The sequence below is a fragment of the Tenrec ecaudatus genome, chromosome 14 (assembly GCF_050624435.1).
Source record: "Tenrec ecaudatus isolate mTenEca1 chromosome 14, mTenEca1.hap1, whole genome shotgun sequence".
Lineage (NCBI taxonomy): Eukaryota > Metazoa > Chordata > Mammalia > Afrosoricida > Tenrecidae > Tenrec > Tenrec ecaudatus.
Window position 1 is genome coordinate 994,567 of NC_134543.1, and position 257,252 is coordinate 1,251,818.

General features: G+C 50.6%; 4 protein-coding genes, 3 non-coding genes and 2 pseudogenes across 7 annotated transcripts; 5 read left to right on the forward strand and 4 right to left on the reverse strand.

The window, feature by feature from the left end:
- Nucleotides 1-14,464: 14,464 nt before the first annotated feature.
- ASPG (asparaginase) lies at nucleotides 14,465-45,134 on the reverse strand. The gene is made up of 17 exons (XM_075531610.1): nucleotides 45,053-45,134; nucleotides 30,817-30,925; nucleotides 30,232-30,343; nucleotides 28,947-29,072; nucleotides 28,642-28,725; nucleotides 27,896-28,022; nucleotides 23,117-23,229; nucleotides 22,015-22,197; nucleotides 21,623-21,736; nucleotides 21,254-21,373; nucleotides 20,248-20,507; nucleotides 18,313-18,399; nucleotides 17,669-17,768; nucleotides 17,463-17,530; nucleotides 16,922-17,060; nucleotides 14,858-15,156; nucleotides 14,465-14,753 (listed from the first exon to the last, which is right to left on the reverse strand). The coding sequence occupies exons 1-17, from the start codon at nucleotides 45,132-45,134 to the stop codon at nucleotides 14,465-14,467; spliced, it is 2,412 nt and encodes an 803-aa protein (XP_075387725.1).
- Nucleotides 45,135-51,264: 6,130 nt separating this feature from the next.
- Nucleotides 51,265-51,384, forward strand: LOC142427140 (small nucleolar RNA SNORA61). The gene has a single exon (XR_012779957.1). It is a non-coding gene; the product is annotated as a small nucleolar RNA SNORA61 (small nucleolar RNA).
- A 22,829-nt stretch (nucleotides 51,385-74,213) lies between these two features.
- On the reverse strand, nucleotides 74,214-74,806 carry LOC142425647 (PEST proteolytic signal-containing nuclear protein pseudogene; annotated as a pseudogene).
- A 3,188-nt stretch (nucleotides 74,807-77,994) lies between these two features.
- Nucleotides 77,995-78,114, forward strand: LOC142427141 (small nucleolar RNA SNORA61). The gene has a single exon (XR_012779958.1). It is a non-coding gene; the product is annotated as a small nucleolar RNA SNORA61 (small nucleolar RNA).
- Nucleotides 78,115-103,763: 25,649 nt separating this feature from the next.
- TDRD9 (tudor domain containing 9) lies at nucleotides 103,764-198,832 on the reverse strand. Its single transcript, XM_075530830.1, has 36 exons — nucleotides 198,589-198,832; nucleotides 178,256-178,362; nucleotides 169,651-169,748; nucleotides 168,335-168,556; nucleotides 167,743-167,865; nucleotides 165,946-166,026; nucleotides 163,088-163,252; nucleotides 161,595-161,698; nucleotides 159,255-159,319; nucleotides 158,299-158,353; nucleotides 157,960-158,044; nucleotides 157,143-157,200; nucleotides 156,186-156,290; nucleotides 154,870-154,967; nucleotides 154,260-154,391; nucleotides 143,415-143,580; nucleotides 143,236-143,299; nucleotides 143,099-143,162; nucleotides 142,754-142,798; nucleotides 141,939-141,992; nucleotides 139,937-140,053; nucleotides 137,665-137,772; nucleotides 136,847-136,947; nucleotides 133,434-133,607; nucleotides 132,224-132,335; nucleotides 131,203-131,415; nucleotides 130,923-131,012; nucleotides 130,063-130,323; nucleotides 128,914-129,075; nucleotides 127,855-127,925; nucleotides 127,257-127,366; nucleotides 126,834-126,930; nucleotides 121,047-121,185; nucleotides 110,423-110,541; nucleotides 104,488-104,560; nucleotides 103,764-103,997 (listed from the first exon to the last, which is right to left on the reverse strand). Exons 1-36 carry the CDS (start codon nucleotides 198,771-198,773, stop codon nucleotides 103,896-103,898), a joined length of 4,125 nt encoding a protein of 1,374 aa, XP_075386945.1. The 5' UTR covers nucleotides 198,774-198,832; the 3' UTR covers nucleotides 103,764-103,895.
- Nucleotides 184,051-185,841, forward strand: RD3L (RD3 like). Its single transcript, XM_075531886.1, has 3 exons — nucleotides 184,051-184,150; nucleotides 184,551-184,855; nucleotides 185,279-185,841. Exons 2-3 carry the CDS (start codon nucleotides 184,557-184,559, stop codon nucleotides 185,574-185,576), a joined length of 597 nt encoding a protein of 198 aa, XP_075388001.1. The 5' UTR covers nucleotides 184,051-184,150; nucleotides 184,551-184,556; the 3' UTR covers nucleotides 185,577-185,841.
- An 8,615-nt stretch (nucleotides 198,833-207,447) lies between the features above and the next one.
- On the forward strand, nucleotides 207,448-213,465 carry ATP5MJ (ATP synthase membrane subunit j). The gene is made up of 4 exons (XM_075531571.1): nucleotides 207,448-207,553; nucleotides 210,865-210,988; nucleotides 212,918-212,941; nucleotides 213,306-213,465. The coding sequence occupies exons 2-4, from the start codon at nucleotides 210,865-210,867 to the stop codon at nucleotides 213,338-213,340; spliced, it is 183 nt and encodes a 60-aa protein (XP_075387686.1). The 5' UTR covers nucleotides 207,448-207,553; the 3' UTR covers nucleotides 213,341-213,465.
- A 5,212-nt stretch (nucleotides 213,466-218,677) lies between these two features.
- On the reverse strand, nucleotides 218,678-219,086 carry LOC142426139 (activated RNA polymerase II transcriptional coactivator p15 pseudogene; annotated as a pseudogene).
- Nucleotides 219,087-227,967: 8,881 nt separating this feature from the next.
- On the forward strand, nucleotides 227,968-228,097 carry LOC142427099 (small nucleolar RNA SNORA31). Its single transcript, XR_012779927.1, has one exon. It is a non-coding gene; the product is annotated as a small nucleolar RNA SNORA31 (small nucleolar RNA).
- Nucleotides 228,098-257,252: the final 29,155 nt, after the last annotated feature.

Consider the following 257,252-nt stretch of genomic DNA (forward strand, 5'->3'; position numbering starts at 1 on the left):
TGGAGGGCTGGCGTCCCGGGGCGCGGGGGACCCGCGTCGCCGCGCCTCCTTCGTGGCATGTGCGCAGCCCTCGTGTGCCAGCCTTGGGGCGCGAGCCACGTCGCAGGGGCCTGCGGGAGCGGCGCCCGGGGCCACAGAACCTGTTGTCGCTGGAGCTGCCAGATGGGAACTTAACTCGGCAATTAACCGCCTGCTTGACTCTTGCTGGGAGGTCGTCCGCTCGGCCGCCTGCGCTCCCACCCCGGCCGGCCTAGGGTCGCGGCCGCCACGCGGCCGCAGACGGCTGGGTCTTGGCTCGGGCTCCGCGGAGCCCTGGATCCTGCTCCCCGGCGCCGGGCTCCTGGGGCGCGGGCGCCACCTGCCGGCCGCCGCCCCGAAGCTGCAGGAGACGCGGCCCCGGGCCCAGACAGAGGGGGCTCCCCGCTGGCTGGGGACCCTCCGTGGTCCCCGGAGGAGCTGGGCCAGGCCGGGGGCGACTGAGAACCGCGACCTCCCCGCGCGCACACGGCGACACTCTCGTGACTTAAGTCGCTCCTGCCCTGCCCTTTGATGAGCCCCACCACCCAAAGCGAGCGGCGCTTCCTTACGTGTGGCCCACCCCCTTTCACTTGGAGGGGGCTGCCCTCCCACGCACGCAGTCCCGAAGAAAAGAGGGTGGATCCAGCCTTCGCCTGCCCAGCTCTCAGAGTCATTCTCAAAAGAGGGGCAGCAAGGGGGTCCAGAGCGCCACTTTCACTCTTGTGACCCCACATTCTCCAGCCCCTTTACACCCAGCCCAGGGTGGGCAGAATCGCTCCCCCTCCACGTCTCATCCGCCTTCCCCCAGCCCCCACCCCATGATGTGCAGAAAAGCAGCACCCCTGCCCTCAACGCAACTGCTCTGGAGACCCCGTCCCTCCGGCCCAGAAAGGGGCTCACACACCTTCTCTGTCAACACCCCCCCCACGCGTGCGAGCACTCTCCACACAGGCCCGCGACCGAGTCCTGGTCCTGCTCTCGTCGCCGGCCCCACCCGCAACTTCAGCTCTTCAAAGAGCTCCGGGACGCGCTCACACTCGAGCCCGGGGGGTCAGGGATGCAGCCCCGCAAGTACTGCAGGTGCACACGGGACATGGCGTATCAAAGAACTGCCACCCACCCACCCACCCACCCACAAGCCTAGCCCAGCCAGCAGGGCGCGCGGTGGTACCCGGGGTTCCTACGCAGCGCTCTCTGCCCTCGTGGACTCGACCAGCCCAGACGTCGCCTTGAAGGAGATGGAGCGGGAAGGGGCGCGCTCCTGGTGGCAGTGCCCAGCGAGTCTCCCCGTCCCGCCGCTGCCAGCACTCCGCACCTGCCGCCCCCCTCCCTGCGCCGCACCCAGAGCCACGCCAGCCGCGCGCTAAAGTGGCGGGACAGCCCCGGCGCGCGCCGCCCGCCGCACCTTGCCTCGCCGCCGCAGGAGGTGGCTGGTGAAGCCCAGGATGATCTCCGAGTCCAGGCAGAGCGCCCCCATCTCCAGCAGGCCGGGTGCCTTGCGCGGGGCACCACGGGGCGGCTCGGGGGTCCCGGGCAGCGCCATGGAGAGCGCAGCGCCGACCGGAGCGTGGGGAGCGGCCCAGCCCTCCCGCCGCCGCCGCCGCGCGCTCCTTGCCTGCCCGCGCGCCGCCGCGCCCCCGCCCAGCGCAGGCCACCCCCGCCCGCCGCTGGCCCGTCCTCGGCCCCCAGCCCTGCGCTCGCTCGGCGCCGCGCGTCCCCGAGCTGCGGCCCCGCCCGCGCGCGCCTACAGCGCCCCCTGCGCCCGGCGGGGCTGCGCCGGTGCCTGTGACTGCGCGCCCGGGAGCGCGCCTAGGACCCGGGAACGAACGGAGGCAGAGGGTCCCTCCCCCTTGGTGGGTTGGGGAGCCAAGACCTGGCCAGACAGCAAGGAGAGGACGGCGCGGCTGAGCGGAACTCCGCCAAACCTCAGCCGGCAGGGAACGTGCGGCAGACCTTTTCCTCCAATCCGTGCTGGGAACCTCACTGTAGGGTCCCCTGGAGAGTCTGATGCCCTCGCGCCACACCCCACCGGCTCATTCTCCGGCACCTCGGCCGTGGACTGCCAAGTTCCACCACCAGAACCTGAGCGCCTGGGAAGCAGAGTCGCTTCAGGACCCCCAGTTCAGAGCCCTGATTCTGCCTGCACTAACGGCCACCGCTAGCCTGGACCTCCGGGACCTCTTGGGCATTCCAGGGACCGGATTACAACCCGCATAAAATCACTGTGTTAGTCCGGCGTCCAGTGAGGACACAAACCTCCTACTCTGTGTTGTCCCCAGCCTAGCGTGTGGACGCCTGAGGAGCCGGGCCCTGAGCCGTGAGTGGGGACGTGAGCGCACTGTGTCCCAGAGCTGGACTCCAAAGGCAACGTGCCACGGGAGGCCCTCCCCCGCTCCCTAGTGGGGTGAGTGGGAAAGCCAGGAGCTGGCGGCGGGGCTTGGGGCTCCCCCCAGTGGCCACTGACAGACACTGCCTTCGCCGCGCGCGCGCGCGCGCGCGCAACATCGCGCCTCCATTGGTCTCTGAGGATCCTCATAAACACCTCCTTATCTGTGGGCCCTAGGGCGGCCATCACCGCCGGACCCCACCCCCATCCCTGCCTTTGCCAGCCCGTTCCTGTCGCCCCTGGAGATGAGGAAGACAACTCACCCCCTTCCACACTTCCTGACTCCTCCAAGGCCCCACCCAGCCTTGCAGAGGCGGGGGAGGGGAGGAGGACAAGGGGGGCTCCAATAGGTCGGGGCTTCTGGGAGGAGACCAAAGCCACCTCGCTCAATTGATTAAAGCTACCGTGGCATTTTTTTTAACATTTAATTTAGCAAGCACGCGCGCGGCGGAGGTCGAAGCTGTCCCCTGGGAAATCTAGGCCAAGGGAGCGAGAGGCCCAGGCATCGCATGCAGCGGAGCCCTCCAGCGCCGTTAATGGCCAGCTTGCCCCCCCCCCCCCAGCAAGCCTTCAGGCAGCAATATTTCTGGGGTAGGGAGCCAGGGCGATCACCCGTGTGCTGGCCCTTGGCCCCCACACTGTCCCACCCTACTGCTGGGTGACCCCTGGCCGTCCTGGGCTGCTGGATCCACAAAAGACTGAGTGGGACCAATGGAGCAGCCCCCTCCCCCAACCAGCCTCTAAACGAAGGGGCGGGCCCTGCGACCAGCCACATGAGAGCTCAGGAGGCATCCCTGACCTTCATGGGCAGGCGGTCGGCCAGTCACGGGCCCTCCGTTCCCACTGTTGTCAGTTCCACATGCTGACGGTTACTCCTGTGGTCCTGAAGAACCGGCGCACGACCCCCAGCATTCCCTCCTGTATAAGTGGACAGCAGGCCAGAGAGGGCCTCCACACGGTGGGCGAGGGAGGGCCCCAGGTGTCTGGACTTATTTCCCGAGAACCAGAGCCTTCCTCCGTGCCCTCCCTGTCAGTTGGTCACCCCCCTGCAGCCTGCATGCTTCTGGAAGCTACGGCACCAGTTTTTCCGAATCCCAGCCCCGGGTCACCCATGGTGAATGGGTTTCAGCAGGGCTTCCAGGCTGAGACTAGGAAGAAAGGCCGGACAACCTGCTTCAGAAAGTGAGCCAATGGAAACCGCAAGGGGCTACACCACCAGAAAAGCTCCCCTTGTTGAGTAGAGGGGCCCTGGCAGCAAGTGTGCCCCTCAGCCAGGTGGCCTGGCCTGGTGCAGGGGCTGCTTGGGAGCTGGGACAACAATCATGAGCATGGCTGGGACAGGGACAGGTCTCTCCTGGTCAACATCAGTAAGGTCGCCGGGAATCACTCCGCTCTGGAGTGGTGTGGAGACCCACGGGGGGCAGGGATGCAGAGGAGGGGAGACCTGTGGCTTTTACTCTGAGTGCTAGCGATCAGTCGACACTGTCAGCTCCTTGCGCTGTGTGACCTGTGAGGTCCAGCCGAGGGCCACAGCCAGACTCAATAGGCCCTCACTCCAATAGGAAATGAGGAATGTCCCCTGTCATCTCAAAGGGGACATGGACCTTCCCCACGTGTCCCCAGGTGGTCCTGCACCCACATTCACTCTACCCACTGGTGAGAAAACAGGCACAGACTGGCCAGACTTGGCCCTAGGCGGTGGGGCCTGGCACCCTGGGGAGCTTCTAACCTGAAGGCACCCACAGCAGAAATAGAGGGTGGTCAGTTCTGCCTTGGGTGGGGGTGGGGGGGTCCAGCGGGACTAGGTCCTGCTGAGGGCTGGTCAGGGACGTTGTGTCCAGGTGGATTCCCTGGGCAGACCAGCCACCAGAGTAAGGACAGCCTCCACCATCCTCAGCACGTCGGCCAGGACAAGCGGTCTAGGGAGGGCAGAGGAGGGATATCTTCATTCATTAATTCATCACAAGGTCTAGGGCTGCCTGCAACCCACGCACACCAGCAGCCCCTCCCCCACATCCATCCATCTGTAACTCAGGGTTGAGGGTCGTGGTCAGCTGGCCACACTTGCACCACCCCCTCCCATCCTCACCTCTACTTGTGGCTCTGAGAACTGGGCTCTCTGTCTCAACACTACCCCCATGGACAGCACCCCAGTTCTCTGTTCCAACCCCCTTCCCTCTGCTGCCCAGGCCCCCTCACTCACCCCCTGTGCCTCTGCACTCAGAGATTTCTACCTGGGGTCCTGCTCCCCAGTCCCTCTCCCCACCCACTCTGGTCCTTTCTGCATGTGTCCACAGCGAGTGGCCCTGGCCCAACCGTGTGCCTTCCCACTCCACCCAGTCCCTGTGAGGCTTTTCCTCCTGAGCAGGTATCACAACTTTCGACTGTGATGTATTGAGTTGTGCCCACTCCCCACCTTATAAAAACAGCTGGAGCCCCAACCCCTCTGGCTCTAGATGCAAAATCTCAAGTGTGATTGGGTTGTGACCCTGTCTGTATGGATGGGTCCCCCTCCACCCCCACCCCATCACTATGAGTCAAAGAGAACACATTGGAGAGGCAGGGACACGGGGCCAAGGCACTGGTCAAAGGGGCTACCACCAGCTCTCTCAGGGACACCACCGCCACCAGGGGACCCAGGCCCTAAGCCCCGGATGCAGAGCCTTGCCCCTGAAGTGGGAGATCTCCACTTCTGAATAGCAGGGCCATGGCCTGCAGTGACCTGCCACACCCAGCCTGGGGAGTGAGGGCTGGCACTGACGGTCCAGTTTTCTGATCTGTCTTGTACATTGTCACCAGCCCTGCAGGAACATCAACCTGCTCAATCAGGGGCTCCAGGAGTGTCCCTGGGGCTGGTGCGGAGGATAGGGAAGGAGTGGGGGTGGATGACCCCCAGACACCCACTCTGTGCTGCCAATACCTGCATGCACCTCCCCCCTCAACCCCAGCCCTCTGTCTCCCTACAATCTGCATGCACCAGCCCAGCCTGCCCTCTGCTCTGGTGCTCACTGCCCCCTCTCAGCCCTACCCCCAGGGGGTGGCCTTGACCTCCTGTGACCCTCGGCTAGGTCAGAGCCTTCCTGACCTGCTTAGGGCTGAAGGGCCCCTAGACCCCAAGCAGCACTTTTGCCATTTTCCCCTCTCTGAGGTGGTAAAATTGAAGTCTCTGTGAGGCCCCAGTCTGGCTCTCCCTACCTCTGATTCAGCTGCCCCTCCTCCCCAAGCACCCACCTGTGTTAGTCTGGGTTGACTTAGAGAAACAAATTCATAGGCACTCATGTGCGTAAGAAAGAAAGAAAAATCCCAGTCCAGATCAAGTCCTTCAGTCTGATATTAGCCCGTATGTCCAGTACCAATCTGTAAAGTCCTCTTCAGACTCACGCAGCAACACATGCAATGACAGCGAGTGCAGGAAGATCACGGGCCAGTGGGTGGGAAGTGTTGTGGATCCAGTGGCGATGGAAGCATCTCAGCACTGGCGTGGGTCTCCACATGGCTCCTCCAGCTCCAAGGCTCTGGCTCCCTTACCATAGCTCCATGTGGCTTGTCAGCAGGAAATGTCTTGCAGGGAGTAAGCCTGGATCTGGCCTCCAGTGAGCTATTTATCTCCATGTGCCCTCCAAATGAGCTCATCAAGCTGCGACCTGATTGACAGGCTAAACTCCACCCCTTCACAAATTGACAGTGGGGGGTGGGGAGATGATGTAACTGCCACACACACCCTGACCTCTCACCTGCCCCCAGCATCCAAGCCCTCGGGTCTCCTGGGTCCTGTGCTCAAACATCTTTCTGCCCTCCAGCTGAGAGCCCAGACTTTAAGTACAATGTCGACATCCCTTCTTCCTTCTGGGAAGGAATCTCCCAGTCTGGGGTCAGTCTCTGTCCCCGAGGCTCAGTCAGCCTAGCTGATGTCCTTCTGAGGACACAGGTCTGACCGAGCTGTGATCTGTTCAATCGCCTCGTTTGTGTGTGGAGGCCGGACAATGAAAAAGAAGGCAAAAGGACCCCGGAAGGATGGATACATCCGAAGAGGATGGCAGGGTGCTCCTTAGACTCCAGGACAGTGGGACTTCACCTCATGTACTTGGGACACTTCGTCAGCAAAGACCAGTCACTAGAAAAGGACAACCTGGAAGATATAGAGCGTCATGGAAAACCAGGAGACATCAGGGACTCACAGCAAGGGCGCCGCACAGTCCCCAGACAGTGTTCAACATCCTACTTGGGTGAGTGGCAACTGGAGCCTGAAAACTACTGAGTGGCCATCATCAGTCAGGTATTGGTCTCTCCCCATCACCCATCTGGAGGAGAGAAGAGTGATAGAAATTGAAGGCATGTGGAGCATTGAGTCCAGTAGACGCCTGGACCACAAGGAGGGCAGGCTGCACAGCTGGGAGAGCAGGAGAACCTGATGGTGCCCCGCTCAGATAGCATTGAAAGCATGGGAGCAAACTGTGGACGAAACACACAATCACTATCAAAGAGGTCAGGAAGCTACCGGTCAGATGGAGACTGAGGGACCTGAGTGTGGACCTTAGTCCTACTCTGGGACTGAACTCCCCCCGCTGGCTCCACAGTCAGCCAACAGCAGCCAGGTCTCCCAGGGGATACAAACACCAACTCTCTCAGGGGCCACCTCCCACCAGGGGTGCCCCCTCCCTAGAACCGCCACCCATTAGAGATCAAAGGCAGCACTAGAGAGCCAGGGAAGAAGGAAGGGCAGAGAGCGAGGAGGATGGTCCCTGGGAGGGACTGGGGTGGGTGGATAGCCCTTGGGTGTAACCTGATGGTAGGCTCACCAATCAGAGGGAAATGCAGGGTACCCGGCTGGAACAAGCCCGCCCACTCTTGCCTCCTGCTGTCCTGCCGCTGGCGCAGGACTCTGGACCTGTTCTGTCCTGCTGTGGCAGTTCACGAGACTCAGCTGTGGCTCGATGCCCAGTGCCCCTCAGGGGCCCAGGAGCCCCTCACCCCATCTCCTTGACCCCTTGTGTGGTTGGGGGCAGGCAAGGGAGCCAGGATTCACACACACTCATTCACACCCTCACTCCCAGGCTCACACACTGACACACAAACACACTAACACACACATTTACACCCTCACACACTGACACACACATTCACACCCTCACACACTGACACACCCACCCTCGCACACACATTCACACCCTCACACACAAACATACTGACACACACACCCTAACACACACATTTACACCCTCACACACAAACACACTGACACACACATTTACACCCTCACAAACAAACACACTGACACACACATTCACACCCTCACACACTGACACACCCTCCCTTGCACACACATTCACACCCTCACACACATTTATACCCTCACACACAAACTCACACACTCATACCATCTCACACACAAAAAACACATTCACACTTACACACACTCACACCTCACACACAATCACACTCTCAATCCTCACACACAACCACAAACACCTGACAATCCCACACACTCACACATCCACTCACTCAATCACACACCCTCTCATTCACAATCACACACACCTCACACACATCCTCTCATTCACACAATCACACACACACTCTCACACAATCACAGCCTCTCTCACACATGCCCTCTCTCACACACACACACACTCACAGCCTCACAATCACAAACCCTCATTCATACACGCACTCATACCCTCACACATACCCCTCTCTCTCACGCACACACACCCTCTAACACACATACCCCTCTCTTACAAACACACAGCCACCTATGGGGCTGGGACATTGCCCCCTCTGGCTAGCAGCTGGTGCTGTTGGCAATGACCTCTTATACAGGGGTCCCATGGCCCAGGCCACTCTTGGGCAGTGAGGCCCAGGAGGGAAGCCCTATGTCCCCTCATCTGGCCCCTCAGGCCCAGGCTCAGCCCCCAGTGTGAGTACAGCAGCAGCAAGGCCCCCAGGCAGCAGCTCGTGGGGACAAGAGCATGACCCAGGGGCCAGCCAGGAGCCCCAGACAGAAAGGTGCAATTGGCCCCTCCCTCCAGTCCTTCCCCACCTGTCAGTGGGGTACTAAGAGTGGGCCGGGACAGACCATCACCAATTTCAGGAGCCAGGCCTTATGTAAGGACAACCTCATGGATCCAGGAAACTGTAAGGTCGCTGATGCTGGGGTCATCGTGTGTGCATGTGTGACGATGTCATCGATGGGTTGTGGTGTGCACGTGTGTAGACACATGTGAGACGTCACCCACACTGGGTGTGCAGCACTGCATACCATGCAGGGTCATGGGTGGGCGTGTAGCCCCTGCAGGCCCTAGGCCTGGACCCTGGAGGGTGGCAGCGGGCCCGACGGTCCAGGACACACTGACTCAGTGCCACTGTGCTCCATCCCATTTGTTTGTGAAGGGGGTGTTGAAACCCCGTGTCTGGAGCTGACATAACACACACACGCCAGTCCCTGGACATCTTGTTCCGTGTCTGCTGGCACCCCCACCCCTCCCCGACTGGGCACCGCTCCTGCCCTGAGCAGTGCACACTGGCAGCAGGGAAGCGGGAGAGTGTGGTGTCCTGGCCGGCAGGGACCCTGCGTGCCTCTGAAGGCTGAGGTGAACCCAGAACCAGCGTGGACCCTGCAGCTGCGTCCTCGCGCCCTGAGAGGCGAGGTCGCAGTGTGGGCACGCATGCGCAGCCTTCCCGGGCTTCTGCAGGAATCTAGGCCGGTCCGCAACTGCAAGGCTATCTGTCCAGTTTCCTCGCGGGCCCCGTGCCCCCTCGTCGTCCCAGAGAGGACTCAGGGAAGGTGGGTGTCTGGGCCCCGTGGAGAGGACCCCAAGGGCCTGGCAAGCACGGGACTAGGGGCGGAGAGGGGGAGGATGGAGCCCTGGGATAAGAGGTGAGGCAGGGCAGCCCTGCCCCTTGCTATAGGGTCACTGAGTGGGCACCGAATCGATGGCACTGAGTTTGAGTACCCACGTTTCTGTCACTCCCCCAGGACTGAGGGCTGTGCACAGTGGGGACCTGGTCCTCAGGGTGAGCCATCCCAGAAGCAGAAGCAGCCTCCACAACCCCAAGACCAGTGCCAGCTATGCAAGAGATCCGATGAGAAGGTCCTGGGTAGAGTAGGAGGGGCTCTGGTGGTGGAGCGGTTACATGCTGGACTATTAACCACAAATCCAGCGCTTCAGACCCACCAGCCACTCTGAGGGAGAAAGATGAGGCTGTCCGCTCCCGTGAAGATATACAGCCTCAGATACCCATCGGGACAGTTCCAAGCTGCCCTGTGGGGCCTCTATGACTGGAATCTACTTAATGAAGTATCAGGTTTGGGTTTGGATAGAGTGGGAAAACAAAGCCATGAAGACCAGGCTCACTGGGTGGAGAGAGACTGGGGACCCCTGGACCCTCCAGGTCTACAACCACACTCATCCCAGGGCTCCCTTTTCAGCCCAACCACAGGTCTATAGGGAAGGCAGTGCTGAAGGCAGCCACCCCATTGGATAACACATGAAACAGGACCCGCCCTCACAACGTGGACAAACCAGAAAGGCCTGAGTATAAACCACACCGCAACACCCATGAAAAGAGAGGCGCCGCCCTAAGGGCCCTCACACAAAGCATGAACACACTGCCAAACAGAAGGAGAAGCACCATGTTACAGAAGATAAACTAGAAGGCTGAGACCTCCTACAAATGCAGCATTTGGGGACATCAAAAGACGCCCTCAACATAGTGAAAAGAGAACCCACAGATTGGAAGGGGCCTGGAGTTTGGGAAAAGTATATCAGATAAAGGGCTAATCTCAAAAAATATGTCAAATACTGGAGCTCCTCAATAAGGAATCCACAAATAATGCAATTTAAAAATGGATAGAAGACCCAAATGGACAATTCACCAAAGATTACATCCAAGTGGCCAACAAGCATATGAAGAAATGCTTGTGATCATGAGCTATAAGAGAAACACAAATTAAACACAGATGCGATACTATCTCACAGCAGCACTGGTCAGCGATGTTAACAAAATGACAAATAAGTGCTGGGGAGACGGTGAAGAGATTGGGAGCCTCCGGCCCTGCTGGTAGCTGCAGAACCGTGCAACCACTGTGGGGAACAGCATGGCGCCTCGAGGAGGGGGTACAGCTGGTTGGGCAGAACCGATACCTCGTTGGGTTTTAATAATTTATTTATTAGTTTTCCTCCCTCCTCCTCCTCCTCCTCTTCCTCCTTCTTCCTCTTCTTCTTCCTCTTCTTAAGAAAGTAAAGCTCTTATCACAATCCATCCATCCATAGTGTCAAGCACATTTGTACATATCTTGCCATCATCTTCTTTTCTTTTTTTAAATCATTTTATTGGGGGCACCTACAATTCTTATCACAATCCATATGTACATCCATTGTGTCAAGCACATTTGTACATTTTTCCCCCTCATCATTCTCAAAACATTTGTTTTCTACTTGAGCCCTTAATATCAGCTCATTTCCCCCCTCCCTCCCCACACTCCCCTCCCTTATGAACCCTTGATAATTTATAAATTATTTTGTCATATCTTACACTGTCTGATGTCTCCCTTCGCCCACTTTTCTGTTGTCCATCCCCCAGGGAGGAGGTTATATGTAGATCCTTGTAACCAGTTCCCCCTTTCCACCCCTCCAGGTATCGCCATTCTTAGCACTGGTCCTGAAGGGATTGTCATCATCATTTTCAAAACCTTTTCTTTCTACTCGAGCCCTTGGTATCAGCTCATTTCCTCCCCTCGCCCACCCTCCCTCCCTCATGAACCCTTGATAATTTATACCGGCCGCTCTCTCCCTTCACCCATTTTTCTGTTGTCCGTCCCCCAGGGAGGGGGTTATAGGTAGATCATTATGATCAGTTCCCCCTTTTCCTCCCCACCTTCCCCTTCCCTTCCTGGTATCACTATGCTCAATATTGGTCCTAAGGGGTTTATCTGTCCTGCATTCCCTGTGTTTCCAGCTCTTACCTGTACTGGTGTACATGCTCTGGTCTAGCCGGATTTGTAAGATAGGATTGGGGTCATGATAGTGCGGTGGTGGGGGAGCATTAAAAAACTAGAGGAAAGTTGTATGTTTCATCAGTGCTGTCCTGCACCCTGACTGATTCGTCTCTTCCTTGTGACCCTTCTGTAAGGGGATGTCCAATTGTCTACAGATGGGCCTTGGGTCTCCACTCTGTACTCCCCCTCATTCACGTTGATATGATCTTTTGTTCTGGATATTTGAGGCCTGATACCTGTCCTGTCAACACCTCATGGTCACACAGACTGGTGTGCTTCTTCCATGTGGACTTTGTTGCTTCTCAGCTATTTGACCCGCTTGTTTATCTTCAAAACTTTAAGACCCCAGGCCTTTTCTGATACCTAATTTTTTGTTGAGTTTGGTGAACCGGTTGTTAAAATGGCACTTGTAATCTCTCTCAGGCAGGTGGCTGGGAAGCTACCTAATATTGAACTCTCCCAGTTACATTCCTTATGCTGTTTGAACATTCTTCTGCCCAGTAGCATATATATCACAGGCAATAAGACAAAATAGCTTGAAGGCTGGTCTCCAAGCAAGCAGCCATCTAAGTGAGATGTCAACTAAGTCCACACGGAAGAAGCACACCATCATTGGCCACTGAAGGCTTGCAAATCCTATACAATCCTGAAATACCCTCTAACATTGTCATCTCCCTACCTGGTGTGTACCCAAAGAAATAAACACCACGTGAACATACACAACCACACCACGTGCATCAGGGCACCAACTCTAAGAGCAAAGTCCGTGCGGCACCGGAAGGATAAGCCACCACACACACGGTGGGTGAGACAGCACGCATCTATAAACACACATCGTCAGACACCTCACGACGTGGACCAATGTGGAAGGCATTGTCAGGGACAGACTCCGCAGGAGATCACGATTGGAAGATTTGGAAGCCATGGAGTGACCCAAGGAAGGGGGCAGCGAAGGGGAGGAAACAGAAGGGGACCAAACGAAAGAAGAATCCACTCTCTGAGCTCCAAAAGGCAGCGCCTACCCAAAGACCGCGTTCTGAAGGGCTGGGAGCGGACGCATGGATGAGTGACATCACAGGGTGGGCAGGGCAGCAGGATGTGAAGCACGCATGTGGGAACTGCTGGATGGAGAACGGACGTGCTCTGTGAACGAACGCCTCACAGTAAAAAAAAAAAAGGATTTTTGTGTTTTATTCAAACCTGCAATTACAGCATGCTTTTCTTTTTGCATGTGTGAGATGTGTTAAGGGAGAAGACAATGAGAACAATGAAAAACATGCTGAGAGAGAGAGAGAGAGAGAGAGAGAGAGAGAGAAGTGTCCCCCCTCCAGAGTCCTTACCTATCACACCTCACTGCTGGTCTGAGTGGTTAAAAAGGGATGAAAGGCAAACTTGACACTGAACTAAATTCCTTTGTGATTCATGAGCTCATTTTAAAAAGACAAAAAAATTAATGGAAAAATTCACATCTAAAATGCAAGGATGAGTGTTTGGCTTTCTGGCAGCTGGTTCAGGGGGTCCCCAGAACACAAGTTCTCAGCACTAAAGACCCAGACCCAGACTCGCCCGGACGCTCTGCCATGCCCTGAGAGCCGCCCCCACCTACCCACCCAGCTGCACTAGAAGAGAAAGGAAAGCCAAGGGCCAGCACCCTCTGTGTCACAATCTCACCTCCACCCCCTGCACACACCCCACAGCCATCACACACCTGCACACACCCCACAGCCAGCTGACATGGGAGGCAGAGGGAACCACGGAGGATAGTATGCTATCTGGAAGGCTAGGCTTTGTCACCTACACAGCCAGCTGTTTGGGGTTCCCTAGACCTGTTATAACAGGGCTGAGCTCTCAGGGGTTCCCTGCATCATCTGAACCCCAAGAAGCACCGAAACAGCCTCACCATTCCTCTCAGGAGAGGAAGACAACAGGCTTAGAGAGGAGCATGCCCAAGCTCATCTGTGGGATTTGAACCCAGGACTTTGTCCCTCCAACCCCCTGGGCCTTCAACTGTGTCCCTGCTGTGAGTCCTAGTGGAGCCTTCAGGGTAAATGTTGGGCCGCTAACCACAGGGACAGCAGCCCAAACCCACCAGCTGCTCTGTAGAAACAAGATGAGACTGTCTGCTCCCAGAAAGATTGACAGCCCTCTACAGGGTTTCTATGAGTCAGAATCAGCTCATGGCAGTGGGCGGTCAGGTCCTGAGGCCAGCCTTTGGCTACAGCCAGGTGCGGGTGGGGCCAACCCCTCTCCGGGGCACCAGCCCTGACCAGAATCAGTGTCTTCCCAGTGCCCACCCTGGGAGATGGGGGCGGGACCCCTGGCCAGCCACAGAGTGAGTTGGTGGCAGTGACTGAGATCAGAAGCCAGAGCTGGGAGAGGTGGGTAGGGACCCCGTCCCTCCCGCAGGCCCAGCTCCTCCGGGCTAGGGAGGAAAGGGCAGCAGGTCCCCAAGGGGCTGAGGACAAAGGAGCAAAGACACAGCCAGGCTTCCCAGCAAGTTTATTCGTTCTCTGCCTACAGTGTCTCTGTTCACAGCCAGAGGGAGTGCACAGTGCTGCCCTCCCCCCAGCCCAGCAGGTTGATACTGCCCTCCCCCCAGGTGAGAAAATGTCCCCAGGTGGCACAATGCACTGGCCATGGGGAGCAGGGTCAGCTAAGACCCCCACCACGGGGACAATGCCCACAGGTCCAACCCCACCCCCCAGGTGGCCTCCTGGGTCCCACATTAGCCTTGTGACAGAAGGTGTAACCCCACAACTCACTTGCCTGGAGGAGCTCAGAGCCAGGTGACTGGTGGCCCAGGCCACCACAGTGCAGGGCCCTAGGGCCTGTCTGACCACCCCAGGGCCAAGGTTATGGACCTGAAGGCTGGAAGGGCAGGCCAGCAGACAGATTCCAGAGGTCAGCCTCATCCCAGGCCACCTGGAGGCAGAGGACCTTCCCATAGATGTTCCTCAGGTGCTCCCCACAGGTGGATGGGGGCCCAGGAAGGCAGCAGCTTCCCACAACCAACAGCTCGCACCCCTCTCCCCAAACACCCCCCTCCCACCAGCAGTCTGGGATCACTTCCAGACCCAGGCCCTCTGAGCCACTTGGCTCTCCAGGCCCGCTGCCAGGTCTGCCTCGAGTCTGGGTCTGGCAGCGTGGTGTCCTGGGTCGCGTGCAGGGGCGGCGGCGGCCCCAGAGGTGCTAGGATCACGGCGCGTCCTGACCGCGGCCGCCCGCCGCGGTGTCTCCCGGTGCTTGGGGCGGAGAGCAGCCAGACTAGAGCTCCTCCCGGCCGGCCGTCCGTCCGGGCGCGCCTGTTCCCGGTCGCCGTCCGCTCCGCCGGTGTCGCCAGGCCCGCCGGGTCTAGTGGTCCTAAACATTTCACAATTGCGCTACAGAACTGTTGAACTGTTAAGAACCACTGGACCCAGCGCGCGAGTCCGGGCGTCCCTCCGCGCGCTGCGAACGGAGCCCCGCGGCCGGGCCGGACGGGCGCAGGGAGCGGTGTCGGGTGCGGGCTTTTATGCCGCGCGCCCCTCCCCGCCGCCGGAATGCGCCCGCCGCGCCGGCCCGACCGGTTGGTCCCGGCCGACAGCTCCGGGCCTGGCGGTGGCCTGGGACCAGCTGGGCGCCGCGCGGGGGCGGCCTGACTCACGGCTCGCCCGACCCGCCGCCGACGCCTGGCCCAGGCTCGGGCCGCATGGGGGGTGTCCCCTGGGCCCAGGTGGCCGGCGGGCGAGGCCGGGGCGCCCAGAGCTGGCCTGGGCTGGGGTTGGGGGTGGGAGCGAAGGGCGACCCGCCAAGGCCGTCCCTCTCTTCAAAGGGCGCTTGGAGGGACCGACAGGAGGCAAAGAGAAAGTGAAACCAGGAGGGGGGGGGAGGGGAGGGGGAGGGGACCCGCCCAGCAGGTTTCTGTTCTCAGCCCCCTCCCAGCCCCACCCCACGCCCACGGGAGCCCCCACCCGGCCTCTCCACGCCAGCCAGGCCTGCCCCCCCTCTCCCAGCACAGCGCGTTGCGCCCTGCCCCCCCAGCACGTACAGGCGCACTCACACCCCCGACAAGCCCACGTGCGCAGGCCCAGCGCCCCAGCCCCAACAGAGGCTCCGGCTGCTCGCTGAGTCACCAGGAGGTGTCGGGGCCTGACCCGACAGGACAGCAGCCTCTGGCCCTAGGCGTTTGCGTCGCACAACGAATTGTGGGGAGGAGGGGGGTTGTCCCGCAGGTTCTTAAGTCCTGAATAGTGTGGGAGGGGGAGGGCTTGCACCTTCAAGGACCCCCTCCCCAGTGAGGCCCAGGCCAGTCCCTGCACCACAGGGTCCCAGTTATTTCATGATCACAACCAGTCAGACATGCCAGCAAAAGGTTTTATTCCATTTGACATGAGGACATTGAGGCTCAGAGGAAAGACAGGGCAGGGAGGTAGTGCACACAGGCACGGCTCTGTGAGGGGGATAGCCAGGAAGAGGGATTGGGTATATTTTAGAATTTCCCCTGATACCCACCATTGTGATGGAGAAGCAGGGCCACTCACTAGGTACCTCCTCCCCCCAAGTCTAAGACTAGACACAGCCAGCCCCCTCACATAGCACCCCCTTGGCTTATCACTTCCTCCAGCATCAGAGGGGTTGTAGGTAGGAGAGAGGCCACATGGGTTGGTCTTTGCTGCAGGAAGGGCAGTGGTGTGACCAGAAGGGAAACTTCAGAGCTTGAAAGTAAAGTGGGGTTCCTGAGTTGGGAGTTGGTGGGGTGAGGGGGTGGGGGGAGGTGAAGACTGTCTGGAGTCTGACTTTGTGTTAGAAAACTGTTGGAGCAGAGTGGCTTCTGGGAAGATGGGCTGCAGGGAGAGGAGCCCCCAGAGACAAGGGGGGGAGTGGAGTTCAGCCTGGGGCCCCCAGGAACCTCAGGCCCCACATCCATCGGGCCCTTGCTGTCGATAACCCTCTTGATCGCTGGTGGTATAAGGAGAGGTGCTGCCCATATGCCCCCTCAGGGAGTGAGGACAGTCTTGGCAGAGCTAGGCACCTTGTGGCCTGGGTCCCTCCCCAGCTCTGTCGGAGGATGCAGAAACCCAGGGAGAGTGCTGTGCTCTCAGCCTGGCGCAGGAAGTGGGGACTGTCACCACCACTTTCTGGAGCAGCTGGCTCCCTACCAGGTAGGGGCCAGACTTGTGCTTGTGACTTGCCCTGGTGTTCCGGGTGTAAGATCGATCAGTGCTGCGGGCTCCAAGTCATCCCACAAGGCAGCGATTGGGGGTCCAGCCCTCAGCCCTTGTAGGGACAGCCTAGCCCCACCGTGCCTCCACCCTCACAAGTGACCCACTTGAGGGGAAGCCAGTTCAGTATGTCCTCTTGCCTTGGTGCCCAGGAGAGTGGGCGTCACCACAAGGGCAGGCTGGTACCCGCCCTGGGAGGAGCCTGCCATGTGGGGACCACAAGCCTGCACAGGGGCAGTAGGGTGCTGGGAGGAAGTCCTGGGCAGGGACACTGGAGGGTAGGGCTCTTCAGCCTGGCAATGCCTACCCCATCCTCACCCCCATACTGCCTTCTCCTCCAAGGGTCCCTGCTCTGGCAGTGGCTCCCGGCTCCAGCAGGGTGTGGGTGCCGGCGCCCCGGGCCCGACTCTCCCCCTCAGTGGCATGACCTGATTGTGCAAGGCCGGCGCACCCACACCTGGGGGAGGGCCTGGCGGCTGGCCAGCGACACAGCCTGGGAACTGGGCTAAGAAGCCCACAGGGCAGGTGGGGCACCCTGGCCTGACCCACCTTGGGAGAGGCCCTGTGGGGGAGGGAGCCTCGGTCCCCAGTCCTGGGTAGATGGATAGATGGACCCAGTCCTCAGGTTGGCAGTTAGAGAGGAACCAGCAGGGCAGGGCAGGGCAGGGAGACCCACTAGGGGCAGGTTCAGAGGGCAGCAGGGGGCCAGACAGGGGCAACCCAGGGGCTCAAGTGGAGAGAGGCCACATGGGTTGGCCTTTGCTGCAGGAAGGGTTGTGGTGTGACCAGACTTCAGCCAGTGGACCACGAGCAAGCAAAAGGTTGTCCACCCAGCCTACCCAGGAGCCCCAAGCCCTACTGGCCAGAGCCCTCCTCCTGGAGGCACCGCAGAAAGGACACCACCTTCACATGTCCGGCAGCTTCCGCCTGTGGGAGAGAGGGCACCTCAGAGACCCACCCCACACAAAGAAGGCCAGACAGCCCCACTCTGCCCAGGGCGTGAGGACGATGGCCGTCCTGGAAGATATAGCCTTGCATGGGGAGCACCGCCCTGGGAGCACTCACAATACTCAGGGCGGTGCTGCCATCGTAGCCGGGCAGCTTCAGGTTCACGCCCGCTTGACACCATGCCTGCAGGCCCTCGAGGTCCGCCCGGGAGGCCAACCTGGGGGAAGGGGCGCTGTCAGGGTCTGCAGAGCTGGCTACCACCCACCCCTTCAACCCAGCCGGACCCAAGCAGCTGCCCCAGCACTGTCCAGCCCTATGGGAAGACTCAGGTGGGGGCGCTCACACACCTGCTCACACGCCTGCACATGTGTCCCCCCACCCTGCCGGGGCCTGTCCTGGTTGTACACAGTGTGGCTGGGAGGGGACCAGGACCTGCCCCCATCCAAAACTAGAAACAGTGGGGGAGAAGCGTGGTTCCCCTCCCCCTCCCCCAGGTGAGCTTCTTCTGACTTTGCCATGGGGGTGAGTGGCAGAGTGGAGGATGGAAAGCCCTCCCCCCAAAGTAGTGCTGGGTAACTAACTCCAGGTGAGTTTTGGCTCTCAGTGGCCCCATCTTCCAGGGAGAGTGGTCTAGCTGCACCCAGGCAGACTCAGTTTCCCCATCTGTGCAGACTGAGGGGGTGCTTCACTCTAATAAATTCTCACCTGCTGACCCAGCCAGCCCCTTCTTTCCACCAGCCCAGCTCACTGGCAGCCCTTACCTGCATAGCTCTGTCCCTGCGTCCTCCAGCTCCCGGGGGGACAGACAAGCACCAGCGTCCCGCAGCAGCTTGATCACACTGCCGTGCCTGCATGAAGCAGCCATGCTGAGCCCCTGCCCAGGCCCTGCTCACACACAGGACCCCTCCACGATTCTCCAGCACCACCTCTACCACCAGGCGGGGGGAGGGGTGTCCACTGACCTCAGCCCTGCTGAGCAGCATTTGGTGAGCACCTCAGACCCCACATGGTCTCCTGACCTCCTGAGATGGCACCATGCCGTGTGGAATGGCCTCCCTCAACCAAGCCCAGGCCTGGGGCACCACAGCTAGGATGGCAGGGGAGGCCTGTTCTGCCCTGAGTCCAAGAAGGGAGGGGACACCATGCACAAGAGGGGGCCAGGTGGTGAAGAGACCAGGGCTGGGGGCAGCAAGATGCAAGGCTCTGCTAGGAGCTGGGACAGACTTTCTGGGTACAGAGAGACAAGTGGGCAGGGGTCCCACAGTGAAGGGACAGGGAGGCAGAGGCCTCATCAGTGGGGATGGGGATGGAGACAGGTGGACAGAGGTCCAGGAGTGGGGGACAGACGGGCAACATGGGACAATGTGTTCCCACACCACCCCCACCCTGTGGCCACTCCTGGGCTCCTTCTGCTGTGTGTATCAAGGTGCTCCAGCCTTGGAGGTGTGGCCCCCCCCATGGGGCACCCGCTGTGGTGGGCGGCTCCTGCCAGGCAGGCAGGCCCCTGGCTGGGGATCGAGTTGGGGCGCCCAGACCGGTCTGGGGATGTTGTGACAGTCAGGGTGGGGACAAAGGCCAGTGATGAGCTCATCCCACGCTCCCCACCACACCCGAGGTCCCAGGTCAGCACCCTTACCACCCCGACCCAACCTGAGGTTTGTATGGGGCTGGCAGGGTTGTGGGGGTGGGGGTCTCTACCAGGATTGAGCCCAACTCACAAAGGGGACCCCACCTGCCAAGAGCCCATAATGCAGAAGGCAGATCACAGTGTAGAGGGAACCAGGCTCATAGCAGGGTGGGAGAAACCTAGGTTCACAGTGGTGGGGGTGGCTAGGTACACAATAAGGTGGGGAACCCAGGTTCACAGTGAGAGAACCTAGTTTCACAGCAGGTTTGGGGGAGGTACACAGGATCGCAGCAGGGGGGAGGAGGGCAGCCGTGTTCTGCATCGATAACTGCCCAAGAGACAGAAAAAGGCCGCAAACAGCCCATGACTTTCAGGTGTGGGAGCGCTGACAGAGACCTCAGGGACATGACTCCCACCCCCCACCTCTGGTCAGCCCCTCCTGGAAGCCAGAACTTAGGCCTCAAACCAACTGCCCCACAATGTAAGACCTAGTGCCCCCCACACTACCTACCCCCCATTGTCTGCCCTAGTGCCCCCCCCAATTCTGTCTCCCCCATCACATGTGCATGTGTGCTCACACACATATCCACACACAGGCTTGGGGGGTTAGGCCAGTCTGCGTGGGGCCTTCCCTGCCCAGGAGCCGGCCCTGTGTCCCTCCCTGGCCCCACTGCCCCACCCAGCACAGGTACTACAAAGACAGGGCAGCCCCAGGCCCCCGACACTTTAGCTGGAAAGGTCGGGTCTTGTCTAGAAGCCCCAGGCTTGTGTCTTGCTGCCTCTCAGGGAGATCACCCTCTCCAAGCAGCCTCCCACGGCCCCTGCTCTGAGGCCTGTCCCCCATCCCCCAACAGAGTCACTGCTGAACTTGGCCACCATGCAAGGTCACTGCCGTCCGTGGTCCACCTGCTCTGAGCCATGTCCTTATGCATGGTCACTGCCATCCCTGGTCCCCAGGGTGCTGCAGAGAGCAGGGGCGCTTGGTCCCCTTAGCTCTGTGCTGGGAGACTGTGCCCAGGGCAGCTCCAGGCCCCTGCCTGCACCCATGCACTGCCCGGCCACTCCGTACCTGCCCCTCACAGCCAGCAGCAAGGGGCTGAAGCCATCTGAGTCCTGGCCATTCAGGTCAGCACCTCTCTGCAGCAGCAAGCTCACAGCGGTGGCATGACCCCTTCGGGCAGCTGCGTGCAGCGGGGTCTGACCGGTGAAGTGCTGCTTGGCTGCATGGCTGTCCTTCTCCAACAGTGCCTGCAGTGTCTGTATGTCCCCGGCGTAGGCAGCGGCACAGGCCAGACTAGGCAGCAGGGTTCCCTGAACAGCATCCCACTCCTGGAGGGGGACAGTGGGCCCCACTGTGACCCAGGGATGGGGGCAGAACAGGGGGTAGGTGACCGCTAACCACCCAGAGAACCACGTGAGCTGTGGGGCCCTGGGTCACGTGGCTCACTCACACACACCCATGGGGACAGGAATTGCTGGGACTGTGACAGCCCCAAGTCCTGCATCAAAGCTCACTCCCCACCAAATGGTCCCCCTAGGAATAAAGCTTCCCTATGTGACCAGAGCCTGAGTGGAGCCCTGAGCCCCCACCGCTGTCCAGGAAGCAGGGAGGACAAAGAGCACCCAAAAAGAAGGTCAAGCTTCCCAAGCTCTCCGAGATGCCCAGAGCCCCAGGCCTGCTGAGAAGCCAGCCCAGATACTCTGCTCAGGGCAGAGGCCATCCACACTCAGTTTTCACCCATGTCCAGGCCACCCGGCCCAACCCTTTCATCCGACCCTGGCCTGCTCGGAAAGCCACATCCCCATCCCCACACTGAGGGGAAACTGAGCCACAGAATCACCCAGACAGTACTGTCAGGCCAGGCCCCTGAGGCAGAGGAGCCTACTGTGGGCACAGGGCACCTGAACCCTGACTGCAGACCAGGCAGCAGGGCTCAACTCTGGCCTTTCTGGGTCAGGATGCTTTTTCTCTGGTGCTGGTGGTAGGAGGGGGACCCTAGGCTGGAGGAAACAGCTGTGGGCCTAGAATCCTCAGCTGGGCCAGGCTGGGGCACATGGCCCCCATCGGGCAGTACCTGGCTCTCAGTGAGCTTGAGAAACTGGGCCACCTGGTACCCCAGGGAGCTGCCCTGCTGAGAGGGCTGGCGTTCAGAAACTGGCAGCGTCATCTCCCCACGAAGGTCTTGGGCCAGCAGCTAGGTGGAAGCACACAAGGGCATTGGTCAACCACATGGCCCACCAGGCCAGGCCTGGGGCTGGGGTGCCCCGGACACACACACACTGGAGGGCAGCCCACCCCCAGAGCTACCCCTTCTCAGGAGTGGGCCACCCAAGGGAGGTAGACTGCCTGTAAGGGAGCATTTTGGGGGTCCTCCATCTGTGTCAGCTCCCTCCCTGAGCACCAACCCCCTCCACCAGCTGGCCCTTGGCCTTGCCTGACCCACCTGCTTCCTGTCCTCCAGACTCAGGCCTGAGATGCCCAGGACATAAGCCAGCTTGGCCAGAGCCGCCTCTGAGGTCAAGTCGAAGCCGGAAAGCAGGCCAGAACCCTCCATGGCCTGAGACGGGCAGGGGGCACAGGTGTCAATCCCGCTCCCCCACCCCAGCACCTAGGCCTCAGCACCCAACCGGGATCCCCTCCATGCCCCCCAGGTCTTGTTCCTGCACAGGAATACCTCCCTCCAAGTCCCCCAAGGTCTCAGGCTCCATCAGGATCCCATCTACACTCCTCAATCCCCACCTGGGACACCTGCACCACAGGCCTTGGTGCCCCGCCCACCATGCCTGTCCAGACCCCACGCCTGCGGCCCCTCTCCCACACTGAGGCCCCGCCCACCACGCCGGTGGCGTAGTCCGAGGTGACGCCGCCCTGGAGGCAATTCGTGCAGTTGAGAATGAGCAGGCCACGGCTGGTGGCCGCACGCAGCTCCTGCAGCAGCTCCGGCTTGGTGGGCCCATTCCCTGAGCCGAATGTCTCCAGGACCACGCCCTTCAGTGGGGGCTGCAGGAAGACCCGGACCTGTGGGGGCGGAGGGAGGGTCAAGGGGAGAGCAGGAGGGAGGGGACCAGGGGGAAGGGCAGAGATACAGGGAGTTTGGGATGGGGGTCTGAAGGAGGCCAGAAAGGAAGGGGGAATTTAGGGGTCAGGACAGAGGTCAGAAGGAAGTGGGGCAGGATGGAAGGGGGCAGTGGGGCAGCCCTGTGAGTAGGCCAGGGTTCCAGGGGAAGGCGAGTCTAGCAATGGGGGTCTAGCTCCCGTGCAACTCAGCTCCCACCACCAGTGGGAGGGGAGCCAGCTCCCAGTCAACAGCTGGGAGAACTGGGGTGCAGACCATCATAGAATGCATCCCACTACGTGCTCCACAGGGGCCCCTTGTCAACAAGTGAGAGGCCATGGCTGGTATGAGCTCCAAGCCCCAGGAGGGGTCCTGATCTGCAGCCTCCCCCTTCCCCCCCAGCCTCCAATGACACAGAGGTAGAGGTTCTGGGGAAGGTACACCAAGCCCACTGGGACCCCCACACCCAAGGTCATCGCCCCCAACCAGAGGGCAAAGGAGGGAACTAGCTGCAAGAACCCACTGTGGGCTCGCCCTGGCCTGCACTGGGTGTCGGGGTTGGGGTGCCTCCCAGGGCCCCCAGCTCTGCCTGCACGCAGGGGGAACCCAAGGGAAGCTTCTTGAGGAAGGGCAGGGCCCACATGTGCTCCTAGCACCCACATGCTGCTCCTAGGGTGGGGGGCAGGGACTGAGGTGAGCACAGAGCCATGTCTATAGCCCAGGGGTCAGCCACCTGGGTCAGCCTCAGGTCCCCAGGCTAGTTGGGGCCTTGCCACCCTCAGGCAGGGAAACAGCAGAGCTTTCACACAGAAAGGTCAGGCCTGCATTCCCACTCCTGGACAAAGACTGTGCCGGGCAGATGCTGCCGGGGGCGAGGCCTACCAGGGCAGCAGGGATGCCGGGGTACAGGCGTAGCACCCCCACATCATGTTCCACGTGGCTGTTGACCACCAGCGGCCCCGATGCTGGCACCTTCCGCACCAGCTCCCTGTTGACTGACAGAGGAGGAGGAGGGGCGTTGGTGAGCCACGCCCACCTCTGGCTCCCAGAACCCAGAGCTCCCTCCCCACTGCAGACTCCCTTTGGAGCCATGCATGGGAGGGAATAGGGGCAGAAGGGGGAAGGGGTTGGTGACACAAGTGATGAGGCTGAGGGTTCCCCTTTTGGAGAGGCAAGGAGGCTGAATCACAGCTATGTCAAGTGGGGACAGCTTGCTGGCAGAGGTACCACTGGTTCAAGGGCTTGGTGGAACCAGAGAGGGACTCCTTGGGAAATGGAAGCTGTGTGAATCTGTATAACAGCACAGTGCCCTCAAGTGGGGGTAAATGCTCACCGCGTTCCTGTCTACCCCACCTCTTATACCCTGAGGGCTGGGGCTGGGGCTCCAAAGCTGAAGGAGTGAGGCTGCAGGTTGGCAAGGAGGGAAGGAAACAGGGAGAGAGGAAGGGGGTAAGTGAGAGAGTGAGTAGGTGGGTGAGTAGATGAGTGAGTGGGCAGGTGGGTGGTTGGATGAATGGATGGATATGTGAGTAAGTGAGTGAATGAGTGGGTAAGTGGGTGAATGGGTGAGAGTGAGTGAGTAGGTGAGTGAGAGAGTAGGTGAATGAGTGAGTAGATGGATAGATGAGTGGGTGAGTCAATGGGTGGATGGATGAGTGAGGGGGAGAGTGAGTGGGTAAGAGGTATGGATGAGTGGGTGGGTGGATAAATGTGTGAGTGGATGAATGGAAGAGTGAGTGGGTGAGCAGCCAGTCCACAGAGAGGAGGACCACATGGCCGGCCCCACTATGAGGCACAATGTCCCTCACTGCCTCATAGCCCTATAGGGGAAACACTGGAGACACAGTGTGGGAATTGCGCCCGATCTGATCGCACCACACCGAGGCAAAACACTAAGGGGGTGCAACAGAACAGCAAGGGAACGGAGCCGTGAGATCCCCAGGGAATGTTGAAGGTGGACTTTGGGGCCAGAGCTTGGTGCCCCAACAGACTGGACTGGAAAACACTCCTAAAGACCAACAAAAAGTCCTTGAACTAACTACAAGCTCTTCTTTCTTGTTGTATTTTGTTTTGTTTTGTTTTGGTCATTGATTTGTTGTTGTTGTATATTGTTGCTTGGTTTTACTCTGTCTTGTTTTTGTGCATGTTATTATCTCTGCAGGTCTGTCTAAATATGATAGGCTGGATGAACAATCTGGAGGAGAAAACAGCAGAACCTACAGTTCTGGGGGGGACATGGGAGAAGGGGAGGTGGGGGGAAAGGTAATGGTGCTAAAATCCCAGGGACAATGGAACAAGTGATCCAAAGCAGTGGTGAGGAGGGCGTAGGAGGCCTGGTAGGGCGTGATCAAGGATAATGTGACAGAGAGGAATTGGAAAGTCAAAGGAAATAGAGGAAAGAGCTAGGAGGCAAAGGACATTTATAGAGGTCTAAATAAAGGCATGCACATATGTAAATATATTTATATATGAGGATGGGGAAATAGATCTATGTGCATATACTTATAGGTTTAGGATTAAGGTAGCAGATGGACATTGGGCCTCCACTCAAGTACTCCCTCAATGCAAGAATATTTTATTCTATTAAACTGGCATTCTATGATGCTCACCTTCCCGACACAGTCACTGAAGACAAAGCTAGTGAATAGAATAAGCAAATGTGGTGAAGAAAGCTGATGGTGCCGGCTATCAAAAGATATAGCATCTGGGGTCTTAAAGGGTTGGAGGTAAACAAGTGGCCATCTAGCTCAGAAGCAACAAAGCCCACATGGAAGAAGCACACCAGCCTGTGTGATCATGAAGTGTCGAAGGGATCCGGTATCAGGCATCATCAGAACAAAAAATCATATCATTGTGAATGAAGGGTAAAGTGCAGAGTGGAGATCCAAAGCCCATTTGTAGGCCACTGGACATCCCCTTACAGGGAGGAGATGAGCCAGTCAGGGTGCGATGTAGCAATGATGAAACATACAATTTTTCCTCTAGCTCCTAAATGCTTCCTCCTCCCACCATCATGATCCCAATTCTACCTTACAAATCTGGCTAGACCTGAGGATGTACACTGATACAGATAGGAATTGGAAACACAGGAAATCCTGGGCGGACAATCCCATCAGGACCAGTGGTGTGAGAGTGGCGATACTGGGAGAGGGGAGGGAGAGGGGTGGTGGAAAGGAGGAACCAATTACAAGGATCTACACATAACCTCCTCCCTGGGGGACACGCAACAGAAAAGTGGGTGAAGGGAGACGTCGGACAGTGTAAGATATGACAAAATAATAATTTATAAATTATCAAGGGTTCATGAGGGAGAGGGAGGTGGGGAGGGAGGGGAAAAAGGAGCTGATGCCAGGGGCTTGGGTGGAGAGCAAATGTTTTGAGAATGATGAGGGCAATGAATGTACAAATGTGCTTTACACAGTTGATGTATGTATGGATTGTGATAAGAGTTGTATGAGCCCCTAATAAAATTTTTTTTTTTTAAAAAGAGTGAGTGGATGAGTCAATGGGTGGATGAGTGAGTAGATGAATGGATGGATGGATGAGTGAGGGGGAGAGTGAGTGGGTGAGTGGATAAGTGGGTGGATATGTGAGTGGATGATTGAATGAGTGAGTAAGAATGTGTGAGTGGATGAATGGAAGAGTGAGTGAGAGGATAAATGCTAAGAGAGTGGGAGGGTGGGTGAGTGGATATGTGAGTCGTGACCCTTCACTGTGGGGAAGAAAAGCCCCCATCTAATTCACCCCAAGTCACAGAGGCCTATCCCTGTCCCCACTGCCTCCCCATCCTGGGACGTCACGGTCTGGGAAAGCAGAGGGACAGGGGGTAGGAGTCAGCACCCCTCAAACAGCCCACACAGGAGCTTCTGATCCCCCCAGGCTGCACCCTAGAGGGTTATCTGCCCACAGTGCACCACTGCCACTGACTATCCCCCAACCATGGGTACAGAATGGGGTGGACCCAGCCACCCAGTCACCTGGGTGGGGCACCTTCTCTCCCAGCCCCACTGAGGACACAGGGGCCAGAGTCCATGTGGTGACACTTGAGGCCACTTGGGACATGTCTGCTTCCCAGGCCAGGAGAGGCTGGGAGATGTGGGGGCGGAGAAGGCAGAGCTGGCCTCTACCCCACCCCTCACTCCCGCCCTCATCAGCAGAGCCTGACAGCACCACTGCGCCCTGTAATTTAGGAGCTTGAGTCCCAGCTGGGGAAGCAGATCAGGTGGTTCCAGAGGTCTCAGAGTTATGGTCCAGAGGGGACACTCACAGAGCCATCTTCCATGGGAAGGCAAAGAGGACGTTGTCTCGCCGGTTAGCCTCCTGGGCTTGAGCCAGGGGGCCCCAACTCCTTCCCCACACCCGTGCAGTGTCCCCACACCCAGGGCAGCGTGGTCCCCAGGGGAAAGGGGGATTGCTACCAGGCACTCGGGTGGCCTGGGGCCTGCGTTTGGGGGGGGGGGGTGACAGTGCCAAGGGCAGCCTGTGCTCACTGAGGGCTTGAAGAGCTGAGGTGGGGAGTGGGCAGCACCCTCAGCCCCAGCAGGGCAAGAGGGCTGTGGGCAGGGTCTCCCCCAAGGCCCAGTGCTCTCTCGGGTGGCACGAAGAGGACATAAAGCAGGGTAGGGTCACAGTGCCTATGCCGACACCCCACCTGGCCAAGCTGAGCACAGTGAGCTCTTCTCACTTACAAATGTGGCGGCCACCGCAGGGCAGCACCTCCCTCCCCCAACCCAGCTCAGACAGGTCAACCCCGTCCCTGCTGCAGCCCTGGGCCACCCCTCCCCCCAGACCGAGCCCTGGCTCTGAGGCCCCCTCACCAGTAAGGGTGCTGGGTGCAGCAGCAGGTTCTCACACGAGCACCCTGGCCGCCAGGCATGGGACTCAGCGTGGGAGACAAGGCTGGGGATGTAATAGGGCATAGGGGGACAGCCTGCCCTGGGCACTGGCCCCTGCTCTAGGCTCCTCAGGCTGCCCCACCAGCCCTGGGTCCTTGGCCTGTCTGGGCCTGGTATGGCCTGGCAGGGGTCCTGGGATCCAGGCATGACTCCAGCTCAGCCAGTGCTGGGTCCCTGGGAGCTGCTCTCTGTGCCCAGATAAGGGTGACCCAATATGCACCCCTGACTCCATGTTTGCCCACCTGTGCCTTCCTCCCTAGCCTGGGACAGGCAGTGCTGGGTACCTCCACGCAGGACAGCAGGGCAGCCAGTCCACTGGCCGGCACCCAGGGCAACCCTGTGCCTCAGAAGGGCCAGAAACAAGGTTCAGGCCCCCTACACCAGTGCAGGCGGAGGCTGTGGGCCTCCCAGGGGTGGTAGGGGGGGTGCTCTGGGAAGTCACTCGGCCCACTGGGGAGCTAGGTTGTCCACCAGGCCCAGAGGAAAGAGGATGCCCTAGAGGTCAGAGGCAAGAAGAAGGTTGGTGGCCAGGTTTGGGGTCCACAGGCCAGCAGATTCCCACTGTTCCTGCTGCCCAGGCTTCTGGGCCAGGCGGGACTCTGGGGTCCCAGGCAGAGCCCAGTAGACAAAGCAGAATCAGAGGCCCAAAGTGGTGACACCAAGCACCATTCCTCTCCCCCAACCCAAGAGAGCTGGCCCCACTCCACCACACCTGGCAGCATCTCCCACCCCTTGGAGGTGCCCCCACCTCCACTGGCTGGCTTACCTGTGATGTCTGCGCCCAAGGTAGCCAGAGGGGGCAGGTTGGGGGAACAGAAAGCCTCAAACCGCCTTGAGTCCACCTTGGTGGCCCTGTTACCCCGGAGGAGATGGTTCTGGAAGAAGAGACAGACCTGCGGGGAGAGGGGTGGCTCAGACACCCCCCCCCACACACACACACTGCCCGGGCTCCTTCCCTGCAGCTGGGGCCTGCACACCTAGGACCCTGCAGAGTCCACCCACAAAGGGGAGCAGGTACCTGGTTCACTGCCACCCCCACCTGCCTCAAGGGGAGCAAAACAGGCCCTGGAAATGCTGCAGCCAAGTGAAGCCCCATGGCCAGGAGCTGCTGACCTGTCTCCCCAGGAGGGACCTGCCCACCAGCCACAGGAGGGACAGGGACAGGGTGGGAAAAAGGCTCTGGCTGTGCTCTGGACAGTCTCCCCATTCAGACGGGGGAGGCACAGGTGCATGAATGATGCAAGAGGCCGCCACCGGGCACCCACATGTAGGGCTGGGCTGACCACACAGATCGCTCAGCGGCTAGATTTCAGAAGTAGATTGCCAGGCCTTTCTTCCGACCACCTAAGTGGACTCCCATCTTTCAGAGATGTGGACATAAAGTCGGGACAGAGACCTGTCACAAGGTTAAGGCTGAACAGGTAGAGGGACAAGAGTGGAGTGTCTCATGCTTTTTGCCTCTCTCCCCACCCACCCAGCCCCACCCCACAGCCCCGCTGGCCCCAGAGGCACCTCTGGGATGAGGTACAGGCCGGCTAGCAGCAGCGCCCCCAGCAGGTTCTCACGGCCATCGTTCCAAAGGGCATGGATGGGCACCTGGAGAGAAGTCAAGGGGAGGGCACCTGGAGAGAAGTCAAGGGGAGGGACTAGGGCTCACAGAGGTCCCGCAGCCCCTCAGGGACCCCTCCATCTGAGAGTGAAGTGAGGGCCAGCCCAGTCAGCCAACCCGTGTCCACACAGACACCACTCCCTTTGGTGTCCCGGTGAGGCTGCCTGGGGCCCCACCCGCCCATCTGCGAGGCCACTTGGCTAGCTACCTGGGCCCCCGTGAGGATGACTGGCTTCCCCAGGTTATCCAGGATGAAGGACAGCATGGAGGCCGCATAGGCCATGGTGTCGGTGCCGTGGACGACCACGAAGCCGTCATACTTCTCATAGTGCTCCTGCAGAAGGACACAGGCTCCGGGAGGGGTCCCCACACCAGCACCCAGCCCACCAGCACTGCACACAGGGTCCCATGGGCAGTGGCCAGGCAGTGGCCTGTCTAAAGGGCCCCTATCCCACGTGCTCCCACAGCCTCCGCCCAGTGGGAGGGATAGAGGTAAGCACTGGACATGAGGGGCAGGCAAGGACCCAGACAGGCAAAGATGCAGAGGGTCTTCCGTGTCCTGGCCTGCTCTCCAGGAGGGGGAAAGGGGTAACTAGGGCGAGTGTGGCCATGCGACCCTCCAGGATGACCAGCGGCCCAGATGGGGCCAGCAGGCTGGGCAGAGGGCTGGGGGCGCCCAAGTCTAGCCGGCTGCGCAAAGGAATGGGCGGGGCGCCCTCTGCTGGCCGCGCGCGGGACCGACTGAGTGGCCGCAGTGGAGGGTCAGTGCGAAGCTGGACTCCGGATCCGGTGGCCGGGCGGCTCTCAGCAAAGCAGCCAGCCTGGCCCATGGCTGCGCCACACGTGTCCAGGGCGGCTTGGCCCTATGGGGACTCCCACACTGCCACTGCCATCCCCTGGACCACTGGGAGGCCAGGGGAGTCTTGAGGGAGGCAGGTGGAACTTTGGCCTTGGGAGGGGTGACTAGGAGGAACACCTGGTGACTGCGTGGTGCGGGAGGCGAGGGGCATCACCCCAAGTCTGCAGCAGAGGAGGGGGCCAAGAGCTCCCAGGGCCAGGCCAACGACCGCACCTCACTCCCTCTACCTGCCCATCAAGGATGTTGCAGGTAAAGGGTCGCCTGGCTGTACCCCCACAAGCCACACCCCACTTTTTCTGCCCTTAGTTCCGTTCCACCTCACCGCCCACCCCAGCCAGGGGTAACTCAGGTACCACTCCACCCTGTAAGTCCTCAGCCCCGCCCCAGTCCGTCTACCACGCCCCCAAGCCCAGACAGGCCCCAGCACACTAACCACACCCATCCTTCCAGCCACGCCCACCCAACCGGTTTCTTCCAGCCCCACCCCTAGCCCACCTGTACGGGCCCCAGCCCCTCCCACTCTGACACTCTTTCTGGTCAAGGTCACGCACAGCCTCACCCTGCCAGGCCCCTCACCCTGCCCACCAGTCCCCAGTCCCGAGCATCCTCACTCCACCCCCACCACAGCACCCACCTTGATGGTAAGCGCGATATTGACCCACTCTGAGATGGTCATGTTGCTGGAGTCGAAAAGGACTGGCCACTCCATCACAGTGTAGATGATCCTCTGGTTGGAACTGGTGGGGCTGGGGGCACAGGGAGAGTCAGCTCTTGTGGCCCAGCTGGGTCCCCAATCTCAGGAGGTCCTATACCCCCATGGACAGGCCCTAGGGTCCCGGAAAGAGTCACCCCCCCCCCCCCCCCCCCCGCCCCACAGCAGCTCTGAGTGGGAGCTGGACACTCCCCTCCCCCACCAGAGGCAGCCAGGAACTCCCGCTGGAAAGTCTCCCCAGGAAAAGGAGCAGGGCCTTAGGGCGACCTGGCTCTGGTGGTGTCTGGATTCAGTAGACCCAGGACCAGTGGGTCCCAGTCCTCTCAGGCTCTCAGCTGGTGAGAGACCCCAGGCTGGTGGGCTAATGCCCAGTGTAAGTGTGCGGGCACTCCCTGAGGTGCCCTTTGATGGCAACTGCTCCCTCCTCTCTTACAGTGCCAGACTGAACGTCTCTCCCTGCCACTCATGGCAACACCAGTGTGTCCCCCAGGGCCCCCTGCCACTCACGGCAGCACCAACGTGTCCTTGGGGAACTGGCGGGCCTGGACAAAGTCCTCATCATGGAACATGGGCAGTTTCCTCAGTGTGGAGGCCAGGCCTGGCCCAGGCACCAGCACTGCAGGCAAGTCCAAGAAAGGGTGGTTAGTGCCCACAGGCCAGGCTTCCCACCATCTTAAGGAGAGTGAAGGTCTGGGGTGCAGCTGCCACTGGGATACTTGAAGAAGGGGCATTGCCCCCAGGCCTCCCTCCAGGTCAACCACAGGGCCTCCTCCCAACCTGCCTCTACTGACCACATACTTACAGGAGGCCACTCCCCAGACAGGCTCTTCTCCCACCCACACCCTTGCACCCCATCCATCTACCTCTACTCCCACAAAGCTTGCTTTCCCTGCCCTAGCCCTTCTCCCCAGACCATGAGAGCCTAGCCCCAGGGCACCACTTCAATGAGAGATGCCCTTCCTGGGGGCACATGAGCCTGGCACCACTGCCCTCAGGATAGAGCCCTGCCCAGTCTTCCCAGGCCAGCCCATGTCCCCTTCTGCTCCACCCTCCTGACCCGGATGCCCCCCAGTCCAGCCCTACAACCCCCCCACTGGGGTCCAGTTCTTACACCTCCACACCGGTTCCCTGCATGCCTTTCATTCACTTAATGCTCGACAGTGGTCACCCAGTGGCTTCTGACCATGAGCCCAGTGCCTCCGGCCTACAGGCCATATAGAAACAAAACAAAACTTACTGCCATAGAGTTAATTCCGGCTCATAGTGACCCTACAGGACAGGGCAGAACTGCCCCTGTGGGTCTCTGAGACTAACTCTACAGGAGCAGAAAGGCCCGGGGAAACATCAATACCAGTTAACAGCAGATGCCTCACCAAAGAGAAGCAATTTCAGCCATCACATTAGGAGTGAGTTAATTAAATGTTTGACCAGTATGGCCTGCAAATGATAGAACTATCCAATGGCCCTTGGAACAAAAAACAAGAGCCCTGCACTACAGGTAGGATTAGACTAGGTTTAGGGTTAGTGTAAGAGTCAGGTTAGAATTAAGGCCAAGGCTGGGCTTAGGGCTAAAGTTAAGGTTAGGTCCACTGCAGACAAGACAAGTGGCGAACACTATTGTGAGGATGGTGCAGGGCTGGACATTTCATTTTGTTGTACTTAGGGGTCCTATACGTTGGGATCAACTTGATGGTGTCTAGCAACTTAACAACAGACATGTATTGCTTTTTTGGGCTGGATGGGGTTGGGTGGAGTTGGTTGGGTTGGATGGGGTTGGGTGGGTTGGGTAGGATTAGGTGGGCTTGGGTTGGGTGGGGTGGGTTTGGGTGGGTTAGATGGGATTGGGTTGGTTGGTTTAGGTAGGATTGGGTTGGGTGGGGTTGGGTGGGTTTGGTAGAATTTAATTGGGTGGGGTTGGGTTGGGTGGGTTAGATGGGGTAGAGTTGGGTTGTTGGTTGGATAGGCTTGGATTTGGCTATGTGCCTCACCCACAGTCACCCATGCTTGTTCTTCCATGAAAACACCACTTCATGTTTCCACTCCAGAACCTTATGGGCGTTAGTGACACTGTCCCTCCATTAGAGGGAGCCCATGCAGAGCCCCAGGAACACTGGTGGAGGAGGGGCTAACAAGGAATTGTCTGATATTGTGTCTGCTCAGTTAGACCCATCCCTCCAAGGAAAGGTAAATGGGGTGCCGTGTCTGGATGTCTGGATGGTGTCCCCCAGATGCCAAGTGTGACCCAGGTTGGGACTGTCTCTAAACTCCCTGTCCCTGCGTGCTGGGAACTCACCTTCATACCCTGAGCCTCTGAGAGATTGAAGGGCCACCCAGGATACCTAGCAACCATATTTCTCTACCCCAAATGTCAGCCAAGAACTCCCCACAAAGAAGCCCACGTTTGGAAGCGGAAACATGATCTCAAATGCCCCCAAGTCTTAAAGTGATGATGGCAATAAGGGTCTGGGGTGGGGAGTGGCCCACAGTGACTCAGTGCCCGAAACATGACCAGTGGGGGCCGAGTGGCATTGGGACGAAGAGAGAGGAAGCAGGGATACAGAGACGGAGCGAGTCGGAGTGCCTGGAGCCAGCATGTCCTCCCCTGGGGACTAAGGATGGCTGGAGACCCTGATCTCAACCCAGTGGCATGAGTTTGGGCTGTTGGTCTCCAGACCTGTGAGGGAGAAGCCAGCGTTCAAAGTGCCAGTCTGTGAGGTCTGTGCGATCGCCCAGTGGCTGCCCCACTGGTCCAATCCCAGCCCTGTGTGGACCAGCTATGGCAGTGTCCTTGGTCTTCTGCAAGAGGGCTACCTGGATCCTGCTCTTGAGAAGCGCGAGAGGGGCCTCGCCCAGCCCTGCATTCACCGGTCACTTCACAGGGCAGCATCCTCCAGCAAACTGTCCCTCAGGAGCAGAGCAAGGAGTCCAGTGCAGGGACCCACTTTCAGGGCAGATGGACCTAGAGTCTATCCAGTTTGGATTTTGTGGGGCATATTTACATGCTGCATGGTCACTTATCACCATGGTTACACTAAAACTAGCTGACCAGGTGAGGGAGGGGTGGCAGCTTTCCAGAACATTTCATGCGGCGGCCTGGTGACAGGTGCCACAGAAGGACACCCAACAAGCTCCCTGCCATCCAGTCGATGCAGCAGGACAGAGTAGAACTATGCCTTGGGGTTTCTGAGGAGGTCAGTCTGTACAGGAACACAGCCTCATCTTGTTCCCCAAAGCACGGCTGGTGGGTCTGACCCTCTGACCTTGAAGTGAGTAACCCAGGTTTGATCCACAGCGCCGCTGAGACCCCTTGTGTATACAGTAACAGAGGGGACACCAGCCCAAAGATGCCTACAGGTGCCTCACGGACATGGGATAAGAACATGACCAGCATGGCGCCAAGCACCTGGGGAAGAACCTATAACCACACGGACTGAAAGAGCTCGGGATTTTGTGGCATTCCTAGCTTTGGAAAATTTGTGATTGGTTGGGACTTCCTTTCTCATTCTACATAAATATTCGATCAGGAGGGGTCAGGAGGGGCCAGTCTCAAGAGAAGGGGATCATTGACCAAGAGGAAGACCCTCCACCAGATGAGCTGACCCAGTGGGTTCCAGGATGGTGAGGACAGTGCAGGCCTGGGTAGTGTTTTGTTCTAAGAACTGACTCAATGGCACATAACAAGTTTCAGTTTCTTGACTAACACTTCCCCAGAGCATCAGAACCCAGCCCTGCCCCACCCAGGGCCTCATCTCCAGGCTGAGCGCACTCAGCCTGAGGTAGTTTATTGTGCCAGCCTTGCCAATAAACACAAATGGGATTAATTGAAGGGCAGAGAGATAAATGGCTCAGAGACCCTCACCTTTCTTGTCTCTCACTCTTTGATCATCGGACCAGTGTGCAGCTGCCTTGCTTGTTCTGTGCCTCATTTTGCAAGCTACACTACCTGTGGGACGCCTAACCTGTGGACTGTGTCACTGTAATTTGAGGCCCCTTTAAGACCTGCCTTGCCAGAGAACTGGAATGTATATCTCTGGAGCTGGGGACTGATGGTTGGTGACCTGGCTGACGGTTGGTGACCTGCCTTGCTGTTTGCTGCCTGTGCTGGGATAGCCTGAATCTCTCTACAGAGGACTACCTGGCAGCCCTCAGGACTTGAAGGACTGCCAGTGTCTCACAACTCACTGAGCCATTTGTACTGCTTTATAATTTAACTGTTCATTTCTTGTGTTATATAGCTATCTTTATAAAATATATATAAAATTATCAGCAATCTCGTTTTGTCTCTCTAGAGAACCCTGTCTACACACGGCCTCATGGCTGCTTAGGTCAAGAGCGGCATGCTGTTGGCAACCACAGGGAGCACTTTAATACCGTTCTACCTGACAGGCCAGAGGGACAACCCCATCTGCCTCGGAAGAGGTATGGCCAGGGTGCTCCTTGGAGGCAGCGGGCATGTGGGGCCCGGGTCCCTCGGGCTGAGGGCTGGTTTTATGTGCCCAGGTGGCCTGGCGATGATGCTCAGCTGTTTGCTGGGAAGGCTTTTCGTTGGTGTGAGGTCTGCCTACCACCGGCCAAAGAGCACTGACAGCACCAGGACGGCTAAAAGGAGGGACGGCTCTGCCAGAAGTACGGCCAGAGGGCTCCTTAGAGGGGAAGACAGTGGGACTTCGCCTCACGTACTTTGTGCGCGTCGTCAGGAGAGACCAGTCCCTGGAGAAGGATCCTGGAGAAAGCCCAGGCCCACCCAGCCATGTTGGGCTCATTTGTGCATGGGGCCGCTATGGCTCCGTGGCCCCTAACACTGCCACCACAACCAGTTGATTCTAAGCATATAGATGACCCTCCCTCCCTCCCTCGTGTGGTTGAGCCTGACTCAACCAGGCCTGAGGGGCAAAACCTGAGGTTCCAGCAGGAGAAGGATCCTGCCCCCAGAGGGGTTACCCAGTGTTCCAAGCGAGCATCCAAGAAGCGTGGGCCTTGTCCGGACCTGCGCCCTCTGTGGGCAAAGGCAGAAACTGTCCGGACCTGCGTCCTCTGTGGGCAAAGGCAGAAACACCTTCGCCTTCCCCAGAGCCCTGGCTGCCGGCTGCCCAGCTCCCCTGCCATGTGGATGAGGAGCTGGGCTCCTGGGGGGCTTTGGGGCAGCAGGGCACCCTCACAGAACTCTGGGCCGATGGCCATGTGCTAAGACAGGCTCAGAAGCACTGGGTGTCCACCCAGAGGCCACTGTTTACCTGCAGACACAGAAGCTGTTTCAAACATGGCAATCCACACAGGAACTTTGCCATCATGTCACCTTGACCATGGGGACAGGTTAATTGTTAGGGCATCAGAGCTGGACTTCAGAGGCACCAGGTTGTTTGTACCTCAGTGGGTCCAGGGGCAGCTCCAAGGCCTCCTGTCTGTCCGTCAACCCACTGCCCATGGGGCTGCAGCCCACTGGTCACACTCCATGTGCCTCAGAGGACAACTGAACACCAGTCACCGTGTGAGGTAGGTCTCCCCGAGGGCCCGGCATCCCCATCCCTCTGTGTTCTGTCCCCCCTCAGGGGGAAGCAGGACCAGATGCCAAGCCTCTTCTTCCTTTGTCCCCTGAGACTAGCTTGGAGCAGCTGAGGGGCTGGAAGAAATTAGGAGGTAAAAGGGCTGAACTGCTCATGGGTGGCTGGAGAAGCCAAATGAGTGTTGTTGTGAAGTGTGCAAAGGCTTGGAGTTAGAAACCCACAAAGAAGAGCACACTCAGTATGGATCCCACCAAAGGGCGGGGCAGCGAGGAGCATCAGACTTCAAGTTGCAATATTGAGAAAACAGTGGACCCTTGGCGGCATAGTGGCTGTGAGTTAGGGGCTGTGGCAGTTCTATAATCTTTTGTCAATTTGAGAGGATTAAGAGTGAAGGGGTGACTCGGCAGAGAAACTGGACTGTCCTCTACAGGAGGAAGCACAAGAAGGGGCATCGGAAGAAATTCAAAAGAAAAGAACCCGCCGTGCAGTCAGATTCCAGAGGACCATCCCTGGTGCGTCTCTTGCTGATATCATGGCCAAGAGGAACCAGAAACCTGAGGTTAGAAAGGCCCAGTGAGAACAAGCCATCAGGGCTGCCAGGGAAGCAAAAAAGGCAAATCAAGCTTCTAAAAGACAGCCATGGCCACTGCTAAGGCCCCCACCAAGGCAGCACCTAAGCAAAAGATTGTGCAGTCTGGGAAAGTGTCTGCTCCCCGGGTCGGTGGAAACGCTAAGTTGGCAGCAGAGACCTTCTAATAAAGATGCAACTATAAAAAATGAAAAAAAGAGTGAAGGGGTGAAGTCTAGTCTGTCAATCAGGTCATAGCCAATGAAGCCTCTGTGTGGGCATGGTCTTCTCCTGAGGATTCTGGGAAACGCCAGTATTCCTCCCTGGAGGTGGGTGGAAGACACTCTCTCTCTGCTCACCCCCTGAGAGACATTGCAGCTGACAAGACACATGGAGCTATGCTATAGCCTCAGAGCTGGAGAAGCCACGTGGAGACCCCTGCCAGCACTGAGATGCTTCCACTGCCACTGGATCCACAAGACTTTCAACTCACTGGCCTGTGATCTTCCTGCATTCGGCATCATTGTATGTGTTGCATGAGTCTGAAGAGGAAATTATAGATTGGTATCAGACACATGAAGCAAATATCGGAATTATGGACTTGATCTGAACTGGGAGGGGATGTGTTCTCAATATTCAATTGCTCTTGTATATAAAGCTCTTTCTTATACACATATGAGTGTCCATGAATTTTGTGGGAACAGATTTCTCCCAAGTTGTCTCCTCCAAATAGATGCCAAACTTAGCTGCTTGCTACACGTGGTGAATGACTATACACTTGAAGGTCAATGGAAATAGGTCAGGGTTATTCTCCCTAAGGGTTACCAGCCATCTAGAGCCATCAGACTGTATGGTCTGTCCCACCATAAGTAGGGCCCACTCCCTTCTGATAAGGATAGTAGTAGATTGTTTCCCTGAAGGAGAGTCCAGGGAGGTAAGTCCACTCAAGGGTGACCAAGGTTAGGCTGCCATCATATATCTTGGGTCCGCCCTTCTTGTCACATGTATACCCCTAGTCCCTCCCCTTCTTATCACATGTGCACCCCTAACTCATCCCCTTCCTGTAAGCTTATGCCATTGCATACCCTCCTCCTATTGCTTGCATTGCCTATGTTACAACCCCTTGCTGTGATGTATGTCTTTACCTGTGATTAGGAGGCATGCACACCCTCAAAGATAGATAAGCCTCAGGTTAGCAACACATCGCTCTCGCGTGCCCACCCATCTCCACGTGGACCACCAAGTGGGGCTGAGGTGAGCATGCTACCATGAAATGTGTCCGACTCCTTTATTTCAATCTGTCTTCTATCTCTCTTATTCTCTATGACTTTACTGTAATCTTTACTTATTATCACTGTACAGTTGTGCCCGCTGGACCCATGCTGATTTGTTAGGGGCTGCTCCCCTGACAGGATTTGTTCCTCTAGTCTACCCGGACTGACATAGGGGCTTCCACTGGAACGGTCGCCAGCCTCTCCAAGGGAGAAAGAGGGGCTTTCTGCCCCTGGAGAGAGTTCCAGGCTCGGGAACTCACGGGCAGTTCTCACCGCATCAACTTTTTGGCAGAGAGGGAGTTTATGGGAACGCACACAAGGAAAATGAAAATACTCCGAATCACTGTACCAAAAAAGATTGGTCAACATCCGACATTTCCGGAGCTAGCAGGTCAGGTGACAAGCACTGTGCTAGACCCTCCTCGCATGGCGCCGAAGCAAGGAGTCCAGCTGCACTGAAGGCAGTGGAGGAAAAGTGAGGCTCCAGGAACTGATGGGAAAAAACAGCAACGGCATTGCAACAAACGGATGCAGCCCTGGGTGTGCTCAGGAACCTGGAGAACAGCCAGCTGGCCAAGCAACTAGAGGAGGTCCGCACTGACGCCCCGATTCCACGGAAAGGCAATCCATCAGAATGCACAGGTGACTGGACAAGCTCACCGATATCACCTGCCAGCAGAATTCCAATGAAGCTCATTTCACACTAGATGGAGGAGCACAGTGCACAGGAGCTGACAGGAACCCCAGCCAGACTCAGAGTGGTGGGGAGTGGGGGGGGGCGCCATGGAACCAGGGCGATCACTCCTTGGTGTCGTGCGGATCTTGGCTCAAAGCAGAGAACCCCAGGAAGATGTTTACCTGTGTTTCACTGTGTAATGACAATCGACTCTGTGAGTTATAACAAGCTGATGACAATGAATTTTTGTTTTTATGGGTAACCCTGAAAAGAATACTTCCAGATGCATGCATGGTTTGAAATCAGGAAAAGTGTGCTTCAGGGTTGTATCCTCTCACGCCTTGTGCTCAACCTGTGTGCCAAGCAAATCATGCCCAGAGCTGGACTGTAGGAAGACTGTGGTAGCAGGCTCACTAACAACCTACCAGATTCAGAAGACACAACCTTGCCCCTGGAAAGTGAACTCGCTGACGGAGATTAAAACACACACACACACCACCACCCCTCCATGTGGATGACACTTCAGGAAAGAAAACAAAAGACCTCACCACTGATAAGCCACGCCATCACTCATGGAGAAAAGGCTGCTGAGCCCAAGAGTGTGGTCCAATTGGACCCACGGTCAACAACCACGGAAGTCAGGCTGTCAGGAAGTCTCACGACTTCCCAAAACAAACTTGCAGCCTCAGAGCGAATTCCAACTCCCAGCAGCCCCATAGGTCAGGATGGCGCAGAACTGCCCTGGAGGGTTCTGAGGCTGTGGGGGCATACCACATTTCTCCCGTGGAGCAGCCGGTAGTTTCACACTGCTGACCATGTCGTGAGCAGCCCAATGGGTACCCCTCTGTGGGAAACAAAGATTTCTCCCAAGTTGCCTCCCCCAAATAGATGCCAAACGTAGCTGCTTGCTGCACATGGTGAATGACTATAAGCTTTGAGGTCAACGGAAGTAGGTCAGGGTTATTCTCCCCAAGGGTTATCAGCCATCCAGAGCAAGCACAGTATAATCTGTCCCACCCTAAGTAGGGTCCACTCCCTTCTAATAGGGATAGATTGATTGTTTCCTTGAAGGAGAACCCAGGAAGGTCAAGTCCACTCAAGGGTGACCAAGGTTAGGCCACCATCATGAATCTTGGGTCCGCCCTTGTCACATGTACACCCCTAGCTCATCCCCTTCCTGTTAAGCTTATGCCCATTGCATATCCCCCTCTTATTGCTTGCATTGCCTATGTTACAACCCCTTGCTGTGACATAGGTCCTTACCTGTAATTAAGAGGCATGCACACCCCCAAAGATATATAAGCCTTAGGTTAGCAATAAATTGCTCTGTCCTGCCCACCCGTCTCCCATCTCCACATGAACCACTAAGTGGGGCTGAGGCGATCATGCTACCATGAAATGTGTCTGACTCCATTATTTTTTTTTTCTGGCAAATATTTTCTTTTTAAACTTTTTATTGTGAATTAGTCAAAGATTTACAGGGCAGATCATACACATTTTATTTCAAGGCGTCCATGTAATCCCCTCCGTGAATCCTGCTTCCTCCCCGTGGCCCACGGTCTGTTTCCATTCTTTTTAAAATCATTTGTGGGGCTTGTACAAACAACTCTTATCACAATCCATACATACGTACATACATACATGTGTCAAGCACATTTGTACATTTGTTGCCATCATCATTCTCAACATATTTGCTTTCTACTTGAGCCCTTAATATCAGCTCCTCGTTTCCCTCTTCCCTCCTCACTCCCTCTCCCTCATGAAGCCTTGGTAATTTATAAATTATTATTATTTTGTCATATCTTATACTATCTGACATCTCCCTTCACCCACTTTTCTCTTGTCCACCCCCCAGGGAGGAGATTATATATAGATCCTTGTAATTGGTTCTCCCTTTCTATCCCACCTTCCCTCCACTCTTCCAGTATCACCACTCTCACCACTGGTCCTGAAGGGATCATCCATCCTGGATTCCCTGTGTTTCCAGTTCCTATCTGTACCAGTGTATATCCTCTGGTCTAGCCAGATTTGTAAGGTAGAATTGGGATCATGATCGTGGGGGGAAGAAGCATTTAAGAAGTAGAGAAAAGTTGTATGTTGCTACCCTGCAACCGGACTGACTCATCTCCTCCCTGCGACCCTTCAGTAAGAGGATGTCCAGTTGCCTACAGATGGGCTTTGGGTCTCCACTCTGCACTCACCCTCAATTACAATGATATGATTTTTTGTTCTTTGACGTCTGATACCTGGTCCCTTCGACACCTCGTGGTCACACAGGCTGATGTGCTTCTTCCGTGTGGGCTTCGTTGCTTCTGAGCTAGATGGCTGCTTGTTTATCTTCAAGCCTTTAAGACCCCAGATGCTATATCTTTTGATAGCCAGGCACCATTAGCTTTCTTCACCATATTTGCTTATGCACACATTTGTCTTCAGTGATCATATTGGGAAGGTGGGCAACCACTGATATGATTTTTTGTTCTTTGACGTCTGATACCTGGTCCCTTCGACACCTCATGGTCACACAGGCTGATGTGCTTCTTCCATGTGGGCTTTGTTGCTCCTGAGCTAGATGGCCGCTTGTTTACCCTGACTCCATTATTTCACTTTCTCTTCTTATTATCTATGACTTTACTATAATCTTTACTTATTATCATTGTACAATTGTGCCTACCAGACCTGTGATGATTTGCTAGGGGCTGCTCTCCTGACAGGCTGTCCCCATAAATTCTCTCCCCTCTGGTATTAATAGCGGCACTTGTCCTGAGTCCATTCCTAATATACCATTGTTTTCCCCAGAAGGCAACACATCATCTACCACATATGCTACTTACCATTCACAGCCCAAAGCCAGAGCCTACCCTGCAACCACACAGAACGCATCACAGACTTACTTAAAGCCCCGCTGGGAACCTTCTTTTTGTGCAACTGGACTTCAACGAAGTGCCTCAGTGCCTTTAGCCGTACCCCTTGCCTCCCAGTCAACATAGTACCTCAACTCAGGATGTATGGGCAGGCAGAATTCAAGTGGCTGCGGGACCTGCACACTCATCCAAGCGAGCAGTATTCCTACCGGTCCTAGTAGGCAGTAGCCTCACCTCCTCTTTGGCTGCGGCAGGAGTTTCTGGTGGGACAAACTGTTGTCCAATCTCAAACTTTTAACCAAAAAATTCAACTGGTAATGGACTCCACCTCTGACTCCCTTACATCCCGACAAAGGCAGCTTTCATCGCTGGCACAGGTAACCCTTCAAAACCCCCAAGCCCTGAACTTGTTAACCGCTGACAAAGGAGGTGTGTGCATGTTTCTAGGAGAGGAGTGTTGTTACTACATTAATGAGTTAGGAGTGGTAGAACAAAATGTAAAAGTGCTAAAAATCATGGCCAAAGAAATCAAGAGCCGCCACTGGGGCAACGCAGCCACCACTCCCTGGTTCCCAAATCCTGTCACGTCCTGGGGCATGCCCCTAGTGGGGCCCTGGCAGTAATTTGTTTGCTGTTACTTTAGCGCCCTGTCTCTTTAAGTTCCTTCCAGAATGAATAAGAAACATATCTAATCGAGCTGCTAACCAACCCTTGTTACAGCCTCACAGCCTCGACCTCCTGATGCTGCTCCGGGCCACTCCAGCCAATTGCCCCTTCCCCATCATCCCATACCAGCAGGAAGTAATCAGATCAGATCTCGATGCTCCTTTTTATTACTAAAGAGGCTGGAATGACTGGGCTCAGCTAAAGCAGGCTGGGTCCCCACTTCTCTACACATTCCTGGAGGTCAGCAATTGCCCCCTGGAATGAGGAGATGGAGAAACGGGGCCTGGGATGCCTGACTCCCTGATAACTGGACAGCCTACCAGCCAGAACTGATAAACTGCATTGTGGGCCATAAACCTTACCTCTGACCCCCTAGGCCATAAACTTCACTGCTGACATCCTGGCCATGAACCTTCCCCTGCCAGCATGACCCCCTCCCCCCACTTTCATTTAAAAATCCCAGACCCCAAACAGGGCCCTGAGGTCTCCCTGGGCTACCTGCTAGACTAAGGGACTTCTCCTGGGGCTCGCTCCACCCCCCCCCCCCTCTGCCTCCCTGCTACAACAAAACAGTCTCTGATGCATCTAGTTCGTCTTGACTTTGTTCTCATCCCGAGTCTCGGTCGCTTTTACACTCTTGCCACTCCAGACTCCGGGGTCAGGTTTTAAGTGGAGTCTCAGGGCGACCCTGAACTCTCTCAGCCCCATCCTTGTCCATTCAGACTCGCTGCTCCTTGACTTTTTTCTTTTTGGACTTCCTACTTTTGGTTTTGAATCTTTAACAACTCAAACGAGAGCTTCCAGATGGGAAGAGAGGAGGGCAGCTGTTGGGGGAGGTGTGTGTGTGTGTGTGTGTGTGTGTGTGTGTGTGTGTGTGTGTGTGTGTGTGTGTGTGTGTCAGTGGGGGCCTCAGTGGTCCAGCTGGCCACAGAGGGGCTGCAGCGAGGGACGTGCAGACGCAGGGCTCAGTGTTTGGCTTCTTTCCTGTTAACCCAGAGAGTGGCTCTGCCCTGACGTGGTGCATTCTGCTCACAACAGGGGCTGCGCAGAGGTTACCTGGTCTCAGTCCCACACCATCCCCTGCGTTTGAGGCTGGAAGTCTCCACCGGAAAGGACTGGCTCATCATGCACCTGTGAGATCTGAATGGGCCTACCTGTCATCAGCCTAGCTCAGAGCCCACCGAGCCCTGGACGCCACCGGGGCTGTGCGTTAGAGGCTTCACGCCACACACAGGAAACAAAAACAACCCCGCTCCCCGGAGGAGCCAGGCCTTTCAGAAACCCTCAGGACTTGGCCATGGCTCCAAGCTGCCACTGGACAAGCCATGCCAAGCCAAGACTTGGCCCAGTTCCAGCAGACACACGAGGTTAGCTCAGAAGCCCTCAGACAAAGGTCGCAGCCCTCAGTTTCTCAGGACCAGTGAGTTTCTGCTCCAGCTCTTGGGAAGTCCCATTCTTGTGCAAACTGGGCAGACTCAGCCCAGAGGTCACGAGCTGGGGAGCCTCGGGTGGGGGGGGGGCAGGAAGGCCCAGCAGGTCTACAGTGGTGGGGCTATCCTCCCTTTCCCGATGCCCCAGGTGTCCTTCAGTGATCTCTACTCCATGGCAGGGAGTTTGGTTGGTTGGTTTTGTGGTCTTCAAGAAATGTCTTTTTTTTTTTGAGAAATGTCTTAGTGAAAATACTAGACAGATGCTTTGCTGGGGATTGAAACAGGGCCTGGAGACTGGAAGATCTAGCACAGTGGTTCTCAGCCTTCCTAATGCCACGACTCTTTAATAGAGTTCTTCATGTTGGGGTGGCCCCCCCAAAAACAAAATTGTTTTTATTGCTACTTCATCACTGTTATTTTGCTACTGTTATGAATGAGGCAGCCCCTGTGAAAGGGTCGTTCGACCCCCCAAAGGGGTCACGACCCACAGGTTGGAAGGCAAGCCGCTGGTCTAGATGGAGCCCCGCAATGGGGTCCTGCTGTGGGATCATGGTGGGAGGTCCTGGACAGCACAGAGGAAAAGATGGAGGAACACACTCCTGAGAACCATGGGCCTCGTCAGATCTGGCGTGGGTCCGTCTGGGGGGTGCTCAGAGGCAGGAGGGGCCAGAAGAGAAGGGTGAATGGGAGCCAGCCGGGAACAGAGGGGCAAGTGGGAAGAGGCTGTGGCATTGTTGGGGACTGTAGTCAATGCCAAGAAACAAACCCTGTATGGGGGCTGAGTGAGAAGCCAATGTGCTGTGCTCACCTCCCCCAGCACCAGAGCACAGAAAATTTAAGTGAGACTCTTCCTGAAGGAACACAGGGTGCAGGGGGCCCATACAGACACCCAGACAAGTTTCCACAGTGTTTCCAACTGCAGAGAGACCAGGCTCCGGGCGAGGGGGTGGGGGGTGCCTGTGCTTGAGGCACTCAGGTCAGTGGGAGGAAGCATGGTGACAGCTCCTCACAGTGACCCTTCAGGATCACTGCCTCCTCTTGGAAGCTGACCCTGAACGCCGGCATCTGACTCGTGCCCTGCTCGCCAAAGGTTAGTTGTGAACCCACCAGCTGCACTCTGTTCTGGTATAAACCCCAGGGGGCAGTTCTACTCTGTCCTACATGGTCCCGAGTGGATTCAAGTGGCCTTGATGATAAAGGGCTTCCTTTGATTAGGAGCTGTGAAAAGGTAAATCTAGTCTTCCAACCCACCACCTGTGGTCACGTAGATTCATCAGCATCACCTAGGTGCTGGACACTCGCCTCTGCTGGCGGTGAGTAGGCTGTGCCCAGCCGGGTCCTTGTCTACTCTTGGTCCATTCCCACCCCTCCCCTCTCCCCAGCTTGACCAATTCCTGTGGGGCGGAGAAGACACTGCTGGGGACCAGGAAGCCCCCTCTTGACCTTGGAGCAAGAGTTTCCAGGTCCCCAAAGTTGGGGTTGGGGGGTTTCTCAGCAGACAGGGAGCCAGGACCCCCAGAGCAAATTCTAGGAGTGGATGGGAGCTGGGTGAAGTAGGAACCTTCTAATCTCACTGATGCTGGCAGCCCCCTGGGGACACCAGGACTGACGGTTGGGAGAAAGGAGCCCCCCTCTGGCTTTCCAGTGCATCCCTGGGAAGCCCTCTGGGCACTGACAGCCCCAGCAGGGTCCCTTATCTCCGAGGACAGGGGCTCACAGGGCCGGCGCCCCGTGTCACCGTGGGGGTGGTGCGGCGGGACTCACCGCCATTCTCTTTCCGCATGCCGATGGTGCCACCAGTGTAGACCACCAGAAGCTGCCGCTCGGGGCCCGCTGCACGCGCCATGACGGATGCCGGGATACCTGGATACCTGGATACCGGGATGCCGGGACAGAGAAATGCCTGCCAAACTCTGAGCTCGGGCTGCAGCAGCGGCGGGATAGGGTTGGCCTGGGCGGGCCGGGGCGGGCTGGAGGCGGGCCTCCGGGGAGGGGCCGCTGATCCTGCAGGGGTCAGAGGGCCGGCCTCCCTCTGGGCCTCCCGCCAATTGGCGGCGGAACACATGTCCCCGCTTCAGACCTCCAAGAACGGGCAGGGCAACTGTCACCAACAGCGATGCCTCTGCAAAGGACCCCTCCTTCAAATGGCCCAGAGTCCAGCCACCCCCCCTCCCAGGGTGTGGGGGCGGCAGGCAGGTGGGGGCACAGAGATCTGATTGGTGCCGGCAACACTGGGTCCCTCCCAGGTGCCCTTTGACAACGTAGGCACCTGCTGGCCTCTGGGAACAGGCTTGCAGGGCGCTTGGTCCCTCTCCCCTGATTGTCCGAATCAGTGCTGCTGGGCACAAGACCACATCCTCACCCTGTCAGCAGACCAGCTGTGGGGACCGGGGGTGGGTGCGGGGCGCAACTGAGCCTTGTGTGAGCCACCTCAACATCAGGGCTGTCCCTCCTCGGACCACCTGCCTGAGCTCACAGGGCCACAGGGCAGCCCTACCCTGCCACCAGGGGCCACTGCAAGCCTGAGAATGACCGCTTTATATCCACCGACCACGGAGGTTCCGAGAAGCGGCCCCTTGGAGGGTGGAGGCCGAGCCCTGTCTGGCTCCTTCTCCAGGCCCTGCAGGGGGACATCATGCCTGGCACGTGCTGGGGGTGGGGGGTGGGGCTCCTCATCAAGAGATGCCCGCTACAGTGGCGGCCAACAAGAGGACTGGGATGGATTGCCCAGGATGGGGCATGTTTGTTCTGTGGTCCACGGTGTGGCTTTGAGTCCATCACCCTGACACCCACAGCTGTGCTTGAACACCTGTAATGGCCTGTCTCCCAGTGGGCTCCTCTAGCCCCCAGGCCAGCAGCTCACACCGGGCCGTGAGGACCACGAGGGTGGCTTTGCCCAGGCTCTGTGGTCAAAGCCAAGAGTTCTGAGAGAAGCACTGTCTGGTGACCACCTCCAGCACATTCCTCCCAGCTGGCCGAATTTTGCTGACTCCTTCCTGCTGTTTTGCTCACTCCTTCCTCTTCAGCTGTAGGCAGTTTTCGCTTCCTTAAACATTGACACAATCTGTCCTCTGCCGGCCTTCAGGTCACCCCTGGGCACTGAGTTTGGCCTGGGGTGGGGTGGGGTAGGGTGAGGTGGGGAGCAGCCGTCAATAGATGAGGACAGTGCTGAGCTAGGGACAGGGGGCAACAAGAGAGTAGCAGGGACTCCAGGCCCAGGGGGGCAGGCATGAGGGGGTGTCATCCTTGGGACCCCTGAGTGCTAGCTCCCACAGGAAACTGGTGGGAGCTGGGTGTGGCCGGCTGTCTGCTGAGGTGCCATGCCAGCCCCCTGGGGGGAGGGGGTCCCGATGTGCACACAGAAACGAGGCACCCAAGCCAGCATGGACGCCAGAACCTGCGGGTGAGACAGAGGCCCCCACTGAGGGCTGGTGGTGCTCTGACCCAACTCGCAGGGTCCAGCAGGGCTAGGACTGGCCACTGGCCCCCCTGACCCTCATCACCCACCGTTTGCTCAAAACTGCCCACAGAGCCCAGGGCTGGGGGCCCCGTACCTCCCACTGGACAGGGCCGAGGAAGTCAGTGACCCAGCTGGGTCTCCTTGCCAGGGAAGGAGGGGGTAAGAGTGCCCTTCTTGGCTGCATGTGAAGCAGGGTCCCAGCGGCGGGTGGTGGAGTCACTGTTGAAGTTGCTCTTTCCTGAAGTCTTCTGACCCTCCCTCCAAGTGGCCTCAGGGCGCCAAGCAAGACTTGGGCTTGCCAGCGTGCCCGTTGGTGGGCTCAGCCTGTCCTACTCCTTGTTGACTTTAAATGCCATGCTTACCAGGTCACAAATGGGGGTCTGAGGGCCATCGTCAGCCTTTTTAAAGTTTCTTTTGAACGACAGTGACTGACTGCATTGTAAAATGAGTCGCTAGCACAGCCGCCCCCGTTGGAGAGGTGGGGTCGAGCCTGGTCTGCTGGGTTAGGGCTTCAGTTAGTCGCATGAGAGTAGCTGCCGGTTCTCACCCGGCTGCTGGGTGATCTCTCGCAGCTTGTCAAAGTTTACCGCTTTGTGAGAAACGGTTTGTAAGCCAGCAGCAAGTACTGCATCGTGCGGTTTCTGAGGGCCCTGCCTTCACGTCCAGCTTGGGTATTGGGTTTAATCTGGCTCTTCCCTGGGACCTGCCTGAGGACCCATGGGCATGGTGGCGTCTGAGAGATGGATCTGAACTGCACGTTGCTGAGCGGCTGTAAAACCCGCTCTTGCTCATGGGAGTGAGGACTGTATAAAGGTCATGCAGGTTAAGTCAAAAGCCCGCGGAGATATTGGAGCTCCTCAATGTAATGTATGTAGTGGGGGCGTTAGAAAAGGTTCTCAAGTGTTTTTCTATCTGGGAGAGGTCTGTGAGGGAAAATGGTACATGGGCCCTGATGGGGCCCTCAGCTTCAGCCTCTCACTGGGTGATAAACGTGATGTGACCGACAGTGACAAGCAACAGGGAAAGGTGGAGGGGCCGGAAGAGGTTGAGGAGGAGTCTGAGTAGGTTCCAGGCTGAAGTAATTAGTTTATTTTGCCAACCTGCCCGATAAACACAATTGGGGTTAATTGAAGGGCAGAGAGATAAATGGCTCAGTGAGCCTCGCCTTTCTAGTTCTTGGTCTCTTGCTTTCTGATGGTCAGACCAGGGTGCAGCTGCCTTAGCCAGTTCCCTGCTTCAGCTGGCAAAGCTCACTTCCTGCAAGACATCCCCAAGGAGAAGCCACATGGACCTACCCCGATGCAGCCCTGGGTGCTGGAGCGGCCGTGTGGAGACCCCTGCCAGCGCTGAGATGCTTACGCAGTCACAGATTTGGCTTCCCTCCTGAAGCTGGCATCATAATGTGTTTTGTGAGATGGAGGAGGACTTTGTGGATTGATGTTAGACTGATGGGTTAATGTTGGACTTGTGGTCTTGGCCAGCACTTGTCCACTTAATCTTTATATAAAGCTCTCTCATACATGAGTTTCTCTGGCTTTTTTTCCCTCTAAATTACCCAGATTAAAACACGGCCCCAAAGGGGCTGGGAGGGAGTGTGGTGGAGGATGGGTAGGTGGGAAAGACAGTGCGTCCAAGGAGTCAGAAGGGGTGAGACCAGGTTGAGCCGCGGTGGAAGGTAACGGGAGTTTAGCAGGAGCCGCTGAGGGTGATTGAGCAAGTAAGACCTCGGCTGGGTGGCAGGTGACACATGAGGAAGGGCAGGAGCGGAGGAAGAATAAAGCCTGAACGTACAGAATCTCAGACCATTCTTGAGTCTGGCAACAAAAATTGTTGAGGTCACCGAGAATGCTGGAATCGAAAGTCCTGGCCAGTTTGATTCACTGTCTAATTGGGATTGTGCCACACTTGGTTACAGAAAAGACCAGATGCTTGGGGCGAGTGTCCGGAGCCAGGCCCAGTTTGGTGAGGTTGGCAGGAAGCACCCCAAAGGACAGTCCTAGGGAGCCTAGCAGGGGGCTTCCCACAGTCTCTCGAACTGCAGGAGGTTATGAGCAGAAAAGAAGCGCGTCCCCAGGTTCCCAGTCAGCACCCATCAGACAGGAATGGCCCAAGATCCCCGAGGGCATCCCCTACAGAGTTAGGAACCCAGTAGGAGATTCCTCGACTCCGGGGAACAGGAAGGTTCCCTGGCGCAGGCCTGCAGTTTTGTCCGGCAGACAGGAACATTGGATCAGTGAGAGACATAACAAGGCCAAGAACTTGTGGGGCAGGGGAGGTTGTGCACACGGGGCCGGGCTTTGTGGTCAATGAAAATGGAGGGCATTCAGAGGCCTTTGTTCAGATGGGGGGAAGGAGGAAATAGATTTGAGAGCAGCTCTGGGATCAGGCACCCCACAGCCAAAACAAAAAACACAGCAACAGGTAGAGCAAGCTCAGACACACCTTTTACTCCTTAGTCCAGTCAGAGGGTACAGTGACTGCCAGGTCCAGTGACAGGAGACCTGTTAGCGGCAGAAATTACAGAAAGTAAACACTGAGATAAGGGCTGGGAGGAACGGCAGAGGATGTGGTTGGGAGTTGAGGGGGCAGTGGAGGGAGGTGATGATGAAGGGCAACCAGAATATGGAGGAGGCCTTACTGGGGACACGGACAAGGAGTTAGGGTGTTTAGAGAAAGATGAGGGGGAGCACTGACAGGGACCTGATTGGGGAGCAGTGGGTCTGTTTGAGCTGGCAAGTGTTTCTGGTTAGAGTATTGGGCTAAAAGAACTCAAGTGAGGTGACAGGGAATACACAGAGAGGGACGGGAGTGTAGAAGGAAGAAAATTTGGACGTAGGGGACCTCAGGCCATTTGCCAGTTCCCTGGCAAACATTACTGAGATCATCCAAAATGTTGAAATCTAAAGTACCGTCTTCTGGACATTGAGACCCATTGTCTAGCTTATATTGGGGCCTAACCGAACTGCAGTAAAAAACCAAGGCATTTGGGCCAGAGGTCTGGCTTTAAGCCAAGGGTTGGGTTGAGAGATTAGCCAGGAGGCCACCTACAGGTGTGGAGGAGTCTGGCTTGGAATTTTTGTTTCCCATGCTGCAGGATTCCTGGAAGACACTGAGCTAGACAATCAGCATCATGAGTATCCAACTGGGCCTCTGGAAGAGAAGGGGGAAGCCTGACTTCCCAGCTCCCTTGGAGAAGGAGCAGAGAGAATCCGGTGGCCCTGAATGTCTCCAACCGTTGGATGAAGGGAGGCGGCTCAGCAGCCTCCCAATTCCCTGGAAAGGAAACAGAGACCCAGGTGTCCCAGTCCCCAACTGTCTCTGACCCTTGGAAATGGGGGTGGGTGAGGGGCAGAGAGGGAAGCCTCTCTTCCCAGCTACCCCAGAAAAGGAGCACTGAGACTCAAGCGTCCCCAAGTGCTGTCCTTTGGATGCTGCTCTGCCATGGGCCCACGATTCAGACATGAAGTGAATGAACAGAGCCTCTGAGCAACCCAGCAGCAAGGGGCAGGGGTCACAATAGCAGAAATAAAATTTAGTCAGGTACTCACTCATAGATGCAGTGGATGGCAACTGAGAGGTCGTGGTCCCAGGTAAGGGGGATGGAGGAGAGAGGGGTGTCACACTCATCCAAGGGCAGGTGGGGGCGCATCAAGACACCTCTTACTCCTCCTGGGTTTCGTGCACCAAGATGAGAGGAGACAAACGGAGACACAGTACGGAGATAGAATTTAGCCAGGCATGTGAAGTGGAGAGAGAGTTTATTGAGGGAAAGAACTCCCGGGAGGGAGGGGAGAGCAGAGAAAGGGACAGGAGCACCTTGAGCTCCTGGGCAGGTTCCCAGATCCACAGTTAGGTCATGGAAATTGCACCTGGCAGTGAGGCGGTGGGACTTGCATAGGGTCCGAGTCAAGGGCATATGTACAGATCAGGGGAAGGGGCTTTTCGTGCTGCAGCTGCAAGGCCTTGAGGCAGAGGCGGAAGGGCTGTGTGGACCCTGCCCAGAGAGAGAAGCTCCTCAGAATGCTGGGGGCAGGGGCTGCAAAGTCCAGCAGAGCATGTGTCTTTCTGAGAGGCTGGGGGAAGGGGCTGTGTGGTCCGGACCTGGCCCAAGCAGGGGGCATTTTGAGGTGGCAGTCAGATAATATCTGGTATGCCTCTGTCCAGGGCCTGAGATGGAAGGGTGCCTCGATCCTGCCCACCCAACCCTTCCCAGGCCGCCTCTCATACATCTAGAACATGGTTCTAAGTTCCCTGCCTGGTGGGTGCTGCAGGAACTGGAGGCCTGAACTGAACTGTAGGAACATTCTGGACTCTGACCTGAGGCACTAGGACATGCCCTGGAAGCGCTGACTCATACCTGCCCTCTGAGGAACCGAGAAGGCTGTAGGGAACTGGAACCAGCCTTGCCCTGGGGCATGGAACCAGCCTTGCCCTGGGGCATGGGACCCGCCCTTCAGGCACTGCTCTAAGACAAGTCTGCTGACTGCTCTCAAGGGCTTTAAAGGGCCTCCTGGCCATCCTCCAGTTCCCTTTCCCTTCAGATCAAAACACTGGTCTGGGTGGTCGTAAAAGGAAGAAAAGAAACATTAATACTGCCTGTCAGTGGTCTTGGAGCTGGGGCTAGTTTCAAACTGGGTCAAAAACAAAAACAAATGGAAAACAAGGGTCTCTTGGGACCCCTACATGCCCTCCTTTACCAGTGTAGAAGGAAGGTGGAGGTCAGGGCCTGAGGCCGGACACTCTAGGGCCCTGCAGCTGTGCACAGGCATTCCTCTCCATCTAGCACTCTCCAAGTGTCCTTGTCCAGAGGCCCCAGGCGTGGAGAGCCCCTTCCACCGCCCAGGTCCTCTTGAGAAGGTGTGGTGCAAGCCAGGGATGAGAAGAAGTTGCCTGCGGCCTCAGGGCCAGGATACGGTTGTTTGAGGTGTGCTCCCACGCATGTCCATTCCAACCAACAGCACAACAGAAGTCCTGAGCCGGCCTCACCATTGTTCTTATGCCGAGTCCACTGTTGCAGGCTTGTGTCCCTTCCTCTTCTGGAGCGCCCTCCCCACCACACACACCCCTGCACCGCCACCTCTTTATATCATGTCCTTCTCCAGCGATGGGTCTCTCCTGACAGACTCCCAGTCCCGCCTTCACAGAGGCCTCTAGCTGTACTTCTCCCAACACAGATCCGTTTGTTCTTTTGGCATTCCATGGTACTTTCAGGATTCTTCTCCAGCACGGCCATGCAGATGCAACAGTCTTCTAGGGCAGTGGCTAGTGGGTTATGACCCCTCTGGGTCAAAGGACCCTCTCACAGGGCTCACCCGATTCCTGACAGTAGCAAAATGACAGTTATGAACTGGCAACGAAAAGAATTTTATGGTTGGTGGGGTCACCACAACATAAGGAACTGTATTAAAGGGTCGAGGCCTTAGGAAGGTGGAGAACGTCTTTATTTCATGTTCGATTTCCAAATGCATTACGAGGCCATGGAGAATGCTATGGTGTAGTCAGTGCGTATCCTGGCTATACTCGTTTTAAAAATCATCTTACTGGGGGCTCGTACAATGCTTATCACTATCCATACACACATCCATTGTGTCAACACATTTGAGCATGTGTTGCCATCATCCTTCTCAAAATATTTTCTTTCTACTTGAGCCCTTGGTATCAGCTCATTTTCCCCTCCCACCCTTACAAACCCTTGATAATTTATAAATCATCATTATTTTGTCATGTATTACACTGTCTGATGTCTCCCTTCACCCACTTTTCTGTTGTCGGTCCCCCAGGGAGGGGGTTATATGTAGATAATTGTAATTGGTTCCCCCTTTCCCCTTAGCCTCCTGGTATCACTACTCTCAGTATTTGTCCTGGATTCCCTGCATTTCCAGCTCTTATCTGTACCATGTGCATGCTCTGGTCCAGCCGGATTTGTAAGGGTAGGAGGAAGCATTAAAGAACTAGACAAAGTTGTATGTTTCTTCTGCGCTATACTGCACCCTGACTGGCTCGTCTCCTCCCCGCGACCCTTCTGTAAGAGGACAACCAGTTGCCTACACATGGGCTTTAGGTCTGTAATTCATACTCTCCCTCATTCACAATGATATGATTTTTGTTGTTTGATGCATGATACCTGATCCCTTTGGCACCTCATGATAACACAGGCTGGTGTGCTTCTCCCATGTGGGCTTTGTTGCTTCTGAGCTAGATGGCCGCTTGTTTACCTTCAAGCCTTTAAGACCCCAGACACAATATATTTTGATAGTCAGGCACCATAAGCTTTCTTCGCCACATTTGCTTATGCACCTGCTTTGTCTACAGCAATCATGTCCTGACGATAAGCATCATGGAATGCCAGATTCATAGAACAAAGTGTTCTTGCATTGAGGGAGTACGTTAATGAAGGCCCAATGTCCATCTACTACCTTAATACTAAACCTATAAATATATGCACATAGATCTATTTCCCCATCATTGTATAAATTTACATATGTACATCCCTATATTTAGACCTCTGTAAATGTCCTTTGCCTCCTAGTTCTTTCCTCTATTTCCTTTTGCTTTCCTCTTGTCCCACTCTCATGCTCAGCCTTCATTTGTGTTTCAGTGATTCCTCTCAGTTACATTGCCCTTGAACAATCCCTACCAGGCCTCCCACACCACCCTCCTTGCTACTGGTTTTGAATCACTTGTTGTTCCCTTGTCTCTGGGCTGGTTTACACCGAGGTTCTTTATGACTTAGTGTTTATATAGAGTTAATCCCTCAGCGGTGGGGGTGGGGCACAGGTCTAAACAGATAACAGCAGAACAAGGCAAGTGTGTCTTGGAAGGAGAGAGAAGTTAGGAGAGCTGGGCTGTTTTTGCTTTAGAACTCTTAGGAGCAGCTGCAGGAAAAGGTAAATGAATACTGACAAGCTGGGTCAAGGGGGATGGTGAAAAAGGCGTCATTAAAGGTGAGGTGACTCCAGGCTTGGAGGGACGACCATCAATTCCCATAACGGAGACCAGGGAAGGGGAAGCTGAGCATGAGGAGAGGAGACTGAAAAGGCAGCTGTAACTTATCCATCAATAAGGAAAACCTGCTTGTCTGCTGCCACGAGTGCTATCCCTGGGCACAGGGGGAGGGGAGGGGTGTTGCTGTCAGGTAGCTCAGCCTAGGGAACTGGGAAGTCCATTACGCATGCCCGGGAGAGCCAGCAAAAGACAAAAGCTGGATTTTCCCACCGGTGGGCTTGGATGGGCGTTACACCTGGAGCAGCCCACCTGGGCCGGGTGATTGCAATTCAGCCAATGGGATCGACCTGGGGTCGTTCACCACACCTCCCCTGGGAACCTTTAAAAGGCAGGGACCTGAAGGGAGAGGCGCTCTTGGGCTCTTGGCCTTGTCTTGCTTGGGTGGTCTGGTCATCTTCGTGGGAGGGGAGAGATCCTTGCGTGTCCCGGAGCAGTCTCTGCCAGGCCGCATGGTCAAAGGAATCCTATGGGTGCCGTGTAAAACTTGATGCTTCTTTGAACTTTCATTAAATTCACTTGGATCACGAGCCCGGCTTCGGCATGAAATCTTTCTCGCGCGGAGCCAAGGACCTAGGATGAGATTTAGGCCGAAGAGAGAAACCTAACATTGTCACTGAGATTGCTGAGTGAGGGGCTTCGTCGTTGGAGAGGTCAAGCAGTGTTGATGGTGGTTCTAGGTTTGGAGGGTGTGATCCTCTGAGGCTAGGCACCGAGAGGCAGTCACTTCTCCAGGGGCCTTACTGACTGCACAATGGGCAAGGATTAGTGGGTGGCCAGGGACATGGCCAATGCTTAGCCCAGTGCCCTTCCTGGCTGCATGTGAAGCAGGGTCCCAGCGGCAGGTGGTGGAGTCACTGTTGAAGTTGCTCTTTCCTGAAGTCTTCTGACCCTCCAAGCGGCCTCAGGGTGCCAAGCAAGACTTGGGCTTGCCAGCGTGCCCGTTGGTGGGCTCAGCCTGTCCTACTCCTTGTTGACTTTAAATGCCATGCTTACCAGGTCACAAATGGGGGTCTGAGGGCCATCGTCAGCCTTTTTAAAGTTTCTTTTGAACGACAGTGACTGACTGCATTGTAAAATGAGTCGCTAGCACAGCCGCCCCCGTTGGAGAGGTGGGGTCGAGCCTGGTCTGCTGGGTTAGGGCTTCAGTTAGTCGCATGAGAGTAGCTGCCGGTTCTCACCCGGCTGCTGGGTGATCTCTCGCAGCTTGTCAAAGTTTACCGCTTTGTGAGAAACGGTTTGTAAGCCAGCAGCAAGTACTGCATCGTGCGGTTTCTGAGGGCCCTGCCTTCACGTCCAGCTTGGGTATTGGGTTTAATCTGGCTCTTCCCTGGGACCTGCCTGAGGACCCATGGGCATGGTGGCGTCTGAGAGATGGATCTGAACTGCACGTTGCTGAGCGGCTGTAAAACCCGCTCTTGCTCATGGGAGTGAGGACTGTATAAAGGTCATGCAGGTTAAGTCATAAGCCCGCGGAGATATTGGAGCTCCTCAATGTAATGTATGTAGTGGGGGCGTTAGAAAAGGTTCTCAAGTGTTTTTCTATCTGGGAGAGGTCTGTGAGGGAAAATGGTACATGGACCCTGATGGGGCCCTCAGCTTCAGCCTCTCACTGGGTGATAAACGTGATGTGACCGACAGTGACAAGCAACAGGGAAAGGTGGAGGGGCCGGAAGAGGTTGAGGAGGAGTCTGAGTAGGTTCCAGGCTGAAGTAATTAGTTTATTTTGCCAACCTGCCCGATAAATACAATTGGGGTTAATTGAAGGGCAGAGAGATAAATGGCTCAGTGAGCCTCGCCTTTCTAGTTCTCGGGTCTCTTGCTTTCTGATGGTCAGACCAGGGTGCAGCTGCCTTAGCCAGTTCCCTGCTTCAGCTGGCAAGGCTCACTTCATGCAAGACATCCCCAAGGAGAAGCCACATGGACCTACCCCGATGCAGCCCTGGGTGCTGGAGCGGCCGTGTGGAGACCCCTGCCAGTGCTGAGATGCTTACGCATTCACAGATTTGGCTTCCCTCCAGAAGCTGGCATCATAATGTGTTTTGTGAGATGGAGGAGGACTTTGTGGATTGATGTTAGACTGATGGGTTAATGTTGGACTTGTGGTCTTGGCCAGCACTTGTCCACTTAATCTTTATATAAAGCTCTCTCATACATGAGTTTCTCTGGCTTTTTTTCCCTCTAAATTACCCAGATTAAAACACGGCCCCAAAGGGGCTGGGAGGGAGTGTGGTGGAGGATGGGTAGGTGGGAAAGACAGTGCGTCCAAGGAGTCAGAAGGGGTGAGACCAGGTTGAGCCGCGGTGGAAGGTAACAGGAGTTTAGCAGGAGCCGCTGAGGGTGATTGAGCAAGTAAGACCTCGGCTGGGTGGCAGGTGACACATGAGGAAGGGCAGGAGCGGAGGAAGAATAAAGCCTGAACATACAGAATCTCAGACCATTCTTGAGTCTGGCAACAAAAATTGTTGAGGTCACCGAGAATGCTGGAATCAAAAGTCCTGGCCAGTTTGATTCACTGTCTAAATGGGATTGTGCCACACTTGGTTACAGAAAAGACCGGATGCTTGGGGCGAGTGTCCGGAGCCAGGCCCAGTTTGGTGAGGTTGGCAGGAAGCACCCCAAAGGACAGTCCTAGGGGGCCTAGCAGGGGGCTTCCCACAGTCTCTCAGACTGCAGGGGTTACTGGCAGAGAAGAAGGACGTTCCCTGGTCCTCTGTCCGCACCCATCAGACAGGATGGTCTGATAATCTTGAGGGCATCCCCTACAGAGTTAGGGACCCAGGAGCAGAGTCCTGGACTCCCAGAACAGGAAGGTTCCCTGACACAGGCCTGAAGCTTTGTCCGGCAGACAGAGACCTTGGATCAGTGAGAGAGACCATGGGAGCTGAGGAGGGGGAAGGGCCTGTCCTTGTGGCTGGTTAAACGGAGGTCGGTTGTCAGTTTCTCCATCCCCTAACAAATCATCACAGGTCCAGTAGGCGCGATTGGATGGGGATAATAAGTAAAGATTATAGTAAAGTCATAGAGAACATGAGCGAGAAGAGAGAGGGAAGTAATGGAGTCAGACACATTTCATAGTAGCATGCTCACCTCAGCTCCTCTTGGGGGTCCAGGGCAGGAGAGAGAAAGCAGGAATGAGTGAGGGCAGGGAAGGAGGACAAGGGGACAGGGAGGAAATGGGGAGAGGAAGGAAATGGGGGAGAGACGGACGGGGAGAGAGAGCTCTTTATTGATAACCAAGGCTTATATATCTTTGGGGGGTGTGCAAGCCCCCTAATTACAGGTAAAGATATACATTCCAGGAAGGGGTTGTACTATAGGGAATACAGTAATGGGAGGGGGACCATCTAGGGGTACACACCCAATAGGAAGGGGAGGGATTGGGGGCACACATGTGACAAGGTGGGTGGATCCTAGATTCAGGATGGCAGCCTAACCTTGATTACCCTAGAGCTGGGGACTTCACTTAGCCTAACTTTCTGGGGAAGCCATCCACTGTCCCTAACAGCAGGGAGGGAACGCTACCCATTGTGGGAGAAACAATGGTGTCTGCTTGCTCTGGAAGGCTGGAGTCTTCAGGGAGATAGCTTGACAATCATTTACCATTAGTTGCAAGCAGTGTCCTAAATCTAACATATATTTGGGGGAGTCGAGCTGGGCAACCGTCTTTTTGTATCCCACAATATCCCCTTTTGTTTTATATTAAAAATTTCAAAAGAGCCACAGGGACAAACTGTTTGTTTTGGAACCTATCAAGGCAAACTTAATGACCAAATTAATATAGCCACAAATACAGGCTTATGGGAAACATTTTGTATCCAGGCATGAGGGATAAAGTCCCCCTATGCCCATCTGCTACTGGAGGAAGGTATGAGAGGGTTTGGCTGCCTGGGCGGGAAGAGAGAGAGCCAATAGGAATGTCTGCTTCTATAGGAGATAGAGTCAGTCATGTGCTCTCTTTAAGGCAGCACAGCTTTAAGGGGAGAATCTGGAAACGATGGGACTCCACAGAAAAATGTTCTTGGACTATATCTCCAACAACCAGAGTGGTGGTTTTCCTGCCATGGAACACCAGCCTTCCAGATTCCCTCCATACAGTCAGGGAATAAATCCCAGTCCTATTTCCCTCAATGTTAGTTTCCCGCATTTCCCCTTTCTGTATCACATTTAAGATTCAATAGTGTCACGGAGGCAACATGGTCTCTCTTCATATCTCTTAGCTTCCTATAGTAATGACATGAGACTGCGAGCATCACAATGATGATGATGAACAACACAGACTGGAACTTAAGTTACATGAAATACTCTTAACCTAAGCACGTGGGACCCAGCCTCTTTCTATGCCATCCACCATTTGCTTAATCATATCAGAGCAGGAGATGCCTCAGCTTGTCTTTGAATGTGTAGAAAATATCCTTCTAGCTGAATCACATCTAAGGAAATGCTTCCCTTAAAACCTTGCAGATGTTTCCTAATCCAATCCCAATCGTGCACTGTCTTATTATATGGGTAAGGGGTTATACAAAAATCAGTTACATTCCAATCACATTTTAGCATTAGTTGGCAAGTCCAAAATCTTACTCTTTCAACAAAAGAACAGTCTGTTGTAATAGTCCAGTCACTATTGTATAAAATGCTCAGTTATGATAGAGTCCCAGAGTGTCCCTTAGACAGCGTCAGCAATGGAAGAAATATCTCGGCAGGCAGCGATCACCACTCTCAGGAATCTGCAAGCTCTTCCTGACTTTGTGACTTCAGTAACAGGATAGAGTCAGCTTCCTGAAGAGAAATCTACCCATCTCCTTTGTCTGGGGAAACATAAACAGCCCCTCTCTGTGGGGTGTCAGCAACCTGGAACTAGAATCATGGTTAAGATTGGGTTGTTTCTTCATCTCCTCTGTGTCCATCTTTCTCCAAACGTGGTTGTGTCCTTCTGAGGGGAATCCATCAGCTTTATTCTACAAAAACACAAATGTATGGCCCTTTCTCCAGGTGACAAATGGACCTGGATCCCAAACACAATTCCCATCTTCCTGGGACTTCTTGGGATCAGCTTTCTCTGTAGAAGTGAAAATGTGTTTACCTGCTCTAATTTTGTTACAAGCTTTTAGTAAGGAAAAAACTTTTTTTAGTTAAAATGACCAAATGAAATTTGTCACACAAAGGATTACTCTTCTCCCCCTTCTGTTTTAAGAAGGAGAACTTCAAAGCATTGCTAGCAGTCTCAGTTAACTTGTAGGTTTTGAACCATCATATCTAGTTGGATAGAGTTCATTGTTATGTAAATTTCACCTCCCAGCTCTCAGAGAATTGAGAGAGCTAATTATGAGAACTTAGCACATGCAGGATGATTTGAAAGGCTGAAAAAAATCTTAATTTGTTCAGCTGTTCTTGAATTAACCTACCAAAAAGACATTTTGCTGTAAGTTTACCAGAATACAGGCTCAAATAAGTCACATTGCCTTTCAGGGTCTTTAGACTGTAAGATTTTACTATCTTGCAATATTCTGATCTGGTTAACTTCTCTTATTCCCTCCATGCTGGATTTGGAGGAAGTTGGTGGGAGGGTTGTAGGCCCTCCTAAATGCCCTAAGGAAATGACCCCACATCCAGAGTTTAAAAACCCTTTCCCTCCAATTCCATGTGGGGGCGCTGTCATTTCCCCACAACAGCATTCCAGAAGAGCGCTTGATTTAAAGGGTGGTCAGATTTCTCAAGTACTCTTTCCTGATAGGTATAAATTTTTACTCTAGAAATGGCAAGGAAGCCAACATTGGCTTAAGCGATCTTCCTTCTTTATAAACTATGGTATATCAGATTTAATTATGGCCCTAATTTCTTCTTCATAATCTTGCTCAATAATTCCAGTGACCATCAAAACACTTTGAGAATTTAGGTTGGACTTTCCTAATAAACATCCTATAGGGTTTTAGGTAGCAGACTCCAATTACTGCTCTTAATAATTTCTGGTTTGATTGCAGCTTTTAGCTTTCCCGCACAACTTTGAGTAACTCCAGTATCAATTTGAATTCCTTGAGTACTTAGGTTAAAACTTCCTGATAAAAACTGTATTACTCTTTCAATAAGAGGCTCCTGCTTTTTGGAATCAACAAACTGCTGTGAGGGCTTCTGAGCCTTTTCTTGGTTCAATAAACTTACTGCAGCGAGAACAGAGGCTGGGCTTTTGCCAGTTTGGCCAGGTCTGATTTCCTGCTGTGAGGCTGCAGGACACCTGTGATGTTGATATTCAAAGATTCTTTTGCTGGGTTAGGCAGAGGCTTTGCCTTCTGGGCTGTGTTGGGCAGGGCCTGGATCAAGCTCCTTTTTTATTTCCCTGTCAGGAAGCCTTTGCTAATGGAAATCTCTTATTGTTGAATCTTGAGCAATATTGACTTGCCCAGTCAGTTTCTTTCCTGCAGCGGGGGCAAAGTCCAGGTTCTTTTAAACCTGAACTCCTTGGGGTGGGCTTGGTCCATGCTCAGACACAGGCCTCAGCTTGCTCTTTTTTTTTTAAATCATTTTATTAGGGGCTCATACAACTACTATCACAATCCATACATACATCAATCGTGTAAAGCACATTTGTACATTCATTGCCCTCATCATTCTCAAAACTTTTGCTCTCCACCCAACCCTGGCATCAGGTCATTTTTTCCTCTCCCTCCCCACTCCCCACTCCCTCATGAACCCTTGATAATTTATAAATTGTTATTTTTGTCATATCTTGCTCTGTCCCACGTCTCCCTTCCCCCACTTTTCTGTTGTCCGTCCCCCAGGGAGGAGGTCACATGTAGATCCTTGTAATTGATTCCCCCTTTCCAACCCACCCTCCCTATGCCCTCCCAGTATCACCACTCACACCAGTGGTTCTGAGGGAATCATCTGCCCTGGCTTCCCTGTGTTTCCAGTTCCCATCTGTACCAGTGTACATCCTCTGGTCTAGTTAGACTTGCAAGGTAGGATTCGGATCATGCCTGGGGGCGGGGGGGGGGGACGCGAGCATTTAGGAACTAGAGGAAAATTGTATTTTTCATCGTGCTACATCATACCCTGACTGTCTCATCTCCTCCCCAAGACCCTTCTGTAAGGGGATGTCCAGTGGCCTACAAATGGGCTTTGGCTCTCCACTCTGCACTCCCCCGCTCATTCACTATGGTAAGATTTTTTTGTTCTGATGATGCCTGATACCTGATCCCTTGACACCTTGTGATCACACAGGCTAGTGTGCTTCTTCCATGTGGGCTTTGTTGCTTCTGAGCTAGATGGCCACTTGTTTATCTTCAAGCCTTTAAGACCCCAGACGCTATATCTTTTGATAGCCAGGCACCATCAGCTTTCTTCACATTTGCTTATGCACTCATTTGTCTTCAGCGGTCATATCAGGGAGGTGAGCACAAAATGATATGTTTTTTTGTTGTTGTTCTTTGATGCCTGATAACTGATCCCTTCAGCACCTCGTGGTCACACAGGCTGGTGTGCTTCTTCCATGTGGGCTTTATTGCTTCTGAGCCAGATGGCCACTTGTTTACCTTCAAGCCTTTAAGACCCCAGCCGCTATCTCATTTGATAGCTGGGCACCATCAGCTTTCTTCACATTTAGTTGTTCACTCACTTTGTCTTCAGTGGTTGCGTCAGGAAGGTGAGCATCATAGAATGCCAATTTAATGGAAGAAAGTATTCCTGCATTGAGGGAGTACTTGAGTGGAGGTCCAATGTCCCTCTGACACCTTAATACTAACCTTATAAATATATGCACATAGATCTATTTCCCCATCCTCGTGTATAAATAATATATTTGCATATGTACATGGCTGCATCTAGACCTCTAAAAGGCCCTCTGCCTCCCAGCTCTTTCCTGTTTCCTTTGGCTTCCCTCCTGTCCCACTATCATGCTTAGTCCCCACCAGCATTTCAGCAATTCCTCTCAGTTACATTACCCTGGATTGTGTGCCCAACCAAGCCTTCCACACCCTCCTAACCACTGATTTGGATCGCTTGTTGTTCCCTTGTCCCTGGGTTTATTAACACCACTACCTTTCCCCCCACCTCCCTGTCTCCCATGTCCCCACAGAACTATCGGTCCTGTTGTTTTCTCCTCCAATTGTTCACCTAGCCTATCTTATTTAGACAGACCTGTGGAGATAATAACGTGCACAAAAACAAGACAGAGCACAACCAAGCAACATATACAACAAAACAACAAACCAATGACAAAAACAAATCAAAACAATACAAAACAAAACACAACAAGAAAGAAAAACTTGTAGTTAGTTCCAGGATTGTTTGTTGACCTTTAGGAGTGATTTCCAGTCCAGTCTGTTGGGGCACCATGCCTTGGCCCCAAAGTACACCTTCAGCATTCCCTGGGAAACTCGCCGCTCCATTTCCTTGCTGTTCTGTTACAGCCCCATAATGTTTTGCCTCGGTGTGGTGGGATCTGATCGGGTGTCTCCGGTGTTATCACCTGTAGGGCTATGAGTCAGTGAGGAACGTCATGTCTCATAGTAGGGGCGGCCATGTGGTCCTCTCTGTGGACTGGCTGTTCTAATTGGGAACATCGACCTCCTGGCCTGGTGGGTCATGATGTGCTCCACTCTCCCCTCCTCCCCCTTCATCTGCTCCCGTGTGCTCCGATCAGATATGTCCCTCTTCCGGAGCTGTAGATTCAGTGCCGTCCTTTGAAATAAACCTTTCTGAGGGGAGGGGCAGATGTCCCTGTAGTAGTTGGAGTTGGGGCCGGCCCCCCAGACCTCTCCACTGGTTCCCTACTCCACGCTGGCATGTTGCATTCACATCTTGGAGCATCGGGTTGAAGTCTGGTCCCTCTTTCCCTGTGGAGACACAAACAATACCCTCCCCTTGGGTGGGTTAGTGCCTTGCCCCCACTATCCTTTTTATGTATTTATTTTTCCTTTCCCCACCTCCTTTTTAGTTGTCTAGAATGTGTATCCCTGTATTTGGTCTGGTCCCTGCCACATTACCTGGGCCTCACCCCAGGAATATTTGTATATCGTAGCTTTTCCCCTATGCCCCTTTTGCCTTTTTTTTTTTTTTTTAAGCTTACCTCAGCAGCCTTTCAAGTCTTTCTATATTTAAGGCAATGCTATCTTGAAGTCTGTTTTCTCTTTTTTGCCCTCTGGGTAGGGTTGTTCTAAGTGGTGGTCTCTTATTTATGCTTGGTGAGTGTTGTTCTTCTGCCCATATTGGGTCGGCAAGGATCTTTCGTAGGGCTGGGTTTCTTCTAATGTATTCTTTGAGTTTTTCCTTGTCTAGGAAGACTCTTACTTCTCCGTCTATCTTGATGGATAATTTGGCTGGGTATTCTTGGGTTTGCATTGTTTTCCTTCAATTTTTAAAATATGTTACTCCTCTCTCTCCTCTTCTTCATAGTTTCTGCTGATAGGTCTGAGAATATTCTTATTTGGGAACCTTTGTATGTGATTGCTTGTTTTTCCCTAGCTGCTCTCATGATTTTCTCCTTTTCCTCAAAGTTGGACAATTTAACTATTTTGTGCCTTGGTGACTTCTTCTTGGGATCCTGTCTTGCTGGGGTTCTCTCAGCCTCCTGAATGGTTGCCTGGTTTTCATTCACTAAGCTGGGGAAGCTTTCCTCCAAGAATTCTCTCACTATCGTTGCAGACCGCTTGTTTGTTGTGTCTTCCTCCAGTAAGCCAATAATTCTAATGTTGTTCCACTTCATAGCATCAGACATAGCTCTTAAGTTTTCTTCAGCTTCTCTGATGATCTTATTAGATTTTTGTTCCTGTTTGTTAAAGTCTGCTTGGCTGTCCTCCAAGTCATTGATGCGGTTCTCTGATTCCCCCAGTCACTTTTCGAGGTCCGTGAGTGGGCTACTGGTTTTTGCTATCTCCTCCCTAAGCTCCTGTATTTCTCTTTGATTTATGGCTTTTACCTCATATCCTCTATGACTCCAAGTAGCATTCTGAAAATTTCTTTCTGTGGTAGCTCAATGTCTGCTTCTTCTACACATGTCATTATGTTCAGGACATCTTCTGGCATTGCCTTTTGTTTCTCCCATTTTTTCGTTGAGGTCGTTGGGGCTGATGGCTGTTTGCGTTGCATTGTTTTAGAGGAGCCACGTGCCATTTTCCAGGGAGTCAAGAGCACTGGCTTTCTCTGGTAGACTTGTAGGAGTGCTTCTTTGAACTGCCTATAGCTTATACCTACCACTTTATCCTCCTGTGGCTTCCTTCTCAATGGTTCCTGCCTCTGAGCTGAGGTATGTAGGCCAAGCTGTCTTATGCCCCCAGGCACACAGGCAGAATTCCCCAGTAAGAAGCTGAGCAGACTATCCCCTAGTAGGGGGTCATCAGGGCTTTTTCCAGCCTCAGGCTACCTACACAGGGTGGCGCTCACCTAGCTGGGTGTGGTGCAGGCCTAAATGCCCTAGGCTAAGGGGAGTGGTCTGGAGGATAGCAGTAGAGTGTGAGAGACCAAGAAAGAGGCAAAGAGGAGAAAAAAGTTAAAAAGCAAGCCTGATGAGCCTGTGGGGGGGTGGGGGAAGGGGGATATAGTGAAGAGGTGGAAACAAAGCAACAATGTAGCTGAGTACCAATCTCCGCCAGCGGAGCTTCAAGGATTTAGTCCCTGCTCTGAGGCAGCAGCACTGTGGCTGTGTTGAGAAAAGGCCCCTGCACAGCCCTTCAAGACCTAGGCGGGGGACACAGAGAAGCCGCAATGGTCTAGTCCCTGCCACAAGGCGTGTGGTGGCAAACAGTGGCTGTGTTGAGACAAAGCTGCCCTACAGGTTCCAAATGGTCTAAAGCTGACACTTGCTACAGAGGGTCTTTGTTATGCTAAAAGCCGCCAGGACCTGTAGCTGAGTTCTGGCATTCTTTAGCTAGGTTTCTTCTTATGCTGATTTATGTTAAGGGCCTCTGCCTATGTGCTCCTTGGAGCTGAGCAATAGACTTGGGGTTGAGTTTTAAACCAATAGTATATATTTCGCCCTTTTTATTTTTTATGCTTGTGATGTGATCTGATTTGGGGGCTGTCAGGCTGACCCCCAGAGGGGGATATCAGCTTATTAGCTTTTTTTTTTTTGGGGGGGGGTTGTTTCCTTCTCGGCCAATTGGACTACATTTGCTCCCTGGACTCCCGACTCTCCGCCTAATTTACAACTGCCAGCACCAGCACCACGACAGGCTGTATAAAACCAAAGTCTGGGGCAGGCTGAAGCTCTAATTCCAGATTCCTGGACACTGAGGTAATTCTGTCAGAGAAGGCATCACCTGTCCCAGACTGACCAGTAGGGAGCAGCGACCACCATCCCCAATTGACCAGTCAAGAGAATACGTGCAGAACTGCTCACCAACCACCACTGGACAACGCTGATGCCAGAAGTTTTCTCCACTAAATTTAAAGAACAGCAACACTGGACTGCCCCCCGTCCCTGGCCCCATAAAAGCCTAGGGAACAAAGAACTCGGGGCTGATTCCCTTCTGGATGCAAGGTCCCACTGCGCAGGGCAGTGTAGGAAAAAGGCCCTAGCTCAAGCTAGTCCAAAATTAAAACTCCTTTTGCTGCGTTTGCATCTCAACTGGTCGTAATTCTTCCATGCACCCAAGGTGTGCTCGCGTTCCCTTCCCCAATCTAACATTTGGGGGCTCGTCTGGGATGTGGGAGTGAGAGCACGGGCTCTGCTGCGGACACAGGGACCGACCTTGAGGTAGGAGTTTTTCAGAAACTCAGTCCGGACAGGTTTATGGGTGGCGCCGTAAATTGGGACCAGAATACGGCCGAGGTGGACATGCCAGAGAGGTCACTGGTCGGGTTCAGAATGGGAGACATCCTCCTGTTCCCCTGGTAAGTTCCGATTAGAGTCCGGACGGAAATTCCGACAGACTGGGTCTGGTCGGACAGGGAGGTGCTAGGCGCCATGGGGAGTCTGCAGATGCGTGACCCTCTTCTGTGTTCAGTCTGTACCGTTAACTGTTTGTCTCGCTTGTCCTGTCTTTAATCATTTATTTTTCTACAGCTATGGGAAATTCCTCCAGCACCCTGTCATCCTTATTAACGGATAATTTCAAGGGAGTGAAATTTCAAGGGCATGTAACCTTTCCATTGAAATTAGAAAAGGGAAACTAATTGTTTTCTGTCATTCAGAGTGGCCGACGTTTGGAGTGGGATGGCCGAGCGAGGAAACCTTTTGTCTACAGATCACCCAGAAAGTAAAGAATGTCGTCTTCCAACCCGGATGAGAAGGCCATCCTGACCAAATACCCTATGTCCTGGGGTGGCAAGATTTGGCACGTAATCCCCCTAAATGAATAAAAATTCAGATCCAGATCTTGGTCACTAACAAGGTACACCCAAAAGGTTTGCAGGCTGAGGCAGTGTCACTGCTTGAAAATGCAGAAAAAACCTGGCAGATGCCTGCCCCTCCCCTGCACTCCCACCTTCCCTGTCTCCCCTTCCCCCAGACCTCCTTCTCCCAATTCTCTCCCTCCTCCCGTTCAAATTCCTGTGGGGCCTGCCCCTAGTTCCCGGCAGAGATTTAAACCCCTCCAGTTCCAGCCCAGTACCTCGCTCCAACCCAGAGCCTCACTCTGCCTAGGCTCTGCTGTTGAGGGCAGTTGGCCCAGTGGGAGATGACGGGGAGCAAGGTCTCCAATATTGGCCTTTCACTACCAGTGATCAGTATAACTGAAAGTCTCAAAATGCTAGGTTTTCTGAGAACCCTCAGGATCTTATTAACCTCTTAGACTCTGTTCTGTTCACGCATCAGCCCACCTGGGATGATTGCCAGCAGCTTCTCCGCGTGTTCTTCAACACAGAAGAGAGAAAGCGAATCCAACAGGAGGCTAGGAGGCTGGTACCGGGTAAAGATGGCCAGCCCACAATAAACCTTGAAGTGATCAACCGGACATTTCCCCTGGAAAGACCTGCATGGGACTTCAACGAACCAGAAGGTAGGGAGAGGCTCCAAGTTTATCGCCAGGTTCTCATGGCTGGTCTCCGAGCGGCAGCAAGGAAGCCGACTAATTTGGCCAAGGTAGGTGATGTGAGGGCAGGGTCCCCCAAAAAGTCCAGCTGTGTTCTTAGAATGCATGATAAAAGCTTATAAGCTGTATACCCCCATAAACCTAACATCAGAGGAAAGTAGGGCTGCAGTAATAATGGTTTTTATTAATCAAGCCACACCAGATGTCAAAAGAAGGTAGAAAGGCTGGGAGAGAAGACTTTGAAGGATTTGTTGGAAGTGGCAGAAAGTTACAGAAGGTAGAAAGGCTGGAAGAAATAAATTTGAAGGATTTGTTGAAAGTGGCAGAGAAGGTCAATAACAATAGAAAAACCCCGAAAGAGAGGAAAGACAGACAGTGAATGGAAGATCAAAGGTTTCAGGCAGGAGAAACCAAAAAATAATTAAGGAGATTGCCCAGGTATTGGTGGCAGCTACTGCAAGTGAAAGGGAAAACAGGGATGCCCAAGAAAATGCGTTACTAGAAATGGGAGGCCTAGGCTAGGAAAAGATCAGTGCAGTTACTGCAAGAAAAGAGGGTACTGGGCCAGAGATTGTCTCAAGAGAAAAAGGCTTTTGAAAGAAATAATATGGTGCTGGCATTGCCAGGAGGACGGACACTGGGTTGACCGGTGCTCGAATCTTCATAAGCCAGCACGTCCCCTATTTTATGCGTGGGGAAAAGGCAGGACCTAGAATGAGAAGGTCGGGGTTCGGAACCCCTCCCTGAACCCAGGGTAACTTTATTAGTAGAGGGGAAACTGGTTGACTTCTTGGTTGACACAGAGACAAAACAATCGGCCCTCGCCCATGACAATGAAGAACTGTTGTCTCGTACCAGCTGGGTGCAAGGTACCACGGGGACCAACTGTTACGATGGACTTCTAAGCGCAAAATGGACCTCAGCGTGGGTCAAGTAAGTCACCCGTTCATGCTCATCCCCGAGTGACCGACACCCCTGCTGGGAAAAGACATTTTAACCAAGTTAAATGTCCAAATATACTTTAAAAATGGACGACTCTGCTTGACAGGCTCAAAATGGCAACTTTTAACTACTACACACCACCAACCAGGACGAATATCAGTCCTCACAGTAAAAAGAAAGAAAATTCATAACTGCTGAAGGAAAAATAAAAAATAAGACTGAGGTGCTGCAGCTACTGGGAGCTGTAACACTGCCCAAAGCTGTGGCAGTGGTGCACACACCCGGCCGTCAGAAAAAGGAAGGCTCCATGGAAGCTAAGGGCCATCGGGCCACAGACAAGGAGGCAAGAAAGGCTGCGGTTCAAGAGAAGGAAGGAGATGCACCTGGAGAACCAGGTGGGCAGGTTTGCCTGGTTCAGTTTTCTCTTCCAGGAATTGGGTCCATTCCAAATGTTCCCAGCTACACAGCTGAAGAAGAACTGTGGGCCAAACCAAAGCTGCCAGCCCTAACTAAAGAGGGCTCACCGTGGCTAGCGGCCCAGGACAATCTTATCCTCCCCGCTGAGGTGGGACGAGAGATGCTGTATAATTTACACAGTACTACTCATTTGGGAAAAAGAAAGATGCTGCAATTGTTGCAAACTGCCAAACTACAATTCAAAGGCCAAGGGCTAACTGCAGATCAGCTGGTGAGCTAATGCCGTGTCTGCCAAGAAATGAAACCAGGTAAGATTATACATATGCATGAAGGGGTTAAAGAAAGAGGTAAGCAACCTGGGCTACATTGGGAGGTAGACTTCACTGAGATCAAGCCAGGCTAATATGGTTACAAGTACTTGTTAGTCTTCATTGATACTTTCTCAGGTTGGGTAAAGGCCTTCCCAACTAAAAGAGAGACAGCCCTAATAGTAGCAAAGAAGATGTTAGAAGAAATAGTTCCAAGATCTGGAATGCCTCAAACAATTGGATCCGATGATGGGCCTGCTTTTGTAAGCGAGGTCGTTCCAGATTTAGCCCGGGCTCTGGGGACCAGTTGGAAACTGCATTGTGCGTACAACCCACAAAGCTCTGGGCAAGTAGGGAGAATGAACAGAACTTTAAAGGAGACTTTGACCAAATTAGCCTCCGAGACTGGCAAAAATGGGGTGACTCTCCTGCCGTTTGCTATATTCTGTGTGCGGAATTCCCCCTACATGTTTGGATTAACACCTTTTAAAATTGTGTACGGCAAACCACCCCCATTAGCCCTAGAGTGTTCATCAGCCCTATGCTGGGCCTGCTAAGATATAAGGGGCTATGCAAGCCTTGCAGGGAGGGGTACAGGCCAATGTTTGGCCCGCCATTGGGGCTGTTTACCAAAATGCCATTGAGCAGGTGAATGCAGCTGGAAGTCAACACCAGCATTTGCCTAAAAATTAAGTCTGGGTTCAAAGGTTCCGTAGCAAAACTCTGAAAACTAATTGGAAGGGGGATCATGAAGGAAGAGACAAAGGCGGGTATCCATAAGTAAAAAACAGGTTTTATGCATGTCCAGGGTTAAAAACCGGGAAAATGAGGCGTAAATGTGGGGGAGTTAAGTCTCTTTATTATGCAGCTTGGAAATGTGTCACTACCAATAATGGGGATGGGAAATGGCAGGCCAAATCTCTCTTCATTGAAATGTCTTATGTCCGACTTTGTTCACGAACCAGGTATGCTCCTGACTGTAACTTGATACGTGTAACGTTCACAGAGGGGAATAAAAAGGGACAAGCAATGGGTTTCAGGACTTTCCTGGAAAATATATCTCTATCAAAGGCCATTATTTGACACCATAATACAATTAAAGCTAAAAATTTCCCCCACTGCGGGGGTCGTAGGACCAAATCCAGTACTGGGAGGGGGACAGCAAAAACAAAGACACCCTCACCTAACTGTCGCCCTGTCCTTAAACCCCAAAACCCTGGTAAAAATGGAAACTCAAGTAACCCCTAAAGTGTATGAGCTAGGGGATCCTCTATGGAAAATGCTAACAGCAGCATATGAGACCCTAAATTGCACTAACCCCAGTGCTACTGAGGCCTGTTGGCTATGCTATGATATCAGACCCCCGTTCTATGAGGCAGTAGGAATAGCCGCCCCTTTCAACCGGTCGAGCACAGAGACCCCAGGTCTTGCAGATGGGATCATAAAGGTCCAGGACTGACACTCCAGGTAGTCACTGGAAATGGAACATGCATAGGCAAGGTGCCGTCTAGCCACGTTCAGTTCTGCGCTATCATCTTCCCTTCTGTGAATATAAGGGGTGGAATAAAGTGGATAGTTCCGGCGCTCAGTGGGTGGTGGGTGTGCTCTACAACCGGACTGACTCCATGTTTTAGCCCACCTGCCTTAATGAATCAATAGAGTTCTGCATTATGGTGCTGATATTCCCCAAAGTTGTTTACCACCAGGAAAGAGTAATGTATGACGCATGGACAAGGGGTGTGGAGAATACCAAGATGATCAGGGAGAGGCGGGAACCCTTCATGGCAGTAACCCCAGCTCCTCTTTTTGGCCTTAGGAGCAGGAACCGGCATCTCATCCTTGGCAGTACAGCACTGAGGATTTAATAGTTTAAGGATAGCCATAGATGAAGATATAGCTAGAATAGAAGAATCTCTCTCCCATTTAGAAAAGTCACTAACCTCCCTGTCCGAGGCAGTGTTACAAAATCGCAGGGGGCTAGACCTAGTGTTCCTCCAGCAGGGAGGGCTGTGTGCAGCCCTGGGGGAAGAATGCTGTTTTTATGCCGACCACACTGGAGTGGTAAGAGTCCATGGCTAAAGTCAGGGAAGGATTGGCCAGATGGAGACGAGAATGTGAACAAAAGGAGGGATGGTTTGAATCATGGTTTAATAACTCGCCTTGGTTTACCACCCTGCTCTCTACGTTGTTAGGACCCCTAATCATACTCTTGTTCATTCTCACTTGTGAACCATGCATTGTATATAAGCTAATTGTTTTTGTGAAAGAACGTGTCAATACTGTCCAGCTAATGGTGCTTCTACAACAGTATCACAGGCTAAATCCAGACTCCCGTCTAGTAATAAAAGAGGTACAGACGTCACTTATGAGCAAGAGTACTTGTAAAGACATAAAGGGGGCGGAGCTCTAGAGCTCTGCATAGCATTAGGAACAACGTGCTGTTTTTATATAAACTACCCCTGGACTAGAGTAAGCCTAATGTAACCTGCTAATTTCTCGCTTCTGTGCACCTGCTTATTGCTGAATCAGGTTGGAGTATGGTTACTCCAAATAGTGACAACATAGAAAGGAGGGGATGTGGGGTCCTGGTTTACAACTGCCAGCACCAGCACCAAAGTCTGGGGAAGACTAAGCTTTAATTTCAGATTCCTGGACACTGAGGTAATTCTGTCAGAAAAGGCATCACCTGTCCCACACTGACCAGTAGGGAGCAGCGACCACCACCCCCAATTGACCAGTCAAGAGAATACGCGTGGAACTGCTCACCAACCACCACTGGACAATGCTGATACCAGAAGTTTTCTCCAATAAATTTAAAGAACAGCAACACTGGACTGCCCCCCGTCCCTGGCCCCATAAAAGCCCAGGGAACAAAGAACTCGGGGCTGATTCCCTTCTGGATGCAAGGTCCCACTGCGCAGGGCAGTGTAGGGAAAAGGCCCTAGCTCAAGCTAGTCCAAAATTAAAACTCCTTTTGCTGCGTTTGCATCTCAACTGGTCGTGATTCTTCCGTGCGCCCAAGGTGAGCTCACGTTCCCTTCCCCAATCTAACACTATTTTCTCCTACACTGCGATCTTCCTAAGGTAATTGCCTGGTCTTGGCAAAAGGAACTCCATTTAAAATCCGGTGCCTTCAGCTTGGCTTTTAGAATTCACCTTTCATCGACCTCCCTCTCACAGACTTTCCCCCTCCCCTGCTCAACCCCAAACACCTGGAGCCGGCTCATCCCGAAGCCAGAATGTTTTCTGAAGATAAGCGCCCCCTCTCTCCCCATCCTGGACGTTCAGACAAAATTAACGAACTCTTCCCTGCTGAAGCCCGGCGTGCACAGATCCTCCCCAGCTTTGATCCTTCCCAGCTGGGCCTGCCAGCAGGGGTATAAAACGCAGCCTAAATTCCCCAAGGCACGGTTTCAATAGCTCAATTCCCTGAGTTGCTGAATCTACTTGCAAGTCTCTCAATAAAGCCTGCTTCTAAACTTTGCCAATTGGATCTTTGGTTCTGTTTCACGCCCCAGAATTCCTTACAGTAATAATGTATTTTTCCTTCTACTCTAAATTATGGCTACCCGACACCATTCCCCTGACCGTTAGCTCAAGGTAGCCAACTGCGCAGAGAGCTCCGGAGTGGCGTTCCCTTCGCGTCTGGGATTCTGTCCCCTCGGGCGTCTGCCTGCAGAAATTGCTACCCCGCAAGGGCACAGCCGGTGCCTGCCGGCTCGCCAAAGCGAGAATGCTCTAAAGCGTTCTTGGTTTGCTTTGTGAGTGGAAATCCCACACAAAAAGGGCTTCAGGAGAAACCCTGGTACCCTAGTTCTAATTTCAGGACTCCACCTCCCCGTTTCCTTTGCCTTACCTCCCAATTTTCTGGTCTGGCAGCAGGAGCTCCAGACGGATGAGTCCTATCTGGTCGCTATTTTCTATGTCCTCTCAGCTTGCTCTTGTGGCCAGGCTGATTGGCTACGCTCTCTACACTCTCTTTGAAGATGACCTATCTTTACACAACTCAAGCGTTTTCCTTCAGTCCACCAGATTCTATATCGCAAAAATTCTTGAAGAGAAAGGCTAACTGAGGTCAGAGTTCTCCAGTCAGCAGGGATGCAGTATTTGGACTCTGCCACAGATCTGACCATACTAATTACAAAGGGAGAGCCTGGACCATAGTTAGGTACAGCTTGCTTGATATCTTTCAGTAGCTTGAAGGGAAAGGCAGCATGTTCCCGTTCTTGAATCCCTTGTGGGCGCTGCTCATCAGGTTGTCAATAACTCTAACGGGTTAAGCCATTCTAAATCTTCCTGAGCTATGCCTCTCTCCACCTGTGAAAGCAAAGGGCCTTCCTATTCCGGGCCTCTTTGCTTCTCGCTTCCCAAACCTCACCTTCGATGTTAAATCTCTCCACGTGCATTTCTTTGGATCTACTCTCATCTCTGCCTCCAGCCCTGACTTGCTTGATTGTATTGATTCCCTGTGCTATACTCTGGCAGCGGTGGGCAGATGCTTCTAGTCTGATAGCTCCTGAAGCAGACTTTAAAATCTTCTCACCTGCCCCATAATCATGCTGCCTGCTCTCACCTGGTTTAAGTCTGTGTCGTTTCGAGACTTCTCACTACTCTGCTGTCTCTACCTGCAGAGGCTCCGACATGGTTTTGATATTCACCCAGGATGCTGAGGTCTCCATGGGTATGCTCTGTCCCTCTCTGTGAGTCTTTCTTAAATTAATGGCTACCATGTGCCAGATCTCCATCTCAAAGGTTCCTGACTCTGGAAAAGAAGGATTACATTTTTTACCACTTGAAGAAACTCTTTTTTTTTAATTTTAACAATTTATTAGGGGCTCATACAATTCTTATCACAGTTCATACATATACATACATCAATTGTATAAAGCACATCTGTACAGTCCCTGCCCTAATCATTTTTTTCTCCTCTTTTCTTTTTTTACATTTTATTAGGGACCCATACAACTCTTATCACAGTCAATACATATACCTACATCAATTGTATAAAGCACATCCATACATTCCCTGCCCCAATCATTCTCAAAGCATTTGCTCTCCACTAAGCCCCTTGCATCAGGTCCTCTTTTTTTTTCCCCTCCCTCCCCTTTCCCCCCTCCCTCATGACTCTTTTTTTTCACATTCAAAATACTGATTTACTTTGGTAGCAAATGGTGGTTGTTCTTTAAGACTACTTAAGGTTACGACAAGATCCATTAAGGTGAAGTGAGCAATTTCAAATATTCAATCGTTTACATAAAATGTCAAAAATGGCTACTTTTAAAGAGCTAAGCATCTGTACCTACTGAGAGCAATGCAAAAACTACTTTATGACTGGAAACAAATGCCCATAAGGGGGGAAAAAGCGCTGAATTTTATCTAAATTTACTTTCAGTCACTAGTCCAGTAACAATTTTCTTCCCAATATAGTAATGCTCCCTTTCGATAAGGCTGTTCCCGGGAGCCAGACAATTTATATGAGGGAGTTTAGAGAGTAAATTGCCTGTATTGTGAACCAGTTTAAATAGCAATAAGTTTTTGTTTCCCTCAGGTGCTAACAGTAGTCTAAAAAAATATGCAATTCTTAAAAAGGTACCATTTCTGATTTATTTTCTGTAACCTTTGGAAACTAATGAAACTGCAAAATTAGCAAATGTCTTGACATCTGCATATAAAACATAAATTACCTCTAATTTCTAACTCTCATTTATTAGTTACCACTCAATCTTTAATTTAAAAAAGTAGTAAACAAAACAAAAAGGTGGCTCCAAAGACCGTCTTACGCCATCATTTCAGAAAGGAAACCGTCCCTTTTGACTTCACACCCACCCCCACCCCAGTCCTAAAACACATCATTTAATTGTCTTGGTCGTGCACATTGCCAAGATGAGACTTTATATTTCGCTCCCACAGCTTCTGGTTATCAGAAAACCTGTGCTTTCCTTTGTTGAAGGCGTTTGGTCGAGCTGATGTTGGTGTGTCCCTTCCAATATTCTTCATCCTCACCTTTGCTTCTGGTGGCATTTCCTCCGGTTCACTATCTTCATCTTCATTGAAAGCTGCTGCTACTGAAAGGGTTTTTGGAGCAAGAGTTGGAGCTGTTTCTTTAGGCTTACTTGATCCAAGTTTGATGGATATGGCTGGTGCTTTCTCTGTCGTCTGACTACTCACGGCAAATCCAAACGCAGCGATCTCTGAAGGCTTGGTAGGGAGTCTTCAGCTTCTTCCTCAGCTGATCGTGTCTCAGCGCTGCGGCTGGACCTTTCCCTCCATTACTGGAAGAAACAGTCTTAGTTTTCACAGGGTTTTCTGCTTCTTCTTCAGGTCCTCCAGTGGCTCCGGCTCCGGCTCGGGCTCCTTGCAGAGTCTCCGGCTTCTCCTCTCCCGCCTTCCCGTCCTCCATTTTCCCCGCAGGGGTCTCTCCTCAAGAAACTCTTTCATTCTCTTATTCGTTACCACTGCATATGATTCTTCAAGAGGTGGCAAAGAGTGACACCATACTCTGTATCTTTGCTCTTTGCCTGACTCATATCTCACTTGGACTAAAAAATAAAAAACGCACACACACAAAAAATAAACTCAAAAAATATTTTCCCAATCCACCCTCTCTGTCTAATGAGACTGTGCAATTGTTACACAGGATATAATTCAAAAGATTTTTTTTCTTACTGGGCCCCACGTGATGGGCACCATTTGTCAGTTTATCCAGTCCCTAACACATCCTCACAGGTCCAGTAGGCGCGATTGGATGGGGATAATAAGTAAAGATTATAGTAAAGTCATAGAGAACATGAGCGAGAAGAGAGAGGGAAGTAATGGAGTCAGACACATTTCATGGTAGCATGCTCACCTCAGCTCCTCTTGGGGGTCCAAGGCAGGAGAGGGAAAGCAGGAGCGAGTGAGGGCAGGGAAGGAGGACAAGGGAACAGGGAGGAAATGGGGAGAGGAAGGAAATGAGGGAGAGACGGACGGTGAGAGAGAGCTCTTTATTGCTAACCAAGGCTTATATATCTTTGGGGGGTGTGCAAGCCCCCTAATTACAGGTAAAGATATACATTCCAGGAAGGGGTTGTACTATGGGGAATACAGTAATGGGAGGGGGACCATCTAGGGGTACACACCCAATAGGAAGAGGAGGGATTGGGGGCACACATGTGACAAGGTGTGGGATCCTAGATTCAGGATGGCAGCCTAACCTTGATTGCCCTAGAGCTGGGGAATTCACTTAGCCTAACTTTCAGGGGAAGCCATCCACTGTCCCTAACAGCAGGGAGGGAACCTACCCATTGTGGGAGAAACAATGGTGTCTGCTTGCTCTGGAAGGCTGGAGTCTTCAGGGAGATAGCTTGACAATCATTTACCATTAGTTGCAAGCAGTGTCCTAAGTCTAACATATATATTTGGGGGAGTCGAGCTGGGCAACAGTCTTTTTGTAACCCACAGTCAGTCAGAAGCCTTTGTTCAGAGGGAGAAAAGGAGTAAGTAGATTTTAGAGCAGCTCTGTGGCAGGCACCGCAGACCTGCAAACACAAAACACGCAAACAGGTAGATAAATCTCAAACACACTCTGCACTCTAGTTGAGTCAGAGGGTGCAGTGACTGCCAGGCCCAGTGACAGGAGATCTGTTAGCGGCAGAAATTACAGAAAGTAAACACTGAGATAAGGGCTGGGAGGAACGGCAGAAGATGTGGTTGGGAGTTGAGGGGGCAGTGGAGGGAGGTGATAATGAAGGGCAACCAGAATATGGAGGAGGCCTTACTGGGGACACGGACAAGGAGTTAGGGTGTTCAGAGAAAGATGAGGGGGAGCACTGACAGGGACCTGATTGGGGAGCAGTGGGTCTGTTTGAGCTGGCAAGTGTTTCTGGTTAGAGTATTGGGCTAAAAGAACTCAAGTGAGGTGACAGGGAATACACAGAGAGGGATGGGAGTGTAGAAGGAAGAAAGTTTGGACGTAGGGGACCTCAGGCCATTTGCCAGTTCCCTGGCAAACATTACTGAGATCATCCAAAATGTTGAAATCTAAAGTACCATCTTCTGGACATTGAGACCCATTGTCTAGCTTATATTGGGGCCAAACCGAACTGCAGTAAAAAACCAAGGCATTTGGGCCAGAGGTCTGGCTTTAAGCCAAGGGTTGGGTTGAGAGATTAGCCAGGAGGCCACCTACAGGTGTGGAGGAGTCTGGCTTGGAATTTTTGTTTCCCATGCTGCAGGATTCCTGGAAGACACTGAGCTAGACAATCAGCATCATGAGTATCCAACTGGGCCTCTGGAAGAGAAGGGGGAAGCCTGACTTCCCAGCTCCCTTGGAGAAGGAGCAGAGAGAATCCGGTGGCCCTGAATGTCTCCAACCGTTGGATGAAGGGAGGCGGCTCAGCATCCTCCCAATTCCCTGGAAAGGAAACAGAGACCCAGGTGTCCCAGTCCCCAACTGTCTCTGACCCTTGGAAATGGGGGTGGGTGAGGGGCAGAGAGGGAAGCCTCTCTTCCCAGCTACCCCAGAAAAGGAGCACTGAGACTCAAGCGTCCCCAAGTGCTGTCCTTTGGATGCTGCTCTGCCATGGGCCCACGATTCAGACATGAAGTGAATGAACAGAGCCTCTGAGCAACCCAGCAGCAAGGGGCAGGGGTCACAATAACAGAAATAAAATTTAGTCAGGTACTCACTCATAGATGCAGTGGATGGCAACTGAGAGGTCGTGGTCCCAGGTAAGGGGGATGGAGGAGAGAGGGGTGTCACACTCATCCAAGGGCAGGTGGGGCGCATCAAGACACCTCTTACTCCTCCTGGGTTTCGTGCACCAAGATGAGAGGAGACAAACGGAGACACAGTACGGAGATAGAATTTAGCCGGGCATGTGAAGTGGAGAGAGATTTTATTGAGGGAAAGAACTCCCGGGAGGGAGGGGAGAGCAGAGAAAGGGACAGGAGCACCTTGAGCTCCTGGGCAGGTTCCCAGATCCACAGAGTTAGGTCATGGAAATTGCACCTGGCAGTGAGGCGGTGGGACTTGCATAGGGTCCGAGTCAAGGGCATATGTACAGATCAGGGGAAGGGGCTTTTCGTGCTGCAGCTGCAAGGCCTTGAGGCAGAGGCGGAAGGGCTGTGTGGACCCTGCCCGGAGAGAGAAGCTCCTCAGAATGCTGGGGGCAGGGGCTGCAAAGTCCAGCAGAGCATGTGTCTTTCTGAGAGGCTGGGGGAAGGGGCTGTGTGGTCCGGACCTGGCCCAAGCAGGGGGCATTTTGAGGTGGCAGTCAGATAATATCTGGTATGCCTCTGTCCAGGGCCTGAGATGGAAGGGTGCCTCGATCCTGCCCACCCAACCCTTCCCAGGCCGCCTCTCATACATCTAGAACATGGTTCTAAGTTCCCTGCCTGGTGGGTGCTGCAGGAACTGGAGGCCTGAAATGAACTGTAGGAACATTCTGGACTCTGACCTGAGGCACTAGGACATGCCCTGGAAGCGCTGACTCATACCTGCCCTCTGAGGAACCGAGAAGGCTGTAGGGAACTGGAACCAGCCTTGCCCTGGGGCATGGGACCCGCCCTTCAGGCACTGCTCTAAGACAAGTCTGCTGACTGCTCTCAAGGGCTTTAAAGGGCCTCCTGGCCACCCTCCAGTTCCCTTTCCCTTCAGATCAAAACACTGGTCTGGGTGGTCGTAGAAGGAAGAAAAGAAACATTAATACTGCCTGTCAGTGGTCTTGGAGCTGGGGCTAGTTTCAAACTGGGTAAAATAAACACAAAAACAAACAAAAAGAGGGGTGTCTCCTCCGTCTCCTCTTTCTTGCCTCTATTTCAGTTTGCTTGCTTAACTCCTGTGACATCCCTTCAGCACTTTAAAGAGGTCTTGTGTCTTTTCCAAGCACATGGATTTTGGATCCAAGGAAGATAAGTCTTTGACAGTTCCCTTCTTTTCTCCATGCATCGGATGGATTCTAGGCAGGAAATTACCCTCAGAGGAGATCTGCTGGGGAGCCCTCCTGTGGAGTCCCTCTGGTACCCTCCCCCAGCTGGGTCCAGCACTGCTCACCTGGGAGGAGGAACAATGACAGGCTCGTGTCCCCCAGAGTGCCCACCTGGGGCGTGGGATCTGCCTTCAGCTGGCACAGAGGGGGGTATGTGGGCTGTGGCCTCTCTTACAAGGTTCCACGGTTCTTCTGAAGATAAACAATCACCTGCCCCTCGGTCTACCGATCTGTCAGTTCGTCGTACTTTGGCACTAGCACGTTGCTGTGATGCTGGAAGCAATGTCCCTGTTATTTCAAGTTCACAAATTCATTCAAATTCCTTTCACAAGAGGAACAGGCCTCCGCGGAGCTGCCAGGCTAATTCTTCATCAGTTGACGGAGAAGGACACAGCTCCCCACTTCGGAAGAAGGAGATGCTGAAAACATTATGCGTGGCTGCACAACACTGTCAGATACTGAAGACCTAATGAATGGAGGCAGAACACTGGCAGGTAGTGACAGAGGTGGGGCCCTGCGGGGCAGCGGGCACTCGGAATGTGACTGAGGGGCAGCTGATCTCTGAGTGGAGTCCACCATGGTGACCTGGTCTGGGAAATCCTGTGGTAGAGGAGCCTTCCAGATCTTCATTTGCTGACGGGGCACGACTCGAGACAAACATCTGAAAAAATTTTCTAATGATAGGAACCTGGAATGTGCAAAGCACGAATCTAGGAAAATTAGAAATCGACAAAAATGAAATGGAATGCATAAAGATCGATATCCCAAGCATTACTGAGCTGAAATGGACTGGTATTGGCCTTTTAGAATCAGCCAAATCCGATGATTTACTATACCAGGAATAACACAGTCAAGAGGAATGGCGTGACATTCATTGACAGAAAGGACATTGCAAATCAATCATGAAGTACAATGCTGCCTGTGATAGGACTGCATCTATCTGCCTTCAAGGAAATCCAATCAACACAACTATTCTTCAGATTGATGCACCAACCACAAAAGCTAGTGATGAAGAAATTCAAGAATTCTACCGACTTGTCAGGAAGTGAACACATATACAATCAAGATGCATTGATAAATATCAGTGATTGGAATGCAAACGTTGGAAACAAAGAGGAAGGATCAGTACTTGGAAAATATGGACTTTGTGATACAAATGAAGCTGGAGATTTCACGGTAGAATTTTGCTAGACCATCACCTTACTCGTAGCAAATAGCTTTTTTTCAACAACACAAGATGCTTGTGGATTTTCCCCGGTAGAACACACAGAATCAAACCGACTGTGACTGTGGGAAGAGATGATGAAGAAGCTCAATGTCAACAACTAAAACCATCCCAGGGACTTGATAGTGGAACAGACCATCAATTGCTCATATGTAAGTTCACATTAAGGTAGAAGAAAATGAAAAGTCCTTGAAAGGCAAAATTTGGTCTTGAGTTTATCACACCTGACTTTCAAAAGCATCTCAAGAACACATTTGTTGCATGTGGCAGTTCCATAATCTGTCAACTTGCGAAGGGGTGAAGCCGAGCCTATCAATCAGGTCATAGCCAATGAAGACTCTGTGTAGGCATGGCTTTCTCCTGAGGATTCTGGGAGCTCCTGTCTTCCTCTCTGGACATGGGACACACACTCTCTCTGCTTCGTCTTCCTGCTGACAAGCCACATGAAGCTACACTGATGGAGCCAGAACCCTGGAGCTGGAGGAGGCCTGTGGAGACCCACGCCAACGCTGAGATGCTTCCACCGCCACTGAATCCACAACTTTCCTCCCACTGGCCTGTGATCTTCCTGCAGTCATCATCATTGCATGTGTCGTGTGAGTCTTAAGAGGAATTTATAGATTGCTATCGGATATATGGACTAATATCAAACTTACGGGTTTGATTTTTATCTGGGCTGGACTGGGATGTTTTCTCAATATTCAATTACTCTTTCCTATCAAGCTCTTTCTTATGCACACGAGTGTCTATTAATTTGTTTCTGTAGTCTACCCAGACTCACACATCTCATTGAACACTAATGACGGAAGACCTGATGAGCTGTGGGAGGATATCAAGAACATCATTCATGAGGAGAGCAAAAGGTCATTAAACAGACAGGAAATAAAGAGTAACATCAAAGTCAATGTCAGAAGAGATTCTGAAACTTGCTCTTAACTGTAGAGTAGCTTAAAAATGTCAGAGATGATGACATCAAAGAGCTGACTAGAAATTTTTAAATGGCAGTTTAAGAGGGCAAAGACAATTATTGTAATGAAATGTGCAAAGACCTAGAATTAAGAAATCAAAAGGGAAGAATATGCTCAGCACATGATACTGAAAGAACTCAAGAAAAAATTCAAGCCTTGAGTTGCAATATTGAAAGATTTTATGGGCAAAATACTGACTGGTGCAGGAAGCATCGAAAGAGTATGGAAAGAATACACAGAGCCCTGCACCAAAATGAATTGACTGGCACCCAACCATGTCAGCAGGCAGCATATGAGCAAGAGCCAATGGTGCTGAAGGAAGAAATTCAAGGTGTCCTGAAAGTATTTGCCACAAACCAGGCAGGAATTGATGGAATACCCTTGGAAATACTTCAACAAGCAGATGAAGTACTGGAAGCACCCACTCATCTATGGCAAGAAATTTGGAAGACAGCTACTCAGGCTGCCTGACAGAAAGAGATCCGTACTTGTACCCATTCCAAAGAAAGGTGACCGAACTGAATGCTCAAACTACAGCACAGGATCACTGATATCACAGGCCAGTAAAATTTTGCTGAAGATTATCCAACAATGGTGGTAGCCGTACATTAACGGGGAATTGCCAATGGTTCAGGCCAGATTTCGAAGAGAATAAGAAATATCATGGCTGATGTCAGATGGATCTTGGCTCAAAGCAGAGACTACCAGAAAGCTGTCTGTGTTTTATTGACTGCGCCAAGGCATTTGCCTGTGTGGATCATAATTAACTATGGGTGGCCGTGAGAAGAATGGGAATTCCAGAACGCTGCATTGTGCTCATTCGGAATGTGTACATGGATTGTGAGGCAGTAGTGGAAATCGAACAAAGATATACTGCAGGGTTTAGAATCAGGAAAGGTGTGCGTCAGGATTGTATCCTCTCACCATGCCTGTCCAATCTCTATGTTGAGCAAATCATCAGAGAAACTGGACGACATGAAGAACGTGGCATCAGGATCGGAGGAAGGCTTATCAACAACCTGCAGTATGCAGAGGGCAGAACTTTGCATGCCGAAAGCAAGGAGGACCTGAAGCACTTGCTGAAGATCAAGGACTGCAGCCTTCAGTATGGGTGACAACTCAGTGCAAAGAAGACCCAAATCCTCACCAATGGACCGACAGGTAACATCGTGTAAAATGGAGTGAACTTGCAGTTGTCAAAGATTCTGTCGTGTTTGGATCCACAATCAGTTCTCATAGAAGCAGCAGTGAAGAGATAAAGTGACACATTGCACCGGGTCAATCTGCTGAACAAGACCTCTTTAAAATGTTGAAAAGCAAGGAGGTTATTTTGAAGACTAAGATGCCGCTGACTTAAGCCAGGGCATTTCCAACCACCCATGTGCATGGGAAAGCCACACACTAAATGGGAAGACAGAGAGAGGATCAATGTATTGGACGATGGTACTGGCGAAAGATATCGAAGCACCATGGTCTGCCCCAAGAACCACAGGTCTGTCTTGGAAGAAGTTCGGCCAGAGAGCTCCTTAGGAGCAAGGGTGGCAACCTCATCTTACGCACTTTGGACGTGTTGTGAGCAGAGGCCAGTCTATGGAGAAGGACATCACGCTTGGCAAAGTGGAGGGCAGTGAATAAAAGAGGAAGCCCAACAAGGAGATGGATGGACACAGCGGCTGCAACCACGGGCTCAGGCACAGCAGTGCTGGTGAGGATGGCGCAGGACAGACAGGCGTGCTCTTTTCTGTTGTGCACAGGTCGCCATGAGATGGCATTGACTCCACAGTGCCTCTGGAGGGCCACAGGCTCTGAAGGGGACAGCCTGGAAGTCCCAGGTGGGGCGGGAGAGGGAGGGTGGGATGCTGGAAAGGGGCACAGCTACTCTTCAGAAAATCAACTGGGCAGCACACAACAGCACTGCAGTTCCCAGAGCGCTCCGCTAGATGGCACTGCTGTGACTGCCATGGTCATTTCTCCACCTTTGAGGGGAATAATATTACCCTGACTGGGGCTGCTTTACTGAAACCTGAGTAGCTCATTATGAAATGCAATTTAAGCAAGAAAACATTATCTGAGCGATGACACACCACGTCCTAATTACAGGTCTTGAGAAGCGCAGACTAATTTAGCATTCCTCTGGAGTGAGGCCTCCTGGCTCTCCCCCCCACGCGACACCTCTTCTCTGAAGTTATAATGACATTTTCTCTTTTGCTTCAGAAAAGCCTTTTCAAGGGAATGTGCCAGGATAATTATTCTAATACAAATGCGGATCCGGGAACAATCAGCCGCTGGGAAGCAGGGTGAGGTTTGCTCCCTGTGGGGGTTAATTACAGTCTCTCCTTTGTATGGCTCTTACTTCCCCAGACAGAACCAACCCTTTCAAGATCCATGGCCATAGGCTTGGCCGGGCTCCCATGTCTTAGTGTTAACTGAAGTGGCTTGCGTGTGCGGCCATCTTAACTCATCACTGTCCACTCCAGTCTGACTCATCGTGACCCTGCAGGACAGAAGAGGAGAGCCCTGGAGGGAGGACTTCCAGGGCTGTCCTCCTGCTGGACACAGAGCGAGTGGAATCCTCTGACCCTCAGCTGAGCTCCTGTGCCCACGGAAGTGGACACGTGTGGGTAAAGCTGGGCTTTTGTTAGATTAAGTATTCACTGTGCCTAGCCGGGACCTGAGCTTCAGTGGGCCAGGGCTGAGGAGCGCCGGCCCTGGGCAGTGCAGCCTAGATGTGGGCTGGCAGCCTATTGACCGAGCACAGCTTCATGAAATACAAGTTTCTCTGATAGCTCCTTGGTCCATTCATTCAGCGGCCGATGGGCATCTTGGCACAGATAGCAAAGCCAGAGCCATGTTGCCTCCTTGAGTCCAGGGAATGAAATCCACAGGACAGTTTGCAAGAAACAAGAAACCGGCCGACAAAGATGAAGGGTCTGGAGGAACGGGGAGAGGCAGGCACAAGGACAGCGGTTGCGAAGGTAAAGATGAGGACTTCCCCCAGAGTAAATCACGGCAGTGAACACCCCCAGGGAGGGGACCACCCTGAAACACCCTGTGGACTCAGGAAAGGCAGGAAGCTAACCCTGACTGAGGCAAGTGCCTGACAACCCCAGGCCAAAGGGAGAGGCTGGCTCGGCACCCAGAGGCTGATTGCAAGGCGGCTAGACCAGGGATGAGCCGCTGTCCCTCCGGATGTTTCCTCTTCAGCGTTGCTCGTGCAGTTGCAGTGTGCTGCGTGAAGGAGCTCTGCTGTTTCCCACTGCCCTGTCCTAGTCAGAGCTTCTCCTGTTTTGACAAAACACAAGATTTCAGCCCGTGACCACCTTTATTCCCTGCCCTCCCAAGCAAGGCAAGGCTTCTCCTTTCTGGTTTATCTTGTGACTTTCTTTCTAACTAGGGCACGATTCCTAGCACCTCCCAAACCAGTCAGTGGGCACCTGATGAGGCATCTTCTGCAAGCAGCTCTGCTGAGCCTCGGCAGCACCTGGGGTCTACCGGCTATAACTGCTTTGGCCTTCCCATCTAGATTCACAAGGATTGGTTTGTGTGTGTTTGCAATGGCTGGAAACTAGCTTGTGTGCCGCAAGGCACTGAAGTTCGTCCCCGTGTTACTCTTCCTCCTTTAATAACCAGGCCAGCGGTTAAATCTGGTGGGGGAAGGACACTGGAGGTTGTTTAAGGCTGTGACCTTGTTCTTATTTTTAATTTTACTTATTTCCCCATTTATTTGTGGAGTATAACACATACGAAGAAAAACATGCTACATATAGCTGCCCAGCCCACTGAGTCACAATGACAGGATCGCAGTGAACTCCTCCCTCCCCCCCCAACCTAACCCCTCCCTCCTTCTCCCCCCCACCTGCCACCCTCCACCCCTGGCCCGCTGCCACTGCCACAACAGCTTCAGTTTCTCCCTTTGGTGTAAAAACCATTCTCCTGTGTTTTCTTGTTATGATAATGGTGTCGGGAATGTTCAGCTTTATGAGAGCCCCTTAACTTTGCCCAGCAAACTCTCTCCCCGTGCTGTCCATGGTGTGAGGTCCCTGGTGGACTCGTCATTGCGTTTTGGAGCTGCATGTTCCTGTGTGTGCCGGTTCGAGCATTCCTCCACCTTTCTATTACACAAAGTGCCGCGATCCGCATGTGTGCATGTAACCGTTCAAGGTCTATTCTCTGTTTCTTTGGGTTCATATGGAGTAGAGAACTGCAGGATCATATGGCATTTGCATTTGTACTGTTTAAGGAAGGGCTGTCCTGTTTTGGCCCCATAGTGGCTGTACAATTCTGCAACCCGCCCCCCCCCAGCAAAGTATGCACATTCCAATCTCACCACATCCTCACCGGCACTTGTTATTTTGTGTGTTGGCCATTTCACTATCACTTTAATTTGTGTTTTTCTCACAGCTCATGATCACATTTCCTCACATGCTTGCTGGCCGCCCAGCAGCCATCGTCTGTGCTTTGTCTGCTTGTGTCTCCTGCTCTCACAGAAGAGGGTTTTGTCTTGAAGTTTTCATTTTGAAGTTATGAGATAGCTCCTTTAAAAAAAAATCATCAAAGATCCTTTTTTTGTGGGGATGGATAGAGAGGCTAGGGATAGTGTGGCATTGGAATGACCGTATGGGCCTTGCCAATCCTGGCCCCTTAGTAAGAATGGAATTTTCATCTCTTCCTCACCTGTTTTCTTAGTCCGGTTTTTTATTTGATGGAGCCTGCTCTAGGGGAAAGGGGGGTGGTCATCTGAGGAATTTGTGTCCTGGCTTTGTGTCTTTGATGGTTTTGCCTAGTTGTGTGTGTGTTTTTTTTTAATCCCACTGTCCCCAATTTCCCAAGGTGCCTGCGTGCTCCCAGCACCTCATAGCTGCGGCCCTGGGGGTGGGGAGCTCAGCTTCCCCTTGCTCAGGACTTCACCTGTCTGCTACAGGTGTAAGTCCAGGCCTCCTTTTAAGTTGTGGCACCCAGGACTCAAGCCCCACCCCTTCATCTTGACCCGTGGGATAAGAACTGTGGCATGAGGTCTCACCAGCCCTTTCTTCTGTGATGCCGGGTGGATTCAGACCATCAGCCTTCAGGTGTGCCCGTCGAGGGCACACCTGGGTCCTTTCTCCTGTCAGCCCACATGGGATTCAATGTGGCCCAGTGCACTGGCCCAGGACCCCACTAAAGCAGAGCTGGCCCTCCCTGGCAACCCCCACCACATTCAGTTGGTCTGTGGAGAGGCTGGGAGAAAGCTAGCTTCACCTACCTCCTGCACCTTCACCATCCTTGGCCATTTGTTCACAGGATGCTTCTGCCTGGAAGCAGTTTCCATTTAGCCTGACTCCTTTCTGCCTCCATCAGTCACCTCTGCGGTGACAGCTTTAAGTCATTGGCACGTGACAGTAAAGCCTTCTATCTTTGCCATCTCTATAGCAACAAGCCAGGTGGCAGAATGAGGCTGTGGCTTCACTGACTGCCTTGGGGATGGTGCAGTTGGCACACGTGTCAGAGCCACTGGAGAACCCAGGACAGTCAAGGAGAGTGAAGCTCCCCAGACCGATTGTTGAGGCAAAGCTTGGCCAGGACTCCCAACGCCCCTGCCTGGCCTAGGGTCCACTTACTGATGACGTGGAATGCCCACGCTGATGGGCAGTCTGCCTGTGCTTCCTTCAATACCTACTTCTTCCTTCTGATGGGCACAGGGCTGTCATGAGTGAGTTCCAACTCACAGCAAGCTCACGAAGAACAGCACATGTCCTGGGCCTTTGCTGCCCTCACAAGGGTGATGTCTGAGCCCACTGTTGCAGCCGCTGTGTCATTCCCAGCTCGTTGAGGGTCTTCCTCCTTTTCACCAAACATGATATCCTTCTCCAGGAGCTGGTACCTCCTGATAACACGTCCAAATACATGAGACCGAGTCTCACCACCCTTATTGCTAAGAAGCATTTGGCAGTACGTCCTCCAAGGCAGACTTGCTCTGTTCTCATTTGTTCTTCTGCACATCCACAGTGCTTTCAGTTGTTCTGGCAGTCACGACACGCTCCATCGCCAGCACCAACACTGTTCTCCAAGTGCACTGAGCACTCTCCAACTTTCTCGCTCTATGAGGCAACGCCAACAGATCATGGCTCAGCGCAGGTGTACCTCCCTTCTCCAAGGGACATCGTCTTTGCCCGGACTCCTTTAAAGGGGTCTTGGGCAGCAGATTTGTCCAGTGGGCTCTCTGTTCATTCTTCTGGTGAAGTCCCTTGATGCACACGGTGTCTGACTGTTCGTAGGCCCTGGTCATCCAGTGTGTGCTCCTTCAGCATGTCTGACAGCATGTCTATGCCCTGCCCTGCAACAGGGTCCTTAAAGGGGTCCCTATTTCCTCCTTGATCTTTATAGCTCTGGGAGTTACATCAAGGTCTTTGATCCATCTTGAGTTTGTTTTTGTACATGGGACGAGGTACGGCTCCTGTTTCATTCTTCTACAGATGGAGCTCCAAGTTTGCCAACACCACTTATTGAAGAGGCACTGTCTTTCCAAGTCAATGTTTTCTGGCCATTTGTCCAGGTCAGTTCTCCGTTGGTGGACGAATGAATTTCTCCATTTCCTATTCTGTTCCATTAATTTACGTCTCCATCATTGTTCCAGTTCCAGACTGTCTTGACTACTGTGGCAGTGTAATGGTTTCTGAGGTCCGGTAGAGAGAGGCCTCCTATTTTGTTCCTACGTTCTTTGCTCAACTAAGTCCATGGACGAAGCACACCCACTTGTGTGAACCAATGATGACAATAACAAAATTCAGATATGATGAAGGGAAAAGTATCAGAGTGAAAATTATGAACACCAAATTGGCAGAAGGCTGTGGAGGACACCAGCAGTCCAAAATCCATCGACACCGTCACTAGTCAAATGTACCTGCAGGCACACCCCACAAGCCACAGACAAGAGTCTCAAACAGCCTATCAGATCATTGTAATCTTGATCATGCCGAATAGAACCTGATACTTGGTCAGCTGACCTCCCTATCGACCCAACCTGAATTTGTTCTCAATGCACTCCCTCGCATGTTCCATGACAAAAATTTCTTCTCTGGCTTTTTATATATCGAGGGTCTTCTCTTGCTTACTCCTTATTTGTATTTCTGTGCTTGTATTACTTTATCCTTATCAATTTATTTACATTTCTTATTGTTTCTGTAAGGTCTCCCAGTTGGTGAATCAGAAGGAATGGATGCATAGAGATTATAACTGATGCAAGGGTTTATGGAGGATGTAGGGGTAGGGGATTTCAGGAGTAAACAATGAAGGCAGGAGGGAGAAGGGCACACTAGAGATGACTGTGATTACTCAATTCATTTTAAAGGCGATTTAACCATGGGGGGGATGTTCTGAAACTGCGGTAATGATTGCACAATTCTTCTTGATATGATTGAACTATTGAATTGTATGATATGTGCATTGTGCCAATAAAAATGTTTTAAAAAGTTCTTGGCTTGTGCTGGATCTCTTCCCTCTCCACATAAAGTCCGTAAGTTTCCATTTCTTTAAAGAACAGAGTTGGGATCTGCATCAGAAATGCATTCTTTTAATAGATTGCTTTAGATAGTATTGATATTTTCACAATGTTAAGCCTTCTTTTCCAGGAACATAGAAATCTTTGATTTATGTAAGTCTCTTCTGATATCTTGTAGTACTCTGTGGTTTTCTTTGTACACATCTTTGCATCTCTGCTTAGGTTCATTGCTACTTAGGAATACTTAATTCATTATTTTGCGTGGCTATTATAAATGATAGTGTTTTCTTGATTTATTTTTCAGAGTCTTCATGAGTATACAGAAATGCAAATGATTTTTGTGTATTGATCCAGTACTCTGCCATATTGCTGATGCCAGGGGCTTAATCAATTAATTTCCAACTTTTTTTTTTGTTTGGTGAGTGGGGCTTTTTACACATAAAATCATGTCATCTGTGAATAGTGAGTGTTTTGCTTCTTCTTTGCCAATTTGAATTCATTTGATCTTTCTTTTTCTTCTTTTTAAAATCCTTAGGGGCTCATACAACTCATCAAAATCCATACATATATCAATTGTGTAAAGCATATTTGTACATTTATTGCCCTCATCACTCTAAAAAAATTTGCTCTCCACTTAAGCCCCTGGCATCAGCTCCTTCATGCACTTTTCTGTTGTCTGTCCCCGAGGAAGTTATATGTAGATCCTTGTAATCAGTTCCCCCTTTTCACCGAACCCTCCCTCCACCCTCCCAGTATCGCCACTCTCACCACTGGTCCTGAAGGGATCATCCACCCTGGATTCCCTGTTTCCAGTTCCTGTCTGTACCAGCGTATATTCTCTGGTCTAGCCAGATTTGTAAGGTAGAATTGGGATCATGATAGTGGTAGAGTGAGGAAGCATTTAGGAATTAAAGGAAAGTTGTATGTTTCATCACTGCTACATTGCATCCTGACTGCCTCCTCCCTGTGACCCTTAAGGGGGTGTCCAATTGCCTATAGATGGGCTTTGGGTCTCCACTCTGCACTCCCCCTCATTCACAATGATATGCCTTTTTGTTCTGATGATGCCCGATACCTTCGACACCTCGTGATCACAGACTGGTGTGCTTCTTCCATATGGGCTTTGTTGCTTCTGAGCTAGATGGCCGCTTTTTTACCTCCAAGCCTTTAAGACCCTAAACGCTATATCTTTTGATAGCCGGGCACCATCAGCTTTCTTCACATTTTCTTATTCACCCGCTATGTCTTCGGCCATTGTTGGGCAGGTGAGCATCATAGAATGCCAGTTTAACATAACAAAGTACTCTTGCACTGAGGGAATACTTGAGTGGAGGCCCAATGTCCATCTGCTATCCTAATCCTAAATCTATAAATATAAGCACATAGATTCCCCCATCCTCATATATAAATATATTTACATATGTACATGCTTTTATTTAGGCCTCTTTAAATGCCATTTGCCTCCTAGCTCTTTCCTCTATTTCCTTTTACGTTCCTCTTGTCCCACTATCATGCTCAAGTCTTCATTTGCGTTTCAGTAATTCCTCTACATTCCCCTTGATCACGCTCTACCAGGCCTCCTACACCCTCTTCACCAACCATTTGGATCACATGTTGTTTCCCTAGTCCCTGAGTTTGTTAACACCACTACCTTTCCCCCCACATGCTCTCTCCTATGTCCTCCTGGAATTTTTGGTCCCATTAATTTTCCCCTCCAGATTGTTCAGCCACTCTTATTTACACAGACCTGTGGAGATAATAACATGCACAAAAACAAGACAGAGAAGCAAGTAACAAAATAAAACACCACCACCACCACCAATAAGCCAATGACAAAAAAAACACAAGAAAGAAAAGCTTGTAGTTAGTTCAAGGACTGTTTGTTGGCCTTTAGGAGTGTTTTCCAGTTGAGTCTGTTGGGGCACCAAGCCCTGGCCCCAAAGTCTATTTTTGGTTTTCCTGGGGACTTTGTTGCTGTTTCCCTTGCTGTTTTGTTGCACACCCTTAGTGTTTCACTTCGGGATGGTGGGATCAGATTGGGTGGAATACCCGCACTGTGTCTCCAGTGTTGTTCACTGTAGGTATATGGGTTAGAGGAATGTGTGTCTCAAAGTGGGGCCGTCCGTGTGGTCTTCTCTGTGGATTGGCTATTCTGAGCGGGAATATAGTCCTCAAGGCTTGGTGGGCCAGGATGTGCTCCACTCTCTCTTCCTCCCCCTTCATTTGCTCCCATGTGCTCTGATCAGACATGACTCTCTTCCGTAGCTGCAGGTTCAGTGCTGTCCTCTGAAATAAGTTCTTCTGCGGGGAGGGGCAAGTGTCCACGTGGTTGGGATTGGGACTGAGTCCTCATACCTCTCCACTGGTTCCCTACTCCATGCCAGCATGTGGCATTCACATCTTGGAGCACCGGGTTGAAGTCTGGTCCCTGTTTCCCTGGGGAGATATAAATAATACCCTCCCCTTGAGTGGGATACCCCTGTGCCCCAACTACCCATTTCTTTAAAAAGATTATTTTTCCCCTTTCCCTTCTCCTTTTTACTTGGCTACCATAGGCATCCCTGAGTTTGGTCTGGCCCCTGCCATACTACCTGATCCTCACCCCCGGAATGTTGGTATACAGCTTTTTTCCTATGCCCTTTTGCATTTTTTTTTTAAAGCTTACCTCAGGGGACTCATGTTGTACTTGTCCTTTTGTGCTTGGCTTACTTCGCTTAGCATGATTTCCTCCAGTTCTCCCCATGCAGCCATGTGCTTCATACATTCATCACTGCTTTTTAGCGATACATTATTCTCCATTGTATGTATGTACCACAGTCTTTTAACCCACTCATCAGTTGAAGGAAATTTGGGTTGTTTCCAACTCCTTGCAATTGTGAACTGTGCTGCAGTGAACATTGGAGCACAGATGTATGGCCTTGGTTTGCTTTTTGCCTCTTCTGGGTATATGCCCAGTAGGGGGATTGCTGGGTCATATGGTAGCTCGATTTCCATCTGTTTTAGATATTGCCAGATGGATTTCTATAGTGGCTGTACATAGCTACAGGTCCACCAGCAGCGGATGAGAGTTCCTGTCCCTCCACAGCCCCTCCAACACTTGTTGCTTTCTCATTTTTGAATTGGGATATCTTTGAGGGTATTATGTGGTACCTCATTGTTGTTTTAATTTGCATTTCTCTATGGCCAAATATCGGGAACATTTTCTCATACCGTTTCCCCAAAAGTAAGACATCCCTCAAAATAAGACCTACTTACAGTTTTGTTTTTTGCTGAAATATAAGGCATCCCCCCAAAATAAGACCTAACTGAAAATAAGGCCCCCCTAAAACTACCATAACTCTGGACTGTAGCGGTGTGCGCCACCAGAAACTCACTGCTGGCCGCAGCGCAGCCAGAGCAGACAGGAAGTGCAAGGTCTCTTTTAATAAAACAATGAACAATAAATGTGTACCATATTCTTCTTCATGGAAAGACATCCCCTGAAAATAAGACCTAGCACATCTTTGGGAGCAAAAATTAATATAAGGCACTGTCTTATTTTCAGGGAAACAGAGTATGTTTGTTGGCCATTCAGATTTCTGCCCCTGTGAAACCTCTGTTCAGGTCCTTTGCCCACCTCCCCAGTGGGCAATTAGGTTTTTTTTTTTTCTTTTTGGAAGCTAGCAGTGTATTGTAGATTTTAGTAATAAGGCCTTTGTCTGAGGTGTCATTGCTAAAGATATTTTCCCAGTCCATGGACGCTCTTCTTATGCAATTGGTGAATTCTTTCTATGTACACAGGTGTTTTATCTTCAGTATATCCCATTTGTCAATTTTTGCCTACTCTGTTTGTGTTCTTCCCTATTTCCGATAGCTTATGTATTCTCTGTGCTAAAGTTCTCAAGTTGGTCCCAATTTCCTCATTGATGGCCCTAATAGTTTGGTGTTTAACTTCAAGGTCTGTGATCCACCTTGAGTTTATTCTTAAGCATGGAGTAAGGATCTTATTTCATTTTTCTGCAGGTAGATATCCATTTTTTCCAGCACCACTTGTTAAACAGGGCATCTGCTTCCCATTGTATATTTTTGGGGCCCTTATCAAAGATCAGTTGTCTGTATGCTAATGCTTTTATTTCTGGGGTTTCAGTTCTTTTCCAGTGGTCTGAGTATCTGTCATTGTACCAATACCCAGCGGTTTTGACAACTGTGGCTGTACAGTATGTGCTAAAATCAGGTAAAGCAAGCTCTCCCAGTGTGTCCTTCTTCTTGAGTTCTCTGCTAATTCTGGGCTTCTTCCCTCTCCATATGAAGTTGGTAATCAGATTTTCTATTTCTTTGAAGATGAGGGTAATTGTATCAGGATTGCATTAAACTTATATAGTGCCTTAGGCAGAACTGACATCTTTACTATATTGAGTCTTCCAATCTACGGGGATGGGGTATGCTTCCATTTGCTGAGGTCACTCTTGGTTTCTTGTAATAGTGCTCTGTAGTTTTCCTCATATAGATCTTTTGTTCTTTTAGTCAGGTATATCTCTAGATATTTCCATTTTTGTTTGGCTATTGTGAAGGGTATCACCTTTTTGGTCTTCTCTTCTGTGGTCTTTTCTGATGTGTCTAGCAGTCCGATGGACTTTTGTTTGTTGATCTTGTGTCCTGCCACTCTGCTAAACTCTATTGCTTCAGGTTCTCACCTTGTGGAGATTTTTGGGATTTTCCACATATAAAATCTTATCATCTTCAAATGATAGTTTCACCTCTTCCTTCCCCAGACAAATACCTTTGATGTCTTTTCTTTGCTTTATGTTGCTAGCTAAAACCTCCAGCACGATATTAAATAAGAGTGGGGACAAGGGGCATCGTTGTCTGGTCTCTTTTCAGTAGGACTGTGTTTCTCTTTTCTCCCTTGACTACCTACCATGTTTACTGTTGGTTTTTCATATATAGCTTGTATTGTCATGAGGGACTTTCCTTCCATTCATATCTTCTCAAATGTCTTAAACAGGAATTGGTGTTGGATATTATCTAATGCTTTTTCTGCATCTATCAATATTATGTGGTTCTTATACTTTTTCATGTCTATGTGGCGAATGATACTAATGATCTTTCGTATGTTGAACCATCCCTGCATCCCTGGTATGAATCCCACTTGGTCATGGTGTTCTATGTATGTATGTATGTTTGTATTCTATTGGCCAGTTTTTTGTTAAGGAATTTTGCATCGATGTTCATTAGGGATATTGGTCTGTAGTTCTCGATTCTTGTGGAATCCTTGCCTGGTTTTGGTATCAGAGTTATACTAGCTTCATAGAAGGAGTTTGGGGAGTTTTCCTTCTTTTTCTGTGTTCTGGAAGAGTTTGTGTAGCATTGGTGTTAGTTCTTCCTTAAATGCTTGGTAGAATCCTCCTGTCAAGCCATCTGGCCCAGGGGATATTGTTGTTGGTAATCCCTTGATAACCTTATCTATTTCTTCTATTGCTATGGGTCTGTTGAGATTCTTGACTTCCTTTGGGGATAGTCTAGGGAGGGATTGTTTTTCCACGAATTTGTCCATGTGTTCCAAGTTGTTGAATTTATTGGTTTCCATGACTCCCGACTCATTGATGGAAGAGGCAGGTCCCTCCCTTTTCAGCTGTGATGAGGTCTAGAGCATGACGGTTCTGTAAAGTAACTTGGGCAAGAGAGGTTATTTGTCTTTGTAGAGAGCTAGGGAACTTGAAGCATCAAGGGCCATTTGGAAACGGGTGGCTAGTTTGTCCATTGTTATGGTAGAGTGCCCAAGGGCCTCACCACTGAGTCCTACCACACTGCTAACGAGGTTAAGGAGAGACTTACAATTATAGGGAGAAAAACTGCCCTCTTAGCTCGGCGGCCGTGCACCTCTATGTACTTATCCTGGAACTCGGCTGGAGCGTATATTGTGAGCTGTGGGACTAAAGTGACAGGGAGGCACAAGAGGGTAGAAGTGGCGCTGATATTTAAGTGTTTGGTGAGAGTATGGTTGCACCAGAAGAGAAATCCTTCTGGGGCTGTTATCGGTCCAGATGGGGGTTTGGGTTGTATTACAAAACTGAGAGGATGTATTTGAGTAGCCGAATGGCACTTTCACGTCTTCTGGTTGCATACACAGGGGGACAATTGAAATGGTTATGGGCTGTGCGGTTGTCATGTTAAGTGAGGGTGGCAGGGCAGGGGCCGGTACTGCGGTACTGCCGCTAGGGGAGGGCGTTACAGGGCCGCGCACATGAGGCAGGTGGAAAGGCTGCCTAGTTCAGTAAGGTTGGCGATGGCAAGTCCCTGCTGCAGTAAGGCCAGTCAGGAGAAAGGGGACTCAGAAACTCTGGAAATTTGTTGTTCTTGGGACTGGATGATATGGTGAACGGTGGGTTGAACTTGCACTAGGGATCTCCAAATGACGATCTTGGAGGAGGGAAAGGAGTCCCCTGATCAATGGTACCAGCCACCTTCTACTGGCTTAGTCCATCTATTATCTCAGGGATCTGGGATGGTTAGGGTATATTGGCTTCCTGACCAGTAAAATCGGTGAGATTTGCTAATAGGGTAGGAATGAGCGTGATGGATGGTGCACTTCTTCCAGGGGCAGCCGACGTTCTCATTTTTCCACTGTTCTGCTCAGGCAGGGTAAGAGTTTTGGTCATATAGAAAACATATTGCGTTCTTGGATTCTTGACCTTTATTCGCCCCTTTGAAAGCGGTAAAGGCGGAAAAGTTGAGAAAAAGTGCAGAGGCACACCCAGTGGGGGGGGCAATCAGCGGTAGCAATAATTTTTCCTTCCCCCGTCAGCTTAATACCATGTCCTCACCAACCTCTTGGTTGCATGGTGTAATTTTCGCTTAGAAAAAACCTCCAAGCGAAAGGAGAGGTTATACTAGGCTTGGCTGTCTGGCTTGGTGAGGCGAGTGAGGTGGAGAGACAGAGGACCAGTAGGCTGGGCAGACCACTGGTGGCCATGGTCAGTTTTGGTCACCGGTTTTACCCTGGAAAGACATATCTACGAGTGCAAGCCCGCTACTTTGACTGCCGAGGGGGTAGTGAGGATGACTGTACGGTCCTTCCCACCGAGGCGCCAAAGGTTTGGGTGTTAGCGATTTAATTAATACAGCGACTCCTGGATGTACGGATTTTGGGAGCTCGGGGGAGGCTGGAGAAGGCTCGGAGATAGCGGAATTAGCGTGTTGTCTAAGGTTGTTCAGTAGCTCGAGAGAGTTTGGTAAGCTGCTGATTTATGAGGCCATTGACCCGCTCAACCTTACCTGAAGATTGAGGATGATATGCCGTGTGGAATTTCCAGCAAATGCCCAGTGAGGTGTTTACTGCCTGCTGTACCTTGGATATAAAGGCTGGACCGTTGGCTGACTGGATTGAAGCCGGCTGGCCAAACCATGGGATGATGTCTTGAAGGAGGTGAGCAGCGACTACGTCTGCACTTTCAGAGGAGGTAGGAAAAGCTTCGATCCATCCTGAAAATGTGTTTTGGCATATGAGTGAAGTCTATCTGCCAGTCTTGTCCCAGCAGGTGCCCTCGCATTTGGTGAAGCTGTTTACGAGGGTGTTGAGCTCCTTGGCTATTGGAGAGAGCACACGCATTACACTTTGCATGGACTGTGTTGACCGTGTCCCATAGCCCAGTGGGGTGAAAAATGGGTGTTAGGAATTTATGTAAAGCTTCAGGTCCAATGTGTAGGGAATTGTGTATGTCCGTGATTATGGTTTCTCACTGTAACTTCGGGAGGATGAGTAGGTGGTTTTTGTACACCCACCCTTCTCGCTGAGGAAGATTACAATACTGGGTATTTTCTTGGTCTGTGTATGTTGGGGAGTAGATAGAGGACAGAAAGCATGTTGGACTGGGGATGGGAGAGGGAGCCTGGGTTAACGAGCGGGCAGTACGGTCTGCGAAGGCATTACCTTTAGCTATGGGGTCGCTAGAAGTTTGGTGTCCTCGGCAATGGAGGATAGCTAGCTTTCTGGGTAAAAGGATAGCTTTTAGTAGCTTAGCAGTGAGCCGCCCATTTATAGTCAGGGTTCCTTTCGTGGTAAGGAAACCTCGTTCTTTCTACTACATGCAATGAGTATGAGCAATTTAAAAAGCATATTTGGAACTGGTGTATATGTTGACTAACCGTCCCTTGAATAGGGTGAGGCCCTGTGTGAGGGCAACCAATTCTGCCTGTTGGGAGGTGGTGCCTGAGGGAAGCGAGGCTGCCTCCATTACTTCAGAAGACGTTACCACGCATAAGCCACCTGTCAGCTTCCCAAGTTATCCACTAGGGATCTTCCGTCTACCAACAGGGTGAGCTCGGCGTCTGGCAGAGGTTGATCTGTGAGGTCCGGTCTAGGAGACTGAAAGGTGTGGATAACTTCTACACATGAATGAGTTTGCATGGGGGCCTGTTCAGTAGCAGGGAGAAGAGTAGCCGGGTTAAGCAGGCTGCAGTGAGACAAGATTATCGAGGGGTCTTCCAGAAAAAGTAAGTGGTACAACTGAATACGAGAGGGCCCCAAGTGGGGAAGAGCCTGCTGAGGCAAGAGGTCAGTGAGAGGGTGGGTGGCAAGAACGGTCAGGGGCTGTAGTGAATGGATTTTTCTGGCTTCAATAGTTAATTCAGCAGGGGCCACGAGAGCTCAAAGGCACGGTGGCCACCCACAAACAGTAGGGTCCAACTATTTGGAGAGATAAGCGACTGGGACAGGAGTAGAGCCCATAGGCTGCACTAGGACTCCCAACGCTATCTGTTGTTTTTCATCTACATACAGAAGGAAAGGCCTAGAGGGGTTCGGTAAAGCCAAGGCAGGAGCGGTGCAGAGTGCTTTCTTTAGCACAAGGAAGGCATGGTGTACAATCTGGGGAGTAAGGGGGCCCACGGGGGACTCTTTGGTTGCCTGATATAAGGGTTTGGCCAGGAGTGAAAAGTTAGGGATCCATTGCCTGAAAAATCCCACTAGACCCAGAAAGGATAAGATTTCTGATGCAGACCGGGGAGTAGGGAGAGCCTGAATGGCTTTGATCCTGTCGTACGTGATAGCCCGGTGGGTGGGGCCTATGGACAGGCTAAGGAACGTGACTTCAGTAAGCACTATTTGAGCCTTGGAGGGAGAAACCTTGCAACCCTTGGAGTTCAGGAAGTTTAGTAGGATGGTGGCGGCGGACACATTATCCGACTCAGAGGGGGAGCATAACAACAAGTCATCTACATATTGCAATACAAATGACGAAAGCAGGGGACACTAACAAATCCTTGGCGAGAGCCTGTCCGAACAGATGAGAAGAATCTCGGAAACCCTGTGGGAGGACCAACCAGAAAAGCTGTTGGGATAAATCAGTAACAGGATCATGCCATGTAAACGCAAACAGAAACCGAGAGTCTGGGTGTATAGGAATGGTAAAAAAAAGCATCTTTGAGATCCAGGACGGCACAGTAGGTGGTGCCCGCAGGGATACAGGATAGGAGAGTGTAGGGGTTAGGGACTACAGGAGTGATGGGGACTACTGCAGCATTAATCAGGCGGAGATCCTCCATGAGGCGGTATTGTCCATTAGGCTTTTTTACTGGTAGGAGTGTTACAAGGGGAATTTACCAGCATGAGCAAACCTTGCTTCAATAATCTATCTATTATGGGCTTGAGGCCCAGTTGGTGTGTTCTGGAAATAGGGAACTGTGGTCGGTTGGGGTGAACTTCAGGATTCCTCAGTTTAATTAGTGCCAGGGTATGATGGGAAGCAACCGAGGGGGTGCTTGTGTCCCACACCTCCGGTGATACTTCTGGTAGGCGGGAAATTAACAAGGGGTTGTGGGGTGTGATCCTGACTGTTGAGCATGACCATTAGGAGATTAGAGGAGGTTGAGGGGCTAGAAAAGGAAATAGTAGCCTTTAATTTAGACAAAATGTCTCTGCCTAGTAGCAGGGCTGGGCAAGAGGGGATAGCCAGGAAGGAGTACGAGAATGGAGTTTTATCAAATGTGCAAAAGAGGGGTTGGGTTTGCCTGGGGGTTGAGGGGGACCCATCAATTCCTACTACAGAGGTCTGGGAAGGAAAAGTAGGGCCCAAGTGAGAGGGGAATCACAGAATAGGTAGGCCCTGTATCCACCAAGAAAGAGACGGACTCACCCGCTACCTGGAGCTTGACCCTGGGCTCGGCGAGGGTTACCAGAGTCGAGGAGCCAGCGCCTCTTCAGTCCATGAACCCCAGCAACTCCATACTTTGCAGCTCCGCGTCTGGAATGTCCTTAATCTCGGTGCCTCGGCTTTGCGGGGCCGGGGGCAGAGCCAGGGTTGGGCAGTCCGACTTCCAGTGGCCTGGCCATTTGCACAGCGGGCATGGTTTGGTAGGAGGCCTGGGGTTGGGGCAAGCCTTTGCCCAGTGGCTGTCGTGGCCACATTTGAAGCAGGCTCCTGGCAGTAGGCGCTGGCACCCCTGAGGAGCACGGCGATGGACGGGATTACCTGCCGACCTTAGGGCTGCTACCAGGGCTTGGGAATGGAGGTTAACCATCTGTTGGACCCTCACCTGGCGAGTGGCCTCAGCCGTCTCTTCCCGAACGTTGGAAATTTTAAATGCCATTTTTACCAGATCCTGTATTGGGGTTTCAGGGCCCTCCTCAGCCCTTTTTAGCTTCTTCCTAATGTAAGGGGCCGACTGAGAGATGAAATGGGAGGCTAAACTAGAAGCCCTGCTTTTAGACTCCGGGTCTAGATGAGTGTACTTTGTGAGTGCCTCCTGGAGGTGGTTAAGAAAAAGAGCAGGGTTTTCATCTGCCTTTTGAGTAACTTCTCTTAGTTTGTCATAGTTAACAACCTTGTTGGAGACTGTCTCTAGGCCCCTGAGGAGGTATCTGAGCATGAGATTTCTATGTGGAAGGTCAGACCGCTGGCTGGGCTGGTAATTCCAACCAGGGTCCTCCAGTGAGATGGTGTGCGCCCCAGAGGGACATCTGGATCAATGGTGTGGTCTTTGTCTGCTAGCTGGCGTCCGGCATCGGTCACCCTTGAGCGTTCCTCAGAGGTTAGGGTGGAAGCAAAGATCACTTGGATGTCATGCCAGGTTAAGTCATATGTCTGGGAAATATAGGTGAATTCTTTAATGAACTTGGAGGGGTCTGCCGAGAAGGAGCCCAGGCAGGTTTCTATTTGTGAGAGGTCCTACAGAGAAAAGGGGACATGAACCCGAACGAGTCCCTCCTGGCCTGCGACTTCCCTCAGCGGGCAGAGGGCAGCAGGAGGGCTGTGGGAATGGGTATGAGAGGCAACCGGTGAGGATAGGGGAGAGCTTCGGACAAGCGGTCGGCAGTGCAGAGGGTGGAGGGGACTGGTAAGGCGGCAGGAGCCGCGCTGAGGAGCTCGGGTAGTTCCTCAGGGGGTTGAATGACAGGTTCCTTCTGTGGGGAAGACTGGACTAACATTATTTGGTGGGTGGAGCAATGGCTGCAGAGGTCGGGACAGGAATGCAAGTTCCAAAAAGCCTGCACATAGGGGATTTCAGAATCCTTACCAGTCCTACCCCAGACCAGAGAAATTCTTTAGGACCCAGGCCAACCCTCTGAGGGTTAGTCCAATAGTCGGGAGCGGCTGCCGCTAGACCTACTGCCAACAGCCCGATAAGAGGTAGAGGTAGTATAAGGTAGAGGGGAGAGCAAGATGCAAAAGGCCACCTGTGAGGCAAATGCAGGAGTGGTGGTGAGGGAGAGAAAAAGGGAGGGAGAGAGAGAGGAGGCAAGAGAGCTAGAGCAGAGGCAAGATTTCGGTTTCTGGGTGAGCGGGTCTAGGCAGGAGGCACCCAGGTGAGTCCTGCCTAGGACAGCAGCAAAGGAGGGAGGGAGATGGATTGGCAAGACGTCTCAAAGACAATCACTCTCCTGAGACCCCTGGGGTCTAAGGAAGAATTCCAGGCATGGCCATGTCTCGGAATGGGAAAACTCCAGTGGTGGAGCTCGAGAAACCGAAACCAAGCTTGAAGAGATAGGAAAGGAATGCAGTTAAAGGAGACTCACCAGGGCGGCTGCGGGTTGGTCTTGAACGCGCTTGAGAGTTGAGGTGAAGCGCTGCGCCCGAAGGTCCTGAAGACTTTGGGGGAGAAGGGGAGGCTCTCGAGGGTGACCCCCAAGGAAGGGGGGAGCCACACTCCCTCCTGGGTTTCAGCACCAAGAATGTAAGGTTTGTTGGGGCGCGAAACAGAACCAAAGATCCAATTGGCAAAGTTTTAGAAGGAGGCTTTATTGAGAAAATTGCGGGCGGGTTCAGCAGCTCAGGTATTGAGCTATTGAAACCGCGCAGTGGGGAGTTCTGGCTGTGTTTTTATACCCCCTGCTGGCAGGCACAGCTGGAGAGGACATGCTCGCATAGATAGGGGTTTCACATGGGAAGCGATCATCAAACTTATCTATAGGTCAGGGACCGGTGGAGCACACATATCTTCAAAGAACATCCTGGTTCCGGGGATGTTTGGTTCTCAGAACTTGCGGTTTTCAGCGAGGTGAGGGGAGGCCAGCAAGGGGTGAGTTCTGAGAGCTAAGATGGAGGCGCTAGACTCAAAATGGAGTCCCTTGTGCCAAGACCAGGCAGTCTGGTTCCCATTTGCAAGGGAAATTCTGTTTTGCTCTGTTGAGTGAGAAAATTCTGGCCACTGGTTTTTCACATATGACCTTTGTTGTGTTGAATACTATTGGATCTCTACCATATGCCAACTCTTGGAATGGGTGATGCCCAACATTGATTTTGGTAGTTATTCTGCGTACTTCTATCTTCTTTGACTGCTCATGTTGCTTGATCTTTATTCTTTTGCCCAGAAAGTCCTTCATTACTGAAACTTCAGGCTTCAATTTCTTCAGTTCTTTCAGCTTGAGAAATACCAGGTGTGTCCCTCCTTTCTGGTTTTCTAACTCCAGGGATTTCGCACATCCCATCCTTGGACCACTGTTTCAAATTGCCTGTCCAGTTCTTGAACTTAATTTCTTCCTTTTGGTTTAGCAACTCGATGTTCAAGACCAAGTTTGAGAGTCTCTTTTGACATCCTTTTTGGGTCTTTCTTTCCTGGCTTTTTAATAACCTGGTTTCTTGTATGTTATCTTTGATATCCCACAACATGCTGGCTTTTGGTCATCAGTGTTTAATGCATTAAATCTATCCTTGAGATAGCCTAAGGCGGGGTATATTCAGGTTGTATCTTGGCTCTGATGAACCTGTTTTAATTTCTCCAGCTTCAACCTGAATTTACCAATGAGATGGTCTGTTCCACAGTTGGCCTCTAGCCGTGTTCTGTGATCTTCCTGCATTTGGCATCATTGCATGTATGGCTTGAGTCTGAAGAGGAATTTATGGACTAGTATCGGATATATCAAACTTATGGACTGCATCTGGACTGGGCTGGGCTGCTTTATTGATGCATAATTACTTCTTGATATAACATTCTCTTACACATATATATGAGTGTCTCTGGATTTGTTTCTCTATTCAACTCAGACTAACACAATAATAAACGGGGGGTGGGGATTGAATTTGCCAAGGATTTCATTTGGCTTGGTTTCACAATCAATACCTATAGAAACAGCAGGTAGGAAATTAAAGGACATATTGCACTGGGCAGATAGGCTGCACAGGAACCTTTAAGATGTTGTTGAAGAGCAACAACATCGCTAAGGTGCACCCAATCTAAACATGTTTTGCTTTTTCCTAATCATCTCATGTGCAAGTGAAAAGCTAGACTGTTAATAAGGCTACTGGAAAATGGATGCATTTGAGTTATTTAGTGAATAAAATTACACATATCATGAACTGTCAGAACAACAAACAAATCTGTCTTAAAGGAAGTATAACTAGCATGCACCTTAGAAACAAGGAATTTGAGACTTTCTCTCATGTACTTTGGGCATGTTGTCAGGAGGAGCAAGTTCCTGGAGAAAGGACATCATGCTTGGTAGAATAGGGGCAGGCAGTCAGATGCAGACCTTTGATGGCATGGACTGGCCAGTGGCTGCAGCAACAGGCTCCGACCTAGCAATGGTTGTGAGAGTGGGGCAGGCCGTGAGACCGGGCGTCTCGAGGAGTGGGGGCCCGTTCCATGGCACCTGACACTTCTTCAAGAAGTGCTGGGGTGCTGTGGGATAGGCTGGGAAGCCAACCACATGTCAGCATTGCCCAGAAGCACGAGGGCACCTGCCTGGCCTGGGAACGATTTAGTCTCAACGTCCATAAGGAGCTCCACTCTGTCCTGTGTAGTAGGGTTGCTATGGGGCACAAGGTTTTGGTATAACTCTTTTTAAATGTTTTTATTTTACTGGGGGCTCTTATAGCTTTTATAACAATCCATACATCAATTGTATCATACGTATTTGCACATCACCACCATTTTCTAAACATTTACTTTCTACTGAGCCCTTGGTATCAGCTTTTTAAACTCCCCCTCTCCCCACCCGCCATCCCTTGACTGATAATTATTTTCATATCTTACACCGACCGATGTCCCCCTTCTTCCACGGTCTGTTGTCCATCCCCCTGGGAGGGAGTATGTGGTTATGTATTGATCATTGCGATCAGTTCACCCTTCCTCCCCTTCTCTCCCCACCTTCACCCTACCCTCCTGCTATCACTACTCCCATTCCTGTTCCTGGATTCCATGTGTCCTGAGCTCTTATCTCTTGTTTGTACCTGTGCACACGCTCTGGTCTAGCCCGCATTGAAAGGTAGGGCTGAGGTCATGATAGTCGGGGCTGAGGAAGCCTCAAGGAACCAGAGGAATATGTTATGTTTTATCAGTGCTATACTGAGCCCTGGTTGACTCATACTTTCCTTGTGACCTTTCTGTGAGGGGATGTCCCATTGTCTACAGATGGGGTTTGGGTCTCTGCTCTGACCCTCCCCCCCCTTGTTCTCAACAATATGTTTTTTGTTTGTTTGTTTTGGATCTTCTGATGCCTGTTACCCCATCCCGTTGACACCTCATGATCGCACAGGCTGATGTGCTTCTTCCATGTGGGCTTGTCTTCCATGTCCGCTAGATGGCTGCTTACTTAACTTCAAGCCTTTAAGACCCAAGAGGCTATATCTTTTGATAGCCAGGCACCATCCACATTCTTCACCACATTTGTTTATGCACCCATTTTGTCTTCAGCAATTGTGCTGGGAGGGTGAGCATCACAGAATGCCAGTTTGTTAAAATAAAGTATTCTTGCATTGAGGGAGGATTGGTATAACTCATATCAGTTTTAGAAATTTTGAGTTTTTAGAAATGAAATAGATGTTATTGTCCTCTGATTGAAAACCAAGAGAAAATGAAGTTTAGTCTGATCTTTTATTGTTTCAACACAATAGACTAGTTGCCAGGCGATCTGTATGATTTACAAAATGTGGTCTAAGAATTGTTAACTTAAAATTGAAAATGCACACAGTTAAGTTAGCTTTACCAAAATGAGATCATTTCCTTCTTGGGGGTGGGGTAAAAATGGAGAAAATGCCACATAGATTTGCACCCATCTCCCAGGTGAAAAGACTGAAACAGAACAATAAGCAGGTGAAGTTCGGACCTGCACACACAATCCTGGCTACTGCCATTTCCCACCACAAATTTAAAGTAAAACAGAGATCTCTTTCCAAATGATGTCTCCTTTCAAAGCAGTTTTTCTCTAAACCATTTAATACCTTGATTTTCTGATTTCAGAAAAGCCTGGCTTCTGTACTTTTTCTACTTGAATGGCCCGATAGCTGCCCCGCCCCGCCCCCCCCCCCCTCCGTGTGTGCAGGGCCAGAGGTAGGCAGCCAGCCTGGAGCAGTTGACAGAGTAAGCTGTGGTCTCAGGAGGGGTGGGGCTCTCTGGGGCCAGCCATTTAGTCCGCATCTCCACGCTTCTCCCGGCGAGTGCTGGACGGTATTAACCAGCAACTAGACGTTCAGCACAATCAGCTTGTGGAGCTGGTAGAGAAAGGTGTTCTTCCCGCGGTTTCCCTCCTGGTCGGCCTGCTCCATGACTAGTTTGGGGTCAACCTAAGAGACAGGCCAAGTGTCCGTCAGGTGCACCTGCTACAGGACTCACGTAAGACCTGAGTTGGCATATTACCGAAGCTCCCATGCTACCGCTAGGGCTCACCTCTATCAGGCCTCACATGTGCCCATCACAACACAGAACAAAACCAACAAACAAATCTTAGGAGGCACACAAAATGTAAGATTTCAGAAAACTTTTTCTGAATTTCCCAAGAGCGTTGGCACCATGCCCACGTGCCGCCTTCCCCCATTGCTCTCGTTGCTGAGTGCCAGCACAACCACCCCACCCCTGCTTGGCTTCCTAAACCCCCTGGCAGGATGACTAAGGTGCCTGGTGGGCTGCAGTCCGCCCAGCCAATGTCAGGCTGGGGCTTGGGGCCAATAGTCCTCCCGGTCCTGCCCCCAGCCCACTTAAGTCCTGAGCCCGTGTGCCCACCAGGGGACCCATCTCCCCTCAGGTTCTCAGGGTGGTGCCCTGCTTCCTACTCACCTGATTCCAATCATAAGGATTTTCATGCCATTTAGGGGCAATCCTCTCTCTTGGCTTCAAATGACAGAACAAGCTAAAATTTAACAACAAAAACCAGATTCTCTTAGATATACATTAGTAATGAAAACATGAATTTTTAAATTCAAGTATTTATTTTCCCTCAGAATTATAACTATAGTACACTTTTTAAAGGCCAATTTTATAGAGTTGTAAGAGAATATTTTAATCCAAAGCACATTCAAAATGGGGTCAATGCCCCAGTACTGGTTTGGTGAATTCCTGCCTCAGGTTTGTGAGATAAAACAAGACTTCCAACCCTTCTTGAGATAGATCACCCACTGTGGAAGGCAGACTGGAAACCCTGGTCGTTTGAAGAGATCTGAAGTCTTCTCTAACAACACTGAACAGAAAGTCAAAACAAGCATTTCCAGGCTCCTGAGACCAACCACAGGCAGGCACGCTCAGAAGCATTTTCTGGTGAGGAATGCTGAGCTGTGGGCACCAGCAGCAGGGCCTTGCCAGGCTGCTCCCATCCCACCCACTCACCAGCTCAGGCCAGCACTGAGTTGGGTCAGCAGGGAGGGGAGCCACGGACACCAGCATCCATACTTCCTCGGGGATCTGATGCCCTGTGCACCCCGTGTCAGAAATGGTAGGTAGCAGAAGACAGATGAGCCAAGTCACAGCTCAACTAGTCATAGGTGTGGTCCCACCAGGGGTGACCCTGCATCCCCAGAGTGGGCTGGGAAAGTGAGGGTTAACCAAAATGAGACCGGCTCCCCACAGCCCAGGGTGGGAGGCTGCGTGCACATGCAGGCACACACAGCACAGGAGAGGCTTGGACGCGGTGCCAACAGTACAGGCAGGAAAGAGTGACCAGGGGCCTGAGCCTGGCTCAGAGTGCAGCTGAGGGCTTGTCCACCCGGGCACTTCTAAAGACTGTGAACGGAATGAGCACCAAACACTGCAGGCACACAGACAGACAGCCCCAAAGAAGCAAGGTGAACCGATGAGAATTAGAGCAACCGTGGGAAGGCCAATTCTGCAGTTTAAATCCAGATGCCACTTACTACAATACAGCAAAACAAAGTCACAACACCCTCCCAGGTGGGGAACAACAAAAACCCTGTATTGTTATACTACATTATCCAAACATGCCAATTTCAGCAAAAACGATGATGTGTAAAGACACAGGGTGGCTCGAGTCCTACTCAAACGGGAAAACAGTCCACAGAAATGGGAGCCTTTCCAAGTGCCTACTCTAAGGATGGAGAGAAAATTAAAGGCAGATTCAGTGTCAAGTGCTCATATAACATCAGGAAAAATGGAAAATCATTTAAAAGAGTCAGATGGAAATGTGGGTTAGAAAGTATACTGACTAAGCGTGGAAAATCTCAGGGAAGCAACACCGGCAGATCTGAGAGGATGGAAACCTGAAGACCAGAGAACGCCCTGGAGGAGAGTGGCCGGCGCCTCGGACCAGCACAGCGGGATGGCCACACATTTTATCAGTCTGTGTGATGGAACCCCCAAAGCAGTGGGAGGAAAAAAGTCTTGGAGAAAGGGTGGCCAGAGACTTCCAAAAGTAGATTTAAACACATGTGTTTGGCTGGGTTCGCCAGAGAAGCAAAAACCGTGATACTTACCTACGTATAAGAAATTGCTATCAAGAGAGCAGTGCAGACAGTACAGAGTAGGCAGGCTCAGTCTAGCCCCAGCCCATGGGCCAGATGCTGAGCTGGAGACCCTTGCCAACGCACACAGCTGCCAGGGCCCACAAGCCAGGAAGCAGGTTGGTGGAGGCTCCATGAATGAATGCTGTCTGGCCAGCAGGTTAACATGGCAGGCCATTTTTCCAAGTACCAAGAAGCCAGATGCAGGATCCAGGTGAGCAGGAAAAAGGGAAGGGGGCTCTCCGCAGTGTCTGTATGTGTGATGTAGTCCACATCCCAACATGACATCACCAGGTTGACCTGGGTAAGGGGTGATTTTCCACCTCCACCCTCATCTCTCCACAATTGTTTGGCTGTTCACCAATTCCATCATAGAGTTGCTTACATTGCTGAGTCACATCATGGGGGAGGCTTCAACTGCCAAACTCCTGAGAATCCTGGCCCAGTCAAGTTGACACACAACCTAACTATCACAACACTCATGCATATTCAGATCTGAGAATCTCAATTTACCTGAAACAGAATGAAACAGAGATCCACATCTAGCTACATCATCATCAACCTGTCAAATGACAAAGATAAGGAGGACCTTAAAAACAGATAACCTCAGTAAGATTATCCACTGGCTTCTCCTTGGAGGCACTGGAGCCAGAAGGAAGCAGAATGACATATTCCAAGTGCTCAAACCAACAATTCTCTATCCAGCAAAGCTACCCAGCCAAATGAAGGTGGGAGAAAGACGGAACACCGCTGAGAGAACCAGCCCACTACGGGAAGCCTGAACAAAGTCCTTCCATGGGAAAGACCCTGACCTTGGAGAGTGAAGGGAAAGCACCAGAACAGTGCATGTACAGGTTTACCATCTAAGACTAAAATTGCTTCATGTTTACTTCTCTTCATCTCTTTAAGGAAATAAGGTATCTCTAAAGCAGCAATGGTTGACACTGCATCACTGGGCTTATAATATACAGATGTAATAAAATGGCAATAACAGGACAAAACCCCAGATCAGGCCGCTACATCTAGATCCCCTATAAGACAGAGTGAACTACTCCGTAGGGTTTCCAGGTTGTAAATCTTTATGGAAGCAGACAACTTTATCTTTCTCCTGAGGAGTAGCTGGTGGGCTCCAACTCTCAACTCTGTCAGTAGCAGCCCAACGCATACCAAGGCTCTTCATAACCAGACAGAGGGAGGGGAAGCACAGCTGTGTTGGAGGAAAGCTGAGTTGTTGTAGTTGTTAGGTGCTGTCGAGTCAGTTCCGATCCACAGCGACCCGTGCACAACAGAACGAAACGTCATCTCCTCCCGTGCCGTCCTCACAACTGTTCCTAGGCTTGAACCCACTGTGGCGGCCACTGTGTCCACCCATCTCCTCGAGGGCTGCCTTCGTTTTCACTGCCCCTCCACTGTACCAAGCACTAGACCGTGTCCTTCTTCAGGGACTGGTGCCATGCTTGCCTCTAAGGAGCACTCTGGCCACACTTCTTCCCAGAAAGATAGATCTGTGGGTCTTTTTGGCAGTCCCAATATTCTTCACCGGTACCACCATTCAAATGCATCAATACTTCTACAGTCTTCTTTATTCAATGTCCAACTTTCATAAGCATATGAAAATACCATGGCTTTTGTCAGGTATACTTTAGTCTCCAAAGAAACATCCTTGCTTGTGACACTCCAAAGGGGTCTTGTGCAGCAGATTTACCTAATGCAATACTTCTTTTTTTAAATGTACTTTTTCCCCCCAACAGTTTAATTGGCACATAATTTACATATCATACAACTGAATAGTTCAATCATTCAATTATATCAAGGGGAATTGAACAATCACCACCCTATCAATCTTAGAGCATTCCCCACCCCCAAGCCCCATGGTTAAATCACCATTTGAGTTGTGTTATCATGAAGAGTTCTAGTGTCCCCCCTCTCCCTTCACTGTTTACTCCCCAAATCCCCTTTCCCTCCCTATCGCCCACCCCCACCCCAAATTCCCTCTAACACCTGTATCAGTTATTATCATCATGCCTCCAACTCCTCCCGTGCTTCACTGCTGGGAAACCCAACAGAAAATGGCCGCTTGTTAGAATACAAGCCTTTAATACCCCAGACACTAATCTGATTGACAGCCAGGCACCATCTGCTTTCTCCACCACCCTTTGCTGTAGCGCCCTTATCGTTAGTGTTCATTTCATGACGGTGAGTATCAAGTAGGGCCATGATTTCACAACTGACTGTTCTTAAATCAGAGCTAGGATTCAGTGCAAGCCCAGAACTCATCCAGGAACCATGTGGGGTTTTGGGCTTTTTAATTTGCCTTAACTTGGGAGTTAATACATGTCATATCATTCCATAGTCAATCAAGTGAAACATAATTGTACAATTGCTTCCATAATCCATTCCTGGGCTTCTTGACGTCATCTTATCTCTACTCCAGCCCTTTATATCATTACTCCTTCCCCCAAACGCTTTTTTCTTTTCCTGTAGTCTCAAAGTCCCTGGGTTTGATTTACCAAGCACTAGAGAAACAAATAACAGAGCCTCAAGAAGTGACCCCCAGTGGCTGCGCACCTTTTGATCGCTTGACTGCTGCTTCCATGAGCAGACTGTGGATCCAAGTACGGTCAAAATCCTTGACAATTTCAACCTTTTCTCCACGTATCATGATGCTACCTACTGGTCCAGATGTGGGGATTTCGTTCTCCTTCACATTGAGTTATAACCCTTACTGAGCGTTACAATCCTTGCTCTTCCCAGCAAGTGCTTCAATTCCTCCTCATGAAACTTTCAGCAAGCAAGGCTGTCTCGTATACTTATTTCAGGTTGTTAATAGGCCTTCTTCCAATCCTGATGTCAAATGCTTCCAGTTTCTCTAATGATTTGTTCAGCATGCAGATCGAAAGTAGTCCCTACTTCTGTTCACACAACTGCCTGTTATACATAGTTTACTGAAATTAATCGGTATTTGCTTACTATAATTGAGTTCAAGCCAAGATGCAAATCTAGTACTGGTGGCGCAGGAGGGGAGCCCTCAGCTAACTGAAAGGCCGGCACTGCAAGGCCATCTCCTCCCTGTGGGAGAAAGATGTGCAGTCTGCTTCTGTAAGGCCTGGAGCCTCACGGGCAGCTCGACTCTGTCCTGTAAGGTCACTATGAGTGAGTCACCAAGAGTTGTGGGTGCATTTGAGGAATCATGGGCTCAACAAAACAATACCATGGGATGAGAGAAATATTGTAAAACTAGGTGGTAGTGATAGCTGCAAAAACTGTATATGCTTTTAAAATTCACTGTTAAACCAAAAAAACCCACATAGTCTGCAGCCAAAGTCAAGACACAGTCAGTCACCTTGTAGAGGAAGTGATAGAGGCTGTAAGTGGACACCAAGGTGCTTCTGGGCACTGGCCACTTTGTACCTGGCTCTGGCACAGATCCGGCAGCCACAGAGATGTGTCCATTGTGTAAACATGCACTGGACTGTGGCACTCTGTGCATGTTACACTCCCCCCAGGAATGTCCATGGGAGCAGAGGAACGGAACAAGTCCATAAGGAGATGCCTGTTTCCCAGCAAGCAGTGTAGGCTCTGTGGACAAGGATGTACCTACTGCTAACCTGGCAGAACCAGCTGAGAGGGGATGGAGTACTGGGTTGCTCCAGGCTTCTCGCCGTCTCTGGCACCCTCCAGGCAGACCTGTGTAGGCTACGTCAATGGGTGTCCCACCATGAAGAGAGGAGGAGAGGGAGGGGGAGGGCCCAGCTCCTGTAAGGCATCCTCCTAGCCTGCAGGCCTCCACTCCTGCTCCCAACCCACTGTGTATCCAGGTGGCTTCCAGGTGCCGAACCTCTACTTGGTGAAATGGGCCCAATGTTGAGAGTGCCCTTTGCTTCTTGCCTGGATCCTGACAGGCACAGGGACAAAAGTGGTGCTCCCCAGATAAAAGCATTGCCTAGATCAGTGGTTCTCAATCTTCCAAATGCCTCAACCCTTTAATATAGTTCCTCATGTTGTGGTGACCCACCCTCACCCCCACCCACCATAAAATTATTTTCGTTGCTACTTCATCACTGTAATTTTGCTACTGTTATGAATCAGGTGACCCCTGTGAAAGGACTGTTTGACCCCTAAAGGGGTCATGACCCACAAGTTGAGAACCATTGTCCTAGATGCTGCCCTGGGCACTGGAATTCCACTCCAATGTTACTATTTCCAAAACAATTCTAAGCCTTCACAAGATAGCTAAGGAAGCTGAGTGGGAGGAAACTTACCTTAGAAGTTTCTGCCGGGCATTATCCTGGAGCTGAGCAATTCGCTCTGGCCCGAGATATTTAGATCCATTTGGTCCATCACATATTAGCTTGTTGATAGCTGCCCTAAGGATATTAATCTGTAGACAAACGACAACATTAATACTCAGATGGTTCCATTCTAAGCTGATGAAATGTGAGTTTCACCTCATGTTTAAATACTTCATGCACATTCACTTAGTAGAAGTAGCCTCAGAACCCCATTAAGTTCAGGGGACAGGGACGCGGGGAGTGTGTGTGTGTGGGGGTGTGTGTGTGAAGCCAAGCAACGTTAGCCCTAGACTGATTTCCATGAAGCTGAGTTAAGATACACTCCACTCTCTGCAACCTTTTTACCCATCTGACACCAGCTGCCTCTTAGTCGGCACAGCACTCTCCACTTCTCTCCAGGGTTCCACACTCTGTGGCCAGGGCCACACAACTCCCAGAGGTCTTATTGCCAAGTGGTTTCTTAAGGACGTTACAGGGGGCAGAAGGAGCAGGCTCCCTCTTTGGGTGCAGGCTCCCTCTTTGGGTGCAGGGCAGCTTACCCAGCTCCTGTCACCATGCAAGCAAGCAGACCCTATTCTGCTGTGCAGGGCTCCTCTGGGCCCCTCGGGGCAGACCTCTCTGCCTCTGGTCATTACCCTTGCCCTCAATATTGGCGCAGGGCTCCTCTGGGGACCGTGTCTACCAGCTCTGCCGCTGGATCCCTCCCAGGCCTCTGTCCTGGTTGTTACAGCTCTCTTCAAAGGCTCCTGGGCTCCTCTTCCTCTGCAGCTTCTCTCACTTTGCTTCCTTTTGCGTCCCGTTTGCAAAACCTTTGAGGGCTTAGCTGCACATGTACACAAACCCTTCACTGGTTTCAAGACGTTTGTAGTCTCATTCTTTATGAGGTTTAGGTCTACGGGTCATGACCATGCATAGTCATGTCATCTATCAACTACCCCAGGACCGTGCAGAACAGCCCTTCATCCTCACAGGGCCCCTGTGCAAGCCCCTTGCACTCAGCCCCCCTCCTATTCAGTAAGATTCAGTCAGACTGCCACCTTCCTTCACTGTACTAGGCACAGCACATCCACCCGTTAAAGGGCACCCTGGCAGTTTCTAGATTCTAGAAACTCTGACTAAAAGGTGTTGTAAACATTTCCAGCAGCAGACTTTGTTTGAACGTACGTTTCAGGTCACTTACAGAGATACCTAGGCATTGGATTTCTGTAGCACTGAACTCTATAAAAAACCCTGCTAGACTATCTTCCAAAATGGCAGGGCCACTTTGTGTTCCCACCAGCCATCAAGCAGAGTCCCCATCTCTCTGCATTTGGGCCAGTGTTTGTTATTGTCCGTTTTTTTGACTTGGGCCATTCTGAAGGCCTCGTGAAGCGTGACCTCCCCAAAGTAGAGCCAACCTGGATGTGGGTCGGGGAAAGAAGTCAGGATCTTCCCTTGGTATGGGGCATGGCTCAAGATGCAAAGAAAAAGCTGAAAACATCCATTCATAACTGAAGTGTTAAATATACAATGCATGACTCTAGGAAAACTGGAAATCATCAAAAATAAAATGACATATAAAAATTGATATCCTGGACATTAGTGAGGTGAAATCGACTGGTATTAGTCATTTTTTAAGTCAGACAATAATATCATTTACTTGCCAAAAACCAAACTCACTGTCACTGAGTTGACGCTGAGGCACAGTGACCCTATAGGACAGAATAGAGCTGCCCCTGTGGATTTCCGAGACTGTAACTCTTTACAGGAGTAGAAAGGCCAGTCTTTCTCCCAAGAAGCAGCTGGTGGTTTGAAACTGCCGACCTTGTGGATCAAAATGCAATGATTTAACCACTATACCACCAGGGCTCCTAGCTTATTTGCCAAGAATGGAGAATTTAGAAGGAACAGCATCACATCCATTGTCAAAATAACACTTCAAGATCTATCTTGAAGTGTATTGCCGTCTGTGATAGCATATGTGATAGCATAACGTCTATGGATGTACAACTAAGCTCAGTTACTATCACTATTATTAAACTTCACACTAGTGATGAAGAAACTGAAGAATTCTACCAACCTATTCGGTCTGAAATGAATCAAACATACCACTGGGAAGCACTGATGATTACTGGTGATTGGAAAGCAAAAATTGGGACAAACAGAAAAGATCTGCAATTGAAAAATATGGCGTTGGTGATAGAAAGGAAGCTGGAGAGCACATGGTAGAATTTGCAAGACCACCTACTTCTTCATTGCAAATGCCCGTTTTACAACAACGTAAGTGGTGACTATGGACATGGACGTCTCCAGATGTGACTATCAGTGAGGAAAGAGGAGCTCTGGTGGCACAGTGGTTACAAAATTGGGCTGCTAACCGTGAGGTCGGCAGTTTGAAACCACCACCGACTATAGAGGGAGGCGCCCTCCTCCCTCCAAGAGTTAGTCTCAGAAACACACAAGGGGCAGTTCTACTCTGTTCCATAGAGTGGTTATGAGTCAGATTCAACTCAATGTCAGGGAGTGTGATTTTGGTTTGGTGGAAAGCAATGATGGAGACACTCAATACCATCAGCCTCAACAGGGGCTGACTGTGGAACAGGTCATCAATCACTCACAAGTTCAGGTTGGAGCTGGACAAAATTAAAACAAGATTCCAGAGTCAAAATACAACCTTGAGTCTATTCCACTTGAATTCTCAGAACATCTCAAGTACAGATTTGACTCACTAAAGATCTGATGAGCTGTGGATGACATCAAGAACATCATACAATTAGAAGACAAACTTCATTTAAAAAACAGGAAAGAAAGAAAAGATCAAAGTGGATGCAGGATCGACTCTAAAACTTGCTCTTAGATGCACAGGGCCTAATGCAAATGGAAGAAATAATAAAATAAAATCGCTGAATAGAAAATTCCAAAGGACAGCTCAAGAAGATAATGCATTATAATTAACTGTGCAAAGACCTGGAATTAGAAAGACAAAAAGGATGCGCACAGGCAGCATTTCACAAGCTGAAAGAACTGAAGAAACAAGTCCAGCCTCAAGGTGAAATACTGAAGGACTGAAACAAGAAACATTGAATGCAGGACACTTTACGAGTCACTGTATCAAACAGAAATAGATGACATCCAGCCGTTTCAAGAGATAGCAGTTTGAAGAACAAGAGGAATTGAAGGAAGAAGTCCAGGCTGCACTGAAGGCACTGGTCCAAAACAAGGCTCTAAGAATTGATGGAATATCAACTGAAATGTTTCTGCGCTCCAATGAAGTACCGGAAGGACTTCCTCATCTCTGCCAAAAAATCTGTAAGACAGCTACCTGGCCAACCAACTGGAAGAGGTCTCTATTTGTGCCCATTCCAAAGAAAGGTGACCAACAGAATGTGGAAATAATTGAACAATCTCATAAATATCAAATTCAAGTAAATTGTGCTGAAGGTAAGTCAGAAATGGTTGCAGCAGTACATCAACAGGGAGCTGCTAAACATACAAAATCAAATTCTGAAGAGGATGTGACACGAGGATTGTCGTGGTTGATATCACGTGGATCCTGGCTGAAGGCAGAAAGAAACAGAAAGATGTTCACTTGTGTTTCACTGACTATGCAAAGCCATTCCATTATGCAGATCATAACAAACTTTGAATAACATTGCAAAAAATGACAAGTAGAGACCACTTTATGCATGCAAAACCTGGACCAGGAGGCAGTCTTTGGAACCAGATAAAGGACTGCTGCATGGTTTAAAATCAGGAACGGTGTGCATCAGGGTTGAATCCTTTCACCATCCTTCTTCAGTCTGTCTGATGAGCAGAGACTCCAAGGAGCTGGGCCACACCATAAGAGTATGACTTCAGGGTTAGAGACGACCATACAAACTTGCTTGTTGAAAGTGAAAAAGACAGGAAGGACTTACAGATGAATGAACATCAAAGACTACGTCCTTCAGGATGAACTGCAATTCCATGTAAAGAGAGCCAAGCTCTTCACAACTGGAAGACAAGCGGTCTTATGATAAAATGAGACAAGTCTGCAGCTGTCGAGGATTTCCCACTGCTTGGACTCACAATCATGCATGAGAGACATGCTGCAAAAAGCCTGTCAAAAGACAGGCTGCATTACACAAATGTGCGGCACGGGGCCTCTCTAAAAGGATTACGGTGTGTCTGACCCAAGCCAAGGTATCTTTAATCTCCTCTTATGCAAATCAAAGTTGGACAATGAATAAGCAAGACCAGACAAGAATTGATTTGAATTATGGTGTTGGAGAAAAATATTAATGCTATGACTGCCAGAAGAATAAACCATTCCTACAAGTGCAGTCAGAGTGCTTCTTAGGAGCAGAGGGGCATCGGTACAGAGGAAAACTGTCAAGGAGATGGTGCAGGGCTAGGCCATCAAGAGGGTCGCTATGAGCTGTAACTGATTCAAGGGCACCTAAAAACAGGTATGCAGTGGTATCTCAGCGTGCTTTTTAATTAATTCACTTTTCCCTAATGATATATGGTGTCGAGGATGTTTTCATACCTATTTAAACTTTTACCCTTATTACTGAGTTTTAAGAATTCATCACATGTGAAAATTACATATGCAGGGGTACCCCCCCAAAAAAACTGGATTTTTTTTCAACACTCTATATTTAATTTTTTTTTTTTTACAAAACAACCCTATCACCGTCAAAGTACTATCCATTACACTGACATTTGTCAAATCTGCAATTCCATTCTTGGGAACATTTTTCAAACTCATCCGTTTGGATGGTTGACAGTCTCTCCATTTTTTTTTTTTCTTCACGCCTTCTACATCATCAAATCAGTCCTTTCATGTCCCTCATTTGTGGAAACAAAAAAGTCGCACAGGGCAAGGTCAGGTGAGTAAGGTGTTTGGGGCAAGAAAGGCATGATGTTTTCTGCCCCCAAACTGACAAGCTCAGATGGCTATGTGAGTAGGCGCATTGTCCCCCATCTGCCACAAATCAGGCCTTTTCTGTCACACAGTATTGATTAATAGTCTGACCTGGTAGAACAAACTCCAAATGCACTATCCCCCTCATCAAAAAATCAAATGAGCATCATCTTGATCTGTGATTTCACTTGATGAGCTTTTATTGGGTGAGTTGATGATGGCGTCTTCCACTGGCTTATCTAATGTTTGATTTGGGGGTCTTCAGTGTAGCACCGTGTTTCCTCACCAGTAATGACCTTGAAAAAAAAGGTCTGGATTGCTTTGGAGCTGTTCTTCAAAGCAGGCATCTTTCCACTTGACATTCCTTTTGCTGGTCAGTCAGAACCCAAGGTACAAATTTCTAAGCAAGCCTTCTCATTTCCAAATCTTCTGTTAAAATTCGCTGAATTGAGCTCCAAGATAGTCCAGATAACTTCCCCAGCTCTTCAATGGTCTCTCATCAGTCTTTGAGAACAAGTGCACATTTTTTTTGACATTTTCATCAATTTGGGAAGTTGATGGACATCCAGAATGAGGTTTGTCATCATTTGACATTTCACCTTTTTTGAAACAAGAAAACCACCCATACACTTGAATTTTTCCCATAGTGCTGTGTTCAACATCACAAGTTTCTGTGGCATTTTTCCTGAGCAGGAAACAAAATTTCACAGGCACACACTCTTCTCTTAAACCAGCCATCCCCCCAAAAGAGGTTCAAGCGAATGGTTTTTATCACTGTGACCAGAGAGAACCTTCCCAAAAGACGCCTGGGTGCACTAACTCAGAGTGAGTTGCTCAATGCTCACCTAGCAGGACAATTGTGCACTACGAAAGCTTTCCCTTTTTTTTGGGGGGGGGGAGAGGGGTGGATAATCCCCTCTTATACAAGTTCTTCATCAGATATATGATTTACAAATATTTTCTCATAGTCTGTAGCTTGTCTTGTTTCCCTCTCAACAGAGACTTTTGCAGAGGAAAAGTTTTTCATTTTAATGAAGTCTAGTTTCTCAATGTTTGCTTTTCTGGATCACGCTTCTGGCGCCGTTATCTCAAAACCCAATGTTGAGCCCAAGTGGCGTAGGCTTTCTGGCGTGACCTTTTGCATCTATGTCTATAGAGAAGCCCTTAGATTAAGGTGACCAGACATCCACTTTTGGCGAGACAGTCCCGATTTTTAACAATGTGTCCTGCATCCTGTGGCGTTTTATAAAAGTCCCAATTTTGGGTAAGACTACACCACAAGCTAGGGAACAGCAGGAGAACAGGAAGGGGAAATACGGTTTTGGGCTGTCATGTGGCTATTTCTCCAGGATATGAGTTTCATATTATTTTTGTTAATTCTATAATGTTAAACTTTAATAATAACAAATAATTGTTGAGAACTGATTATCGAGAACTGCTTATCAAAGTTCACATTGTTGATCAGTTGTTAGAATTCAACCACCATTGTTTGGACTTCATGAACAATGGCATTTTTGGCATTGGCAACGACGAAAACATTTTGTAACTGTCTTTCAGACGATACACATGATACACATCCTACTGCGTGCTAGTGCTAGTTAAACAAGTGATGTCAACAAATCAGCTATTCAGATAATTTAGGTAATTTATTTCATAAATACATAAATGTTCTTGAATTTAGCAGACAGTACTTGTATTATTTATATTTCATAGTGGCAGCAAAAAGTCTAGCGCTGGCCTTGAAAGTGACGCTTATGACTTACGTTACGGCAAATTCAGAGAAAAAAATAATACAAGTTAGTATTGTTATTATTTAGAAATAAATATAGGATTAAAATTACAATAATTGTAAAGTTACTTTATAACAATCAAATTAATTTAATTTATAAACTAATAAAATATGTTCATGTAATTATGTACCTACTTGCTGTGCTTTTAAGCAATATGTATATAATAATTTATAATTTTAAATTATTTTTTTAGATTTTTAACATAATGAGTAAGAAAAGAGGATGCAAATTCAACAATGATCTAAGAAGTGAATCTCCTTTTATTAAAAAAACCAAAAGTGATTACATGGTAAAATGTGAGAAATGTAATGGTGAATTTTCTATTTCACACAGTGGGCAGAATGATATTTCAAAGCACTTGGAGACGCAGAAACATAAAAGATATTTAAATACTGCTGCATCTTCCTCCAAATTACAGGAATTTTTTCTGAAAACAACTTATGGAGAAGAAGAAATTAGCATTAGCAGAAAGACTTATGTCTTTTCAGGCTATTAATCACAATTATTCCTTCAGATCTATGGACTGTACATCACAAGTTGTCAAAAAGTTAATCAACAAAAAATTTGCCTGTGCTAGAACAAAATCCAAGGCAATTATGTGTAATGTGCTTTCCCCATGTGCATTTTCAGAATTAAACAAAAATCTAGAAAAAATTAATTTTATATCCATATATTCTGATGCATCTAATCATAAGGATATAAAGTTATTTCCAACCATTATTAGATTTTTTGATTCAGAAACTAGAATAAAAATTAAATTTTAGATTTCGTTTCTGTGCCCGGGGAAACTTCTGAAATAATTTTCAGTTCTATTATTAATATTTTTTGAGGGGGGAAATTAAAAACATAAAATGATTGCATATTGTGCAGACAACATGAATGCAAATTTTGGAGGAAAAGCGAGAAGAGGTACAAATAATATTTTTTATAAATTAAACAAAAACCTTCATCAAAACATTATTGGTGTTGGTTGTGCAGTGCATATAATACATAACGCCATTCAAACAGCTGCTGATTTGTTGCCCGTAGATGTGGAAAATATTGTTATTAAAGTATATTCTTATTTCTATATATATACTGTGCGCGTTGAAATGCTTAAAGAATTTTGTGAAACTGCAGGAGTCGAATATTGGATACAGTAAAACGCACTGGTTAGCTCTTTTGCCTGCTGTCGAAAGAATTTTGAAAATATACGATCCTTAGAAATCCTACTTTCTATCACAGGATAAATGCCCTAGAATTTTAGAAGAGTTTTTTGAAAAAGAATCTTCAAAAATTTGGCTAGAGTTTGTACAAAATCAAGCAGCTCTTTTTCAAAATGCTATAAAACTTATTGAAGGTGACAAATTTTCGGTAATTGAAGTAGCAAATGAAGTTAATAATTTAAAATTTCAGTGTCAAGAATGTTTAGAAAATAATTTTCTTCCATTAACTATCCATAATAGTGTAAGCCAGCTAGAAGAACAAGGTGCGATAAATCGTGCAGATATCATGAATCATGTTAAAAGGTTCTATAGTAGCTGCATAGATTATTTAGAAGAGTGGACAGTACATTACCATGATATTAAACATTTTCATTGGGTTACATTAAAACAAGAACTTCATTGAAATGATGTGCAAAAATCATTCGATCATATTACTCAAAATTTCCCATATACTAATATTTCTGAAAATTATCTTTTAAATGAGGTATCATTATTAAAATATATATATTGATAAGGAAAAGGCTAAATCTTGTGCATCAGCAAAAATCACAATAGAGAACAACTGGTTAGAAATATTTCATCATTTTGAAACAAACCATGTTCCATACACTAATGCAATAAAAATTGTGGAATACGTGATGTCTTTACCAGGAACTAATGCTGTGACTGAACGTGTTTTTTCTATGGTACATAAAGTGTGGACATCAGAAAAATCACAATTAAGTAATTAAGTGTTGAGACTTTGAAAGCCATTTTATGTGTGAAATATAATTTAACTAATTCTTGTGAAAAATTTCATGACCTTTTAAATGGCAACAATCTACTAAAAAAATTCACTCAAATGAGAAATATGCCAAAGAACAAAATAATACTATACATAATTTTAATGTATTATATTTTTAAATGTACTTATGTTGAAATTTTAAAAATATATTGCAATACTATTTTTGCGTTCTATGAAAATTTTTGTTCCTCCATATAGACCAAATTTTTAATCAAGGGCACACCCCCTACCCCCTGCCATCAATGGTGTTCTGCTTTATCAATATTAAAATCTGGTCACCTTGGATCCCCTGTGAGGGCTGCTCCCAGTTAGCAAACCCCCATGTAGAAAATGCTTCCCAGAAGTACCCCTGGGGGTAAGAAAAGGTCAGCATGTCCTGTCTCAGCTTCCTTCCCAGTCCCTCCGGCCATGGCTTCGAGGAGTAATGTCAATCTCCCTGGCTTAATGGCACTCCTGAATAAAACCAAGTTCAAGAACTCCAGAGCAGGGACTCTCACACTCTCTGTGGTGCAAGGCTAGCTTTATTTTTACTTTGTGAATGCAATACACACGAAGGGCTGGAATAATGAATGCAAGAGCATGAGGTGCAAATCCAAAATTTCTCCCCTAGATGTTTCATTCCTTGTTGCACTACTATGAGAGATTCTAAGCAGTTGCCTCAGCAAACGCTGGGTTTGGACAGGCCTGGGCTCACACCCCTCAGATAAGCACACCTGTACCTGAAAGGATGTAGATGTGACAAGGACTTGAGTTCCCATTTCCCAATGAACCGACCAAGATGTCCAGTTAGTCTTGATTTGTATCAAATGTGTCTTGGGTACAGACCCACAGCGTCCTGCAGCTTAGTTTTCAGTTCAATTACCCTGAAAAACCTAGTGTGTCAGGAGGTGCCCAATGGGGCAATTTAGAGTGCCCGTTCTACCAGGGAAAGCTTCTGCAGTGGGGCAGGGCAGCGAAGGGGCCTCTGGGTAGCAGACACATTGAAGAGAGAGCACCCCATCTGCAATGCACTGGGTATCCTGTGTGGGCTTTCTGCATTACTGACCTGCTGGGAATTTGTCAAGTAGTATACGAACTTAAGTGACTATAGTCTACCCAGAGGATCGGCCAGTTCACGGTCTGACTGCGAGGGCCATGCCTTGAAATTTAACATAAGGGCCAATCCCACAGAGGATGAGGAGGGTGTCACTACCATTGAGAAGACTTCTAAATCTGAAGTCCTGTACCGAGAACTTCCTGGGGGCAGGGGTGGGGTGGAGGAGGGAGATGAGAGAGACCTGGAACACCAGAGAGATGGCACAGGGCAGCAAGCAATGGTGGCAGCCCTAGCAGAGAAGTGACGGAGGCAGTACAAGCAGTGACGGAATGGGCAGATGCTGCTGGTGCTGCCAGCCATAGAACAAGATGGTGCCACTGTCTTCAGGCAGGAGGCTTGCTGGTGGAGTGGGAAATTTAAGGAGCTAGATAGAGGGCTGGGCCACTTGCCCATGCGGGACAGAGGCCAGAGAAGGCTCTGCTTGCAGGCAGGGCTGAGAAGGAGCAGAGGGTCCTCTTGGTTGAGCATCAATATTCTACTTCCTATTCACTCATGAGTTAGACCCTATTGCTTTCCTAACACACCACTTAAGTGTGACTATGGTCTGTGTATGATCACTAGAAGCAATTATCAAACCAACCCTGACCCATCAAGAAGCGGAGAGTTCGGCAGGGATGGGAGGGACACCTGGTATCAGAAATGGTGAACACGGTGGAAAGCAAGGGTACGTATGACCCTATCTCATGGGAATCAGCCCAGGGCTGATCCTGCTTCTTTCCTCTCCTGCTGCACGTGGCAGCCCCAGATGCTCAGGGGAAGCACCACACAGCACACAGTCCCAAGTGTGGCCAACAGGGTGCACACTGGGCACTGTACGAAGCACGTCACCATTACCTCCATGATATCTTCCACCTTGAACTGAACGTCGAAGGCTAGCTCAATGTCATGCTCCGGCAGGATGGGGGTGCCTGTGCTTGGGTTCCACCCCAAACCACAGAGGACTCCAGTGTAGCATTTTCCATCCCGATCCACCCTACAGGGAATATGTGAGAATTAGCACTGTTGTAAAAGAGCTGGCTGGTAAGATAGAGTTACAAACAGAGGGCAGGTCTCTGCAATGTGACCATTCACTTTTATGTGGCTTTTCTTACCAAACACTAGGGTTGGACTATGCAACTAAGGTGTCTGAGGCCCACCACGGAGTCTAGGATAGCTTGTGGATGCTGCCGATGAGGCTCACGGTGCAAGGTGCAGTGTGGGCCATGCAGCAGTAAGCGCACGGAGTCTTCACAGGAAAGTGGTTGTTTTGTCATCCCTTAAGGCTGAGAAGGAGCCACCACAGAGGGGAGATGCACTACCATCGAAGAGGGACAGGAATGGAGAACATCCATTGGACTTGGGGTCCCCTTAGACCCAGCAAACAAGTAGCAGAGAACTGTAACGTTGGAAATGGTGCAGACAGCAGAAATGCAGGCAGCAGAGATAGGACACGAGCACAGGCTGATGCAGGAGCCTTCCTGGCTCAAGAAATGAGAAAATTGAGCACTTTCAGGTAGGAGGCTCCCTGGCAGAGGGGTGCCACTGGGCACTTGTCCGTAACTCTAGAGAGCTGAGTGGGCACTTCACGGTGAAGCTCAAAAGCGAGCTTTGGAACAAGGTAGAGGCTAAGTTGGTCCAAGGGGCCAAGCAGAGGCCTGCCTCAGCACAGCTGGAAAACTGCCCTGACTGATGAACAGTATCCTGAGCCTGTTCCTTTTTCCCTAATAAACCCACAACTGTGGGCGTGGACGGGGAGTTCTGTGTGGTCACTACAACACTTTCTGCAACCCAGCAGAGAAGAGTGTGTTCTCTCAGTTTGGTGAGGAGGCTATGCCTTCAGTTCTGCTTCATGAGAACCAGCCTAGGCTGCTGCCTCTGCTCATGGTTCTCCTCCCTCCTAGGGCCAGGAGAGGAGGCCTGATGCCCCAGGCCCTGCCCATTGACACTGTCTACACCTTACTGCTGCAGGTGATGGAGAGAATATAGTTGATCACATACTCTGAATTAGTGAGATTTCTAAAGAAAAGGCTGTACGCATATTTATAACTTGTGAAACAAGTCTGGCACTTCGTAAAATCCTGTAAGATGGGTATTCCACCTCCCACCCTAAAAAGAATTGCACAAATCCATGACACACAGCTTTGACAGTTTTACCAGACACTGACCCCTTCCAAGCTCATCCTGCATGTGTCTTTCTCAAAGTTCTTCTGTGGCTCTGCTGCAACCGGGCAGCCCGCCCCAAGTGCCACGAGCAAGCACTGTGCAGATGTCAGGCACGTCCTGGCCGACCTTCCCCACATGGACCACAGTGGCTGCTGAGGGCTCGCTCAGGCCACCCCAGGAGGCTCCTGCCTCTGCAGAGCACCCAGGATCCCACCGCCTACAGGGCCCACCTAGTTTTCCACCATGCTCGGGAGCCTCGAGGGTGCAGCCCTGAGGCCACAAAAGGAACTGTGATCACTTAACACCATTCCCGGTTATTTATTTTTAGCTATTTCCCACAGTGATTTAAAGGAGAGAGAGAGAGTGCACGTGCACACACATTTAGTACATATAGTATTATGGTGAGAACACAAATACCGGAACGCTCCCTGTACACTCTCCATGTTTGTTGATGTGCGTGTGCATGTATATATCTTGCTGTTAGGTGCCATCAAGTCAGTTTACACACTCAGCAGCCCTATGCACAACAGGACAAAACCCGACCCGGTCCCACGCCGTCCTCACCACTGTTGGCATGTCCGAGCCACTGTGTCCGCCCCTCTCCTCGAGGGCCTTCCTTCTTCACTGGCCCTTCACTTTACGAAGCGTATGCTGTCCTTCTCCAGGGACAACATGTCCAAACAACGTGAGACAAAGTCTCACCATCCTTGCCTCTAAAAACTGTACTTCTAAGCAGATTTGCTTGTTCTTTTGGTAGTGCATGTACTTGGTGAGTAGTCTATGCTAACACCATAATTCACATGCACTGATTTTCCTTTGGTCTTCCTTAGCCAATGTCTAACTTTCACATGCATGTGACCATTGAAAATGCAATTGGCTTGGAGAATAAAAAGAAAATACCATGGCTTGGGTTAGGCATTCCTTAGTCTTCAAAGTAACACCTTTGCTTTTCAATATTGTAAAGAGGCCTTATACAGCACACTGACCCAGTGCAATGTGCCATTTGATGTCTTATTTCTGCTTCCCTGACCACTGATTGTGGATTCAAGGAAGACAAAATCCCTGACGTCAATCTTTTCTCCTTTTATCATCATGTGACCTATGGGTGAGTCTTATTTTCCTTACACTGAGTCATAATCCAGAGCAAAGGCTGCGGTCTTCATCTCCATCAGCAAGCGCTTCACGGCCTCTGTGCTTTCAGCAAGGTTGTGTCATCTCCAATCCTGAAGCTGTATTCTTCTTTATCTAGCTGTTTCTTTGACTATTTGCTCAGCATACAAATTGAACAAGTATGGCATCATGGACACAATCTGAGCACACCCCTTGGTTGATGTTCAACCAGTCAATAGTCCCTGAAGGAGCCCTAGTGGTTATGTGTTGGGCTGATACCCTCAAGGTCAGCAGTCTGAAACCACCAGCTGCTCTCTACTCCTATAAAGAGTTACAGTCTCGGAAAGCTCACAATCAGCAGTTCTACCTTGTTCTATAGGGCCACTGTAAGTTGGAATCAACTTGATGGCAGTGAGTTAATGAATGAGTATTCCCTTGTTCTGTTGACATTACTGCCTTTTGAACCAAGTACAGGTTCTGTATGAGCACAATGAAGTGTTTTGGAATCTTCACTCTTCCCAAAGTTATCCACAGCTTGTCATGATCCACACAATCGAATGCTTTTGACTAGTCAATAAAACACAAATAAACCTATTTCTGGTATTCTATACTTTCAGAGAATCCTTGAACTTCATCAGCAAGTGTTTCAACCATGCTCCTCCCACTCTTGGCCATCCACCAACAAGAAGGGTATGCTAGTCCAGGTAGACTGGATAAACAAATTCAGACACTCATTGCGATAGTTTATTGTGCCAGCCTGGCCGATAAACACAAGTGGAATTAATGAAGGGCAGAGAGATAAATGGCTCGGTGAGCCTCACCTTTCTTGTCTCTCGCTCTTTAATCATCGGACTAGTGTGCGGCTGCCTTGCTTGTTCTGTGCCTCAATTTAAAGGGTACACTACCTGTGGGATGCCTAGCCTGTGGACTGTGTTGCTGTAAGTTGAGGTCCCTTTAAGCCCACACGATTGGAACGTACATCTCTGGAGCTGGGACCAACAGTTGGTGACCTGCCTTGCTGTTTGCTGCCTGTGTATATATAGCCCAGCTCTCTCTACAGAGAAGGAACTGGCAGCCCTCAAGACTTAAAGGACTGCTAGTGTCTCACAACTCAGGGAAGTGAGTTGCACTGAGCCATTTGTACGGCTTTATAATTTAACTGTTCATTTCTTATATATCTATCTATCTGTATATAACTTAACAGCTCATTTCTTGTTATATATCTATCTTTATAAATAAATACATATATATATAATTACTAGAAATCTGGTTTTGTCTCTAGAGAACCCTAACACACCAATATGTATATAAAAAAGAGGTTTATGTACATGAGCAATTGAATATTGAGAAAACATCCTGGCCCAGTCCAGATCAAGTCCCTAAGTCCAATATTTGCTCATATGCCCAATACCAATCTATAAAGTCCTCTTAAGACTCACAAAACACAATGACGCCGAATGCAGGAAGATTATAGGCCGTGGGTTGGAGGTCTTCTGGACCAGTCCCCTTAAGACTCACAAAACACATGCAATGATGCCAAATGCAGGAAGATTATAGGCCAGTGGATTGGAAGTCTTCTGGATCCAGTGGTGTTGCAAGTATCTCAGAGCTGGCTGGGGTCTGTACGTGGCTTCTCCAGCTTCAGAGGTCTGGTTGCATCAGGGTAGGTCCATGTGGCTTCTCTATCTCGGGGCACTAGTGTAGTTCCATGTGTCTTGTCAGCAGCAATGTCTCCCAGGGAGCAAGCAGAGAAAGACAGAGACAGTCTCTCCGCCTTCCAAAGAGGAAATCCAGGAATAACCAGAATCCTTAGGCCATGTCCACACAGAGGCCTCATTGGCTGTATCTTGACTGACAGCCTAGACTCCACCCCTAACTCTTAATCCTCAAATTGACACCAGATAATGTAACTACCGCAAAGGGGAAGAAAAGGAGGTTTCAGCGCAGGCTGCTGAGGCACATCAAGGCCTCGACTTTGGTGTGTGCCAGTCACTTCTGTCCTGCCCAGTCCACTACGGCCACAAGGACTGGATCTCATTCTTTCTCAAAGCCCAGGCCAGAGCTTCACCCCTCAATGCACACTGCTGACGGGTGGTCCCAGTGTGCAGGGCATTTCTAGAAACTGCTCACATCACCGCCAGATGCTTCATGGAATCCCAGGAGGGTGTGTGTGTGAGTGTGTGTGTAAGCACCTCTGGAATCAGGTGGTGTACCTGGCTACCAACAAGGAACTTTTGAACAAAGATCCTAGAGCTGAATCCTGATCCAAAGGTGGAATAACGTAGAACAGAATTTCAAAATATCATGGAACCTGTACTTCCTGGAGACACTAAGACTGCATGGACCCCCAAACTATGACCTGGAGATCATCTTTAAACCTGAAATCAAGAACATCCCCCCAAGTCTTCTTAGCTCCAAATAAGTATGTTAGCCTGAGCTTTCCTTTCTGTCCTGTTGTACTGCTCAGTGCAAGGCCAGAGGGGCTATAGACATCTGAGGAGCAGTGAGTTGATGTTGGGGAGGACACGAGGGAAAGGAGGGAAACGGGCTGTACACCACTGAGCAGTACACGTGAGGATACTGCACAACCAAACAATAAAATAAAGCATTGACCCCTCAGGACCAATAATGAGAGTAGCAGTACCAGGATAGGAGGGGGAAGGTGAGGGGAAAAAGGGGGAACCCATCACCCAGGGGAACAGATAACAGAAAAGTGGGTGAAGGGAGATATCGGTCAGTGTAAGACATGAAAAAAATAACAAGTTATAAATTATCAAGGGTTGGGGGGAAGGGAAAAATGAGCCAATACCAAGGGCTCAAATAGAAAATGTTTTGAGAATGATGGCACCAACTGTACAAATGTGCTTGACATGTGGATATATGTAAGGATTGTGATAAGAGCCATATGAACCTCCAATAAAATGATTTTTTAATAAAGCACTGAAAAAAATAAAATCTGAGGAAAATTTCCACTTGAACTTGGCACCAAAGAACAACAAGCCCACTGTGAAATACCCCTGGTGCACTTATGAGTGAAGGACAAGAGTGCTCTGTTGACAGAAGGTGCCAGCAAACTCAGCTCACTCACAGCCATGACAACACAGGCACTGTCACACACCTCCTCCTGCCCTGCCTTCCCTGCATGGGCATTCCCATGACGCAGCAGCGGGGCCAGGCTCTCATCAGGCCACATGTAAGCACAGCAAAGACCAAGGTTCAGGAGGCTGCGGGGCAGGACAAGGAAAACTCCACCCGTAGTGCATGCACCATCGCAGCATCGTTACACGTCCAGATGAAGGGGGAGTGTCCAGCTTTATTGTGGGCGTGAGAGCCTGCAAACCGCCTGCAGAGCCGGGCCACCTCACCCACCTCAGTTCCATCACCGGTGAGAACAGCATGCTAAGCAGGGCTGGCAGGCCAGGGATATGGGGCATCAGCGAGGTCTCTCTCAGCAGCATGGTGGACCCTGCCAGGAGGACACCAGTATCAGAGTCACACCGAACTCCTGCCTCTCCCAGGAGACACCTGACTAACGCTTGAGCATCTGCCCCATCCTGTCCTTCTCTGTCTTCCACTTGGTCATGATGTTTCTCCAGGGCCAGGCCAGGAAGCAACCCAGGCCACAACAGTGCAGAGGTGCCCCCTCTGCCCAGTGCTGCACTCAGCCTCTTACACTGGCATCACCAGGACACACAGAATGTCCCCCGCAGGTGTGGCCACACTGGTCAGGGGGTGAGTTGTTTCCAGTCACTGACGTCCAGGATGACAGAAAGAAACCAGAAGGGGAGTTACCAGTGGCATTGACGGAGAGGGATGCTGCCACCAGCATCCTCTGGTGGAGGTCTTCAGGGGCATCGCTGATGATGACAGAATTGATGCTCTCCTTCTCGATCCACACGCCCCTGGAAGGAAGACCCATCAGGGCACGTGGGCTCCACGACCCTCCCACAGAGCAACTCAGAAGGCCCAGCCCAAGGTAAGATGCTACATAAGTGTGGCCACCAGCAGACTGAAGCCCGTGTGCCTGCCCACCCATTCCCCTTCACTCAGGACCCTCACAGAGACCTAGGGTCTGCCCTGCATCCCCCGCCCAGTGCTCCACTATGGACTTGCCCTTCCTGTTCAGACACTGTGTCTTGCCCGTTAGTCTCCCAGCACAGAGTGGGGCACACAGAGTGACCAAAGAGCAACTATACCAAGATGTAGGGAGATGAAGTCTGAAGAGAGACATCAGATGTCTCATACAGAACCATCCACCCTCTGAGAAAGAGAACACGGCTGGTCTGGAGTCAGGGTTATGGAGACAGGAGTAGAGATGGCGCAATACAAGCAGATTCAGACATTAGTCTCTGGTGAGCTTTGTCGACGGAGGAGCAGAGAGAAACCCTACCTGAACTTGGATATTCTGGTCAGGCTATGGCACTTCAGCTCATAGGGGTTGAAAGGCCCATGCAGTATCGCCTATACACACAACACAGGCCAAGGATCACCAGCAAGCCAGAGGACAGTTTTGAAAAGCTATGCATCTTCAAGAGCTAGTGGGGGAAATGCCTTAAAGGTTACTCTGGGATGCAACTGCTTCCCGCAGGGAGGGTGTCTCACTGACATTCCGCAACACGCACATCTAGGAAAACCTCGGGGCAGAAAGGGCCTAGTGGCACATGGGTCACCTCATGGGCTTTGACATGGGCTGATGGCAGTTCAAACCCATCAGATGCTTGGTAGGAGAAAGCTGAGGCTGCCTGTTCCAGTCAGGAGTTTCAGCCTCAGAGACTCACAGGGAAACCCCACTCTGTCCCATGGGGGTGGCTCCTTGAGCCAGAATCCAGTCAATGACAGGTTTAACCCCAAATAAGGAACATACTGCCAGATAATGCAGTCAAGGTATTACTTTGTTAAGGAGCCCAGTGGGAGGGGTGGGGTAAGAGGTCAGAGGTGATGCCCTTGAAACAGCTAAGCAGGGTAGACAGCCTTGCTCCATCCTCAACTTCCAGCACAGGGAGCGAGGTGAAGCTGCCCCAGGCCCAGCACATGTCTAGGGTTCCAGAATCCTCATAAATGTTACCCTGCCCACTGAGGGACTGGCCAGAAAGTCAGAGTGGCCTGACTCTTTAAGGGGTGCCCCCACCGATAGACAAGTGCACATTGCGTGCATGCGTGTGTGTGTATGTTGTGTGTGTGTGGGGGGGTGTCCTACAAACCACTAGGGGAGCTGAGCTGTGTCCTAAACCCTGCTTGTGGCTTCTGATAACACAGAAAAGGAAGTATTCAGTTTAAAAATGGCGATGTCAAAGCATCCAAGAAAAAAGGGAATGCTTGGAAACTGATTTGTGCTACCAAGTGTACGATGCTGTTTGACATGACTGTACTGTGGAATGATGTGTGTGTTAATTCCTGATTAATAGACTATGATTTTTTTTTCATGGAAAGGGTGTCCCGCCCAGGCCACCTTGCAGTTTGGGGGGCCCAGCTTGTTGGAGGAGAAGCTCTCCAGCAGAACCCGGAGCAGGCACTTCTCGTCGTCTTTCCCAGGGGAGGGCACAGTCATGGCGCCCCCAGTGCTGCTCCCCGCCGAGGTGGAAAAGAGGCCTTTGAGGATTTCATGGCTTTGCTGAGGGGAATAAGAAAGACCAGTCTTATTAAATACAGAACACAAGCATGAAAAGAACATTATTAAAGGGGGAAAAAGTGCATTATTCCAGTCCAATCACCGGATCTCACAGACACAGTGGAATTATTAATAGGTCACCACGTCTTGAAGGGAGGCGGTACATTTAGACTCCAGCTCAGTTCATCTGTCTGTGTGCTCTTCAGACAGAGAGGCACGTGGCGGTGAACATATTCAAACACGGAGCAGGGCTCACATTGGGGCAGAACCGTGTCGGGTGATTATGGGGTAGGGCAGACGCAAAGTTTGGCTCTCTAGGGCTGCTAAGTAGCCCTCTTCCCCCAGGGGCCCAGCAGCCCCCCAAGCCCTGTCAGACTGGGTGTGTGCCTGGGCTGTGAGGTGAGCGCTGGTCCCCAGTGGCGGAGAAGTTAGGGAGCAAGGCTGCCTGTGAAATGTCCTCTGAATGAGTTCTCATTTCCCACACACAGGCATTTCTCTTCCACCCTAGAGATGCACATCAACGAAATGTAAGACAAGAAATAGCATAAATCAAAAAGGACCTCAGCTTCAGGGAACCCAAAGGACCGGCCTGAAACAGGGAGAGGGACACAGGGTGGTGAGGCCACACCCACACCCCAGGAGCACACTCAATGGACCGCAGTGGTGCCCCACCTTCCTCATACCTCGACTCTTTCATACAGTTCCTCATGTGGTGGTGACCCCCCCAACCATAAAATGGTTGCGTTGCTACACCATAACTGTAATTTTGCTACTGTTATAAATCAGGTGAGCCCTATGAAAGGGTCGCTTGACCCCCAAAAGGGTGAGATCCACAGTTTGAAAACCCAAGGGCTCCCTGGGCTAGGAGGAAGGGGAACCGTGGGATCCTTTCTTATAAAAAATCAGCCAGGAGCCTTGGCCCAACCACCGTCACGAGGCCTCAGGGATCAGGGGTGCCTGTGAGGGACTGGGAGCAGTCGAGGGGTATACCTTGGACTCGTAGGACTCTTCTGTGAGCTCGGCATAACCCTCCTGGATGAGGACATCCCGCACGTTGACAGTGTCCCGGGCCCCCGAATAGCGGCACACGTCCACGTGCAGGACGCTGTGCACTACAGAGAAGACCTTGACGAGCAGTGGGCAGCCGTGCACCAGTGAGGAGAACCGCCGGCTGGCCCCGCAGCTCCACCGCTCGCCGCACACCAGGCTCTGGGCCGACGGCCGCATCTGGCAGATCTTAAACTCCAATGCCTGCAGGACCAAACCGAACCGCATGGCTGACCCAAATACCGCAAACAGCCCACCCGTTGCCCCAACAGGCCCCTAGGCAAACCAGCTGTGTGCTAGAGAACAGAGCTCATCTTTGTGAAGGACAGAAAAGTGAGACCTTCCTTTGCTTCCTCAGAAATAGAAACAGCACATCTCACTATGCACCCACCCCAACTTGAACCAGAAATCTCAGCAACAGAACGAGAAACCACAACTCAGTGCTGAAGAACATGACGATGCTGCTGTCTGAATCCCCCTACACTGACACTCACTCTAAAATCCTTACTAGCAGGAATCTCAACAGCGAATTGGGGCAAGGAACTCTGGTGGTGTAGTGGCCCCGCACTGAATGCTAACCAGAAGGCTAGTGGTTCAAACCCACGAGCTGCTCCTTGGGAGAAAGATGAGGCTCCTCCCACAAAGATTCACAGCTCAAGAATGCAAAGAGTCACGATGAGTCAGAAGCACTCTGTGGCAGTGAGCTTGGGTCTGGTTTTCTCTGAGACCCGTGGTGGGCCAGTATGACAGAGCTGGACAGACACTACATGTGGCTGTGTGGCCAGCAAGCTGTCCTGCCTCACCTGAAATGGAAGTTCCAAAAACTGGCAGGGGATCTCCATCAGAAGGTCCAGGTGCACATGTGCTCGGTTGCCATAGTCCACGAAGAACACCTGTAGATGAACAGGCCACGGCTCTGGGACAGGCCACATAGCTACCACCACCAGGCCCACCAGCGCCTGTCCTCATAGACTCAGACGGGTCCAAGGGCAGAGGGAACAAGGTCAACTCCAGCCCTCAGCATGTGGTCTTAGGCTCAGCTTCTCCCAACCACCCTGGAGGGACTTGTCCTGAGCAGCTCACCTCCGCTAGCTGCCCAGAGACATAGAGGATCTGCGCTCTGAAGTAGTTTTCTCGATCCACATCCACGAAGGGTGCCAGGCAGACCAGGTCTGGGTGGGGGTGAATGGCCAAAGGCACCAACTGGAGCTGGTTGATCTCGGTGGTGAGCTTTCTCAGAAGCTCCAGGCTCTTTTCGTCAACCCTATATCCCCAAAAGTGTCCCACCTCAACCACCTGGGGAGGAGGAGGAGAGAGGCAGAGAGGAAGTCTAGGATCATGGCCACACCTTCCCCACCTCTCTAGTGAAGGACAACGTGCCACACAGCCCTTGGGGCTCCAGAGGTGCTGGGTCAGGACAAAGGGTGGCACTCCCAGTGGCTGAGGTGAGATAGTGGACAGCCTACCCCTCTCTCAGGAACAGGACTCATTTGCTACAAACAGTAAAGGTGCCTGAGGGCACACAACAGAAAGCCCTCTGGTCTTGTGTTTGGCCCCAGGTGGCATGCCCAGTTACTCCAGGGTGGGGCACCTGCGGTGTGCATGGAAGGGAGGCTGGAAGCAGCCACACACCAGTGGGCACACCACCACCTTGGAGGTACAGGGCCATGGGCAAGAAGGGTGCCCACCTATAGCTACCATCATCACCCAAGTTTTCCCATGTGCCAATCCAGCTTATACAGCCTCTCCCCTGGAGTGCAGCTACAAAGTCACCAGGAGATGGAGGCTCTGGGAAAGAATGACCGACCCCCCGCCGCCCCCCTCCAGACCAGGGTTTCAGTGCTAGTCCACAGGCCAAAATCAAGATGCCCATGAAAACCCCTCACATTCACCTTCCTGCTAAAACGACTGTGAGCGCTTTTACGTGATCTGGCATTTAAAATGTGGGCTTCGGTTCTATGACCAAAATGTGTGTGCCATTTCCCATGCAGTCACATTCTAGCAGTGCTGTGAATCAAGCCCACCCACTGTGCCTGGGTTGCTAAGGTGCAGAGGGTGCGTGGGTAAGGGGGTGTGCATGTATGTGTGACACCAGTGTCCTCACCTCTGTGACATCAATAGTCAGGATGAGCTCTGTCACCGACCGTGGCTTCTCCAGCGTATTAAATGAGACCTGCATGGGGTCCATGGTCTGCTTTTGGAAGTCCACATTCACCCTGATTTAACAACATGGTTTTGTTGCCAAAGGCGATTAGAAACTGCTGTTAAAAGTCTGCATATGTAAAGTGGTCCCGTGGATGGGTCCACTAGTTCTACTGAAACACCTGAGTCAGAGAGGACAGTGTGGTGGCTTAGCAGCCAAGGCTTGGGGACAGCTGCGCACATGGGGGGGAGGCATCCTGGGGTGCAGCCATTAGTGGCACACACCCTCCAGGAGGACATCCCCCAGTCAGGTCTCTTACAGGACACACTCTCAGGGGTGTCCGCCCAACGAGTAGCACTGACGGCAGCAGCAGAGCAGGGACTCCTGCGGTCAGTCAACCAACGACGGCAGCATGAGAGCCAAGGCCAGACTCCAGCACAACATGTCTGAAAAGCATGTTCCCCAGACCTGTGTTCTACAGTGAGGGGACAGCATCTGAGATGCGTTCCCACCCGTTCAGTCACACATGAGCATTGTCCAGTCATATATGAGCATCGAGGCTGGCTTCCGGACTGCAGGGACCAGACCAGGTGCTGCCTCGCTCTCGTAAACAAGCTTCCCACACCAAGGGAAATGGCCCAGAGCCGACATTGGGCGTCTTACATGTGCAGCTGGAGAGCGTGGCCCCAGCAGCACAGGCATCCAAGATGAGTGCTGACAGCTGGTTCCGGAGGGAGGGCCCCTGCCTCAGGGACCCTGTTGGCATGGTCAAGGGGTCGGGAGGCAGTTCCCAGGGAAGGGGCTCCTAGCTGCCCATCCATCTCGTCTGCTCTGCTGAGAACTAGAAGCACCTGTTCTGCTGCAAGAGGCAGGCTTCCCAGGAGGAGCTGCAGAACCAGGACCAGAGGGGAGGGGGCGGTGGACTGAATCCCACCACAGAAACTGAGAATCAAGTCAGTGACTTTGCACACACCCCCGTCCCCCCTCCCCACCCTATACTCTCAGCTCCTGTCTGCTGCAGGAAAAGCACTGAACCCAGGGAGGTGATCCAGGAGGGACGGGTCTGCCTTCCCAGTGACCAGCCAACACTCAGCCCTCAGAGCCAGAGAAGATGAACACACCCTTTGCAGAGGCACATGAACAGTGGAAGCAGATGCAGGTGTGACAATACCTGGTGTTCCTGAGCTTGGACATGGCTCCCCCTCGCACCTTCCCCTCGATCTCCTCGGCAGCGTGGACGCTGAGCTCCAGGGAGACCTTCAGCTGGGACATCTTGATAGCCATGTACACTGCGGGGAGAGTCTTAAACCTCTCCGTCGGGTTCCGAGAAAACTCCACGAAGGCTCTGTCCACAAATTAAAGGCCAAGGACATGTGTCAGGCATCGAAGGACAAAAGAGCTGCAGATTCACTCTCCTGAGCTTTCCTCACCACTCCTCTCCCCAGAGGGCAGAGACTCTGCCATCTGCCGCTCACCAGACAAGTGTGAAGAACAAGCATAGCAACTTCTTTCTAGTCTGAATTGTTGTAAAGCAAACCTCTCAAGGCTAAGTCTGTTGGGCCTTTACAGTGTTAGCGGGGATATGGGCATGTTGATGATGCCAGAGGGGTCAGGAAAAGGTTCCAGTGAGTGCTGCCCCCTGTCCGTCCCTCTGCCGCGCCCCCCCCACCACCACCCACTGCCGTGTCCCCGCGAGCTGCATAGTAATGCACTGTAATGCAAAAGCTGGAAACGTGAGGGATCTCATCATGGAAACAACAGGGCGACTAACAGACACAGAACCAAGAACCAAGTCCTGAAATAGGGCCAGGGAAAGGCCATCTGTGGCTGGGGCACAGGAAGCTGGGGATTCCCAATACACATGAAGAATGTTGTGCTGGGAGGCGTGAGTCGGGATGCTAAGAGCCATCTCGGGGAGGGCCATGTTGCAACCGAACATCTTGCTCACTGGTACAACATCGGTTGGAAAAAAACACACGGGGCAAAGATCTTGCATTGAGAACAGGACGGAAGTGCCCAGCTATCAAAAGATATCGTTTCTGGGGTCTTAAAGGCTTGAAGGTAAACAAGCAGCCATCTAGCTGAGAAGCAACACAGCCCACATGGAAGAAGCACAGCAACCTGTGTGATCATGAGGTGTCGATGGAATTAGGTATCAGGCATCAAAGACCAGAACAAAAAAATCTTATCGATGTGAATGAGGGGGAGTACAGAGTGGAGACCCAAAGGCCATCTGTAGACAATTGGACATCTGCTTACAGAAGGGTCACAAGAGATGAGCCAGTCAGGGTGCATCTAGCACTGAGGGAACAGTTTTCCTCTAGTCCTTTAATGCTTCCCCACCTCACTATCATGACCCCAATCCTATCTTACAAATCCGGCTACACCAGAGCATGTACACCGGTACAGATTAAGAGTTAGAAACACAGGGGATCCAGGATAGATAAACCCTCAGGACCAATAATGAGAATAACGATACCAGGAGGGGAAGGGGAAAGTGGGGTGGGGGAGGGAGAACCGATTAAATGACCTACATATGACCTCCTCCCTGGGGGATGGATAACAGAAAAGTGGGTGAAGGGAGACATCAGTCAGTGTAAGATATGAAAAAAAATAATTTATAAATTATCAAGGGTTCATGAGGGAGGCAGGGTGGAGGAGGGAGGGGAAACAAATGACAAGCTAATACCAAGGGCTCAAGTAGAAAGAAAATGTTTAAAAAATGATGATGGCAACAAATGCACTTGAGACAAAGGATAGATGTATGAATGTGATAAGAGCTGTACGAGTCCCCAAGAAAATGATTTTTAAAAATTTTTTTAAAAGATCAGGAGTGAAATCCATTCACGTGGATGATTTAACTAATGAAGAGTATGGTTGTCCCATTTTAGATGAAGATAGAGTAGTTGATGAGTTAGAAAACCAAATAGAAGAAGGTGGTGTTATTATTGATTACCATGGTTACGGTTTCTTCCCTGAACGCCGGTTTCTTATAGTTTTTGTTCTGAGAACAGATAACAGTGCATTGAACAAAAAGCTTGAAAGAAGATGTTTTATTGAGAAGAATCAGAAAGACAATATTTAGTATGAAATTTTTCAAATTCTGTATGAAGAAGCCCTGGCATCCTACAAGGAAGAAATAGTACATCAGCTCTCCAGCCACATGCCAGAGATCTAGAGAACAATATAAACCAGATATTAAAACAGATCAAGCAATGGATGGAATATCATAGCTCCTGACTGTCAAGACTATCCACGTGGATCACTCTTTTTAAGCTCTCTCTGCCCATCATAGAAATTGTCTAAGTATCAGTAACAGTTTCATATTAAAATTGTGTCACAGGACTAGCATATGGACAGGAGCAAAGGTTTATGCCTGAACTCATTTTCTCCACAACAAAGTAAAACAACTTGCAAGATAATGAACATACATTATTTAGGGCTGCAAGTAAAGACTGTTATTGCTTAATCCTTCTATGGTTAAAGGATAAGGTGGGCTGAATATCAGTTAAATTTTCTCTAAAAACTTACAGTAATCTTTTTACAATAAAACTTACAGCTTAAAGACGAGGAGGAGGGAATGTGGGTAGGCCTGGAAGGATCACTTTCGTAAGTGGCTCCATCTCAGTAATTCAGAGCCCAGCTCTGCAACGCTGCAGCAGGCTGACCAGAGCCTAAGCTCCATAGTTGTTTCTAAGTCTGCTCTAAGAAACTGCACAGGCCGTGTAGCGCAGGGGATCACACACACTGCTACCACAAGGTAAGCAGTGCTCAGTGGGCATGAGACAAGGCTTGGCCCCACAAAGAGTCAACGTCTCAAGAGACCCATGGGGCCAGTTCTACCCTCGGAAATGACTCAATGGCAGTTTGACTCGAGAGACTTACACCTAGAAGAGTTTTGCTTGCTAAGATGATAACTTTGACTTGTGAGGCACTCACATGCTTACAAAGAAAATTAGTACCTTAATCTTGGAAACGCAAGCTCGCATGTTTGGAGGAATTCATCCAAACTGAAAATGGACTCCGTGTGTTCAACGTGACTGAACTGGCCACTGACAAAGACAATTGTCCTACTGACTAGCTTTACATAGCTTTGTAGGTTAAATACAGATGTACATTACAAAATCCACTTAATATCCTAAGTTGTCCTTTCTGGCGATGACCACTCTTTCTGGGAAATGGAAACATACAGTGACAGCCCAGGCCACCCCACGTGCTTAAAGTAAGCTGGTCCATCGGCAGGTGGGCAGCTGGGGGTGTGAGTGCCCTCTGTGGAGACAACATGGGGAGCATGTCTGAGCAACCAGGAGCAGTCTCTGCAGGCAACTCTGCCTTCCGCAGCCCCAGCGTGTGGTCAGTGATGCTCACTGCCGGAAGGCCAGCCCCACACTGAGCCCTCAAGAGCTCAAAAGACGCTGTGGTACGCTTAGTCAGAAGGGATGACTACGAGTGCCGACACCTGCCCGAAGGAGCACATAAGACCTATGGTCAGGGCAGCCATTTCAAGAACTGACTTCCTTCCTAGACATCCAAAATGCTATGGCTCTGTCATGTGACTCACACCAACGCCCAAGCTGTACTCACTTTGCCCCGTCGAACACAATGGACTTGACCTGGCCGCACTGCCGGAAGAGCGACTGTAGCTGCTTGTAGTAGAGGAAGCCATAGGGAGGGATGTGCTTCAGCTGCAAGACAACACAAGCCTGCCATTTCCGCTGTGCAGCACACCATCCGCACGCACTCAGAACCCACAGCACCTGCTGGTCCAACAGCAGCAGCAGGCAGGGCCACCAGCCGCCACCAGGGCTAAATAAAGGCTAAACGGCCCTGCTCACACAGTCGAACCGTCTAATACAGCAAAACCAGGCTTTCTGTTTTCCCTTGACCTTAAAAAAACTATGCTGACAACTCCAACCGTTTCTACAGCAGTTGCTGCAGGGCTAGCTCTCAGCGAGAAGGCAGCTTGCCCTCACCTTTGCATTCAGGCACCAAGTGGCTAAGACCCTCTCCCCGCAGCTCTGCTCAGCACACAGGCTGGGAGGCACACAGGCCAGGACATCACGGGTCTGAGCCTCAGCTCACAGCTGTCAGCCGATCATTTTACTTGGTGTGAAATCAAGTAGTTAATTAAAGAAATGTCCTTAAACATATGGAAAAGTGCCCCAAACACTTCAACAGAACATGACCAAAGGGGCACCAGACCTGAGCAAGGCTCCCTTTAAAGGCAAAACAGGGCCACAGTGCTCGCAGAAAAAGCAGGCCAGCCTGCAGGGTCACACAAGGTGACGTAAGCCAAGACCCTCCCCCCCTTCAAGGACAATGACAGAAACCGGGATGCAGGTTCTCATGGCCAGCTGCCTCCATGGGAGACCGCCCCCCACATGTCCATCTCCTCCACCTACCACGACCGTTGTCTTTGGGTCATTGCCGGCCAGCTCCCTCACTGCCATTTCCTCATCAGGCTGCCCGAAAGTAAAGTAGTTTGGATAAAAAGCACCTGCCAAAACAACCTGGAAAAGGGGCACATTTTTGAGGCCTAACCGACGGCACTGTTTTCAAACTGTATGACCCCCTCAGACTCACAGCACCAGTGGCAGACAGACTCACAGTCTGCTAGAGGGGCTGTTCCAGGTGGGGCACTGAGCTTTGGGGTCGGGGGAGGGGAGGAAGGGGGACAAGCATTTGAAAGTACATATGGTGGTTTGGTTGTACAATGTGGCGAATGGCACTGGTTTATACATTGCATACAACTTACAACGACAGGGAACTGATAAGGGCCCTGGGCACAAGAGAACCAGGCCTGCCCAGCACTGTGCCTTCCTCACAAGTGCTGCTATGGACTTCAGCCCACTGTGGCAGCCACTGTGTCAGTCCACCTCCTGTGGGGTCTTCCTCTTTTGTGCTGCATGATGTCCTTCTTCGGGGCCTGGTCCTTACTGGTAACGGGTCAACGTAAGTGAAGGAGCATTCTGGTTGTGCTTCTTCCAGGACAAATTTCCCAGTCTTCTGGTAGTCTCCAGTGCAGTCCAGGGTCCTCACCAACACCAGGGCCAAGCCCCGATTCTTCTCAGGTCTGTCTTATCCCTGGCTCCAGCTGTCACATGCTAACAGGGCAACCAAATTGCCACAGCTTTAGTCTGGTGCACCTTCATCTTTAGGGACACCTGTGCTTTTTGAACATGTTAAAGAGATCTTTTGCCCAAAGTGTAGGAGGCTTGCTTTCTGTGGAGGTGCAGTCATTGGTTTTCATCACTAAGTGCTTCAAGTTCTCCTGGCTGTTTCAGCTTCATGTCACAGGTTGCCAATGAGGCTTCCTCCCATTCTAATGCTGCAGGCTTCATACAGTCCAGCCTAATTAATTTGCTTAGCATACAGATTAAATAAATATGGTGACGAGACAAGCATGGCACCACACTCCTGACTTTAAATCATACAGCAGTGCCCTGTTGTTTCAAATTGTCTCTTGGTATAGGTACAGATTCCACAGGAACACAATCATGCTTTCTGAAACTTCCACTCTCCATATGCCATCCGTAATTTGTTATGATCCAGTCAAAAACACAAGTGAGCATCTTCCTGGCATTTACTGCTTTCAACCAAGACCCATCTGATTATCAACAATGATATTCCTCATTCCAGGACTTAAATTTCTAGCAGGTATTTGTCAATGTATTGTTGCAACCATTTTTCCTTATGTGTAATTATTAGTAATACGTTTAATAATTTCAAGTAATGAATTGGGTCACCTTCATTTGGAATGGACACAAATAGTGGATTGGCCAGATAGCTCTCTTCCCAATTCCCTGGCACAGTGAGTGCTTCCAGTACTTCATCGGTTTGTCAGACATTTCAATTGGCATCCCGTCAATACCTGGAGCTTTGTTTTCAACTAGTGTCTTCGGTGCAGCCTGGACTTCCTCCTCCATGCCACTGGCTCATCATATGCTACCTGTGGTACAGGCTGGCATCGAGCCTGCTCTTTTTGGCACAGTGATTCCTGTATGCTTCTGTGACTCTGTGCATCCTCCCTTGCATCTTCTCTTGATGCTCCCCGTCGTGTTCAATGTTTTGCCTACAGAAATCCTCATTGTTGGAACCCAAGGCTTGAAGTTTTTTTCTTCAATTCTTTAATCTTGAGAAATGCTGAGTAAATCCTCCCCTTCTAGTTTTCTAACTCCAGCTCTCTTAATGCTTTGTCAAAATGATTTGCTTTGTGTTTTCCAACCGCACCCTGACATTTCCCGTTCATTTATGTTCCTTCATCATTGTCTATTTGCTTTACCTTGGCCTTTTCTAAACTCACTTCCTGCACAGAACCTGGAGACCCCACACCACAAGCTACAAGCCTCAGCTCATGGCCTCCAAAGTTAACACTGTCATGGAAGGGAGCAACTACAAACACCCAACTCTACTGACAGCATTTCTACTTCTCATGAGTTACAGCTAAAGGATTTCTTCTGAAGCAGCAGGAGCAGCTGGCACCCGATGGAAACAACTCCCCGTCATTAGCAGGCATCCAGAACCACCTGCTCAGTTACATGGGAGTTACACCCAGTTCGTCCTGGCCTCCAAACAGTGTGACCCCTCTGGCCCTATGGTCTCTTTTGAGGCATGTGGTGTCTGGTCTCTGTGAGAACAAAGGACCAGGAGAGGTGCCCAGGAAGTCCCGCACACCTGGAGGATGAACCGCTGCTTGTAGATGTACTCGTGGTCCAGGGTGGGTCTTCGAGAACCCACACACATGTTGAACTGCGAGATCCGAGTCTTCAGCTCTTCATATAATTCAGCCACCTACGGGAGACACTATGATGGCTCAGGACCCATGTGATTCAGACTGAGAGAAGCACACGATCAGGGGAGGCTCGGTCTCAGTGCACCAGCAGTCCCTTCCTTATTCGAGAAGACTCCATCCAGGATCCAACATTGTACACACTACACACACACACACACACACGACCACTGCGAGGCGAGCAAAGAAATAGTCACCAGCAGGTGTGACCCTCCCATCCTTAAACACTATCCAACCCTCCTTCAGGGATATGTACTGCCCGGTGACTAAAAACAAGCTGAGGGAGCAACAGGGAGAAAGACCCCTGAAAGGAAAAGGCAGCACCCAGTTGTAACCGAGTCTCAGAACATTGGCCACACAAGCACATGAGCACACAGGACTCCACGTGTCCATGACACTGATAACACATCATGTCTCCTCACAGGGTCTGCAAGTAAAAAGCACGAACCACACAAACCACACCTGTGTGGGAGGAAAAGCAACTGAGACCCAAGGTGGGAGGAAATCGGGACACGGGAACAGGGAGAGGGGCGCGACCCCCATCAGCCCTCCATTTCTCCAGTAGCAACAGCAGCCATGTACAAAGTCTCTGGAAACCAATGGAGAATTTGGCACAGTGCTTTCACTCACTCCACAAGGCAATGAAGCCAGAGATTACCCATGAGGCCAGGGACAGAAAACATGCCTTTGTATCTACAAATGACCAAACACTGTTCTATGGGCCTCTTCTGTCAGAGGGAAGAGCTAGGCACTGTGACCACAACATGGACACAGAGACGCTGGGGGCCTGCACCTCCAAACCAGCTGCTGGGGCCAGACTTACGCTCACAACACAAGCCATGGCTTAAAGTACTTTTGTTAATGAGGAAGACTGGAAGCATCCGGGGTTTAACTACTGGCCTCAGCAGGGTTTAGGACATAATAACACAAGAGAAATGGGAGAGCCATGTTCATGGAGAAAAACTGAATCCATTCAAACCCTCCCTGACACTCTCTATCCCCTACTCCCCAACACACACACACACACACACACACACACACACACACACACACACACACACACAGCTGAATCAGTGCAAGAGCAAGTTTTTGGGAAGGTGGGAAAACAGACCAGAATATGGTGCAATCGAACCAGGAAGCATCATCAGCAAGGAAAATCCAGGCACCATCCAAGCTGCTATAATAACAGGGTCCCTTTACTCCTGACAGTTGTGCCTAGGACCCCTGAGGATATCTGGACACCAGGCCCTCAAGTGAGAAGAGAGTCTACAGGAAGGATCCACAAGGGCCCGGAGGTCCCTCAGAAGCTGAAGGGTCTCCTGGGAATACTAGCCATCCAAGAGCATAAGCCCCAAGCTCTGCCAAGATCCGACAAACTCACAAAGGCTACTTCCAGTTGCTTCAACCTGGTCCCAGGCATCAGAACATCCTATGAGGCAGCACAGCCCACAGTCAGCCTTGGCTAACAGCACACAGGCAACAAACACACTTCACTCCCACACACAAGCGTTCCAGAGAAAATACCATCCATCAGAATCCAGCCCCGTTGTCAAAGGGAGCGTAATCAGGTCAGGTTACTGAAAGAACACAAGGTGAAATCAGCTCCAGGAAAGCCCGTTACTTTAGTTATAAACCAAAACTGAACCGTGCTTACTGTCATCTAGCTGGTCCCCAGAGCTACCCTTTAGTCCAGGGCTGGGGAACCTTGTTTCTGCCAGGGGCTACTTGAGGGCCAGCATGGTCTACCATTTCATGAACTCACCCAAAGTGTGATGGCTGGAACTGCTTCTCTTTGGGGAGGTGGGTGAGGCTAGCTGGGACTGAGGATTCCGGGCCCACAGGGCTGACATTCCCACCCCCACTTTAGTCAAAGCACATATGACTTACCTCTCTGATTCTCTTGATTTGAATGTAATGTAACCGTCCCCAGTCAAGTTCATCCTTTAAACACACAAAAGCCAAGTCTGCAGTTAATACAACTGCAACACATTAGGATTCCGCGGGGCTACTCTCACAAGGGCACACACCTGTGCTCCATCTCATCAGCAGTGTCACCATGGCCACAAGCTCACTCTACTTCAGTGGACACAGTATCTACCTTTCCCCCACAAGGTCTTCCACTGCCCAGCAAAGCAGCCTGCCCCTTTGCACATCCCAGAGGGAAGCTGACTGACAGGTGACACTGGTGGACAGCGGGGGGAGGGGAGAAAGAACATCACCTCATTGGGAAACCTGGCCAAGAGCCATCAGGCATTCTCCCAATTCCCACACACAGACCTGTCCGCAATCTTTTGAAGCCAATCAGTTTAGAAGGATAATCCCCACAAAGTCACACTATGGATGAAACCCTGACCAAGAAGAAATAATATAGGGGCCAGGGGTGAACCTTCTTTTCTGTCTAGAACTCAGCCAACAATATCAGAGGAAAGGTCTTAATTTTGAGCCGGCACATCCACTAAGCACCCCCAGGCAGTAAGCACCTGGAGTCAGTGAGGTAGACGCTTAGGAAAGAGACCCACGGGGCCTCAGAAAGCTAACAGTCGACCCAAGTGCCCCACCCAGGAGCACACACAAAGGCCAGACACTGGGCATTCTGCCACGGGACTAACCCACTGCCATCCAGCCTGTGGCTCCCAGTCAATGGCCAGGTGCCTTGGCTCAGACCTGAGGTCTGCTAGGACAGACAAGGAGCAGAAACCTACCTTGGGGTGCCGCAGTTCTCCGCTCCGCCTGCAAGCCTGCCAAGTCTAAGCACCAACAACCCTGGTTAAAAAGGCAGCCAAGGCTTCCTCACCAATTAAATGTGCTTCCTACATACAGGTACAACTGAGCATCACCCCAACCCCTCTGGACCACAGAACACTGAAATGGCAAAGGTTACTGACAGCTTCATAAAGCCCGAAACCCCCGCAGGCCAAGGCATTCATGCAGGATGTCCATAAACCAGCAGTTCAGTCCCGCTCCCTGCCCCATAGTGTTGTGGCCAGACATCAACTAACTAGCCCTCCTGGCACCCCCACCCCAGAGCTGCACCAAAGAAAATTTACTTTGAATGCCTCAACCAGAGCAATACAGTCACTCTTGCTGTCGCCGGAGAAACTCACTTTGTTCCTACAGAAAGAAACCACGTGTCACTAGATACCACAAAAATGAAATGCCATTTTTAAGTGTGAATGTCAGTCACCTGTATCCATCAAGATGCTGTCTGAAAGGCATTGCAAAGAAGTTCTTCAGAGAAAGGGCAGCCGCTGGTGAGAGAGTAGAGAGGACACCAACAGTCAGAGTGGCTCCCTCCCCATACAACAAACACTCCCCTCCCCCGCTCCCCGAGCAGCACAGGCAGCTCCTGGCACCAACACTCACCTATGATGAGACACTCGTCCAGACAGCCAAACACGTGTCCGAGGACGATGAGTTTACCGAGCTGTTGGTTGACAGGAAGCTGGGCAAGGACCCTGCCCAGGAAGGTCAGCTCGCCATCATGGGGGTTCTCGTACTCTCTCTGACCACTGACCGCCAGAGCACCGACCTGGAGAAGGCGTGTGAGTGCTGCTGGCAAGCTCAGCTCACTCGTCCCCCAAGTTTGTTTTCAAGGGGGCAAGGGAACAAGAATTTAAAACAGAAAACAAGCCAATTATGGTGAATACAGCATGAAAGGGATTCTAGCTCATTAAATGGGGAGCTGCCGGAGTCATTTTCTTTTCCACGGTGGAACACAGGACCCAGGTCCCTCTTTTCTTTTCAAGTTGAACATGAAACTTCCACAGAGGTCTACATAACTCACAGTTTCACAAGCAAAGTATGCACAGGGTAAGTAAGGACACCAGTGAGCACAAGATGCCTGTCAATCCCGGCCAAAACCTACTCAACCACACACACACACAAAGTACATTTGACAGAAGCCAACGCGGGAACCAGAATGAAAGGTCAAACATCACAGTCCAGCTGACTTTCAGGGACAGAAGGACATCCCAGACCTTGGGCAGTCGAGCAACAGAAGTTCATAAATAAATCATTCCAACACATTAGGACCATAGAAACTCACATCAAACATTTCAGACACCATCATAAGATGTGCTCATCCCCCATCAACACAGATCACTCATGTTAGACGTCCATGGACCACAACACAGCTCCCCTTTCTACCTCAGAGATTCATTGCAGCCACTGTGTCCATGCATTTCCTTGCCCAAGCATGAGGTCCTCCTCCAGGGACTGGTCTCTTGTGATTACATGGCCAAAGTACATGAAGTGAGGTCTTTCCATCGTTACTTCAAAGGCACATTCTGGCTGTACTTGTTCCCAGAGAGAATTGTTTGTTCTTTTGGCAGTCCACACAACTTTCAATATTCTTCAACATAATTCAATTACATATATATTCTTCATCAATATATCCAACTTTCACAAGCATATGAGGTATGTTAGTCTAGATAGACTACAGAAACAACTTCACACTCAGATGATTATAAGAAAGAGCTTTACATACAGAGCAAGTGTACATTAAGAAACCATCCAAACCCAATACAAATCAAGTCCTTAAGTCTGATATTAGCCCCTATGTCTGATACCAATCTATAAAGTCCTTTTCAGACTCACGAAATACATGCAATGACACCAAATGTAGGAAGATCACAGGTCACTGGGTGGAAGTCTTGTGGACCCCATGCATTATAAACATCTCAGTGCTGGCAGGGATCTCCACATGGCTTCTCCGGCTCCAGAGAAGAAGCCCTCTCTATCAGCCCTCTCTCCATGTGTCTTCTACACAAGGGTGTCTCGCAGAGAGAGAGTGTCTCCCGCCTCCAAGGAGGAAATACAGGAGTTCCCAGAATCCTCAGGAGAAGGTCATGCCCACACAGAGGCCTCATTGGCTATATCCTGATTGACAGGCTAGACTCCACCCCTACACTCTTAATCCTCAAATTGACACCACATTATGCAACTACCACAAAGCAACTGAAAATGTTTTAAAATATTTTGAATTGAAAAAGTACAATAGAGGAACTTCCAGGAAGATGGCAACTGAGTAACATACCAGAAGGACTCCACATAAATCAGGACAGGAGAGTTACTAAGAGGGAAATCCAACACTGTTGAATCGCAGGAGGAACATCATAAAGATGAGCAGGAACAGATCCACAAGGTTTCAAGGGACTGGGGGCTTTGGGCTTACTACAGTGAAGGCCAACTAGGGTTTGAGCTTAATCCTGTCACTGTCTCGGCCGGTGCCGGGACCATTTGGAGCCAGTGCAGGGGCTTAATCACAACACAGCCACAGTTTGCTGCCACCTTGGGGCAGGGATTAAACTCTTGCAGCCCCATGGGCTGGGATTGGGGCTCAGCTATATTGTTACTTTTATTTCCCTCTCTTCCCTCTATCCCCACCCAGTCTCAGCAGGCTTAGTTTTTTGTCCCCTTCTTTGTCTTTTCCCTGTTCTCTTACATACCACTGCCCTAAGCCTAGGGCATTTTCGCCTGCCCCCTACCCAGTGAGGTGAGCTCCACCCTGTGCAGTGTAGCCTGAGATTGGGGAAAGCCCGCCCGAGCACCAACAGGGGATACTTCGTGTGGCTGGGGGACCTACTATTTTTCCTCTGTGGGCCCACGTGACCTAGGGAACTTCCTTCTGCCTACCTTACTGCCTCACACAATGTAAGGTAGCTCAACCAACACTTGGCAACATTCCAAGCTGTTGCAGGATCCTCTGCCCAACCTCCGCAGTGATCTACCTGGCCAAGGCAGTTCCGCCCACCATTTGCAGTGTTCTACACGAAAGCAGTCAACCCGCCAGCCTTCTGGGGCATGCCCCTGAGAGGAAAGCCACAGGAGGATAAAGTGGTAGACTAATTCCATAGTGAAATTAGCTGTAGGCAGTTCAAAGAAGCATTCTTACAAGTCTCCCAGAGAGAGCCAATGCTCTTCGACTCCCTGGAAAATGGCACCTGGTTCCTCTAAAACAACCCAACGCAAACAGCCATCAGCCCCAACAACCTCAAAAACAACAACAAAAAAAACCCAGAGAAACAAAAGGCAATGGCAGAAGATGTCTTAATCATAACAACATGCATAGAAGAAGCAGACATTGAGCTGCCACAGAAAGAAAATTTCAGAATGCTACTTGGAGTCATACAGGAAATGAGGGAAACAATACAGAAAAAGGATGAAATGATAGAGGAGATAAAGTTCATACACCAAAGGGAAATACAAGAGCTTAGGGAGGATAAAATAAAAACCAGTAGCAGATTCACGGACCTTGAGAATAGAATGGAGGAAGCAGAGAACCGCACCAGTGACTTGGAGGACAGCTGAGCGGGCTTTAACAAACACAAACAAAAATCTAATAAGATCATCAGAGAAGCTGAAGAAAGCCTAAGAGCTATGTCTGATGCTAGGAAGAGGAGCAACATCAGAATAATTGGTTTACCAGAGGAAGACACAACAGAGAAGTCGTCTGCAAAAATAGTGATAGAATTCTTGGAGAAAAACTTCCCCAGCTTAATGAATGAAAACCAGGCAACCATTCAGGAGACTGAAAGAACACCAGCTGGACTGAATCCCAAGAAGAGGTCACCAAGGCACATAATAATTAAACTATCCAACTTTGAGGAAAAGGAGAAAATCATGAGAGCAGCTAGGGAAAAGCAAGCAATCACATATAAAGGTTCCCAAATAAGAATATGCTCACACCTATCAGCAGAAACTATGAAGAAAAGGAGAGAGTGGAGTAATATATTCCAAAAATTGAAGGAAAACATCGCAAACCCAAGAATACTCTACCCAGCCAAATTATCAATCAAGATAGATGGAGAAGAGACTTTGAGAAAAACTCAAAAGAATACGTTACAAGAAACTCAGCCCTACAAAAGAACCTTGCCGACCCAGTATGGGCAGAAGAATAACACTCACCAAGCATATATTAGAGACCGCCACATAGAACAACCTCACCTAGAGGTTAACAAAGAGAAAAAAAGATCCCAAGACAGTAAAAAAGATCCCAAGACAGCATTGGCTTAAAGATGAAAAGAAGTAAAGAAGGATACACACACACACACACACACACACACACACGAAAGGAAGGTAGGAAAACACCCAAAACAAAAGGCAAAAGATGACATCACAGAGTCCACAGATGGAAATAATAACCCTGAATATCAATGGACTGAACTCAGACATTAAAAGACTCAGGCTAGCAGACTGGCTTAGAAAACACAACCCATCAATCTGCTGCCGCCAGGAGACACATCTCAAGGCTACAAACAAAAACATGCTGATAATTAAAGGCTGGAGAAAAGTATACCAAGCAAACAGCAATTCAGAAAAAGCAGGGGTTGCAATCTTAATCTCAGTTAAAATTGACCTCAGTGTGAAAACCATAAAAAGAGATAAGGAAAAAAAAAGAGAGATAAGGAGGGACACTAAATAATGCTCAAGGGAATGGTAGACAAAGAACCACCAAGCACTTTAAACATATATTCCCCAAATGAGAGACCCACTGAGTACGTCAACCAAACACTCCAAATGATGAATTATAGTGGGTGACTTCACTACACCGTTCTCTGAGAAAGATAGATCACAAGGAAAGAAACTCAACAAGGAGGCTATAGATCTAAACACTACAATTAGACAATTTGACCTGATATTTACAGAGCTTTTCATCCAAATACAATTAATTCACATTCTTTTCAAGTCTGCATGGCACATATTCAAAGATAGACCACATGTTGGGACATAAGGTGAAACTTAATAAAGTTAAGCACATTGATATCATAGAGACCTCTCTCTCTGACCACTGTGCTAGAAGGCTAGAAATCAACAAAAGGAAGATGAAGACATCAAGGGCAAACAATTGGAGGATGAATAACTCGCTACTGCAAAAGGAGTACGGACTGGCACATCAAAGATGAAATTAGGCAATTTCCAGAAACCAATGAGCATGAGAACATGACATACCAAAACTTTGGGGACACAGCAAAGGCAGTTATCAGAGGAAGTTTCATAGCAATACACGCACACCTGAATAAGGAAGAGAGACGCGTGATTCATATGCTGGCACAAAATTTACAACAACGAGAGCAGAGTCAGCAGGACAATCCCACTAATAGCAAAAGAAAAGAAATAATAAAAACCAGAGCTGAGAAGGAAAATAAAACTCTGGGGGGAAAATGCTGCTGAAAGAAGTTGGTTCTTTGAGAAGATAAACAGAATTGACAGACCGCTGGCAAACCTAACCAAAGAAAGGAAGAACAAATTTAAATAGCAAGAGTGAGGGATGAAAGAGGGGACATTACAATGGACCCTAATGAAATCAAAAGGAAAATTACAAAGTACTACGAAGGATTGTACTCCAATGAATTCAACAATTTGGAAGACATGGGCAAATTCTTAGAAAAACAATCCCTCTCTAGACTATTCCCAAAGGACATCAAGAATCTCAATAGACCCCTAGCAATAGAAGAAAAAGACAAGGTTATCAAGGGATTACCAACAAAAAGTCCCCTGGACCACATGGTGTCACAGAATTCTACCAAGCATTTAGGGAAGAACTAACACCAATGCTACACAAACTCTTCCAGAACACAGAAAAAGAAGGCAAACTCCCGAACTCCTTCTATGAAGCTAGTATAACTCTGATACCAAAACCAGGCAAGGATCCCCCAAAAATCGAGAACTACAGAACAACATCGAACCAATAATGAACCAATATTTCAACATCGATGTAAAAATTCTTAACAAAATACTGGCAAATAGAATTTTAAAAGTATATAAAACAAATAAACCACCATGACCAAGTGGGATTCATGGCAGGAATACAGGGATGGTTCAACATATGAAAGATCATTAGTATCATTCACCACATAGACATGAAAAACTGTAAAAACTGATAATATCAATAGAGGCAGAAAAAGCAATCAACAACATCCAACACCAATTCCTGTTTAAGGCACGTGAGAAGATAGGAATGAAAGTAAAATTCCTCAAGGCAATACAAGCTATATATGAACAACCAACAGCCAACGTGGTAGTCAATGGAGAAAAGACAAACACAATCCTACTGAAAAAGTGTACCAGACAAGGATGCCCCTTGTCCCCACTCTTATTTAATATCATACTGGAGGGTTTAGTTAACAGCAAAAGGCAAAGAAAAGACACCATAGGTATTCGTCTGGTGAAGGAAGAGGTGAAACTATCGTTATATGCAGATGATATGATTTTGTATATGGAAAATCCCAAAATCTCCACAAGGGGAGTACTGGAAGCAATAGAGGAGATTGACAGAGTAGCAGGATACAAAAATCAACAAACCAAAGTCCATCTGACTGCTATACACATCGGATAAGACCTCAGGTACCCTTCATAAGAGCCAAGATCAGATTGAAATATCTAGGGATATACCTGACTAAAAGAACAAAAGATTTCTATGAGGAAAACTACAGAACATTATTACAAGAAACCAAGAGTGACCTCAACAAATGGAAGACTATCCCATACTCCTGGATTGGAAGACTCAATATAGTAAAGATGTCAGTTCTCCCTAAGGCACTATATAAGTTTAATGCAACCTGATACAATTACCCCGTTTTTCCTCAAGAAATGGAAAAACTAATCACACTAACTTCATATGGAGGGAAAAAGCCCAGAATCAGCAGAGAACACCTCAATAAGAAGGACACAGTGGGAGGGCATGCTTTACCTGAAATTAGCACCAACTCTACAGCCACAGTTGTCAAAACAGCATGGTACTGGTACAATGGCAGATACTCAGACCAATGAAAAAGAACTGAAAACCCAGAAATAAAATCATCAGCATACAGACAATTGATCTTTGATAAGGGCCCAAAAATATACAATGGGAAGCAGATGCACTCTTTAACAAGTAGTGTTGGAAAAAATGGATATATACCTGCTGAAAAATGAAATAAGACTCTTATCTCACTCCATGCACAAGAATAAGCTCAAAGTGGATCACAGTCCTTGAAGTTAACCCCCAAACTATTAGGGCCATCGATGAGGGAATTGGGAGTAACTTGAAAACTTTGGCACAGGGAATACATAGACTATCAGAAATAGGAAAGGACATAAACACAGAGGAGGCACAAAGTGACAGATGGGATATACTGAAGATAAAACACCTGTGTACATCGGACGAATTCACCTAGAGAGTAATAAGAGAGTCCACGGACTGGGAAAACATCTTTAGGAATGACACATCAGACAAAGGCCTTATTACTAAAATCTACAATACGCTGCTAGCTTCCAAAAGGAAGATAACTAATTTCCCACAGAGGAGGTGGGAAAAGGACCTGAACAGAAGTTTCATAGGGACAGAAATCCGAATGGCCAATAAACCTGAGGAAATGTTCCCGGTATTTAGCCATAAGAGAAATGCAAATTAAAACAACAATGAGGTACCACTTAACACCCTCAAAGAGAGCCCAATTCAAAAAATCAGAAAGCAACAAGTGTTGGGAGAACTTGGAGGGAGACAGTAACTCTCATCCACTGCTGGTGGACCTGTAAGTATGTACAGCCACTATAGAAATCAATCTGGCGATATCTACAACAGATGGAAATTGAGCTACCCTATGACCCAGCAATCCCCCTACTGGGCATATACCCAGAAGAGGCAAAAAACAAACCACAACCAGACATCTGTGCTCCAATGCTCACTCTGGCATAGTTCAGAATTGCAAGGAGTTGGAAACAACCCAAATTTCCTTCAACTGATGAGTGGATTAAAAGACTGTGGTACATACATGCAATGGAGAATAATGCATCGCTAAAAAGCAGTGATGAACGTATGAAGCACATGGCTGCATGGGGAGAACTGGAGGAAATCATGCTAAGCGAAGTAAGCCAAGCACAAAAGGACAAGTACAACATGAGTCCACTAAGGTAAGCTTTAAAAAAAATGCAAAAGGGGCATAGGGAAAAAGCTACTGTATACCAACATTCCTGGGCTGAGGACCAGGTAGTATGGCAGGGGCCAGACCAAACTCAGGGATGCCTATGGTAGCCAAGTAAAAAGGAGAAGGGAAAGGGGAAAAATAATCTTTTTAAAGAAATGGGTAGTATGGGCACAGGGTGCTATCCCACTCAAGGGGAGGGTATTATTTATATCTCCCCAGGGAAACAGGGACCAGACTTCAACCCGGTGCTCCAAGATGTGAATGCCACATGCCGGCAAGGAGTAGGGAACCAGTGGAGAGGTATGAGGGGCCAGACCCAATTCCAACTACGTGGACACCTGCCCCTCCTCCCAGAAGAATTTATTTCAGAGGACAGCACTGAATCTGCAGCTACAAGAGAGGGACATGTTGGAGCAAATGAAGGGGGAGGAAGAGAGAGTGGAGCACATCCTGGCCCACCAAGCCTTGAGGATGATATTCCCACTCAAGCCAATCCCCAGAGAAGACCATATGGCCGGCCCCCACTATGAGACACAACATCCCTCACTGACCCATATCCCTACAAGGGACAACACTGAAGACACAGTGTGGGAATTGTGCCTGATCTGATCCCACCACACTGAGACAAAACACTAAGGGCGTGGAATAGAACATCAAAGGGAACAGAGCAACAAAGTCCTCAGGGAATACTAAAAATAGACTTTGGGTCACGACTTGGTGCCCCATCAGACTCGACTGGAAAACACTCCTAAAGGCCAACAAACAGTCCTTGAACTAACTACAAGCTTTTCTTTCTTGTTGTGTTTAATTTTGTTTTTGTCGTTGGCTGGTTGTTGTTGTTTTATTTTGTTGCTTGACTTTGCTCTGTCTTGTTTTGGGGCATGTTATTATCTCTGCAGGTCTATCTAAATAAGATAGATAGGCTGGATGAACAATCTGGAGGAGAAAACAACGAGCCCAACAGTTTCCAGGGGGAACAGGGGAGAGGGGGTGGTGGGGAAAAAGGAAGTGGTGTTAACAAACTCAGGGACAAGGGAACAATAAGTGAGCCAAATCGGTAGTGAGGAGGGTGTAGGAGGCCTGGTAGGGTGCAACCAAGGGTAATGTAACTAAGAAGAATTACTGAAACCCAAATGAAGGCTGAACATGATAGTGGGACAAGAGGAAAGTAAAAGGAAATAGAGGAAAGAGCTAGGAGGCAAAGGGCACTTATAGAATTCTATATAAAGGCATGTACATATGTAAATATATTTATATATGAGGATGTGGAAATAGATCTATGAGCATATATTTATAGGTACAGTATTAAGGTAGCAGATGGACATTGGACCTCCACTCAAGTACTCCCTCAATGTAATAATATTTTGTTCTATTAAACTGGCATTTCATGACGCTCACCTTCCCGACACAATCACTGAAGACAAACCAGGTGCATAAGCAAATGTGGTGAAAAAAGCTGATGGAACCTGGCTATCAAAAGATAACAGCATCTAGGGTTTTAAAGGCTTGAAGATAAACAAGCGGCCAACTACCTCAGAAGCAACAAAGCCCACGTGGAAGAAGCACATCAGCCTGTGTGATTATGAGGAGTTGAAGGGGTCAGGTATCAGGCATCAAAGAAGAAAATATCATATCATTATGCATGAGGGGGCAGTGCAGATTGGGGACCCAAAGCCCATGTGTAGGCAACTGGACATCCCCTTACAGAAGTGTCATGGGGAGGAGATGAGCCAGTCAGGGTGTAGTGTAGCAACAAAACATATAACTTTCCTCTAGTTCCTAAATGCTTTCCCTCCCCACTCCCCCACACTATCATGATCCCAATTCAACCTTACAAATCTGGCTAGACCAGAGGATGTACACTGGTACAGATAGGAACTGGAAACAGGGAATCTAGGACGAATGAACCCTTTAGGACTAGTAGTGAGAGTGGTTGATACCATGAGGGTGGAGGGAGGGTGGGGTGCAAATATATATAAAACCTCTTTCCTGGGGGACAGGCAACTGAAAAAGTGGGTGAAGGCTGATGTTGGACAGTGTAGGATATGACAGAGTAATCATTTATGAATTATCTATGAGGGAGCGGGGAGTGGGGAGAAGAGGGGGAAAATGAAGAGCTGATGACAGGGGCTTAAGTGCAAATGTTTTGAGAATGACGAGGGCAATGCATGTACAAATGTCCTTTATACAACTGATGTATGTATGGATTGTGATGAGTTTTATGAACCCCCTATAAAATAATTTGAAAAAAGAGGTGGGTTGAACAGCCAATTATTTAGTAATTGTCAAAAATGTGTATACCTGTAAGTGGCACAATTAATTTAATACCTATTTACAGTAAGGAAAAAAGCATATCTGCCAGGGCTTTTGATGTAGAACCAAAAGCTGATATGGGATTTGGCTTCTTGGTTTGGAGGTATAGGGTAAGGGTTTCATGAGAGAGCCCAGTAAATTGGCCCAATAGCATGCTTAGTGCCTCTGGTTTCTCTCAGGCAGTTACCTGCTTAGCACCTGGAGTCTTAAATCTCACCTGGGGCCACCCAGGGCACTACAACTGGCCACTGTTCACGTGGAACCAGAGAGGATGAGGAAAGTGAGGGACAGGAGGAGGAGATGGAATGTGACTCAGTGTCCCCATGACCAAGAGACCAGAACTGGAGGGTGCCTGGTGACCACGACTAAACATTTTCATCAACGTTTCCGCAGAAGAACCTCCTTCCACATGAATGGGGAAAGGCAGAACAGAATTCCAAATTCTACGGACTCCAGTCTGTTGGAGCTGTGAAGGTTGAATGAACCCTTGAAATTATTGCCTTGAAATCATCTTTGAAACTGAAATCACAAATGTCTCCTGAAGTCTCCTTAAAGCAAGTAGAGTCAGCGGTACTCAGGGAAGCACTTCCCTGTTTTAAAAACAGACTACCTATATGGAATCAGATAGACAAAAGCAACATGAAAGATTAGCCAGGAACCTGAGGATCAGTGAATTTATGCTCATCAGGAAGGCATGGCTCAGAAAAATAGGGGAGAAAGGTTGAGTAACCAACAAGAAAGCAATCGTCACTGAATGGCACACTTGAGAATGATGAATTGCTGTGTTTTTCTGTGTGCGCTTCATGAAAATCACAAGAAAAACACATGTGGAACTTGACAACCAGACCCACTCAAGCTTTTCAAGCCAACAGCGATTATTTTCAATAGTCAACCCACTTCAGAGACCCACACAACAGAACTATATCCCCAGCCCATGAGGAAACAAAGGGGCTCCTCCCAACACCCAGGAAGTGGCTGGCAGCCATACCTCTTTCAGTAGAAGAATGGTGCGCTCAATATCGCTCAGACTGGGTGGGGACAGTGCAGTTGCCAGCAAAGCCCTCGGCTCACCCATGTCCAAAAGTTTCACTTTCAGTATTGTGCTTCCTAATGGACAGCGCTAAAAAAAAAAAAGGTCAAATTTACAAATAAAGAGCTAAAGTCATTGACATTTTCATAGCACAGTGATTTAGAGAGCAGGGCAGAGAAAGACGTGAGAAGATGAGAGAGAAAGATGGAGGAGGAAGAGGAATAGAGAAGGAAGGATGAGGAGAGTAGGAGCTGGGGCATCAGAGACGGAGGGGCGAAGTGGGGTGAGACAGAGCCCGAGAGAAGGGGGAAAGAGGTGGTCAGAGACAAGCTAGCTGTGGTGGCTGGTGATAAAGGAAGCAGGTGCAGCAACATTGCATGGGGCCCATCCTATCATGGAGGTGACAGACCCCAGGATGCCTCCTGAGATCACAATCTACCCTGTGTACAGTGCTGTGACTAAGCACAGGATGGTCAGAAATGAGGGCTCCTTGGAACCCAGGTGGCCCACCCCCTGGCATCACCTTCCTCCGACAGCTGGGTAATACTCCTGTGGGTGAACACATTACCAGCATCTCGGGGACGACATGGTCCAGGATGGAGTGGTCCCAGAAGTCCCTGTGCACCAGCCTGTAGCAGTAGCCCTTCGACACTCGCCCCGCACGGCCTTCGGGGAGAGGAGAGCAGACACTGGTCTGTTACATTTACAGTGAGAACGTGTGTACGGAAGACTACGTTCAATGCTGACACAGCACAAGCCTTGTTCTCGGCTAACAGGCCCCATGACATAGCGTGGGTCACCTTGAGTCAGAATCGACCCAGCACCCAACAATGGCTCCATGGTGGGTGACATCACCACCAGGGGACGTTGGAGGGAGGGCAGGGCCTCTAAGCTCTATTGTTCTAGCTTCCTGTTAGACAAAAAAATTTCATAAGGGTTTTTTTGGGCCAATTAAAGAAGTTTTGAACAAACCACAGGTAGACAAAAGATGCAACTTGTAATCTTAGAACTGACCCATCAGTAATCACTTTTAATATCTCTTTCCAGGCCTTTTTTCAGGCAGGGTTTGGAGTTTGAGACGATTACTACATAAGTTCAATTGTACACTCTTTATTGGGGGCTCATACAACTCTTATTACAATCCATACATACATCCATTGTGTCCAGCACATTTGTGTATTTGTTGCCATCATCATTCTCAAAACATTTTACTACTTGAGCCCTTAGTATCAGCTCCCTCCCCGCTCCCCACTCCCTCGTGAACCCTTGACAACTGATCAATTATTATTATTTTGTCATATCTTATACTGTCCAACATCTCCCTTCACCCACTTTTCTGTTGTCCATCCCCCCAGGGAGGAGGTTATAAGTTTTACACCCTTTTTCAATTAGTGTAAGAACACATCACTCAAGGTGAGAGTACGCCCACATTTTGAGATGCTCTTTAGGACCACAGCTAACAAACCCCTACCTTCCCAGGAGTGCTCACATGGCACAATGGTGACAGTCCAGGCAGAAGCCCAGGTCCAGTGGGACCCATCCAGGCCTGCTGGGTAAGCGCAAGCCGAGAGGGCAGAGCTGGCAGTCATCTGGCACTCCCATGGGCAGGTTCACCAGGCACTGGTGCCCTTAGTGGTTGGAGCAGGGGTGGCCTCAGGCTGGCTCAGGAACCCTGCCCTGGGAAGAGTACAGTGGGGCGGGGCACCGCCCCCCCCCCCCCCCCAGCCCCTGTCTACCGAGAGCAGGGGCAGGGCCAAGAGGGGCTGACAGCCTCCGCCCCTAGAGACAGCGTGCCATTGCAAGCCCTGACCCGGGACACCCATGAGGTGCTGCAGAAGAGGGGGGCAGAGTGAGTGTCCACACGCAGGCCAGACAGGGCCTCACCTTGCCTCTGGTCGCAGCTGGTCTTGGAGGCCCAGCTCAAGCGCAGGCTCTGGTAGTTGGTGTCTTCATCGCAGACCAGGGTTCTCGTCAGACAGAAGTCTATCACTGCCATTGGGGAGCGGCTATCAGCAGGACACTCCCAGGACACAAGCAGGGCCCAGGAACCCCCCAGATGGGACAAGCTGGTCACCATGAGATCGGCCACCTGCTGCTGCCATCGCTGCCGCTGCCCACTCCCCTGCCCACCTCACTCCACCTCCTTGCCCTCGTCCTTCCCAGAGCACACAGGGCTCCCTCAAATAGCACCCTCTGGCTTACACCCAGCTGGTCATCTAGAGCTCTACCCCACATGTCCCTACTTTTTTCCTCAGCCTCACCATCACTGTATTTATCTCACACATCCCATGTGATACCCTCTCCTACTGCTCATGCTATTAAAGCAGGTGCGTTGTCTGCCTGTCTGCTGCCCCAGCACAGTCACTGCCCCTTGGCCCAACCCTAGCATTGCCTGGCTACTCCTAACTGGCCACATTAAGACAGCATCTCTCGGTGTGGCCATCAGTCAAGGCCTCTGCCCGGCCACACACTTTCTCCCCAGGCCCTTCCTGCTCCCTGTGCCCCTGCAGCGCAGCCCTGCATGGCTGCCTCTCCCCACTGGAACAGCGCCGGCCTGGCAGCCTTTCACTTTCAAACCCTCCCAGACCACACGTGCAGTGCAGCAGGGACAGAACTGACCTGCCCCTCTCCACCCCCACTCCCTACTGGTGGCCTCAGTTGCAGAGTTCCCTGTCCCCAGGGTCCCCAACATCCTCTCTGAGCCACTTTGCCCCAACACTGCCCTCTGATGAGTAGAGCAGGAAGAGGTCAGAGGTTCTATGAGCCCAGTGGGCTGTGGGCTGAACTCTCTTCTTGGGAGGCCGAGGGGGACAATTCCAGAGGAGTAAGAAGTGGCCTTACCGTATTTGACATCCGGAACTGTTACAGAGCTCTCAGCAATGTTGGTGGACAGAATAACCTGTCAGACGCCAAGCAAATGACAATGTCAGCAAAAGTTCACCAAAAGCTTTATACCAGACTCAGATCTTAATATCTGTACAAAAACGCAATTTGGTGGGGAGGAGGAAGCTTAAGTTAAGTCTCAGAGATGTGACCTGCCCAAAGTCACACAACTTTCAATGCAAGGACAAGACTCGAGACCCAGGTCTGTCAGCCCCGAGTCCATAAGCATGAGCTGCACCTCACACCTCGCCCGGAGGCTGCACCCAGCACAAACACCAGCCACACGCACCCTGTACAGCAAGAGCCAAATGCAGGGTGTCGGAGTCTGGTTGGTGGAGGACAAAGTCTCATGTAACCAGACAGACAAGATGACGGAGGCTAGGGTCAGGGAGATGCTGAGGGCTGCAGTGCCCTGGCACTGCCCACTCTTGTAGCTCTGGCCCCAGGGTAATCCTAGGTGTGACTTGTCACCTCAGAAGGTGGTATGCGCATACTGGGTGAGATGAGGATAAATCCTCCCACATCAGGGCTTCAAACGTGTGTGTGTGTGTGTGTGTGTGTGTGTGCTCACCACAGTCCCCCAAGTGGTTCCAGGGACACCAGAATGGTCCCCAATGTGAGACCTCCCCAGCCACACAAGCTCAAGTCAAAGACCAACCTTATGCCACAGCAGCTGGACGTCTATAGGCGACTGCCACCAGCAGAGGCCTAGAGGGAGCACTTCTGTAGGCGGCCCTACCCAAGCTGCCCAGAGCCCACCTGTGCCGCTCCCTACCTTTCTGTACCCAGGCACTGGGCTTAAAAACACATTGTTCTGCTCTTCTAAAGTCACGCTGGAGTGGAGAGGGTAGACCTGCAGCCTAAGGAAGAAGGTGCCAATCATGCCATCTCCACAAGGGGAGGAGACAATGACCACTGGTTGGGATCACAGAAAACGGAACAGGTGCAACGCCCTCTGCGGTGGTGTTGTAGAGGGGTGGGGACACAACATGCCCTCTAGATGTGTGTGTGTGGAGAGGGGCAGGGGGCGGGGGAAGACAGGGGGTAGGGCTAAAGAAACCAGCAGCGCCCTCTGGTGGGCAAGCATGGTCACAGGGCCCCTGAAACAACGCACCTTTTGTGAACCATATTTGTGAGAAGTTCGTGCATGTAGTTTATTTCACCCAGACCTGCAGAAGAAAAAAAGTGAGGCAGAAAAATGTTGATTACTAAAAGCAAACCATCACATTAAGGTTTGTTTTTCTCCCCGCAGAGAAGGCCTTACCAATTCGTTTTGACTTCCGCTTCCTAGTAAATGAAAATTGTACATAAAAGAGCACAATGATGTTCACTAGTTAGCAGTCACTTAAAAATATAATGGAAACTTTCCTCCAGGATTTTCCTTTTTCTCACATATTCCAGATTTCTTAAAATGACCACAAAAAATCTTTATAACCCAGAAAATTAGTTTTAAAATTGTGGTCATAAAGAAATGCTACATTTGCCATTGGATTCAAAAGCTATTTATAAGTGTATAAAATCCATGGGGGGCTCATCACGAATGATCAAGACATTGGGGGGGCTCATCACGAATGACCAAGATCTGAGCAACAGCAGTTAGTGCCCTCGAGAAGCACGGGTTACATCTGAATTCACAAGAGAAGATGACAAACTAACCCAGCCACGAGGTGTCACTGACACAGATTAACCATTCACGTCCTGGCTTCAGGTGCTCTGGGCCACGGCACCCCAGTGGCAGGAAGGCTTTCCTGAGGGAACCTTAAACGTGAACTGAGGATGGTTAGCTCAAGGGTAACCACGTGCTGGGCTTCACAAAGCCCGCCCTTCATTGAGGACTCTGCAGGTTGTCAAGACTGTCTTCAGGTGAAAATGGAAATTCCTCGTGGTTAGTAAGAAGTCTGTGGGGGAAGTACCAAGGTACCAAGTTCCAGAGGCAAACACGAAGACCCACATATCCAAGGGCTCAGCCTAGGCAAGTCGCTGCTTGGGAGACCACTGCCCCTTGGGGCTCCTTGACTAGTGCTCCCCACCCCTAGCCATCCGTCCCAAGCTCCAGCAACTTGCGCTTACCTGGCAAGAAGACCAACACACTGCTCCGCTCTGCCATGAAGTGGGAACCTGACCAGCCCTCGCTCCTGTGAGGAAGACACAGGGCACCCAAAGTCAGGCCAAGCCCCTGCAAGCCTTCATGCCCCGCGAGGCCCAGACCAACGCACAGCCTGCAAGTCTTGAAGTTCGGTCACGTTAAGGCCTACTGATAGACACTTAAAATAACTAAATGCAAAATGTAAACTTTAAGGAGTCCTAGCCATTATCAGAAAGCATGTTTATAATCCGCTTACTTCTCGGGAAAACCAGACCTTTGCTTGCCCACAAACCCAGCAGCTCTGCCTCCTGCCCAGCCCTCTCCCGGGCAGCTGGCATCACGGTCCTAAGACATACAAGCCCTTCTCTTTGGGTCCCACATTCCAGATGGAGAGATGGACAAGACACAGGTCAACAACTAAGGTACCTCCAGCATAGCAGGAGACAAAATAGAAGCCATAGGGTGACCTGAGAAAGAGCCAGGGGGCGAGGGAGGCACACTAAGGACTGGGGAGGGGAGCAAGAAGGTAGTGTGGAAATATTCCACCCAACACTAGAGGCTGTGCTATGGAAGGGGGTGTCACAGTTACTGCAATAGCAGGGGGTGCAGCTTCTTCTTGGGCCAGTCCACCCTGGGCTTGCGGGGAGACCACCATAACCACACAGACTTGATTTATGGAGGGACCAGGGACACTGGGAGAGCAAGGATGGACACTTGTGCCTCACGGTCTCACCCAGGAGGATGCTGCCCAGCCCGTGGAGAAAGGAAGTCCTCCAGTGAGTGAAGGCTAAGCATGAGACAGACATGGGGCTGGGCCCGCTCTGACCGATGGCAGGCTGATGACAAGCGGGTGGGATGAGGCATCTGAGGAGCTCCTGGAGCAGGCAGCCCTGGAGGGACATCGCCACTGAGGGCAAGACATCAGCCAACAACCTGTTGGGGTTTCTTCATGTGCACACTGTGACCATGAAGACTCTGCCTGTCCAAGGCCCACCGGCTACCAGCACCGCTGAGGAGCAACCAGTGGTGCAGGGTCAATATCAGGGCTCCAACAGGGCACCTTTCCGGGAATAAACAGGCCAGCTGAGGGCAAGCCAGGCACCTGGCTCTCGCCACCACTGAGGGGCAGTGATGGGTTCTCATGAGCAAAGATACGCACTTGTTAGATGGCACTAGCAAAGATGTCCCTTGAGGACTAAAGTGCACTCGACCCAAGCACAGTGCTCTTAAGGGCCTTACAGCAGGGGCAAGCTGGGCAATGACTGAGGAGGACCCCAGGCATTCGCACGACGGCACCGATGAGAACACAGGCGCACCATGCACGGCCAGACGTACAAGCAATGCTGTCTTAGTACAAGTGCAGCCAGAATGCTCCTTCCAAGAGAGGAGGGCAGGCTTGGTTTCAGAGATGTAGACATGTGACCAGGAAAGGCCTGTTTCTGGAGAAGGACATTGTGCTTGCTGAAGCAAAAGGGCCCGTGGATGCAGCAACAGGCTCAAACACAGCAACCACTGTGAGGGCGGCACAGTAGCAACAGTGGCTCCCTCCACTGTCCACAGGGTTGCTATGAGTCAGAAACAGCGGCAACACTGTTCAGGGGGAGGAAAAGATTGTATGATGTCTGAATGTAGACAAATGTACCGTGGGAGGGAGAACACGTGTATGAGTGTGTGGGTGTGCATTGCAATGTGTGTGCATGAGCATGTACGGGTGTGTCTAAGTGTGTGTCTGAGCATGCATGGTTGTATGAGGTGTACCGGTGTGTGGGTGTGCATGCGTGTCTGCATGTGCAGGTGTGTAGGTGAGCATAAGGGTGTATGTGCGTGAGCAAGTACGAGTGTCTGAGTGCATGAGAGTGTGTGGGGGTGTAGGGCATGTACAGGTGTGTGAGTGCATGAGAGTGTGTGGGGTGTATGAGAGAACGAGAAGAGGGGTGCTACAAGCTCCGAGAGAAAAGAAAAATAAAGCCATCCAAGCACTCTAGCTCCAGCCGCTCCGCGGGGCACACATGCTCTCTCGCTGTCCCCAGTCTTTATAGCTGTGGTGAATGAGCCTAGGAAAGAGTCAGTAACACAACTGACCAGGTCTCCATGGCTGGGACAATGATCACTGGCCATAGCCCAGCAGACGCCTCCAGGGAGCGGCAGAGAAAGCTGAAAGCGGCTCCCGGGGCTCCTGGGTGGGCGGCTGCACCATCACGGAGCCCCACTGGGCCTGGCTACTGCTCCCTCTACAGGAGCTGGCCAGCAAAAAGAGGCAAAATACGAACCTGAGAGAAGCCCCAATGTGTCCACACTGAAATAAACACATACCGCCAACTTACCCACTCTCCTTCCCATCCAAGTCATCAAACATCTGAATGAGGGCGACGGCCACCTTGTAAATGTCTTTGGAGATCACTGGCTCCTCTAGGAGGTGAGGAGAAAGCTGGAAGGAAGAAGGAGATGCTGGAGGCCTGGGGGCTGCTCAGGTCATCCATCCCATAGTCAGCTACCAAGATAAGCTGGCACCTCGCAGGACCTGGTGGAGCAGGGAACCTGACACTGGACGCATGGGTCAAGCTGTAGCCACATGGAGGGATCCCTCAGTATCAAGCACCCACCTTGGAGCCCTAAGACAGAAACAATAATGTAGGGACACCCAGCTTTGGCAATTGTGAAGGATGCAGCAGAAGGCACCCTGGTCCTCCTCGGGACAGCAAGTGCGGTCGCCGACCCCTTTCCCCAGTGTGAACTTAAAGTAAAATAAGCCAGCTACTGTTGCCAATAGTCCCTTTCTCACTAGTATGATAATCCCAGTGTTTGTCAAAATTACCTTTACTTAATCAGTAGTTTTGAAGAAGTGCTCCTGCTAAAACACGCCCTTTACCTGGAATAACTGTCTACTTTATCCAAACACCTGAGGGAAATAGAGCAATGGCCAGCAGCCTCAACCAGCACCCCCCCTCACACACACACACACACACACACACACCCAACCTGGAGAAAGCGCAACTTCACCCAGTCATACCTAGGAGTGCTTGGAACCCAGGCCTGATATGCGAGCTGCTTTTTGTTTTGTTTTTTAATAATTTTATTGGGTCCTCTTAGAGCTCTTTATCACAATCCATACATCCATCCACTGTGTCAAGCACTATGTATATATGTTGCCATCAATTTCAAAATGTTTTCTTTCTACTTGAGCCCTTGGTATCAGCTCATTTCTCCCCTCCCTGTCTTCCCCACACTCCCTCCCTCATGAACCCTTGATAATTATAAAAATCCCCCCCCCTTAATATACACACACTTTCAAAAAGCCTTGAAGCCACCAACTCAGTCCCCTTCACACCCCTGGGGACAGCCACCACCAGAAAATGAAACAGAGCACCCCAGCAGTTTCTGCTGCTACAGGGCTTGCACTCGGTGCAGCCACTGTGAACAGGAGCCGGTGCATCCCAGGGAAGCAAAGGTGAGGCATACACGTGTGCTCACTGCACCGGGAACAATGGGTCCTCACTGCCTTACACTTGTGTGCACCCACGTGTGTGCATGTGTCTGACTGCCACTGCTGCAGTTGTCATCCCACTTGGAAGGGTTTGTCTTTGCTATATTAACAAGGGTGCAGTGTGCTTGCAGCCCATCAGTCTTCTGAGCTAGAACAGAGGTGAAACAAGCAGGCACGCAGAAGGAAGCGGGAAACCAGCTGAAGAGAAGAGGAGCACCCCCCAGAGGTGACAGGCAGAGAGTGCCCTGGACTCACCACTGAGCGAATGCAGTCCGGCTCTGTAAAGCCACCCCACTGTTACAGGTGCACCAGGACACGGAGACACCAACCTACCCTGCTGTGGTGGATGTGCTCCAGGTCATCCAGGTAATACTGCTCGATCAAGTGGGGCTTGCCCTCCACTTCAAAGATGTGTGCGGGCTTCATTTTGTTCTGAACAGGGACCGCAAAGTAGTCGGCAAACTCTTTACAGTTGATGGTGGCCGACATCAGGACCACCTGAAAGCAGAGGAAGGAGAACCCCTGAAATCAGCCCCCATCCCAGAGACAGACTTCATTTCCTCTGAGATCCCATGCTTTCAGTTTGTCCCCTCCAGCCCAATAAGGTTTGAGCACGAACGAGGCCTTGATTCAATCTCTAGAGAAGCAGCAGAAGACAGTTTAAAAACTGCTTTTAAGAGATCAGCTGCTACAATTTGTATTCAATTCTGAGGGGGAAATGGAATGATGAAGATTGTGGAATTGTCCCACACACGTTCTGGAGCGCCCTCACATTGTATCGAGTGCGTGAAAGCCCATCTCTACTAAAGCTACCTGGCTGTGGCTGTGTTTGTTAAGTGCCATTGAGTCAGCTCCAACCCATAGCGACCCGGCACTCCACAGAAGAAAGCAGTGGCCCCTCTCGCACCATCTGTACAACTGTTGTTATGTGTGAGCCCGTGGTTGTGACCACGTCCTCAGTCCACCTTTTTCGCTGACCCCTCCCTTTACTCTAAGACACTTTGCCTCAGAAGCTGATGTGAAAGTGAGCAAATCAATGGAAGACGAGTCTCAGAAATGAAGGGCGGGAGACCCTGAAAAGCAGTGCTTCATCCTACCAGACAGTCTGTCACCACAAGTTGGAGCCAATTCAAGGGCAACTACCCCCCACCTCACCCTCACCCCACCCAGGACAAAGGGGGCACGCACGGTGCCAAAAGCCGGGATCCAGGCATGAGTGGTGGTGGTCGTCCAGCCACGACCCAGAAGGCATTGCACTCCAGGATCAGGGCCCCTCATCGTGGCCACAACACTAAGCAGGCCATGGCTATGGCTCCCCACCGGCACCCACAATGGCGAGCACCCTAGTCCGGGGGCTTAGGGAAACAGGTGGAAAGCCAGGGGAATGCCTCCATGAACTGATGAAGCCCAGGGAGAAAGTTTGGCGGAAAAGTTAAACTAGCATCAGCGGCACTGGCCAGGAGGCATAGACAGTGGAGAGTCTCAGAGTTCATTCTGTCTGAGGTAGGAAGATGCTCCAAGCAGCCACCTGTAGGCATGGCTCCAGGGGTCATGCCTTTTGTCTGGTTGGTACAGACTGGATACAGGGGAGCTCCCTACTTTCTCATGATGCCACCCCATCCCCACCCCCTTGTCCAACAGAGCAAGCACACCCAGCCTGTGCCAGGGTGGACTTGCACAGGGCCTGGCTAGCTACAGCTGGCAGGAGGCCAGTGGGGCAAAGAGGAAGCTCAGGGACAAAAGGGTGGCTGAAGGCAGGAAGGAGGGAGCCTCACAGCCCCCACTGATAGCAACTCCCTTTAATGCCCCAGTGAGCAAATTTTGAGCATTTAAAGAACTTTTTATAATCCTGTCTAGAACGTGATGTCAATTTCTTGGTCCAGATACGTGCACCGTTAAAGTGCTATAGTTGGCAGCCAGGCTGCCGTCCTGATTTTGAGGAAGTCATGAAGTTACTGAAGGGCACAGACCATTACTACTCATGCACCTGGTCCAGACCACCACCACCCCAACCTCCCCCACTCCCTTGGAAAGCATCCTTATCTCCCTTATCAGGAGTGATTCTAAAGATGATCATCAGATAAGGCCCAACATGAACTATCTTCAGTGCTATTAACTTCCTGTCACCTGGGCAACAAGATCACCCCTGCTGACTGACCCACAAACCCCACCTGGCTGAGCACCATAGGGTGAGTGTCCCACCTTGTGGAAGGGGGAAGTTGGGGCAGGAAATCCCCTAAACAAATAAACTCATTAAACACTTGAATGCACGTTCACTCATGATTTAGAAACCAACTGTTTTCCATCACGTTTGTGCCTTCAGTACAGTGGTTACAAGTTGGCAGTTGGAAACCCTCAGACACTCCAAGGGAAAAAGATGAGGCTTTCTACTCCAGTAAAGAGTCTCAGTCTCGGAACACAGGGGCAGTTCCATCCTGTCCTCTAGGTCTCATGGACTCGCTGGCAGGGAGTTTGGAGTTTTGGGTACAGTTCTGTCAGCTGTCCTGTAGTGTAACACACACTCCATTCTCTGCCACCTTGGGAAGATTGTTCCCGAGAGCCCCTTCTTGGCTTGGCTGAGCTGACCTCCCTTCAGACTTGATCAGCTCCCTTCTCTACATGGCCAACTCCATTCTTTGGCCTGACCCACCCACATCACTAAGGCAGCAAACAGTGCATGAGCAGTTCTCAGCCTTCCATGTGCCTTAGAGTGTGCTTTCTCAGACAAGGCTACACATGCACTTGTGTCCCTGTATATTATGGTCCTGGCCCAAACCAAACCCACTGCCATCACATCACACCCATTCCCATTCACAGCGACCACAGCAACATATCACAGGGTTTCCGAGGCTGTCAGTCATGCCAGGAGCAAACAACCCCATCTTTCTCCCATAAAGCAGCTGGTGGGTTTGAACCACTGACCTTGAGGTTCTCAGTCCAATGCTTCCACAACACCCTCTCATTAGTGTCACTGGGTCATTTTCTGCAGCCTGGAGAGTTTTTACCATTTCATGCAGAATGGTAACCCAAAAGCACTGTGCACGTGGGGAGAAAAGCATACCGCTCGCCTGCTTCCCAGCAAGCTCTGGGGCATCACAGGTTCAGCTTTCTTTACTGGGGTAACGAAACACAAAACTACACAACAAATCCCAACCGTGAACATTTCCGTTAACTCACAGAATGGAACATACCTTCACAAAACGTGAATTTGTTCTTAAGAGTTTGCGGACCACCAACAGCAGGAAATCCATTTCTTCAGTTCGTTCGTGCACCTGAAGAGTAAGGAGGGGCATCGGTGAGCAGGCAGCCTGCTAAGCTCGGGCCACCACTGCCCAGTGACACTCCAGAGATACAGTGAGGGTGCATAGACATCACTGTGCAAACCCAGACCAGAGGTGCTCCCGTGTTAGCCTGACCCAGAACGTCTCGAAGCCAAGCATCCTTCACAGACAGAACACAGTGTGGGACTACCAGGTCCCACTGAGTGGAAGCTATCAGGGTCACATGCCACCATGGCTCCCAGCTTATGAAACTTTAATTTTGTCTTGCCCTCTCAGAGACAAATCATCACATAACACCAAGAAAACATTTGAACCACAGAAAACACTACACTTCTTTGCAAAGATCCAGTCACGTTCCCACTTCCTGCTTCCCCAAACCCCCCATCCCACCCCCAGTAATTTAAAACCGGGTCAGTCCATAAAAGATGCTAAGCATGTGGGCTCAGGTTGACCTGGTGTCAGAGACTGACTCAGCTGGGCCATGATCAGTGTCTGGGCAGCTCTGCCTCAGGCCTCCTGACATGCTGAGAGGGCATGCCCAACCATGGCAGGTGAATCCAAGGGGGGATGCAACCCAGTGAATCCCACTGATGCCTGATGGGTCTAGGTGGGGGTCCCCAGGGATTTAGCCTGCAACACCTTGATCTCATGAGAGAGACATGAGCAGAGAGTGGGTCTAGGGCCACCGGGAAAGAAGAGCTGGAAACAGCGGGAGTCCTTTGTATCTGGATGCCTGTGCTGGGACCTACCAGACCCAGGGGGAACTTCATGCCCAGACACATGGAGCGCTCCAAGGAACACAGAGCCCTCGGAGGCTGATAGCAGGCAAAACCTTCCTCCTAAACAGTGAGCCCACAAAGAGCAGCAGGCCTGCCTGAGAGCAGGCACCTGAGAGGGCTCCCAGCCTCCTCAACTGTGAAGAACAGGCGTCTTAGATAAAGCCATGCCTTTCTGGTATTTCTGTTACAGGATCACTCACTCCAGAACTAGACAGCTGTCCATGGTTTGACTTCAGACCAATCTCACAACCCGCTACAAACCCCACTGTTTTGCAGATGTTTATAACCCCCCTAGAAACCAGTAGGACTTTGAGAGACATCACTAATGAGGCTTCCAACCCAAGAGAAGTGGCTGACGCATATTCAATGCTCCTAGGAAAACAACCTCCATCCCCAGCTTGGAGAACTCATTTAAAATATAAAAGCAAGACCAGTTCAATATTCCATCCTTACGGAGAAAACCCCTGGAGGGTGGGTGGGTGGGTGAGTGAGTGAGTGTATGTATGGTGTATGATGTGCAGCGCTGGCAGGGCCCACCACAGCAGCAGAGGGTTTCCACATAAAGGTGCAGGTACAGGGACCCTTTTTCATTATTTCCTGGTGTTTGTAAACCACTGCGCTCATTGATCTGCACAGAATGGAAATCACTGTGTGAAATGCCTGCAGCTAACACACTACACCACAGAGCAGCAGACTCTCAGCAAAGCAGCCATGCACAATATGCAAGTGATGAGTGAAAGCTGTGCTACAGAAACATCTTATTCACGAACACAGGTGCAGATCTTGGCCCAGGAGCTGCAGTCTGCTGACCCACGGGCCCTTGTCTCTGGAGTCCCACCGGGATCGCAGCAACAAGGCCGCAGAGTAAGAAGCTCACTAGGGCCAGTAGGACCCTGGGTGTGCACTGCACTACGCCACTCTGACTCACTTCATCAATGAAGATGTGTGTGAACTCCATCAAGCTCTTAGCACTGACAATCTTCTGCAGCAGGACGCCGGTCGTCATGTAAGTGAGCTTGGTGTCCTCTGTGGCTATCTTCTCAAGCCCCACCTGCCAGGAACAAAGCATAAGACAGAGGAGGGCCTTGCAGGCCTTGGGGCACCATCAACCTCCACACAGCTGTGTCCATGATGGGAGGTGAGGAAAGCTCCTGTCTATCATGAAGCAGAGGGGACAAATGGACCTGGACATCCCTCCTCGCTGGAGGCGTGGGGGGAGGCCATGCCCTCTCTAGCCATACCACCAATGTCACTCTAAGGTCAAAACAACAGGGTCTAAAGACACCGTTGAGCCTGCAAAGGCTTCACTAAGGGATCAACTCTCTGAGCCTGGGGGCGCTCACTACCTCAGCCCCAGCTCGAGTGGGAACGGAATCAAAGATATTTTCAAAAACAGTGCTTCACATCTTTAAAATGGCAGAGAGATTTTGTGATACAAGCCACAGGTTCCCTTTAGCCCTTTAACTTCTGATAGGAAACAGTGTGGCCTACCATGACCTTTGGCGCTGCCCGGGCCTCACCTGGTAGCCCACCACGCCGCCCAGAGGCCAGGAGCGCTCCTTACTGATCCACCGGGCAATGCTGCTGGCCCCGATTTTCCGGGGCTGTGTGACCACGATGTTGCAGTAGGTGGCGTGCTGGATGCAGTGGTCCAGGAGGTACTGGGGGAGCTGCGTGCTCTTCCCACTGCCCGTGGCCCCATGGATGACCACCACCGAATTGCTCTCTATCAGCGAAATGACCTAGAATTTAAAATTTGTAAAGCTCTTTCAAAAATGCCACGGAATAACACTGACTGGCCACCTCACCTGTGTGCCCCAGGCCAGTGCCCAGGGTGGAGGAGAGGCCTCAGGGTTCCTTCTCCAACCACCTTTCAAAGCTAACTCCTCTCCTGACCATCTGACCATCACAGGAGGGTGAGAGAGCCTCGGGTAACTAGAGGCAGCGATGGAAACCTGGATGCAGCCAAGGCTCCCTACAACTCAGTCTCTTTTTTGGACTCTTCTCTCAGTCCAGTTGGACTTCTACGCCGCTGGCTACGCCTAAACATGTTTGACTAATTTTTTGTGAGGAGTGCATGTAATTCAATTGAGAAACATGAAGGCGCAGCTCTCTGAGTTCCTGCACTCAAGTGCCCTCAGAACTCAGCACAATGCTCCTGACAGTTTGACAGCTCACGGCCATTGTCTTGTCCAAGCACAGATGACAGGTGCTTTAAGCCTCCACGCTGAGTTTCCCCCCCCCCCACTCCTCCCAGACATGCTCCAGCACTGGATATGCTCAGTGGAGACAACTGAATGTGAATGCTGACCTCAGGTATAGCTACCTACTCTACCAGAGCCGTGAACCGCCCGCTGTTAGATTCTCGAACAGTTGTGGTGCTTGGATCTGAAGGTGCTTTTTCCTACTGGCAGACTTAACACAGATTTCCAGACACTGACTTTCAAGCAAGTTTGAGGCACAGCCAGCCTGCTGGTCTACCTGACTGGCACCGTTAAAAAACTGTATCAAACTGCTTCGTCAGAGTCCCCCAAAAGCCCAGCCCAAGGGGGAAGGAAGCCCAGCAGGCTCTGGCCTGCAGACTGTGAGGGAGGAAAACTCATCTTTTGTAACAAGAAGTGATGGGGAGTGGCTTTGAGGGCAGCTCTTGGGGTAAGGGCCAAGGCTTCTTTGCAGACATTTCAGAGGCAAGATGAGAGGCTTGGTGACAAACTCAATGTCAGGTGGCCCAGTTAAAAGGAAATGGTGGGCTTGGCCACAAGCTTCCAGGCCATCACCCCTCACCCCCACTGCCCCCCGCCCAGGGCACTTTTATCCACAGGGTAGCCAGCATTACCTCTTCCTTACACCGAGTTATAGGCAAATCTGGGTATTTATATGCTGTCTCAGGTATGCAGGTCACATTGCTTAATTTAGCCAGTGGAGGCCTGAGACCTGGAGGTAGACAAAACAAACATTGTGTCATTTCTTGTCTAAGAAAAGGCACAGTCTTGATAAACAATCTGGAGGAGAAAACAACGGGATCGACAGTTCTGTGGGGGACATGGGAGAGGGAGAAAGGAAGTGGTGTTAACAAACCCAGGAACAAGGGAACAAGTGATACAAATCGGTGGTGAAGAGGGTATAGGAGGCCTGGTAGGGCATGAGCAAGGGTAATGTGACTAAGAGGAATTACTGAAATCCAAATGAAGGCTGAGCATTGATAGAGGGACAAGAAGAAAATAAAAGGAAATAGAGGAAAGAACTAGGAGACAAATGGACAGTTATAGAGGTCTAAATAAAGGCACATACATATGTAAATATATTATATATGAGGATGGGAAAATAGATCTATGTGCATATATTTATAGGCTTATTATTAAAGTAGCAGAAGGACATTGGGCCTCCACTCAAGTACTCCCTCAATACAAGAATACTTTCTTCTATTAAAGTGGCATTCCATGAAGCTCACCTTCCCGACACAATCGCTGAAGACAAAGCAGGTGCATAAGCCAATGTGGTGAAACAAGCTGATGGTGTCCAGCTATCAAAAGATATAACATCTAGGGTCTTAAAGGCTTGAAGGTAAACAAGCGGCCATCTAACTCAGAAGCAACAAAGCCCACATGGAAGAAGCATATCAGTCTGTGCAATCACAAGGTGTCAAAGGGATGAGGTTATCAGGCATCATCAGAACAAAAACTCCTATCTTTGTGAATGAGGGGGAGTGCAGATCGGGGACCCAAGACCCATCTGTAGGCAACTGGACATCCCCTTACTGAAGGGTCACAGGGAGGAGACTAGCCAGTCAGGGTATAGGGTAGCAGTGATGAAACATACAACTTTCCTCTAGTTCCTAAATGCTTCCCTCATGCCCCCTCACTATCATGATCCCAATTCTACCTTACAAATCTGGCTAGACCAGAGGATGTTCACTGGTACAGATAGGAACTGGAAACACAAGAGAATCCAGGGCAGATGATCTCTTCAGAACCAGTGGAGGGAGGGTGGGTTGGAAAGGGGGAACCGATTACAAGGATCTACAACTGATTACATGGACAACAGAAATGTGAGTGAAGGGAGTAGGTAATATATGACAAAATAATAAAAATTTATAAATTATCAAGGGCTCATGAGGGAGGTGGGGACGGGAAGGGAGGGGGGAAATGAGGAGCTGATACCAAGGGCTCAAGCAAAAAGCAAATGTTTTGAGATGATGACGGCAACAAATGTACAAGTGTGCTGGACACATGGATGGATGTATGGATTGTGATAAGAGTGGTACGAGCCCCCAATAAAATGATTTTTAAAATTTTAATGCGTATAAGAAAGAACAAAATGTTCTAAAATTGATTGTGGTGATGATTATACAACTCTTCTTGATATGACTGAACTATTGAATTGTATGAGGTGTGGAATTATGTGCCAATAAAACTTTTTTTAAAAAAAGGAAAGGCACAGCAACCAGTCCACAGTTCTACCTGACTTCGATGTACATGCGCCCATGACCCTGCAGGCACCCCTTGCAGCCCCCTGGTCATGGCACTATGCTGGGTATCCATGCTGCCACAGTCTGGGCAGAGCATGCAAAGCACCCATCACATCGTCACCTTATGCCGCAAACAAGGAAAAGCACATTTGTATTTACAGCTTCCACGATGCACCAAACCCACAGGCTACAACTCTCCTGGGAAATGTTTTTACTTTGGACATAATGTACTCTGGAGGTACCCTGTCTCTGAAATTCAGTGCCAAGCCCTGTCCCTTCCCTGGGACTCCCCCCTCCCCACACCTCCCTCTGTGTCCATCGCATGCCATAGCTATCCACCATCTATCACTGAGTGGGGTTCTCCTCCCACACCAGGTCACCGTCAGGGACATTTGTTTGCAACCTGACAAGGAGATGAACCAGCCAAAGACTCTCACCTGAGGCTCTGTGTCCCTCTGAGGCACTGGTGGCCTCTGACCAGGGACACCTCTCTGGTTCCAGGCTGGGCTATTTCTGGACTCTCTGGCAATCTCACCCTGACTCCACGATCTCTCAGATCTTAGGGGCCCTGCTTCCCTTTGTGCTGCACCTGCTCCTGGGGGCCCTGAGGCACAGGAGCTAAAGCACCATCAGAAAGGTGGGGAGCTGGAGCCAACCGGCCACTCTTTGGGAAGACACAGGGAGTGTGTCTATGGAGACGCATGGCCCCCAAGGCCCATGGGTGAAGCCGTGCCCACCACATCCCTCCAAATCCTTCTCCACTAGAGTCCTGACCACTACCATTCCCCCTCCTCGAAGGGCACACCCAACCTCTCCCAACAGCAGCCACGTGACCGAGGGTCGCCCACATCAGGCATGCACAGGGCGCACACACACTCAGAGGAGTACACACAACACCCCACCCTCACCGCTGACAGGCTGGCCACCAGTAACAGGCCTGATCACCTTTCCACATAATGCGGGGAGAAGAGGCAGGTGCAGGAGAGGAAGGAAGGGGCCTTGAGAGGAGCTCTCAAAGGAGAGAGCAAGAAGGTGACGGAAGACATGAGCAAAGAGGGGCAGGCAGGTGTGTTTTCTGACGAGTCGTCCAGCCTGGGCTTCCAGGGCCACTATTCCAAGTGCAGCCCGTGGCCAGCACTAAGGGGACTTGGGTCACAAGATTACTCACATGTTGCAGGCTGCTACTTAATAAGAGAGAGGAATTTCACAAGAAAAACCCCCAGAAACCCTTGCAGTGCTGTCTAGCCCACGGTCCTTCCTATACAAACACTCCCTGACATTTTCAGGTCACAAGCTGGAGCTACCCCCACAGGGCACTCATCAGTTCCCTGCTCCCCCATCCCCTGCTGGCAGCAGGCAGTTTCCGCTCCAGTTCACTCTATGGATCAGCAACCACCCAGAGGGAGGGACCACCGAGTTGTCAGAGCAAAGGGCCTGGATTAATTTCTGGTCAATTCACCACCACATATAGAAAGGGAAATCCACTGAGTCTCTAGCTCAAAGATGCCACCTTCCCTTTCACACTACTTCTCCACCTGAGGTTACTAACAGCAGCTGGGGAAACAAGGAACCAGAGACCTGGCTAGTTTCTCACCTCTAGCCCACTCCACAATGTCACCGTCCACCAAACAGCAAGTGTAACCCACAGCTCAGCAATCGGGAAACCACACCACAGAGGATGAGTTTCTATTAAGAGTACTTTAAATTTGGAAATGGGTAGTGGGTGATGTTTGCATAATTAATGTCACTGAATTGTCCAAATGAAAATGGCTAAAATGACCAGTGTTTTGTTTTGATAAATATATATATACACCTTTGTGTGTGTATAATAGTTTTTATAAGTGAGTATTGCATCACCTCATATAAATAACATAAAAACATTTATTTTAAAGGCAAGACAATGTAAATGACAGAAAATAAGTTTAATTATTATATTACTGATTTAACCCTAAAATTAAATCTTCAAAACAGCTAATTATATAGCTCTTTGCTCCAAGCACGGGTGGTATTCTAAATATAAACTTAGCTTGAAGGCCAGTCTACACGGGTGCTATAGTTTATTGTGCCAGCCTGGCCGCTAAACACAAGTAGGATTAACTGAGGGGCAGAGGGATAAATGGCTCGGTGAGCCTCACCTTGGTTGTTCTGTGCCTCAGTTTAAAGGGTACACTACCTGTGGGATGCCTAGCCTGTGGACTGTGTCACTGTAAGTTGAGGTCCCTTTAAGTCCACACGATTGGAATGTTCATCTCTGGAGCTGGGGACTGACAGTTGATGACAGTTGGTGACCTACCTTGCTGTTTGCTGCCTGGGTATATATAGCCCAGCTCTCTCTACAGAAGGGGACTGGCAACTGGCAGCTCTCAAAACGTGAAGGACTGCTAGTGTCTCACTGCTTTATAATTTAACTGTTAATTTCTTGTATTATCTACCTGTATATAATTTAACAGTTTATTTCTTGAATTATATATCTATCTTTATAAATATATTTATGTATATATAATTACTAGCAATCTGGTTTGTCTCTCTAGAGAACCCTGTCCAATACAACGGGGCTCTCTGAAAGCCAGCACACAGACTATGGGGCCATGGGAGTGGAGAGCCACCACCAGGACTGTGAGCTCGCTGAGTGCAGCGGTGTCCTGAGAAGCTCTGGTGGCAGGGAAGCGCCCGTTGGGCCGCGAAGCAGGCATGAGATGAAGCCTCTGTGATCTACAAAGTCCACAAAGTGTGTGCGCTTGGATTTCCATTTGGAGGCCATTCATGCATACATGAAACAAGACTTGCGTCGCTCCAAATCCCCAAGCCCTTGGCACCGTTTCCCCTGCTGAGCGAAGGTGCTGGACTAGAATGAGCTACCGGGAGCCAGCGTGGTGTTCACAGACACATGCTAGGAATATGCACTTGTCTATTAGCCGGTGGGTGTGGCGTGATCACAGAGTGCTTGGGGGAGGGAGGTGGGGCAGGGGACAGAGTAGATAGGAGGAAAGGATAGAAGTAGAGGTCAAAGGGATGCCAGGCAGGTTCCGAGCCACCTACCGAGAGACAATCAGAGTGTCAAACAGTTAGTGGAAACATGGAATTAAAAGAAAATGAAGCCCCTTTGTGCATGCTAACACTGATCTCTCTTCTTTAACATTCCCAAGCACTCAGAACCCTATGTGGCTCCTCTTCATCCTTCTTGACCCTTCCATCCTATGCCCAAGGTGCCCACACAGCAAACCAGTGTATCCGCCCCTCCACCCCTCACCCTCTTCTGCTCACTCCAAGCAGAACCCTCGGGTCCTCCAGTCCATTCTCCACACAAGGACTAGTGCTCCTTCCAAATCACAAGCCTCATCCTGGGTCATCCCTGCTCTCTCCACACCTACCTGAGAAGCCCTGTGGCCTCAGAGGCCCCCACTGTTCTACATATTAAGACAATCATTCTCAGGATGGGCCATTTGGTCATGGCACTGCTCAGGCCTCAATGGCTGCCAGCCTTATCTCAGATCTAGTCCTGGCTCCCTGTGGCTGTGGAAACCAAAGCCACACACAATGGCTGAAACCACAGCAGGCATTCCCATACAGCTCTGGAGGTCAGCTGGCCAGGGTGTGGGCAGAGCTGGCCCCTCCCGGAGCCTCTGTTTCTTACCTTGTTGCATTGGGTTGCTACCTGCCTTCAACATGAGGGCCTCTGTTGGCCTGGCCACACAGCTCTTCCCCCATCTGCCCTTCCAGCCACCCTCTTTACCAGGAGCCTCGTGACCACAATGATCCTGACTGGCTAGCCCCGAACAGCAAATAGTCCCAGAGCAAGACGCTACCTTGATCACAGCTGTAACACTGAAGGCTCTGGGGACTTGAACATGAATGTCTTTGGAGCCAATGGTCAATGGATCACAATGACAGGCTGTGCCCAGGGCCACCCACAACCACTCTCTGTTCTCAGCCCTACTCTGCCTAGAGGGTTTGTCCTCCACTTCAGCTCTATATTTTCCTGATCCTGTCCCCATCCTAAATCTGGCTCACGTGATCACACAGTTGGCTTCTTGACACCTCCCTATGTGGCTTCATGACTTAGCCAGGATCTGCACGAGAGGCCTGATTCCTCCGTGCCAGTCACAACCTCCCTACACATACACCTCCATGACATGAGGTCAGTCAGGAATGCGCCCTGCACGTGGCAGGAGCCACCACGCATCACAGGCCAATGTGCCACGGCAGTTGCTCACATCCAGCTGCTCCTCACAGAAGCAAGCCTCGTGGCCTGCTCCCAGTCTGCAGATGGTGGTGCCTGTCTACACGTGCCTCCAGGCCAGTGCGTGCATGTGACCGGCAGGGCGATATCTGTAACTGAGTACAAGGTTCCCCTACACAGGAATACTGGAGCAGGACCATCTCTGTGCAGCACACAGGGCTAACAGAGCTGCCAAGGGTCAGCCACCAGTGAGGACCCGGCCTCACTGAGGAATGTGTACCACAGACAAGCAACAAAGGCACAAGTTTCCTACATTCACAACCGGCTGCTTCTCTGTGTGAATTACCCCTGTGCAATAGTGTGCTGGGTTATTGAGGCAAATTCTGCCCACAGGGGCAACCAGAATACAAGATGAAGCTGACACACATGACAAATGCTGAGGGGGATGAGACAGGCCCGCATGCTACACACATGGCAAACGTGAGTCTGAAGAGTGCAGCCAGACTCAAGCTTTGCTGCCATTGCCACTGCTGAGCACCACGGAGCCTGGGCCCCTCACAGTGGCCCCACAGGACCAACGCAGATGGCCTCATCCTTCTCCTAGGGAGCGGTTAGTGGGTTGAACAGCTGACCTCTCCATTTGTAGTTGAGTGTTTAGCAAATGCACCACCAGAGCTGGCAAGATTACAACCTGGAAACCTCTTGTCTTGGCTTCTTGTTTTGAGTCAGAACAGACTGGACGCCAGACCACACCAGAGTGGGGGGTGGCCTTCTAGCATGATAGAGCTGGGGTTTCCCAGATAAACGGATGGGAACTGAGGCCTATTTATGAAGTTAAAAATCTACAGGCGCGTTCAAGCACGTGCTCAGATAACCCCTGCAGAGAAATCAGCTGCACACTCACAGACTCCAAAATGAGAACAGCACCCCACCCCCACCCCACCTCGGGAGTTGGCGCCTTCTTGCTGTCCATTGTAGAAATCCTACACAGGGTCACTAGGAGTCAGGGTTTACTCAATGGCAGTGGGTTGGGTTCTTTTCAGACTTTATTTAGGATTTTCTTGTACTATATTTGTTAAGGAGCCCTGGTGACTTAGAGGGTTTCAAGGTGGGCTGCTAACCACAAGGTCAGCAGTTCAAACCTACCAGTTGTTCCTCAGGAAAAAGATGAGGCTTTCTCCTCCAATAAAGAGTCACATATTTAAAGAGCCCCAAAGGGGATCAACTGGGTGGTGGTGATTTGGTGAGGTTTTGGACGTTTACTTTCTTAAAAAAATACTTCTATAATATTTCATTTTAATAAAAACTTTTAAGTAGTTTGAAGTAGCAGTCAGGCAAGAGGCTGTTAATCTTCCAAGGAGCAGGCATTTTAAGAACCAAGGTGAGTAAAACTTTAACCGACCATCTAACACACCACTGTCACTGAACTGATTGCAACTCCCTCTAAGAAAAACTGCCCTTGCGGGTTTCTGAGACTAGACAGCCGTACTCGAGCCAGAGTAGCTGGTGAGTCTGAACCACCAATCTTTTTTTTTAAATCATTTTATTGGGGGCTAGCACAGCTCTTATCACAATCCATACATACATACATTGTGTCAAGCACATGTGTACATTTTCATTCTCAAAACATTTTCTTTATGCTTGAGCCCTTGGTATCAGCTCATTTCCCCCTCCCTCCTTCAACTTTGATAATTTATAAATTATTATTTTGTCATGACTTACACTGTCCAACGTCTCCTTTTACCCACTTTTTTGTTGTCTGTCCCCCAGGGAGAGGGTTATATGGAGATCCTTGTGATCAGTTCCCCCTGCTACCCAACCTTCCCTCCACCCTCCCGATATTGTCACTCTCACCACTGGTCCTGAGGGGTTCATCTGTCCTGGATTCCCTGTGTTTCCAGTTCCCATCTGTACCAGTGTACATCCTCTGATCTAGCCATATTTATAAGGTGGAATTGGGATCATGATAGTGGGGGGGGGGGGAGGAAGCATTTAGGAACCAGAGGAAAGTTGTATGTTTCATCATTGCTACACTGCACCCTGACTAGCTTGTCTCCTCCCCGCGACCCTTCCATAAGGGGATGTCCAGTTGCCTTCAGATGGACTTTGGGTCTCCACTCCCCCTCTCATTCACAATATGATTTTTTTGTTCTGGTGATGCCTGATACCTGATCCCTTTGACACCTCGTGATCGCACAGACCAGTGTGCTTCTTCCATGTGGGCTTTGTTGCTTCTCAGTTAGATGGCTGCTTGTTTATCTTCAAGTCTTTAAGAACCCAGAAGCTGTATCTTTTGAGAGCTGGGCTCCATCAGCTTTCTTCACATTTGCTTATGCACCCGCTCTGTCTTCAGCAATCGTGTTGGAAAGGTGGTCATAATGGAATGCCAGTTTAATAGAACAAAGTGTTCTTGCATTGAGGGAGTACTTGAGTGGAGGCCCAATGTCCATCTGCTACCTTAATCCGAAACCTATATGTGCACATAGATCTATTTCCCCATCCTCATATATATATATGTTTGCATATGGACATGCCTGTATTTAGACCTCTATAAATGCCCTCTGCCTTCTAGTTCTTTCCTCTTGTCCCACTATCATGCTCAGTCTTCATTTGGGTTTCAGTAATTCCTCTCAAGAACCACCAATCTTTAACTACTGCGCCACTTACCAGAGGCTTTATGGATTCCTGGGGTAACCAAATTACTGCAGCTCTTAAATACTTTGAAGAACTGAAGGTCTGAGCATGCCACTAGCCCAAACCCACAACCGCCGAGGATGCAGAGGTGCCCCTCACCTGGCCCGCTGCTGGGCTGAGCACTGCCATACTTGTCAAGCTCCTGCGCTTCCAGCTGCCGGTACTTGCTGATGTACTCCATCTCTGAGCTCTTCTGGCTGAGGGGCCTGCAAAGGGCAACAGAAGTTAAAATGCCACCACCAAGTGGCCCAGCAACTCACATGACTAGAGGGATTCCCAACGATGGTGCTGACAAGATGCCATGGGCCTTCACCACGTTACATACACCCAGTCGGCACATTCGCACACACCTTCTCCGGGAAAGACGAATGAAAACAGCATTTCACCCTCCAGGACAGCAAGCGTAACAAAGTCCAACAAGTACTGGCCGGCGTCTAGATCACCAGGGGCTAGGGAGGGCACGTGGGCAGGATACCTACGCTGAGCACAGTAACATCACACCCTCCACACCCTCCTTAGAGAAACAACTAACTGCACACGAGACAAGGAATCACACTCAGAGACCCACGTCACTCAGCACAGCCTGGCAGCACAGATGTCATGGTGAGGCCTGTGTGAGCCTACAAAGCCTCTACCCCCTGGAGCCTCTCACTCGCCAATAAACATAGGGCAGCTAAAGCAGGATGAAACTGGGTAGGGACACAAAGGGCTCCACAGAGGGCAAGGACTTCCCTGCCATATCCACAGCCGTGGAAAGGAGCCCTGGTGTCATGGAGGGTAGGGTTCCGCTGCTAAACTCTAAGGTCGGCAGTTCAAGACCACCAGCTTCTCCGTGGAGAAGGGGATGCAGTCTGCTTCCATAAAGATCACAGCCTTTGGGACCCTCCACTCGACAGCAACAAGTCGGGTTTTTATCAAAGTGGAGACCTGACGAAAGATGTCTAACAGCAGGTTAGTGACACTATTGTAAACCCAGAACAGGGCACCAGGGTAGCCTGTCAACAGGGTGTCCTGGCTTGTAGTTCTCTTCCTAAGAGCCAATATAGGCATTTAGCAGGAAAGGCAACAGCAGTGCCCTGTGCATTACACACTATCCATTAGTTTAGTGATAGGCCCATTTTTAATAACGTCCATCTTCAACGCATTGTTGTAAGAAAATGCTGTACGTGACTGATCCTTGAACTCTAACTCACTGTAATAAAATGCATTTTCAGATTGTTTCCTGTGGCAAAACACCCAACATTTGCCATTCTAACTACTTTTATGTAATACGTTCATGTTATGTAACCCTCACCACTATTTCCAATTTTTTCATCACCCTTAAGAAATACTCAGGCCCCTATACATGGTGACTCCCTTTTCCCCTTCCTACCCGCCCGTAAGTGCCACCAAGGTTCCTAAGCACAGTGACCCCATGTACCGCAGAAGGAAACACTGTCTGGACCTGCACCTTCACAAGCCTTCCTGTATTTGAGTTCATGGTTCAAGACAGTCACATGTCAATCCATCTTGTTGAAGGTCTTCCTCTACCAAGCATGATGTCCTTTTCCAGGGACTAGTCCCACCTGATAACATGGCCACAGTACCCGAGGCAAAGTCCTGCCATCCTCACTTCTATGAAACATCTGGCTGCACTTCTTCCAAGACAGATTTGTTCATCCTTCAGGTAGTCCAGGGTGGTCAGTATTCTTCACCAACAACAGCAATTCTTCTGTCTTCTTTATCTATTGTCTAGCTTTGAGGAGGTAACTGAAAACACCATGGCTTGGGTCAGGCATATCTATTCTTCAATGTGGCATCTTTGCCCTTTACCACCTTAAAGAGGTCTTTGCAACAGTTTTACCCAATGCCGTAAGACCTTTGATTTCTTGACTGCAGCTTCCATGGGCATTGATTCTGGCTGCAAGTAAAATGAAATCATTGGCAATGTCCATATTCCTCCACTGGCCCACCTGTGTAGCCACTAAGCTGTGGCATCTCTCTAATTGCCTGTCTCAAGTACTCAAGAGAAGCGAGACCAGGCATGTGTCCTTTGGTGTCTGACTTACTTCACTCAGCACACTGTCTGTCTTCAAGGTTCATCCATGACACAGCATAAATGCGAGCTCCATTTCTCTCGAAGGAGACATGTATTGCTTTTTGTGTCTTAAGTTTCCTACGGCCTGTTTACCACTAGGTCATCGTCCTGCCTGCAGTCTCCCTGATGCGGGCAAGAGAAGGTGAGTGGGGTCAGCCTTCACACCAGCACTCTTCTAAGCACTGGGGATGAAGCTCTCAGCAAACAGACCACCCTCCTGGAGCTTACAGACTGGGTGGTGACGAGAAATCAAGCCAGCAAGTGGGCAGTGTTCTAGACAGTGACGAGCATATAGAGGAACGCAGAGCAAAGGAGGCTGTGGGGTGGGGGGCTGCACGGTCAGTCAGGGGACACATCACAGTGAAGGAGCCCCGCGGGAATCCATGGAAAAGTGTTCCTGATGGAGAACAGGAATGGGATGAACGAGGAGGGGGCCGAGGGCAGCTCCTGCAGAGGCCCTAGCAAGGGAGCTGGAGGAGATGAAGAGGCTGTCAGAGGGCAGAAGAACCGGGGCCTGCAATGCATGGCCTCTGCTCTAAGATGGGCTTTGACTCAAGAAAGAATGGTACCCAACTCATTCAGGATCATTGTGACCATGGAAAGAACGGGGCAGGGGGGCAAACAATGGAGGGGGGGTGGTCTATGATCAGAGACAACAAAGAGAGCAGCCACACAGGGGGAGTGGGGATCTGTGGAATAAGAGACTTTCGACGTGGGGTGAGGAAAAAGTGACAGGAGCGGGTCCGAGGTTCAGGGAAGATCAAGTAAGCCCACAGCCTTCCTTGTCCCCGACAGGAGGGTACAAAACTTGGGACACCAGAATAGCTGGTGAAGCTAAACGGTTAATGGGACCAGCAGACCGAGGAGGCTGGCTGGGAAAGCTATGGCACAAAGAATCATCTGATGTGGCCTTCTAGCCATAACCTTGGTAACTCCCACCGAATGACTGGGTGGGGACCATGCAGCCTAGGGGTGCTGCCTCTTTTCCTGGAAGATCTGGGCAAGATGCTGACAGGATTACAAGATACCATTAACAGGGTTCATTGCAATTCAAGTACAGACTTGAACCACAAAAGTGTGACTGGTCAATTTTTCCATCCTGCTGAGTATAAAGGGGCATCTGAGAAAGAGGGAGGGGACTCTCAGTACCAGCAAGAGGAGTCTGGACCCCACGATCCCTGCTCCCTGAAACTGCTTATTCCAGGAGACAGGGCAGCAGCATGAGAGCAGGCCAGCCTACCACTGGTTTCCTGCCCATACAGCAAGAAAAGCCAAGTAGATGCCCAGGGCGTCCATGTGTAGAAGGGGATGCCTGCCTCCCCGCACCTAATGGGGAAGTCAGGGAGCATTAGTGCAGAGCACTCCAGCTGAGGCGTATAGTTAACAGAGGCTTACAGCACAGTGGTGAGGCCAGGGGAGCCACAGCTGAGAGACTGAGGACCAGAGAATGGCATGCCTCTTGGCTCAGTTAAGAAGTTTTGACTGTACTCTGAGTATTTCTGACCCTAAATTATAATCTGTAAATTCCAAGTCATGGGTGTTGTCTGTGAATTCTGTGATCCCAGCACAGAAGCACAGAGTACCTTGGGAAGAGGAAATGTTGTCAGGATTGGGAAGGATGCCGGGTAGAGGCAGATCTGAGGGTAGTGATGTTGAATTGGATTGTCCTCCCTCCTTGAGAAGTTAGAAAGGGTCAGATGCCACCCCACCCCCCTTTTTAGAGTAGCTTCCCTTCTTCAGGTTTCTTCTGACCTGAACCCTACCCAGTCCCAGTCCCTCCGTGGACCTCCACAGACAGAACCAGGAACCCCCAGGGCACTACAGAGAACCCACATCGACGGTGGGAGTGGGCCTACACCCAGCACCTGGAAAGGCCTTCCAAGTCCTCTCTCAGAGGCAGGAAGTGGACCCTCTGCTCTAAGCTGGGCACACTCATTTTCATTTCTCTTTTCTCCATTTCACATCCTAGCCCACAAGCATCATTGAGGCAGTGGCAGCACTGGGCCCAGTAGGAGCCTGACACTGAGGAAGAGAGGCTTCTCCTGGCCAATGCACTGGGCAGCTAGCAAACAGCCTCCTCAAGCCATCAAGCTGTAGCTCCTGAACTCCCCCCTGGGCCATGCAGGCCCTCCATGACAGGACCCACACAGGGCAGATCCAAACAGCATCTCAACACTCTGAAAGAGAACTGCTGGGGGAAGCTCAGCTCCCAAAGCCCGACTGGGCTTGCACCCTGAACAAAACTTGGTCAACTGCCTGCTGAAATAGTACAAGCAGCATCTTCCAAGGATTTACAAAAAAACCCAAAGTCTCATAATATAAAACTCAAAATGCCCAGGGCGTACAACAAATGGCTTACATCCAAAAATCCAGGCAATTTCCTGGTTGGAGCAATGCCTGCCAACTTTGGATGTTGATTATCCAATTTAGTAAGGGAAAAAAATGTCTGACTCCACTTTACATCAATCTCAAATCAATTCCACACAAAAATGTGCCACACTACCGAGGCTGCTCAGGAATTCACATTTCAGCACAAACTCCAACCAACTGACCAGTAAAGCCACGGCATGGATTGGAGGCTCTGCCAAGGAAGCAGCAGAGTCCATGCTAATTTCACTGTCGACTCTGGTGGGACTCTATCCTGATCATCTGGCTGCTCTCCTCCCCACAGGTCCATGCACAATGGGATGTGAAAATCTCCTCACGGAGGCTAACCAGTCGTGACGTGACGCTGAGCTTTCCCCATCACTGCGGTGACACGAGCTCAAGGCGCTGCACACAGCACTCAGTGCCACTGCAGGCCTGACAGGGTACTGTTTGCTCCTCACAGCTCGTGGGGTACTATCTGAAACAGAGGACGGCTTCCAGGCAGTCACTCAACCCTGAAGCAGCGGGCGATGGCCTTTGAGATCCTGCCCCCTCTCCAGCCACAGCAGCCCTGGAACAGATGATGAGGACCACGCTGCACTGGGACTTGCCATGACAGTGTGCACAAACTTCTCAGCGTCAGACAACTATCAAAATGATTCTCTACCACAAATTCTAAGATCAGGTTCTGAACGTTATGCTCTTAGTCTCTTATGTTTAACCTCACAGTGCCTGGTCACGATGGTTTTCGAGAGCGCCTAAGGTAGATTTTAAAGCCACCTACTTCCGTGTGTGTGCTTTTCTCTACTCACTCACCTGACTGCACGGGTGACAAGTGTTTAAGTATGATGCATCGAGAGGCCAGTGAGCCCAGGATGTGGCATTTGCTGCATATTGGACACATGATTGCAAGCTGCTTCTTAGGACCAACTTGCTACGAGGCTTTTTTTTTAACAAGAGTCAAGTCTGATCTATTTTTCCTGCTTTCCTTAGAGGGGATAGTGACCTGGCTTCTAAATGGCCTGGAAGCTACAGCAGGCGAAGAAAAGCCACCTGGTTATTTTTAGAGCTCTACAGGCATAAAATACAGCACGGAGCTGTGACCGGCAGCGATGCACAGAGAGCAGCACATGGAGCTGTGACCGGCAGCTCCGCACATCAGGCGAGGCGGGCGGCAGGTGGCTGGGCCCACTGTGGACCAGCAGCCAGAAAGGCCAGCTCCTTGCCCACACAGGCTGAGCTGCACTCCTGAGAGCACGGCATTATCCACTCTGTGAAGATTAAATGGTAAGTTATTTTCATCTTTTTCTTCCAGTTGACTTACAACAAGGTGAATTAATGAGACTTCTCTCCAAATGAAGACATCGCAACCTCATTCCTAACATAGCAAGTTATTTCAAATACGGCTCCAGTGAGTCAATCCGGAAGCTGGTTCCTTCCACAGGGGATGCAACTGGGCAGCCAGGACATGCCAAAGTAGAGCCCAGCTTCCCCACCGCTGACCAGGACACCCAGGCACCATTTCCACAGCTGTGCCACCACCTTCCCAGGTAAGCTGGCAGCCCATTCCTCAGGGAGCTCAGCACAAAGGTGTGATTCCAGATAGCGCTTTCTGACGAATCACAGTGGTAGAGCCACCTAAGAACTTTTAATAGCAAGTGTTGGCAATTTATTTCTAGAAACTGTTTGGCATGTCTCTCTCTCTCTGGCTTTATAGTACATTCTGTTCCTGCTCAGCCACACAAACGTATCTTCAATGCCGGAGTTTGGGCACTGACCTAGTTACAAACTACAAGACTTTAATCCGTGTTCTATCTTATTTCTCGTGACCTGCATTATCTCACCAGGGAAAACTTCAGGCACATTTCTGGCAAATTTATTATACTTCCTTGTTCCTTGGAGCCCTGATGTCTTGTGTGACTAAACAGGCGGGCCTGTCTCTCTCTCCAGGTTAAAATGCCATTTTTTGACTGGATGAAATGGCCCAAGCACAACTCCTACAAGCCCACCCACTGTCCTGGCTCAGAAGTCGTGACAAAGACGCTGCTTCGTGAATTAAAGTGGCATCTCAAAGAGCGTGAGCAGTTAATACAAGAGATTGAAAGTGAACAGAAAGTGCAAAGAACAGGTGTGGACTACAACTGGCTGAGCAACGGCCAGAATCCCCACACGACTATCCCAGCTACTGAGCAAAGGCAGCTGGAAGTTCTCTGCTCACAAGTGCAACTGTGCCAAACCGGAACGATTCTCAGCAGGTAAAACACGATCCTGTCCAGTGAGGGAGTGATGTTGCTGGGGGCCGTCAAGTCCATTCCAACCCATGGTGACCCTATGCTCGACGAGACGAAGCGTTGTCTAGTCCCGAGCCATCCTCACAACTGTTCCTGTGCCGAGTCCTTTGCTGGAGCCACTGTGTGAGGTGCACTACTGTGAAACTCAAGGTCCTCCGATAGACTGGACATTGCTTTTGACCAAGTAAACTCCCTGGGGATAGCTGCAACAGAAATAGTCTGTTACCACCTCGCTGCCTAAATTGCTGTTTTGCTACGAGAAGCATAATCTGAAGGCAGCGGGCAGATCACTGGAGGGCGGGTGGCTTAGCTGGACTGTGGCAGCGTGGGAAGGATAGGACACAAGGGCATTCCTGAACCTGAGACTCTTTGCTGCTTTCCCTCTAGATTTCGAGAAGTTTTGGCAGAAAATGATGTCTTGCCATGGGAAATTGTCTACATCTTCAAGCAAGTTCTAAAAGACTTCCTCAGTAGCAGTGACAGAGGAGGGCAGCGAGAGGGTCTGGAGGTTCCGCAGCAAGCACGCTGCTGTGCTCCTGCTGCAGGTCTCGGGGGTGGTCCCACGAGTTTAGACAAAGACGAAATCCCCACTATATCCAGCTTTGTAGACAAACAAACCAAGAGCAGGTTCCCCACATTCTCACATAGAATATGGAGCCTACCATATTACTATCCATCCAATTAAGGTCCTTAAGAGCCAGAGGGATTTTGTGGCCACGTCAGTAGCCACAGAACTCTCAAAAGATGACGAATAAGAACAAGTGCTAGGACTTCCTGTTTCTCTTGTTGCAAAGTCAGATGTTAAATCCCTGTGGATGTAGCATATGTTTCAAATCGTGTTCCCTTTTAACCTCTCAAAAAGAGCTAGGTTTGCATCGGGCAATATGACTTTAAAATGTTTCCTATTTTGAAAAAAATGTTTGATGTATTTTCTTATACCTCAGTGTCACAGGAACTAAGGTAGCTTTATTTAGTATGCAGTTTCATAAATGCTGTGTGAAACTTTAACATCAATTCTGAATTTTATTAAAAAGGAAGTTTTGTGTAGAATAAAACATGTGAATTAGTGTGAATCTCATCTTTACAAAGTCAACAGCACTGTTACTTTTGATCAGCTCGATTGGTTCTTGGGGGTGGGGGGTGGGGGGTGCAACAGCAGTTTGAAAACAAAGCTGTGCATTTTTAAGCATAATATTCATCTCATGTAACATTAAAAGAAAACATAAAACACATTTTTGTATTTTATCTGGAAAAAGAAAAAGGTTGGATTAACAATTGCTACTATTCTTGGAGATAAAGTCCAAAGATAATGTATAATTTAAACCTGTATTATACTGCTCATTTAATGGATAAAACATTGAAATCTATGGAAAACGAGTTTGCGAAGTAGGGAAACTTCCATTTGTCAGATTTACTTTTTTGTAAGTACTAGGATTGTAAATATTTTTAAAGGTAAGTCCAAGGAACTGAGATCCATAACTTAGGGCAATTTACCAGTTTTCTTTCATCTAAAAAGACACAACATTCAAAATCTAAACAAAATGCTTTCAAAAATAAGTCTGGTTTGTTTCTTCCCACATTTTTGTCTGAGTTTTATGCTCAGACTTCAAAAAGGTCATGGGCAAATACCCTTCTCTCTCAGTTCCATTTTTTCCCACAGGCCATTTGAAGGCCCCTCATGTATCATTTGAAATGGCCTCCATTTGGTCTGAAATCCCAGCCAACTACATAAACCCGACTGAGATGACATCACTGGACACACAGCGGGGAGGATGGGAAATAAAAGCACCTCTCACTCCGGTCCCCTTTTGCTCTGGTCTTCATGACGCAGCCATCTGATCTTCACCCCCACACTGCTCCAATCACGGAAAGTGTTCTTAAAGTAGAAACTACTTGGGGAGAAGTCAACAGGCCCCAGAGTGCTAACTGAGCAGTGAAGGAAGAAAACTGCAACCATGGGAGTTAAGAGAACATTGCTTTGATGATAACAAAAGGCTTTATTTTAAACGGAACTTGGCAAACGTTGTCTGCCAGGAATTGGCCCTCAAAACATTTCTTCATTCTCCCTCTAAATTGCTTGGCAGCCCCGGAACAGAAGACATGAATGTGTCTCAGCACTTCCCAGCAAATCCACCTTCCGGGTTCAAGAAGACAGAAGATAGTTGGGGTTTTGGGGTTGTTTTTTTAAATCATTTTATTAGGGGTTCATACAACTCTTATCACAATCCATGCATACATCAATTGTGTAAAGTACACATTCATTGCCCTCATCATTCTCAAAACATTTGCTCTCCAATTAAGCCCCTGGCATCGGCTCATTTTCCCCCCTCCCTCCCTGCTGCCCCCTCCTTCATGAACCCTTGATAATTTATAAATTATTTTGTCATATCTTATACTGTCTGACGTCTCCACCCACTTTTCTGTTGTCTACCCCCTAGGGAGGAGGTTATATATAGATACTTGTAATCGGTTCCCCCTTTCCACTCCACCCTCCCGGTATCGCCACTCTCACCACTGGTCCTGAAGGGATCATCCTCCCTGGATTCCCTGTTTCCAGTTCCTATCTGTACCAGTGTACATTCTCTGGTCTAGCCAGATTTGTAAGGTAGAATTGGAATCATGATAGTGGAAAGCTGTATGTTTCATCATTGCTACACTGCACCCTGACTAGCTCGTCAACTCCCCGAAACCCTTCCGTAAGGGGATATACAGTTGCCTATAGATGGGCTTTGGGTCTCCACCCCACATTCCCCCTCATTCACAATATGATTTTTGTTCTGATGATGCCTAATACCTCATCCCTTTGACACCTTGTGATTGCACAGCCTGGTGTGCAATCCATGTGGGCTTTGTTGCTTCTGAGCTAGATGGTTGCTTGTTTACCTTCAAGCCTTTAAGACCCCATATGCTGTATCTTTTGATAGCTGGGTATCATCAGCTTTCTTCACCACATTTGCTTATGCACCCATTTGTCTTCAGCGCTTGTATCAGGGAGGTGAGCAAACAATTATATGATTTTTTGTTCTTTGATGCCTGGTAACTGATCACTTTGATACCTCGTGATCACACAGGCTGGTGTGCTTCTTCTATGTGGGCTTTGTTGCTTCTGAGCTAGATGGCCGCTTGTGTACCTTCAAGCCTTTAAGACCCTAAATGCTATATCTTTCAATAGCCAGGCACCATCAGCTTTCTTCACCACACTGGTTTATGCACCCACTTTGTCTTCAGTGATTGTGTCGGCAGGTGAGCATCATGGAATGCCAGTTTAATAGAACTAAGTATCAGAAGATAGCTTTTAAAGCTAAAATTTTAATACCAGTCTTAAGTAAGTTTTATCTACTATCAGAAATCTTACAATACTGATAGAGCCATGTTTTGTCATGTCACTTCACTAGGTCAGAAGGAAGATGTCCCTGCCACCTTAAGTTACTTGCCACTAAGTCCACAACCAGCCTGGAAAGAGCAGGGGGGGGACACAGGCTGAGCTCTGCTATTCTGAGGCTTACAGCTGAGTTACTTCTGAGGGAAAGGGTATACGAAAATTAAAGCTGTAATTGGGTGCAAAAATCTATAAATCAAAAATGGTGTTAACACAAATGACTTCCAGGATTTGGGTTATTTACAGTTCCTAAAGCTGTCAAAGGAATTAGGGTCAAAACATAATGGGAAGTCACTGCCAAAGATGTGGGGATCCTGGGAAGCTTCAGGGCTGTGTGACACAGATGAAAGAGGACACACACAGGAAGTAGAATTCTAGCTAAGGACATGCGAAGTCATGTAGCTACCCTGTGAAAGCCTTCTGATCATATTTGACACATAGAAGCTCAAAAGTAGACTTACAGCCCAATCCACAGAATACTGACGGCATTCTTATTAGAGCCTCGATGAGAAGACCTGACACTGGCTGCAACCATGGACTAAAACATAACAATTGTGGAGGATAGGGCAAGACCAGGTTGTGTTTCATTATGCTCTATGTAGGGTCAGGGTCACTGTGAGTCAGAACTGACTCAACAGTACCTAACAATAAGCACCTTCTATATACCAAGCCCTGTGCTAAGCACCCCAGTACACTCTCATTAAATCCTCACTTTGTCAAGTAGGTGATGTCATTTCCATTGTATACTTGCACAAACTGACAACTCATGCATGTCCAAGGGCTTTCTTACAGTCACAGGGAGCCAGCTGTGGCAGAGCTGGACCTGGTGTCCAGCCTGCCAGACCCAGTCCTGGCATCGTACCTCAGAACTCCGGATGTGCACAACCAGGTGCCTACTTCATCTCCTAGCTGTCTGCAGGTAACTCGAACTCAACATGTTCAAAACTAAAGTCAAAGAGGTAGGTTTGTTTTCTAAAGGGATAGTTAAAATTCAAGAAAGGCACTAATACCTACCTAAGAACCTAAACCTTCACATAAATCATCAGTTAGATGCACTGCCTCAGTAAACTCTGACCAGTCTGCAAGGCAGAAACCCCGGGTGCATTCTATAGTACTTGGGCTAGGAGCCAGGCAGAAAATTACATAGAAGACCAGCCCGTGAGGAGTGCTTTGGATGAAATAGACTAGGAGATGGAAAGACAGCAAGAGGACTTCTTTAGCTCTAGTTGGGAGGTAACATTTGAGCAGAGCCCAGATGAGAAACTGCCTATCACTATAAGAAACAGAGGAAGGAGGAGGAGGGCAAACATTCCAAGGCCCAAGGTGTCCACCAAAAAAAGCAAACACCAAACCTGTTGTCATGGCTTTCAACCTAAATGCAAGCATGGCCACAGGACAGTCCATGAAAGCCTCAGATGTGAGGCATGGGCCAGCAGGAAGTGCCTCTGAACCCCAACAGTCTGTACTTGACTGTGGTTGTCCTCTGATCCACAGAAGGGAGGCATGCTGTGCTTAAAGACCTTTCGACAGGAATGAATCTGTTCATTCAATAAATACTGAGCATCGACCTCAATCCAGTATTCTGTGTGCCTGAAGCTAAAAAAGAGAGGACAGTTATTAGATGACCAATAACAGAAGGCTTTGCAATCCTCCCAGTCAGTGGTGGTGGTAGTTTAGTCCAGGGTAGTCGCATTTATGAAACAGTGGAAAGTGATCTGATTCTGGAAATACTTTATGGCATATAATTGTCAGAATTTCCTGATTTTTTACTTGACCATTTGAAATTACAAAAATAATTTATCTCCAATACTAATGGAGGACCCAGCATTTATTTTTAAAGAGGCAGTTACATGTCCTAAACTAAAAAGTGGTCTGAGATATATATATATATATATATATCCATGAATAAGGGAGATTCAAAAAAACTGGAAAAAATCCACCCTTAATTCTACTTTTCCACAAACCTTTTCAAGCCGTAATATAGTCACATTCACATATGAGGGGGTACCCCCCCCCAAAAAAACCCTCTGGAATTGTGTTGGGTAGAGTGGAGTTTTTGTAGTATGCATTTTTCCCATTAGGCAAGCAGTGAGCAACTCACTTTGAGTTAATGTATCCAGTGATGTCGACTGGGAAGGTTCTCTCTGGTCACAGTGAATTTTTTCATAAAAACAGTTTCACTCGAACCTTGTTTTTTGTGATGGCCAATTTAAGAGAACAGTGTGCAGGTGTGAAATTTTGTTTCCTGCTCAAGAAAAATGCTGCAGAAACTGTTGTGATGTTGAACACAGCTTATAGGGACAGCACTGTGGGAAAAATTCAAGTGTACAAATCATTTTCTTGTTTCCAAAAAAGTGAAATGTCGATTGATGACAAATCTCCTTCTGGACATCCATCAACTTCCCAAATGGACAAAAATGTCCACTCATAGTGCATTTGGAGTTCGTTCCACCAGGTCAGACTGCTAATCAAGCTTTCCATTTAGAGGTTCTGAAAAGATGGCATAACAGTGTGTGAAAAAACAGGCCTGATTTGCGGCAGATCGGGGACTGGTTTTGCCACGACAATGCACCTGATCATGCAACCATCTCAGTGCACCAGTTTTTTGGGGGGAAAAAAGGCAAAAAAACAGCATAACTCTCTTGCCCCACACACCTTACTCACCTTCGTGTGACTTTTTGTTTCTGTTAATGAAAAGGGACATGAAAGGATAGTGATTTGACGACATGGAAGAGATAAAGAAAAAAAAAGGGAGATGCTGTCAGCCATCCAAAAATGTTTCCAAGAATGGAATTGAAGATTTGACAAATGTAATGCAGAGTATTTGGAAGGCGATAAGGTTGTTTCTTTAAAAAAAATTTTTTAATACATAGCTTTGGGGAAAAATCCAGTTGGGAGGCACCCCACCCCATCATATACTACGGTTATTCTAAAAGTGCTGCCGCTAGTGTTCCGTTGTTGCAACTGCGTTGGTTCTGGCCCACAGCAACCCTATGCACAGCAACCAAAACACTCCACAGTCCTGCCCCATCCTCACTCAGCCATTACAGCTGACGGCTACCGCATGATGTTCTCCATATGAAACTACGTCTCACCATCCTTGCCTCTAACACACATGCTGGGTGTACTTCTTCAAAGACAGATTTGTTTGTTCTTTTGGCAGTCCACCAGCACCATAAATCAAGTGCATCTCTCATCTTCTTTATTCAATGTCCACATGCACATGAAACCACTGAAAAAACCACGACTTGGGTCAGGCACACCATAGTCGTTAAAGTAACACCCTTGCTCTTCAACACTTTAAAGAGTTCTTGAGCAGCAGACTGACTCCATGCAAGGCATCATTTGATCTCTTGATTGCGGCTTCCATGAGCACTGATTGTAGATCCAAGCAAGATGAACTCCCTGACAATTTCTATCTTTTTTCCATATCTCATGTTACCTATTGGTCCAGTTGTGAGGATTTGGATCTTCTTTACACTGAGTTTAAATTCACAATATCTCAATCTTTAATCTTCATCAGCAAATGCTTCAAGTCCTCCTTGCTTTCAACAAATAAGGTTGAGGTAACTGCATTTTGAAGGTCGTTGATAAGTGTCCCTGCAATCCTGAAGCCACGTTCTTCTTCATATAATCCGGCTTCCCTGATGATTTTCCCAGTGTACAGATTGAATAAGTATGGTGAGAGAATACAACCTTGACACACACCTCTCCTGTCATTAAACTATGCAGCATTCCCTTGTTCTGTTCTCACAACTGCTTCTTGGCCCAGTGAAGAAGTTTCCTGTGAGCACAATGTTCAAGGCTATACACAGTTTATGATTCATAGAGCCAAATGTCTGCACAGTCAACAAAGCAATTATGTTTCTGGTATTCTCTGCTTTCAGTTAAGATTCATCTGACATCAGCAATGATATCCTCCTTTGTTCCACATCTTCTCCTGAATCTGGTCTGAACCTTTGGCAGCTCCCTACCAATGTACTGCTGCAATTGTTGTTGGATGATCTTCAGCACAATTTTACTTTCAAATGATAGTAAAGATATTATATAATTTTATCATTCTGTTGGGTTACCTTTCTTTGGAATGATGTAGGAAAATTGGAAATGGTCAAAAACTAAACTAAATGGAATGAGTAAAGACAGCCATCTTAAGTATTAGTAAGCTGAAATGGAAGGTATTGGACACTTTATGTCGGACACATACAATTTATTATGTGTGGAATGACAAATTCAAAAGGAATAGAGTAGCATTCATTGTCAAAAAGAATCTTTCAAAATCAATCTTGAAGTGTCATACTGTCGGTTATAGGATAATATCTATGCATCTATAGTGAAGTCCAGTTAATACAAGTATTATTTAAATATACACACCAACCACTAAATTAGTGATGAAGAAATTATTCTACCAACTACTTTAGTCTGAAGTTGATCAAACATCCAAACAAGATGATTTGATAATGACTTTGGAATGTGAAAGTTGTAAAAAGAGAGGCAAGAATAGTACATAGGAAATATGAGCTTAGTGATAGAAACCAAACAGGAGATTGCATGAGAGAATTCTGCAGGAAGGTCTTTGATGGACTTAACACAATGGCTGTAACAGGCTCAGCATAACAGCAGCTGTGAGGATGGGGCAGGACCAGGCAGTTCTGTTATGCACAGGGCCACTAGGCGTTGGAACTGGCTTGATGGCACCTAACAATAACAACCCCTCCTTCATTCCAATGTAGACTTAGCCAGATGGAATACACAGTAATCAAACTACATCTGTGGGAAGAGAAAATGGAGACACTCAATATCAGCAGCCAAAACAAGGGAAGAGGCCAATTATGGAATTACTTGCTCATATGCAAGTATAGGTTGAAGTTGAAAATTAAAACCAGTCCATGAGAGCCAAAATATGACCTTGGGCATATCCTATTGCATTCAGGGCGCTTTTCAAGAATAGATTTAATGCAATGAACACTAATGACAGCTGATAAACTGTGATGATATCAAACACATTATACATGAAGGAAAAAAGAAACTCTTTGAACACAGAGTAGCTAAAGGAAATGGAATAAAAGCTGAAGTAAAACAGCCGAACAGAAAATTTCAAAGGGCAGCTCAAGAGAACAAAATAAAGCGTTATAGTAAAAGAAGCAGAGCCCTGGAGATAGACTATCAAACGGGAAGAACACAAGCTAGAATGGAAAGAAGATGGAAGTAACAGTCGCTGCACCGAAAAGAAATGGTCGACATGTCACCATTTCAAGAGACAGCATACAATCAAGAACTGGTTGTATTGAAGGAAGAAGTCCAAGCTGCATTAAGGTAATAGTGAAAAATAAAACCAACTCCTGGCCATCTAGTCGATGTCGACTAACAGCAACCTTATAGGTCAGGGTAGAACTGCCTCTTTGAGTTTCAGAGGCCGTAAGTCTTTATCGGAGAAGAAAGGCCCATCTTTCTCCCAGTGAAAAACAAGGCTCCAGGAATTGATGAAGTTATCAATCGAAATGTTTCAACAAGCTGATGAAGCACTGGCAGCAGTCACTGAGCCACGCAAAGAAACGTGGAAGAATGCTACCTGGTCAAGCAACTACAAGTGATTCATATCTGTGCCCCATTCCAAAGAAAGATGACTCAACAGAATATGGAAATTATTGAACGATATCATTAATATCAAATGCAAGTAAAATTCTGGTGAAGAGAATTCAAAAGGGATGCACCAACAGGAAACTGCCTGATATTCAAGCTAGATTGAGAAGAAGACATGAAATGAAGGAAATCATTGCTGCTGTTGGATGGATCTTGGCTAAAAGTAGAGAATACAAAAAATGTTCACTTGTGTTTTATTGACTATGCAAAGGCAATTGATTGTATGAATTAAAACAAACTGGATAGGTAATGTGGTAAATCACCTAATCTGGTGTCAATTTAAAGATTAAGAGTGTAGGGGTGGAGTCTAATCTGTCAATCTGGAGATAGCCAATGAGACTTCTGTGTGGGCATGGCCTTGTCATGAGAATTCTGGGAAATCTGTTAATTACTTCTGGGAGACAAGAGAGACACTCTCGCCACTACTACTCCCTGGGAGACATTGCAGCTGACAAGACCTCTGAAGCTGGAAGAGACACGTAGAGACCCCTGCCAGTGCTGAGATGCTTACAACGCCACTGGATCCAAAGGCTTTCTGCCACTGGCCTGTGATCGTCCTGCATTCAGCATCATTGTATGTGTTTCATGAGTCTGAAGAGGGCTTTATGGATTGCTGTTGGACATATGGGCTAATGTCGAACTTATGGACTTGATCTGGACTGGGATGTTTTCTCCATGTTCAATTGCTCTTATATATAAACCTCTTTCTTATACACATGTGTGTCCATGGATTTGTTTCTCTAGTTGACCCAGACTAAGACAGGTAGTATTGAGAAAAATGGGAATTTTTTAACAATTGTGTTCATGGAGAGCCAGTACATAGACCAAGAGGCAGTTGTTGGCTCATTAACAAGCTACAATGTGCAGAGGACACAACTTTGTTTACTGTGTTAGACAGGGTTCTCTAGAGAAACAAAACCAGAACGCTAATAATTTTATTTTTATATATATATATACATATATATATACACACACATAAGGTAGATATATAACATAAGAAATAAACAATTAATTAAATTATAAAGCAGTACAAATGGCTCAGTGCAACTCACTCCTGTGAGACAGTTGTGAGACACTGGCAGTCCTTCAAGTCTTGAGGGCCGCCAGGTAGTCCTCTGTAGAGCAATTCAAGTTATCTGGGCACAGGCAGTAAACAGCAAGGCAGGTCACCAAGTCAGCCAGATGACAGGGTCCGACAGTCCCCAGCTCAAAAGATGTAAATTCCAATGGTGTGTTGAAGCAGGTCTTGAAGGGACCTCAAATTACAGTGACAAAGTCCACGGATCAGGTGTCCCGCAGGTAGTGTAGCTTGCAAATTGAGGCACAGAACAAGCAAGGCAGCTACACACTGGTCCAATGACCAAAGAGCAAGAGAAAAGAAAGACCAGACTTGCCGAGCCATTTATCGCTCAGCCTTCAATTAATCGCGCATGTGTTTACAGGCCAGGTTGGCACAATAAACTACCTGCCTCTCTTACTGAAAGACCAGAAGACTTGAAGCACTTGATGAAGATCAGATTCAGCTAACTACCTGCCTCCCTCACTGAAAGACCAGAAGACTTGAAGCACTTGTTGGTGAAGATCAGGTTCAGCTTTCTTTATGAATTCCACCTCAATGTGAAGAAAGCCAGAACGCTCGCAATGGAGTCAATATACTACAGCACAATACATGAAGACTGGAGGTGCCAATAATTTCATTTTACTTGATCTAAAATCAATACTTTGTACATGTAGAAGGAGAAAGAAAAGGAGAAGACCTTCAGCAAAATGGACTGACACAATGGCTGCAGCAATGGGCTCAAGCATAGGAACAATTGCGAGGATGATGTACGACCAGGCAATTTTTTTTGTTCTATTGTGCATAAGGTCACTATGGTTAGGAACCAACTCGATATCACCTGAAAAAACTATCCAAGCACTCCATGGTTGGGTTCTTGGGAATTTTCTCTCTCGCTCTCCTCTAGGATTTAGCACTTGGGGAGTCTATGTGATCTCACCTCACTGGTCTGAAAGCCTTTAACTCCCAACTGCCAAGTTCAACTGGACTTCTGTCTACAACTATTGAAATTCAGGTGGGATATATACTCAAGGTCTTATTTGGCTTTGTGTTAGACCAGGTCAACTAGAGAAACAAATCCAGGAACATTCATGTATTTAAAAGACAGAACTTTATATCAAGAAGTAATTATGCATCAATAAAATATCCCAGCCCAATCCAAGTTAGCCCATAAGTCCAATAGTAGCCTATGGATTCCTCTTTCAGATTCTAGCAGCACATGAAATGATGCAGCAAGATCACAGGCCAGTGTGTGGAAAGTCCTGTGGATCCAATGCCAGTGGTTGCATCTCCAAGGCTCTGGCTGCCATCAGTGTGGCTCTATGTGGCTTGTCAATAGGAATGGCAAGCAGAGAGAGTATGTCCTGCCTCCAGGGAGGAAGAGAGGAAGTCCCAGAATCCTCATGAAAAGGCCACACCTACAAGTAGGGATCACCAGACTGTGACCCAATTGACAGGCTAGACTCCACCCCTTCTTATTTATCAAGTTGACAGAAAATTATGTAACTACCACAGGCTCTCACGAACTTGTTTTAATTTTCTTCAACTTCAAACGGAATCCGTCTGTTTCATGGTCAGTCCCTAGCCTTGTTTTAACTGCTAATATTGAGCTTCTCCATTCTCTTTCCACAGATGTAGTCGATTTGATTCCTGAGTATTGCACTGGGCTAAGTCCACATGAACTGCTAACCACAAGGTCAGTGCTTTGAACCTACTAGCCACTCCACAGGAGAAAGATGTGCTAGTCTGTTTCTGTAAAGATTTCAGCTTTGGAAACCCTACCTATCTGTTCTCCATCCTGTAGGGATGCTATGAGTAGGGACAGACTAGGTGACAGAGGAATTGGTTTGTAGTTTAACCTAATTACTTAATTACATGTGAAAACTCACTTGAGCTATGTATAATAACAAAGTCCATGGATTAAGGTGTGGACATCTTGGAGGTGAGGAGGGGGAGACACCCGCTACCTACCACCACCACCACTTGCTATGTGAAGCTGGGCAAGTCACTGTATCACCCAAGTATGTTTCCTCATCTACTGGATAATGGCACAAACCTCAGAGGGTTGTTGTGAGCATTAAATAATATAGCTATATTTAGTTGAGTACTGACTGCATGCTTTCCACTATGCCATTGGGTATACATGTGCTTAAGGGTCCAGGGAATTATTTCCAGAGGAATGTCATCTAAACCAGCATTATTCACAGCATGAGTCACACACCAACGCTGTTTGCCAGTCTATCATCAGAAAGTACAAAAATTGAAATTTTCATGCTAATTTTACAAAGTAGTTGTACATGTGTTGAATCCAATAACTTTTATTTTGTTTGTCTTTATTCTATTTTCTCTGGAAAATAATTTTTATTTATTTTAAAGAAGTTTTAGCCTTTAAGAACTGAAAGTCTTTAAAACTGGTTCATAGTAGTTCTAATAGCATTTAAATCTACAATTCTGGTTTCTGACAAGGTCAATAATTTCCTTCCAATATCTTAAAGCCTCAAGGTGCCCTGTGTGGCACAGTTACGCATTACGCTGTGATCTACAAGGTCAGCGATTCAAAACCACCAGCAGCTCTGAGGGAGAAAGATGAGGCTCTCTATTCCCACTGAGCTACAGGGCTGTTCTACCCTGTCCTATAGGGGCACTAGGAGTTGACATCGACTCCATGGCAGTGAAATCCCAAAGAGTCATTTTAAAACAATGCACTTTGCCCATTAGTTCTAGGGAGATTTCTGCCGTATAAGTAGGGGGTCAAGCCACTCAAGGAAATACAAGTTGGCAGAGCTATGTACAAAACAGCCACTCTAAAGCCATCATAAGTTTCTCTCTCCCCTTTCTGCCACCAAGAAATAAATTTACCAAAAACTTCAAGTCAGGCAGACCAAAGTAAGGGGTGCACACAGGTTTGAAGCCAGGTTTGAAAGGTGGTCCATAGGCTGGGCCTGCCCACCAGATTAGATGGATCAAACAAGTGTTACCTTTTAAAAAGTGAAATTTAAGTTAACCGGGGAGGCACCGTTTGGAAAAGGGAGTGAGGATGACCACACAACTGGAAGGCTGGAACCAGTGACCCTTAGCGTGGGTGTGCAAAACCGTTGGAATGGGGCGTGTTCTGTTGCGTCATACACCCTCAATAGCAACCACAACACACATGTTTTTATAAATAAGGTGGGGAGGGCCACCACCTCAACTAGAAGGGACACCGAGTTCACACAGTAGACTGTGAAGCCAGGGTCTTCCACGGCGGCCTTCTGAGGGGTCTCGCCATTCACCAGGCCTGGCTGGTTCACCCCCCCCTCCCAAATACCGAGCGTACCCTCTGCCTCAGTCACCTCCACTGCCACCGCTGGACTTCCAGGAGCAGCTACCGGGGTCAAAGGCTCTCGGAAGGAGGAGGGTAGTGACGCCACCCGGCTAACTAACTGAGGAGACTGCCGGCGCCATGTATGGGGCAGCCCCCAGATGGAGATGAGGCCGTGGAGGAGGGGAGCCTGCGGGGTGGGCGCCTGGTGGGCGGTCCCGAGGGGAGGGCATCTGAATGCGCAGCCTGCCCTGGGGCGCTAGGGAAGGGCCCGGAGTGGACTTGGGCGCGGGGTAGCGGGTCATCTCGCCCAGTCCTACCTCCTGAAGGTCGTAGCAGGCTGCGCCTGGGCCTCGGGGCTGGAGGCCGCGTTCGACCGCTGGGCCTCGTCCCGGGCCACGCCGGCCGGCAGGGCGGGAGACACACCGAGGAGCTCCACATCTGTCACGGTCTTGCCGATGGTGAACCAGTCGTTGATCTGGTCGAGGGTGAGTTTACGCAGCATGTTCAAAACCTGGGCTCGGCGCGGGCCTCAACCGCCTCGTCGGCGCGGCGGGAAGCGGCGACCAGGGAACGTGGCGACGCCGGCCAGCACCCCGCCCCCACTCCGGCGGGGCCTCCAATCAGAGCGCGCCACGTAAGGGCTTGCGTCCGCGCATGCGCCCTCGCCTCGCCGCGCGCCTAGCCCGCCCCGAGGCAGGCCCTTTTGCGCCTGTTGGCGGCGACGTGTGAGGCGCAGCACCCCTTCCGGCCGTTGTTCCCAAGGGGAAACCTCAGGACTCAGACGTGTAGTAAAAGGACCATACGTCGCCGCAAACACTGAGGAATTAAGGCGGGCAAGGGCGTTTAGTGAGTGCCTGGCCAAGTAAAGACCCTTCGAGTGGGGAATGGGAGACAACCCAGAGCATGTTTGGGTCGTAGTTCGGGAAGAAACTGCAGGGGGCTGCTCACCTGACAGCCTTGCATCTAATTTGGGGGAGGACAAGGCAGGTTTCGTGGATTAAAATTGAACCGAAGTGAACACGGATTTAAATTTGACTCCGTTGCATTTATGCTAAGGGATTCTTTTTGCCATTTTCAGTTATCTGCTGAAGGATAAACAGGAATGAGCCAGGTGAATGGAGAACAAGAGAAAGTAGTCCGTGGATAAGGGCCTGAGCAGGAGGTCCTAGTGACTGAGTTGAAGAACTACATTAGGTTCTCTGGGGATAAATTATAACCAAACTGAATTCCTTATATTCCTAATTCTGCATCCCAGAGAGCAGTGATTTACAGATAACTACACAGATATGTGGGAGAGGTACAGATTTGGCGGTCCTAATCTTGCAGGGTTGTGATGGCTTGTGTGTGGCTGTGATTCTGAGAGCTATGCCACCAGCATTTTAAACACAGCAAAGGCTCCCACAGTGAAAGTTTCAGGGGATCTTCCAGACTAAGATGAGGAAGAATGACCTGGTCATCTACTTCTGAAATAAAGTGGCCCCTGAAAACCTTCTGAATAGCAGCACAACATTGTAGGTACAATACAAGAAAATGAGCCCCTCTGGCTGGAGAGTACTTAAAGTGAAACTGGGTAAGAGTTGCCTTCTCAAAGTAGTTGTTTTTAAATGCTGTCACATTGGTTTCAACTCAAAGAGACCCTAGGTACAACAGGGGAGGCACTGCCCCGGCCTGTGCCATCCTCGTGATTATTGCTATATGTGAGTCCACTGTGACAGCCACTGTATCAGTCCATCTCATTGAGGGTTTGGTTTGGTTTTGTTCACTGACTGTACACCAAGTATGATGTCATTTTCCAAGGACTGTCCCTCCTGATAACAGGTTTTTAAAAAAGAAAGTCTTAACATCCTTGATTCTAGGAAGTATTATAGCTGTACTTCTCAGAGATGTGTTCTGGCAGTCCATGTTATATTCAGTATTCTTTTGTCAGTACAATAATTCAATGGCATCTATATTTCATTAGTCTTCTTTATCCATTGTTCAGCCTTTGCATACAAACAAGGAGTAGCTTGGACTGAATCAGACATGCCTTAATCTTGAAAGTGGCATCTTTGCTTTTTTTTAACACTCTAAGAGGTCTTTTGTAGCAGATTTATCTTATACAGTAAATCACTTGACTTCTACTTCAATGGATGTTGATTGTGAGCCCAAGTAAAATTAAATCCTTGAAAATATCAATATTTTCTCTATCGGTATATTTTTTATTTGTTCAGTTGTAAGGATTTGGTTTTTTTAATTTTGTTTTCTTTATGTTGTGGTTGAATCCATACTGAAGGCTATGTAGTCTTGGTCTGCATCTATACACGCTTCAAGTTCTTTGTACTTTTAGTGAGCAAGTCTTCCTCCAATCCAGATGCCAAGTTCTTCAAATAGTCCAGGTTCTCGGATTATTTGTTTAACAGACAAAGTGAATAAATATGGTGAAAGGATACAGCCCTGATACACACCTTTCCTGGTTTTAAACCATACAGTATCCCCTTCTCTATTTTAATCTACATTTAGCTTCTCCATTATCCCTTTTCAAAGATGGTGTTTGCTTGATTCCTGTGTATTCCATCTGGTAAGGTTCACATGGATAGTCACCATTTATGTTGTTTTATAAAAGGGTATATTTTAATTAATAAGTAATTGGTCTTGCACAATTCTATCCTGATCTCAGGTGTTGCCTGTCACTGATGTGATATGCCCCAAGTATCCATCCAAAAATCAACTATGATTATAAGTGGGTCTTGAGTTCATGTTTGACCAGTTTCACACTGCAAAAGTAGTAAGGGAAAATGTACAATTGTTTACGTTTGTCAGTATCAGTTGGTGCATACATTGGAATAATAGTTACTTTAACTGGCCTTCCATAGAGGTGTATGATACTATCCTATTATTGAGAGAATTATACTTCAGCATAGATCTTGAAATGTGTTTTTTGGTGATGAAAATGACACCATTTGTGTTCAATTTTTCATTTCTACCACAGTAGACTCTTTAAGATTGTCAGATTCAAATAAGCCAACGGTAGTTATTGCAGCTCACTGCAGCCTCAGATGGTGATGTTTATGCATTCCTTTTCATTTTTGTTGACTTCCAATTTTCCTAGGTTCATAGTGCATACGTCACCCTTTCTGAATTAACGGATGCTTGTTTTGCTCTCTGATTTGGCTGTGCTGATGAAGGTGCTGCCAGGTTGCCTCATTCGCATCAGTTAGGTGGAGCTTACGTGGAGGAAACATTGAAGTCGGCAAGGACTTCCTTCTACTTGGGTCCACAGTCAGCATCCACAGAAGCAGCAGTTAGAAAATCAAAAAACATAGTAAATTGGGCAAATCTGATGCAAAAGATCTCTTTACATTGTTAAAAAGTGAAGGTGTTAACTTGAGGACTAAGGTTCACCTAAACCAAGCCACAGTACTTTCAGTTGCCTGGTGTACATGTGAAAGCTTGACATTGAATGAAAAGCCCAAAGAAGATTTGATGCCATTGAATTATGGTGCTGGTAAAAATAAAAATACCATGGCCTACCAGAAGAGCAAACAAATGCACCTGGGAAGAAGTAGAGTGAGAACGAATGCTCCTTAAAGGCAAGGCAAGGATGGCAAGACATCCCCTCACACACTTTAGACATGATGATAGTTTTCTGTGTCAACTTGAGTGAGCCAGGGTTCTCAGTAGTTTGGCAGTCAAATGCCATGATATGACCTAACACAATGTCATCAACTCCATGACGGGATAGGCTGTGAGCAGCCAAAAAGTTGTGGGGAGATTGGGGTGGCATGCAACACCTTACTCAGATCATACCTGATGCAATTAGAAGGACGTTTCCTTGAGGTGTGGGCTACTTCATATAAAAGTTGATGCTGTGATGCTCACCTTCCCAACATGATCGCTGAAGACAAAGCGGGTGCATAAGCAAATGTGGTGAAGAAAGCTGATGGTACCCTGCTATCAAAAGGTATAGTGTCTGGGGTCTTAAAGGCTTAAAGGTAAACAAGCGGCCATCTAGCTCAGAAACAACAAAGCCCACATGGAAGAAGCACACCAGCCTGTGTGATCACAAGGTGTCAAAGGGATCAGGTATCAGGCATCATCAGAACAGATGGAGTAGGCAATTGGACATCCTCTTACAGAAGGGTCGCGGGGAGCAGATGAGCAAGTCAGGGTGCAATGTAGCAACAATGAAACATACAATTTTCCACTAGTTCCTAAATACTTCTCCCCTTCCCCCAACTATCATGATCCCAATTCTACCTTACAAATTTGGCTAGACCAGAGGATATACACTGGTACAGTTAGGAACTGGAAACACAGGGAATCCAGGGTGGATGACCTCTTCAGGACAAGTGATGAGAGTGCCAATACCAAGAGGGTGGGGTGGAAAAGGGGAACTGGTTATAAGGATCTACATATGACCTCCTCCCTGGGGGACGAACAACAGAAAATTGGGTGAAGGGAGACGTCAGACAGTGCAAGATATGACAATAATTTATAAATTATCAAGGATTCATATCAAGGGAAGAGCAAGGAGGGAGAGGGAAAATGAGGAGCTGATGCCAAGGGCTTAAATGGAGAGCAGATGTTTTGAGAATGGTGCGGGCAATGAATGTACAAATGTGCTTCACACAATTGATCTATGTATGGATTATGAGAAGAGTTGTATGAGCCCTTAATAAAATGATTTTTTTAAAGAAAACCCGAGATTTTTTTAAAAGTTGATGCTGTACCAAAAATAATTGGTCAACAATCAACCATTTCGAGAAGTAGCATATGATCAAGAATTGATGGTACTGAAGGAAGAAAGAAATCCAAACTGCAACAAATGTACAAATGTGCTTGACACAATGGATGGATGGATGGATTGTAATAAGAGTTGTACAAGCCCCTAATAAAATGATTATATATTATTATTATTATCTAGAGATGTTATAAATTCCAGTTACGTGGTACTGTCACTGGGAGATATTCCTTTCGAATAGACTAGATGCTTTTTTGAGATGAACTTGTTTGTCACTAAAGACCCCAAGTCCATTTCAATTTTACTTTTCCTCCTTTTAAAATGTATTATTATACTAAACATTTTATTGGGAGGTTCTTACAAATCTTATAACAATCCATCATTCAGATACATTAAGCACATTTGTACATATGTTGCCATCAGCATTTCCAAAATATTTCCTTCCTACTTGAGTCCTTGGTACTGGGTCCTCTTTTTTCCCCTCCTTCCCCCACCCTCCCACCCTCATGAATCCTTGATCAATTACATATTAATGGTGTTATTTCCTTTCTTAAACTGTCCATTGTCTCCCTTCACCCACAATTTTGCTATTCATACCCCTAGGAGGCGGGTTATATATCCAACCTTGTGATAGGTTCCCCTTTTCCCTTCCACCTCTTCCCCCCACCCCTATCATCCTTCTACCCTCATGATATCACTACTCCCACTACTATTCCTGAGGGTTTTATCTGTCCTGATTTCCATATGTTGAGAGCACTTATCTGTGTGTACCCTGCTCTAGCTGGATTTGTAATGTCGAACTGGGTCATGGTAGTGGGGTGGAGGAAGCATTCAGGAACTAGAGGAATGATGGGTGCTTCATCGGTGCTATACTGCACCCTGGTTGAGTCGTCCCTTTTAACCCTTCTATGGAGAATGTCCAGTTGTCTACAGATGGCCTTTGGGTGTCCACTCCAACCCCCTTTGTTCCCATTAATATAATTGGGATCTTTTGATCCCTGATCCCATCCACATCTCATGATTACACAGATGGTGTGCTTCTTCCTTGGGTTTATTTGCTTCCGATGGCTGCTTGTTTAACTTCAAGCCCTTAAGACCCCAGATGCTATATCTTTTGATAGCCAGCCACCATCCACTTTATTCACCACATTGTGTATATACCCATTTTGTCTTCAGTGATTGTGTTGGGAAGATGCGTATCAAACAGTGCTAGGTTATTAGACCAAAGTGTTCATGCGTTTAGGGAAACTTTGTGTTCATGCGTTTAGGGAAACTTTGAGTAGAGGCTCAATGTCAGCCACAGTATTTCCAGCCACCTCATCTACATCTGAAAGGTGGGCAGTAAGATTTGCCAGAAGTCATCTGACTTGGAGGAGGAACAGCCAGATTGTTCCTTAGAAGAAAGGCTGCCAAGACTTCTCACCTACTTTGGAGGGACTCTTGCCTGGAGAAGGACATCACGAGAAATAGAGGGTCAGCCAAGAAGAGAATGACCATCCATGAGATGGATTGACCCAGTGGCCGCAACAATGAGCTCAAGCAACAATGGTGAGGATGGCACAGGACCAGGCAGTTGAACTGACTCAATGACACCTAACAACAACAAACACTAACATTCAGTGTGGTCTCGGGCTGGGGCGCTTTTAGCCCCCTTCATTTCATGCAGTAGTTCTCACCACCCAGCACACCTTCCATTTCTGTCCAAAGTTCTGAGTGGAAAGGGGCAGCTGGACAGCCAACCAGTTGCCAATTGAGTCAAGCATTTCACCTTGTGGCAAGCCCATGTGTGTCAGAAGAGAACTACACACTTAGCAGTTTTTAATGTCTGTTTTTCGGGGGTTTCCCCCCAGAAGTAGATCACCAGTCCTTTCTTCTGAGGCACTCTGAGTGAACTCGAACCTCCAGCCTTTCAGCTAGCAACTGAGCCTGTTAACAAGTTAAACCACCCAAGGACAGTGGGACGTCAGCCAGGTCTTACCAGGCCCCTGAACATAGGAAGGGGCTGACAGCCATGTGGCCCCTCCTGTCATATTTGCTAAAGGATTTGCACTGCAGGTCTAACTAAAGGACTGGCAGACAGTCGAGAGCAGTGGCAGGTGAGCATCGGTGCCTCAACAACAGTGTCAGTAAACCAGGAGAACCTTTGCCTCAAGGATCCTCACCGTACTCTGACATTTGCACCGGAAATAAATTTCTTACAAAGGCTCTGACTTCGAACCCTCTATTTACTTTGACAATGGGCTTTTCTTAAGGTACTTTGGCCTCGAAAATATAGACACCAAAGTTATTATCTCAGTTTAGTTTGACGCTCAAAACCTCTCTCATGAAATAGTTGGTGATGTTTTTCCTAAATGCTGCTGCTTGTCCTCTGCAGTTGCTGAGCCATTTTGGGTCAACAACATTCTTTTTCAAAGGCAACAAGCAGTTAATGCATCTGGTCTTGTTATCTTAGAACCCTTTAGACTCTTAAAAATATTGATTATAGGGAGCTTTTGTGTATACCCCATTAACAGTGATTGAAACTGAGAAGTTTATTTAAAAATGCAATAGTAATCTGAAAAATACACCAATTCATTTGATGTTAAAGAGCATATTTTTTAACAATTTATTAGGGGCTCATACAACTCTTATCACAGTCCATACATATACATACATCAATTGTATAAAGCACATCTGTACATTCTTTGCCCTAATCATTTTTTTTCAAAGAGCATATTTTTATGAAGAATTACTACAGTTTTAATATTTGTGAGAAGAGTGGTACTGCTTCCCATTTTCACAGATTTCAACATCTAACGCAAAAGCTAGATTCTGACATCTGCTTCTATAATCTTTCTGCTGTCACATCCTCACATCACTGTGATGTCACAAGTTTCAGAGCCTCTGGAAAACACCTGTGTCCACTCTTGAGACAATCCTAGTGGAAAAGAAATAACAGGATAGCGTTCTTGTGGAAATAGTTTGACCCCCAGGAGGCCTCGGAACCCCCAAGCCATACTTTGAGAACTGCTTCCCTAACAAGCTTTTTCAAACTTGGCAGGCAGCTCTTCTCTGATCCTAAACTCTTTCCTCTTTGAAGCAGTACTGTGTGTTTAGTGCTTTCTGTTGTTTCCTAGATCCGCCTCCCTCCCATCAGCCACCACTCTCCTTCTGCCTGAATACTCTTCATACTGTGTATCTGCTGGTGACTTTATCCTCTGCCTCCGTTTTTTGGAAACTCTTTTTCTGCTCTTCCTCGCTGAAAGAGCATTCCCCTAGAGAACTCTGGATTGGCAGTTGTTTTCTGTAATGTGCTGCAGCAGCACTGTCTTCTGAGGTCCCAGTTGAGGAGAGGAACTCTCATTTGTTCTTTTGACAATCTTGACTCCACCCCCAGCACCACCACCCGTACCCCTGCTGTTTTTAAGATTCTCGCTGCCTCTTTCCTTTCCTACAGTTGATTATGAGGTTTCAAGGAGTTGATTTCTTTTCTCTGCCTCCTTAGTTTCTGCAGAGATTTTTTTTTAATCTTTGCTATGATTTTTCTCAGTGCTTCAGGAAAATTCTCAGCCATTATCTCCACATATTTTTGACCCTTCTCTTTTGTTTCTGTCCAGCCAGTTCTGATTCCTAGGAACCCTGTCGTGCAGACTAGAACCGCCCTGCGGCCTGCCCAGGGCTGTGTGTCTTTATGGACGCCTCTTTCTCCTGCTGAGCATCTGCTTTCAAACCCCCGATCTTTTGCTTAGCAGCCGAGTGCTTTAACCACTGCGCCACCAGGGTGTCTGCCCAGTGGTGCCCTCGTCAGCTCCCACTGCTCTGTGAGATTGTGACACTATGGTGACCTACATGATGTGGAAGACATGTGACTGGTATTTCAAAGATCCGCAGGGCCCCTCGCCCGTTTCTGAAAAAGCAGCCAGATGAATAGCTTAATTACATATGGTAGACTGACTTACTCTTTCTTCTAGATCTTTCCCTTTATCTCCCATGCGCGTGGTGGTTTCGGACACTGTTGATTTCATTCTCTTTAATGACAAGGTGCCGTTTTGACAACCTGTGTTCTAATTTCCGGGAACATTACTAGTAAGCATGGTTACTCTCAAGAGTGTGTCTGTTGGAACCATTACCTAGAGCCCCTGTGACTGTATTTCAGTCTTAATTTGAGTGGAATTACAATAATCTGCAGAATAACAACAGAAATAATGCAAAGCTATTGGCAGTATAAAGAGAATGACAGGAAACACTGAGGATCCCTTTTTTCATGTTGGTCAGTGTGCCCTGGACGGAAAGCCCCTGGGGTTCCGTTTATGTCATCCTATTGTGACAACGCTTGCCTCTTCCCCACCCGTCCCCCCACTCACCAACCCGTCAACAGCCCCTTCCCGGTTGTTCAGTCCCCTGGCGCCCGCCAGTGGGCGCTGTGGCGCGCAGGCTTGACCTCGGGGGCCGCTCTGTCCCGGCGGCAGAGCGACTCCTTCCGCCCTCCCGGCAGGCCCTGCGTGGCGCTTGCGCGTTCCGTGACCTTCCGAGTCGTTGGCTGCGGGTCCTCGGGCCGGCGGAGCCGTTTGTCCTGTGCCACGGTGAGTGCCAATTCGGCGGCAGGGCGGTCCCGTCCGGGACGGCGGGCGGGATGAGCTGCAGTCTCGCGGCCCCCGACTTTGGGGACCCGTCTCCCAGAAAACGGCCTTCCAGACCGTGACCCGAACTCTCCGCGTGGAGTCTGTGTCGACGCTGCAGGACAGAGTAGACAGCGTGTGGGATTTCACAGCAGACAGCCTGGTCTTTCTCCCGCGGAGCCGCTGGTGGGCTGGAGTTAGAGCGCTCAGCCACCGCGCCACCAAGTCTCCTGCCGAGCCTTAGCTCGCGGTGGCCGCCTCGCACCTTCCTTGCACCCAAGGTCACACGCCTCCCGAGAGAGCGGGACCTCCAGAGTCCACCCAAGAAATCGTCACCTTTAGGCCTGCCCGACGGTACCCCTCGACTTTCCTGGCGAAACGCCACACCTGGCCGCCCGAGGTGGTTGGACCCCGGGCCAGGACCCGCGGGGCTACTTGGATGCGCCAGGCAGGCGCTGACTATGGAGGTGATAGGCGAAGCGCCCACACCTGAGCCGCAGCCTTTTTGATCTTTGACCGGGACCCAGTGCTTTAAAGCTGCCACCGGCCTGAGGATGTGGCTGGACATGATGTGCTTGGTGGGGAAAGTAAAGGCCCTCCGGCCAAACACTCACCATAGGCCAGAGGGCAAGTCAAGGAAAGGGAGCGAGATGACACGACCACTGAAATGCCTGTGGCCCCTTCTCACCTGTCTTGCACAACCCCCTGTTGCTTTACTCTGAGGTTAAAGGAAAACCAGCTCTCCCGCAAGGACCAGGGGGCTCAAGAGGGACATGATCGCATTTAAGAAAGAGGTACAGAAGGGGAAAAAAGGAAAAGAAAGATACAAGCTAAGATAACAGATGGGACGCAGGGGACTCCTGAAGCCTAGACACTCCAGAGCGCAGAACTTAATTCGAGGCAGGTTTACATGCAGTTCTTCTCACGTATACTGCATTCTGTGACAAGTTTTCACAAAAAGGGTTTGTTGAGAATTTGTCAGAAGGCAAACAAAGAAGCAAGACTATTTTTAGCCACTTGACCATGGTCTGGAGGGGAGAATAACAACCCCTGCTGAATGTGCTGTGCCCATTTGCCCTGGGAACGAACCAACACATGGGAGACAGAGCATTTATCTTAGTTGAAGGTCGGACTTTGAGAGGCTCAGCTCCCTGGAAAGAAGTGACATTTCCCCACAGCCTGCTTAAGTCATGGACTATGGTAATGGTCCTGTCTTGCTTGAGAAAGGAAGTGAGTTATAGACCGTGGCACAAATGTACTCCGTCACTTGGAAGCCCGGGAATTTTGAGCAATAGAGTACACCTGACTGGGCTGCTTGCCCCCCACTCCCAGGAAAGGACCCTTGTCCAAGCCCTCCAGGACCTGGGAACTTAGTGTTGAGCTACCTACAGGGCACTGGCAGCAGTTTGTCCCCTTGTTGCTAAGGGCTTACTGGGCACAAGGCAGGGCTCTACATCCCATCAAGAGTCCCCTGGGCATGGCAGAGGCATCTCACAGACATGGAGGTGTCCGCAGGTCCAGATTAGTCCTCAACCCCAGGAGGCCCCTCTACCCCCCACCCCCAGGGTTCCTCCTCTCCCTTCCCAATGGTTGCTAGACGCAGCAGAGAAGAATTTGAGGTGCCCCGACCTCTCTCCTAGGTCCTCAACGCACAGCTGTAGGTGCCCTGGGCCCTCATGCTTTGTCCCAGCATCCCAGACAGTGGAAGGTAGACAGCCTGCAGGACGTCTGGCCCTCTGGCCCACCCTGAGGATCTGGCTACATCAGCCCAGGTTACAGTGAGTGCTAGTTTGTAAGGCCAGTCCTCAGTTTCCCAGGGATGAGCCGGGGCCTGGCAAGGAGCTCAGGCTGTGGGCTTAGAGCTCTCAGACAAACCCAGCCCTGCCGGCCTTGGAGCCCAGGCCACTGTTCCCCAATGGCCAGAGGGAAATGAGCCATGAAGCATAGCTGCTACTCGTGGCCCTCAGGACCCTGGCCATCTGTCTGCCTCACAGCGGCCCAGCAGTGGCCTTTTCTTCTGCCAGCTCGTCATACGAGGGGCCTTCTAAACGCTCCTGGAGGGAAGTAACATTATCCTTTAAATTCCATTTTTCCACCACCTTTTATGTGATGTGCAGTGTCAGCACTATAAATACTTGACACCGAGGAACAAGTTTCATCTTCATTGGGGGCAGATGTGGTTTACAGGTATGGGGATGGGCAGGTTACCAGGGTTTGGTGGCCACAGTGGCATCTCTAGGCTTCTTACTCCACCACACACCCTTGCTTCTCCTAGCCAAGACCCTTTGCTCCCAGACATCCCAGCTTTTGGTTTCACAGCTCCTGAAAACTCTTCGCTTTGCTGGTGCATCAGCAGATACCTGAGAAGGGTCTGAGCAGGCTTCTGTGTAACTCACTCGGGGACCAGCACAGGGCTGCAGTTTCCACTTTCTCCTACTGATGGGCCTTGTCAAGTGTTGACGTTGAAGTGAAAACAGGGCTCCTGATCTGGGCGTCTCTGGTGAAGACATTGTTTAAATGATGGAAAGCATACTTTGAACCCCACTTAGAACAGTGAGCTGTGTGAGGACAGGAACAAGTGGCCTTTCCCAATGGAGCCCAGGAAGTGGTGGCCCTGTGAGCCCCTGGCTGCTAACCACGAGGTTGGTAGGTCACATCCGGAACCCGCTCCTCTGAGGAAAGGTGGGGTCACCGGGGCTTGGGATTGACTCAGTGTTGTTGGGTTGTGAGGAGACGTTACATAACGTCTGCCGCACCTGCGGCTCTCATGCTTGGCCTCATCCTTTCAGAGAGGTAGGCTGAGGCGGTGCTGAGCAGAGTGCCCAGCTGTGCGTTGGGGAGCTCAGGAGACCCCCTTGCCCCACCACGTTCCTACAACTCTGATGTAGCAGGTGCCACACGTGAACACACTCTTGTCTCCCCGTATGAAATGTGGAGAAGTGAGTGGCCTTGGCATTCGTGTTGGACAGCAAGGGACAATGCTCTGATGACGGGGTTGGGCAGCCCCATTCTGACTCCTCTGGTCCTTGAGGGAATGGTGACCGAGAACTATTGTGACCCAGGAGCGTCCCCTGGGGACAGGAGTGGCCTTGGGGAGCCGTGGGAAATAGGGTCAAACTTATTAATGCGATCTTTCACTAGTTGGGGGTAGAGCGGCATTCTTTGGGGTGCTGTGACATTGCGTCCACTTCATAGTGGCCCCTTGTGACCGAGTGAGCTGGCTCTTAGCTTTCAGACCGTATAGGTGGTCCTGGTCTCATTGTTGCTCTTTACAGATGCTCCAAAGCCTGATCAGGAATGTGTGGACCCCTATGAAGCCCTACTACACACAAGTCTACCAGGAGATCTGGGTGGGAATGGGCCTGATGGGCTTCATCATATACAAGATCAGGAGTGCCGGTAAGTCCCCCAACAGCCAGGTCTCTGCTGGGGTGGCACTGTACAAGTTCGGGGTTCTTAACTAGGAGTGGCTTGGAGGGTGGGGAAGTCCACTAGAAGGTCAGCCCCAGCCAGGCCCCAGCTTCCCTGGTGGCTGTGACAAAAACATGGGTGGACACCTGTCAGCAGTCTGGTCGCTCTCGGCTCAGGGGATAAGAGTCTGACTTCAGAGCACCAACTCTGGAAGGAGGGTGCTGGGGTGTTCCTGTCTCCCTTCAGAGGGAATCGCTTGTTTGTTTGTCTATGTGCCGCTTGATCGCTATCTCTTGTCCTCAATCTGGCCCTGAGTCTAGGAGGTGCTCAGTCCAGGGGCTCTTGGCTCCCTCTGTTCCTGCTGTTATCTCTTGTAGGGCGGTGAAGGGTAGTGGCTCAAGTTACTAATGTGAACACGACAGGCACTCAAAATCCTCCGTTAACAGACAGCTCAGGCCATAAGCGCCATTGAGGTTAGCATTGACCACATGTCCCCAAGTGGAGGAAGCTACACACTCCTCGCCAGGCAGTGGTCATGGCCGGGGGAGGAAGACTCCTGGTGCCTACTGGTGGTTCAGGAGAACCTGACACACCATTGAAAGTGACCACCTGAGTGATGTTTGCATTAAGATGCCAGGGAAAAGGAGGGCCAAGGTGAAGGGTCCAGGTTGGCAGTTGGCTAGCAAGCTCGGCAGCGCTCACTGAGGCTGCGGGGAGGGGAGTGGGGAGGCAGGCTACTCTCTTCTCCTTGTCTGTCTGTGCACTTTGCCTCAATGTTGAGATTTTTGTCTAGAACGTCCACATAACACACCCTTCTAGAACATACACACATGTGCCCGGAGGGACTGGCCTCAAAGAAGCCAGTGCTGTGAAGAAGAGGAGGAGAGCAGGGGGCAGAGATGTGCAAGCAGCCAGACAGCACAGGATGGTGGTGTGTGCTGGCAGGGGGGCCTGGAGGTGCCTCACCAGCTGCCTGACAGACAGCTGGGGAAATAGACAACCCCAACCATTGTTGGGGGTTTTCTCAGACCCTGTGTCACCGGCTGGGCTGCTGACGGCAAAGCTGGCTGTTCGAGCCCAGCGCTGTGCTGAGAGAGCAGTTGATGCTTCTGTCAAGACAGACGTGCTGCCTTGGAGGTCTGTGCGGCTTGGCAGCCCCAGGTCCAGTCTCCCTGGGTCCTGAGACTGGACATGGCATTGCAGTGATGGGTGGGTCTTTTTGCGATACAGGTGGAATACTTGGGGTGGGCTCAGCAGAAGTGGGAGCAGTAACTACTTGGTCCCCAGCAGATGGGCAATGGGACCTGAGCAGCAGGAGTGCAGCTCCCCTGGTTCGTGGGGACAAAGCTTGGCCCATCACACAGGAGGGGAAATCAGGGTGTGTGACCACTAGGCCACAGAGAGATGGCCTTCTGTCCCCTGCTGCCAGCCACCCCAGGGAAATAGGCTCATCATAAAAGGACTAACACTGTGTGGACCCAGGAATCAGAAATAGCTCCCAGGGGCAGGTGCCCCCCTGATTGCTAGTTTCCAGGAACCGATGAGAGTGGTTTGCAGTGAAGGCAGGGTGGCTGGTGGCCACCCACGAACTCAGCTCACTGGTGGTGCGTTTCAAAAGGGGTTTAGGTGGCACGCCTTGGGTTAACTGTCTGCACAGCCACTGTAGAGGGGTGTCAAGCATAGCAGCAAACTTTTCTCGACGCTGTGTGAGGTCTGCTGGGGCCCCGCTAGGCTGTGCCTTGTTCTCACCATGCCCTGGGTAGCCACATTGCCCCTGTGGGCTGGGAGGCGGCCGCAGGTTGACTTTGAGCCTTGAGCTTCCAGTCAAATGCCGCTTGGACAGTGAGTGGACTATGGGCTTGTTTGCTTTGTCATTTTTAAGAATTGGTGTGACCCAATTTTTTCCTTTTGTTTTAGATAAAAGAAGTAAAGCTCTGAAAGGTAAGGTTCTTCCTTTTTAACCGACTTTGGGGGGTGGGGGTGAGAGGGAACCACAGCATCCTGATTGAAGTGGGTACTGGGTAGCTCACACTTGGAGATGCAGTAAGTGACTTGGAGCATGGTGGTACTGTGTGCCTGAAGAGGGTCCCGTCCCGGAAGCTGAATGCTGACATCCGCTCACCCCCTGGACCACATCAAACATCCAGATCGGCTAGAAGGCCCTGGGGAGCCACCCTTGTACAGCCCCAGTGGCAAGCTCCTAGCTATCCAAATTGACATCCCTGTTAACTATTGCCCAAATGACAAGGGAGTCGTGCCTACCTGTCCTTCTTTTGTCATCTCTGCTCTGTTCTTCTTCCCAAAGCTTCCGGTGGGGCACCTGCCCACGGCCACCATTGAGCAGCTGCCTGAGATCCTGTCGGATAAGGTGTCCACTCGGCTGGGAATGTCGGAGCACGGTGTTGGGGACATGGCTGTCGCTCCCGCCTGTGTTGGGTGGCATGAATAAACGTGTGTGAGAGAAAGCTGTCCTTGGGCAGGTGTTGCTTACAGCAGTGTCGCCCTCTCAGCTTCCTGGGTTCTGGACATAGTCTGAGCAGCCCCCACCTCCCAGCCAGCTTGGGGAACTTGAGCAATGTTGGTGCTGGTCCCTCATTACAGGTGGCACAGCAGCTGACACACATACCCACCTCCTTGCTGTCCCTGGGGTGTAGATGGCTCACGCAATAGCCCCTATCTTTTGGGGGGGGGTCGAGCTGAGAGAACGGTAATGTACTGAAGGGACCCCAGCTTTGAGAGCTCTGGCTTGAGCTCCTAGCTCTCTGCACCCCTCTGAGGATTGTTGGAAACAGGGAGCCGGTCCCCTGAATCTGACCAGGTGCCAGGCCTTAAGTGTCCATTCCCCAGATGCGCTGTTTTCTCCATTGATTCATCTGGGTAAGTCCGAGTTAGGCTGTACGGAGTGTGTGGGGGGCAGTGTTTCCGCAGGAGACTGGGATGAAGTGCCTTCTGGGAGGGGCGGAGGTCTGGGTGTGTGCATAGGAGCCCATGGGGCAGGTCCCAGGGTGGCCACGCACCCCTCTGACCACAGGCCATGATATGGCACCTGCCTGTAGCACCACTTGATTTCCTGGTCCTGAAACCCAGAGCGGGGGTGGTAGGATGTGTAGGGAGATAAGTAGGTTAGCATTGCTAACCCAGTGCCCACTCACCATGAAACTGGCAAAGCTCCTGGAAGCACGCAGCTTCCAGCTCTGCCCCTGCAAATGCTGGACACAGCCTACAGGTGGAACCAGTGCACTGGGGCCTCCCAGGTTCCGTGGTGCCAAGACCTGCTGCCCACCCACCCATCACAGTCCTGGGGAGCAGAGGGTCCCTCTTGAATGCCTCCAAGGTGTAGATGGACAGAGGGTGTGCAGGGGCTCGGGGAGCAGCCGACAGACCCACAGCCCCCTTCCTTGCGTGGGATGTGTGAGCACTGAGGAGTGACCCGAGTCTGGGGTCTGCAGTTGTAGCTGTCAGGCCACGGTCCTGGGGAGCAGCTGTCTTCCTCAGGGCCATGTCTCCCAGAGAATGGTCATCTCCTGTGAGGGGCAGCCCCAGTGCTCTGCCTGACCACCCTGTGAGGGCACCAGCACCCCATTCTGCTGGACCTTGTGGGAGGGACTGGCAAACAGCTGGGGACCAGGGGCCTGACTTGCATCTTCATTTTATGTACCTGGCCTGCTGGTACCCTGTGAATAGTAGATGACTGGTGTGCTCAAACGGCCTGCTTGGAGTTGGGGTGCACATCAAGTTCATCAGCAAATACTAGCATGTCAAAATGGACAGGAGGTGGAGGAGCAGGTGCCCAGATGAAATGAGATGGACCCTGATGTGTGGAGTTGGGTGATGGGGTCCTACAAATTCATCCCACAGTTCTCCCTGCCTCTGCATACCTTTGGAGCCCTGGTGGCAGAGTGACTTCACTTTGCTGAGGTGAGCAGCTTGAACCGAGGGTGAAAGCTGAGGCAGTTACAGAAGCCCCTGGCAGGTGTACCCCGCCATGCAGGGACAATATGGTTGGAATTGACTCCATGGCAGTGAGTGTTGTTGGATGGGTTTATGTACCTTTAAAATGTTCCAAATAAAACGATTTTATTTTTTAAAAAAACGAAACCTGTTACTATCACGGCAACCTAAAGAGGTGCCACTGCAAGCCCAGGGCTCTACAAACTTCCGGTTCATTCTGTCGGGGCATCTGTCTTAGGACCTCTTCTCACAAGAGGGCATCTCACCCGCCATCCGCTCCTGAAGCATGAGCACTGGTGACCATTGCTCCGCGTGGACCTCTGCTGAGGTGCCGGAGTCCAGAAGAGGATGTGCAGAGCCTCTGTGTCAGGAATAAAAGCTGCTGACGCCTGTGATTTCAGCTTGACCTGCTTCTCAAAGTAATCATGTATCTGCCCGCTTCCTGTTTCAGCGCTCAGAAGTACATTCTACTCCATCATTAGTCAAAGGTCAGGCAGTGCAGGCCGCAGAACTTCCAGTGCAGCCATAGGTGAAGGCTCTCTGGCTAGGGCCGGGGTTCTCAACACCCTTCAGTGGTGACCCCGACCATACCATTATTTCCGTTGCTACTTCAGAACTGTAATTTTGTTACTGTTACATTCAGGCAACCCCTGTGAAAGGGGTCACGACCCGCAGGTTGAGAACCGTTGGGCTAAGGGATTGTCATCATTTTCACGTTTATACTTTGAGAGTAGGGTGCGCTGTTCAGTGCCGTCAGGTCAGTGCAACAGAAGACACCGATGTAACAAAACCAAACTCCATGCCTTTCAGTTGACACCAGCTCCTAGGGACCGTCTAAGGACAGGGTAGAACTGCCCCTGTGAGTGTCAACTGGCTTCCTGCAGGAGTAGAAAGCTCATCTTTCTCCCTCAGGGTGGATGGGGGTTTCGACTGCTGACAACGCATTACCACCATGCCACCGGGGCTCCTGTGACTTAAAACCTCGGTCCCCAGAGGGGTTCCATGCCCCAGGTGTGTTGGGGTGGGCCATCAGCTCTGCTCTGACCCCCAGCCCACCTCCGAAGGGATCCCAGGACTGTCATCTTGCCAGAAGCCAACAGACACCTCTGTCTCCTAAGGAGCAGCTGGTGGGATCGGACTGCTGCTGCACTCCCTCCCGTCCATGGTGGCGGAGGACACAATTCAATCTGAATCATGGCAAAAGTAAAGCAGTCACTTTACAAAGCTGCAACAAACTCAAAAGGCACGTACGATTTTTTCCTATTAAGCCAGGTAAAACTTTTTTCTGTTACAGTCTGGGAAGAGTTACTAAGAGCTGGATCTTATAGGCCAGCAGTTCTAACCTGTGGGTCGCGACCCCTTTGGGGGTCAAGCGGCCCTTTCACAGGGGTCACCCGATTAATAAAAATAGTAAAATTACAGTAATAAAATAGCAACAAAAATAATTTTATGGTTGGGGGGTCACCACGACATGAGGAACTGTTTAAAGGGCCATGGCATTAGGAAGGCTGAGAGCCAGTGTTGTAGGCCTTTTTCAATTGACAAAGTATATAACGGCCTTAAAGTTGCCAACATATTTAAAGAAACAGCTTCGCCCACTGGAGTGTCCCCCCTCTAACAGTCTTACTGAGCCCTCCCCGCCTGTCCCGCACTACCCTCTCCTCAGCCAGTCTGCTCTGAGTCCGCAGTGGCGGCTCTGAAAGCAGGTTTCTGTAAACGCGGCTCATGTTTCCAACGTTCTGACAAGGACCCTGGTGTTCCGAGTGACCTCAGGCAAGCAGTCCTAACACGTTTCACCTCGGCCTCCTGCTCACAGATGAGCTAGACAGAATGGCCTTCAAAGGCCTGGCTTCCACACTCAGTGTCCGGCCAGTGAGTGCAGTGAGCCAGAATCCCATCATCCAAGTCGGCCAGCCTGGGCCTGTGGTGAGGCTGACCATCGGCTGTTAGGTCTCGTCATAGACGCTGATGCTTGCCCGCCTGCCTGAGTAAGGCAGGCCCACAGACACTTGAGGGTGTTCGCTGCCAGTTTAAAGTTTTCTTGACCAAACTCACTCTTGACTCAATTCTGACTCATGAGTGTCTTCAAAAGCTCACTCAATGCCAGCTCCTAGCAACCTGACAGGGCAGAGGGGGGCCACCCCTGGAGGTGGAGTTTGTTTGCTTTGTTCTCACTCAGAACATTTTTCATAACGCACACTAAAAAAATTCATCTTGCAAATTGTTTTGCAATCCACATAGCCAATAGCTTGGAAAACAGAAAAGAAAAGCCGTGTAAAAGGTTAAAACATCGGAGCATGGTAGTAGGGCAGGAGGAAAGTCAAGGGAGATGGAGGAAAGAGCTAGGAGTCAAAGGGCATTTATAGAGGTCTAGACAAAGACATGTAAATGCAAATATATATGAGGATGGGGAAATAGATCTATGTGTCTATATAGGTTAAGTATTAAGGTGGCGGAAGGACCTTGGGCCTCTACTCAAACACTCCCTCAATGCATGAATACTTTCTTTTATTAAATTGGAACTCTATGATGCTCACTCTCCCGACAACTGCTGAAGCCAAAGTGGGTGAACAAGTAAATGTGGTGAAGAAAGCTGATGGTGCCCGGCTATCAAAAGAGATAGTGTCTGGGGTCTTAAAGGCTTGAAGATAAACAAGCGGCCATCTAGCTCAGAAGTAACAAAGTCCACATGGAAGACACACCAGCCTGTGTGATCGAGTGCTCCCGAAGGGATCAGTTATCAGGCATCAAAGAACAAAAAATCTTATCATTGGCTGCACACCTCCATGATACGATTGCCGAAGACAAACGGGTGCATAAGCAAATGTGGTGAAGAAAGCTGATGGTGCCCGGCTATCAAAAGAGATAGTGTCTGGGGTCTTAAAGGCTTGAAGGTGAACAAGCGGCCATCTAGCTCAGAAGCAAAAAAGCCCACATGGAAGAAGCACACCAGCCAGTGCGATCACGAGGTGCCAAGGGACCAGGTATAAGGCATCATGCAAAATATATGTATGTATATGTATGTATGTGTGTATATATGTGTGTGTGTGTGTGTATATATATATATACACCATATTGAATGAAGGGGGAAGTGCAGAGTGGAGACCCAAGGCCCAAGTGTCAGCCACTGGAGATCCCCTCATAGAGGGGTTTAGGAGAGGAGATGGGTCAGTCAGGGTGCGAGGTAGTACCAGTGAAGAATACAGCTTTGCCCCAGATCCTGGATGCTTCCTCCCCCCAACTACCATGATCCGGATTCTACCTTGCAGGACTGGATAGTGCAGAGGTTGTACACTGGTGCATATGGGGGCTGGAGGCACAGGGAATCCAGGGTGGATGATATCTTCAGGACTAAGGGTGTGAGGGGCGATGCTGGGAGAGTGGAGGGCGAGTGGGTTGGAAAGGGGGAACTGATTACAAGGATCCACATGTGACCTCCTCCCTGGGAGAGGGACGGCAGAGAAGGGGGGGAAGGGAGACTCTGGATAGAGCAAGATATGACAAAATAACGATGTATAAATTATCAAGGGCACATGAGGGAGTGGGGAGCGGGGAGGGAGGGGGGAAAAAAGACCTGATGCAAGGGGCTTAAGTGGAGAGCAAATGCTTTGAGAATGATTGGGGCAGGGAATGTGTTGATGTGCTTTATACAATTGATGTATGTATATGTATGGATTGTGATAAGAGTTGTATGAGCCCCTAATAAAATGTTTTTTTTAAAAATGGTTAAAACAGCGAGAACGGTACAGGGTGGACATGGCTCGCATCTTTTCTCACTGCTTCATCAATGTCAGGAACCTGTTCCTTCAGCTGGCTCCTCTGCTCAGGATTTAAAGAAATTCCTTTTGTTCCTGGTTTCATTTCACCTTGATCTATCCCATCTCATGTCAATTAGGACTTTCCCTGTGAAGTCCCGAACTCTTGACATATACTGCACTTTCCCAATCTGGAGCATGTTACCATCTCTGCGGCTGTTCTGCTTGGAGGAGGACAGGGCTCTGGAAGTCTCCCCAGCCTTTTGCTTCTTGACAGGCCTTCCTGGAGCAACCTGCTTTCTCATTAGCTTTTTGTCGACTTCACTATCAGAGTCACTGCCAGATGAACTTGAAGAGACAGGTTCCTTTGACTTGGGCATCACTGTGTCCGGGAAGCGTAACAGTCTCCTGCTTGTTCCCCCTGGGGGTTTCTGAGACTGTTCTTTTGGGGAGTAGAAGCCCTGTCTTCCAAACTGCTGACCTTGCTGTTAGCTCAATGTGACCACGACGCCACGAGGACTCATAAGTCTCCCTGCTCTTGGTAAGTAGAATGAGGTTTATCTTTAGTGACAATAAGGAGCCCTGGTGGTGTAGTGAGTACACATTGGGCTGCATTCTTCGTGGTTGGCAGTTCGAAGCCACCATTAGCTTGGGGGGAGAAAGGCGGTTTTGTACCATAAATAATGTCTACGAGTCAGCACTGACTCAATGACAGGTTTTTGTTTTGTTTCTGTTTGCTTTCAGTTTAGTGACGATATTAGCAGTCATTCTAGTAATAGCAGCTGAGAGCAGTGTCTGACTCGGGCTGGGCCTTAAGCAGGCCGGCTGGCCTCAGGACCATGACGACAGTTCATCAACCTCGTCTCACATTGCCAGGGCACAAGCTTGATGGGGTCTGTGCCCCAGGGTGGGTGGTTCTAGAGAGGAGGAGTCGATGCATAACTGAATTCTGAGAGCGCTGCTTAAACAAGTCTCCTAACTGACCGAAATAAAACCAAGTGGCCCCACTACTGAGACCTAAGACTACAGAGAAGAAAGCACATGAACCCCACAGCAAGATGGCCAAACAATAACAATATGGTATAAATCAACAAAACAGAAACATTAGAACATTCAATGAAATGGACAGACATCCAGCCAGATTGATAGGGGAACAGGAAAGAAGACATTTCACATTTTCTGACTAATGTGAAACCTACCGTCTGGCTGTTTTGTGCCTGAGCGGTGTCGGCAGTGGGCCACCATGGTGATTACTGTCTCTGTCACGCACTTTTCAACGGGGCTGAGTCATGATGCGCTGACACTCGGCACTTGTGCAGGGACGTGGTTTGGGCAGTTACATCACCATGCACTTGTCCTCTGTTTTGTGATTTGATAGGGTTTTCCTCTACTTTCTCCTAACACCAACCTTCACATAACGCCCCAGTCGGAGGAATCCCACAGTGTCAGTAAATGAGGAGCGGACAGAAGGTCGTACAGCCATGCTGGAAAACAGTGTGATCATCTCTTAAAAGGTTAAACATATGTACTAGCCTGGGTGGGTCAGGATTTCCCTGTGATAACCTGCAGCACAGTGTGACCAACTCCAGGACAGGGTCTTGTGAGAAACAGCCAAACAGTTCTAGGGAGAATTCAAAAACTCAAATACTTATTGCCATTGAGTTGATGCTGGCTCATAGTGACATGGGACAGGATCGAACTGCCCTGTAGAGTTTCAGAGACTCACTGGAGTAGAAATTCCTGTCGTTCCAAGGAGTGGCTGGTGGTTTTGAAAAGCTGACCTTTCTGATCACAGCCCAAGTAATCACTTCACCACCAGGGCTCCCTCTGGGAACTAGACCTCCTTAATCTGGTCACAGCCTTGATATGATTGAGAGAGGTTCCCTTCTGGGTGCGGCCAACTCATAACCTGACTGTGTGGAAGTTAGTGAACTTCTGGGCCTGGAGCCTCCATCTGGTTGGTACCTCCTGTTACATGGCCTGCGGTCTCAGGAGTCATCAGCAAGTGATGTAACAGGAGGTCCATCAGCTACTTTTAGACTCCTTTGGATTGGCATCCACCAGCCTGTGGCCCTCCTGCTACTTCTGCTTTGTGTTCATCAGCCCCTACCACTGCATGAGTCAGGAAAAGCCTCCAGCTGACATCTGACCCACAGACTGGAACCAGACTGAACTTACCCACGTCTACACCTGTAAGAGCCACCTGTGCATATAAGCCTCTTTGTATAGACCTGCACATTGCCAGAGCACTGGGTTTACTTCTCCAGAAAACCCAGCCTAACATGGTATCCGAGCTAGCCATTGCTCCTGATTTTTATTTAAATGTGTACACAACAGAAATGAATCTGTTCACACAAACATTTGGACACAAACTGGAAATGACCCAAATGCCTCCCAGCAAGTGACTGAATAAGAACATGGCCCATCCGCCCATCCCTCAGGGAAGCCATCACCTCGATAGGAGAGCACACTGGTGATTCTCGCCGTCAGATGCAACGCCCCCACAAAAATGCAGCATGGGCCGTGTTTCCACTTACGTCAGCTCCAGATAATGTGAACTCATAACGACAGGACATGAACGGTTGCCTGGAGTCAAGGACAGAGGAGAGGACTGGCTTATAGGAGGGCAGGAGGAAGCCTTTGGAGACGATGAGCAATTCCTCTTGGACGCTGGTGATCGTCTGATGAGTGCATACGTCCATCAGCACTTATCAAATTGTGCATTTAAAGGGGTGGCATTTATTGTACACAATGAATTCAGTACCTCAGTGAAGCTGGGGATGGGGGGACCCAAGCAAACCCTCAAAGAGTGAAAGCTGTTGATAGACTTCCTGGAATGATACAATAGTTCTTTATCAAGCCAGCCTCCTTTGTTTCAAAACCTGTGATCAGTCTGACCAAGTCTAGGCAGAACTTCTCTATATGAGCAAATAATTTGCTTGGCTCCACAATCAGTGCTCATGAAAGCAGTCGTCGAGATCAAAAGATGCATTCATCAGTTAAATCTGTACATAGAGGGTTGAAGAACAAGGATGTGACTTTGAGGGGGCGCTGACCCAAGCCATGCTGTTCTATTATGCATCTATCATGAAAGTTGGACATTGAATAAGGAAGACCAAAGAAGAATCGATGCCTTTGAGTTGCGCTGGAGAAGATGTTGAAAGTACCCAGGACTGCTAAAGGGGCAAACCCATCTGTCTTGGAAGAAGTTCAGCCAGAGTGCTCCTTTAGAGGCAGTGGTGGCGAGGCTCTGTCCTAAGTACTTTGGGACTTGTCAGTAGAGACCGGACCCTGGAGAAGGACACCGTGCTTGGTAGAGGGGCAGTGACAACGAGGAAGGCCCTCAGTGGGCTCAGGAACAATGGCGAGGATGGTGCAGGACAGCGCCCAGCTCTGTTGTACACGAGGCGGGGCTGCATCTGAACTGGCTCGGTGGCACCTGACAGCAGTAGCAAGGGCTGGGAGCCCCACCGGGACGAGTGGGGAGGGCAGTCCTGCTCAAGACTGGTGATTTGGACTCACCAGCTGCTCACTGAGAGGACGATGAGGCCGCGTCTTCTGTAGAGACCCATAGCCTGGCGAACCCTGAGCGGCCACTCTAGTCTCTGTCACTGGGCTGCTAGCTGTTACCATTTGTCATTTCACTTGTTAAGACACACTTGGAAGATCCTGAGTCAGAGGATCTTCCAGATTCAGCAATATCATGGAAGCTCGCACATTAGGCGGAAGAGAAAGGAGGTTTGAGCTATGAAACCCCAAGTGATTTTTATTTAAAGAGGATTGTGGTCCTCCGCACACTGAATCGTGATCCCCACTGCAGGCTGCAACCCTTGGTCGTCCTCAGCAAGGGCTCCAAGTCCTCCTGTCAGCACGCAGAGGCGTGTGGTCTGCATGTCACACGGTGTTAATAAGCCCCCCCATTCCTGACGCCATGCTCCTCATTACTCCAGCTCTCTGATGCTCAGCACCGATGGAGGAAGGACAGTGAGAGGACACATCCCTCTGCTCACCTTTCCTGACTTTACACCATGCATGATAACTGCCCTTAGATCCATGGATAAGTTCCAAAGGAAGTGTCCTGGAATTCCCCTTCTTCTCAAGGCTAGCCACACAGCCCTTAAGGATCCAGGGCTCCTTAAGGTGTGTTTAAGCATGCACACAGAAGGGAAAAACCCCTTCAAACACACAGCCTTGCCTTCTCCAGAGGAGCGACTGGTGGGTGCAAACACTTGCCCACCAGCCTCCACGGCTCCTGAAGAGTCTAAGAAACTCACTGCCATCACGTCACTTCCGACCCACGGCAACCCTGCAGCACAGCGGTTCTCAACCTGGGGATCGAATGACGCTTTCACAGGGGTCACCCAATTTATAACAGTAGCAAAATGACAGTGATGAAGTAGCAATGAAAACAATTTTATGGTTGGAGGTCACCACCACATGAGGAACTGTGTTAAGGGGTCGCAGCATGAGGAAGGTGGAGAACCACTGCTCTAGGGCATAGGCTCTTAAGTGTATTTGACCTAGAGCTCCTTTTATCAGAAGAAAAATTACCCACCTGGCAATCAGCAACCCTTTTTCAGCCCCCTTGGATGATGTAGTGGTGACACGTGGGGGAATCGCAGGCAAGGGGCTGCAGGATGCAGGCCCCCTGTTGGAGAGGCAGGGCAACTTTTTTTTTTTTTTAACTTTAAGGGTTTGGGTTTTTTTTAGATCATTTTATTGGGGGCTCTTACAGCTCTTATAACAACCCATACATCAGTGTATCAAGCATATTTGTACATATGTTGCCATCATTTTCTAAACATTTACTTTCTACTTGAGCCCTTGGTATCAGCTCCGCTTTTGTCCCTCCCTCCCACCCTGTGACCCCTGCATACTGGCACTTTCAGTGGTCTGCCTGAGCCACTGGGTCCTGCAAAGAGTTTGTGCTGGATAACTAACCTGAAGGCTGGCAGTACAAACCCACCGAGAGTGACTTCGGAAGAAAGACCTGGAGACCCTCCCCAAACCAGCTGCTGGAAACCCTGTGGGGCCAGCTCCGCTCTGACCCGCAGGGCAGCTGGGAGTCAGTCCAGGTGGAAACAAGGGCTGCTTTCACCTGGGTTGTAAGCAGTCCCAGGGGAGAGACCTTTAGGCTGGAGGTTCTGCCTGCCAGTGACTGGGAAGCTAGTCCCTGGGACCCACCTTTCAGGTGCTTGTGTAAGTATCCTGGGGCCACTCCCCGCCCAGCCCAGGAGTGGTCAGCTCTCCCGAGTGCTCAGCCCAAATGGGACAGCAAACCTCTGATTTGGTCCAAGCTCTGCCCCAGGGGCCCCCAGGAAACCCACACCACCTCCCTCGGTGGGAGGGGGGCGGTCACAACACATTGACACTGCTGCTTTGGTGGAAAGAGTTGTCTTCCAAAAACATTTCCCTTGGCACTCCAAGGACTGCTGCCTCCTGCAGTCAGATGGGGAAGGGACCTCCCAGGTGGGTGGTCACTGGTGGTGAGGCCTGAGACCCTCCAGGGGATCTAGGGTTCAACCACCTGGGTCACAACTGCTACAACTGTGGGCCAAGCTGCCCCTCCCCCTCAAGGCCGGGCCCTCGGTCACCCCAGATGCAACACCAAAGACCTGCCCAGGAATTTTGAGCCCCTGCTGAGGCTGGGGCCCATCGAAGACACAGCACCCTGCACCTGCTCTGCTTCTCTGTCCTGAACACCCTTCCTCCTGGTGACTTGATATTCCAGTCCTAGGGCTGGGGACAGAGTGAAATAGTGTCCTTTAGTGTCCAGGAGACTGGCGGGGGCCCTCGTCCAGCCCCACAAAGGGACTGCTGTGGGGACACAATGCAGTGCCACAGAACTGTCACAGCCAGCTCGGGTTCCAGCTGGCAGCCCACAGGTCCCCACCACGGGGGCTTGTTCTCCACAAAGGGGCTGTGGAAGACTTGGGTGGCAGCTGCTCCCCAGCCCGGAGGCCCAGTGCCCTCGTGCTCCACACTGTTCACCATGGACATTCACTCCAGCACCTTCCTTCCTCAGTTCTAGATCCAAACACTTGAGAGGACCATCCAGTTTACCCAGCAGGCCTTTCACACAGACCCTAGGTCACAGCCCCACAGCCCAGTTCCCGTGACCTGGAGGGCGGTGGTGACCTTGCTGTCCTTGTCGGGGGTGGCTGGAGACCTCCGGCAGTGTCTCTGAGGTCATCATTGTGATCTCAGGTGTTGATTTCTTAAATACTTCATATGGATTTGTAAAAGGGTCCCTGATGATGTGGTGGTTACACGATGGGCTGTGATCTACATGTCAGCAGTTCGAAACCACCTGCAGATCTTGAAGGAGAAAGGCTAAGTGGCAGTGCAAACCCACCCAGAGTGACTTCGGAAGAAAGACCTGGAGACCCTCCCCAAACCAGCTGCTGGAAACCCTGTGGGACCAGCCCCGCTCTGACCCGCAGGGCAGCTGGGAGTCAGTCCAGTGCTTTCTACTCCTGTGAGTAATTACAGTCTCATAAACAATGGGAGTCCTGTGCGTCATGGCAGTGAGGAAACCCACAGGGGGCACTGCCAGTTAGCATTGACTGATTGGCAGCAAATTTTGTTTGTTTTTGGTGGGGGGGTTTCAAATTATTTTATTGGGGGCTCTTACAGCTCTTATCACCATCCATACATCCATCGTGTCACGCACATTTGTGCATTTGTTGCCATCATTTTCAAAACATTTTTTTCTACTTGATCCCTTGGTATCAGCTCCTCTTTTTCCTCCCTCTCCCCCATTATCACCCCCCTCATGAACCCTTGATAATTTATAAATTATCATTTTTTTCATGTCTTATACCAACAGCTGTCTCCCTTTACCCTTTTTTCTGTTGTTTTCCCCACCCCCAGGGCGGGGGTTATATGTCTATCATTGTGATCATTTCCCCTTTTCTACCCACCACACACCTTCCCCCGACCCTCCTGGTATTGCTACTCTCTTTATTGGTCCTGAGGGGTTTATCTGTCCTGGATCCTATGAGCTCTTACCTGTACCAGTGTCCATACTCTGGTCTAGCCAGATTTGTGAGGTAGAATTAGGGTCTGGATAGTTCGGGGGAAGAAGCACTCAGGAACTAGAGGAAAGTTGTATGTTTCATTGGTGCTATGCTGCATCCTGACTGAAGTTTTTAGTTTTCTTGCCGGTTAGTTAACCTTTAAAGGCAGACATCTCGGTATGCCAGCTCCGGGACCCTGACCCTGAGTCACGCTGTGTTGGCAGTCGCGTAGGCCTGAGGGGAGGGGGGTTGCTGCACAAAGGTGGCAGAGGCCACTCGGGGACACTGTGTGCACAGTACCCCCTAGGGGCTGGATGCAAAGCTATCTTGTCAAATGGTGCAGGGACCCCCAGTCCCTCACTGGGGTCTGGAAGGAGGCCTGATGCTGTGGCTCTCAGGGCGGGGTTCTGGAGACACCCCTTTGACCACCGATGAGGTGGCTCATCAGGAGGTTTCCTCCCCCTCCACTGACCTCTCCACTAGGAAGTGAGCCCAGGGGCCTGTGTGTCCAGATCAGGTCACCTGTTACAGAGAACACCTGTTCCCAGGGGAACAAAGCGGCCTTTGTCATGGGACCTTGGCTGCCCAGTCTACTTTCCGGGAGTGGGTTTTAGCCTGCAGGGGGTAGGCCTCCTGCAATGAGGGACTGATGGTCAGACCGAGGAAGGCCAGACCCCACGGGCAGCATGCTGGGGTATGGGGTCAGCTCCACATGGCAGCTGTCACTGGTGGCCTGGAGTGAAAGTCCCAGTCAAGCGGAGGCTCCCGCTGCTCCTGGGTCCACAGGGTGTGACCTGGCTATTCCCCAAAGTTCCCAGGCTTTGTCCACCCTGGCGGACAAGACTATATTTCTGGGGATGAGAGGGTAGCACTGACACTGATCTTTCAATCTGTCAGCTCGAGTCAACATGGTAGAGGAGAGAGAGGCAGGCTAGGTATTGGTGGAAGGATGTGGGCCGTTGGGTGGTCACTGTGGCAGCCCTTGGGGTCATCACCAGCTCTGTCTGCTCTGGCACAATGCTCCCTGTGTCACACACTCCCAGTGTTTGCTTTTTCATTGCCCCCAGGGATTCCAAGCTGCAGTCAGGTGACAAGATGGAGATGCAGGCTCAGAAAGCAAGGGGGCGCTGCTGCACCCCAAAAATCACAGCCTGCAGCCACTGCCGCTGGACTCCGTGAACCCTGCAGCAGAAGAGGGTGGGAGGGCTTGGGGTCTCATGAGGGACAGTGTGGGCAGGGATAGCATGGGTCCTCTTGAGATACCTTTGGATCCCTGTGAGTTGGCAGAGTCCCTAAGAAGGAGAGTTAGGGTCCCTGTGAGGGATACCTTGGAGTCCCTGTGATGGAGAACTGGGTCCCCACATTTTAGAAGCCTGTAAGGTCAGAGGGCCAGGCCTGGGCAGGCACAGGGCTGCAGAGCTCCTCTGGGGGTGAGAGCGCTCAGGATCACGCACTGTGCTTGTTGGTGGGACGCCCCCTGGGACAGTGTCCTTGAGCCTGCTGGGACAGTGCCTGAGCCTCTGGCAGGAGAAGTCTGGTGGGGGTGCTCTGCGCTGATGGGAGCCAGGCAGACATACCCACATGTGTCCTCAGAGTCTAGACCCCCCACCCGGCACAGCCCCATGGATGGGTCAGTAGTGGAGGAGGGTCCCTGGGGGGCCGGGCCCAGGACTGAGTCAAGAGGAAGCCCATGGAGGCGTCCCCCTCACTTCCCTTCCGGTTCAGGCCTCCTACCCCAATTAACACCTGGCCTCTGGGCCTCCAAGTAGACCACAGCCTTGGCTCTGAGACCCAGCTGCTTTGGCTCTCCCATGGGGATTCTGGCCCAGGATCTCACCTGGGCCTACCTGGGCAAGTACGGAGAAGTGAACGGACTCAGGCATCCCTGAGACGGCCTACTGCCAGCGTGACCTTGAATTAAAACCACTCCATGGCTTCTCCAAAATCACGAGACACACACACACACACACACACACACACACACACCCTCTGGGCATTTGGACCCCAGCTGTGGGCCTGCCATGCCCTTCCTTCTCCAAGCACTGCCCTTGAGAGCCATGCCTGCGCCTCGCTGTGTCCCAGCCCCGACCCTGGCCCTCTCGTGACTTCCCGTTTCCCTCCTGGGCCTCGCTCCTGCCCCCTTCCCTCCGAGTCTCTGGAACCTGTCCCGACCCCAGCACTGCCCGTTACTAGGTCACGCCTTCTCTCCAGCTTCAGCTTCCTCATCCATGAAACGGGGCCCAAGCATCTATTGACAGACCTGGAGCAGTTACTGTCTGCTCTTCAGGTTTCCTACAGATGCAGGAGAGAATGTCCTCGCGCTTTCTGCCTGCCTGCCTGTGGCAGCCATAATTGAATAGGGGAGGACAGTGAAAAAAAAGAAAAGAAAAAGAAATGGGGCCCACGTGTATCTCCTGTTGTGGCCAGTCGGCCCATCTCCTCAGTCAGTCACACAGAGACATCTCCACAATAGGATCCCTGGGGCGGCAGGCGGGGGGCGGGGGGCAGTGGGGGCAGTTTGTGTAAAGATGACATGTGCAGCAGTCCCACCTGAGTTGAAAACCAAACCAAACCCACTGCGCTGGTCTGACTCCGAACCGCAGCAGCCTGCGCAGGGCCTCTGGGGCTGAAGCTCTGTAGGGAAGAGGAGCGCGGGTGGGTTTGAAACACTGACCTTGCAGTTAACAGCTAACACCTAACCAACCCGCTGCTTGGACAAGGGCACACCCATGCGGAAGTGATGCACGGGGTAAATTCCAGCTGGACACCCCCCAACCCCCCAAACACTTCGTGCAGGAGAGCGGGATGGGAGGGGACTGATGGAGACTGCGGTCACACAATGTATTTATTGAACATTTTCATTGTTATGAGAACGTGTGCTTTTTAAAAAATGACATTTTCAGGGAGGCCTATAACCACCAAGACAGAAGAGCTGGGAACAGAGTGATCCTTTGGACCCGGGGTCCCTGCGCTGAGAACCTACTGGACCCAGGGGAATCTTGGTGCCAAGACACATGGAGATCTGCGGACAGAAGTCAGGCCCTTCCTCAAGTGTGAGCCGAAGGTAAGAGTCCGCCTGCCCCGAGGGCTGTCACCCTGAATCCCATGTCTGCCCACACAGTGGCCACAGCAACGGGCTCAGGCATAGGGACAACGGTGGCGGGGCGGGGGTGTGTGTGTGGGCGGGGGGCACAGCACTAGGCAGGGTTCGGTTCTGTTGAGCCCAGGGTTGCTGTGGGCTGGGCAGACTGGACGGCACCTAGCAGCAACAAGAAAAGATGAGAAACTACATTTCTCTTTGTTACAGTCCGAAAAAAAATTTTTTTTTAATTTTCAAAAGAAATACTTAAGGACATTTAAACTAGCCCTCCTCCTAGAAAGAACAGGGTGAACATCAAATCCGAAGTGCCCAGGGCAGGGCCGTCCCTCTCTGCTCCTCACAGGGCCTCCACCCTGGGAGCAAGGGGCACTTGCTGCCTCCGCTGGGTCAGAGACACTTCCAGGCAGCCCCTCCCTGGAGAGGCTTGCAGAGCAGGTGTGGCCAAACTGGGAGGGGCTGGTCTAGAAGGAGGACTTCGCCTACCCCCACCCCCACCCACCTACCCTCTGGCAGGACTGGAGCTACCTGAGGGAAGCTTGGTTTGACCAAAAGTAAGAGCCCAGGGGTAGCAGCATGGCCCCCAGAGCCTGGAATCCCAGCATGACAGAAGAAACAGGAAACAGAAATGTGGGGTGAGGGGAGCTGCAGGGGGCTCTGCGGTGGGTGGCCGGTGTGCTCCCCTCCTTCTCTGGCCCAGTCTCTCCCTGATGCCATGAGCTCCTTCGGCTCCACACAGACTGGCTCTGGGCCAGGCCCCCAGGTGGCCTGTGGCTTGGTGAGTGCCCCAGATCTGGCCACTTTAGCCCCGTGGAATGCAGTCCAGGGCACCAGGAAAAACAAGTTCAGGGGCAGCTTGCCTGGAGGCCGCACCCACTGCCTGGGAGCGCCAGGGCGGGCCAGCTATGTGGTCGCCCATCAGGCCAGGTCCTGGAGGGCAGAGTGGTCGGTGGGGACCAGGAAGGGGAGGAGGCAGAGGGCTGCAGTTATGGGCAGGGGTGCTGAGGACCAGGGAAGTCCGGTGACCGGAAGTGGCCCCGGCTGAGGCCTGGACAGGAAAAGGAAGTTCAGGAAACAGGCCAAACTCCAGAAGCCCAGCATAGTGGGGGCACTCTTTGGTGCCAGGTGCTCCCTGGAGCCGAGTGCCTGCCCTGGGGAGTCCCCCTGGATACCATCGGCACCACCCAGCATTACAAGAGGAGGTGTGGCCCCATGCCAGACTGCCCCCCACCAAAGTGAGGCTCGGGTCACCAGCCATGACCTGTCGGTCTTAAAAGCTGAGCCAAGTGGGCCTGGCCCCAGGCTTGCTTTCCTCAAGCCTGTTCTGACCCTTGGGGGTGGGGACACAGGGTGAGATTTGTCTTCTGCAGCCACGTCCACAGAGAGGCCTGGGATAAGAGGTTCCCTCTCAAACAGTCACCTGCCGAAGACCCAGGAGCCCAGGGGTGCGGTGGGTCACCCCCACTGCTAGCCACAAGCGCAGCAGTCTGAAGTCCTCAGCTGCGCTGCTGAAAAGAGGCTTTCTACTCCAGGAAGGAGCTGTTGTCCTTCGGGGCCGTCAGGGGTTCTGACTCCATGTGGCCAGTCCTGCACCCCCGTCCTCACAGTTGCTCTTAGGTCTGAGCCCGTCATTGCAGCCCCTGTGTCCACCCACCTCGTGGAGGGCCTTCCTCTTTGTCACTGCCCCTCCACTTTACCAAGCACGAGGTCCTTCTCCAGGGACTGGTCTCCCCTGATAACACGTCCAAAGTATGTGAGATGAAGTCTTAACCATCCTTGCCTCTGGGGAGCATTCTGGCTGTACTTCTTCCAAGACAGATCAGTTTGTCCTTTTGTAAAGAGTTGAAGTCGGGTAAATAAGGGGCCATCTAGCTCAGAAGCAACAAAGCCCACATGGAAGAAGCACACCAGCCTGTGTGATCACAAGGTGTGGAAGGGATCAGGTATCAGCCATCATCAGAACAAAAAAATCTTACCATAGTGAACGAGGCGGGGAGTGCAGAGTAGAGACCCAAAGCCCATTTTTAGGCCACTGGAGATCCCCTTGCAGAGGGGTCTAGGGGAGGAGATGAGTCAGTCAGGGTGTGATGTAGCACTGATGAAGAATACAGCTTTCCTCCAGTTCCTAAATGCTTCCTACCCCCCAACTACCATGATCCGAATTCTACCTTGCAAGTCTGGCTAGACCAGAGGATGGACACTGGTACAGATAGGAACTGGAAACACAGGGAATCCAGGGCAGATGATACCTTCAGGACCAGTGGTGTGAGTGGCGATACTGGGAGGGTAGAGGGAGAGAGGGCTGGAAAGAGGGAACTGATTACAAAGATCTACATGTGACTTCCTCCCTGGGGGACGGACAACAGAAAAGCGGGTGAAGGGAGATGTCAGACAGGGCAAGATATGACAAAATAATAATTTATAAATTTTCAAGGGTTCATGAGGAAGGGGAGAGCGGGGAGGGAGGCGAAAAAAATGAGGACCTGATGCCAGGGGCTTAAGGAGAGCAAATGTTTTGAGAATGATGAGGGCAATGAATGTACAGATGTGCTTTACAAAATTGATGTATGTATGGATTGTGATAAGAGTTGTATGAGTCCCTAATACAAGGTTTAAAAATAATAAAATAAAAGACAGAGCTGAAAGAAAAAAAATAAGAGTTGTATGAGCCCTTAATAAAATGATTTTTAAAAAAAGAGTCGTCTTGGAAACCCACAGGGCCCAATCTACCCTGTCTTGTAGAGTCATTTTGAACCAGAATCTACTCGAAGGCGGTGAATGTGGGTTTTAAAAAGCACGTTCCCCCCCCCCTCCCCAGTGAGCATGGTTCACCATCAGTCAGTCTCCTGGACGACAGCTGATGGCCACCTGCCTCGGTAATCCCAGCGTGGTCACAGAGAGACACCAGGCCCCTCTGGTTAACCCTCACAGCAGCCAAGGGCAGGCATGGTCCTGAGTCCTCCTCTCCAGGTGTGGCTAAGGCTCAGAGAGGGTTAGTCACCTGTCCAGGGCACATGGCTGCTACTCAGCAGGGCCCAGGGTTAGACCCTGACAGTCTGAAGCCAGAACTCCACCTGGGACTCCACCTAGTAGTGTCAGACCAACAAACTGCCCAGAAGAGACCTGGGCCCCCCACCTGCCAGACGGGGGAGGGCTGGGGCTCCAATTGTCCTATGAGGCCAGGTGCCAGTTCACACTCAGCACCTTAGTAGTGAATGGTCTTGGACAGGTGACCTTCACCCCTCCCTGCCTCAGTTTCCTGACCCGTCAAAGGGGACGTGAGACTGATGGACAGGCAAGTGGGTGTGTCCCGCAGGATACCACAGTTGGGATCAGAGAGCTCAGCCCTTCACCAGGGCACCTGGACAGGTCTTCAGGCCAGGGGCAGCTTCAGAACCCCTCCCCCACTCAGTGACTTCCCCATGCTGGCAGGGCCAGAAGGGGTCACAGCTCCACAGGCACAGACTGGGCACAGGAAGCAGCTGGGAACAATGAGATAAGCGACTTGGGGCGGGGCCCCTCTCCAAAGTCCTGCCCACTCTGGGGTCCGGAAGATACCCAACCTCCTACTAACTTTCTGAGTGGGGGAGGGCCCTACCTGGGCCTCTCTCCCCAGCAGGGCCCAGAACCCATCTTTCTTGCTGGTGTTGCTGAATTCTCAGCTGGAAGTTGAAGTCCCCCCACCGCCCAAACCTCAAAGCTCTATGGAGACGGTGATGACTTTGCCATCAGAAAATGACAACACGGTATTTAAGGACAATAGAGCAATTACCCCACAGCTCAGTTATAGCATCAGAAGGAGATCACATCTCAGAGGGGCCTGTGACCTCCTGGCCGGGTGTCAGGTCCCATGCCATAGGCCTGACTGTCCCAGGGCCGACACCCAGCCCCGGGGAGAGGGGGTGTTACTCAGCCCCGAGATGGCTCTAATAGCCGCCCTGCACCTCTGCACAGGGCGAGGCTGGACCCAGCTTCCTCCTGCCAGGAAGGAAACCAGGCTGGGCTGGCCACTGCCAGGGTCAGCACCCGATTCTCTAGGATCTGGATACCTGATCTAGGTATGCTTGTAGGGTGAGGCCAGCTGCGGAGCAAGGGTCCACGTACAAAGCTGAAGCACCCACCCCAGGCACCCATGAGCCTGAGCTACCAGGGATGCCATCTGGGACCCTTCCCCTGTATCCCCCTCCCCCCAGTCCTGCCTGAGAGCTTAGACCCCAGGGCTCCGAGATGTATTGGACCTGGGGCATGGACAGTGAAGAGGGAGGCACCGGCCAGGGTCCCAACACTGTGCCGGACAGCACACAACTCTCTGAGAAACCCTGTGGGCTCAGCGGGTTAAGTGCTAGCCCCTTCACCAAAAGGTTGGCTGTTCCAACCCACCAGGTCCACAAGAGGGAGGCGGGGCTGACAGGGCAGATCTAGTCTGTCCTCCATGGTCACTGCTCTGAGGCTCCAGTTCTGTACCCATGATGCCCTGATCGGGCCCTGGGCCTGGGCTTCTCAGGGCAGGTGGATCTTGAGAGGACATTGGGGTGCAGGGCAGTCATCTGTGGGAGGGATGGGACAGGAGATGCTGGGCAGGGCCATGTCCCACTTGGCCATCGAAGTCACTCAACCGGCAATCACTCTGGTTCTCCAGTCTCAGAAAATGGCTGTCTGGTGATGACCCACTTCATCCTCCAACTCACATCAGGGTTCCAGGTTCCTGACCCCTCACCAGAGCTCACCAAGCAGGGAGCTGGCAGGAGAGCCCTCCCCTCAGGGGTCTCCCCCTGCAGCTCCAAGGCCATCCTGGGCATCGTCCTTCCCAAGAGCCCCAGAGCTCTCTCAGTTCTCACCCCAGGGCTGGAACTCTCATTTGACTGGTGGGGAAATAGAGGCCGCAGAAGGGACAGGATGCTCCAGGCAGGGGACCAGTCAGCATAGGCTCTCCCAGCCACAGGGACCAACCCAAACTGCAGCCCAAGCCAAGGGCAGTGGAGAGCAGGACCCCCAACAGCACAGGCAGAGGAGCTTGAATGACCTGCAGCTGCTGAGCAAGACTCCGCTCCTGAGACCCAGCTGCTTCTGCCCCCAAGCCTGTGGTTCTCCCTGCTGACCAACTGCACCCCACCCCGGTCAGAGGAAGCTAGGAAGGAGCCCTGTTTCTCACCATGGACGCTCCGTGCTGCCCTGGAGGAGCCTGCCTGATGGTGAAACAGGATCTCCAGAGGGTCTGGGACTCCTGACCTTCAGCCCCCACCGCCTCCTTGCTGAAGGTCTTGCCCCAGCTCTGTCCCTGTGGTTTGGACCTCATCGTCCTGTCTGGAAGTGCTGAGGGCCTACCTTGATCATCCTGGGACGGGCACCCAGTGCCCTCGCCGGCCTGGCCGGAGCCCCAGAGGCACCTGGTGAGCGTGGCTGTCAGAGCGTGGCTGCCGGCCACCTGACTGGCAGGAGCAACTATTTTTACATCTGCTTCTTCCGCCCAGGCCTCCTTATCTAGCTCCTGTGAAGGCTGACCACCCCCCCCTGCGCCTTGACCAGACCCTGGACTGGAGTGGCAGGCTGTGCCGTGCCCCGCCCCGCCTGGTTTCCGGCAGGCCAGGAACGTGTGGCTCATGGGGGACTCACTCTCCTCCTGCTCGCTAGGGGCCTTGGGCCGGCTGCCTGCTAGGCGGCACAGATCCAGGGATGGGCACTTGGGGCTCAGCCACCTAAGGGCAGAAGGAGATAGGCAGGAGGAAGTGGGGGAAGGGCCTGGTCCTGAGCGGTCACTCTCGGGATGCTGGCTGGGTAGAATGGGCCTCAGGCTGCGGAGATGAGGAGGAGGGGAGACCTCGTTTCCTGCCAGGGGCAGCCGGATGAAGCCACCAAGCAGGGTGGGTTTCAGAGAGCAGGGATCAACCCTGTTCTGGAGGCAGAAGATCCTAACAGGGTGTCTGAGGGGCACGCTCCCTCCAGGGCTGGAGGGTCTGCCCACTGTCCCTTCTCTCCTTTGGAGGACATGAGTCACTGTCTCAGGCGAAGGAAGGCTCCTTAGAATGGAGGGTGGGGAGCCTTCCTCTCAGGAGAGCCGGTTCCCGGAGAAGGACCTCACGCTCAGTAAGGAGAGGGCCGGCGACCCAGAGGAAGGCCCTTGGGGAGATGGGTGGGCACTGTGGCTGCGACAGTGGGCCCAGATGTGGGAAGGACTGTGAGGACGGCCTGGGGCCTGGTGGGCTTCCTGCCATGTGATGCAGGGCAGCTCTGAGTGCGAGCAGACCTGGTGGTGCCCACGGGCAACCATGCGTGTCTGGGACCTGGGCCAGGCACTGCCTCGAGATAAGATCTCGCATGAGCATCCTTCTGGGAAGACCCTGGTTCCCAAAAGGACCACGGCCGTGGGCGCTGGGCTGGGCCTTCAGCAGGTCTTCTGTGGGCACTAAACACGCACCGACAGGGACAGAGGTGGGAGTGTCCTGTCAGCACCAAGAAACTGGTGTGGACAACTCTGGCAAAGGAAGGCTGTGTTGGGAGGAAGAGGCCCCCTCTGGAAGGAGTGTGGGGTCCCCAGGGCTCCACGGAAACTCCTTTACTTCTTTCCAGATAAAAAGGGCGGGCCGCTTCTAGGTGGAGGAAAATGCTGAGCGTGCCTTTTCCGCAGTGGCTGTTATCTCCTCTTTTGGGGACACCTGGACATTTTGGATGCCCGGCAGGGAGGTTCTGACAGGCCAGTGTGAGCCTGAGCCCACATGGACTGATCAGCTGAGGCCTGGGAGCAGGTGACCGTGTTGGACAGGCCACAGGGTCACTCCCGCTATGTGGGGCAGCCCTGGAGAACAGGATGATGAGGAGCCGGCAGGGTGAGGGTCTGCCATGACCTTTGGGGGTCCATGTGGTGGCTGTCACCAGATGCTCCCATTTCAGGCCTTTCACTGCCTTTTGTCAGACCCCCCCTCACACACACACACGTGTAGAGATGAGTCTTGGATGCAAAGGGGCACAGGGGCTGGTGAAGTGGTGTGCAGGCCCCCATGTGTCAGAGCCTGGCTACAGATTCTAACGCCCTGGAGACCAATGCCCCCCCAACCTCAGAGGCCCCATAGCAGCCCCTGAACTCCCACAGTTGCAGAGCCCACCAAGAGGGCTCTGCTAGAAGCCAGAATGGGAGGCCTTTGGACAAGCTAGGAGATGATCCACCCCAATTCACTATCGTGGGGCTCATGGTGCTATCCAGAGTGGATAGCAGGGGACAACCAGGACCAGCCCCTTGCCTCCTCCTGTTCCTAGACCGATGGCAGGGGTGGCGTGGGGTGCAAAGGGGCAGGGACATGCAACCCCACATGTTGCTGCCCGGGAGAGAGCTTGGAGTTTCTGCAGGAAGGAGGCAGTAACTCACAGACTTGGGAGAGTGAGGAGTGGGCTTCTTGTAAAGCCCTCCATGGGCAGAGCTGGCCGTTGGAGGAGGCAAGACCACCCCCCACCCCCACACACCCCAGACCCTCTACCAGGTGCCAAGCCAGATAACACCTTGTGGAGAAGCCCAGTCCTCCTGTCCACAGTTCATGGAACTGCCCCCACCAGAGGGCCAGGGAGCCACCCTGTGTGGAGAGGAGCACTGAGGTCCAGAGCGGGGACAGGACTGGCAGCACACGCTGTGATGCCAGCCAAGCTCACCTGCTGCCCCTCCAAGGCCAAGCCTGCCTGGGATTTAAAGTCAGGTGGGCATGTGGAGTTAGCTGGGCCCAGCGACCCACATTCTACCTGCTTTCTAGGGCCGCAGAAACAAAGCACCCCAAGATGGGCTCTTGTAGAAAGGAGGATTTCTCCTCCATCCCCTATCCCCCTCACTCGCTGTCTAGAGACTGGCTGAGCAGAGACTGATTCCTCCTGAGATGGTGGTGAGGGCGGGTCCGTCCCACCCTCACTCTGCCTGCTCATCCCTGCCCCCACTCTGTGTCTCTCTGAGCTCTTCACAAGGACACCAGACACAGAGGATCAGGACCCACCCTGCTTCTGCTCTGTGCGTCCTCGTGCCCTGATAACCTCTGCAAAGGCCCTCTGGATCCCCAAACAGACCATGCTCATGATATAGGGCGTAGGGTCCGAGCATAACTTTTGTGGGTGACAGACACCATTCAACCCCGAACACCAAGCCAGGCTGCACCCTCTCCTTGTCCTGGGTCAGCCCCAGCTGTCATGTGACACCCACACGAAGCTCCAGGCAGAAGCCTGGCCGGCCTGGGCAGGGCGGGTCAGGAGTGGGAGGCAGCATCTGAACATCTGGAAGACATCAGCCCTATCCCAGGCAGCCATGCAGCACCAGAGAGAGAACAGCCAGGTGTTAGGGAGAGGCATCTGTCCTAACCCCCCTGAGAATGCCCAGCTGTCCTGGGAGAAGGGGCAGTGGGGATGGGGGCATAACAGACATTTGGAGGCACAGTGGAAATGCAGGGACCAGCAGGAATGCAGGGGAGTCAATGGTAATGCAGGGCAGGGGCAGGTACCACCTCACCCCTTTCCACCAAGCTATGTGCTCGCTGGATACCCAGAGAGGGCCAGGACCCCTCCCGGTAACCCCCAGCTCCACGATCCCCTAAAGCAGCAGTTCTCAGCCTGTGAGTTGTGACCCATTTGGGGGTCAAATGGCTCTTTCACAGGGGTTGCCCGATTCATAACAGTAGCAAAATTGCAGTTATGAAGTAGCAACGAAAATAATTTTATGGTTGGGGGGGTCACCACAACATGAGGAACTGAATTAAAGGGTGGTGGCATTAGGAAGGTTGAGAACCTCCGCCCTAAAAGCTGTCCCCACACTGGGCTACTAACCTCTGTGGGCGGGGCATGGGCTCAGATCATGAACAGCAGCTTGGCCTCTGGTGAACCGTCCATACCCTGGTCACTGGGAGGGGTCCTTTCTGCTCTCCTCCGTGAAATCGCCTTGCGGGCGAGTTCTCCCTAAGAGGCAACCTTTGCTCTTGAAGCACCAGACCCCTGGATGCTGTGATCAGAGAGTGGGCAGGGCCAAGCAAGGAGGGAGCAGGACATGGGAGAAGGGACAGGAGGCTCTGCCTGGCCTGGCCCTGGCCCCTTCTCGGGGAGAGTCCCTCTGGACAGGGTTGGTCTCTGTCCTGACAGGAACCAGAGTCCCACAGTGAGGCAGAGCACCAGAAAGCTCCTGCCAGGCTCACCTACACTTCCTGCCCCGGTGGCCGGTCCACTGGCCCAGTGGGTGTAGCTGGCCCCGAGGTCCAAGCAGCCATCGGTGCTGAGACCAGCCCAGTACATTGTGCTGCAGTCTCTGGGGCTGGGCCTGGCCACCAAAGGCCCCAGAAGTCACCCAGACCTCTTCCTGCATATCAAGAGGTACAGCTGATAGCTTCAAGGAACCAGGGGATAGCAGGCCCCATCTGTGGCCAGGCCCGGCTCTCGCCCAGACTCTGCATGACCATGGCCCATCTACTCTTGGGCTCCTGCTTCCTACCTGAGCATCTGACTGCCTGGCCTCCAAGACCCTTCCGGTGGACACTTCCTGGGTACTTCAGACAGACCCTGGGCACATGCAGGCATCCCCGAGAAAGGCCCCAGCAAGGCCCTGAGGACCAGAGTGGATGGCTTGGACAGGACCCTGCCCATTGAAGCTCACAGCCTCCAGGGCAGTGGGCTGCCTCAGAGAATCCCAGCCTTCAGGGTAGGGTGGCACAAGAAGTGGAGGAGGGTCAGATGGGAGACTGGGCAGGGCTTTGGGAGAGATGTCCAGAGGAGCCCCCTGGGTCAGGAGGACTGGTGGAAGCTGTGGCCACCGTCCTCAGGCAATTGGAATTTCAGTCTAGGGTCAGAGGTTGCCTGCCCACAGAACTGTATGCCCTTGAGTGGAGAGGGAGGCTATGCCAGGGGGCTGCAGCAGGGAATGAGATCTGTGTCCCTCCCTCCTGGGCAGCCTTTCCAGGCCCAGGATAGGATGCTAGGGCAGTGGACATTCTGCAGGGTCAGCTTCAAAGGAATCAGTAGAATGGCTGGGATGGTTTTCTAACCTGCTGTCTCAGAGAGGGGGAAGGTCTGAGCTCAGGAAACTTGGCGGTGACATTCAAGGTACCTGCTCAGGGAAGGACCTGAATCCCACTAAGAAAGAGGAGCCAACACAGCAAGAGTCCTTGGGGCCCAGGGTCCCTGCGCTGAGAACTTCCTAGGCCCAGGTGAAGATTGGTGCCAAGACACAGGGAGGTCTCTTTGTAACACTGGGACCACATGTGTTGAAACAAAGACCTTCTCACAGAGGCAGAGAGGCAGAGACTTCCCCTGGAGGAGGTGCCCTGGATCTGGACGGCATGCAGCCTGAGTGGTGAGAGAATCATTTGTTTGTTCGAGTCTGGTGGCCCCAAAGCAGCAGCAGCCTTCTCGGTGTCTGGGAACTCCACGGCTGGGGCAGCCATGCTGGGCCGGAGAGGAGGCACCAGGGAGCCCTAAGGCTTCTCCCTCAGGGACCCCCCCACCCGGGGGACTGGCAAAACTGGTATTGGCTTTTCAGAAGTCTCTGCAACACCAAAGCCTCCTGTGGTGCGGACACGGCACAGTCTTACACTGCCTGGCAGCATTCTAAAGTATTTGGGGGAAGTAATTAGGCAGTCCCCACCCCGACTGGCTGCCTGCTCACCCCGTGGGGTGCCCCAGAGACCCGGAGGCCAGCATGGCTAATGGACCCATCTTCAGTCTCACTTTACCAGTCGAGGGCCGCTCAGAGTGATTTTACACAGCGTAATGTGTTGGGGATAATGGGACCTGGGCACAGGTCCCACATTCCAGCCTGCAGCCAAAGCGCCTGTGCACCTGTTAATGATTAAGCCGGGATTGTGCACCTCGGAGGGGCAGAGCTGGGGCCGCTCAGGAAGGCCCCAGGGCTCCTCCCAACAAGAACGGGTTCCTGCTCATGGGGGAGGGGCAGCACTTCTCCAGGAGGAAAGTGGCCACAGCTCTCTAGGGTCTGCCGAGGGCAGGCTGCAGCCCACTGCAGCGCCAGGGTCAGGGCGAGGTTGAAGCATCCTGGCACGCGGGCAGGTGCTGACAGGGGAGCAGGAAGGGGTGGGGCTTCAAAACCCTCATGGGAAAATCCCATTGTCTTCCGATCCCATCCTCCCACCCTGGTACTGTCCTCGTCCTCTGCCCCCAAAGGACGTCCCCAGGAAAGGACCTTGCCTTGTGAACAGGCTAAGTCACACAGCGTGAGCGGGTGCAGTGGGCACAGAGCGGGTAGAGTGTGGATGTCATTTGCCGTCTGGGCGGTTCCTACGCGTGACAACCGACCAGCCGTCAGGACCAAATGGGGCTGGTCGGGAGGCATCTTCACGTGGGTGGTCTGTGTGCCTCCGCGGCTCTAAAGTCAATTCTTCCCACAGAGGCGTTCCGACGTGTTCCCTGATTCGCCACTCCCCCCCCCCCCAGGACGTCCGAGGGGCGTTCCCAGTCGTGTGTCCGGAATCTCCCCATGCTTGCTCCTCGAGCAGCCCAACAATTCTCGAGTTTTTCTGCCAGTGGGCGGTTCGCCGCTGCTCCTGGCCAACACGGTTGAAATGTATCGCTTCTTCCTTCTCATTGTCCATGTTTCACACACAGAGGACGGGCTCTGGGCTGTCGTACCTGACCTTATTTGCTCCCTAACACTTGGAAGAGGCTGGTCCCGCAGATTTGTGCCCTGCCACCCAGTGTCGGGCTTCTTGACCACCGCCTCCACGGGCACCAATGTAAAAGGCTCACATTTGGCAAAAGGAACAAGAGTTGGCAGTGGTGCTTCATATCACAGGGGGCTGGTCTCAGAGGTGGTTGAGAACTTGGGTTTCAGAGAGGCCAGTGAAGGGTCGCCACAGACCTGCCGCAGGCTGTGTCCCCTGCCCCCATGTCCTAACCCATAAAACGGGACATGGCACATACACTCAAGGTCACTGTCACACTGAAGGAGACAATGCCCAGGACACACTCAGCACAGGGGCCTTGGCACATGGTAAGCACTCAACACACAGCAATTGTTTTATGACCATTATTATGATCACAACAAGATTCTCCTCTTTCACACGACCCTGTTCCAGCCCTCTGCCTCCTGCTCTCTGGTGGGTTTCATTTTCCGCTGGGTGCTGGCCACGGAGGGATGGTAAGCAGAAGGAGGGGTCTGCTGAATCAGCCACTCCTCGGGAGAAGGAACGGTGCAGTTTGCTACGCCTGTGATAAAGTGCAGTCTCAAAAACCCACACGGTGGTCTCCTCTGCCCTCCCGGGTCTGAGTCGGAATAGTCTTAATGGCAATGAGTTTTTTGCTTGGGTTTGTTTGACAGTGAGGTTTTTGAGTTTTCACTGTATTTCCTGTTTCTTTCCCTCCTTCCTGTTCCCATCAAAAGGGTAAATGACCTCCCTTTTGATCTTAAGTGTTAGATTATTCTAGCACAACAGGGGGGTGAGTTATATCCAGACCTCAAGGATGACTAAGGGCCACAGCCTTGGGGTCCCACCAGTCTCTATGCAGCCCACAGGCCTGGCCTCTTTTATGACACTGGTTTCTACTGCACTTTCCTCCCCCACTGTGCGGGAGGACCTCCTCACATGATCCTTCCAGAGCAGATGGGGCGGTAGCCGGGCCCCTTCTAGGCTTCTGGCCTCAGGGCTGTGGAGGCCCGTTGATGTTTGTGCGGTCTGTTGGGCCACTTCTTTTCAGGAATCTTTTGATTTTTAGCTTTCTTCATTCCTCTGGCCATGGGGAGACCAACAGGTGCACATTAGATGGTTGCTCAAGAGCTTTTATTTACCAAATTAGTTTCTATAACAGTCTTATTGACACGGCCTTCACAAGCCATAAGCCCTTCCTTTACAAGTGCAGGGTTATATGGCTTTAGGGTGGCATCATCTGGTGCCAACTTGAGACTATCGAGAGTGAAGGGGTGGAGTTTAGCCTATCAATCAGGTGGCTGCTTGATGGCCTCATTTGGAGGCGCTTTGGAGATAAATAGCTAGCTGGAGGTGGGATACGCAGACTCTCTGCTTGGTATTCCTGATGACAAGACACATGGAGCTACTCTAGTGCCCTGAGCTGGAGGAGCCATCTGGAGGCCTCTGCCAGCACTGAGATGCTTCCACTGCCACTGGACCCACAGGACTTTCCACCCACTGTTCTGTGACCTTCCTGATCTGTGATCACATATCATTGTTTGCTGTGTGAGTCTGGAGAGGAATTTATGGACTAGTATCAGATATATGGGCTAATACCAGACTTGTGGACTGGGCTGGGATGTTTTCGCAATGTTCAATTGCTCGTGTCTATGAAGCTCTTTCTTACACACACATGAGTGTCTATGGATCTGTTTCTCTAGTCTGCCCGGACTCACACAGCAGTCTTCAGTCTGTTCACAAGTTGTACACCCAACACCACTCTCTGACTCTAACTCCAGGACAGTCTCGTGACACCAAGAAGAAACTGGTACCCAGTGGCAGTCATCCCCATGTCCGCTTTCCCAGCCTCTGGCAAGCCCTAATCTACTTCCTCTCTCCATAGATGTACCTGCTCTGGAAAATTCCATTTAAACAAGAATAGACCGTACCACATACAAACCTTTGGTGGCTGGCTCCCTTGCTCAGCATAATGTTTTCCAGCTTCTTACATAGTATGACATGGACTGATAACGAGCTCCTTTGTGCGGCTGGAAAAAATGCTCTTTAGAAGCAAGGGTGGCGAGAGTTCGTCTCCTGTGTTTTGGACAGGTTCGCAATAGAAACTAGTCCCTGGGGAAAAAAGGACACCGTGCTTGGTCACGTGGGGGGGAGGGCAGCATACGAGAGGAAGACTCTTGAGGTGATGGGTTGACACGGTGGCTGCAGCAGTGAAATCAAACGACAGCAATCGTGAGGGTGGTGCTCCATTCTGTTGCACATCAAGTCACTGCCAATCAGAACTGGCTCGGCAGCACCTAGCAACAGCAACATGGCTGAATCACATTCCATTGAGCCATGGCCTCACTGGCCTGCTAACTACAAGGTCAGCAGTTTGAAACCACTAGCCACTCCTCAAGAGAAATATGAGGCTATCTACTCCCATCAAGTTTTACAACCTCAGAAACCCACTGGGGGCAGTTCTGTCCTCTCCTGCAGGGTTGCCATGAGTTGGAACCAACTGGATAGCAGAGTTTTCAAATCTCCATGATGTGAATTAGACCTTCAACTAGCCTGTTCTTTAGTTGGTGGGCACTTGGAGTGTTCCCACTTGGAGTTCTTGTGAATCGGGCATAAGTTTTTGTATGAACATATGTTTTCCATTCTCTCAGGGACAGACCTAGGAGTGCAATGTCTGAGTTATGTGGTAGGAAGTGTTTTATTTAAAGTGACCCCCCAAAAGTAATAGAAACAATTGCATAGCTATTATATGTTGGGGGAGGAGGAGACAGTCATGTCACTAAGGCCGAAATTTCACCTTCCATACTAAGGAAAGGATTCTTGTATAAAATTTGGTAAATCAAAACGCAGAGATCCAACTCTGGTGTGGAGCTACAGCAGCAAGGGAGGAAGACCCTCCCTGGGCTGGACGGGCACAGTGGCTGCACCAATGGGCTCAAAGGTGACGTCAGTGAGGAATGCGTGGGGCCGGGCGCTGTGTTATTCTGTTGTGCTCAGGGGTGCTCGGGGTCGGAACCGAATCCATGGCACCCCACATGCAGCAGCAACTGCACAAAGCTCAACAATAAACAGAGAGGCTCGGTGTCCATTCTGTTCATGGCAACCCTGAGCAGGACGCAGCAGAACTGCCCCACAGCAGGTTCCCAAGCATGTCTTCCATAGCACTCCGGTTGGGTTCAGAGCTGACAACCAGAGCACAGACTGTGCCCGGCAGGGGGAACCGAGTGCACTGAAACCTGAAAGCGGGGGTGGGGGGGGGGTGGGGGTTGGAGGAGAAAGCTACTTTGCACCATAAGCATATTGTGCTCTTTTCTTTGTGACTCTGAGTGTGTTACTTTCATTAAAAAGACACTTCTTAATTATCAAATGCCAGGCGTCAACGACCTTTTCAGAACAGAGAATGTAAGTCGACAGGGACATGGATCCCACTGGCAATTGTTCAGGGACACAGAGCCTCGCCAAGAGTAGTGCCCACCCCCGCACTCAGCATTGGCCTCTAAACACCACCTGCCACTCTCACACTTCCACCATGAGAAACTCCTCCCGGGAACCACAGCAAGCAGCCGGGGAAAGTGCATGCCTTGATCCAGAGAGCAAGCCCCACCACCACCAAACTCTGCTCTCTGAGCCTTGTCCTCTGGAAACCAAACATCACCTAACCCCTCAACTGTTTTATGGACAGCCTCCAGAATCCCTTCTGATCAGCAGCTCTGAGACACTCAGAATGTAGAGTTGAAACAAGGGGGTCCTTTGTTGCTGGGAACATGCCACTCACCCCTCTTTCTACACACCCATCCATCCATGTATCTGTCCATCCATGTACCCATCTGCCCTCCCACCCACAAATCCATCCATCTATTGATCCATCCAGCCACCCATGTGTCCATCCAGTCACCCTTATCCACACATCTATCCATATCATACCTCCATCCACCCATCCACCCACAAAGCTATCCATTTATCTCATCCATCATCTACCATCCATCCATTCATCTGTCCAGACAGACAGCCATCTGCCCACCCATCATCCAACTACCCACCCATGCACCCATTCATCCATTCATCCACAAATCTATCCACCCATCCATTCACCTATGTAACCATCCACACATCCACCCACCTATAAATCAATCCACCCACCATGCACTCATGCCTTCATCCAATAATATCCACCCAATCTCTCCACACATCCATCCACCATCCATTCATCCATACACCCGTCCATTCATCTCCCCATTCACTAATCATCCATCATCCACTGATGGCACCTTGGAGTGTCTCAAGGAGTGTCCAGTGTGAGGGCCAGCCTGACCTGTCAGCTAGCAATCACCAGATAAGGTGAGGCAGGGTGGGGCTGAGATCAGCTCCTGGGAGGCTCACGGGAGCCCTGGAAGGCTCTGTTTAGGGGGTACAGTGAGGACGACATTTGCCTAGATGGGAAGCAGGGCGGGGTCCACAGGGCTGAACCTGACCAACCCAGGTCAGGTTTTCCTCGATATGAAACATTTGGTGGTGAACTCGCTGAAGGTTGATGAGGAGACCACATTTTACACTCAACAGTTCAGCACATCCATTACGACCCTTCCATGTATTGTCACGTATCCCACTTCCTCTCTGTAGTTCCTCAGGAGCCTTGGTGGCCTCAAGGTGGTGCCAAGTCTGCTGAGGTCCTCTGTGATCCTCAGGCCCATGAGTGGACGCTCTGATCCCAGGGTGCCTGGAGGGACGACCTTCCCCAGGTCCAGGTCCAGGACATCCCGGGAAGGTCTTGGGCTTTGGAGGCACTCAAAGCTGGGCCCAGGCCTGCTTTCCACAGCCAGGTGTTCCGAGTTGGGCCTCCGCCTCCATGTATGTAAGTGGGACTCATTTGTCAGGAGTTTCTTGAGCACCAGGCCACGTCAGACACGCCTCCAAGCTGTGAGCCAAAGCCTGCCACCAGTGCTGGGAGCACATGCATATTCAGCACACACAGCTCCACCTCTTCCGGAGAAAGAAATCTGGCTCAGGAGCCTCCACGACACAAGGGCCCTGGGGCTGCTCCAGACGGCTCTTGTGGGTCCCTCTCCCTTGACCTTCTGTGGACCCCAAACCAAGTGGGAAGGCCCTGGAGATGCAGGCACTACCTTCGGGAGGTGGTCGTGATTCTGGAACCTTCTTTCCTCCTTTAAAAGGTGGGGCCTCCCAGGCTCTGCAAGGGCACAAGCATGGGCAAGACAAGCCACAACCTGCTCCTGCTTCCCAGCCTCCCGGCCAGGGAGGAGCACTCCCTGCAAGCTTCCTGGCCTCGGGGCCCACAAGCCACCCCTGCGTAAGAGTGTTCCTCCAGGAGGAGAAAGAGCCTGTGACTGAGGAGTTGGAGCCAGGCTGCTGGAGGCCATCATAAGTGTGACTTATGAGTGCCCAAGTGCTCACTCACAGGCCAGGTCACCGTTCACCTTGGCACGAGGCCTTCTGGCACGTCCTGGAGGATATGCCCTTTTGGGCAGTGGTGCTTGTGAGTCTGGGCCCCTCGGGTGCTGTGTGGGTCTGGAAGGATGGTGGGGTGGACTCAGGAAGGACATGAGACTTTGGCGTCCCCTCAGTGAAAGAAGAGGGATCAGCATGCCCAGGCACCCACCCCAGTGGAGGCTGAAGCGGGGGTCAGGGCAGGAGGTGTGGCAGTCCAAACCCTCCCAGGGAAAGGCTGGGGCTTTCCATATTGTGTGAGTTCTCTCTGTCCACCCGTCCGGCCCACAGGTTCAGACCAGGGGCATGGCTGTCGGGGGTGGGGGCTGGGAGGTGCATGCAGTAGGAGGGAGAGCAGTGGGAGTCTGGCTGGCCAGACTGAAGCCCCACAACAGGAGGAAGGAAGTGTGACCGGTAGGAGGTGACTCCCCCAGCGGGCCAGTCCACATAAGGCCCCACCCATAAGAGGCTTTATCTCGAGTTAGGCCCCACTCGGAGGCCTGGTGGAGTACTGGGCTCTCCACTGACCTGCTAACCGTAACTCAGGTGTTCCGACCCAGCAGCCACTTACCAGAGAAAGACAGAGTCTACTCCTATAAAGAGTTAGTCTCAGAAACCCACAGGGGCAGTTCTACCCTGTCCGAGAGGGTCCCAGTGAGTTGGAATCAACTCATGGCGCTGAGTTAGGCCCCACCGGCTCAAAGCCTCACCCTGCATTCCATGCACAAATCCAACCCACAGGAGGCCTCTGGCACCCTGAGAGCCTCACCAGTCACCTCCTGCAGTCCCCGCTCTGTCCACCCCAAACCCGGGTGAAATGTCCAACCATTTAGCATGTGCTGGCCACCACCTCCCTGTCACGGCCTTGCCTACCACGAATCATTCAGGGTCGAGTCACACAAGGTCGAATCCCACACAGGGTTGTCTGCAGGTACAGGTGGGAAGTGAGAGGGCCCTGCAGCCTGGGCCATGTCTGGACCCGGGGCCCAGGGAGATATGCTAGCTAAAAAAGAGAGACCGGGGGTCAAGGGCCTGCCTACCTCCTACGCCCCAGCAAGGCCACTATTTGGAAGTCGCTGCCATGAGGTATTCTAGCAGGGCAGCAGGGCAGCAGGGCCCTGGGCAGGCGGCGTATCTGGACCCCCCTCCTCCAAACAAAAAACACTCCCCGAGGGCCAAGGTTGGCCACATCCCCAAGCCTCACACTGGCTACCACACTTGCCCACTCAGATCTGGGGGGTACGAGTCTGCTCACTGGCAGTCCCTACACCTGTGTCCATTGGCAGCTCAGGGCCCTCCTGCAGGCAGCAGGAGCCAGCCACAGGCTCCAGTGTGTGTGTGTGCTTGGGGGTGGGGGGTGGGGGCTGGGCAACAGTGGGCCCCAGGGAAGGTAGACCATGGGAAACACACTGCCCACACTGGACAGAAGGTGACTGGGAATGGACCCAGGACAAGGCTGAGGCTCAAACAGAAGGCAGGTATCAAAGTGGGACCCTCTCCAGCTTGGATGGGCTGTGAGGGGGTTTTGTGCTGGCCGGGAGAGAGACTGCCTTGACTTAGATTCTGGGGCTGGAGATGAAGAGAGGATCAGTCATGTGGTGCTCAGGCCAAGCCTGAGTACCCCCCGGGGTTGAGAAGCCAGCTCTGGACCCCACATACCTTCCACTGGCCTGTGGCCAGGAGGCAGCCACGCCCAGCCCCTTCCGGCCATGGTCCTCAAAGCCCAGCCTGGGTGGGTGCTAGAGGGTGTAGGAGGGAGAGATTTTTCCGTTGCTAGGAGACAATCTGAGGAAAAGCTGGCCCGAGGGTGTGGCTCAGCTGCGGAAACTCCTGGGACGACTTGACAGTGGCTGGTACTCCATCCTCCTGCCAGACTAGTACTGGCCTGAACCTGGGTACCCCACAGATAGGCCCACAGGGGTCACCTGGTGACAGAGGGCCCCTCCTCCCACCTACTGGTTCAGTGTTTATTCTTTATCAGCTCCAACCTTGGGAGCCTTGAATGCCAGGAAGGGAACCTGGCCTCTGTCCTGCAGTCCTCGGTGCCCGATGAGACCCTGCCAGCCGCTGTGTGGACAAGTGGGGTAGCAGGGCTGGGGGTGGAGTGTGTGCAGGGACCCCTGCAAGTGGATCAGACCCCCGTGGGCTCTCCTCAGAGCCCCACAGACATTAGTGCGCTCAGTTTCCCAAGGGGGGCGGACGCCCAGGCAGTACCAGGCACGCCTTGTCCCCAGGATCCCCGGCATGCTGGCCTGAAAGGTGACCTGTAACTGCAGCTGGCTGAGCCGCCGGAAGCCAGATCCCCACTGAGATCAAGCCCAAGGCCTGGTTTAAGGTCCCTCGCTTGGCTGGCTGCCTCTCGACACTGCCCCACTTTGCTGTCTGTCCTCAGGCCATTCCCAGTCCTCCCTCGGCCTCGCAGCCAGAAAAATTTGAGGGATGCCTGACTCCTGAGACCCCTTCTCACCCTGACCCTACACTCTGCAGGGTCCCTGCACCGATGAGTCACAGAAAGGTGCACACTGAGAGGCATGGCAACATGACAGTGGGAACAGAGGTCAGGTGGAGCAGCAAAGTGGGCCATTGGGTACGGAATACGGCAGACCCTGGAACCACCACCATCCTCTCCCCTGACTCAAGCCCAGCTCTCCACTCTTGGCTCTCTGCTCTCACCCCTCGTCCCTGCCCATTGCCGGGCAGTTTCCGGTTACAGAGGCCCACCACCACCATGCTATTGGTTTCCTGGCAGATGACTCTGAGCTTCAAGGGAAGTCTCATTCATTACCCCCAATTCACAAAGGAAGAGACAGAGGGCCGGAATGGCCAGGCCACTCGCTCTGAGCCAGGGCCGGCGGATGGAGATGGGGTGCTGGCCCTGGGGAGCGCCCTCTGCGTGTATTCCCAGGGCCTGTCCACCTCCCCCTCCTCAGCAGCTCTGAGATGTGGCCCTGGTGGCCCAGGCTGAGTCCATCCTGTGCCCGTCACCAGGCCTGTTGCCTGCAACAAAGTTTGCAGAGAGCTGTGGCTGCTCAGTAAAGGCAGTCGGCTAGGCCAGCTGTGGTTGGACAGGTGAGAGGGGGTGGGCGGGACAGCTGGTGATGGATGAGGCTTCTGGGACGAGAGGGCATCCTGGTCACAAGTCATAGCAGACAGGAGCTGGTAGGGATGGCAGGTAGACCAGCCAGAGGTGCTCCCATGGGAAGCTGGGGTCTTGGAGTGTCCCTCTCCTGCAGGGAGCTGACATAGCAGGACACAGGCCTTCTCAGAACGAGGGCCCTTCAGGACCCTGAGACTGACTGCATGTGGTGGGGGCCTTGGACCAAAAGGCAAGGGGCTGGGGAGCCAGCACATGGATGTCCCCTAAGCCATCCAGGCCCACCCCCAAACCCCTGCCATTGAAACCTATGGAGGGTATCCAAGGAGTACCTAAATCTTTCACCCCAAGAGCCGCTGGTGTATCCCTGCTGCTGACCTGGTGGGTAGCAGGCAAGTGCCTACCCATCGCACCACCAGAGGGCTTTACCTGCTTCTCCCACCAAACCAAACCCAAACTCACTGCCCTTGAGTAGATTCTGCCTCACAGTGACCCCATAGGACAGAGTAAAACTATTCCTGAGTGTTTCTGAGGCTGTAGCTCTTTATGAGAGTAGAAAGCCTCATCTTTCATCCCAGAGAGAGGCTGATGGGTTTGAACTGTCAACCCTGTGGTTAACAGCCCAGCACCTAGCCCACACACCAATAAGCCTCACTACCATTGAGTCTATCCTGACTCATGGCAACCCTGTAGAGCAAGGTAGAACTGCCCCGGCGGGTTTCTAAGACTCTTTACAGGAGGAGAGCCTCGTCTTTCTCCTGAAGAGCAGCTGGTGGTTTTGAATTGTCGACCTCTGTCAGCGAGCGGCCCAACATGTATCCACGATGCCCACAGAAGAGGAGAAATCCCATCAGACAGCTGCCCATCAGATGGGCTCTGGGCCAGGCCTAGCCAGGCCTCCCCTGGGTCCCCGTGTTGTGGAGGGGGATGCAGGCTTCCTGTTTGGTGTAGGGTGAGGGCAGGTGCGTCATTTGCCTCTCTGGGCCTTAGTTTCCCCATCCATCCACTGTGGACAGGTACAGTACTGCGGGCTGGGTGATGAAGTCGGGGGAGAACACTTTGTACACTTTGTGCCCTGGGGCTTGTTGGCGCACGTTGAGGAGGGAGGCCATTCGGCATAGCCTCTGAGGAGGCACCTGGCACAGGTGAAGCTTGGAGGTTCCCAGCAGGAAAGTTCCAGAACCCGAGGACAACGAGATCTCTCCCTGCTTCTTGTGGGGTCCCGGGTGCTGTTGGGGTGGGGCAGCTCTGTGCTAGGTGTGGCCTGCCCACCCTCAGGGAGAGGTCGCCTGGCCACCTGCTCCCTGACAGCCTGTGTCCTTTCTGCATGCGTCCTTCCCTACACTGCCTTCCCTATGTTCCCACCTGACCTGCAGAGGCTTTGGAAGGTTCCAGAAAAGCGGAGCAGCAGTTCAACAAGCATATGGCATCGGATTCAGCCCCGTCTCAGAGGCCTGATTACAGGCTGAGCGGAGAGTCTGTGGATTTGGTCCCAGGCCTCCGACGTAAGCCAGTCTTGCAATTGAGCAAGTCATACACATTTTTGGTTTCCCATTCATAGACACGTTAGGTGGCACCAGATGAAAGTCTAGTGAGTGTTCAGTGGCGTCTTGAACAGGAGAAGGATGGGCCCATCTGCTCCTGTAAAGACTGAGGCTCTCATAGACCCACAGAGGCAGTCCCACCCTGTCCTGCAGGGTCACTGTGAGTCGGCTTCGGCTCCACAGCAGAGTGTTTGGTTGGTTGCTTTGGGAGCATTTTGGGCAAATTTGAAACAGATGGGGATGATCGACATGGGACGCGGGGACGGGAAATGAGGCTGCTGGGGAGATGGTGTCACTGGGCTTGCTCCACGCCTGCTTGCTCCCCAACCTTCAGTGAGTAGCGAGCACGGTTACTGGGAGCGGGATAAGGCAAGGGCTGCCTGTCCAGGACACGTTGGCCAGCCTGGAGCCTCACAGCAGACGCTCATCGGGGCTGCCCGCTTCCCACCTCTGCCAGTATCTGTATACCCACCCACATGGTGCCTGTGAGCCATGAGAAGAACCTCAGGACCCTGCCACCACCAGCAGCTGTGTGGCCTCGGGCAAGTTGCTCAACCTCTCTGATTCTGCTGCCCATGGTGACACCTTCCTGGGAGGGTCATGCGAAGAGGAACCATGCTCCTTCTGGCCACAGTGCTGCTGGGAGGAAGGCCACTCGCAGGAGGAAGGCCGCCCAGTGAGATCAGGCGGAGGGTGCAGGAGGGAGGAGGGGGTAGCTCGAGAGGGAGACAGCATGGGGAAGCCGGGCACCTGTCCGAGAGCAGGGGCAGTGGAGGGTATCTCAGTAGAAACCTAATGCTGTAGCTGCGCCCGTGAGCAAATCACTGACTGACCAACTGACTCACTTGCTCACTCACTCACTCACTCACTCCGTAGATATTTATTGAGCACCTATTGTGTGTAACACAGGGCTTCCTACCCCATAAACAGTAAGCGTCTCAGAAACTCACAGCGGCAGTTCTATCCTGTCCTGTAGGGTCCCTATGAGTTGGGTTGACTCAATGGCTGCGAGTTTGGTTTTTGCTCGGGGTGCTAGATACCCCATAATTAATTACTGAGCATCTATTGTGAGTAGAGGGAGGCTCTGTGGGTTAAATGATGGACTGTAGCCACAAGGTCAACAGTTCAAACCACTCCTTAGGAGAAAGACAAGGCAGTCTGCTCCTGTCGATTTAGTCTTGGAAGCCCCCTACAGGGCCGCTCTGAGTTGGCATGGAGTCCATAGCAGTGGGTTTGGGGTTGGGCTCTATTGCCCACTGGCCTGGGTGCTGGGGCATCTCCATAGAGGGCTGCGAGTCTGGGGACTGTGGCGGCTGCACCTGCCCAAGCGGGCTGCGCTCTACAGGGTGTGTGCTGCCTGTGATCTCTGTGAGGTGGAATTGCCAGGTCTTGCTTCTGCAGTGCCAATGATGGATTGGAACTGCAGTTAGAGGCCATTCTCACCCAGGAACTCCTCAGCCCCTCCAGGAGGCACAGGGTGACACCTCCCTGTTGTGACTAAGGACCCGCTCCTGGAGCAGGCATGTTCGCCGAGATCCCTTCTCTGTTAGAATGCCCAGAGTTTTGCTCATTATTTTATTGGGTTGTTTGTCTTCTTGTGTTGTAAAAGCTCTTTATATATTCGGAACTGTGTTTCCAGAGCCCTAATAAAAATGCCAGCGTTCTCAGTAAAAATGCTGGCACGTTCATGGCAGTTACAGAAACTCTGGCACGAGCACCCAAAGGTGCTGCAGGTCTCACATGGGCAGGCTGAAAACCAGAAAAGCAAGCCCGCTGCCTTGGTGTGGAGTCCAGCTCACAGTGCCCTCGGAGAGGGTTTCTGAGGCCTTGCAGACCTTTCTGGGAGGAGCAGCCTCATCTTTCTCCCACAGAGCAGCTGGCAGGTCTGAACCACCGACTTTGCAGTTAGCAGCCCAACCCTTACCTGACAGTGCCACAGGGCACCCTCATTCCTGGCAGACACCTCTAACCCAGACCAACTCAGCAGCATCTTTAAAGCTCTATCGAATGGGGAGCTTTTATACTAATCAAAGCATAAACAGGGTTTTGACATGGGAAACATTTTGTTTGGTTTTACCTCCTGAGTCTGTATGCTCATTTCCTCAGCAGATGTAACAGACGAGGGGCAGGGGCTCCTGTGTTGGACTCTTTTTGCATGAAGGACAGTCACTCCGAGGGAGCAAGATGAGGCTGCCAGATCCCGTAAAGATTTATCATCCGGGAAACCTATGGAGGCCGCCTGCTCTGTCACCTATAAGGCCACTGTGAGTCCGAGACACCACCTCTCAGTGGGGTCATATTGCGGTGGCTTGTGTGTTGCTGTGCGGTTGGACACTGTACCGCTGGCATTTCATATACCAGCAGGGCCAGCTAAGGTGAACAGGGCTCAGCAGAGCTTCCAAACGAAGAACAGGCAACAAAGAAGGAACAGGCGGTCTACTTGTAAGGAATTAGCCCCTGGAAACCTGTGGACAACATTGGAGCTTTGCCAGATACTGAAAACCTCATGAACAGAAGCAGAAGATTGTCTGAGACGGTGCCAGAAGATGAGCCCCAGGCCAGAAGGCACTCACACCATGACTGAGGAAGAGCTGCCGTCTCCAAGTCGAGATGACCTTAATGACGTGGCTGGATTAAAGTTTGTGGGATCTTCATTTGCTGCTGGGGCATGACTCAAATGAGAAAAACAAAACCAAACCAACTGCAGCCATCTAATCATTATAGGAACGAAGTATGAACCGAGGGAAATTGGGAGTCATCAGAAGTGAATGGAACGCATGAGATTGATAGTCCAGGCATTGCGAGCTGACACGGACTGGTCCTGGCCATTTGGAATCAGAACATCATGTCGTTTACTAGGCTAGGAATGAACAACCAGGAGAATGGCGTGGCATTCATTGTCTGAAAGGCCATTTCAATTCTGAAGGACAGTGGTCATTCTTCTCAAGGCTATCACAGGATTCTATCTATCTACCTTCAAACTCCATATTTGTACCTATTCCAAATAAAGTAATGTAAAAATTGGACAATTCAGACGGAAATTGGTCAAATGTAATCAAGACGCATTGACAATTATTGGCAATTGGAAAGCAAAAGTTGAAACCAAAGAGAAAGGAGCCGTAGTTGGAAAAGATGGTCTCGGTGATAGGAAAGAGCTGGAAGTCACATGATGTCATTTCCCAACGACTTATTCACAGCAAATACTTTTTGTCAACAACACAACAGGCAACTGTACACATAATTCTCCAAATGGAATACATAGAAATCAGACTGACTGCATCTGTGGGAAGAGATGATAGAAAAGCAGCTAAGCTAAAACCAGGCCAGAGGCCGAATGTGGAAAGACCATCCATTGCTCATATCTAAGATAAGGATAAAGCTCAAGAAAATTAAAACAAATCCACAAGAAGCAAAATACAACTTTGAGTCTTTTTATTTTTTTAAATAATTTTATTGGGGGCTCATACAACTCTTAATCACAATCCATACTTACATCCATTGTGTAAAGCATATTTGTCTATTAGTTACCCTCATCATTCTCAAAACATTTGCTCTCCACATAAGCCCCGGGCATCAGCTCCTCTTTTTTCCCCCTCCCTCCTCAATCCCCCTTCCCTCATGAACTCTTGATAATTTATAAATTATTATTTTGTCATATCTTACACTGCCTGATGTCTCCCTTCACTCACTTTGTTGTACATCCCCCAGGGACGAGGTTGTATGTAGATCCTTGTAATCGGTTCTCCCTTTCTATCCCACCTTCCCTCAACCCTCCCAGTATTGCCACTCTCACCACTGGTCCTGAAGGGATTATCCATCCTGTATTCCCTGTGTTTCCAGTTCCTATCTGTACCAGTGTACATCCTCTGGTCTAGCCATATTTGTACGGTAGAATTGAGATCATGATAGTGGGGGGTGGGGAGGAAGCATTTAGGAACTAGAGGAAAGTTGTATGTTTCATCATTGCTACACTGCACCTGGCTGGCTTGTCTCCTCCCCGCTACTCTTCCGTAAGGGGATGTCCAGTTGCCAACAGATGGACTTTGGGTACCCACTCTGCACTCCCCCTCATTCACAATGACATGATTTTTTGTTCTTTGATGCCTGATAACTGATCCTTTCGACACCTCATGATCATACAGGCTGGTGTGCTTCTTCCATGTGGGCCTTGTTGCTTATGACCTAGATGGCTGCTTGCTTACCTTCTAGTCTTTAAGACCCTAGACACTATATCTTTTGAGAGCCGGGCCCCATCAGCTTTCTTCACCACATTTGCTTATTCACCCACTTTGTCTTCAGTGATCATGTCTGGAAGGTGAGCATCATGGAATGCCAGTTTATTAGTACAAAATATTCTTTCATTGAGGGAGTAACTGAGTGGGGGCCCAATGTCCATCTGCTACCTTAATACTAAACCTATAAATATATGCACCTAAATCTATTTACCCATCCTCATATATAAATATATTTACATATGTAATGCTTTTATTTAGACCTCTATAAACTCCCTTTGCTTCCTAGTTCTTTCCTCTATTTCTTTTTACTTTCCTCTTGTCCCACTATAATGTTCAGCCTTCATTTGGGTTTCAGTAATTCCTCTCAGTTACATTACCCTTGATCACGCCCTACCAGGCCTCCTACACCCTCTTCACCACTGATTTGGATTCCTTGTTGTTCCCTTGTCTCTGGGTTTGTTAACACCACTTCCTCCTCCCCCCCCCCCAACCTCCCTCTCTCCCATGTTCCCCTGGAACTGTTGGTCCTGTTGTTTTCTCCTCCAGATTGTTCATCCAGCCTATCTTATTTAGGCAGGCCTGTGGAGATAATAACATGCACAAAAACAAGACAGAGAAAAACCAAGCCACGCAAGAAAACAAAATAACAACAATAAGCCAATGGCAAAAAAAACCAAACAAAAAACCTCAAACAACCACAAGAAAGAAAAGCTTGTAGATAGTTCAAGGACTGTTTGTTGGCCTGTGGGAGTGTTTTCCAGTTGAGTCTGATGGGGTGCCAAGCCCTGGCCCCAAAGTCTATCTTTGGTATTCCCTGGGGACTTTGTTGCTCTGTTCCCCTTGCTGTTCTGTTGCACAACCTTAGTGTTTTGCCTCGGTGTGGTGGGATCTTATCGGGCGTACACCTGAATTTCAAGAACACATATGATCCATTGAACACTAATCACACAAAAACGTGTGAGCTGTGGGAGGACATCAAGACCATCATGCATGAAGAAAGCAAAAGGTTATTGAAAAGACAGGAGAGAAAGAAGATATCGAAGTGAATGTCAGAAGAGACACTGACATTAGAGAAGCTGAAGCAAATGGAAGGAATTATGACGTTAAAGCTCTGGATAGAACGTTTCAAAGGGCAGCTCGAGAAGACAAAATAAAATAAAATAATGAAATGAACAAAGACCTAGCATTAGAAAGCCAAAAGGGAAGAACACACTCAGTATATTTGAAACTGAAAGAACTTAATTAAAAAAATCCATGTCTTGAACTGAAATACTGAAAGATTCAATGGGCAAAACATTGACTGGCACAGAAGCATCAGGAGAAGATGGAAAGAATACAGTCACTGTCCCAGAAAGAACGGGCCGACATCCCACCCTTTTAGGAGGTAGTATATGAACAAGAAGCAATGGTGCTGAAGGAAGGAGTTCAAGCAGCACGGAAAGCAGTAACCAGAAACATGGCTCTGGAATTGATGGATACCCATTGGAATGCTTCAACAATGTTGAAGCAGGAATCACTCGTTCATCGATGCCAGGAAATCTGGAAGACCACTAGTTGGCCAGTGACTGGAAGAGACCCCTATCTGTTCCTATTCCAAAGAAAGGTGAAGGTGACCCGACAAAATGTTCTAACTATAGAAAAATATCAGCGATATCACACACCAGTGAATTGTTGCTTAAGATCATCCAACTTCAGTTTCCGATCGCTGCACACCGACAGGGAGCTGCCAGAGGTTCCAGCTGGCTTCCGAAGAGGATATGGAACAAGGAAGATCATTGCTGATGTCAGGTGGATCTTGGCTTAAGGCAGAGAATCCCAGAAAGATGTTTACTTGTGTTTTATTGACTATGCCAAGGCACCTGATTGTGTGGATCCACAAATTATGGATAACCTTGGGAAGAAGGGGGATTCCAGAACACTCTATTGTGCACATGTGGAACCTGTACATGAATCAAGAGGTAGTTGTTCAAACAGAACAAAAAAATACTTCATGGTTTAAAATCAGGAAAGGGGTGTGTCATGGCTGTATCCTTTCACCATACTTATTCAATCTGTATACTGAGGAAATTATCAGGGAAACCGGATTATACAAAGAAGAATGTGGCATCAGAATGGGAGGAAGGCTTATTAACAACTTCAGATCTGCAGATGACATAACCTTGCTTGCTGAAAATGAGGAGGACCTCAAGCACTTGCTGATGACGATCAAGGACTGCAGCCTTCAGTGTGGATGACACCTCAGTGTCCAGAAGACCCAAATCCTCACAACTGGACAAATAGGTAACATCACGAACTGAACAATGAGGAAAAGTTAGAAGTTGTGAAGGATTGTGTCTCACTTAGATCCACAATCGATGCTCACGGAAGCAGCAGTCAAGAGATCAAAAGGCCAGTTACATTAGGTGCATCTGCTCTGCACAAGTGCTCATTAGAGTAGTAAAAAGCAATTTTGGTGACTAAAGTGAGCCTGGCCCAAGTCACGGTGCTTTCAATCGCCTGATGT

Bases quoted from the DNA above. Each gene is read 5' to 3' on its own strand.
- ATP5MJ (XM_075531571.1), top strand. From the start codon at position 210,865: ATGCTCCAAAGCCTGATCAGGAATGTGTGGACCCCTATGAAGCCCTAC. The intron at 210,989-212,917 runs GTAAGTCCCCCA...CTTTTGTTTTAG, and splicing joins ATACAAGATCAGGAGTGCCG to ATAAAAGAAGTAAAGCTCTG. The intron at 212,942-213,305 runs GTAAGGTTCTTC...TTCTTCCCAAAG, and splicing joins AAGAAGTAAAGCTCTGAAAG to CTTCCGGTGGGGCACCTGCC.
- ASPG (XM_075531610.1), bottom strand. From the start codon at position 45,134: ATGGCGCGTGCAGCGGGCCCCGAGCGGCAGCTTCTGGTGGTCTACACT. The intron at 17,531-17,668 runs GTGAGTGCTCCC...TCTCTCCCACAG, and splicing joins GCAGCACCGCCCTGAGTATT to GCGGAAGCTGCCGGACATGT. The intron at 14,754-14,857 runs GTTCGCAGCGCG...TAGGACCACTAG, and splicing joins CGGCCCGGCCGCGGGGCTCC to ACCCGGCGGGCCTGGCGACA.
- RD3L (XM_075531886.1), top strand. From the start codon at position 184,557: ATGCCATTTTTTGACTGGATGAAATGGCCCAAGCACAACTCCTACAAG. The intron at 184,856-185,278 runs GTAAAACACGAT...CTTTCCCTCTAG, and splicing joins ACCGGAACGATTCTCAGCAG to ATTTCGAGAAGTTTTGGCAG.
- TDRD9 (XM_075530830.1), bottom strand. From the start codon at position 198,773: ATGCTGCGTAAACTCACCCTCGACCAGATCAACGACTGGTTCACCATC. The intron at 143,581-154,259 runs GTATGGCTGCCA...CGCCTTCTCCAG, and splicing joins CCATTCTTCTACTGAAAGAG to GTCGGTGCTCTGGCGGTCAG. The intron at 126,931-127,256 runs GTAACTCCCCTT...TCCTCCTGGCAG, and splicing joins CCTCTCCGTCAATGCCACTG to GGTCCACCATGCTGCTGAGA.